Source organism: Zalophus californianus, chromosome 17, assembly GCF_009762305.2.
Source record: "Zalophus californianus isolate mZalCal1 chromosome 17, mZalCal1.pri.v2, whole genome shotgun sequence".
In the NCBI taxonomy this organism is placed as follows: Eukaryota; Metazoa; Chordata; class Mammalia; order Carnivora; family Otariidae; genus Zalophus; species Zalophus californianus.
Window position 1 is genome coordinate 30,366,412 of NC_045611.1, and position 288,358 is coordinate 30,654,769.

Genomic DNA, 288,358 nt, shown 5'->3' on the forward strand with positions numbered 1-288,358 from the left:
AGCAGGGGGAGTGGGAGAGGGAGAAGCAGGCTTCCTGCGGAGCAGGGAGCCCGATGCGGGGCTCGATCCCAGGACCCTGGGATCATGACCTGAGCTGAAGGCAGACGCTTAACAACTGAGCCACTCAGGCGCCCCTCCCCTTGCTTTTCTTTACAGTTTCATGACTTATATATGTATCTCCAAACAATATGGTGCTGTGTTTTGAGAAAACTAGGAGGCAAGCACAAGCATAGCGGTGTCAGGGAAGGGTAGTCCTGCCTCTCCTTCTTGGAGGCAGGCTCCCAGGAGCACGGAAGCTGAACAGGGCCTCAGGGACTTGGTCTCGGCTTTACCATTTGGAGGCTTTCTAAGGGCTCCTGCTGGGAAGTCAGTGGGCAAGGTCGTTGAGTGAGGCCCGAGAAACAGAGCATTCACTACAGCTGGAGGATCTGGTAGAGTAGGTATGAGTCAGAGCCGGATGTCCGGGAATAGTCAGAGGAAGTGGGCTGCTCCGTATGCTCAGTTGTAAGCTTGTCCAAGGCTCTTCCAGCTCCCAGGAATAGGGCCAGGCCAAACACTTTGGGGGTGAAATGGGTGTCCTCCACTGACTGAGGTCAGCAGGGCCTAGCCTGGGACTCATCATCCATAGGGAGAACAGGAACTCCTCAGCCCGTGGTGAAGAGGAGCCAAGTGCAGAGAAGAATCTGGATACCTCACCGGTGCATCCTGTCCCAGAATTAAAAAGGGAGTACCATGGTAGCAGGGATCTTTGTGATGACATGGCGGTTTCTTGAATCCCATTGTTCTAGTCTAGTCTGCCCCACCTACATGCGATCCCCATATCTGGAAGTATTACGCTCGTATTCTGAAATTGCTTGATGATTGTTCTGGTGTGGGTTTATTTTTATTCATCATGCTGGACATTCAGAAGTAACTCATGCCCTCCAATCTTGGGAAATCTTCTTGAATTATTAGGTTCACAGATATTCTTTCTTTTGGAAATCTATCGTCCCTATGGAATATTGGACCTTCTAAATTGCTCTTTGAATTTTTTTTTTTACCTTCCATCTCTTTGCTTACCTCCTGAAACATTTTCTCAACTTAATATTCCTATTTAACATTTCTGTTGAATTTTCATTTCTGCTATCATGTTTTTACTGACTTTTTGTTCTCTGAATTCTATATAAATATAGTCTATTGCTATAATATTATACATATGCTAATGTACATTTGTTTCCTCTTATTTTTTCTCTCATGGATACAATTCTCATCTCTTTGAAAACTTTTGGAAAGATTTCCTCTCTGCAGTTTCTGTTCCTTGCTCTTTGTTGTTTGTTTAGATTTCTATCTTCTGTGTTAAAAGTTTTCCTCTGATGTCTGGTAGATCTTGGCAATCCGATCACAATTAAAAATTGGGGGGATAAAAAGATGATGGGTGAAAATGGTCATGAGGTTTCTTTTTAGGGTGATATAAATGTTCTAAAATTGGATTGTGGTGCTGAGCTGCCTGGGTGCCTCGGTTGGTTAAGCAACTGACTCTTGATTTCAGCTCAGGTCATGATCTCAGGGCTGTGAGATCGAGCCCCACGCTGGGCTCCACGTTGGGCTCCATGCTGGGTACGGACCCTGCTTAAGATGCTCTCTCTCCCTCTGCCTCTCCCCAACTCCCCCAATAATAATAATAAAATATAAAAAAAAATAAAATTGGATTGTGGTGGTGATTGTACAACTCTGTAAATATACTAGAGTCTGTTGACTTGTACGTGTTTCATGGGTGGATTTGTAGTATATAAATTATATCACGATAAAGTTTTTTTTTTTTTTTTTTTTAAGCTAATAGGAAGCTCTCAGTACATAAATGAGGCTTGATGACTATAGGACACAGTTTTTTCAACCTTGGGACTACTGACATTTAGCACCCAATAAATAATTCCTTGTTGTGGGATGGGAAGTAGGGACTGTCCTGTGCATTGTAAGATGTTTAGCAGCATCACTGATATTAACCCATCATACGCCAGAGGGACACACACCCACCATCACATTGTGACACCAAAAATGTCTCCAGACATTGCCAAATGTCCCCTGGGGGAGGGGGGAATTGCCCCCCACTGAGAAACACCGCATGGGGTAATCAAAGTGTGCTATTTGTTGGGCAACCATCATGAAGTACAGCTTTTAAAGTATTTTCTCAGGAAAAAATTAGAGGCCCCAGTGACTTGTCTTTTAATCTCCTGCTGCAAAATATAAGTCTGGATGCCAGAATTCAGGGAGCCAACTAGGGCAAAATGACTCAGGATATTAAGCTTTAGTATCAGTCACTTTAACCTTTTGTTTCCATATGGTGGCCACGTCCTTGCCTGTGCCAGAGGCACCGCGGTGCAGAAACAGCTTTCCATGTAACAGACCTCCAGACCTCTGCAAAGACACGAGAGGGAGAGTCAGTGGTCATGAGTGTGGAAGGGGTTCTAAGACTTTCACTTTTTCCATTAATAGTCACTCTTTTATCCTCAGTTGTAGATGAATTCGGTATTGCAGAAATGTATTACAGAAATGGTAATCCAGAAATGTAACTTGGATTAGTTTTCAGCTTTCCTTTCTCTTTTTTCTTTTTTCTCTTTTTCCTTTCCTTTCCTTTCTTCCTTTCTCCTTTCCTTTCCTTTCTCCTTCCTTTCCCTTCCTTCCCTCTTTCTCTCTCTTTTTCTTTCTCTTTCTTTTCTCTTTTTTCTTTTTCTTTCCTGAAGATCTAATTGGCTTTGCTAAGCAATGCATGAATCTGGCAGCATCCCATTTAGCAAATAGAAAGGAACTCCCAGTTTTCAGCTTTTCCTACTGTCAATTTGTTTACTTTTTTTGGAGACTTTTGTCAATTTTCAGTGGTCTGTTTCAGTTTCCAAAGTTTTGCAACTGTCTTTTCTCCCCCCTATTCTCCGTGTACTATGGGTTTGTCACTTAAAGGAATTTCCTTGGGGCGCCTGGGTGACTCAGTCAGTTAAGCATCTGTGTTCTGCTCAGGTTATGATCTCAGGGTCCTGGGATCGAGCCCTGGCAGGCTCCCTGCACAGTGGGGAACCTGCTTCTCCCTCCCCCTCTGCCCTTCCCCCCCTTCCCTGTTCATCCTCAAGCTCTCTCTCTTTCTCTCTTGTGTTCTCTCTCACATAAATAAAATCTTTAAAAAAATAAAAAATAAGTAAAAGAATTCCCTTTACTGCAACTTAGTGGATTTTGTGAGAATGCAAAATTATATGCATATGTTGAATTCATTCCCTTAACCTAGAAAATGGAAATACGGAACAGGATTTGTTGATGGACTGGTTACGGAGGGGTAGGATGGGGGCGGTTGTCAAGGATGACACGTGTTAGGTCTGAGCAACTAAAAGTATAGTGAAGAGTAATCAAGAGTCTAGGTTTGGACATGTTAAATTTGAGATGCCTTTTGGACATGCAAATGGAGGCGTCACGTAGCAAATCTGATATTCTAGACTGGAGTTGAAGTGGAGGTCAGGTAAATTTCCTGGTCTCATCTTGGAAGTAAACACACAGGGCTGGAAAAGAGGTTCCAGAACTCTTGCTTTTCTTCTTGGTCCCTAGGGCCTGTTCTTGAGTAGCAGGAGCTGCTAGGCAGTCTGAACCTCAAGGATCAGCAAAAGGTGTAGGTGGAGGGAGCAGTGGTTTCTGTAATCTCAGGAGCTCCCTGGAGGCCAGTTGGTGTGAGATATGATGGGGGAAAATGATTGAGTTTATTGAGGTTAAAATTAAAAAGATTTTACACACTGAGTTTGTAAATTTCATCTTCTGTGTTTTAAAACAACCTTACTGAGACGCAATCCACATACCATACATTCGCCCTTTTAGAGTTTACAATTCAGTAGTTTTTAGTATATTCATATTTAAGCAACAACCCCAAATCTGTTTTTGGAACATTTGCATCATTTCATAAACAAAACAAAACAAACCCATACCCAGTAGCAGTCCAATGCTCCGAGCCCTGGGCAACCATGAATCTACTTTCCATCTCTACAGAAAATTGCCATTCAGGGCATTTCATATAAATAGAATCATATAATATGTGATCTTTTCTGACTGGCTTCTTTCACTTAGCATAATATTTTCAAGGCTTATCCATGTCAGAACATGTATTACACTTCAAGCCTTTTATTATTTTTTAAATTTTTAAAAAATATTTTATTTTATTTATTTGACAGAGAGAGAGAGAGCACAAGCAGGGGGAGAGGCAGGCAGAGGGAGAAGCAGGCTTCCCCCAGAGCAGGGAGCCCGATGTGGATCTCCATCCCAGAACCCTGGAATCATGATCCGAGCCAAAGGCAGAGGCTTAACTGACTGAGCCACCCAGGCGCCCCTACTTCATGCCTTTTAATTGGTGAATAATATTCTATTATATGGATATATCACATTTTATTTATCCATTTATCAGTTGATGGACATTCGGGTTCTTTATACTTTGGGGCTATTATGAATAACACTAATGTGATTATTTGTTTACAAGTTTTTGCGTGGGCATATGTTTTCATTTCTTTGGGTCTATAATTAGGAATAGAATCGCTGAGTCGTATGGCAATACCACCAGGAATTACAAAACTGTGTTCCAAAATTGCCGCACTATTGTACATGTATGAGGGTTCTCATTTCTCCACATCTTTGCTAACACTTGTTATTGTCTTTTTGATTCTGCCCATCCTAAGGGTTTTGAAGTTCTAGCTCTTTTTAATTTTGATTGGCGTTTATCTGATGGCTAACAATATTGAGCATCTTCTCATGTGCTTATTAGTCATTTGTGTATCTTCTTCAGAGAAATGTCTATTCAAATCTTTTGCCCATTTTACAACTGGGTTTTTGTCTCCGTTACTGGGTTATAAGAGTTCTTCATATTTTCTGATACAAGGTCTTTATCAGATACATGATTTGCAAATATTTCCCCCAGTTCTGGGGGTTGTCTTTTCACTTTCTTGAAGGTACCTGAAGAACTAAAGATTTTCATTTGGATAAAGTCTAATTTATTTATTTTCTCTTTAAGTTTTTGCCTAACCTAAGATCACAAATATTTGTCCCCATGTTTTCTTCTAAGAGTTTTATTTCTTACATTTAGTTCTGTATCTATTCTGAGTTAATTTTTGTGTGTGGTATGGGGAAAGGGGACAACTTTATTCTTTTGTATATAGAGATATAGTTGTTTGGACTATCCTTTCCCCCATTGAATTGTCTTAGCACCCTTTTGAAAAAATAGCTGACCTTAAGGGTTTATTTCTAAATTCTCATTTCTGTTCCCTTGATCCCTATGCCTATTCCAACTTCGATACCATACTGTCTTGAAGTTTTGAAATTAGGAAATATGAGTCCTCCAACTTTGTTCTTAAAAAAGAATCATTTTGGGGCTCCTGGGTGGCTCAACTGGTTAAACGTCTGCCTTTGGCTCAGGTCATGATCCCGGGGTCCCAGAATCAAGCCCCAAGTCAGGCTCCCTCCTCAGCAGGGTGTCTGCTTGTCCTTCTCCCTCTGCCCCTCCCCCTGCTTGTGCTCTATCTCTCTCTCAAATAAATAAATACAAATCTTAAAAAAATCGTTTTGCCTATTCTGAGTCCTTGTATTTCTTTTAAAAAAATTTTATTAATTTTTTTGTTTTTTTAAAGATTTTATTTATTTATTTGACAGAGAGATACACAGCAAGAGAGGAAACACAAGCAGGGGGAGTGGGTGAGGGAAAAGCAGGCTTCCCGCGGAGCAGGGAGCCCGATGCGGGCCTCGATCCCAGGACCCCGGGATCATGACCTGAGCCCAAGGCAGACGGTTAAGCGACTGTGCCACCCCGGCGCCCCTGAGTCCTTGCATTTCTAGACGAATTTTGGGATCCAGTTGTCAATTTCTGCAAAGAAGCCAGCTGGGGTTTTGATAGGTGCTGCACAGAATCTGCAGATTAGTTTGGGGATTCTTGTCATTTATTTTGGTCCTCTTTAATTTCTTTCAACGAGGTTTTGCAGTTTTCAGTGTACAGGTTTTGCGCTTCTTTTGTTAAATTTATTTCTATGTATTTTATTTTTGATGCTATCATAAATTTGTTTTCTTAATTTCATTGACCAATTATTTTTGCACGTGTACAGAAATCCAATTGATTTTTCTATATTGAACTTGTATCCTGCAGCCTTGCTGAAATTGTTTATTCGTTCTAATAGTTGTTTTTGTTTTTTAGTGAATTTCTTAGGATTTTCTATTTACAAGACCATGTCGTCTGCAAATAGACAGTTTTACTTCTTGCTTCCCAGTCTGGATGACTTTTTCTCCTTTTCTTGCCTTATTGCCCTGAATAGAACCTCCAGAACAATGTTCGAGGAAAGTGCCAGAAGTGGACACCCTGGTCTTGTCTTGACTTAGAAGATATTCAGTATTAGGGCGCCTGGCTGGTTCAGTAGGTTAAGCGACTGACTCTTGATTTTGGCTCAGGTCATGATCTCAGGGTTGTGAGATCAAGCCCTGCGTTAGGCTCTGCGAGTGGTATCTCCTTGAGATTCTCTCTCTCCCTCTCCTTTGCCCCTCCCCTTCATTCACTCTCTCTCTCTCTTAAAAAAAAATTCGGTTTTTATTAAATATGATGTTAGTTATGGGTATTTTATAGATGCCCTTTTTCAGATTGAGGAAGTTCTCTTCTATGTCTACTACACTTTTTGTTTGTTTTTAAATCATGAAAGGGTATTGAATCTCATGAAATGTTTTTTTTATCAATAACTTTTTTTAGGTTTTATTTAAATTCATGTTACTTAACATATAGTGTATTATTAGTTCCAGAGGTAGAATTTGGTGGTTCATCACTTGCATATCATACCCAGTGCCCTCTGTAATGACCATCTCCCATTTACCCCATCCCCCTACCCACTTCCCTGTGAAATGTTTTTTTTCTGCATCTATTGAGATAATTATGTGGTTTCCCCCCACCCTTTTTCTGTTAATAGTACATCAGTTGTTTGTTGAAGCAATTTTGCAATCCTGGGATAAATCCAACTTGGTCAGGGTGTATAATACTTTCCACATGTTGCTGGATTCAGTTTGCTAGCCATCTGTTGAAAACTTTTGCATTCTATAGTCGTAAGGGCTATCAATTGGCAGTTTCCTTGTGGTGTCTTTGGGTTTGGTATTAGGATAATACGGGCCTCATAAAACAAATTGGGGAATATTTCCTCTTTCATTTTTGGAAGAGTGTGTTTTTTCTTCTCCTCTCAGTAAAGGCACCTCATCCAGGGATTTTATCATGTTTTTCGTTGCTTTTAGTAATTTAATCTCATTACTTTATTATATTATTTTGTTATAATCTCTATTTTTTCTTGATTCAGTTTCACTAGTTTGTGCCTTGGAATTTGCCATTTCATCTGGTTTTATCTAATTTATTGCCATACAATTATTCATAAGGTTCCCTATGATCCTTTTTATTTCTGTAAGTATGTCCCCTTTCATTTTTGATTCTAGTAATTTGAAGCTTTTTTTTTTTTACTGATCAGTCTAGCTGAAAGTTTGTCAATTTTGTTGTTTTTTTAAAAGACCTACCTTTTGGTTTCATAATTTTTTTTTAAGATTTTATTTATTTATTTGACAGAGAGAGAGGCAGTGAGAGAGGAACACAAGCAGGGGGAGTGGAAGAGGGGGAAGCAGGCGTCCCACGGAGCAGGGAGCCTGATGCAGGGCTTGATCCCAGGACCCTGGGATCATGACCTGAGCCAAAGGCAGACGCTTAATGACTGAGCCACCCAGGCGCCCCAATTTTCTCTACTTTCTAAGTAGGTTTCTCTACTTTCTAAGTAGGGTCAAATCTTAATTTCCTGACTTCTTGCTTTGGGTTTAATTCGGTCTTTTTCTAGTTTCTTAAAGAAGAAAGTTACATTGATTTGAGGCTTTTTTTTTCTTAATGTAGATGTTTACACATGAATTTCCTTTAATGCACTGCCTTGTTTTGGCATGTTGTGTATTTGCTTTCATTCATCTCAAAATATTTTCTAACTTCCTTTGAGATTGAGATTTCTAGGACTCATTGGTTATTTATGAGTGGGTTAATTTCCACATATTTGTGAATATCCATGCTTTGTAACTGATTTCAAATTTCATTCCACTGTGGCTGGAAAATATACTTAGTATGGTTAAAATCTGAGACTTGTTTCATGGTCTATCCTGGAGAATGGTCTTGCGTGCCTTAGAATAATTTTTTTTTTTTGCTATTATTTGGTGGTGTGTTCAACAAATGCTTCTTCGGTCCAGTTGGTTTATAGTGTTGTTTGGGCTTCTGTTTTCTTGTTGACCATTTGCCTACTTGTTGTATCCATTACTGAAAGTTAGATATTGAAGTCTCCAAGCATTATCATTGAGTTGTATATTTTTCCTTTCAATTTTGTTAGTTTTTGCTGCGTGTATTTTGTGGCTCTGTTGTTAGATGCCTATGTAAGTGTTGTATTTTCCTGATAGAATGACCCTTATAACATTATAAAATGTTCTCATTAATTTCTAGCAACATTTGTTTCTTTTAAAGTTAATCTTTTATTAGTATAGCCACTCCAGTTTTCTTATGTTTACTGTTTACATGATATATCATAGATACATCATGCATATTTATGATAGATATGATCTAAGTTCATATATATCTAAATAATTCACATATACATACATGAATTATTTAATTATGATCAATGAAGGCATGTCAAATCAGTGGAGACATTATATACAAAATAATGCTGGGATACTGCATAATTATTAAAAAAATTCAAATTAGGATTCTTATCTTATACCATATGTATGTTACCAAAATAAATTCTAAGTCAACAAAGGCACTAAATATTAAAAAAAAGTAAACATGTATAGAATTTGGGGGTGAAAAGATTTTTCTGTGGAAAAACATCGAAAACTTAAATGTGAATAAATGGAATATCAAAATGACCACATAAAAATGTAAAACTTGCGCATTAAAAAAAACAAGATTCACAGGCAAATTGGGAAAAATATTTACCTCTTATATAACAGATATTGCACAGAGAACATGAACAGTTAATACACAGGATACAAATGGCCTTAGGAAGAGATATGAAAGACTTTATATTACTAATAGTCAAAGAAATGTAAACTAAAACAAGAATCTATTTTTTTGTCTATCAAATTGACAAAGATTAAAAAATATTCTAATGCCCAGGGGTGCAAAAGAGACACGAGGAAGGAAGTAGTTTTATGCTCTGCTATTGGGGTAGAAAACAGTACAATCCAACTGGTCTTAAAATTCAAATGTAACTATCTCATGCCTAGGTTATTTATTTTAATGAAAAAATCCCAAGTGTATGAAGAGACTTAACTACAAACATATCATTGTTTAGCCCAAAACTGAAAAATATCTAAGTGTTCAATAACTGGGCATTAAATAAATTATGTTGCGTCTATATAGTGGAATGAGAAAGTCCTTAAAAATGCTGTGGAAGATTCTTTAATGACATGGGAATATTATCATGATATAATAAGTGAGAGAAGTTACAAAATGGTATGTACAGTATAACTCCATTCTTATCAAAATAATATATAATATGTATATGCAAAGAAAAATGACCCAAATCTCTGAGCATTCAACATTATGGGAGTTCTGGTGTTCTTTATGCTTCCCCAACTCCTCCTCCTCAACCCCCCACCCCGCCTCTCAATTTTCTAGAATACGTATGTCTTATTTTTTTAGTAAGAAAAAGGAAGAATAATTTAAAAATTCATCAAGATGGTACGTTAGCCCATTTGGCAAAGATTACTTCAAAAGGCAATACACAGTATTGGTAAGATTTTGGGGTGAACATGCACAAAATGCTGCTGGGGTAGTATAAATTGCTACTCATGGCATTGTGGTAAACTTGGCAACACAAATCAAAATCCTTAAAAACAGAGGAAGTCGTTTCACTTCTAGGGATTAAGGAAGTCCTCGGGATGGATGCAAAAGATACATATTTAAACTCAAATGTCCATTTTTAAGTACGTGGTTAAATAAATTACATCTGTATGAGACAATACTATGTATTAAACATCACGACGCAGGGTACTTATTGACATAGGTCAGTATATTAAAGGCAGAACAGTAAATATTATGTCCCATATAATACTGCTTTAATATGAAAATGTGTAAGTTTCCTAGGGCTACCATAACAAATTATCACAAACGGTGTGGCTTAAAACAACAGAAATTTATTCTCCCACAGTTCAGGCCAGAAGTCCAAAATCCAGGTGTTGGCCAGGTTGCTTCCTTCTGGAGGCTCTGAAGGAGAATCTGTTCCAGGCGGCTCTCTTAGCTTCTGGTGGTTGCTGACTATCCTTCCTGTTCCTAGGGGGCATCTATGTCACTCCAATCTCCCCTTGTTGGCTCACGAACTTCTTCCCTTCGTCTGTGTGTCCTCTCCTCTTCTTATCAGGAACCAGTCATTGGATTTAGGGCCCACCCTCACCTAGTATAACTGCGTCTTAACTAATTACATCTGCCAGGACCCTATTTCCAAATAAGGTCACATTCTGAGGTTCTGGGTTGACATAAATTTGTGGATGACACGATTCAACCCACTTTATGTATATAACATACATATAAAAACACTGGGTATCTATATGAACAGGATTTTATCTCAGGGTGGGTTTATGATGATTTAAGTATTTTTATTCTTTGTGCTTTTCTGCATTTTAAAATAAACAGCTTATGTACTGGAGTTGTATTTACGTGGCAATTAAGTTCTAAATTTGTTGTAGAAGATGAACATTACTCATAGTGAAAAATCACTCTCCCTCCTATAGCTCACAAAATACAGAACCCATTGTTTTGTACATAGTGTATCTTCTTTCAGAAACATCTAACATAGCCAAATCTTCCTCTAGCACTGGTACAGATACTGTTCCTCTGGGTGAGCACTAGACAAAGTAGTTGGCTTGTGTTTACATGCTACATTGTACAAAAAAGAAAAAAAAAGGTTTTCTAAGCACAAAAGTGTAGGTAAATGGGTTCTGAGTTAAATGAGTGTATGCCGAGACTCTTCTGTTCTACTTTTCTATTTAGGGGAAAACTAAATTTCTTTCATGTTTACAAAAACACTAAAAACAACAGTGATGAATTAGGAAAGACTCTTAAGACCAAGGGGAAAAATAATTACAGATATCCAAAATGTACTCCTTTATGAGGTTAGGTACATCTCTGAGTCTTTCTGGACATTTTTAAGGTTCAGGGGAAGAAAACTTAAGGATATACTGATACTGTGGATATAATTACAGCCAACTTCTGTCTTTTAAAAATTCTTCCAAGGTATACTTTCCTTTTAGAGATTTAGGACTAGGGTTTCTTTCACAACTGGAATAAGATAAATTATAGATAAAAGTCAATTAAAAAAAGGAGTATTGTCATGTACAGACGCTGACATCATGGGTAGTCAAAGAATATGTTTAATAAAAAATAATTAAACTTCCATTTGCTCTATAGAACATCATAGAAAGTAATTTAATAAATTACAAATGACTTTTTAAGACGTTTGCTCAACTACAGAAAGCAAATTCAGACTACACAAAACACAACTGGTAAATATTGCAAATGTCCAAAAGAAAAATTGGACTAAGACTTGAATCATGAAACCTGAAACAAGGGCTATAAATACAAGGCAATAACAGCTATAATTCTTTTAGTAACTACCAACACATACTTGGATATCCTTTCAACTGCAACTTTAGTATTATGTAATTCTACTGATTTTTTTTTTCCTTATAACCCTTAACTTTACACAACCATATTTGCATTTTTTTAAGCTGACAGCTGGACGACTTTTCCCCAATCAATACTAAATAGAAGTGTCTTGAAACCCAAGAGAAAGTTTAATGTTACAGTATTAGCCTTAATGCTTTGAAAACTGCAATTGCCTTATTACATAGAAAGAGAATCACTAAGATGTTAACCAAATTCATCTGATCATAATTAGGAAAATACTTTATCTCATAAATTTGATAAAAATTAGATTTTTAGTGACAAGATCTAGGACTTCCCCCCCGCCTTTTTTTTTTTTTAATTGGGGAAAGAAAGGAATGAAGATTATGTGGGTAGAACTAGAGGGAGAGAGGGAGATATGGATGGTGTTGAAATACCCCAACGGCAAACTAAGTTAACTGTGTTTGAAAAACTTTGGCTATCTCATAGGTGTATTCTAGTTCAACAAAAGTGCAATACTGCCAAGGGAAGATACTAAATATGTAATATATCATTTTCATGATGAAGAATTACTACCCACTTCTCCTGGATGGGCATTATAGTGACTATTGCTAAGACATTGCATAAAGAACTATCAATTCAAAGTACTATTTTGGGAAAAATACAAAAATCAATACAATCTCGATGGAACATATATGATTTTGTAAATACATGTAACACTGTCTCTCTAATGAGGGATTAGTTATCTTACATACAGAAACATAATTTACTGGTAAAGGTCTGGGAAAATCCAATATAATTGGATTCATGACAAAACAACAGAGTTCTATCAAAACGCACAGAAAGTTATTTTTTTCTGTGGGAGAGAACTGGGGTACTTCCCCCCCTAAATTTAGCCCGTCACGAACTTTATCACTGATTTATTCAAGTACCAGAAAAATGCTAACATCTTTCTCTCCTTAGGATGTAAATGGTATTTTATATCCAATTCAGTTCTAATTGTTTTAAATGTACATGACAGTGATCCTGGACCTCTCCATCTTGTCAGAAGTAATAGCAGCTTTAGCAGGAGAAACTGTATCACAAATCAAATATCAGACAAATTTTACATGATAAAGGGTTCTAAGAAATTGATCAGAAGCCTTGGGCTTCGTTTTTGTGGTTTACAGGTTTAACTTGTAAATATTTTTTTGAGATCATTCAAAGTGCATATTCAAAATGGGCCAACTCAGTATATTTAATATAAACTGATAACCCAACACTGATTCTGGGCAACATTTAGTCTGCTTATACCTAGAAACTAAAAAAAAAAAAAAAAAAAAAAAAAAAAAAATGAATTTAGACTATTCTGCATATTACTTTATCACTATGATCTGTTAATGTTGGAATATTTCCATGACATAAAACACAAATAGAAATCTACACAAATAAAACAAACAAACGATTTCTTTTACATGAAGTATGCTGTGTGGAAAGTTCTTCTCAGTGGTATTTCATGAGTTTGCCTTTTCTGAACCCTGGAAACAGACATTACTCATCAGAGACATAATGATTTCTTATAGGAGGCCAAACTTTGAAAAAGTAAAACTAAGTATGTCTATAGGGTGCCAAAGTCCCATGACACAGGATTCTTTTATGACTTAATTTTACTGATATCAGAGTTAAGCTCAGCAAAAAGCAAGTCATATTTCTTGCCAGATTAACATGATATATAGGATGTGTTTAAAAAACCCCTGAAAACAAGTATAGAATTAGAAACGAATGTAAACTTCCTAAACTAACTCAGCTGAGGTAACAGGTAGCCAGTTAAATTGGCTGATTGGGAAACTTATTTCTTCTTTAAAACACACTTGTACCTGAATTGGAAACGTCAGCAGTGCATCACGACACTAGAGCATTTTCATGTAATTAAAGCAATGGATGGTGATGTAGATTCTACAGCTTTCATGACATTCATTAGCTGCCCAAATTATTGCTGAGTTTTGATCTGTAAATTATAGGTGTCAAGGAGGCTGTAAAACTATATTCAAATTAAATCAGTAATATGCATAAAGTATTCTGTGTTCACTGCAAATATATTAAATATACAACTCTTATTGAGCATAATTTTCATAAAATTAACCCCCAACAAAATTATAATGCCTTTTTGTTGTAATTTTACACCTTTATGTATTTGATAGTACATACGAGTTCAGAAACTTATGGATCTTAAGAAATATTACATGCAAAACGTCTCTGAAAGCAGTCTGCACTTCTAAACAAATAACTGAAATGTTCGGTCAGTAAGTTATTGATGCACTCAACACTGGGGTATTTACAATTCATAATTAAAGAAAAAAAATCCAAAATCAGTTCATAATTTAAGTGCAGTCTGGGAGTCAGTCTTCGTTACTAGAATCTGAATCCTCAGACGACGACGACGTACTGTCAGATCCAGACGAAGCATCGGCTTTCTCTGAACCCTCATCTGTGCTGTTCTCATTGAGAGGACTTGCTTCAGTTCCCCCTTTGTCTTCCTGATCTCTAACTCTGGAATCTTCCTCCTTTACTTCCTGGGACTTAGACGAGCCTAAGTCACTGTTTTTGTTTTTCTGTACGTCGAAAGTATTGGACTGGGACAAAGTTGGCATATGGAGATTAAGGCCTGGAGTGAGCAGCATCCCTGGATAGAGTATATTAGAGAGCAGTAGTGGGTTAAGAGCTAATGGGCTGGCAGCTGCCGCTGTACTTAATGCAGCAGTAGAGGACGTGGAAGGAGAACTCGACACGGAGTTTTCTCCCCCGTTCTCTGAATTTTGACTCTCTGTCCTTTCTTTTTTTCCTTCTAGCTCCTTCGAGTCATTTCCCTTTTTCTCTTCGGTTGCAGATTCGGTAGGCTTTGTCAGGAGTCCTCCCATGCCCAGCAGATTTGGTAGGCCAGTCATTCCTGACAGCAGCATGGGGAACATGGCGGCCACGTTTTTAGCTTCTCCTCCAGAAGAAAGGCCGGCAGGCATTCCCATCAGCCCTGCGGTTACTTGCAGGGACTGCAAGTTTTGTAGATTTTGTTGTAAGGCCTGAAGGGTCGTGAGATCCACACCTGGAAGTAACCCGTTGGCTAACAAAGGACTGCCTGACACGCTGGTGGCAGTTGCCGCCGCCGCCGTTGCCGTGGCCTTGGCAATTCCACTTTTAGGCCGTCGCCCCCGCCTGCTGACTTCCTCTCTCACAACAGGACCAGTGAGAATACGCTCATACATACTCTCTGGAAGAAATCCCTGAAAAAAAAAAATCAGCAACAATAGCTACATTAGAATAAAATCAATAGCTATCACATTAAAATCGGTAATTATTCATAAACTGAGTCTGTGTTGCTAGAACATAATCAAGTATGAAAGAGAGAGCCTCATTCCATATTGTAAGTAGTGGTGGGAAAGAGCTCGTCCACTGCTCATGTTTTCAGAGGGTAAGAAAGCAGGAAGGGGCCTCTAGCTTCCTTCCACACTGTGAGGCACACGTTTGTAGACGAGTTCCAGAAAACAGGAGGTCCAAAGCCACTTTCTCTTAAGGGTTACTTCCACACCCTTACATGTTTCACACCATCAATTACTCTACAAGACGAGAGGAGTGCCCCTCTTCCAAGCTAGAGGAACGATAAGGAAAGGACAGAGAAAGTCAGTGAGAGGTTCAGATTACAATGAGATGTTTCATGTGAACCTTCATCACTTCGGGAATAAGGGAGGGAGACAGAGCCATGCTGAAAAAGATATTCAAGTGATTCTCCCGTGACTTTCTGGGCTCAGAACTCCTAAAGGTGGTAGGAGTGTAGAACCTCTAGACCAGCACTGTCCAACAGAAATATAATGTAAGCCACATATGTAATTTTAAATTTTCTAGCAGCTGCATTAAAAAAGGTAAAATAGAAACAGGTGACATTAACTTTAGTAATACAGTCTAACATAATTTAACCAAAATATTACCATTTTAATATGTAATCTATGAAAATAAAGATATATTTCTTATTTTTTTCCAAACTTAGTCTTCAAAATCCCAAACCAGGGTGGGAGGATGGGCAAAATGGGTGAAGGGGAGACACAGGCTCCAGTTATGGAATGAATAAGGTCATGGGAATATTTTTATAATTAATTAATTAATGGGGGGGAGGGGCAGAGGGAGAGGGAGAATCTTAAGCAGGCTCCACACCCAGTGCAGAGCCTGAAGCGGGGCTTGATCTCATGACCTGGAATCATGACCTGACCCAAAATCAAGAGTTGGACGCTTAACTGACTGAGCCACTCAGGTGCCCCAAGTCACGGGAATAAAAAGCAGAGCGGAGGGAATATAGTCAGTGATGTTGTCATAGTGCTGTATGGTGACAGGTGGTGGCTGCCCTTGTGCTGAGCACAGCATAAAGTACAGACTTGTCCAATCACTGTGCTGTACACCTGAAACTAATGTAACACTGTGTGTCAGCTGAACTCAAGTGCTCAACAGCCACATGCGCCTAGTGGCTACCGTCTGTGACCACTCTAGACAGCAGTTTCAATACCCCCCTTTTTTTTTTAAAGTAGGCTCCACGCCCAACGTGGGGCTTGAACTCACGACCCTGAGGTTAAGAGTCGCATCATCTACTGACTGAGCCAGCCAGGTGCCCCTAGACGGCAGTTTCGAAGACTCTCACGGTACCATTTTAAAATTTTGTTTTGAATTGATCAACTTACTTGTTTTCTTTACAAAAGCATTAGGGTTCACTCCAGAAAACAAGACAACAAAAAAATAGAAGGAAAAAAAAAATCATCCATGATTTTACCATTCAGAGAGAACCACTGCTAACATTTTAGAATGTGTATTTCATTTTTCACTTATGCATATATACAGATTCTACAATTCTCCCCACTTCTGTTTCTAAAATAAATAGAATCATAATGAACATAGTTTTATAGCCTGCCCTTTTCATTTGGACACTTGTAGAAATAATAGCTATTCTTTATTCAGCATTTACCACATGGTTATGCTCTGCTTTTCCGAGAGCTTAATTACTACTCCATTCAACATACTGTGACCTTTTCCTCCCTTGTCATTAGATGTTCTTCTAAGATATAATTTTTGCACAGTTGCACAGTTTTCCAATATATGGATGGACCATTAATATATTCCCAATTTTTTACTACTATACTATGATGAATATCCTTATATATTTCTTTCCCCACATCTTTGGTTAATCTTTGTAGCCTTGCTCAAATAGTTATCTTAGAGGTTAAAATAAAAACAGATCAGTATATATTTATTCGGTATTCTAACTCAGCAAACATCTGAGAAATTTGTAACATGTACTGCAAAATAAAAACTGTGAACTAAACACTGGCAACTGTTCACACAATATTGTTAATCTTAAAATTTCATCTCTGATACAGTTAAATGGCAGCTAATTTCCTTTTTAATTTGAGTATAGTTGACACCCAATGTTATATTAGTTTCAGGTGTACAACTTAGTGATTTGACAGGTTTATACATTATGCTGCACTCACCACAAGCGTAGCTACCATCTGTTCCATTACATCGCTAGTCAGTATCACTGCCTATATTCCTTATGCTCTGCCTTTTATTCCCATGACTTATTCATTCTGTAACTGGAAGCCTGTACCTCCCTTTCCCCCTTCATCCATGTTGCCCCTCTCCTCACCTACCTCCCCTCTGGCAACCATCAGTTTATTCTCCGTATTTATAGATCTGAGTCTGCTTTTTGTTTGTTTTGGTTTTGGTTTTAGATTCCACTTATGAGTGGAATCATATAGTAGTTGTCTTTCTAAGTCTGACTAAATGGCATCTAATTTTTGAGATGATATGTATCTTAGTATTTATGAAATTACTCACAGACTGCTTAACAACATCTCCCCATTCAGGAGCTACTCCATATTCTGAATTTTCTTTCAGGAATCTACATAAATCTTTCAAAGGAGGAGCAAATGCACCTCCAACCTGTAAATGAAAAAGATTGTTAGATACTTAAAAACACTATTAAATATGAAGACATTTCTTGCTTTTATTCTGTGCTATACAGAGCTTAAGACACATGTGTTTCTTGAATTACCTTTGACGATCTCTACTATATTAAAAAGGACTACCACAAGCCAAAAGCACTGCTAATATACCATACAGACATGTGGTAATGTAAATTTCAAATGCTTTAAGTGACTAAAATAGTAAAATGAATAACTACCGTTTACTGTGTCCTTGCTATGCTGGATAGACAATATAGCCTAGTTAAGAGCGTTACTCTCTGGAGTCAGACTTACCAGCTATTTGAACTGGGGCAAATCAGTAAATCTCTTTGAGCCTCAATTTTCTGATCTATATAAAGGGGATTAGAATAACACTTCCCTCATAGGGTTTTATGAGGATAAAAATGAAACAATTCAAGTGCCTTAGCACAGCGTCTGGTGCATAACAAATAATAAGTTCTTCTTATTATTATATGCCAAGTATCATGCTAAAAGGACTTTAAGTATATACATTTATTTTAGTTCTCACTATATCCTTTGAGACAGTATTATTTCTGTTTTTCAAATGAAGGAATTAAACCTCAGAGAAGTTACAGAAGTTGCCTAAAGTCAGCTAGGAAGCATTAGGGCCAGCTTTCAAACTCAGGTCTCACAAACTCATGCTCTTGCCTATTACACAAATTAAAACCCTTAAGTATAAAAATATATACATCTTTTGAATGTGAACAGTGATATAACCAACTCATCACAATGTGAAAAAATTTAAAAACTACATATGATAATTAGTAGGAAATTAAAACAAAATATTTTGACACTTAAATGTTTTGGATCTACCAACTTAATGTTCCTTTGGAGTCTAAAGATAATTCCTCGTTCCATACCTCTCTAAATATATACAATCTCTTGATAGAATACAGACAGGGTTTTAATATGGTTATGCTACCTACAAGTTAGAATACCTGTAAGTATGCTTTTCTAGTATTTTCTATAGTCTTTACTTAGTCTCTGTGGTTTCTGTTGCCTTCTCCTTTTTGTTACCCCCTTTATTAAGGTCCAATTTAAACGGAGGCCCTCTGGGTGGTTTATGGGGATTCAGCAGGTAGATTCTTTTCAATCCTTAAGTCTATGCGCTAGAGACTCAGAACAATAAACAATACAAATTAAGGGAAATGAACAGGCCCCTTGTCAGGTTCTAACATTTAAAGATAAAGTTAGGAGTGTTTAATATCTAATAAGTAAAATTACAAAATTGTTCCATTTCCTTAAAACTGGCTAAGACTAATTTATTCCTATCTAGTAATGCTAACTTTTGTTGTAAGATGAAGTGCAAAGATTTTTAGCACCAGCTATATAAGTACAAAATTAAGTAAAATGCTACTAAAATGTTATCTTGTTCTTCCCCCTAATCTCCCTGTGACATCATTTTAAAGTACTAATAAAAGCTGAATAAATCTATAAAATTGGGGAAAAATCAGTATTAATTTTAATGAGCTGGTGCACATAACAATATTAAAACAAGTGTTAGGGTAATTTGATTTGTGAGAGAAATTTGCTGTTCTTACTCTGAGGCCATCTTTTTCTTTTTTATTTATTTTGTTGCATGCTTATCTGCATAAAAAACAGAATAAAAATATCAGAGCTATAAGCCTACAAAAGGGTGCCGTAAGTGTTCTATCATTTACTTTCGGAGACATCTACCAATCCATAAACAAAAACAATTTGGGGAAATAAATGTTGAGCCACATTTGGTTTAGAAATAGAATTTGGAAAAACCAGACTCTTACCATTCATCAGTCAAAAAAGCTGTAAGATAAACACAGCAGTGACCTTATTCTATAAGGTACCTTTGTTTAAGACATTTTATTTTCATCTGTCAGAAAATTATGTTAAGTTTAAAGGAACAAGATACTTTATGGCCATCTGATTGGAAATTATAGTGATAAAAATGTAAATCTATGACGGCCTGATGAGAATGGTGGCTCTCTCATCAGTTTCTCACCCTCTGCAGCATGGGCATTCTGGAGGGGCGTTGTGAAGGACTGTCCTATGTACTGCAGAATGTTTAGCAGCATCCTGGCCTCTACCTGCTAGATGCCAACAGCATCCTTTCCCTGCCTGCCACCTCCCCAACACCTACCTCCCCACCTCCCAAGTTGGGGCTACCAAAAATGTCTATAGACATTGCCAAATGTCCTTGCAGGACAAAACTGCCCCATGCTGAGAACTGTTGCTTTGGATGTAGGGCCCTTGTGCAGGGTCACACTGCTTACATGCTGATGTGTCAAGTGACTTATTTTATTCCATGGCTTAGCCAAAAATGTGGGAATTGAAATTAGATTGCATAAAATTATAGTCCATGTCTTTTCTCACAAATCTGCTAGTTTTAACCCATTTCCAGGTCTGTTAGAAAACATGGCATAATGAAGTAGTATTCTAAAGATCTCCTAAATATAAATGATTAACAATAAATATATACATACCTTCCTGGCATTTCTTCTGTTAATTAGCTGAACACGTTCTTCTCCAGTAAGACTATTAACATCGAGTTTATTAGGGTTTCTGCAGCGATGCCTTTTTTGTTTGGGCCTCCCTTCATGGAGCTGCACTCTCTAAAACATACCACATATAACCGAAGAGACAGCTTCAAAATCTTTACTTGTGCAAATAGTACAAAAGAGCTGATCCAAGTAATTTAATTCTGTAATACTGAAGATACATATATACAGGACTATTATATACTGAAGATACATATATTTTACCTTCAGTTTATATATGTTATATATATACATAAATAATATTAAAGAATTTACCCCTTCGTTGCACTTTAAAAATACTTTAAATATTTTTATATTTAATACCGTTGACCCTTGAACCACATGGGGATCAGGGGTGCTGCCGTGCATACTCGAAAATCCACATACAACTCTTGATTCCCCCAAAACTTAACTGGTAATAGCCTACTGTTGACCAGAAGCCTTTCTGATAATATAAACAGTTGATTAACACATATTTAGCATGTTATATTTATATCATATCCTGTATTCTTACAACAAAGTAGGCTCAAGGAAAGAAAATGTTATTAAGAAAATCGTAATGAAGAGAAAATACATTTTCAGTACTGTACTGTAAAAAATCCACATGTAAGTGGACCCACACAGTTCAAACTCAAGTGTTGTTCAAGGGTCATCGAATAAAAATATTAAATATGACTTTAAGAAATATTATGTAAATCTTTTCCTCAAATTATGTATCTAAACAAATACTCAAGGCCATCATATGAACAAAACACTATCATTCTGTGTGCATCCTGAAATGAGATCTTTCCTTAAGCTCTGACAGATCACATGTTCCTAGTGTCGTTTGAGGGAGTTACTGACAATGCTGGAGCAGCCTCCTCTAAATTGTACAATTCTTTACTTTTTCTCCTGATAAATTTCATCTGAAACATCAGATTTCTGTTCTGTGCTGACAAACCTATGTTTGTGCCAGTTGTGGCTTTCCTCTTCTCTTCATCTCACTAATAGTCGTTCTTATCTCTCCTCAAGTAATCATCACGATATTAAAAGGTATTATTCTTATATTTTACGAATGGGAACCAAGGCTTGGAGAGGTTACCTTCCTCAAGGTCACGCAACCAGCAAGTGGTAATATCTGGCAATGAAACTCTTTCCATCAAACTATACTGCTTACCTCTACGATTTAACAAAGCAGGCCTTGATGTTTGTAGCTATTTCGGGCCAATGCTCAAACTCTTCAGCATGGCAGACCCATCCTTTCACAGCCTGGACCTAAATTCACCTCTTCTATCCAGTTACTATAACTCCACTCATTCCCTCACACACCCTACAATATCGAACTGACCGCTGTTTTATGCACATGCCTTCAAGTCCCATCCTTTTTAACTCTTCATACTTGTTTTACAGAGCTTAGCCTAGCCTCCCTCGTGGTAACCTGGTCAAATGCCTATTTATTCTTTATCATCCACCGGTCATATATGTCGTCTCTATTTTCCTTCCATATTTCCCCAGATACTTGGCCTAGGCAGAGTGGTTCATTATTCTTTTATCTGTTTCCATGGCACCCTACACATACCCCTGTTATTATAGATCTATATCATGTTATAATTATTTAGCTAGAGAGATGCCCCAATAGAGTGTGAGAGCTAAGAAAGCAGTAACATGAAATATCCTTCAGAAACCAAAACTAATTATTATCTCGTATTATCACGACAAATGCTGTTTTAAAAAAAGTATCCTTCAGAAATCAAACTATTATCTTGTATTCTTTATCACAACAAATGCTGTTTTAAAATCTTAATATTATATAATGTTGCCTAAAAATTATGATAAAAAGTTAGTATTTGTGGTGAAAATGATGAATGGCTTGTAAGTTTAAAAAATTAATAAAGATTCTTTTGCAGTGATGAGAAAAAGACAGGAGAATCCCTTACAGACTACAGTGGAAGTGCCACAAGGGCAAGAACTTTATATTGTTCATGGTTTTATCCTCCATCCCTTAAAAGAGGACTAGCACACAGTAGTTACTCAACAGGAATCTACTGACTAAACAAATGTTATTTTCTAACATGTTAAGTTATAGGTTTAAACTAATGATTCTCATTATTGTTGGAATTGCGGTATTCGTTCTATGCTTACTCATCATATTTAGTGAAAACCCCTCCCCTCATAATTATAAAAGCTTTATTTGGTTTAAAAATCAAGAGTAATTAAAGTTTATTTGAGAATTAGTGGCATCCTTAGAGAAGACTAGGGATATGAAAGGCATCTGAAAGCCAAGCCCAAGGCAGTCTGTTTTAGACTACCAGGTTATTTCCTGGTGTCAGTAACAGCGATGTAAAATTCTAGATGAAGTACACATTACAGACACAAAGACCACTGTAGGGACTGGAGTGCGGAGATTTTGTGGTTCCTTTTTGCAAAAAAGCAACAAGGTATTTTTTTTCTGTTAATAAAATAACAACTTTACCCTTATATAGTTTTTAGTCTTCAAAAGACTTTCAGTTTTTAATAATTGGCTCAGTAAATATTTACAGGGAGCTAGATACCATTCTATAGATCAGGAATTACGTACTAAGTCCTGGGATACAAAGGTGAATAGGACATAGTCCTTCAGAAGCTCACAGAGTACTAGACAGCTTCGCTGGGTTCTCCGTCCGAGTGAAGGCAGATACAATAGGCCTGCCACCTTCACTGTATGGGGGATCTGATGCAAATTTGGTATATCAGCATCTGATAGTAAAGTATTGCAAAATGAAATAATAGATTTCTGTGAGTAAGAAAGCCATATGCCTATAAGGTAGTGAGCACAAGGTATCTCAGGAGATAAAAAATGCAAATGAACTTTAACACTTCTCACTCTGATTAGTGTAAACTCAATGTGCGTCTTCAGACCATGACACTGTACTGTAATAGCTTGAAGAAAAGCTTAGGAGTAGTAGTTTGGGCACTGGACTTAACACTGTGTGCCCTGGACTATTTACTTCAAATTTCAGTGTTTTAATTTATCTAGAAAATAGTTACAATGATGCCATTCTGATAAAGATGTCAGGAGTGTTATATGAGATAACATACGTTAAGTGCCAAGTATCATGCCCGGCACACAGCTAAGTCTCAATAAATGTTTAATATGATCGTTAGTATTTTAAAGTAAACTCCCTGAGGAAATTTTATACCTTTACAAACTGGGTCGAACATAGTACTCTGTATATTGGAGGTGATTTTTATTATTAAATGCAGAATAGAAAAATGGAAATGGCACTGTGTTGTATCGTGGGAAAAAGGGTCATTACTTTTTTCTGCTCATTTTCCTTACTCTTGGGCAGAACACATATTTACGTAAGTGGGTAAAAATGTATGCTTCATGATTATGGATTTGAAAAACCACATAAATAAAATATATTAAGATTTGTAAGGCATCACCTACAGGAATAAAAGCTCCTAAATCTTCCACATAACCTGGGTGCTCCTTAAGCCATTTTTCCAAATCCTTTCTCTTTGGCGCGTCATCGCCTGCAAGTCTTGTCCCATCTTTGAGGTTAATAACCGGAACTGGACTTTCTGTATCAGGAATTCCTTGAGGTTGAGTATAGGACAGTGCTGGATTTATCCCTGTAGAAATCTGTGAGGTGGTTAAACCTAAAGTAACCTGTAGAAAAACAACCAAGTGAAAATTATATTTCTATGCTTTATCATTCGATTTTTGGTCCAGTGAAGCAAATCTTTTTGAAGAGGAAAAAAGTTGTTTAAAATTCTGCTAAATTTTTCAAATTTAAAATTTTCATGAATCTTGGTCAGTGCTGGATTCCTCTGAGATATAATCCAGAAGTACAATCTAATTTCCTAATTAATATTTTTACTCTGTAAGACATTCGCAAAACAGCAATATACATATTTACTAGGACTGAATTTTGGACTCAAGGATCAGTAGATTTTACTTACATGGTTAGGTGGTTTATTTCTGTTAAAAAAGAGGATGTCAACACCTTCTACATTCTTCCTCCTTCCCCGCCTTTTTTTGACTACAGGCTGGTTGTCTAATCTAACTCCATTGGCACCAAGGGTTGACTGAATGGAAGTACCTAATCAAATAAAAACATGCAAAATGGTGATCAAAATCTAGATCTTAAGCAAATTAAAAGTAGTCATTTTTCTAAATATATGAAAGTGTTAGTTCTTAATTTTACATACTCTAAATCCAGCAATTTGGGGGCTAAAAACACCCCCATTCCTCATTTAAAAACGTGGAGAACTATAAGCAAGTTTTTGACTGGTCTCTTCAAGTTATTTACCCTGATATTCACACATCTTATCTTCCCCCTTTAGAGGAAGAAGCATGTCTTTCTCATATACAAGACAAATCCTTCCTTCTTCTTTGAATCCATTAATTCCTACCTTTTCTGAAAGCTTGTTTTTTCAACTATCTTTACTTTCTTGTGCCATAATATCTTATTCTAGAGTCTTCTCCTCAACTTAAAAACATGGCCTAACTCAAACAAAAAATAAGCCTCTTTCAGCCTTTTTATAACTTTCGAAACTTTTGAAAGGTTGGTGTTTGTTGTGTTCCTCCTTCTTTACGACCAACGTATTCCTCAATGTCCTATAGTCTGGTCCCGTGCCAACCTTCTTAAGGTATTTTAGGATCAGCACTAACTTTTTAGTTGCCAAGTCAAACTGACCTTTATCATTCCTCATTTCAGTAGACTCTCAATAAAAATGTAGGTAAGAGGTATGAATGAAACAGTTCCATGCACTCAGCCATTTTTTCCAATGAATAAATATTTATCAAATAGCTTATACGTAGCTATGAGGTATTATGATGGTTCAAAGATGAGTTAAATGCAGTTCCTGTCCTCAAAAAGTACATAATCCAGAACTCTCTTGTTAAAAGAAAATATTGGGGTGCCTGGGTGGCACAGACGGTTAAGCTCTGACTCTTGGTTTCGGGTCAGGTCGTGATCTCAGGGTGGTGAGACTGGGCCCCATGTCGGACTCTGTGCTCAGAGTGGAGTCTGCTTAAGACAATCTCTCCCTCTCCCTCTGCCCCTCCCCACTGCTGTCTCTCTCTCTCTAAAATAAATAAATCTTAAGAAAAAAGAAAATGTTAAGGATGAGATTTTTTTTTAAATAGTTCACAGTTTATAGTGAGAAATGTTTTCAATCATTCAAGGAGAATTTTTAGAGCAAGTCCAGTATATACCTGAATAAGGAGTTGCCCTTTGGCTGGTCATGTAACCTTACGGGGGCCACTTATATTCACCACATCTCAGTTTCAAAATGGTACCTTAATTCATATGGTAAGGAATAGCTAGTTACAATGATTAAAAACGATGTTTGCATATAAAAGCACAAAAGGAATGTGACATAACTTCTTAATTTTTATTTATTTTTGTCTTTAAAAAATTGTTTTATTATTAACATATAATGTATTATTTGTTTCAGGGGTACAGTTCTGTGATTCATCAGTCTTCCACAAAACACAGCACTCACCACAACACACACCCTCCATCACCCAGGCACCTCATCCCCCCACCCCCCTCCCCTCCAGCAACCCTCAGTTTGTTTCCTGAGATTAACAGTCTCTTATGGTTTGTCTCCCTCTCTGGTTTCGTCTTGTTTCATTTTTTCCTCCCTTTCCCTATGACCCTCTGCCTAGGAATGTGACATAACTTTATAAAAAAAGAAAAGCTTTCATTATCTACAAAGTGAATTTCATTATAACCAGATTAACAAAATATTATAAATATGATTTGAAAATACTTTCACTGTAGTACATTTTAGGTATAATAATAAACCAGCTTTCCCAAAGTATCATTTTTTAGAAGTACCATTCTATTTTATAAGAAGTTCTCATGGTTTCTTATTCTAATATGAATGAAATGGCTTACATCAGCCCCTTTCCCCAACCCCAATCCCTGTCCCAGCTGTTTTCACATTGTCTATAATCTGGATTCACCTTTTCTAAGCAGGCTCTGCTTTCATACAAATCTCTCTCCAGTAGGAATTTACACACTAGCGAGGTCAGTCTTATCACAAAGTCTACTATCAAGTCTCTGGTCCATGCTGTTCCCTGCCCCTTTCCCCCTTCCCATGGATGTCACTTTCCAGAAAGACCATTACCTGATCTTCCTCTTATAAATCCTGTTCAATTCTACCTCTTTCAGAGGACTTTGCCTAAGTTTCTAGACAGTAGTGACTTCCCTCTTCTCCCGTATTTTTTAACTATAATGTGCTGTGTAGCAAAACATATTATCTTGTTTTTTTAATGACTTGTCTAATATTTTAACATGTAGGCCTTGGTCTACCAAGCAACTGAAAGGCAGACAGTGTCTTACATTACTTTTTACTTTCCCTTTACTGCTATTCCAATGGTATATAAAAAAGTACTTAATATAATTATCTCTGGAAAAACAATTGTATACACACCAAAGTGTACATTTATAAACATACCCTATTTGGCCTTTCATAAACATAATTCTATTTGGCCAGTCAGATACTATCGTGATTGTCTGTCTTTCTTTTCCTTTTTTAAGATTTTATTTATTTATTTGACAGAGAGACAGTGAGAGAGGGAACACAAGCAAAGGGAGTGGGAGAGGGAGAAGCAGGCTTCCCACTGAGCAGGGAGCCCCGTGTGGGGCTCAATCCCAGGACCCTGGGATCATGACCTGAGCCGAAGGCAGACGCTTAATGACTTAGCCACCCAGGCGCCCCCATTACTGATTTATTTTAAGCTAGAATCCAAAATGGAAAATTTAACCTATCTATTCTATAAAGCTTGTATTGCATTTATCTTAGATGTAATTATAGCAATATTAAAAATAGCTTCTTTTGGGGTGCTTGGGTGGCTCAGTCGTTAAGCGGCTGCCTTCGGCTCAGGTCAGGATCCCAGGGTCCTGGGATCGAGCCCCGCATCGGGGTCCCTGCTTGGCTGGGAGGCCTGCTTCTCCCTCTCCCACTCCCCCTGCTTGTGTTCCCTCTTGCTTTCTCTCTCTCTGTGTCAAATAAATAGATAAGTCAAAACCTTAAAAGAAAAAAAAAAAAGAAACATTAAAAAAAAAGTTTCTTTTCGTCGAATGCCTACTAGGTGCCATACACTGAGCTAGGTTTAACAAATGTTTTCTTAAATCATCAAAAACAAAACAACAAAAACATAGAGGTATTATTAAGCCTATTTTATAAATGAGATCAGAAGCTTTAAGTTACTGGCCCAATGTCACAGCCAGTATATGACAAAATTCAACCCCAGGTTGTTTGGCGGTTCTATTATCATCCTCTGTTCACTATTCTAGGAGTTTCTGGAATGGGTTCTTTAGTTTTGTCCTACTGTAATTTATGCTGTTTTACTATTCCCTTCATTAATTAAATTACATCACAACTTGTATCTTTACTTGAAACTTTTGGATAAAATTCAGAGGGTACCCACATAAACATAAAAAGGGCTTAGGCTTTGGGATATTAATAACTATAATAATAGCATTTATTCAGTATCTAATTCTAAAACCTGTGAGGTTTTAGATTTTAACATCGGTTAAATTTTAACATCGGTTTAGCATCTAATTAAGTGCCATGCTCCATAGTAGCCGCTCTACATATATTATTTAACCCACCCAGCAATGCTACCTTTCTCCTCCCCCAACTGCTCGTTTCACAGACAAGAAAAGTAAGGCAAAAAATTGTTAACAGGTTTCCTAAGAGTCGTGTTGGAAGACAAATCTAGATTTCACGTTTGCAATAATTAAGATGGATGAACTATAATGCTTAGATAATAACTCTATCTGGTTAATGTTTAAGGCTTTTAAATATCTTATATTACTGCAGACTGTGTTACAATTACTGCTTGTACTATTAAAGATAATATTATTTACCCAAGAGTTACTTAAAGGTGAAGGCTGTACAACCTTCAGCTGCAATAGCAATGAAATGTTCAAATGATAGAAGTGTCAATCCCATTTTATAATGGAGTTATCAGAGTACAAGCAGTGGTATTTCTTATTTTTTTAAAATTTTATTTCCATTCGATTCATTAACATATAGTGTATTAGTTTCACAGGCAGAGTTCAGTGATTATCAGTTGCATATAATACCCAGTGCTCATTACATTACATGCCCTCCTTAATGCCCATCACCCATTTACCCCATCCTCCTACACTCTCCCCTTTTTTAAGATTTTATTTATTTATTTGAGAGAGAGAGAGAGAGAGAGAGAGAGAGAGAGAGCACTCAAGCATACGAGCAGGGGGAGAGGGAGAGGCAGGCTCCCCGCTGAGCAGGGAGCCTGATGTGGGACTTGATCCCAGAGATCATGACCTGAGCCAAAGGCAGATGCTTAACCGACTGAACCACCCAGATGTGCCCCCTCCCATTTTCTTATAAAAAAACCAGAGCTCCCTAAATACAATACTGTCAATGAAAAGCATGGTTTGGGGAAGTTATACTTCAGTGACAGAAGCATGGCTGATTCATATTTGAACTGCAAAGCTACACATGTCTGAAAGTCCAGTAACTGGAGAATTACAAAGAATGGTTAATGAATCTGTAAGAGACCAAAGTAATGCTGATGATACTAATTTATAATCTAATTGTAATTTATAATTAAAAAGTCACAGTAGCAGCAATTGGGCATAACTACCAATTTAACACTTATAATAAAGCATTATGTTCCCCAATCCTAGGAATTCCACACACCGTGCACATGCACAACAGGAGTTCTGAAATGTTTTTAAATACTACATGGCAACCAGATTTAGTAAATACTGAAACACATTCCTTAGCCTTATGTAAATGGAAGGTATGATGGAAATTCAAGTCATTAATCAACTTGCACTTTTTAAAGATTCAGCTGATCCTGAGTAAAATTCTCAACTTTTGATATTACGGTTTATAAAAGGGACACAGACAAATTAAGGCACATTAGACCAAGATCAACAAAACAAGCTTCTTATCGATTCCTCAATGCCTATAGAGCACACAACTCATGGCTCCAATTTGGTATTTAATAAATACTGTTGATTCAAAGTGTCAAAATGTTAGAAGAGATACAGTCCCAAAAGGAGGAGATATGATCGTTGCTTTCAAAATGTTAAGATTATCATGTAGACATGGGAATAGGCTGAATCTGTGATGGCTTTAAAGACACAATTTCAGTCATTAAGAAAAACCAACTGCAGGTAAAATTTGCTTCCAAATAAGAAGGAATTTTGTGATAATCAGAGCTGCCCAGTAATAAAAAGGGCTGTTTTAGGTCAGAACAATCTTTTCTTGCAAATATTCCATGAGAATGAAGGATTATCTTTCAGGGATTAGTTATAACAATTCCTGGATCCTGTAGATGACTGAACTATACTATCTCCAAAGTCTTTCTAGAACTTCTCATTTTAACTTCCTCTACTAATCACCACTAATTTGTGATTTAGGTGTCTGCCTTTACATTCACAATCTGCTTTCATGTTGATATGCTCTTTGAACTTGTATCTGCATAAAACTACTTGACAGAGTATTTCCACCCAGATATTTAGGACCCCAAAATAAAATTGCACCCTGCTTTAAAATGTCACGTTAAAAGCCCCACCAGGTACTGATTAAGACCTAAATATCGAAAATTATATTATATATATATACATATATATATATGAACAGGAATAAGTAAAAGAGAATTTGGGAATGACAGCAGGAGTATTTCATGCCAAGGCAGTTACTACCGTCATAGTCACCTGACACGGGCATGGATTTGGGGAAACTGGCGAGGCTGGTCTCTGATGCGCTCTGCAGATCCCGGAGCCGAGCCAGGTACTGCTGCTGCCCCAGGGCACCGTCTTCACCCTCGAACGGTCTTTTCTGAGCATGCCCTTGCTTCTGAAATGTCAACTTCAAACCACCTTCCTGTTAACAAACACCATTATCAAGAAAGGAAAAATTAAAAAACTCATTTCAGTTATTAAGAGAATTTTTTTACTTAGAAAAAGTGAAGTAAAAACCCTGAAACATTAATCAAGTTCTCTGCTTATTCTGAAATCAACTAATGAAAAAAAATCAACCCACTTCTATAATGAATATTAAGTTTTCTTTCTTAAGAGAAAAAAATCCAGGTACTATATACACTTTTCTGAGCAAGACAAAGCTTTTTGTGTAACTAGTACATTGTTAACACTATCAGCTTCGGACATACATCTCTAAGTACATTATTCAAATGACATTTCACAGGATGTTACCTATATTAGACATGGAGTAATCCATTTAGCTTCAAAAATCATACTGAAAAATGAAATGTTACTGATAACAGGGCATGCTAAATGTTTAAAAGAGGAAGTGCACGGACATACCATTTAAATATTATATAAAAGAACCAAAACAATTAGAATTTGTCAGACTGTTTAAGAAAAGCATTCTTGATCGGCAGAAGGACTATTTTCAGAAGTACAGGTAGAGAAACATATTAAATGATGATCCTTCTAGTAGAATATTCAAGTTTAATAACCTGGATATCAAAAAGAAAACAATCCAAATACCAGAAAACAAGTATGTGAAGGAAGTAAGAGTGAGGGCAGGCAGCCACTTGCAGAAAAAGCATGCTGCACACGTAATCGCAATCGGGTCCTAGGGCAATAAAAATAAACATACGTCTTTGATTTTCACTGTAAACTCCTTTTCTCGTACATGCTTCTTCACCTTTGACATCTGTGTTGACTGATCGTGTTCTTCTTTAACACCGGCACCTGGGGGAGTGGGTACACTGGGTTCACTATATTCTGTAGCTGCACCAGGGCTGTCCAGCAGTTTTGTGGTATAGAAAGAAGCCACTGTGTTGGCATCATAACTTCTTCTAGCTGAAGGCCACTTCCCTTTCAGCACTGTTTGACAAATACTGTCCAGCCGGTTGATCATCACGCGGTCCTGGAAGAGCATGCCACATCAAAGTGTGATGTTAACAATCAGGCCAGACCTTTGGAGATGAAATGGCTCAGGGCCTTGATGGATTTAACCCCGGTACAACATATGTGTATTTGGTATGTATGCATATTCGCACACCCATATCATAAATCTGTAAGAATTCATGTACAAATTTCCACTGGAGTTCAAAAATATTTATGATATAATCTTTAGTTATTGTTATAGCACACAAGTAATACAGGTTCTTTGTAAAAAAGGTAGTTCTAGTCTAGCCATATACAGAAAGAAGGATTGTATTAATCCAATCTGAACTTCTACCACTGAAAGCATATGTACCTAAGTGAACTTTTTTCTTTTTTTTCCAAAGATTTAATTTATTTATTTGACAGAGAGAGACACAGCGAGAGGGAACACAAGCAGGAGGAGTGGGAGATGGAGAAGCAGGCTTCCTGCCAAGCAGGGAGCCCGATGTGGGGCTCGATCCCAGGACCCTAGGACCATGACCTGAGCCGGAGGCAGATGCTCAATGACTGAGCCACCCACTGGCGCCCCAGTGAACTTTTTTTTTCTAAGTCACCAATGACTAAGTAAGTTTCTCCAAGGAGACTCAGCTCAAAGCATGTATTTCATAACTTGTACGCGAACCTAAGCGTTCATTATCTCTTATTCTAAATATTCTAAGGTTAGGTTGAGAAACATACATATTCCAGTACACCTATTTACTTATACCAGTTGATACTTTTGAGGCTAACACCAAAATGCCGCCCTATGTTTTATGGTGACCTATTTTTCCGTAGGAGAAGAGTATCTACCATTAAAGCAACAAGAAAAATACTCAAAAAATGATCTGTTCCAGCAGGACATTATTCATTTACCTTTGGCCAATATGAAGCTGCTAGCATGTATCCACCTTGTAAGATGTAAGAGGACTCTGGCGTCCCGTTGTTCATCTGGAAACTATCCTGGGTCTCATCCTGGGTAGTGCTCAGTGATGCGACACTTTCTTCATCATAGGCTTTCACGTGAGGGGTACCTTCTGCTAAGAACAATTATGACTGTTTCAAAAAAACTGCATAAAACAAGTTTATATATACTTTTCAAAACTTACATAATTACTCAGATATATTTAAAAAGGAAAAAGTTAGAAGTAAAAACAAATGGTAAAAAAAAAAAGGAAAAAATTCACCTAGAATAAAAGTATTCGTTGTTTAAAAAATTATCATGAAAGCAAAATAAGTGGCGTTAAGGAGTTTGAGGGGAAAGGGTTAACAAAACATCCCTTTCTGCATGAAAATGTGACCCTCAGTAAACTCTGTCGGTCTGCTTCCTGGAAACAGATAAACTCCTGACTGATCAATTGCATTTGGACTGGGAGGACCATAGATACCTGGAGGGTATACTGACATTCTCTGAGGAGGGGACTCCTATAATGGGGCATATCCTTGTGGTCACCCTGAAACTTATGTCCCTAGAGTTGTTACAAGAGACTTTGGCTCCTGTGGGCTAATGAGGTTCCCTAGGCAAGAACGGCTCCTGCGCCCACTCCATGTTAACCCATTTCCTTGCATGTGAACTGTGGGCTGCGGTGAGCACACTCAGGAGAGGGCCGCTGGACACTACTGTGCTGGCGAGCTGTAGTTCCTATCCTGTAGTGCTGAGCAGACAGCTGCCAAGCAGGGCCTATGATACTATTGTCGGTCTGACCGCTTAATCTAAAAATCCTGGTGGCGGTTATAGAATATAATCCTGATTTGTTTACTGATCAACTTGTTCAGAGAAAAACGTAACGCGCAATTGAAGGTGATCACAAAGAACTAAAATTATTGTGTAAAATGCCTAATTTCTGTCTGAAGAACCCATTTTGCAATGCCTTGAGTACTGAATACGGAGTGTGTACCAGGAATTCTAGTTTCTTTCTCACTAGTGCTTCTCTAAGCAAATCTGTGAATATGAGATATCAGTCAACAATTTTAAACATGCTGAAGTTATCTGAACCAAATGCTCTTCATTTTCACTTGGAATGTCTTAAAACAGCAAAAGCACTTTGTGCATATACCTCGCTTCTGGACTTCTTCTTCTTCACTGTCACTCTCTTCTGATGAAGATGAAGAGGATGATGACGAGGAAGAGGATGAGGATGAGGATGAAGACGAAGCTGAGGAACAAGAGGAGGATGAAGAAGAGCTAGAGCCCGATCGAGAGTGGGAACAAGAGGAGGAGGAAGACGAGGAAGAAGATGATCTGGAAGAACAGGATGATCTCTCCGAATCAGAGTCAGACTCAGAACTAGATTCGGATCCTCTTTTGTGGACTCGCTGTTTCTTAGAAGCTGGGTTCGGAGTTAGGGGTTCTGTTCTGGCTGCAACCATGCGTCTGTCTGTTTCACCTTTTCCACCAGATCTCTGGTCTCCAGGGGCCTGTGGTAAAACACCGTTCTTTGGACTTACAGGCTCAGACTTTATTAGTGTCCTGGTTTCCTCAGAAGACATAGATTCTTCTTCAGAAGACTGAGGCTCCTCTTTAAGATTTTCACTTTTAACTTTCATATCCTCTAGAATAATACCTTTAGCATCTAGGAGCCTAGGCAGAGAGGTAAGTGGAGAAGCAGAAAGTGCTACTTGATATTGCTGTAAAAGTGGGGTAGAAGTCCTCGAATGAGCCATCTTACTTTGACTGTAGTTCCTCTGAGCTGCCATAAAGGAGAGTTCAGGATCACGAAGAATGTGATAGTCTGTTCGGCTCACCCCATGTTTAGCGGCTCCGATGAGCAAGTCCCTATCATGAGGGCCACATTCCCACCAGACTGGTAAGTCTGGATTTGGATGGCAAAGCTTCAAGCGCTCAAACAATTGTGGGTGCCGGAGGGCCTGTTCCCGTACTTTCCTTAGAAGTTCAATACGGTACAAAGTCCTAGAAGCACGCTCTTCTGTGATTGGCTGGATAAAAATATTTGGATCCACCAATTCTATGTAAAATGAGAACAAAAACATTAACCTCAAAAACCTTTGTTACAGATTTAAAACAAGTAATGCACCTTCTAAAATGTACCTCTACTCAGTATCATTGCGTAGCTTCCAGAATTTTTAAATATTTTTATATGAGGAAAAATAGAAATTTTAAAAAGAAGCACCAAAATCCATACATATAATAGATAACACTGGATCTTCTGAAAGTAAGTAAAACATAACATTTTTTTAGAAGCATGTGAATACAAGAATTTTAAAAACTCCCTATGAGCTGTCTTGACTAATCTATGCCTTAATCAAAAAGAAAAACACTTACTTGAACTCATTTATAAATACAAATTAAAACTGTAAATCATACCTCATAAACAAAAAGAAGTCCACATATCCCTACTGCACCAAGGTAACTCGGTGCATTACAGTGAACTCACAGGAACACCAAAGGCTTCCTTAAAATTTGAGGGAAATGCAAGAACATTGTCAAATGTTATGTGAAGTAATGGTTTGAGCTGGTTCAGTTTCAACGTTAGACCTTGCGATCTTCCTTTCGATGGGGTTATATCTTTGGGCAGAGATACTGGCAGTTTAGAAGTATTCAAAAAAAGATAAGGGTTTGTTGAAATAATGCAGGGGTCACTTAAAGGAGCTCATACAATTTGAGCATCAAAACAATGAGAGTATTGGGTTATAACTTATAGGATAAAATAAATATCTGAGTCCATTCGGATATGAATAAATAATTGATCAGCAGAGGAAAGCGAAGCAACAATCCTTGCTTGCAGAATTCCACAGTAAAAACTGTTACACACAAGGACCTACTCATGGATAGTTAAGTCAATGGGTGAAAGTTTGAGAAGAAACAGGACTTGTGGGGTCTCAAAGTATCTCAAGATTTCTTTTAACTTCAGGGTAAAAGACAGCAATTTTACACTGGAGAAACAGCACAAACTATCGTAACCAAGCAATCAAGGGCAACACCATCAGTGTTGGACATTCTGACATTCTGAACCTATGGTACTTTCTGAGAAGGACACACCATTTCTGTGGTACTCTTAATAAAAATGCGCAACCTCAATGCAACCATATGAAAATGTAAGACAAATCCAAATTGAGGGATTTGTGGCAAAATAACTAATCAATATATTTCTAAGATATCAGGGTCATGAAAGACGAGAAAAACTGAGGGTCTCTTACAGACTATAGAAAGCTAAGAGGAAAGACCAACCAAATAGAATGCGGGATCCTGGAATAAAAAAGGACGTCAGTGGACAAACTGGTAAGGACTGACTAAGTATTCAGTTTAGTTAATGGCACTGTACTAATGTTAATTTCCTGGTCTGATAATGATACTATAATCAGTCATGTCAGATTTTATAGTAGGGGAAGCAAAGGGAGAGATACATGGAAACTTCTATTGGTTTTTGCAACTTTTCTTAAAGTCTAAAAGTAGTTCAAAATAAACAGTTATAAAAAAAAAAGAAGAAATGGAGCAGGAAACAAGAGTGGGAGTATCCATTCTACCTCCAAGGTTTGAAGAGTTGTACAGTGCCTGACAGGTGTACACATCACATTGGCAAGGAAGTGTGGCTATTTAAGAAAGAAAAGTAGTATTTTTGCTTTCAATTTATATTATGTTTTCAAACAATTACTAGACTGTTGGACATAATACTCATTACATTGTTTGGATCTAATTATTCATTAAACAGAACTTTTGGCCTCAGGTGCTGTGAAAAATTAGACAGTAGGGGCTCTGTGACCTGAGGAAGTTTGGAAAACTGATCTAAGTAAAACTTCACTCCCATTTCCAACAAGAAAACACTATCTTTTCAATGACTATTTAGTAATTAATCCTTTCCTTTTTGTTTTAAAACTGGAGTCCAAAGTGGTTAATTTATTCACCACATTTTACATTGTTGATGGGAATTAAGAAAATAAAAAAAGAAATGAGGGCCTCTTGGCAAACATAAGTAACAGAAGACGCAATACTTTGCTTTATCTGTCTTTTTAAACCATTGTTAGCCTTACAAAAGACGTTTAAATAGACTAAAATCTACTCTGAATCATCTGGTATTTGGGTAATCAAGTGATGGGCTACTCTATTCAGTGGACTGACAACAGATCTGTTAGGACCTAAAACTAAAACAAGCAAACAAACTCATGTGGAATTTACATCCTTTTATTAGCCACTTATATTTTTACTATGAAACAGAAGTAGGAAGGCATTGGGTTTAGTAGTCAGAAATCATATTCAATGAAGAATGGAGATGGTGGCTAATAACAGCATTATCGACAGGGGTTGCTGGCAGGATGAGCTATTTCTCTGGGCCTCGAAGACAATGAAATTCAGCCCAGAACAGGGCCTTGGCTGAGCATCAGCACGTCTGAGTAGTTGTTCTTTTTCTTTTCTTTCTTTCTTTTTTTTTTTTGAAGGCTTTGGGTGATTTTTTTTTTTTCCCTACTAAAACTCTTTAAAATGTCCTTTGAGCAGAGGCCTCATTCTTCAAAAGATTATTCATGTAAATAAGCCCTCTAACACAGTTCCTATCTGATGGACTAAATACACAGGTTAGTTCTGTTCACAAGCTACCACGTATCTTCTACCTTCCCTGATCATCAGTCTAATACTGAATAACCACTGGCCATTCCTCAAAACTCAGGGTGTAACTTTATTCTTTTTAGATCTCATTTTAATAGGAGGATTAACAAACAGAGAGATCTTTGAACATAGTTTATTTACAATTCTGAAAAATTACTGATGTGAATTAGACAGTACTGAAATAAACAAGTTAGAAATTTCTGAATTTTAGTGCTTTTTGCTTCTTCGACTCAAACCAGCAAAGACAGAAATTTTATACCTACCTTCTTTGGAAGGAAGACGACAAACCCTCCGACACATAGACATGAATGCATACAAATACTTCTCCAAGCTATCATCAGTTTTCTTATGCAGCCTAGCCATAGCTCTAAATTTTGTCCAATCAAATTGGCCTCTATCAGGGTCAAATACCACTCCAAATGTAGACACCACTCTATAAAAGTCAGCTTCTTCTCTTCTTGTCCATCTATTTAGAGTCAGATTAGAGAAAAAGTCACACTGGTCACTAAAATAAATATTTATTAATGCTGAATATAAGGACTATAATAAAATTTAAACCATTTCAAGTACCCAACACTTTAAAGGATTAAGTGCAGGATACTGCCTTGCAAATACATTTAAAAATGCTAGTTGAGGGGCGCCTGGGTGGCTCAGTCCAAGCGTACAACTCTTGGATTAGGCTCTGGTCCTGATCTCATGGCCCGTGGGATTGAGCCCCGTGTTGGGCTTTGGGCTCTGTGCTCAGCAGGAGTCTGCTTGGGTATTCTCTCCCTCTACCCCTTCCCCCACTCATGCACTCATACACACTCTCTCTGTCTCAAATAAATAAATGAGTCTTTAAAAAAATGTGAGCTGACTCATCTATCCAACCATGCTTCTTTTCCTTCAGACAATAATAGTTTATTGCACATCTGCTCTGTAAGAAAATACACAGGGGATACAGATTATGTAAGACACGATGACCCTACCTTTAGGGAAAAGACAAAAAATTTCAAACCTATTTCTGGTATAAGGTAGTATGTTACAGTTTTATGTGTTATAGAAACCAAGACTTTTAGGAGAGCACAGGAAACGGGAGGACCACTTCAGACCTGAGTGATCAAGAAAGCATCATAGAAGTAAGTGGTATTTAAGATGGAACAAGGTGGAGATCAGCCTAGGAATTCTAGAAAGAGGGCACAGTATAAGCAAAGTAGGAAGTAATCTACATTTTGGGGGTATGATGAGCACTCCACATTGACAAGGATATGGCTCATATTGGGGACAGAAGGACATAGGGTTGGGGTCAGATTATGAAACACTCCATATGTTTGGCTAAAAATAGTCTCTGTTCAGTTGAAAGCTCCTAAGGATATTTTAAGAGGGTAATATTATCCTCACACACTACAGATCTCCACAGTCTAATTTATGGACACTTTTTCCTGGTTAAGTTATGGAATTGTGTGAACGAGAAAGAATGTACAAGACCTTTGAAAAACATCAACAGGCCATTTTCATCATAGTGCTACCTTAAGAAGATTAATGTAATACTGATATAGAAATAGCCTGGGAAACCAATAAAATCATATGAACCTTGCATCTGGGGGAAGAAAGTAGGAATAGAATACAAAGGATGGATTAAAAGATTGCACAGGACACACAGAAATGTGACAGTGTCTACCCTCAAAGAATTGACAACTTAGAAAGACAAGACATAGAAAGGCAAAGATCAATGTTCTTAATGACATATTAGTGTGACAATGCATAGTTTATTTGGATAAGCGCTGAGTGCAGGCAACAATAAAGTGAGCTGGACCGGTTGAGAAAAAAATTATTAGAAGAGCTAGGACAGGCGTTGAGCTCTGAAGGAGGGGCTAGGTTTGGACTGAAGAGTGGGAAGAAGGGTGTCCCAGGTGATTGGAACAATATAAGCTAGGTATTGAGTCAAGCATACATCGGACATTATGGCTGAGGGAAGAGTACTGGACAGAATTAGAAATCCATGCTGAAACTGAAGAGACTCTTGAACCGAGACTTAAGAACAAACTTTATACCTGTAGTAAATAAGGAGCCATGGACTATCATGATAAAGCTAGACTTTTAGGAAGATTAATCCAGATCTGACCAAGGGAAAATGCATACGGGAGGTTAAAGATGGCCAAGAGTTCCCGTCTTCCCACGGAGAGGTGCAATCTATTTCCCTCTCCCTTTAATCATGGCTGGCCCTATGACTTTTTTTGACCCACAGAAGAATGTGGGAGAAGTGACACTTTGTAACCCCGAGGCTGGGCCTTAAGAAATCGCAGCTTCTTCTGCCTTTGCCACTGGGAATGCTTCCTCATTCCAGTTCCCAGAGCCAACTGCCAGCCATGTGGGTGAGGCCACTTTCTCCCTCCGGCCATCTCAGCACTCCTGCCAACACCATGGGGAGCAGAAAAACCACCTGGTCAACCCATAGAATCGTGAGAAATAAAAAACTGATGTTTAAGTCACCACATTTTGGGGTGGCGGTTATTATGCTATTATAGATAACTGAAACAGTATATTTGCTGAGGTAGTAGTATTTGAAGAAGATTATGTCTAGGACATCTAAACTTAAGATGTTTAAGTTTAAGTTTAAGTCAGACTAACTAAATTCTGGTTACAATGACTGTGCTGCAAATAATACAAAAGAACAATGATATATTTTCCAGAGAACATCCAAGGACCCCGGCTTAACATGGAGGCCAGGTTATTGCAGAATATTGCTATTCTTTTCAACATACTCTATCCTTTTTAAGAAGTTAAGGCTTTTGGAAGGAGAGAAGCATGCCTGTCTTCTTAACAAGTTCTCTTGCAAAAAGGTCTACCATTTTGTCCCCCTTTGATATCAGTAGTTCCAAGGGTTCATTCTCTGTATAAAGCATAAATGGACTTGCCTTCCATACATTCTTATATTTCATAAATTTTGTAATGTAAAAATAAGGTAGAAGGGACTTTATTTCATGTACTTTAAATGTATGCTTTATTAATAATTAACCAATTAATAATTATTCAATTTATTAATAATTCTTGAGTTTGTTTTGCAACTTCATTTCTTTAGTAACTCACTGTTTATAAGCATGACAAAATAATGATTAAATATGAAGCATGGCTAGGAACTATAAAATGCAATAATCTTTGACCATATTTGTTGTATATGTGTGTGCGAGTGTATATATATATATATACGCATGTGCGTGCATGCATAAAACACTTTGCTTTGACCAACTTCTCTTCCTATATATGTTTTTCACAAAGTGAGATAATCACACTCTAACAGCCTTCTGAATAACTACATTTATACAATTATTACACTAATATTAAAAATTTAGTGCCATTGTCTTACCTCTGCTGTCTTTCTATCTTGGCTGCCATTTTAGGATTGAGAGTGGCTTCTTCGTAAAGAGGCTGCATTACACTGGCAGGCACTGAGAAAGTAGGCTGTATCTGCTGGATTTGTCTGTTTTTATTAGTACGCTGATATGCAGTGATGAGACGCCTCAAACGTGTAGTTAAAGCTGACTGAGTTGGCCAATAAATTTTATCACCTTCCATCAGTTGACCATCTATATTTAAAGAAATTCATGTCAATAATAAAAAAAAAAGCCAACTGAAAACAGAAAACAACCCTGCCCCCCAAAACTAAACAGATACTGAAATGAAACTCATAAAAACAGCAAAATTTCCTTACTTTTTAAAATCTTTTTCTTTCAATCTGATTATGTGGAAAAAAAACCCACACAGGCCAAACCTCTCATTATAAAGAAGTTTTCTTTTTACTACAGCTCTAAAAACATTACAACAAACTTAAAGAACAGCTCAAAGTAAGTAGGTCACAGTGGAATAAAGAACCACAATAGTATCTACTGAGCATCCCTTACACAGAAAATACAACTCTTGCATTTCCAGGTCTAATACATTTTACCGGCTGGCTAATACTCAAATGCCTTAAGCTTAAATGAATTAAAAGTCAAACTGAAATCCCTGAGAAGTTGAATACTATGAACTCTTTTAATTAAAGCCTTCTTCTATATTAAATCTATCTCTATGTGAGAATCAAAACATTTTACAGGTCAGTAGTGAGGAACATATATTATAAAAAATTCCCTATGACAATGCTATCACTTTTAAGCTTTTATTCACCTAATAAAATGCAGGATCTAGCTCTCTATTTCCTGGGTTTAATCTTATAATTACATATAACATAATTAAGTGGTAATCATTCACACTAAGCAAATACTACTCCTTCCTTCCTAGTCAAACTGTGAAAGGATGAGGCCCTATTCCACTTGGATGCCAGCTGGGAGTGAGTGGTACTCTGGTGACAGCATGTTTCTATCTTGATAATCAGAAGGAAGAAGAAGACCCTGCAGAGAAAGGCTTTGCAAAAAAAGGGTGTGAGAAAGGATGGTTCCTAATACAGTTCCATATTAATATGGAACTAATAAGCTGTTGAATGGATTACTGAATCAGCACTTTAATGATAAAATCTCCTGCATAAGTTTAATAATCAAGCCATAAAATCATCAAAGCTTTGATTCCATAAAAGCTCAGTGAGTCACGGCATAAAGATTTGCAACTAAAAATACTGTTAAATTCCGTATCAACTAGTATGTCCCGTAATGATTACAATGGTCTTCAATAAAAATTTCATACACATCTAAAACGTCATAGAAGTGTAATAGTTTATTGATTTCATGGTATCATGAGAATGTGAATTTCCACTAAAACTAAGTAAAAACAGAGAAATGCAATTTACCTCCGTCTGCTATAACAAGATCTCCTGGTGAAGAAACATCATCCTTTTAAAAGAAAACGGAAATTTGTCATAGGTTGATTGGCTCAAGACACATTAAAGATGAAAAGGGAATCAAACTTTTTTTTTTTAAGATTTTATTTATTTGACAGAGAGAGAGACAGTGAGAGAGGGAACACAAGCAGGGGGAGTGGGAGAGGGAGAAGCAGGCTTCCCACTGAGCAGGGAGCCCAATGTGGGGCTCGATCCCAAGACCCTGGTATCATGACCTGAGCTGAAGGCAGACATTTAATGACTGAGCCACTCAGGTGCCCTGGGAATCAAACTTCTTAATAGTAACAGAGAACTTTTTGCAACAGAATTTTAAATTTTTAATGAGCAAAGCTAAAAATTTTAATATCTTGTTCTCAATTCCCACCCTTTTACACTTCTCTATTGCCTTGTACACTTTAGTCCAGTTATTTTCCACTAAAATTTTCCCCTTCCATAATCACGCTTAGGCCAAGTGCTTTTCCTCCACTCTTCCTCTAATTGCAAATATACCCTAGGTTTTATCGATAACAGGTTTGGTTTTTTTGTTGTTTGTGTTGTTGTTGTTCTGTATACCAACTCTCATAATTTATTGATTCTCATATTTGATTATTAGACAACCTGCAAATCTTTCCTCTTTCAACCCTGAACAGTTTGCTTGTACTGTATATCTAGTTTTTATCTGTCAACAGAGCATCTCCAATCAGGTATTCCAACATTACTGTAAATATATTCATAACTTCGGTGGTTTTATTCCAATGACTACTATTTTCTGTTGTTTTAGAAAAGCCTGAAGTTAGAATTATCATCATTTCTTTGTAAGTGGGTCTTTTACTCTGGTTGCTTTTAACATCTGCTCTTTGGAATATCTGCAATTTCGCCAGGATGTTTTGTTGGAGTGGATTTAATTGTGTTTACCCTGTCAAGATTCATTTTATTTCTTGAATCTCAAGATTCATGTCTTTCATTAAGTCTGAAAATGTCTCAGCTGATCTCTTAGAACAGGTCTTCTCCCTTAATCTCTCTGGTCACTCCCTCTGGAATACCTATTAAACATACGTCAGACACTATTATGCTATCCTCTTCATCTCTAAAGAGTTTTTCATATTGATTTACTGCCTCTCAGCCCTAAATTCATTGCCTCTCATACCTTTAATTGGCTCTAAGAAAATGGATCTGGGCTCTTTAAATATTTTTTGCCAGCCAGTATGAGGTTAAGCTTTCTCAGTTGTGGTAGCCAGAGAGACACTGTAGGAGGAGAAGGGTTTTACTTCTCTGGTTTGGGTGAACTCCTCCCAGGCTCAGCTCCTACAGCACAAGCAGCTTCCCTAGGGCCCACCTCTGCAGTTCAAGCAGCTTCTTTGCATGCCTACTGGCCAGCAGCTTTCCCTAGTAGCCTCGGCCTCAGGTGGTTTTGCAGTGGAGCACCTCCAGTGAGACACTTCCCCAAGAAAAGCTCCCTTGGCAACCCTGGAGGGTGGATTTCCAGCAAGTTGTGCCAGTGGGGCATCACAACAACTGTTCTGCCATCCAATGAGGTGTGGCCATGCTCTCTCAAAAAAAAATCAGCCTCTCAGCCCTGCCAGGGACGGGGCTCTTCCTTGGCTGCTCTATGTCAGCCCTGAGCATAGTAGCTAGTCCTCACGACTTCAGTCCCCCTATTATAGCCAATAATTCTTTACGTTAAACTTTCCCTATTCAACAGACTATGTGGTTTCTCTCTTCTGATTGGGCTAAACTGTGCCGTCATGCTACATTATGGATCCTTTCCTCAAATCTGTTTTCTAAATCATTTCTTCTCTCAAGATCTGTGTCTAATCTGCCTCTTCAGCACAATGTTAACCTATTTGTGGAGTTTTAATTTTCAGTGACTGTATTTTCCACTTCTAATGTTATACAAAATTGTTTTTACATACATCCCTCGTCTTTTAAAATCATAGATCTTTCTTTTGCTCTTGGATCTTTCTTTAATGTATTTAACCATTTAAAAAATTACTTATTTTCTATTTTATTTTTTTTTTTTAAGATTTTTATTTATTTATTTAACAGAGATAGAGAGAGAGCATAAGTAGGCAGAGCGGCAGACAGAGGGAGAGGGAGAAGCGGGCTCTCCGCCGAGCAGGGAGCCCAATGTGGGGCTTGATCTCAGGACCCTGGGATCATGACCTGAGCCGAAGGCAGCCGCTTAACTGACTGAGCCACCCAGGCGCCCCTTATTTTCTATTTTAATAGATCTCCATCAGAAGTTCTTAGAGGTCTAATCTTGTTATTTGTTGTATTTGCTAACATTCACTCATGGTGAATTATTCCTCATATATTTTATTTTATTTTTAATTTTTTATTGTTATGTTAATTAATCACCACACATTACATCATTAGTTTTTGATCCTCATATATTTTAAATTTTTGGATTTTGACCTCATTTCATGGAGGGCTTTTAACTTCAGGACTCAAGTACAGTCTACATTGAAGCTGTTTCTTCCACAGTTCTTTTTTTGTTTCTACTAGGTACCTCAGGGTTATTGCCAGCCGCGGGACCCTTTCTATGTTACATTTTTAGTTCGAGAGTTCCTGGACCATGCAGATGATGTAAAAGAATCAAACTGTAAGCTCAAGAGAAAGCATGCCTATGGCTATGAATTCTCAGGGGAAATAATTTTTTCCCTACCCAGTATCAGATAAATTCCCTTGCTGTTGCCCTGTGCTGTTTGTCAGGGAGTACTGCTCTCTGAGGGTTCTCATTCTATGCAGGATCTCCATTCTCACCCCACAACTGGCCTGAATACTCTCTAGTCCTCATAATGGCATCAATATCCAAGCCCTGTGGCCACCAAGACCAGCACACCTTACCTGGCAGTTACAGCACTGTCTAGTCCTCTCCCGTGCCCTCATCCCTTTTCACATCCTTTCCCCACCCCATGGAGTATTTTCACCCAACTCTGCTTCTTCCTTTCGACCTTCTATAAACAGAACACTTAGAACTAACTATGCTTTAGCAGTTCGGAATTCCTCTAGGTTCTACCCTCTATTTTCAACCCTTTATGTAGGTCTAGTTTCTATCTGTTGCTGTGTACTTTCAGTGTGTACTTTTCATTCTGCTTTGGGGTTTTGTCCCTGAGACCGTGTTTCCTAGTTCCTAGCAGTGCAGCATGTGGGCAAGCTCCATTTCATTCACATGTCCACCCCGGCCTCCAGCATGTCTAGAAGGGAGGTCAGGCATATTCTGAAGGACTCTTTGTGACGACTGTCGACCTAAGTGGATCACTAACTTCGCTCATCTGAAGAACAGAATTATGTGTAAGGAAAACATATGAAGGAAAAACACACAAAAGAAAATGCAAACAAAAGAAACCATGGAAAAACCAGGAATGAGGATTTTAAAACAGGATCCAAAGCATACCTCTATATCATCTTTAAAGATAGCTGGGGCAGGTTTGTATTCTGGATCTTCCACATCCCTGTTAAAATACCAACAGATGCTACCATTATTGTACTGGACTTAAAATTTCTCCTGAAAGGACAAATGGAGTCTTGTTGGAAGGACTTTTTAACATGTTTCAGACTGAAATCTCTATTCGTTAGCCTGATGATCCCAAGTCACAGCGTGAAGCCGGTTACTTGGCAAGTCAGAAGAAAGCTACTCTAATTGACTCTTACTACCAAGTTCGCTTTTAAATGTGGTAATATTAACCTTAATACAGTCCCCTACTTTTCTCTTTTGGTAAGAAAATAAAGATAGTAAAGATCTTGTAAGAGTTACAATGAACAAACATCCTATTTCTCTTAAGTTGTAATATTCTTTGTCTTCTTCCCTCTATGCCCTTAGAATTGTATGGCTTTAATGGCCATGACCATTAAGAATGGAAAAATGAAGGACTCACCACAAGGATGGGTATGGGGCAGGTGGAGTCTCTTCCTTGAGCACACCACTGGATAAACACTAACTTATTAGAGTTTCGTTAACTCTTAGATTGTAAACTCCAATTCTCTTACTACTACATTATTTAAAGATAAACATCACTGGCAGAACATGCTGCTGTTGATAGAGATATATGGAGAAATCAAGCCTCTGAAGTGCACATACCCATCCATATAATCATTTGCCCTCTGTTCTGCAGCGACTGCTTTCTCATCAGGTTTTCCCACTCTTTCCAAGAAGCATAATGCTGGGTCTGCTCGGATAGTGTTATATTTTTCATAACCTGGAGGGATCACCAATTATGAAAGTAAAAAGGATAAAAAGAAAAAAGATGTGTGAATATAAGCATTCCTCATATTTAGAGCAAATGATGTTCCTGGACTAAAGGGACCATATATTAAAATAATACAGGGTAAGGTAAGTTTTCTAGAAATTGTCACAAATATTACATGGTCCGGCATAGGTATATTTAAGTTTAGATTAAATTTATCAGTTAAAATGAAAAATAGGGGCAGGTCATGTATGCCACCCCTTTCATGAAAAAGTGTAAGGGACTGACAGACATAATTTGGTAGTTTGTGCTTTACATGATATCTATTAATAACATCAGTGTTACTGGAATGAAGCTATAGGTGGAAATCATTAAACTGAGAACTAGCTGAATTACAGTATACACAGAAGATGACTCTATCTACCTTCCTTCTCACTTACCATGTTTAAAAACTCCAATAAGAAGTGACTTATCAGCATCAAAATCCCACCATTCAGCAGGAACTTCTGAGTGGTCTGGTTCTGGGACCCAAACATCAATGTCACTTAAAAAAAAATCACGATATGGCACTATGAATTATTACAAACAAGTCAAAGAGGAGGCAAACTTTACCTAGCTTGTAAAAAGCATTATGGTTTTAAAGAAAAAGACATTATGATTTTATTACATTGATTTTTTTTTATTTTCCACAATTACCACCAGTTAAAATTACAAAATTGTACATGACCAACAAAGTTACTAAAAAATGAATTAATATCCTTAAGCTCAACAGAAGACATTTTTCAACAGGTTTACTTTACTCTTAAGGAATCATATTCTTTCCACTGATTTCCTTTAGATATATAAACACAGCATTTTATGGGAGAGTAGAATCTTATGTCAGCAAACAAACTGACAAAAATCAGCTGGTTCAAATATTTCATTTTGTATATGAGGAGACTGGGGCCCTAGAAGGGCAAATTAATTGCTTTAGGCTGCAAAACAAGGCATATCTTCTCTAGACTGCTACTGGTAAGAAAATGCCACTGACAAATTAAGCATTGCTTACAAGCAAAAGAAAATGGCAAGTTTTGATTCATAATTTGACTAAAACACTCAAAGTGCTATTTTTATGTTGTATATAAATATCATGCCTAAAAATGACAATATGATAAACTACTAAAACTATAATAAATCCATGATGCTTTGGTAATTTGGCTGTTTTCATAAGTATGAAACAACTACTAAAGAGCACTTAAAATTCTGCAAACATAACTTCCTTTGCTATCATTTGAAATTATTATTTTCCCAGAAACCTTTTATAAGTAACACATACAACACCACTAAAAATGAAAATATGCCATGTATAGGACTGAAATGTTTACTTTTTCACAAAGTGATTCAAGCCATTGTCTCCCTTAGCCTAGCATATAGCTAACATCTGACAATAATTAGCAAATGAATACTATTAATTTTCATACACACACACACACACACACACACACACACACATATTATTCTTATATTTTATTCAACAAAGAAGGTACAGGGGTGCCTGGGTGGCTCAGTCAGTTAAGCATTTGACTCTTAATTTTTGGCTCAGATCATGATCTCAGGGCCGTGGGATTAAATTCCATGTGGGGCTCCGCGCTCAATGGGGAGTCTACTTTTCTCCTCCCTCTGCCCCTTCCCCCATCAAATAAATAATACATCTTTTTTTTTTTTTTTTAAAGATTTTATCTATTTATTTGAGAGCGAAAGAGAGAACAAGCAGGGGGAGGGGCAGAGGGAGAGAGACAAGCCGACTCCCTGCTGAGCAGGGAGCCCAAGGAGGGGCTGGTTCCCAGGACCCTGAGATCATGACCCAGGCCAATGGCAGATGCTTAACCGAGCTACCTAGTCGCCCTACTAAATAGATCTTAAAAAAAAAAGGGTAGAGATTGTATAGGATAAATTACCTTGGGAAATCAAATTTTCTAGTTGAGAATTTCTCTATTTGATATTCGTGAATTATTAATTTTCAAAGAATGAGAGATAATAAAACATAACAAAAATTAAGTAGGATTTCATCTCCTTGTCTTAGCACCAAAACTTCATAAGTTAATAAACAAAGGCCTATTGTCTTGAAAAAATGGGAAGTTTCCAACTTACAATTAAGTTGTGTAGCGAAAGTTCATTTGTAAGTTCACTGTCTTTGGGAACTCAAAATAACTTTTCATACAGAAATAAACTGATAAATGGTCTATATGTTCCTGAGCTAGTCCACAAGAACGCAATACTTAGCTACTAATATAGTAGAAATAAAGGACAATGGCAATGAAAACGAAAGACTTACAAGTCTTGTAAGTAAATAAAACACGAAATATAGATAGGAAATTACTTTTTATTTTTCATGTTTTGCCAGTAGAAAAAAGTTTTTAACCCAAGGAATATGGAGAAAAGGATGGAGGCGTTTCTCTAGATTCTTAAAGAAAATTTTCTGCACTTAAACGAACATCTTACTACCTCTAATTTTTCTTAAAAAACAAAAGGGTTACAATCACAGTATTTTCTAGCTTACTGTAGGAAAATACAGAAAGAGTGACTTTCCTGTGATACAATGAAAGCTGAAAAAATGATGAGGAAAAATACAGTTAAAGAAGATATTTATTTGATTGATTTTCTGACCAAGACGAAAGCAAGCGTTAAGAACCAAAAGAGGAAGGCAAGAGCAAAGTAAGTATGTCAGGTAGTTCCCCTCACCAACCATCAGGTGGCACTCTAAGCTCAACACACTGGGATGACCATCAGAAGTGGAAAGACTTTCCTGCTTAAAAAGAGCATATACCTACCCAGACTTCCAGTGAAGTGCCAGATGCATGTTAAGTGTATGTTAACTGCTAGGGAAAGGGGTACAACAATGTGCATGTGCTCCTGTTGTTGATTTCTATTTTTAAAGATTTAGTTCATGTTCTGTCTTTTGCATAAAGCCATCTTTAACTTCCCCAGGCTAGACCATTCATGTAAAATGTATTTAAACAGCACTCACTACGTGCCACAGAAATGCTAAGGCAGACACTCGCTGCTCTTGTGAAGAGGTACCTGCAATACTGCACGGTGCGCGCTGTGACACTGGACCTTGGATATGTGCCTGACCCGGACTTAAGAGGCCAGGAAAGGCTGAGCTGATGCCAGTGGAGCATTGAGATGGGGGAGAATGGAGGCAAGTGGGAAAGGCAAGGTTCCAGCAAGACTGCAAAGGCCTGGATATACTATAGAAACAAAAACTCACACCGCAGAAAAGATGACAGCATCCAAGAAAAGGAGGTGAGAAGAAGAGAGCACCTATGAGAAGACATTTAAGAGACAGGCTGAAGACGAGCTGCAAGGCAGTGAGCAGAAACCTCAAAAGAACCTCTACAGGTGAATACAGGTTGTGCATCTGACTGTTGGTTCTGGCTTGGGTTGTGGGATTGAGCCCCATGTTGGGCTCCATGCTCAGGGGGGAGTTGCTTGAGAGTCTCTCCCTCTGCCCCTCCCCACCACTCTCAAATAAATAAATACATCCTTAAAAAAAAGGTACAGTAAGACAAACACTATGATATATCCATGGGTTAGCAGCAAGCATATTGGTGAGGACTTCTTGGAGTAGGTGGTGGAGTGAGGGGCAGAGGCTGAACTGTGGTGGGCAGCACATTGTAAATGGGAGAGGAGAAAAAGGAGACAGATACGGAAGTCTGGCTGTGAAATCAAGCACAGTAATCCTATGATAGTGTGAGGAGACACTGGGTCCAAAGTGTCGTGTGACTTTGTGTGTCTGTGTCTACGCTGAGGGAAATGTGAACATGTGAAAGTCCAAATGAGAAGCCAAAGAGGGGGAGATTAATGAAAGGGGAAAATGTACGGATAATTCACAGAATGTAGTTTCTGGGAAATCACAAGTGGATAGGATCCCGTCAGGCCAAGGGAAAAGAGGAGTCACTCAGTCAACAAATATTTATTGGGTGTTACTATGTCCCAGATTCTAGGGGCTGTGAAAAGAAAGATCAATAAAACAGCATATTTAACCTTCAAGCTTAAACTGTAATAGGAAGAGAAAGACATACAAATAAATATAACCTTAATAGGCATCATGAATAGATAAAATAAGGTCAGGCAGTAGTGAGTGACTGGTAGGCTGCTTTAGCTAGGGAGGCCAGGGAAGGCCTCTGGGAGGAGGTAAAACGTGAACTGAGGTCTGAATAACTTGAAGAGACAGTTCTGTGGAAGAGGAGGTGCAGAAGTCTACCAGGAGGTAGAGCACAGAAGGAGCTTGATATGCTGGAGAGACAGAAACACCAGTGTGGCTGCAGCATCGTGGGTGAGGGACAGAACGAAGGAAGAGGTCACAAGTTATGTAGGGCCATAGGGAGTATGGATTTTATTCTAAGAAAAATGAGAAAAATCTGGTACGTTTGAAGGAGAGGAGCGCCATGGCCAGAGTTCTGCTTCAGAAAGATCACTCTGGCTGCTGTGTGAGTGAAGGTCAGCCTGTAGAGAGGAGGCAGAGACCCAGTGAGGAGGCCACTGCAAAAGTCTAAACGTGGCATAATGGTGGCGTGCACTAGAGATTTAGCAGAGGACGTGGTGAAAAGTGCTCAGATTTGGGTGTACACTATACTTTGTGGAGCTCACAGGTCCTTCTGAGGGATTTAAGGAAGAGAGGAATCAAGAATGGCACCTGAGCAACTGGATGGTCCACCATTTAGCAGGATGGAGAAGGCCTGTGTGTGGGAAGGTAGGAGGAAAAAGGTTGGAGGCAGAAGATTTGGAGAGCCAGGGAAACTTTAAGATGTCAATTAGACTGTCCAGTGGGAATGTTAGGAGGCAGCTCTCTCGGATTAGAGCTCTGGGATGAACAGGTAAGTCTGAGAGTCTTCTGTTTCTTGATCAGATTTGATTCCGAAGGAGAGTATAGCCAAGAAAGAGAGCTCAGGGCAGAGCTCCTGGACAATCATAGGAAAATGAAGAGGAAAGACCAGGGAGGAAAACGGCAACAGGGCGGTAAACTTGCATAATGCCTACGGAAGACAGAATTTCAAAAAAGAAAAAAAGGTAAAAAAAAAAAAAAAAAAAAGAACATAGCATTTCAAGAAGGGAGATGTAGAATAAGGAGCTAAGAGACCAGGGCACTGGATGGATCATATACGGACATAAAAGTCAGTCCCTGGAACAAGAGGGAAGAGAAAAGACTGAGCACAGAAAGGTGAAGTTTTAGATTTGGTGGCAGGAAGCTTACTCCTACTGCTCTTATTATTATTATTATAGCTTTTATTAGGGACAGAGCCAAAGACTGAGACTAATGGAGGAAAGGCAACAAATTGGCAAGGGTGAATTCTCTACATTTGGTGGAATTTTCTTCTTGTGAACTTCACTGAATGAGGAGCCACTTAATTACAATTTTCTGGTCCTATAACTTTTGCCTCATCATGTTACTGAAAATATCAACAGGTTATTTAATTTACCTTGCATCAACTCCATCAAATACTTTCTGACACTCGTTTCCAATGACTTCTTGCTTTAGATAATATAGCATTCTTACACGAAGCAAAACCCTAAAAATGAGGGAAAAGGATTAAAAAGACACAAAGATATTAATCATTAAAGAAAATTCATCCATGAGTTAAAATTGGAAAAGAATTTGTATACAGAATTTTTATAATTAAATAATTACTTCTGATTAAATAAATCTCATTACTACCATATATAGTACAATAGGTTTCTCCAAAATCTTCACAATCATCATAATTTAATATCCAAGTAAGATATAATGAGATCATTTGGAGGCCAGTTTTATTTCTCTCTCTGTTGATGAAAACAGTGACACAAGAGGTACCATGATTTGCTGAAGGATACCCTGTAAGATTAAGATTAGGATTGGTCCTAGACCACACTGTCTCTGTACTCAAAATCAGCATGCTTTAAGATTTTTAATAAATTCAGAAATATAAACTTTTAATGAGTTGTGTTAAAAATACCCTACTACCTACTTATTACAGTGGTGTTTTATATGTTTTTTGTATCCTTCATCTTGAAGTAGCTGCTCAGGATTATATTTTCGAAGCCATTCTGCTTTCTGTATATCAAATGAGCTTGTTTGAGTCTTTACTTTCTTCCCTTTCCGACCCCTGGGTACAGGGGCTGATAGGCCTGTTAAAATGAGAAGGACACATGAAATCAGGGATAATTTGTATAAAGTTTTGCAATTTGAAACATTTTTTTCAAAACAAGAAATTTCTGGAGACTTTTGGAGGTCTGTGCAGGCTATATAGAGATCTTTAAAATATTAACGGTAACAACTCTGATACCCAATCGCAAGGTAAGTCAACGTGATAATTGTATACACATTATTAACAGTTCCCCCCTGCAAGTACCCAACAATTCTGTACCTGAAATTAATCACTCTTACTTTTTGTTCCAAAACACATTATTTTTTTCCAAATGTAAAACCCAAAAGCTCAGACCTGTCCCTCTACTTTACTTTTAGCTTCCCGAGTTATAAAATAGTAAGTTTTGGTCTCTTGATTTTCAAAACCGGATTAGGTTTAGTCATTGTGGGTTCTTATTTAAGAGAGCTAAATTCATTTTATTTCTGACACCTTTGTGAAATATTTTTTTTTCCTGTAAGATTTTAAATAATCTCTACACCCAATGTGGGGCTTGAATTTACAACCCCAAGATCAAGAGTTGCATGCTCCACTGACTGAGCCAGCTGGGCGCCCCTGAAATATTTATTTTTTTAAAGATTTATTTATTTGAAAGAGAGAAAACAAGTGCAAGTGGGGAGAGAGGCACAGGAAGAGAACCCTCAAGCAGACTTCCTGCTGAACATGGAGCCCAACATGGGGGGTGGATCTCATGACCCATGAGATCATGACCTGATGACACCAAGAGTTGGACGGTTAACCGACTCAGTCACCTAGGTGCCCCTGAAATATTTCAAAAATACAAAAAAGTATTCTTAGTCTCAATCTTAACATATTCCATATCTGGTCAGTTTTTCATTAAAGGGAATAGGTATGCAGAGTTGAAGTCCAATTCACTCCTTCCTTCCCAGAGATAATCACTACCCTGTATTTGTCTAGTCATTCCATGCCTGTTTGTACTGGTAGGATGGAGAAATATTTCGTATTTAAGTTTTCAGACATTGTAGAACACAGGCAATTCTGCAACTTATTATGTTGGTAATTTTTTGAGATTTATACTTGCTGACTCAAGAGGCTGTAACTTACCTATTTTCCTGCCATGTAAAAATCTACTGTATGACTATCACTTGCATGTATACCACTGCTTACCTATGAATCTTCAGTGATGCTGGAGTTGTTTCACTTAAAATTTTTAACAATTACTAAAAATAAAGTTTTGATTCCTTTCAATTCTTATCTATCTTTTCCCTGCTGTACTCTACCAGCTAGGATTTTCACCACAACGGTAAATAGAAGCTTGATGTGGACTTGCCCATTTCTTCTTAAAATTCTGGCAGTTTTTTATTTATATTTTGAGACTATTTTGTTTAATGTATAAAGCTTATACTTGTTATTTCTTCTTCTTTTTTTAGGGGGGAGGGGCAGCCGGGCGCCCCCTGTTATAGCTTCTTTTATGGATCAGTCATTTTTATTATTATTGTGTAGTCTCTTTTTGATCCTAATTAATGCCTTCCACCTTAAAGTGTACTTTGTTCTATGTTACTACTCATACTGTTCTATATTCCAGTCCTCTTCACTCTTAAGCAGGCCCACACCCAGCGCTGAGCCTGATGCAGGGCTTCGTCTCAGGACCCCAAGATCATCACCTGAGCCAAAACCAAGAGTGAGACGCTTAATGGACTGAGCCACCCAGGCGCCCCTAGAGAATAAACTTTAGTCCTTCTTCATTGTGGCTACACAGAGTTGAAGAGGGTGTCTGGCAATCTGAACTTTCTTTAAACAACTTCTAGTCAAAATCTCTGTCCTTACGCCTACTTTCAGAGGTTCCTGATGTGTCACAAACTGGAACTTTTGGGTAATCTATGAAGCACATTGATTGGTTGTTGCCTTTTCCTACTGCTGACCTGAGATATGGTTCTCTCTGGTTGAGTTAGTAGCCACTCATCTATTTTCTTCTAAAACTGTGTCGCTATTTCCTCTCCCACTCTCTCTCTTCTTTTGAGGGTTTATGCCTATTTATTTTTTAATCACGGAATTAAGCAGATTCAAAAATAGATGGAATAATATGATGGATCACTATGTCCCATCATCCAACTTTAATAATTACCAGCTTATGGTAATTTTGTTTCATCTGTACCCTGTTCATTCCCCAACCTTCCATATTATTTTGAAGTAAATCTAAGACATCACTCAGTTCGTTAATAAATATCTGAGTATCTCTTAGTGATAGTATATGGTCTCCTTTTAAAAAATACCATTATTGGCCCTCAGAAATGCACTAATACTTCTCTAATACTTGATATTCAAATGTACTATTATTTAATAAAGATAATAAAAAAAAATCCTGGGCTGTCTGTTTTCATCAGGATCCAAATCAGGCCCCCACACTGCAACTGGCTGAGGACTCTCCAATCTTGTAGGTTATAGCAGGGTTCTCAATCTCAGCACTATCAGTATTTTGAGCCGCATCGTTCTTCATTGTGGGGAGCTGTCTGCGCCCCCTTGGCCTCTACCTACTAGATGCTAGTAACAAGCTCAAAGCAGTGACAACCCTGAATGGTGGCAGGACTGGGCGCAAAATCATGTCTGGTTGAGAACCCCACTGGTTTATACATAGCCTCTCTATCCAACCCCTTTTGTTTGTTGAAGAAACTAGGACTTCTGCCTGTAGAATTGATCAAGCATAATGCCTTATTTTTTTCTTTCTCTTTAACGACATGTAAGTGCGGTTTCAAGGAAGAGGGATATGTTTGTGTCAATCTTTACCGGTAGTCCACTCTTCACATTACTAATTTCCTTGTCCCCTATTAAGACAGACTCCAGTGACCACCCTAATCCAAAATAGGTGCTTTCTGTTTTTCTCCATCTCAGCACTTACTTATTTCACAATACTTATCACATTCTGTAATTATTTATCTACTTTCTTATTATGTCTGTCTACCTGGCTGGAATGGAAAGTTCCCGAGCTCAGGGATCTTGTTTCTTCTCTTTTTAGTACCTTGCACAAGAAGGACATAGAAGCCACTATAGCAGGTATTTATTGATTAAACAGAACAAAACTGTAACACAGATTTCAGGATGTAGTAATCTTTTTTTATTTTTACAGAAAATTCAATTACTTTATGCTATGTAAGAATTACTTTATGCAGAAAAGAACATTTTATTAGAAAGGATGTAGAGAAAAAAGTACTTACATATATCTCTGACAGAATTGTAAATTGGTAGAGCCATATCTGGTGGCAAATTAAAGTACTGATGAAAACTTAAAATGTATATCAATGTTTCCTAACTTTAATATATATACTAATTGCAAAGGAACTTGTTAAAATGTAGATTCTGATTCAGTAAGTCTGATGCCTAAGATTCTGTATTTCTAAGAAGCTTCCAAGAGATGCTGATACTATTAATCCACAGACAACATTTTAGGTACTAAGGATGTATAAATGCTGTATCTCAACAATTCCATTTCTTGGTATGTATCTTAGTCAAAGATTTATTCACATGCAGAAGGAAAAATGCAGAGGATCTTCACTGAAACTTGTTTTTCAATTGTCTAAAAACTGGAAATGTCCTAAGCGCCCATCATTAAAGCAGATGCTAAATAAACAATATCTGCACTACAAACTACTAAAAAGGAGTTTTAAAAATGAGATAGATCTACATGATTACAAATGGGAAGACTGCTGGGATGACAACCTGCAAACTGATATATGTTTGATTAACAACCCAAGTGCAGGTAAAGCTGTGTGTAAAACCCAACCAAACAGAGAAGCTGGTAGTTTCTAAGTTGGAACTTAAACGGAGAGTGAAGTTTAAGCGTTCTTTAATGTTGTTGATACTGCTTCCGTATTTTATAGGGTACTATGGTAGGTGCTACCTATATAACTAAAAATAAATTTAAAAAGAGGCAATTATCTTCTTACCTAGATGATTCTGTAGTTCTCGTGTCTGCCCATCTTCAGTTGGAGTAATGAGATCCCATATGAAGCCTTTGATTTTCTCATCTCCTCGGTAGTGAACCAGGCAATATGCTAAGAGGGCTCGGCAAATTATTTCTACATCATGCTCGTTCAGCTGTCTCTTAAAACGGCCGTGAGACAGAATCTCTCTCCATCGGCCCCATCTGGTTAAAAAGGTATATTTACATTAATATCGAGTCAAGTTCTAGAGAAAAACAGAACTCATGGACAAAAGGCTTGAAAACTGCAAAAAAACACATGTTGTCATTAATAGGATTTACCTAATAAAGTCCCCCTGCACTCCCCGTAAGTAAAATGCAGGGTCATGGTAGAGTGATTTCGAGTGTATCCTATCCAATAATGGATAACAAGATTATCCATTTTATATTACTAAATATGCAAATCTCAGAACAAGGAATTTGACTTCAGTGATACATTTATAATTTACAAATTAAGGATATTCCATCATTCTGCTAATAAATATATGTTAAACAATAAATTTAGGGTACTTTACACAGTTTTTATTGATTCTAACAAGATAAAAAACAATACAGTAGAATTTGGTATATGTTTTTTGTAACTTTCTATAGCAGACTACTAACAAGAAACATTAAAAGTAGTATTTTACCCATAAACTAGAAGATTTTTCTCTACTCTAAAGCATTCAGTTCTTCCATAGCCATTGGAACGGTCACAGGGTCTCCGCAGTTTGGGTTTTTCATCTCCTTCACTTTCGGCTTCAGATAATTCAGCCAATTCATCTTTTGTGGCACTAAAAGGTCTTGTTTGCTTCCTAATTCTTGGAGTGTCAATAACCAAGCTGTTCTGTAAAATTTAACAGCTATTACTTGAAGGTCATTTTACTATTTTGCTTACAACAGTGTTTTTACATTTTCACCTTTCAAATGATACAGAGAATAGAATAATTATAAAAAGCCAGAAAACAGAAATTATTAACAATTTCTTTTTTTTTTTAACATTTTATTTATTTGACAGAGAAAGACACAGTGAGAGAGGAATACAAGCAGGGGGAGTGGGAGAGGGAGAAGCAGGCTTCCCGCCAAGCAGGGAGCCCAATGCGGGACTTGATCCCAGGACCCCGGGACCATGACCTGAGCCGAAGGCAGACGCCTAATGATTGAGCCACCCAGGTGCCCAGAAATTACTAACAATTTCATCAACCTACCAAATCAACTTAAAAATTTTTATATTCCTTTAAAATTCTCATTATCATACACATATAATATTGTGACTTTACAGTCATAGGATGAAAAGTATTTGGTATCTGGCTTTATTATTAATATGAGTTACTGTGTTATGCTTCTATAATAACGATAAAATATATTATTAAACTATTTATGCATCTTAATTTTCTTTACTTAATTTGTAGTTTAGATTGTTTTCAAGTTTAAAATAAATAATGCTCCAATAAATCTTTGTAATCTAAGTTTATCCCAAAGACAAATTCCAAAAAGGGGAAATATCCAGGACCGAAAATACTGGTCAAAGGATATAAGAATTTTTTTTTTTTATTTGATTGAGAGAGAGAGAGAGCATGCAAGTGCACAAACAGGGGTAGGGGAAGAGGCAAAGGGAGAAGCAGACTCCCTAGTGAGCAGGGAGCCTGATGTGGGACTCGATCCCAGGACCCTGGGATCATGACCTGAGCCGAAGGCAGACGCTCAACCGACTGGGCCACCCAGGCACCCCAAGGATATAAATATTTTATAGATCCAGAAACATGTTTTAGTCCTTTCCAAAAGAGTTATATTAATATACAAAAAGCAAGGTAATAAGTGTATAAACCTTACCATGTTCATTCAGTTTAATTCATTCAAAACAACTTTTAAGTTGATACGCTTTTTACCTTTAATGAAAAGTTTCTAAGTTAGAAAGATATACTTTGAGAATATGTAGAAAGTCTGCTTCTCCTTCAATCTCATCCACTAATTTTAGAACTCATCAATGGATCTTGTCTGCTACAGTTACCACTGTGGTAGGTCAATGGTAGGATTTTTCTATCTCTTATTCCTTATTGTTAATCGGCCTTCTTCAGTAAGAAAAAGTTGTCCTTTTGCCCTGCCCCAGCTTCTTTAAAACAAAAAAATACCCTAACTGTATTTTTTGAGAAAAGTTTCAAACATCTTTTGCCCATAATCTTTCGAGATTTTGATGTTTCCTTTCCCCATTTTTAAAAGATTTATTTATTTGAGAGAAAGAGAGCAAACAGGAAGAGGGGCAAAGGGAGAGAGAGAATCTCAAGCAGACTCCCTGCTGAGTGCGGAGCCCAGTGCTGGACTTGATCCCAGGACCCTGAGATCATGACCTGAGCTGAAATCAAGAGTTGGACGCTCAACCGAATGAGCCACCTAGGTGCCCTTGATTTTGATGTGTTTCTGATCACCTTATATTAGCTTTCATATAATTAAGATATTAACTTTCATGTACACTTTTGTTATAAATAAGTCTCACCAGTCTGATTGCCTTTCTATTGTCCATTATATACTTCTTAGTCTTATATATTTGAGTCTGCCAATCATTTCCTTTGTGATTTCTTTTTAATTTAGAATGTTTTCCCACAAAGTATTTGATAAAATAGAAATCTAGTTTTTCTATTTTTTTTCATGCTTTCAAAAAATTTTATTTTGTTGTTTTCTAAGATTTTATTTATTTATTTATTTGACAGAGCGAGAGTGAGAGAGCACAAGCAGGGGGAGCAGCAGAGGGAGAGGAGCAAGCAGGCTCTCTGCTGAGCAGGGAACCTGATGTGGGACTCGATCCCAGGACTCTGGGATCATGACCTGAGCCGAAGGCAGATGCTTAACTGACTGAGCCACCCAGGTACCCTACTTGCAAAAATTTTTAAAAAAATTTATCACTAACTGGAGTTTACCTGGTATAGAGTATATCATTATAATGTCCCCCCAGTGCTAACTCAAAGTCCTAATCACGATTATTAAATAATTCCTTTTTCTCTAATACTATTTATTTATTAAAACTTCTTAATTTGATCTTTTTCTGTTCTTATTTTATTCTTTGTTCTTTATATCTTTTTCTCAGTATCATGCTGTTTTAATTATGGTTCCTTTATAATATTTTAATATGGTTTAACATGTAGTAAACAACACTAGTTTGTCTTCTCTGTACTTCAATTTCAGAAAAACTTTACATTTTTTGGTGAAATATAAATAAGAAAATGTAATTATACAAGTATTAAATAAATACGTGCTTACATAAGTTTATTTATAAATTGCTTAACTCTTCAGGGTAATCAAGGCCCTATGATATGACCCATACCTATGGCCTCTGACCTTGCCTGTCACCTCCTCACTAACTGCCTACATTCTGCCACAACGTCACTTCTATTTCTGGAACACGGAGCTTATTTCCACCAATGGCTCACTGCCAGCCCCTGTACCTTGAAAGATTTTCTTCATGTCTTTACATTGTTGGCTCTTTCAGGTCATTCAATCTCAGCACAACTGTCCCCTCAGTGACCTCCCCTGACCACCTGATTTCATGCTGTCTCCACACCTCCCAGCATTCTCTACCATTGACTATTCTATCTTCTTCACTCTCTGAAATCATCTTATGTACGTGTTTACTTCTGTCTCACCACGAGAATTCGTAAACTCTATCAAAGCAGTGGTAGATTTGTCTTGTGCACATTAGCCCTATTGTGAGAAAGGTGCTTGACTCACAGTATGCATAAATGCATAGGAGTGTCTGTGGATCCCCAAATATATCCTTTTGAAATATCATAAACAAATATACTATAAGCATTGTTCTATATCCCCCTATCCTTTTTAATTTTTTAAAAAAGATTTTATTTATTTATTTGATAGAGACACAGCGAGAGAGGGAACACAAGCAGGGGGGAGTGGGAGAGGGAGAAGCAGGCTTTCCGCTGAGCAGGGAGCAGCCCAATGCGGGGCTCGATCCCAGGACCCTGGCATTATGACCCGAGCCGAAGGCAGGTGTTTAACTACTGAGCCACCCAGGCACCCCACCCCCCTCTCCTTTTAAATTTAACTGTTTTGGAGGTCTTTATAGGTCAGTAGTACATAGGGATACACATGATTATATTTACTTTTGCATTAAACAGGAATGGATGTATTAATCCTCTACCATAAGTGATTTAGCTTCAAGTATTTTTCTAAAACAAAAAAATGTGGCAATGAGCATCACTGTACTATATTATCACTGTACATGTATGACTATTGCTGTAAGACAGGTTCCTAAAAGTGCATTTAATTTTCTTGACAATTCATTTTTCCAGGGGAACTTTAGATATTGTCTGGTTATATGAAAAAATTGTTAACATTTTGATTTGGGTTGCATTTCTATGTTTAAAAATTCTTAAAATGTTTAAAATATGTAGTTTTCAATTTCCAACTAAGAAATCTTCCAATTAAATTTGATAATTCACTGTACTGAAATCATACACATCTGTCAGTAGGTATACCCCTAAATGTTCTATATCTTTTTTTTCTACTGTGAATAGATGTTTTCTTCCATTATATTAACAGTACTTCTGTTAGTACTGATATTTAAGAAGGCTCATGGCATATTTATCTTTCATCCAGTTAATTCATTAAACTCATTTATTAATTTTAATAATGGCTTCAAGATTCCATTGCTTTCTTAGACATATAAATATGCCATAAACGATGTTTTATAAATATCTTTTCAAATTTACTTATTTGTTTCATATAGAATTACTTATATTTCTGAAATATATTAAATAGTAATGATTATGTATGGCAGTGGTGTTATTTCTCACTGTAAAGTTTCACAGTTTAAAAGGCTGTTAAAATAGATCCCATGCATCAATGCTTAATATAAAATTCTTTTTATCATTTAGCCATTATCTTGATAATGGATAAGTTCCACAAACATTGATTCCTATACAATAATTAGACAGGTGTCTTATGAAGTAAACAGTTATGTTATTATCAGTTCTACAAACTACACTTCAGCTTTTCGGTCCTTTCTTAACTCTTAGGGAAGTTATAAAAGAAACAGTTTAAAAATGCCACTTTCTTGGGGCACCTGGGTGGCTCAGTCATTAAACGTCTGCCTTTAGCTTGGGTCATGATCCCAGGGTCCTGGGATTGAGCCCGGCATAGGGCTCCCTGCTCCGCGGGAAGCCTGCTTCTCCCTCTCCCATTCCCCATGCTTGTGTTCCCTCTCTTGCTGTGTCTCTGTCAAATAAATAAATAAAATCTTTAAAAAAATAAAAATAAAAATGCCACTTTCTTGACTGCTTTTTTCCCTCCTTTTATATCTGACTGGATCATCATTAATGGGAGCAGACTCTAAGAAAACAAAGTTAAAGAGCAAAATCAAAGTAACTGATGATTTAAAGACATTTTAAAAACTGAAAAACATTATAATTTTAAGAATATAAATATCAAAACTTAAACTTTCCCTGTATTACCACCTATCATGGCAGATATCAGAGATATTAAATTGAAGCAGTGTCTGGCTCAATAGGTGCTCATTCTAATACCCCACATCAATTTATTTATGCAGATAAATTTATTTCAGTAAGTACACAGTTGAATACCTTAAAATATTACAATAATATTACCAAAGGTATCCCAACACGTAATTTTTTTTTAAAGGGAAAGAAATACTTACTCTGCCACTGATGGCATCTATATCTATTTCTGCCTTTTTAGCCCATTTTTGCCAGAAGTTGGGATCATCTAAGGAAATATCTGTCCGATTCCCAGATGCCACAAAACTTGCCTGAAATACATAATGGCAGTTTCTTAAAATGTTATGAAGCTTAGAAGAAAATCTAGCACAGTATATTTACAACATTATCTTTTTACATTTACTGGGGATAGAATCTGAATTCAGCATACACACATACATTCAAAGGATGTTCCAAATGGGATCGCCTGAGACGGAGCACAGCATCTGCTCAAGGCAAAAGGCTCACTGCCAACACAGGCTGGGGTTTTAGGAAAAGATTAAGTAAGTTACCACTCTTGTTTAGCTCAAGCTTTTGGTAAGTAAGGATTAAATCTTTTTAGTCAAGAAACGACACAGGACAGAGATATGCTTTCCAGAAACACTACATGAATATTAAGAAATTAGGTTAGAACAAGAATTTCAAACCTGCTTGCCCTATACAGTTCATTTTCTGGTATACTACTTTATTTCTATCACATTTTTAGATAGATATGCCTCCTAAGAAAAATGTAATACAGGATATGAGAAAAAAGTCACTCTCTGTCTTACATTAAAAATACTTTTCCTTACAACAAAAATACTGCATAGTCATTGTAAAAATTTAAGGATTATAGAGGAACAAAAGAAAATATAACTGATTTACTTTCTTAAATACTGTAGAAATTATACAGTCTTTTAGTTGGAACAAACTTTAGATATCATAGCTCAACACTGGAACTTACAGACTAATAACCATTATTTGCAACTTAAGTTCCTGAAAATATATATGCCACTTGAAAGAAAGTCATCAAAGTGCTTTATAAAAATGAAATGAGCAGTGAAGATACATGGTGCTTTAAAAAAGAAAAGAGCCTGAAAAATGCATGGTAACACTTAAAGAATTAAAGGGAAGAATATAGTCACATAATTTTCAAAAGAGAATATAATTGGTAAATGGCTTTAAGATAATGCCTAATTATCTGGGATATAATCAAATGATTAAAATCTTCATTAAAAACCCATCTTGATGGAATTTTAAAATGCAGAAAATTACACATTAAAGAGATAATAAAACGGCTATAAGCAAACAAACCATTTATGACATTCAAGAAGTCTGAAAGTTTGAACACTGGGATATTGATGATAGGAAGGAATTACCAATCGAGATTATGACCTGAGCTGAAATCAAGAGTGGGATGCTCAACTGACTGCACCACTCAGGTGCCCTGATAATTTTATTTTTATTATTTTAATTTAAAATATTTTACTTATTTATTTGTCAGAGAGAGAGAGAGAGAGAGAGACAGAGAGAGCAGCAGGCAGAAGGAGAAGCAGGCTCCCTGCTCAGCAAGGAGCCCGATGCAGGCAGGACTCCATCCCAGGACCCTGGGATCATGACCTGAGCTGAAGGAAGACGCTTAACCGACTGAGCCACGCAGGCGTCCCTATTTTTAAATGTACTAATAAGTATTGTGGTTGTGTTAAAGAAATTTTCATATATACTATATATATGTCTATATATATAATATCTGGGATTTCTTTTAAAATAATATGAAAGATGGAGAGGGTAATGATGAAGCAAGCTTGGGATGAGTTGATAATTGTTGAAGCTGGGTGACAAGTGCACAGGTTTCATTATACCACCATCTATATTTGTAGTTTGAATCTTTATATTTTGTCTAACAAGTGAGTAGAAACAAAATTAAAATCCTAAATGTCTCTTGCTGAACTTTAAGATTCTGTTCATGACACTGCTTACCAAGTAATAAGTATATTCATTCCATCAAACATTCTTTTGAGGCTGGGTTATTAAGATGCTTGTGTATAGCAAGTGTTGAAATATTATAAATGTTAAAAATGTGCACTTTGCTGGCATTTTCATGAAACAGAAGTGATGGAAATAAATGTTTTAATGAAATGAACTTAAATTTCCTTTTTTTTTGCTTGCTCTAAACTATAGCTTTAATATTGTGAAACTACTAAAAATAGGATTTTTTTTAAATAGTAATTTTTAATTTGTTGAACTGATGATGAGTGTGGTAGGGTGAGTAACAGTTCCCAAAAATATTTAGTTCCTAATTCCTGGATCCTTGTGAATGCTTATGGCAAAAGGGACTTGGCAGATGTGGTAAAGTTAATAATTTTTGAAATGGGGAGATTAGCCTATATTATACAGGTGAGCCCTAAATAATCACAACTGCTCTTATAAGAGGAAAGGAGGTAAAAGGCTATGTGACAACAGAGCAGAGATTGGAATAACATGGTCACAAGCCACGAAATGCAGGCACTTGAAAATGCTGGAAGAGAAAACAGATTCTCCCCTGAAGCCTCCAGAAGAAACCAGCCGTCCTGACACCTTGAGTTTTAGCCCCGTAAGACTCATTTTGGACTTCTGACACCCAGAACTATAAAATAATTTGTGTTGTGGTGATGTGCTACAGTGGCAACAGGAAATAATTCAATGAGACACCTCTTAATGATAAACCACTGATTATAAAAACTTATATTCAACTTAGGCTAACTAGCTTAATAAAATGAAAAGTAGTAGCCATCGTCATCGGCATAAAAGCACCTGATGACAATCAAAGTGTCATGACTTGAGTATAAGGAACAGACATTTAACTTTACTCAAGTAATTCCTAAACCATCACGGGACTTCTATTTGTTAATTCAGAAATGAATTTCTCATAAATGAAGATATATGACATCCAGACTTTCAAATCTTCATTAATATAAACACTTCAATTTCCAGAAACACTGAAAAGCTCACTGAAGTTCACAGGGTTTTATTTTATATTATAGTTTCATTGATACATGCTTCTTGAGATTTAACAGATCTGGCAAATGAGCATCTGGTTTACATGAGCATTTAATATGAAAAGCCATTAAAGGGAAACAATTAGATTTTTGAAGTCTAGCTTATGGTTGCTAACCTTAAAAAAATTCTATGCTGCAGTAGATAATTGCTTTTATTCTGCTACCAGATAACTGCTGATAATTAAAATAATTTACCTGGAAGAAACTATACTTCACAATTCAATAGCTCTTGTTATATTCATTATAAGAAAAGTGATAAATTTATTTTTCAAATAAGATAAAAAATATTTCTAAATAATTCTAGATGCTATTGTTAAATGACATATAACCTATTTTCAAGATGACTTCCAAAATTCTCAAGGACCGTAATGAATTAATGCCTACAGAAATAAAATGCCTGTCGTAGAAGATGTCATCAAGTACAGGTATATCAATTACTTCCAAATGTTAAATCTTAATATCCTAATTCCTCTAAAAATATTTTTCTTTAAATGTTTTCCCTCAATCATTAAATCCTTTTATTATTTACAAGGGAAGACTTTTTAAATACAGAAATCCATCTTCCTACATCAGAACATAGCAGAAGATAGCGGGTGTCACGGAAGGGCCCTTACAAATAAGAAATCCACTTAAGCCTGATACACAGACTGCTTTGTTTTTGTGAATTAAGCAATTCAAAGTCTTGTTCTCTACCAGAAAATAAAGAAGTCAGATGAGAAAATTTTCTATTTCTAGGATCCACCTGATTGCCCTTATGAAAATATCTCAAAACAAGGTTTAGGTGATAGAACCACTTATAAATGAAGCTACCAATAATGAGTTTTATTTGATGGATATGTACTAAGTCTAAATAAATAGTCTTATTATGTACTCTGCTCCATATATATGGCTTTTTCTAAAAAACTATTTGATAATGCAAAGAAACAGACTGGAATTACTTCATTTATCCAAACCACTTACAACAATTAAGCATAGAGGAAGTCTTTGGAAATTCCAGGGACAGTATAAAATACTATCAACTTTGCATGTTCGGTGCTATTGTACAGTGGTGCCATATTCTAATATGCCAAATGTCCACTATGGAGTGGCATTCGCTCGCAACTGTGGAAATGAACAGATTCCAAGACAACTACAGGCCAACTCTCTGGACCTCTTCATCGACTGAAGTACCTTTTCAGTCAGCCCTCTTTTCAAATGCAAGTTACTCCACGGTCTGAGGGTTTTTCAAATAGAAATTTAAATGCTTAAGTATTTCATATTCTTACAGCACAGCTGGTTATGATTAGAGTATACTTGAATAAAATAATACTCATATAGCACTTTATTGTAGAGTAGAAAAGGCCAAGCAAGATTATGATGCTCTCCTCTTTAAAGACAAGAAAGACTCTTAAGGGTTAATTGTTCAAGGTCACTCAGCTTATGAGTCAGAATTCAAACTCTGGTATTCTGGCTTTCCATAATGATTCTCACTGACACTGTAAATGAGGAAGCTTTAGAATCACCTGTGGTCATTAAACACTTTACACATGTCTACATTAATTAAAAGAGAAAAAATCTTTAAGGAGAGTATCTCTAGGCACAGCATAACCAACAAAAGTGATTTCTGTACTATCTGTACACAGTGTGTTGACAACTTGGGGAGAGCCAAGGAATCCCAAGAAAACAAGATTTCTCATGAAAGAAGTTAGAGTCCAATCGTGACCAGTTGTAGTTCTCAGCCTCATACTTCTGCAGTATCCCCTTTGTTTCCACAATACGACTTTCTTCTGATTTATTCTCTGTGAACTCTCAAATCTGTATCTGTATCCTAGGCAACTCTCCTGGGCACCCCCTACTTGGATTCCCTATAAGTGCCACAAATACAACAGCCCCCAGTATTTTGTTTTCACCACATAAACTTCTTTCTCTTGCATTCTCTATCTTACTTAATGATTCCATGACCCTCCGAGGTATTTGAGCCAGAAATCTTCAAGTCCTTTTTGACTCCCCCTTCCATACATTTCTAACTGGTCATCAACTCCTGTTGACTCAAGTGGTGCTCCACTATCCCAGTTCACCCATCACCATATCTGATATAAGCCCCTTACCTGGTATCCCTGCCTCCAGTTTTTCTCCTTTCAAACTCATTCTCCACACTGTTGCTGGAGTTAAACTCCTAAACTGCATTCATTATGTCCATTTTCTGCTTGAAGGGATTTAAAAGCTTTTTAACTGCCTCAGGATCAAGTTCAAATTCCTCAAAATGGAATTTTTTCGAGCCCTTCACAATTTGGGTCTGACCTCCCTAATCCTTTCATTTTCATCTCCATTTAATTCATCCTGTGCATCTATACATGCCTGTGCCATATTCCTTGAAATCTTCCTTGTAGTTTAGGAACACATGACTCATTTCTGTGACTCTCCTTGTAACACAATGAAATACATGCTTTCTTCAAGATTCAGCTCAGACGTGATTTTCTCTGCAAAGGCTTTCCTGAATCTCTGGTTCTTCTATTTTATGCAAAATTACTCATTTTCTTCTTTACTTTTTTTCAGCAACTAGAATCCTTTCATTCTAGTATTCCCAGCATATAGCAAAGTACCTGACACATGATTTCATTAGTTTGCTGAATAAATGCAAGAGAAAAATTTTCATTGGAAGACGGATACTACTTTAGGTGCATTGTCTATACTACCTGCTCTAACACAGAGTTCTCCATAAAGATAAAGAAAGACTTCTGGAGTGAAAGTGGAGAGGGGGATACAGAAAGGAAGTGAAGGGGAAAAGAGAAAACCTGTATGAACCAGTGCAGGTGACACAGAATATTGCAATAAGAAACTCTTCAAATGAATACAAGATATAGGTTTACCCCATATCTCTTTGTAAAAGAAGAGGGGGGAGGTGAATATAAAGGCAGTTAGTGAACTTTTGAAATGTTTTCCCAAAATAAGGCAGAGTTATTAATACTTCCTTTCCCAAGATACAGATTTCATTTTACCCTCCCCAAATTAGATTTAAGTATTTATTAGAAATCCTTTTTCTTCTTTACGTACTTTAAATTATAGTTAGTTAATGTAAGATAATTTAACCTCCTATATTATTACTCACATCTTACTCAGGCTTCAGCATATATGTTCTTTAATTTCTAAATCTGATTTTAAATGTTCTACTCTGATTAATGCATAGAACTATTTCCAGTTATTACACTTACTCCATTTCACTAGGATCAGAAGAGTACATGTGAAATTTGGTATCAGAGGTCAGAAAAAAAAAAAATGAAGGAAAAGAATATATTACCTTCTGCTTTTTTAAGCTAATTCGCTTTATTTAAACATTAAGTAGATATTCTGCAAATAATTAACAGACTAAGAGACAGAAATTTTTTTAGTCATAAACCTTACTAGTATATTTATAAAATATCATTCACTGTTACCTTGGCAAACGTTGACCCACGTCCTTCTGACTCAATTGTAATAGTTTTTGTCCGACGCAGTAAAATTTGATCTATATCCTCCTCACAGAATTTAGAGCCTTCATCTTCTTCCTCCATAATGGCACCATAAGCACCTCTTCGAAGCAGATCTTCTATTTCTTTTTTGGAAAGCTGTTGAATCTAAAGAGAAAATAATTTTGGTAAGAGTATTATTTTGAAGTTCCTAAAATGAGAAAGCATCCCTACAAATTTACAAAGTACACGGAGTCAGGTTTAAACTGCATTTGGGGTTTATGATATATATACAAGAGAGAATTCTCTGAAAGAACACATTGAAGTTGTTGACTTCTTTCTTATTATCTGTAAAGTAAAATTTGCCATGTGCCTCTAATAGCTTCAGTTATGACAAAGCCTATGGGGCAGGTAACCTCTCAAGGTTCTTTTTAGTACTAGGATTCTATAGCTGTTGCAAGCATAAGATATAAGACAACAATCTTGAGTGGAAAAAATGCCAAAAAATATCACATAAAACAAAACAAAGCCAATGCCAGTAGTCTGACACACACAACAATTTGAAAAGCTGTTTACAGAAATAATGCAGGAAAATTCACAAATTCTGTTCTGCTATGCCATGATACAAACATCCTAAAAGCAGAGCAAGTAAGTTTGGCCTTGAAAATGTTTCAGAATTCACAAGCACTGGAGCAATATAGGCAGAACAGAATTCACAAGCATTAACTAAATGTAGGTCTATCCTGAAATGCCACCTTACGTGAAAGTATCTATTTAGTGGTCAGTATGGATCAAAATTAAATGATATACTACCTGAAGTTAAAATTAAATGCAAGTAAGAACACAAACACTTCAAAGTGAAAAGAAAATATACATACACCACCAACATTACTTTCTCTTCCGCTCATGCTCTGTAACACAGCCTTATCGAGACCCAGCTTCAGACTGGCTCGGTCAAACATCTCTCTCTCATATGAGTTACGAGTTACTAGTCGGTAGACTTTAACTGCTTTATTTTGACCAATTCTGTGGCAACGAGCTTGGGCCTATAAAAAATAAAGTTATAGATTCAATTTATCTTACAAAGTAGCACAAAAGGGATCACACAAAAAGCATTTAACAACAGACTATCTCAATGGAATATAAAAGTATGAAAGAATTTTTAGAAACTCTTGCTACTGAATTAGCTCTAACCTTTTTCTAGAAATTAAGGTAGTGCATACTAAAATGAGAAATGATTTCACAATCAGCAGTTAGAATTTAAGCTTATATTTCAGAGAATATGAATCCATGAAAAATTAATGTTTTTTTAAAGAGGGTATCATCAAGATAACTTTAGACAGGAATGTAAACTCTATGAACAGATTATTTTTAGCTGCTGGCAACTCAACCTTTAAACTTAAAACATAACCCTGAATTTCTCAAGTCTTTTCTACATTATCAACAAACTTTTCAATACATTTTAGTTAAGCTGGGTAATTTGGAGGGGGATAAAAACTTAAGGTGAGTATCTCTGGAGACATAATTTTACTTACACAAGGGAAGAACTAGTTAGTTAATATGCATACATATTGGAAGTAGAGACCTCAGAAATTACATAAGAACTTTGTTATTTTTTTTTATTTCAAAGAGGGAGAGAGGGAGAGAGAGAAAGACAGGGAAAGGAGGGAGGGGCAGAAGGAGAGGGACAGAGAAAATCTTAAGCAGGTTCCACGCCCATCGTGGAGCCTGAGGCTCGATCCCACAACCCTGAGATCACGACCTGAGCTGAAATCAAGAATGGGACACTTAACCAACTGAGCCACCAAGCGCCCCAAGAACTTTATATTTTACCTTGGGGTTCTGCAAAACTTAAAATTTATGTTTTAAGTTTAGACTCTAAAGGTTCCAAGGAAATCAGTGGTCTTTCTCCCAAATTGCTAATCACCTTCCCATTATCTTCAGAAGACTAATTATAAATTGTGGCTTTAAAATTTATAGGTGGTGTTGATGCTATACTCCTTGCTGACATTTTTACTCTATCAGATAACCTTTGTGCTCTTTACAACACAGAACTGTGCGTGAACAACCTTGCTCCGGGTCTAGGGAAAGTATAAGAGGCCAAATTTTTCATTAGTCTATGAAGACTAGATCTACATTAGCAGTAAGTAGGAAAAACCAAGTGAGAAGGAGAAGTTGGGGAATCTGATACAGTTTCTCCAGTTCCTCAGGTTCTATCATGATTTTATTTTAGATTAACTTTTAGAACATCAAATGTGCTGCAGGCAGTGTAAGTATAAATATGCATCCAAAAGGCAAATATAATTTCGGTTTATCCTAGAGATTGGTAAACTACACCCTGTGGACCAAATCTGGCCTGCCAACTATGAATGGCTTTTACACTTTTAAGGGACCATAAACACAACAAAGCACGTGTGGCAGAGACCTTATGCAATCCACAAAAGCGTAAAATATTTACTAAATGGCCTTTTACAGAAAGAGTTTGTCCCTGGTTTAATCTATTAATTTTGGATCTTTGACATTTTGAACTAGATTACATATAGTTACACAAATGAGAGGTTAAAACCTTATTTTTATTAAGTCAGGTATATCTCAGTAACAATTTACCATATTTGGTATTATAACTAAAGTACTAATACTAATTGCAATACAATAAAGACTACCATGAACAATAAAAGAAGAATTTCTCTTTATCTTTATGTTTTCATATCTTTCCTAGATGCTTATCTTCTGCAAACTTTGATGCTATTTCATCACTCTACTAATATTAATATTCCTGTTTCTATGAGGTCCAAGTACTGTCTTAACTTAGATGTATATCTTAAATTTTTACAGTATTTCATAAAAAGGCATAGTCTATTAGGTGATAATTCCATGCAGATATTATATGATGATTGAGAAGATGAAATTAGGATAAGTGCTTATTTTTCAGAAAGTAAGATTGTGAAATTTTTATTATGAAGAAGTTATTCTTTTTTAAAAAAGATTTATTTGAGAGAGAGAGAAAGGGGGGGTGGAGAGTGAGTGCACGCTGGAGCATGTGGGGCACGGGAAGGGCAGAGGAAGAAAGAAACTCAAGTGGATTCCACACAGTGTGAAGCCCAAGGTGGGGCTCAATCTCACCACCCTGAGATCAGGACCTGAGCCAAAACCAAGAGTCAGACACTTAACCAACTGAGCCACCCAGGCGCCCCACAAAGAAGTCATTCTTAAAGCTTAGGCCTCTCTCAAATTTACATAATATACTTCAAACAAATATGGTACTCAAGTAGATAAACCTACTTAGAAGATACATGATCTAAATAAGTATATTTTATTGTCATTAAATTAAAATTAAGATAATTTAATCTATTTTATTTGGCAGAGATATTTCTTAGGGAAACATACTTGTTGGTTTGTTTAGATAAAAATGAAAGAGGTGGAGTATCAAAAACAGTTCTAGGAATGACAAAAGAAATTTAATTCTCTCAGCCAAGCAATCTATTTACCTGCAGGTCATTCTGAGGATTCCAATCAGAATCAAAAATTATACATGTATCAGCAGCAGTTAGGTTGATGCCCAACCCACCAGCTCGGGTACACAGAAGGAAAACAAATCGATCTGAATCAGGTTTACTAAATCGATCTATGGCAGCTTGCCGAAGATTCCCTCTGACTCTTCCATCGATTCGCTCATATAAATATCTATCAAATGAAATGTCATAAATTTAGTTAGATGAATACAATGAAAATAAAGACACACTCTATCAAATGTAAAGTCAGTCTCCTTGCAACTTTATGTTTACTATAAAATTAAGAAGCAATATCATCCCAACTAGTTTCTGTGGTTTTATAATTCTCGGTGTTGGTGGTAAGGAGGAAATACAAAGTAATACAAAGAGAGAAAATCTTTGCATTCCTGGTGTATAGGTAAAATGCCATCACAATATCATTTTCAGAAGTTGGAATAAAAAAAACATGCAAAAACTACCTTGCTGATCTCATTATATAATGACTTATTTTTTTTTACAAAAAGCAAAGACTTTCATAAAACTTCAAGAAGCCTACCAATATTTCCCTGTCTCAATCATGTTAATCTCTCAAGATATACTTTTTTTTAAAGATTTTATTCATTTATTTGAAAGAGTGAGACAGAGCGAGAGCAAGCGAGAGAAAGCACGAGGGGAGGGGCAGAGGGAGATGGAGAAGCAGACTCCCCACTGAGCAGGAAGCATGACATGGGGCTCAATCCCAGGACCCCTGGATCATGACCTGAGCTGAAGGCAGACACTTAACTAACTAAACCACCCAGGCACCCCTCTCAAGATATACTTGATTGTAAACTGTATAATCTCTCAAGGGCAAACATTCTAGTTTGGGAAACTAGACTTACTATTTTTTTTAAAGATTTTATTTATTTATTTGACAGAGAGAGAGACAGCAAGAGAGGGAATGCAAGCAGGGGGAGTGGGAGAGGGAGAAGCAGGCTTCCCGCTGAGCTGGGAGCCCGATGTGGGGCTTGATCCCAGGACCCTGAGATCATGACCTGAGCCTAAGGCAGATACTTAACAACTGAGCCACCCAGACGCCCCCGGAATACTAATTTTTTTTTCAACTTTTTAAATAAGTGCTTACTGAAGGATCTGAAAATAGTAATAAGGCTTTTTACCTCATTTAACAAATTTTCAAGATATTAATATTTGAAACATTAAGAATTTACTTAAAAAAAATCCCAGTTTTCTAGATCATTCCAAAACATGCTGCAGAATGCCAATTCTTTATAGAGTCATTACTGTTAAGCAGTTAACTTTTAACTTCTTTTATCTTTCCTCATTTACGTAAAATTCAGAAACTGATAGACATTAATAAAATTAAAATACATAAAAATTCAGGAATTAGAAAAGGAATACACAGGATATTTGCCACTCCTCTTCTAGTTCAAGATACTTCTTTACACATATAATTTATTAGAGTCTCAGAAGGAGCTCACTGTTGTCTCCAGTACCTATGAAATGGGGTGTGACTTCTAATAATGTGACATTAAAGAGATTTGGGGTTTTCCATGAAATTCATCTTTATCTTACAAAGTTCTTTGTATCAGGAGGTCAAGAAAAGGTAAGAATACCTATTTTTAGGAATACTGCAATCTTATCTTCCTTCTTATGTGATATGCAGTTGAGAATAATATACATTTTGGAATTAAGACTAAAAGAGTAGAACACTGACACTAAAAACAGAACTAGAAATAAATAAAAAAATGAACTGCACAATTTCTGATAATCTAAATTAGTACAGACCTTTACTTATATATAAGGGTCAAAATCTGCTGAACCAAAATCTACAGCTACATCTTTAGATTCCCTTTTAGAGTAATATGTTGGTATCTGGACCACTAATGTTCTGAGAAAGTAACCTATGATATCCTATTTATCTAGATACCAATTAATACTGAAGACTATCTTATTGTCATGCACCAAAACAAAACCCCACATTAAACAAATGAGAAAAGACTGAAAGCATGAACAAGTGTCAAATGGTATATGGTAAGAGTCAAAGTGCAGCAAGTTCAGGTTCTAATTACAATAATGAAAGATCTGAAAAGGTACTGAACCACTTTTTTTATTTTTGAAGATGGTTATAAGTTCATTTAAAGTGTCATTACTGCACGATTTACAAATCAAGTAAAACGGACACTAATAAACCCATTCCTAGGTCAACAAATACTTGTCAATTTACAAAGTTTTCTTAATCAGTCTCCTTAGCTCCACCTACTATTTGCAACATATGTGGGTTAGAACACCTGACACATAATCCTAAACTATCTTTACTCAGATGTAAATGGGTCTTACCTAGATAAAGATGTGCATAAAGATGGGTTACAGTACAGGGATGCAAAATCCTTAATAGCATATTTTTAGTGTAATTCACAGTATAATTCAGTAGATGAATCATATGCCTTACCTTTTATGAATGAGATAGTCCTCCAGGATATCAAGGCAGCGTACCATCTGAGAGAAGATGAGCACTTTATGACCTCCAGCTTTCATTTTGGGAAGCAATTTATCAATAAGGACCAATTTACCAGCAGACTGGATCATTGCTTGAAGATGAAAATCAGAAGCAGCTGGATTATATGTATCTCTAAATTCTCCAAGTATTTTCTCCTCAGCACCTGTCAAAGAAACATAAGATAGCATCAGTGCACAGACGCAGGCAACCTCCAGTTGCTTTCTTTTTAAAAAAATCGAAATTAGTGCTCCTCTGTGCTTCTGTAACACATTAAAATTTTCTGATGACAGGTACACTGTTTTTATTAGAATTATTTATGTTTGTGGCTAAACACCCATCAACACCAGACTATAATTCCACTGAGGATGTGGACAATGTCTTAAAGCATCTTTTTGTCTCTCCAGACCTCTGGCATAATGCCTCACACAAATTTACGTTTGATAAATATTTAATGAATGCTCTTAGGGAAAGAATTAATGAAAATGTGGTTCTAACCTACATGAGTAAACATATATTTTTAAACAAACATCTATTATTTAAACACCAACACAACAGTGATCATCACTGAAGGGTGATCATAATTAATCTTGATGTGTCTATGGGTATCCTGCTGGTCATCAAAACAAGGAAACAAGGACAATTAAAAGGGAAGTCAAGTTAGAGGTCTTTGTGATTAATACTTCCTCCAGAGAATCTAATCAGCATTAAAGGCTCTCTACCTTCCCTCCACCCATCTGGTCATTAAAGAATAACAGGACTGCAAGAGAGTGAGTTATAGGGCTAAGAAACCACATGTCCTGGATAAAGATGGGAGTATATTCTCAGGAATGAGTGAAATGATACACAGAGAGAACACTAGCAAAGAACCTAACAAGACCCTAAAAAGTAACATTACTACAGCCCAAAAGCTGAGACACACTAACCAGAGACCTGGACTGGAAAGAGACCAGGGAGGAAAAAAAAAGAAATCCAGAGGCCCAAAGGTAGACTTTGTTGCCTTTGCCCAGGAGGAGGATTCAACTGGAGAAGGAATTCCAGTCCACATTAGACTGAATGCAAGTCCTGCTCCTGTAACTTGGCATGTGACTGATCATGAGGCACCCTGATTCTGAAACACTCGTACCCCCTCAGAGTACCAGATTGGGGAGTTGGAGCGTCATTGCCTTTCCTTGTAACAGCCACTGCAGTCGTAGTGGGTTTTTTTATTTTTTTAAATTCATGAGCATTTGTTCAAAGTATTTGTTTGCAATCCTTTCTAGCTACCTTTGATAAGATATGGATGATTACAGCACTTCCTGAGCTCCATCATGGTATTGACCAAGTTAGGGACATTAGTCTGCCCTGCTCCTTTGGATAAAAATGAGAAGTTTTTCTCCAAAATAGCCCGGTAGTATTTCTTCTGAATGTTAGTAAGTTCCACTTCAATGATGGTTTCTTCCTTCGGTGCCAGCTTCTTTTCCACATCTTCTTTCAATCGTCTCAACATCATCGGCTTCAGAATTGCCTGAAGTTTTTGCACCTGCATAAGAAAATGATGAAAAGATACATAACATGTATGCACATGCAGTTACAAACTCACATACACAATCACAGTGATAAGAGGTTTGATGCACTTCTTTACAAAGACCAATGAGGATACCTGTTCCTCTGTTTTCAGATCCCCAAATTCTTGCATAAATGTTGATTCAGAAGGAAACCTTAAAGGTTCCAGAAAGTGAAGAAGACTGAATAGTTCTTCTACTGTATTTTGGAGAGGTGTGCCAGTCAGAAGCACCTTGTGTTCCTACATAAAGCAAGAATAATTCATGTCAAACACCACAGACTAAAGTTATATGAAAGCTGATGTAGGTTATTAAATGTTCAGTGTTTCAAAAGCAAGTATTTTTCTAACCATAATTTTCAAGAGTCAACTCAAAGTACATCTCTACTCATGAATCTTCATTAATTTACTTTCTCAATCACCTTTTAAAAACTCTGTATCATTCTTGTAATACTTCACTTTGCATGCTATTTTTACCTATTCAAGAATGCTTTGAAAGAAAAGTTCCAAATAATTAAGCATATTTTGGATTTTCTCAAAGAAACAGGCTTTTCAAGAACAAAGAAGGTATTTGTTTCTTTTATACATAACAATTCTTGATATGGTAATTTGTATACAAAATGGTTCTCATTCTTTATAATTTGGCTAATCATCACTTGACTTTTCACACAAGAACGATTCTCAAATCATTAAGGCTATAATGTAACAATATGAAGAGCTGACCGGAATATGCTTCTACATTAGACATGCATTACAAATTAAACATAATGGTAATAGGAAATAATAAGATATTTTTAATGATAGTACAAATTGTCACTTAAAATTTAATAATATCTCCAAATTCCCAAGCTAAATATTTCTATATGTATGTGTGTATCTGCATATCTATGTGTATACCCGTAAATGTTTAGTCTAGAAAGATACACACCAATCTGTAAATACTGGAGCGGGGAGTGGAACTAGGGGTGGGCATCGATAGAAAGGGAGTAAAAAGGGGCGCTTCAATGTTCTATGGAATGTAGTTCTGCATACTGGAGTTATTCAAGTGCTCATGTACTAATTCTGTGATTGTAATTAAATGAAAATGTTAAAAAATGCAAAAGACTGATTTGAAATAAGCAAACACACTAGTAAGAAGATCACTTTTAAAAATCCCATTTATTAATTTTAACCAACATATGCTGAGTATGTGGAATATTTTTCCTTAGTAATTAAAAGAAAACAAAACACAACAAAACTCAATTACCATAGATTAAAATCGGATACACACTCTAAAAAGGAATGAGTTTAGCATTAGCTCTCTGACTCTACTTGACCTTTCACTATGTAGCTAAGAAACGGCATTAAGTCATAATAATAAGTTACTTACCAGATTCATGAGTTTCAGACCTTCTAGAAGTTTACAATTTTTATTTTTTAACCTATGTGCTTCATCAATAATCACACATCGCCATTCAATTGCATTAAGCTCTCCACAGCCACCAAGAATCATTTCAAAAGTGGTGATGATGGCTTGGAATCTGTAAGCTCCTCGAATGATACGCCCCTAGAAATTTATTAACAAATACAATAATTTGCTAGAATGTCATCACAATTTTTAATTCCTGTCAAATAGCATAAAAATACATCTAATGACATCTGCTATAAAACATTTTCCACTGGAATTTTTATATATGCATACACTCCCTTTAGATGAGGAATTTTAGCATTAAAACTATTAAATTGCAGTGTTTTCAAGAATAATGTAAAAAACTGTGCCAACACAATAATTTATAATTATATTCAAATAAGTATTCTCTGATAAAATGTTTTATACTTTTTAAGAGTTATAGTAACAATTTTAGATCAAGAAAGAAATGACCATTACAAAATGTGGACAATGAAATTTCAGTTTTAATGTTTATTACTTTTTTCCATGAGTTTACACATACAATGGCAAATAGTTACTATCAAAATTAGCCACCTGAGTAGTTTATTCAGCAAATATTTATTGAGTGTCTATGTGCCAGACCCTGTTCTAGATGCTGGAGATACAGCAATACACAAAACAGACAAAAATAATTTTCCAAGTGGAACTTAGAGTCCAATGTTTCAAATGCAGAACATAGCCATTAAGAAAAGAAAGCAAATTAAAAAAAAAGTTAGAAAGTGATAAGGGCTGTGGAATAAAATAAATCAGGGTTAAAGAATAAGTATGGGGTCGGAGGTGACCACTGCAATTTTATGGATTGGCTGGGAGGCCATTACTGAGAAGTGACATTGGAGCAAAGTCCTGAAGATGAGGGAGAAAGCCAGGTGATACCTAGAGATCTAGAGCAGAAAGCATTCTTGGAAGAAGTAGCAAGTGTGAAGGCCCTAAAGTGGGAGTATCTATGGCAGTCTCCACATAGTAAGAATGCCAGAGAAGTTGAAACCCATTGAGTCGTGGAGGGGACGAAGCTGTACTGGGACTTGAAAGTATGCTAAGGATTGGCTCCTTCTCTGAGCAAGAAGCTATTGGAGGGTTGTGAGACAGGAAGTGCCATGATTTGACATGTATTTTAAGAGTCCCTTTGGCTGCTGTAGTGAAAATAGTCTGAAAGAGGCCAAGGACAGATCATAGAGACCAATTAAGGGACTGTCGTAGTAATCCAAGGAAGAGATCATGATTGGAAGTCATGAGAAGTATTCAGTTCTGAATGTATTTTGAAGGTAGAGCCAATAGGATTTGCTGATGGATAGGTGTAGAGTGAGATAAAAAAATGATTCAAGTTTAACTGTAAAATTTTTTAGCTTGAACAATTAGAAGGCAGTGTTGCTACTTACTACAATGAGAAAATTCAGGATTCTGGACATGTTATGTTTGAGTCGGTTAGTAGATACCCAAGTGGAACAGCTGAATAGGCATTTGGAGAGGACTTTGGAATTCAGGAAAGAAGGTAGAGTTGGTGATAAGATTTCGGAATTTCGAGCAGTATAGATGGTACTCAAGTTTTGTGACTGAATCAAATCTCTGATGGAATGAGTATGGATATAAAAGAGTCTGAAGACAGCCCTGGTGTCACCCCCAAGTTTAGACAGGGAAGATAAGAAGGAACCAGTAAAGGGAGCTTCAGAAGGAATAGGTGGTAATATAGGACAGTACAAAGTCCTGGAATCCAAGCCAAGAGAATATTTAAACGGGACTGAAAACTGTAGACTATCAGGGACTACGAGAGGTTAAGAAAGATCACATATTCTGATTCAGAGTTTAATTCCTACCAACTTAATTAGATTAATTCATTTTGATTATATACAATGGCCATTAAGTTGAATAACAGATCTAGTAGAATACTATTAAAAAAGGCATAAAGTATAAGTCTAGGGCATTTATACAGTTCTAACAACTGGGGACAGGATGCATTCAGTTAAAGTGATATCACAGTGTTTAGTGTTTAAGAACAAGGGCTTTTGAATCTAAGTGACCTGGGTTTATTAAACCCAGTTTTGCTGGGATTTGTTTATACCAAACTCATATGAGACATTTATTAAAACTGTAACCCTTTTAAACATCTCTTAAACTCCCAATATTTAAATATACCTTCTGTAAAAAAAATGAGATTGAACTAAGTCAATCATAATCATTTTTATGATACCATACAGCTCTTAAATTTTACAAATGTATGATTGAGAAGAATAAAACACTATGGGAGGAAATCAAACTATAATCTGAGATGTCAGAGGCTTGAAAGGTACAAAGGTGATAGTTATAATAAAACTGAAGAATAACTAAAGGGTTATATTAGATGCTTAATTTCATAGGAATGTAATTGTTTCAACCATAAAAGTAAGAGGGACTAAATCAAGTAATTCAACCATTTTCAGCTTTGAATAGGTAGAAAATCAGTTACAATTGGGAAGGAAAGCAGCAGAAGGCTAGGCACATTAGCTTACTTCAACCTGTAGCATATCACATGACATTATCACATCATATAACGATCCTTATAAAACAAAAGAATTAGTGAAAGAAAAATAAAATATTAAGGTGCTACTGAGGCAGAATGTCAGGCAAATGAACCTATTCCAATTAAAGAGTATAACTTTGTGTGAACTGTTTTAATAATCTTGTTCATTTTTTCTTAATAAAATTCTTAATCTAAAGTCCTATTACCACTCAAAACTGCAATTGGCACTTAATGCTTTCTAGACTTTTAACTTTCTGCTAGAAAATTCTTTACTATAATGTTATCTCTTCATTTTATGACGTGTGTATTTAGCCAAAAAATAAGAAATCTCCTACTCAGTTTCCTACTAAAGAGGCCAAAGTAAAATGGAAAATGTGCCTTCTGGATACCGGGCAGAAGAAAACCACCAAATCACCAGAGCACTGGAATAATCAAGCCAAAGGGGAAAATAAGAGAGAGGTATGCTTGTATCTGCATACAAAACAAACCAAATGTATCTAAAATCACAATCCTTTGAACATGAAAGAGAACCTATGGTTTCATCTCAAGAGGCATTTAAACCCATGGTGTTCATTGAAGATTTGAATTTTAAAAATGGAGGGGAAAAACTGGAGGATGATCAAAGAGATGGGTATTATTCTAAAACTAAATTTAATGTGTATTTAAAAGCAATTAGTAAAACAATTATTCTAGTTGAAAAATTAGGGATACAATCAAATTAGTACATTTGTATAAATCAGCATACTATATAGTGAACCAGAAATGTTGATCCTAATTCCTTGTCATTGTCCTCTTCAGCTACTAAAGTTTATTGTAAAATAAATATGATGAATAAAGAGATTGAACTAAGATGTACGTAGGCAAATAAAATCCATCCCAAATTTGAAAATAATGAAAGCATAATAATTGGCTTTTTCAAACCTGACCTTTCAAACAACAAACAAAATCACCAGTAACACACCTGTGAGTCCCTGAAGTACATCTCATATTGCTGTATCATCTGTCTGCTAATCAGGCTCCCATGATAAACCACAACATTAATATCAGTCCATGTACGAAATTCTCTCTCCCAGTTTGCAATAGTAGAAAGTGGAGCAATAATCAGGAAAGGTCCTCTTATACCAGTCAGAAGGATTTCGTAGAGGAATGTAATTGATTGAATGGTTTTGCCAAGACCCATTTCATCTGCTAAAATGCAGTTTCGTCTGAAATAAACAAATATATTATCCATGTATACATTGGGTTTTTCTGTACACTACAATGTTCTTAAAGATAAATATACAAAAATAATCAAAGATCAAGTTAAAATACTTGCATTTATAAAAACATAAAAGTTGCTGAAGTGTAGACTAGGCATATCATTTTGTATACATATGAAACTCTAATTTTATTATAATCTTGCAGAGGGAAAACTATAGATTTCTGTAGCTCCAAAATAAAGATAACACCTGTCAGAGGTATGATTTTGTTAAAGAATGAAACGGCAGGAGTGAGGCAAACTAAATATATTATTTATTCAGGAAGCATTTATTAAATACCTTCTATATCTCAGGGAGAGTATGAGAAAATGGGATACAAAAGAAATAGAACATGTTCTCAGCCTTCCAGGGGCTTTTATCTATTAGAGAAGCAGACATGCAAATAAATAAATAAATAAATAAACCATGCAATGTGCTATCATGGAAGCACAAACAAAGCACTGGTTTTCAATTCTGGCTGGGCATTAGAAGAGCCTAAAAGCCTGAAGGAAAGAGAGACACCCAGGGCTCTCCCCTACACATTACGTCAAAGTGTATGGAGGAGGATAAAAGCAGCTAGAATTTGTTTTTAAAAAAGTTCCACAGATGATTATAATATATGGCCAGTTGAGAACCTTCAGGGTTAAGTTTATTACAGAAACTCAGAGGAGTAAGTGTCCAACTCTGGCAAAAAGAGATGGTAGAAAAGGAGCTCTCTTTCGGAGAAGAGGTCAGTAATGGGTAGGATTTTGCCAGGGAGCACAGCAAAGGAGCAGAAGTGTAAAGAACACGATCACCTGGGAGACTACAAATGTGGTTTTGAGATGGGGGTATCACTAAGGTAAGAAGAGGTCATAAATAAAGAACACTGGACATCATTCTGTTATGCAATGGGAGCCACTTAAAATTTTTAAAGAACCCTGATGCGATTGTATTTGTACTCTGAGGCTCACTCTGGCTCCACTGTGGATATTAGAAGGTGAGGTGACTACAAGCTGGCGCACTAACTGGGAAAGTACTGCAATAATGCAGGAAACAATGGCGGGCACTTGGACTAAGGGAGGGGGGACTAAGAGGAGGGAATGGATTCCAAAGTTAATTATGACTTAGAATGATTTGGACTTAGTGACCAACCAGATATACGGGGGGTTTGATGACAGCCAGATTTCAGTAATCGTGTTATTCTTTTTTTTTTTTTTTCCAAGTGGGCTCCATAACCCGAAGATCAAGAGTTGCATGCTCTGACTGAGCCAGCCAGGCGCCCCTTTATTGTGTTATTGTTAACCGAAATACAAAATATGTTGGAAGAACTAGTTTGGTACAGAGGAAACAGGAAACGATAAGATTAATTTTGAATTTTGTGCTGAAAAAAGAATCAGTGAGATAGATTTTAAGGTAGCAAGAGGCAAACAGAGATACGGGCTTGGAGTTCAAGGCCTTAGAGATAAAGATACGCGACCATGAGAATGTTATTGATAAATGAAGGCACAGGGGGTGTGGAGTACGGCTTAGGAAGAACAAACCTGTACCACAAGGAGAGCAAAAGAGCACCATTAGGAGGAAAAGCAACACTGAAAGGGCAGGCAGAGGAAGGGAAACCAGCAGACCAGCAAGTCACAGGGTCTGGAGAGAGTCCCACTGTGGAAGCTGCTGCGGCTGAGAATGGGGTGAAGTTTACAGAAGGAGCAACCAAAACCCAAAGCAGCAGGGACACGCAAACTAGGGCTGAAAAATACCCCATGGATTGGGAAATAACACGTTTCAAAGATAAGACTCAAATCTAAGCAACAGGGTTAAAGCGAGTGGGAGATGAGGAAATGGGAAGAGCTCCTGTAGGCTTTCTTCCACGAAATTACAGAGGGCTCGAGGTCACTAGAAGGAAAAACAGAACCAAGAAGAGAAGGTTTACCCTTTTCTTTCTTGTATTTTTATGAAAGGTTAGACCCAGATTTGTTCACAGAGGGAAGGGACGGACAGCACTAGTCTTGAGATGGCTTGAAGGTCTAAAAGTGCAGGATGACAGTCGATGCAAGTGAGGCTCTGAGAAAACTGGACGAGCTGCATGTCAAGAACGGAGGTGGTACATGAGTCTTGGTTGTGGGGAGGCACCTTTTAACTTCTGGTACATGAGGATGGCTAAGAAAAGCTAAGAATGGAGATACGTTTGTCGGCCTGGCTGTGAGGGCAGGCAAGAACCTGAACAAGCTCACCTACGGGCCCTCTCTATGGAGCAGTCACATGGGGGTGAAGAGGGTAGGGTTGTGACAGACAGCCTGAGGAAAGTTCTGGAAGTTTAAAACAAGCAATGTAGGCAATGGGGAAGGACAAGCAAAACAATACTTTGTTAACTATTTTACCTGGAAGGGTCTCTTGGAAAAAATGATGGTTAACATTTAGAAAATATAAACCAGAGGAAAGACTGCTGTGGGGCGTTAACAAGTCCCCGTAACTCCACATGACTGTCTCAGGACTCACAATTACTGAGTGCAACAACTCAGAAGAATCACGTGAGAAGTAAAAACATGGACGAGTGATTCTGAATAAAAAGTGTCATCAAATTTTTCTGTTATTACTAATCATAATGCCTTTGCTTGCTCTTTTGTATATGCCACTGTACTTTCTCAACTGTGGGTCCATTTTTCACTTCTTTTGCAATTATCTTTTCACTGCAAAAAAGTGAGCTAATGTTCCACCCAGCATTTTGAACTTGGAAAATAAATAACAGAAAGCATAAATTCATTAGTAGATTCTTATATTTTGATTTCTACTCATCAACTGCTGACAATCTGCTTTGCTGAAGACTTAAATAATAGACCTACTTAATTCTTACTGATATAATTGCTCACACTTTACTAACTAGATTCAATTACTAGCAGACAGCAGTATAAGCTGATAAGTTGCAAAATGTTCTGTAACATAACAGATGTTTTATGATGGTAAGAAAGGTATTTCAAATTTTACTATTAATCATCTTATCAACTTTCTTCTATTCTGAGTGGCATACATTTAAATGAAGCAGTTGAAGTCAAAATCCTAAATTATAATTTACACATCTTCCTGAGGTAACCTCACTTTCAATAATAAAGACTCCATGACAGTAATAATATAGCAACATCAGTACCTATTTTACTTAATATATTTTAACACATATAAAAAAACAACACACTAAACTTTTTTCTATTAAGATATATTACATACCTATTGTACCAATTGAATAAGAGCCAGTTGAGTCCTTCCAGTTGATATTCCCTGAGTTGATTGCCATTTTTATAGTCCCTGGATTGATCAATTTTTTTCCAAATATTAGCGGGAGGACGATCCTTTGTGGAAAAACAAAGACTGGTGTGTTTCAGGTTTTTTAATCCTCCATACATCTCATACATGGTAAAAGCATTGCTTTTAAAAATTATAGAGGCATAACATTATATGGTGTTATGATGATATTTTTCAAACATCTAAAGACCAAATTAGTTCTGCACAAACTCTTCCAGAAAACTGAAGAAGGCAGCATACGTTCTAACTCATTCCATGTAGCCCAGGCACTAAAATCAAAGATACTACAAAAAAAAACCAAACAAACCAAAAACCCACTATACAACAATATCCCTAATGAATATAGATGCAAAGATTCATAACAAAATTTTAGCAAATGGAATCCAATATATGAAAAGGATAATCTATCATGACCAAGGAGATCTTTCCTAGGAATGGAAGGTGGTTTAAATTTGAAAATTAATCAATGTTAATCAATAGACTAGAAAAACCAAAAATATGATAATCTCAATAGATGCAGAAAAGGGATTTAAAAACTCCAACACCTATTCCTAATAAAAATTCTCATTAAATTTTTAATAGAAGGGAACCTCCTCAGCCTGATAAGGTACATCTATGAAAAGAGCCAAAGCTAACAGGATGTGAAGCAACTAGGACTCTTACACAATGCTGTTGGGAATGTAATATGGTATGACCAATTGGAAAAAGTTTGGCAGTTTCTTTTTCTTTTTCTAAAGATTTTATTTATTTATTTGACAGAGAGAGACACAGTGAAAGAGGGAACACAAGCAGGGGGAGTGGGAGAGGGAGAGCAGGGAGCCTGATGCGGGGCTCAATCCCAGGACCCCAGACTATGACCCGAGCCAAAGGCAGACGCTTAATGACTGAGGCACCCAGGCACCCCAAGTTTGGCAGTTTCTTAAAAAATTAAACATACACCTAACATATGACCCAGCCATTTTACTCATAGGTATTTACTGAAGAGAAATGAAAGCACATGTCTAGACGAAGACTTGTCTACTAATGTTCATAAACTTTCTTTTTTTTATTTTAAGATTTATTTATTTGAGAGAGAGAAAGAGAGGAAGAGCACACAGAGGGAGATATCCCACAATTTGTTTATCCATTCACCTATTGATGAATACTTATACTGGCTATTAGAAATAAAATTATTATGGGGACGCCTGGGTGGCTCAGTCAGTTAAACGTCTGCCTTCGGCTCAGGTCATGATCCCAGGGTCCTGGGATGGAGCCCCACATCTGGCTCCCTGCTCAGTGGGGAGCCTGCTTCTCCTTCTCACTGCTGCTCTCCCTGCTTGTGTGCTCTCTCTGTCAAATAAATAAAATCTTTAAAGAAAAAAAACCAAAAAAAGAAAATATGATCTATTCCATGAACAATTTTACTTCATTTCTTCTCTTCTGTTGTATCTCCACATTTTTCATGGCAGCCCTTTCTCACTCTGATGCTAATGGAAAAGTGATCTGCTCCTGCTTTTTCATGTATAAATTCCGTCTTTAGTGAAGTAAGAAATTTCTGTGGCCAAATTACATTTTAAAGAGGACAGGAGAAAATACTTAATAAAATAACAGGTCTCCTCATGGTGAATTTCTTTTGGTTGGCTCCCCAAAACTGGATTCACATGACAATAATCCTATGTCTTAGGATTGAAAGTAAACAATTTGAGGAAATGAAAGTAAAAATTTATATAATTATCAGCAATATCACAACTTGCCATAGCCTTCTAGAATTCTATAGTTTCTGTACTAGAAAAGTCAATAATCTACTTTTTATTATTTGACCAGGGAGGAGACATGCATGTAGTCAATTAAAAAAAAAAAATCAACATACTGAATTTATGTAGGCTTTTAACAATATTTCATATAAAAGGTTCCTCTAAAATAAAGCTACTATTGAAGGAGATGAACTATTTAGTTATGGAGAATTAACTGGTTTATAGAAAAGAAGGACAAGGTGGGTATAATAAGGATTTTTCCTTATTATACATATTGAGAATAACTCCACCTCGAGCTGAAACTGATATTCTTGGTATTTTTATAAATGACCTGAGAGAAACAGTTGTGGGAAACTCTTAAATTCAGAGATGAGGCAGAAGCATTTGCAAATTGTCAAGGGAAACTTGAAGGAAATACTCATCAAAATTATAAATGCACAAAAAGAATGAGATCTTGCCATTTGCAACGATGTGGATGGAACTGGAGGGTGTTATGCTGAGTGAAATAAGTCAGTCAGAGAAAGACATGTATCATATGACCTCACTGATATGAGGAATTCTTAATCTCAGGAAACAAACTGAGGGTTGCTGGAGTGGGGGTGGGGTGGGAGGGATGGGGTGACTGGGTGATAGACATTGGGGAGGGTATGTGCTATGGTGAGGGCTGTGAATTGTGCAAGACTGTTGAATCACAGATCTGTACCTCTGAAACAAATGCAATATATGTTAAGAAGAAGATAGCAGGAGGGGAAGAATGAAGGGGAGTAAGTCAGAGGGGGAGACGAACCATGAGAGACGATGGACTCTGAAAAACAAACTGAGGGTTCTAGAGGGGAGGGGGGTGGGGGGATGTGTTAGCCTGGTGATGGGTATTAAAGAGGGTATGTTCTGCATGGAGCACTGGGTGTTATTCACAAACAATGAATCTTGACACTACATCACAAACTAATGATGTAATGTATGGTGATTAACGTAACAATAAAAATTAAAAAAAAATAAATGCACATATGCTCCAAGTGATTACACTTCTGACTTGTCTCACAGATACTTGTACATGGACTCAATGTTCAATGTAGCACTGTTTATGACAAAAAAAAAACAAAACAAAACTGGAATAGCCACTAATGGAGGAATAGTTAAATTAACATACATAATATACTATGTAGCAATTTTTAAAATACAGTATTCATTGTACACCAAAAGAAAATTAAAAATGCAAAGATTACATTAAATCTGTTGGATAAAAGAAGTGCTAAAATTTTATGAAGTTGTCTAAGACATGGTTCTTACCAAATGTCTTGTGTCAGGCCTTGAAGCTTGTAACTGTTCAAACTCTTCTATTTTTGCAAGATCTACGTCTTCTTTCAGTTCCCATGTACTATCTTCATATGGTAATGAGCACCACTTTACTAAGTAGTAAATAACAGGCTGTAAAAAAAAATTTTTTTTCCATTTTACTATTTTGAAAAAGAGAACTTAGAAACAGTTTAAATATGCTTAACCTACATCAATAAAAACTAACGAAACATTTTCCAGTGTTTTTAGGTCATTAATTTTTAAAAAGGAGTTTAGTTTTAACATTTGGAAAGTTTTAGGTTTTTCCTAATTAAAAAAAAAATTGTTCCCCTAAATATTTACCTCACCAGTATCTTTATCTTCACAAAAAGAGACTTCTAACACTCTGTCTACTTCAACGTAGTCTGGGTTAAATGGTTCCTCTTCCATCTAAAATTAAAAAGTAACTTAAGTGATAATTGACAAAGAAGTAGAAAGATAAAAGTGAAATAAACACAAATTTACTAGCTATTTTCTAGAATAGAAGCTTGATTTCAATTAAATTTTCAATAAGTGGGACATTTCCATTTTAATTTCCAAAAGATATCTAAGACACATGTCTATATTATGAATCACCACGTTATGTGTAATAAAACCAACCGAATAACACTAAGAAATAAGATATCTCAGACAAGTGACTCACTCTAGAAGATACACTCTTTAAAATTTTCCTAGAAGAGCCTCTGTATCTTTCTTGTGCCACTTTCCTCAGGCCTACGTGTTGAAGACCAATCACCCCACCTGCAGGCTCATCTCTCAGCTGCATCAAGCATTCTTTTTTTAAAAATTGTATTTATTTATTTATTTGAGAGAGAGAGAGAGAGCACAAGCAGGGTGAGGGGCAGAGGGAAAGGGAAAAGCTGACTCGCTGCTGAGCAGGGAGCCCAATGTGGGGCTCGATCCCAGAGTTCTAGGGTCACGACCTAGCCGAAGGCAGACGCTTAACAGACGGAGCCACTTAGGAGCCCCTCTATCAGACATTCTTTATCTACTGATGATTCTTGTGCTCAGGACCCAGTTACTTCAATGGATGCAAACTCTATCTGAGTTACCTCAAACTACACTCATTTACTCTTCAACCTGTGCTTCCTTCCTGTAGCTTCCTACTGGGTTAACGGTAACATAGCACCCCTTCCACACTTTATTCCCAGTTACCCAAGTCAGAAATGGAGAAGTTAGCTCAGATTCCTTCTCTTTTTTCTTTATCTTCCACATCTACTAAGTCATCAATTCTTACAGATTCTGCCTTCAACTACAACTCAAATTGGTTCCCCTTTCCTCTTTCTCACTGCTTCATCAGTTCTTACTTGGACCTTAAACAACCTCCTCACTAGTCTTCGACTACCTTCCTGCCTCCCTTTAGTCGGTTTTCACACTGACCCGAGTGATGTTCCAAACATAAATCTTACCTATTGCTCCCTTGCTTCCAATCCTTCACTGACCCTCCCTTATTTGGGGATCAGGCCCACATTGGTTTTTGTGGAATAAATAGGATCCTACCTTGTCCTCCAGCCTCATCTCCTATTGCTTGGCACAGCTGTACCCCAGATTTCATGCTTCCAAAGTACAAAACACAGGCTTTTCAAACTCCATGTTATGGCACACCTCCATGTTTTTTACTCCTTCTTCTCTCTTCTGAACAGACTGCTGTTCCTTCTCTCGTCTGCCTGGCTGCTTCCTATTCATTCCTGAATGCCTCACTTTCAATAGCCCTTCTCTGCTATCTCTGCTGCCTTTCCTCCTCTGCTTAACCTCTAAATACTGTAGTGCTTCACGGTTCTGTCTTTAGTTCTCTTCACTGTCTCAAATCCTTCCCGAACGAGAGTATCATCTCAGGATCTCTTGATAACAAAGACACTGCCCAACATCAGAATGGTAATGAGGTACTTTAAGACAATCTGCATAGCTCCAATTTATGTTGTACCTGAGTCAAGTGAGAAAAATTAGTCTTTATGAAAAATTAAAAGATTATTAATTAAGTACTTCTAAAATCTTCAGCTCATTAGAAACTTCTATATTAGAGTGAGGATGTGAAAAATTTTTGGCCTCCCAGCATCCATAAACTGAGTAGGTCATCAGAATCATCAAATTTTTGAAGGAGATTTTATAATTACAAAGGAAGTAACAGTAACTTCATGGTGAAAAAAATCTGCCAGATACTACCATAATCTAGTCATTAAAGCTAACTCCACCAGTAATGGGGCAACTAGGTATCATGCTCCTCCTCCTTCAGTGAGAAGGGTACAGCATCATTTCTGTGGTGGTATTTTATTTTTAAATTTTAATTCTAGGGTAGTTAACATTCAGTGTTATATTAGTTTTGGATGTACAATACAGTGATGTTCTTTTAAAAAATGCATGACTTAAAAAAAAATGCATGACTTGAATACTGAGGTAACATGAGACAACCCCATATTTAGGGACATTCTACAAAATAAACCACTTATACTCTTAAAAAAAATGTCCAAGTAATGAAAAACAAAGACTAACAGAGACATGACAACTAAATTCAACATATGATGCTGGATTGGATTCTGGACCACAATAAACACAAAAACACCTTTTTTGCTATAAAAATAGTGGAACAATTAGTGAAATATGAGTAAGGTCAGTCTGTAGATGAGCTAATACTACATACATGTTAATTATACTATTATTATATAACATAATTAAAAAATTAAATACTGAAGTATTTGCAATTTACATTCAAATGGTTTAGAAAAGAAATGTATGTGCATGGAAGAAAGGCAGGGAAGGAGAGAGGACAGAGGCAGAGGGAGAATGAATGTGAGTGACAAAGCCAAAATGGTAAAATATGAACATTTAGGGAATCTTACTAAAATGTATGTAGGAAAATAAAACATATAGCATAGGGAATATAGTCAGTGGTATTGTAATAGTGCTGTACGGTGACAGATGGAAGTTACAGTTGTGCTGAGCACAATATAATATACAGACTAGTGGAATCACTATGTTGTACACCTGAAACTAATGTAACACTGTGTGTCAAATATACTTCAATAATATATACATATATAGGAATTCATTGTACTATTTTTGCAACTTAGATTTTTCAAAATAAAAACTCTAAAAAAAATCTTCAAATTAGAAAGTTAAAAAAATTTAGATGAATCTAAAACTGCTCTAAAACAAGCCTATTAAAAGGAAAAAGAAAAAAATTTAGAGTAGAAAAGGACATCAACTAATTGGTGAGGCCTTTAAAATGAATTATGCCTAAGATGGTTTGTTCATACATACACAAACCTGGCACAGAAAATATGCAGTGTATTTCACGTACTGAAAAAATCTTAAGTTTCCATTTATTGGCTACATTACCATTTCCATTACTTGAATAACTTTGCTGATATAATTCTCTGAGATATTAACCCACTCATATTCACCTCTAAGTTGAATTAGCATGTATTTCATGCTAATTTAAAAATACAAGAGTTATCTACCACTCTGAATTATCAGTGTTCCTGTTTCAGCTAGTTTCCAAGCTAAATTTGGTGAGAGAAAACTACTATATGTAGAAGCATTTGTGTTCAAATATCAAACTTGGAAGCCTAAGAATTAAAATGAATAATATTTAAAATTTGATAAATACTGCATGCGTTCAGAGTTCAACACATAATAGTTTATTTCTTTTTCTTACATCTGCAAAAAAATGTGCTCTTTGTGCTTGTCTCAATTTGAATCGTTTGATTTTCTGCTGGATCCTTTTATCTTTCAAAAGCTGCTGTTCTGTGGCCCACTCACAGTGAAGATAGGAGCTAAAATTTTTATAAAAGCAATATATTAGAAAGACATAGTAAAACATGTTTTGGTTTTTTAAGATTTATTTTTATTCACAGCATCCAATACAGAATATTCAACTTTACAAATAGGTAGCTCATCATTTCATTTAATGTCAACAGACTCCACACAATTTCTAAAGCCACTGTGGTCACTATATCCTAAGAAGACTGTAGTATAAAGATATGCCATTTGCCACATAGAAACAGAATGATAAACCAAGTCATAAAGGTAATGAGACGTGATTTATCATTTATTTCCTCACTGTAACAGTTTTGTCATGATCAGAAAAAGCTAACTTGTTTTGAAACCAATGTAATTTTATTTAAAACTTTTTCACCTAAGTATAGGAAAAACTTGAATAATCTGAAAAGTTCAACAATATAAATATAATAAGTAATGTCTATAATTTGTAAAAGAATATTTTATAAAGATTCCTGCATTTTGATGTTAACAATTAACATTTCCTGAAAAAAATTCACTTAAATTTTTACCACAAAAAGTTTTAAACTAATAAAACATTTTAAAATTCAGGTAAAATAAAAAAAATAATTTAACTTAATATTTTTAAATATATTAATTTATATACAAATCAGCATTTTCTAACTTAGATACTTACTAATTCTTGTATTTTACAAAAAATTCTTCTGTATCAATCATCACTCCAGGCGATACCTAAGAAAATAAAATCAATACTTATGACTCTAATAATCAGGCCATGGACTATAAAGGGTAAAATGTAATGTGCAATTACTTACTTCCTTTTTTACAGTTCTAGAAGATAGTATTTTGTCTACAATTGCAGCATCTTCTTCACTTGGATTCTCCTATGGGATGGAGGAAAGAAGATACAATGTCACATTCTAAAAATTCCTTTAGTTGCCACTTTGTATTTTTATGAACACTAAAATTCAGTTTATTTAGCACATATGTCAGGCACTGTGTTAAATGTTAGGAATATAAAAATGGAAAAAGAAATCATTGCTGTTATTGTCCTCCTCATCATCATCATGGTAAACATACTGTGCTTCTTAATGGGCTCAGCATTATTGTCAGCACTTCACACACATTAACTAATTTAATCTTTGCAACTACACTACGCCATTGTCATCTCTCCACTGTACAGATTAGGAAGCTCAGGCACAGAGAACTAAGTACTTGCCCAAGGTGTCAGATCACTCAGTTGGCAGATGAGTGGTTGGTTCATAATCCAGATAAGGAAGATTAAAAGATGAAAACGCATAATCAAAGACAGAGAGTGTACCTATGTTCAGAAGGTCAGAGGATTCAGTGCTTGTTAAGAAGTGGCCGGAGATAAGGACAAAAAAAATTCATACAAAGGGCTTTATATGATGTGCTAAGAAGGCATCATTATTTTTTGTGAGACTTAGGAAGCTCTAAGAGGAGCTTTAAGTAGAAAGTACTATGATCAGGCCTGTAATTTAGAAATATTCTGCAGAAAGGACAGAATCTGGAGGAGTTTCAGAAATATCTATTTAGGGGTGAAAAACGTGGTGATAAACGGGATGAGGAAGCAAAGGAAGAAAACAGAGAGGATGAATTCCTAGGTTTCTGATCTGAATAATTAACGGTTCTATTAACTACAATAGGGAATCCAGGAGGAAAAGTTGGAGTAGGTTTTAGGAGGAAAGATAATAAAAGTATTTGAAAGAAAGTATGCTGGTTTCAAATGATTTGCAGTCATAATTCCGAATCTGTCTTACCACAAATAATTGTAAAGGTTGTTCACCAGGTAAAGGAGCTGAATTCTTTTTTATTTTCATAGAACCTTTAACCTCTTCTTCAGATTGTTTCCCTTCTGCATCTTCTGCATATTTTTTTCTTTTAATTTGACGATTTGATCTTCTTTTCTGCAATGAACCATAAGGATCATATTTATATGACAGATTTTAAAGGAAAGATTTTTAAAATAATTACTTTTAGTGTGGCAATTTTGTACATTACATTCCTGAAACTGTATTTGACACTCATCTTTTCTCATTTTTCCTTTTAATTAAAGGAAGATTGTAACTTGCTCTTTGTCACAGGCTTAGAATCTTGTTTTACTTCCTAAGGTTTCAAATAAAGATTAGTAATACCTTTATTACTTTTCTTTAGAAATTGTTAGGAATAAAAAGATTTATTTTATTTAACTATTTCACAGCTTGGGCAAAACCTATTTTATTAGTAATACATTTATTGTTTTATTACTTCTCTTTAGAAACTATCGTTCAGAAGAGTAAAAACATGTTTTATTTAGCTATTTCACACTTTGGGCAACACATATTTTAAACTGTTAATACTTTCAGTTTCTGCCCCAAACCTAAAAAGTGCATCAGATGAATACTGGTTAAATAATCAGGGACATAAAATTAGAAGAATAAATCAAACAATATTTACCACAAAATCCAGGAACTTGTGTTTAAAACAGAATAAGACAAAAGAATATAAAATGCTTTAAAAGAGATACACAAACTAATCAAGTAAATCTACCAAATAATTAAATGTGTATGAAAGAAGAACCAGTGTTTTACTAACCTTACTAGCTTCCCTTAAAAATAAAGAACACCACTATTAAAACCAGAAGTAAGCCTTTTGAAAAGTATTACATGTAGTACCATAATTTTAAAATAAACTAAGTGATTTTAAATCAGGTATCAAATACACATGGCTTTACTTACCTCCCTAAAGATCTAATATTTGATGTTCCCCACTACAAAATCAAAATCTCACATTGGCTTGACAACTTCAGAGGACTTAGGTTTGCTTTTTTCCACCTCTTTAAAATCTCATGGGTGGAGGAGTCTTAGCCAACTTTTCTATTGCTCAATATTTGGTAAATCTACCCCTTCTTCCTTTCTCTATGCCATTTTCTCTTATATATTTAGTAACTCCCATGACATTCCCCCATAATGTGACCTGCAAAATAACCCATGTATTCTCCTTTTGGTTTCTGCGAGTACCCTCAATTTGGCAGGCCTTTCCTATTTCCATAACAAAGATGGCTCCATCAGTGCAGCAGGCTGGGGGGAAACTTCTCAGCAGTGGCCTTTAGTGTGCCTTTGCCTCTTTCTCTTGAGTTGTGGAATATTGAGAGAAAGAAAGGCACTAATATGGTAAGTTAGCTCACCCAAATAGAGTAGATAACTTCATGGCTCAATTAGGATGGGTCCCACCATCTCTTGGCCATGAAGACATTTGCATTTTCAAAACTCAAAGTAACACTTTTGTTAATATGGGAGACAGGGAAGGTAGCATATAAAAGTTATAATAAAAGGATTTCTAGAAACCCAAATTTTCCCACACCCTATTTTGAAAAAAATATGTAATATTTATTATTACTTGAGAGAAAAAGTCTGTGGATCTCTAGTCTAATACAAGGCTAAAGGAATATTTAGAGTTCTACAACAGGCATCATATGGCTCTAAATATTCAGGAATAGTTTAAATTAATAAACCAACAGTGACATTTATTATTCTAACAATAACATGTATTACCAATGTTATGTCTCACTGGGCACAAATCTTCTAAATAATGAAGTTTAAGTATAATTCAGTATACTTTTAAAAGATTCTGTTTGATGTTTTCAGCATTTAAGTTTCCTTTCTGGTCATTTTAGGCATCTGTTAGCTCTTTGAAATGCCTCACTTAGGTCTTTAGTAAATTGTAAATGAGTGGCCTGAAAGAATCCTTTGAACTCTCAAAAGTGCAAATTTAGTTGATTCTTCACAAGATAAAATGAGAGCAATAAATTTGTAAACTGCACCCTCATGAAGACTTTATCAGTCTAAAAGATTAATTAAAAAGTCCGAGGTATATGATTATAGCTGGAATATTATAAGATTATTATAGATATTATAAGATTATAGCTGGAATCATTACAGTGGAATAAATTATATTCTACTAGAGTACCCAGTTACACATCAGGCAGAGCCAAATGAGGTGCCACTCTCATCAAATTATCTTTCTCTGTCATGTAATATCGCTACTACTTTAAAAATATAAGAACTAATTTGGTGTACACATTTTTGGCTAATGTGCTTTTTTTCTGGCTTTCTTTCTCTTAATGTTTTCAAAGCACAATTTAAAATAGTGACAAATTCTTTCTTCGAATTTTTTTTCCAGCTTTTTTTCTTCTGTCTTAGAGGCTTCAACGGATTAGTCCAAAACACTTCACATAAGCGGTCAGAAATACACCCATAAATCACTAATATTTTGTTATGATAACATGTTATTTCCTATAATAATCCAAATATAATGTGCTGTGTTTTTTTTCTTTAATGAAGTCTGCAAATACAGACTACTGAAGTACTGTGTATTAAGATTAAAGGTAAAAAATTAAATATCACATTCAGATTTTTAAATTTCCACCTGACTCCAAGCCTGAAACTTAAATTATTTTTTCAGCCTTCAAATCCTGACAGTCCCTGGTGGTTGAAAGCTACACAGACCTCTCCATCATTCATATGGTACATTTAAATATATCAGTAAAACAGATTTATAATCGTTTACTAGAAAATATTTCTTTTCTTCTTCACCTATATTTTAGTGTTAAAGCAACATGCCTATCAAAGCAACCTAACACTACAAGGAAAGGTATGGAAGAAATGTGCATGTTAACCTATTCTACCATTTCATTGTTTGGTAATTACATAATGGAAAAATGGCCAGCCTTATGCTAGTAAAAATTAAACTGAATTTTCTCATGGTGATTAAGGTAACTGTAAGTCTGCCTGAGTGAAGGATAACATGTGAAGAAAAAGCCAGGCCATATAGTATTAGGAGCTCAGTCACTGCCCTTACCTCAACTCTTGCAGCAGCCCAGGAGCCTTGAGCCACTACTCTCCCATTGGATAAGAAGCTGCATAAGGAAGAAGAAAGGCCATTCAGGGGCTTTCTGGCCCCATAATGCAACAACTGCCACCACCCATACGGCCTAGAGTTGTACTTTAATTATTAAAGAGCAGAGGGTGGCCTGAATTATTATGACCTTCCCTATATATATATATGTATACATATATATATATTTTTTTAACTTCACAAGGTTATTGTGAATATCCACCTATTTAAAAAAAGGCGAAATGCACAGTATGCTTGTCTACATTAGGGGATTTTAAATATAATTGGTTATCTTTTCTTTGACAGAAGCAGACCAAAGGAATTATCTCTAGGAATAATTCAACCCATTTGCTCTATCACTGTATGTGATTCTAAAACTTAGGATCTCCATCATTAAGTTCAATTCAAAGCACTATATAAGTACAGGATAATATCACTAGCTATTTCTCCATGCTAAAAGCCATCAGGGACTTTGGCCTGTTACTTAACCTCTCTGGGATTTGGTTTCACTATCTGAAAAATGAGGGGTTTAGAGAGGATACGTAACCAGGTCCAACATTCTATGGTAATACTATTAGAAGCATATTGTCATAATGCTGTCTTCAAGTTCTACCATATAATAAAATGTAGTTTTACTACTAAACTAGAGTATAAATAACCATAAAGCAGGTTTAGGCTACCTAAATAATTCTATCAGTGCTTCATTTCTCAGAAAAAAATGTAATACTCACTTGAGAGTCCTCCTCTTTGCATGTATGTTGTGGCATCTGCTCTGTATCAGATAGCTCATCTGAAGACTCATTCTTTCTTTTTTGTTTCTTACCCAATGTAATAATGAGTTTGCTGTTTCAAGAGGAAAAGAGTAAACAGTATGAACTCTGCCTTTTTCCATTTGTGGTCATATTAAGATTGCCGTGATAAACATTTTTCCATTTCATATCACATGAATGTGCAACCAAAGAGGATAATTATCATGAACTCCACAATGACATTTTCAAGACAAGAACTGCATTCTAATGGAACAAACACAAATCAGTATTACAGTTAACATACTTTTAAGCACAGAAAGGCAGTCAAGTTCTATCACTTGTTTCTCGGGCTCAAAATTATTTTTCATGGGAAAAAATGTCAGGTGATATAACTGTATCTAGGAATTAAAATAATTCATTTATTGTCTTGTAGATTTGGAATGAGGGTTTTTCACCCTTCCACCTCTTACTAAATTCAAATTCCACTTAATGTCTTTCTACCCCACCTATTCCCTAGAAGCCTCTACTACTTTTTACCCTAATTTCTCCCTTACTGAAAACACTTCAACAATGGATTGTCCTTCAATTATTTCATTTATGCGAAGGCTTATCTTAGCTGTAGTATATGTTCCTAAAGAGTTAAAAACTCTTTTTTTATATTTCCACAGTTTGCCTGTCTCTCATATATATATATATGTGTGTGTATATATATACATATTAATATTTATACACACACATCAAATACAAATGTTTAAAATGAAAATGTGTTTTCAGTTTTTTTCCTGATCAGAGGTAGAAAGTACAGAGCTCCCACATTTCCTTATTCTAGTTCAACAAGTGAGAGTACATGATTTTGAAGCACCATACTAATCATAAACCATGCTAATCGCTAATCAGGGAAATTCTATTTTAGATATCGATATTCCAAACAGAGAAAATTTCCCCAAATATTTTTAAGTATGATGTATCAGAAAGACAGAAGAACTTTCTTCAACAATTATTTATTAATGTGGGAAAACTTGGAGGTTAAGAGCACACACTTTGAAATCATAGCATCAAAGATTTTAAACCTGATTCTACCATTTGCTTATCTGTAAGACACCTGGCAAATTATTTGATCTCTTTTAGCCTTAGTTTCCCTGCCAGGAAAATAGGGATCCTATAATAGCTACCTCTTCTGTTGTTGAGAATTAAGTGGAATAATGCAAATGAATTCTTAGCAAAGTCCTGACACAGTAATTTCTGAACTAACCTCTAATTATTATATGCCAGGTACTCCTAGGTTCTAGGATTTGGCACAGTCCCTAACGTTAAAGTATCATTGTTAAAATATGAACATGGTTCAAACTCAGAAGTGGAAGTTAGTACCGGATGTAATGTGAACACAAAAGAAGTGCTTCTGTCTACTGTAAAGGAGTACCTTTACAGAAAAGGTAAAGTTTGAGACAGGAAATAAATGATAAAAGGGAGGTCAACTGGTAGTGAAAGAAGACAGAGGGTGCATTCCAGGTAGGGGGATATTACAGAAGAATGAGAGAAATGCACAGTGACAAGAGCATGTCAGAGATCCACAAAGCACAGCAGGAGGAAGAAGCAGAGGGATGGTCATCTAGATAGGGTGAAGATCACCGAAGATCCTATATGACATGTAAGGAGTTAACATTTTAGCTTAAGGCCAGCTTTTAAGCTCGGCAGGGCAGGAATTGAAACAATCTGTCTTGTTCACCACTGACAACAAATGCCTCGGAGATATTCTGAATACATGAAAAAAAATAATAAAGCATTTGGAAGATATGAGAATTTTACACAAATAAGTTCTACAGATTTAAAATACAGCATGGTGATCATAGTTAACAATACCACACTGTATATTTGAAAGTTGCTAAAAGAGAGTGAATCTTCAAAGTTCTCATCACGAGAAAAAAAAATTTGCAATTAGTGAGGTGATGGGTATTAACTAGACTTTTTTGGCAACAGTTTTGCAATAGGTACATATGTCAAATTATTATATTGTACACCTTAAATGAATACAATGTTATATGTCAATTGTATCTCAATAAAATTGGTGGGGGAAGAATTTCAAACAAGAGGGCGATGCAACTAGAAGAGAAACTCAAGGCAGGGAAACCAGCAATCAGGCAAATGACAACTCAAGTGAGGCATGAAGAGAGCAACACAGGGCCACGCTGTGTGGATGAAGAGGTGAAGAAAAGCACAACTTTATTATGGAGGCAGAATCAATTGACATGGCCACGACATGGCCATGACTGGATGATTAGATATGACGCAAGAAACTTCTAGAAAGAGTTACTCCCAGATTATTCTTTTTTTTAAAGATTTTATTTATTTATTTGACAGAAAGAGACATAGCCAGAGAGGGAACACAAGCAGGGGGAGTGGGAGAGGGAGAAGCAGGCTTCCCGCAGAGCAGGGAGCCCGATGCTGGGCTCAATCCTAGGACCCTGGGACCATGACCTGAGCCGAAGGCAGACGCTTAACAACTGAGCCACCCAGGTGCCCCAGATTATTCGTGTATGGCATGATTACCACCTTCCACAGGAGAAGGATAACTTTTACTGGGTGTCTCACCTGCACTCTTCGGACAAGCAAATAAAAGTACAAACACAGCTCCCGTTGGAACCAGGAAATCAGAGAGAGTACAAAAAGATAATCTGAAACAACACTAAGGAACCAACCATGTTTATGCTTCATTCCCTCTCACCACTTTCACTGGTCATTTCTTCCCTCTTCCGGTCCCTTTTCCTTACTCCGGTTTCCCTGCTAACAGAAAACTCTCCCTTGAGGTCATATCTACTATTAGATACCACAGGATCTTGTTTTTCCTCCTCCTCATCTGTCTATACAGACTATTTCACTTTCAGTCCTCACCCCACTGTTATCTGAACTCTTGGAACTCCTTTACATTTTCAAAGCTTACATTTACCCAGTGTTTATGGAAGCAGTCTCTGCTGACTTTAACATGCATTCTCTCATTTGATGTTCATACAATTCCGAGAAGTGAATACTAGCATTTTATAAGAGGAGGAAACGGAGGCTTAGGGAAGTTAAATGCCTTGCTCAAAATCACACTGATAGTAAGACTAGAAATACAAATTAAGTATGCCTCACTCCAGAGCTTAAACTGAAGCTCTCAAAATGTTCCCAAATGCAACCCCTCACTTTCCCTAAACCTAACAGTCTCTTAATGTGAAAAGATTATATAAGTTCAGAAAAGTACACACATCAAAAGAGAACAGCTTCATGAATTTTCTCAAATGAACATAAATGTGTAACCAGCTTCTAGATCAAGAAACAAGACATTATTAGTTTTCTAGAAGTCTCCTCTTCCAGCAAAAACCTCCTCCTAAGGGTAAGCATGATGCTCCTTGTGATTACACAATACAGCCTAACACACTTGTCCAGCTGGTCTTCAGTGGCAAGATCAGGGATAACTCTAAGTAAAATTAGGTAGTAGAAATATATATTGGATGCCCTCTGCCATTTGCTCATTTTTATAGATAAATATTGCTTGAATCTCTAGAAAAGAAATACTAGTAAGTGCTGCCCTATCAATCTCAGATGCCTACCCTTTTTAGTGGAGGAGGGTAAGTCCTAGTAAAAACATTGCCTGTAATACCTTAGGATAAACCTTCATTATATTAATTATTTGAAAATGTTCTTCAAAACAAAAAAGAACCTTTTAAATTGTGTTTTCAATATATTCCGTATTTTCTTCCAAGGTTGTTCCATAGGCCTGGAAGAGCATCTTATTTCGTAAACTCATTAACCATTCTTAACCTATGCAAAAATCTTTTTTAATTAACCATTCTTAACCTATGCAAAAATCTCTTTTAAATCCTAACTTTGTAAGAGATATTTCAGATATGGTAGTTTCCTGTTAAACCTTACAAAGTCCAAAATATTTACACATGCCCTTTCTGTTAAAAAACGGTACATTTCCATGGTAGGAAAAAGGTGATTCTAAAACATTAAGTCATGCTTGACTGACACATTTCTGAGTAAAATACAGACATATTTTAAGATTTAAAAACTAGGGTTACTTACACAGAACACTGATTCTTGGAAACAATGAAGTCATACTGGTTTATTGTAAAGTTCTAAAATGGCACATAGGTGATACTATGAAGGGGAACAAAGATTACGTTGGTATTGAGTAATTCTTAAATGTGTGAGAGGTAGGCTTCATTAGAAGGCTGTCTGTTAAAAATAAGGATTCCGAATCAGAAAATATCAGACAAACCCAAACTGAGAGACATTCTACAAAATCACTGGCCAGTATGCTTCAATACTGAAAACATTACAAAAGACAGAGACTGAGGAATTATCCCAAATTGGAAGAGTGTAAGGAGAGATGTCAACACAATGAAATGTAGGATCTTGGCCAAAAAAATGGAACAACTAACAAAATTTGTATGAGGTTTCTAAGTTAATGGAATTGTACAAGTGTTTTTTTCTGGGTTTGATAATCGTGCTTTGGTTATATAAGATGTTAACATTTGAGGAAGCTAGGTGAAGAGTCTAAAGGAACTCTGACCTATTTTTGCAAGTCTGAGATTAATTCAAAAGTAAAAAGTAAAAAAAAAAAAATACAGATTTGTAGGTTCCAACCCCAGGCTTCAGATCTAGTTAAGTGGGACTCCAATCAGACTTTTAAAAAATTCCCTAAAAGATTCTGATGTTCCACCAGGTTTGGGAACCACTGGTTCAGAGTTATTATCATAGAAAACTCTAAAAACAAATATTCAGGATAATAAAATGATTTTATATTTATAGAGCACTTAAAACACACCAAAGTGCTTTCGCTTACAATATCTCAGTTGATCCTGAGAAAAACTCTGAGATAGATATGGTGCTAGTCCCAATATACTAATAGGGAAGCTTTAGCTCCAAAAGGTGAAATTAAAGCCTGAGTCACAAGTTTAGTAAAAGACAATAAAGGTCTCTTTATTTCTAGTCTACTATTTCCAACATCTTACTGATTTTAAAATAAAATGATCAATCAGGACTTAATGTCAATAAATATATAGTTTAATGGATACAGAGAAATATGAAACTATTATTATCTTTTAGTAAATTATTAAGGTTAACGTTTATCTGATTTTCTAACAACCACAAATCTCTACTACCTGTATAATGACAAATGTTTGCCATAAATATTATGTGAGAGAAATCGGATGATCCGAAAGTAGAGAAAATAAAATGAAATCAGTTAAGTAAAATACCCAATTTCCAAAGAGCATTCCATTCTTCCATCACAGATCACAAAGAGTCTACTATATGAATTCTAAAATAAAATATCATTATAAATGAAACTAAAAGTTCATTATAGATACATTCTTCAAATAAACTGACAGTTTGCTATTCTTAGAAATATCACCAAAGTAGAGTGCAAAATACAGAATACATGAATAATAAAGACTTTTTGCAAGTTTTGTTTTTAAATCATTAAAGGGATCTGTTATCAATGTTAGCAAATTGCAGCAACAAGTAAAAGAACTAAATATCAAAACATAGCTTGTTTCAGACAGCAAAGGGCAATTTCAAATTAAGTATAAATTTGAAATATTATTTCATTTGCACTGGAAAACCTCAGTGTTTATACTTGACATCTATATTTGATTTTCAGATGTAATTTATGCACTCATCTGAATCCTACCCACATGTTTATTAGTAGAGGCTGGGTAACAAGCTGCATTCTACACAATGTCAATCTGTAATTGCCCCCTGTTGATTCTCTCACTGCAATAATTGGACAAACAATGACTCTTCCCCAATTAGTCCATTTGTTGTAATTAATGCATCCAATTCATCATAAGTGAAGGAAACAAGCAAAAATACTATTTCACATTATAATGTTTTTCTTTGCAAGCCAAGTGAAAGACACTGCCGCTATTTTTAAAGTCATAAAATAGAAACTTTTTTTTAAAAAAAGAAAAACTTTTAACCTGGTGAAATTTCTCCATTTTAAGGGTCTACTCAAGACTCTAGCTTAAACTCCTCTGGAAAAAGCAAGTTTTATTTTTTTTTTAAAAGATTTTATTTATTTATTTGACAGAGAGAGACACAGTGAGAGAGGGAACACAAGCAGGGGGAGTGGGAGAGGGAGAAGCAGGCCCCCAGCCAAATCGATCCCAGAACCCTGGGATCATGACCCGAGCCAAAGGCAGACGCTTTATAACGACTGAGCCACCCAGGAGCCCCGGAAAAGCAAGTTTTAAAAAAGGGTTCTTTATTTTAGTTAATCCTTCAGTTTGTGAAGGTAACATTGTCTTGTATGCTCTTGGTAACTTGGACTAAATTACCTCCTCTTTAAGGACGGATGGGATTTTTTTAAAAAGTTGAATTCACTGAGTTGTTTCAATACAAGTATTAACTAAGTATTAATAATCAGTCAATATATTGACTTATTCTTAAAAAATACTTCTTTTTTAAAAGAGAAAAGGGTGTTTATGTTGAAAAATACTGATAGAGTAGGAGCATTAAATCAAAAACTTTACTTCAGTGGCTCTAAGATACATATTTTCCCCATATATTAACATCTATGAAATCGAGATTCATTTAATAATCAAACACATGCCATAGTTTTAACTGGCAATATTTTTTTTTCTTTCTTACACATAAAATAATGGTGTGCCTTATAATCAATGTCATCTTAGATTCAGTGAAATACATACAACACATTGCTAATGACAGACCTTACTAATACATTTTATGTAAAGGTATACTTCTTAAAAATGGAACTGCAAATCTTCATTGAATTCATAACAAATAATGCATGCTGTATCAATTCTTTCTGCAGATGAATGTGTTTCAGATTTTCACTGAGTTTAAGTTTAGATCTAAGGAGTGAAATCTATAAAACATTTTACCTGCCTGGCATTTAAAAATTATAGAACCTCTATAGACTACTAATGGCATATGATTAATAATTTAAAAAATATAATAAATTTATATCATACATTTTTTCCAAGTTTTTTTTTGGTCATATGCCAAGAAACAATTTATTTATATTTTATCCAGATATTAAATTCTTACTATTTTGAATACATGCAAACAGGGTCCCATTTGTCACTTTATTAATAACATGGACTATGAAGTGATAATTCTCAATTTCTGATGATTCATTATATTTTCCCTCAGGTTTTGTTAATTCATTTTTTTCCTTATATATTTTATTATTTAGATGTAAATGTATCTCTACAGACATGCATATGGACAAACTTACATGTTAGTTTTATTTAAAAAACACACATACATATATATGTATATATATGATGCAAGGTTAATAAATGTTATTTTCCTTCTTACTTTTTGGGGTCTCAAACTATAGCAAAAAAGGGCACAATATAATTTCAAAATTTAATTATGTTTTATTGTTTTTCTTTATAATATGAATCGTTAATTTCTTTTTTTTTTTAAAGATTTTATTCATTTATTCATCAGAGAGAGAGAGAGAGAGAGAGCGCACACATACAAGCAGGGGGAAAGGCAGGCAGAGGGAGAAGTAGGCTCCCAGATGAGCAAGGAGCCTGATGCAGAACTCGATCCCAGGCCCCTGGAATCATGACCTGTGGGGAAGGCAGACGCCTAACTGACTGAGCCACCCAGGCATGCCAACATCCTTAATTTCTACTTGAATTTGATAAATATTTCCTAATTTAGAGTTTTCTGCTTTCACTCAAGAGAAAAGCTATTTCTGGCCACTTGATATCTAGCATACAGAAAGAATAATTATGAATAACACAAAAAAGAAAATAAGTTTAATCATGAAGGACTGATTAAATTTGTAGGGCCATAAAACATTTTTAAGTATCAAAATCATTCTCCCTATGCCAGTCCAATGATCTGTAACACACAGAAGTAAATTCTAATTGACGACATGGACACATAATTTAAATGTTAAAGTTATAAAGCATAAATTTAAAAAATGCTCCAATTAAATCATGTGATATTCTACTATATAATCTCAAATCACACATAGAACCGTAAGAAAATTCTACTTGAAGTCTTAGAATGAATTTATTTTAGAATCTAACTCTCTACTATTACTAAACCATTAGCTATGTCCCTGAGGTTTCAGTGAAGGATTAGCTTGCCATTTCTGTTTTTGATTTAACAAATCAAATCCAACCATTTGGTAACATTTAATATTTAATCTACTCATTCATTCAGTCTACAAAATTCATTCCATTCCATTCATGGAGCATCTATTATGCACCTATTATTACTAAAGAAATATCTGCTATTCTAGTTGAAAGGCAGCTTGTTAGAACCTGATTGCCAAGATCATGACCAACATTAAAACAGCAAAAGGCTGTTTCCCTACCTCACTATTTTATACCTGCCATTACCATTTTAACTCACCACCTTCCACTTAACCGTGGTCAACCCTTTCAAGCTCTGGGCAAATTTCAAACAAAATTTACCTCTCCTAAATGCTACCCTAGCTACCTGATAAACAGAAGCATGCTCATATGAAAAAAGCCATTAATAAGTTAACCTATTACCCCTCTTAACAATTAGCAACTGTTTTTGTTTCTCTGTTTGATTTTTTTTTTTTTTTTTAAAGTAGATGTGCTACCAAAGTGAGCACTGTTAGCCTAACTTTTTAACTGGTCTTATTTAGGAACAGAGCCTGAACGGAAAGAGAACCTAGGCAGATGAGTGAAAGTTTAGGCTTGAGGAAAGGGGCGTGGCTCCTGGTTGCAGCCCTCTCCCTAAATAGCTACATGCTATTTATGTTTTCAGAAAATAACGACGGACATTTATTAAATTCCGGGTACTGCTCCATACGCTTTAAATGCTATTAAATCATTTCACCCCCAAAATAACACCATGAGGCAAGTACTATCATTATCCCCTTTCTACACAGGAAGAAATTAAAGCTTGGAGAGGTTAAGTATTTGTCCAGGGTCACACGGCTTGTAGGTGACAAAACTGGGATTTGAACAAATACTCTTGGCTCCAAAGCCAAAGAACTTAAGCAAACCAGCACACTGTGTGCCAACATAACTCACAGAGGTGGAAAGATGAAATGAGACTGTACACAAGTGCTCTGAAAGGGGCCCTTTTTTCCTTGTATTTTTTAAAAAATTAATCTACAAGAGTAGCAGAAATGATAAAAAGGTTTCAAGCACACTGCCAAGCAGAAGCAGTACTAGTTTTCTTCTTTCTAGACTGTATCAAATCACATGTGTGGGTGAAATGAACACCAACTCTGACTATACATCAACCATAACTTACTGTTTACAAATTTAGCTACTCTCAAAATTTCTATTTCTCACTGCTAGTGGTTAAGCTCCAGCATATGTTTCCTTCAACTTTCTCTGGTATCTGTCCTTTGATGGTGGCAATAACCCAACTCTTCTCAAACTAACAGAAAAATAAAACTTTCACAAGAAAACATTTAATATATCATAAAATGCTGTTAATTAAAACTATGCAACTAAACTTAACTATTTAAATGACTTCAGGGGTGCCTGGGTGGCTCAGTCGGTTAAGCGTCTGCCTTCAGCTCAGGTCATGATCCCAGGGTCCTGGGATCCAGCCCCACATCGGGCTCCCTGCTCGGCGGGAAGCCTGCTTCTCCCTCTCCCACTCCCCCTGCTTGTGTTCCCTCTCTCGCTGTCTCTCTCTGTCAAATAAATAAAATCTTTAAAAAATAAAAAAATTAAAAAAATAAATGACACAGAAATTAAAAACTTGTCAAATTCAAAATTTAAATATAGCAGCTTACTGGTAAGTACAGTAATATTTCAACTGATTAGTATAGGAACTCCCAAGTTGTATGTGAATTTCATTTCCAACTACGTTCTTTCCAACATGACAATCTTTGTCTTTGTCTGATAAACATGACCAAGAAGTCATTGTTTTACTCCAACCACTTAATAACAATATAGAAGGCAAGCTTCCATTTTACTTTACTTGGCTGCAACTTAAAAATTCCTCTATCAAAAGGATGATCTTATAGTCTCAACAAAGTTTTCTCTAGCAACTGCTCAGTGTCTTGCCATGTATTTATCTTTCCAATACAATTTTCACCTGTTTTCTCAAGAACGCTCTCTCTAAAAACTACTAAATTGATCAACACTGTGCAATATTAAGATCATTTGTTATTAATAGTCTACCTATTTCTAACAAAAATATAAATATCACAGAATAAGTCAGACACTCTACTGCAATATATTACTACTCCCTACCATATTCACGTTTCAAAAATCCACGTTTCTCTCTATTATGATTATTTCTAATTTCCCCTTATGTACGTTGTTCTTCTTGAAACAGATTCATTTCTGGTATCTTTTGCCTCTACCTATTCCCTCCCAAATTTAAACTTATTGTAAAACTTTTGAAGTTTCTCTACCAGTTTCTCTTGGTTTGTGCATTATTTTTTTAATGCCCTTCCAAAGAGTACAACACTTTGCCTATGTCTCTGTATAAGTTAAAACTGGAAAACTTTAATTATACTAACTCTTAATACATTAAAGGATTAAATATGGGATTTCCTAATTAAAACTAGACATAACATTGGAAAAATAAGATACTTTCATGCCAAAACCTTTAAATAAAGGAGCAGAAATTTAACTTTCAAATTTCATTTTTGCTGTCTTGCAAATAAAATGTAAAAATTACAAACATTAGTCACTGCTCTATTATGGCAAGAGAGCCCATGTTATTTAATGGTTTGGATTGAAAGGCATCAGGATGTGACAATATAATTCAGTTTGGTGACTGCATTTAAAATGCTGAGAAAATTTGTTTTACAAATTTGTATTAGTTCTAAATATCTAATGTATCAATTACTTCTTAAGCAAATGAAGATTTTCATAATAAAGAAATTCTTTACTGTGTACTTTGTGTGGAAAAGAAAGAAAAAAGCCTTCAAAAATGGCAAATATTCCTGTAAAAAAATTCTAAACTGTTGGCCTTCGGTTATTTTTACACTTGCATGCAAAAATTTAAATATAATACAAATATTAACATTTATTTTATTTTGTTTTTTGAAAATGTATCAGATGAGTAATCATATAAAAACACCAAGGATTAACATACCCTTCTAGAGCAATTCCTTGGCCTTATAATTCTCTTGGAGCATTAATCCTCACCTGGCCTCCTTATTACATAAAGTAAATCAGAAAGACAGTGAGGGGGAGTAGACCAGTAAGAGCTGAGAGCTGCTCATCGTTGATTTAAATGGTCTTAAGTTTTCTTGTCATTCCATTTAGTCCAAAGTTGTGGGTTTATGAGAAAGGACTCTATCTCACATTTCCAAATTATAAGGTACCCAATGAAGTACAACTAAGAGGTAAAGAAATCTTGTAGAAGATTTCAATGCACTTTCTGTAAAGAAAGTGAATTTGGAACTGGCACAGCAATGGTTTGGTTTTGTTTTCCTTTTTCTGTTTTATGTATGACATATTTTCCTAATTTAAATTCCTTTTACTAATATTAATGTACAAAAAGCTATGTTCACAGAATTGTAAAATGTAGTAAATCTTGGAATATTCCCCAATTCATTCAAAAAAGGAAATAAGGTACACATAGTATCTAACAACTTAAAACTTCAAAGTGGGAGTAAATACATAAAATCAAAAGTAAAAGATGAGACAGATTGCACTCCGACAAAAAAATTCAAAGGAATTAAATTTAATTCTTAACCAACTTACCCAATTTTTGTCTTCTCTTTTAACTTAGAACAAGTTTTTGTTTTTTTGCTCTCTTTGTCCTTTGGCTTGGATTTCATCCGTCTACCTTTCTTTTCCTCTTTTCCTTCAACTGAAGCAGTAGGAAAGTTTTCAGGACTCATTACTCGTGGAATATTGCGTTCCCCACGTTCCTTTGCTTTTGCTATGGCCTCTGATATTATCCGATTAGCCTTTTCTTGCTTGCTTTCTGATTCCACTTTTTTTCTCTGCTTCTTCTCAGACATGATCCTCACCTGGGTATTCTGCAACTTAGTATATGTCCCAGAACCATCACTCTTCTTGGAAGATGGAGGCTAGAGAAATCAGAATACTTTTTACACAACGTATCAAAGTACACCTAAACAATTAACATAAATATACGAACATTTAAGATTATGCTTAAAGTAAAATATGTGAACCAGTATGTGAGTGCTACAAAAACAAATTTAAAATTAAAACAGTTTGTTGATCTAGAAATTAGTGTAGGTATAAAATAAAAAGCTCAACTACTGCTTTTAAAAATGAAGGTTAAAGAAGGATAATGTAGATTTACTGATATTTTCACAGCATTCTTGATTAGTTGATTCAAATTCTGTCCTGTAAATACTCTGTGCATTTGAAATAAGTCTTTTCTTTCCTCCTTACTCCAGAACTCTGAAAATTAATAAATTTAAAATAGCAATTTTAATTTAGAATGACTACTCCTTAGTTTATTATAATTTTTAGAAATATAAAGCTTCTCTTTACAAGAAATTAGAACTAGAACCTGAAATCATTTAAATCATTTTTTAATGTGCAATCTATGCAGCAACATAGCTAGTTAGTAAATAGACATTCCCATACTTAAAATTAGAGAAAGTTTTAGTTTTTCCGTGAAAGAGTTAAATGTGAATTTCTTTCTTTCTATAGCATAATTATTTTGCTCAAGCAATTCTGAAAAAAAACCCCAAGTTTTACAGTTTTACGTTAAAATTATTAATATTTTAGCAAGATCACAGGAAGCAGATCAACAGCATTTAAAAAAAAAAAAATCTTCTCCAAACACGCATTCATCCACATATACTCAGATCACAGTTTTGTTATGTTCTTACCCGTAAACATGCCTCTGACTATAGCAAAGGAAAAAACCACCAGGAATTTCCACACACATTTTCATGCTGATTCCAGTGTGCTTCACTGGATATCTTTTCTATACCTGCCTCATCAAAGGTTTCATAGCAGTGCTGCAGCACTGGGAAAGGAAGGAGGGTTTAGAACGCTCACTAAAATGCCACCTTAAGGCCTACAGGCTATAACAAATAACCAAGACTCGAGGAAACAGCAACAAGCTCAAGATGGCGATGCAGTACGACTCCCGCAGCAGCAGCCAGTAATAAGGAAGGTTATTCAATCCCATTAGCCTTTTAGCCCAAAGAACCCCTCCTCCTCCCACTCATTCAGGCTTTCACTTACCCTTCCTCTTGGCCTCTTCACTGAAGACATTTTTGGCGTCAGACAAAGGCTTGCCCTCTGCTTTTTCACCACCCCAGGCAGTGCTCAAGAAAAAAGCATTGAAAGAAGATTCCTAAATGGCCTATTTAGCAAGCTGCAACCAAGAGATGCACAACCCTCCACAAACACACATTGTGATTTATCAACACATTTCTGCCTTGGCAAGTTTATATCCACTGTTCATCCTATTTAGATATGAAAAAGGCTGTAAACCCCTCCTAAAAAGCTGAGTTTCCTCAATAGCTGTAAGCAGATAGCCAGATTCCAACAAAGCACAGAAAGAAATGAATGCACAAAGCATCAAAATGCATCAGCATGAATATTAGAGATGTCGTTAAAAATACTGACTCCTTCTGCGGAAGTAGGCCAGCAGATGGTGCTACCAGTTATTATTCCATTAGACTCTGCAATTTAACCCCCGATGGACTGTTCTTCCCTCCATGTAACACATTAACTGTAGCTCTGCCACTTCCTGCAGTCAAGTTTTTTAAAAATACACATAAAACCTGATTTTAAGAGCTCACCCGCAAACTAAAACTGTGGTGAAATGGCTTTATGTAGCTATCGATATTAACAAACAAAATCCGATGCAATTTTTACTGGGGAAAAATACTTTTCTGCAGGATACCATAAAATACTGGAAGTAGGAAAATAGCCGACGAGGAGCAAAGGGTTAAAAGAGCAGGTCATGCAAATGAACACAGAACAAGTGACTTCTCTTTAAGAAATTAGGTAAGTTCTCTTCTGATTCTTCTAACAAAAAGCTAACAATGTTATTTTTAAGACGGAGGAATGAAGCTATTTTCATTTAAATTCTGAAGAGAAGTTTAAGATTTCGGTAAGAACACAGGAAAGCTGCCTGTATGCCCGCACAGAATAAATAACAACACTTATATTTTTTCCTTATTTAAACCTGGAGAAAAACATTAATTTATTTTTCTAACACAAAAAACTCACAAAACCTTCCTGACCTTTACCCTTCATGTTCTATTTTAACTGAACTATGAAGTTTTTCGGATAAAATTTTAGTTTCAGTTGCTTGCTAAAAATAAATAACAAGTCTTCCTGAATTTCATCATCAACTTTTCTTTCTATAAAAAACTGAGACTATTTTAATAAGCAATGCCCTACCATACCTAAAACAAAATTTTCACAGCTTCAAAATTCAAATTTACTTCTTTCATTAATACCATTTTTTCAGTTGGTCCTGGCAAGTTATCTGATATTTCTATCAAAGAACGTTTTTTGTTTCTTTCCTTTTAAGCACCGAAGGTCTGAAAATGGAGCGTTATATGACCAATGTCCAGGAAAGCCCAATGTGGACAGCAGGGGAAGAAATTAAAGTTTAGAGAACCACTAATGGCAAGGAAAGGATCTGACTGCCCTGAGAGGTCCTCTGCATAAAAATCACAATAACCAATGGTAAGGGCTAACACTTAGTGCTTAATAAGTGCCAGGTACTACTCTAAGTATTTTTCACATAATAACTCATTTAATCTGGAACGATAATAGGGTAATGGCGATAATGGAGAAAAGAGAAGTAGCAAATGGTAGATACACTCTGATAGCAGTATTACATAATGCTAGAACAACCTGAGCACAAGCAAAAAAAAAGTCATAATGATAACAGTAATAGTAAGAGCTAACACGTATTTGATCCTTACTGTGTTCCAGGCACTATTCCTCATATTATTTATATATATTAACTTAATCTTCAAAACAACCCTGTGATGTAGGTACTTAGAGCAGAGGATACTGAGGCATGAAGAGGTAACTCACCCCAGATCACAGAGCTGATGACTGATGAAAACAGGGATTAAAAGGCAAAGGGCCTTGTTGTGAAAACCATGCTCCTAATCATATGTGGTTCAAATATCATTACGTACACAGATTGATCTGAATACAAAAGAAGCCAAATGACTTTCTCAAAACTGCAGAGACACTAGTAATAAAGCTGGGATGAAAAGAATTTTTTCCTGTGTCCTTGCCAAGATGTAAAAATCAACTAGATATGGGCAGGTGACGAGCAGGAAGAGTCAATGCTTGGTTTCTAGACCAAGCACTGGTACTGGAGAAGGTAAAAGAAGTAGGATATCTAGTGGAGAAAGGATGTGTCTGTGTGTGTGGTAAGTTTAAAAGCTCTAGTAACTGAAAATTTGAGACTAGATCCTCAGAGAGGTCAGGGCTGGAATGGAAGATGTCAATTCTCTTGCTGTTTTCTTTCAATATCCTTAACTCACTGACATTATCCTAGAACCTAGGATGATTTCCAAAATATCTCACTTCTCCCATTAGAGCTTTTCAACAGATTCTATTACTTGACTCAAAATTCCAATTATTTAACAATAAATCTTAACAGTAGACAACAATAATGAAATCCATGGTCAAATATTTCTCCTGCTATTAGAAGACAGTATTTTAAAATTATATTCCCACAGAACATCACTATCAAGGTGTTGTAACTAAACATTTTTAATATAAGTCATTTCCCAATTTACACATATACCACAAACTTACAAAAGGGTAGTTGATATGCTTTTTTCAATGCTACTGTCTTTCTCTTTTACCTTATATAAGCACTCATCAAATTGTCAAGTCTACTTAATTGTATTTTGTTCTATTTTCCTCCCCATCCCACAGCTCCTGCTGTATTAACTTCCCACTTATGGCTACACCGTAGTTATACAGAAAAATATCTTCCTTATCTGTAGGAAATATATATTAAAGTCTTTGGTGGTGATGAAACATCAGGTCTGCAATCTACTCTCCAATTCTTTACAAAGTGAAAGAATTTCTTTGTACTTCACTTGTGATTTTTCTCTAAGTTTGTCATAGTTTCAAAAAATTTTTTTAAACACAAGTTGTTTAAAAATCAAATATAAAGGCAAAGGTCCTGCTCCCCAAAAATGGTAACTATATGGTAAATGACAAAAACAATACAAAAGGAAGGCATATATATTAATATCATATCTAAATTTTTATAAGACAAAGAAGTCATAGCAAAACATAAAGATGATCTCATAGTGATATATTAATTATGTTGATAGTAACTGAAAGGAATATATGGAAGACCTGGTATATCACATTTACATTATGGTATGAGTGTTTTTCAAACCACAGGTCATGACCTAATAGCAACTCATGATATAAATTTAGTGGGTCCAGACCACTAAAAAAAAAAAAAATGAAATAGAACACAATGAAAAAGTATGGTCTCTAGCCTTTATGAATGCTATGTGTTACAAAATTAAAAGGTTTTCATACCTTCATGAGAGAAAGAAGCAAAGAGATTTGTTCAAGAAATTAGAGTTGTTAAAATCTGAGGGTAAAGTCAGATCTTCCTTGGTGGAATGATTTTCCCACATAGTCACCCAACCCACACTGGGAATCTGTCATTTCAAATATTTCAGTTGTATACAAATAATTTAGACTATTGAATTACCAGTGTGTGGACAGGAATGGAAATGATAAATTTCCAAAAAGAAGGAGAGAATAATCACATGGCTGCTATACATGTACAATAGGATACAGTCTCCTCTATTGGGGGAATGTTCTATTTCACAGATTTTTAACTGCTTAATTAATTAATTATTAGAGAGAGAGAGAGCGAGCAAGCACAAGCAGGGGGAGGGGCAGAGGTAGAAGGAGAAGCAGACTCGACTTGGGGCTTGATCCCAGGACCCTGGGGTTGTGACCTGAGCTGAAGGCAGATGCTTAACTGACTGAGCCATCCAGGTGCCCCTATTTCATATATTTTTAAAGTAATATGAAAGAATAAAAGGTCTCAAATAAGAAAACAGATACAATTTCTCAGTAAGAATAAAACACAGAACAGGAGCGCCTGGGTGGCTCAGTCGTTAAGCATCTGCCTTTGGCTCAGGTCATGATCCCTGGGATGGAGGCCAGCATCGGGCTCCCTGCTCCACAGGAGGCCTGCTTCTCCCTCTCCCACTCCCCCTGCTTGTTTTTCCTCTCTCGCTGTGTCTCTTTCTGTCAAGTAAATAAAATCTTTAAACAAACAAACACACAGAACAAGGAATTTTCAACAACATAGGTAAAACTCCATGAGAGCTAAAAATCTTCCAACCTTTCTCAGAAGAGAGGACTGTTAGGCTTCAGGCCCAGGGCTGGAGGTGGACAGAGGCTCCAATGGAAGACAATATAAAACAGAACAGAAATCGCAAGCCATGAGCAAAAACCAGTGTTACTGCCTAGAGAGACAATGCAGAAATAACAGAAGAGAACCAACAGGGAAACCCCAAAACACCAAGTTCAAGGAACCAGCAGATGAAGAGGAGTTAATGCAGGAAAACAAAGAGAAACTACAAGAATGGTAAGGTGAGTGTCAGCAAACAAGTGGCGTCATGGAAGCCAAGAGGAGAGAGTTAAAAATTCTGCAGTCAAAAGGAAAGTAAATATAGTAATTTGATATTATAAATATAACTTACAAGGCATTTTAGTTCTCTTAAATTGTTTATAGTAAGCCGGGTGTGCTAGTTTTTAACCTCTTTATTTTAAGGGAAGTTAAATATTATTTACTTAAATATTCATATAAAACCAACCTTCTAAAAACAGTAAGTTTATAGTTAATCTTAGCAATATGTGTCAAATATTAATGTGGTGACTTCTGGCTTTTATGTATTGCATAGAACATTTTTTCCACAAGCTACCAATAAAGACCTGCTTTTAAAGAGAAAAGAAGCGGAAAAATTGACCCAAGAGCAAATTATAATCTGTCAGTCTTTTTCTGAGTTTTACCCCTAGATCTATTTTCAGAGTTTTTGATGGAAGCAAAACAATTATTTACTTTGCTTTCTGCACATCTGTGAAGTGCCATGTTCACAAACTAAAAGGCCTACTCTCATCTTGTGACTTGTACTAGTACCCAGGTCCCCATTTTTAGCTAAGCATGACATTCCTTTCTTTTTTTAGTGTCATAAATCTTGAATTTTACATTGATAAGGTAATACTATTAAAAGTATTGCCTTTATTTTAATCATCCACATAGCAATTCAGGCAAATAGTACATATTCACAAAAGCTGTTTTCTTCGGGGCGCCTGGGTGGCTCAGTCGTTAAGTGTCTGCCTTTGGCTCAGGTCGTGATCCCAGGATCCTGGGACTAAGCCCCACATCGGGCTCCCTGCTCCATGGGAAGCCTGCTTCTCCCTCTCTCACTCCCCCTGCTTGTGTTCCCTCTCTCGCTGTGTATCTCTCTGTCAAATAAGTAAAAGTCTTAAAAAAGCTATATTTTTCTAAATACAAATTTGTTTTATGACTTATAGGAAACAGAGAGAGAGGGGACCATGTTAGAGGATATCATGGGGTGTAACCAGCAAAATCCAGAATGTAGGGAACTCTACAAACAACTCAGTCTCTTCAACAAAGGAACAAAACAAAGATATTTAAGACTAAATGAAAAAAAGAAAAAAAAAGAGACACTTAAAATACATATCAACCAAATATAATGAGTAGCCCTTGTTTTGATAGAGACCTGAAAAAAATCAATTGTAAAAATACATTTATTAAACTACTAGGGAATTTTAACTTTGACCAGATATTTGATTATGAAGGAATTATAATTATTTTTCAGGTATAAAACTGATTTTGTAGTGGTGTTTTAAAGACAAAAATATTTGTCTTTTAGATATATAAGTTGAAATATTTATAGATGAAGTGGCATGATTGAGATGCACTTCAAAATAATCCATGGAGGGGGCCCCTGGGTGGCTCAGTCGGTTAAGTGTCCAACTCTTGATTTCGGCTCAGGTCATGATCTCAGGGATGGAGCTCCACATGGGGCTTCATGCTCAGCAGGGAGTCTGCTTGAGATTCTCTCTCTCCCTTTCCCTCTGCCCCTCTCCCTACTTACTCTCTCTCAAATAAATAAATAAAACCTTAAAAAAAAAATCCGTGGAGTAGGTGGGAATAATAATTAGAGGCTCATATAGACGAAACAGTGCCTATAACTGATGGCTATTGTAGCTGGGTGATACATAATCTACTTGGGTGTACACTTGAAATGTCACAAAGAAACTTAAAAAGTTATATTCTGGGAATAACAAGTAGCTTGGCATAACAAGAAAAGGTGCATGTAGAAGAATGATAAGCAACAAGGACTGAAAGGTAATGGGTTGGATTATCAAAAGTGTTATAAGTTATGCTAAAATATCTGGACTTTATGCTGAAGGAACGAGGGAATCAATAAATGATTACATAAAGAGAAGGCTATCCAATTTTTAGATTTAGGGTTGCTAAGTGGTTTCAATAAAAATACCCGAATACTTGATGAAAATTTATATTTAATTTTTGAAAACTTTTATTTATAAAAAGGCCATACAGGATATGAAAACAAGTAATATTTAACCTTTTATGTTAGTGTGTGTTGCTTTTTCAATGTTGTATTGTTTAAAAGTTCATCTTTTGCTTCCAGATAAATTGAAAATATGTTTTAAAAACATCAAACCACAAAACCTCACAAAGTTTACTACTTACTTGACAACATTAAATATACTGCATTCATCAGTCTATAAATTAGCCATGACACTACAAGCTATGCTCAGCATAATGTCATGATTTAGGGAATAGGCTCTGGAGTCAGCCAGCCCCAGGTTCTAGTCCCAGTTTTATCATTTATTTGGACCTCAGATTCCTCAACTGTAAAATGGAGATATAACAGTATCTACCAAGTGATACTAGGGCTGTAGTGAGGCCCAGCAGAAAATGTGCTTACTGTGTTGTCTGGCCAACAAACACTCAGAAATGTTAGGTATTACTATTGTTGCTGTGATGTGACACTGTGCCCATCTCAGTGATCATCCGTATCAGGGGGTATATTATGTCAGCATACCTGATTACTTACTAGGAATGTTGACTTTGATTGCTTGGTTAAAGTGGTGTCTACCATGATTCTCTACTATAAATCTCTTCTTTTATACTTAGTAAGTATCTTATGAGACTAAACAAATATCTTGTTTCTCATATACATTTGCCCAGTAATTTTAGCGTGCACTGATGGTTCTTGCCTGTAACAATTATTGTGGTATTTGCCTAATGCAAAAATTCTATTCCTATCATTCCTCCCACATTTTCAATCGGAATTCTACTGTAAATAAAGCTATCTCTTCTCCCTATTTGTTTATTCATTCATTCAACTATTTATATATAGCATATACTATATATAGTATGGACTCATGGATATCTATTTTATTCTATGGGTTATAATCTGGTACTATGATTATTTACTTGTTGTTCAAATTGTCCCAGCTTTGGCCATTTAGAATACATATGGCCATTGCCAGATAACAATTCAAAATATCACACCAATAAAAAATTTAAAATATTATAGATAAATATCACTTTGGTAACTCCCATAGCACCTTTTCTAAAATGCTTCTTAGGGGAAAAAATAAGAAAAAAAAAAGGTTTTTCTTTTTAATTTATTTAAGGAATTTCTATAACCAATGTGGGGCGTGAACTTAGGACCCTGAGATCAAGTGCCCCATGCTCTTCTGATTGAACCAGATGACATCCAAAAAGAAATTTTTTTAAAGACTTCTTGAATATATTAATTCACGATATTCCTATGTGGTTAAGAATAAAATCAAATATTACTTCTAACTGCAGGTGAAGGAGGTCAGGCACAGATGGGACAAGTACATGTCTATCACACTAGAACAACAGTAGAGTTAGCTCTTAAAAAAAAATCATTTTGGTAAGCATTGCCTACCATTCCCACATAGTGACAATTGATCCAAAGTTCATAAACCATTAAATGTATGGTACTCTGTTAGGAATCAGTAACCTTTCCAATTTCCAAAGCAGTTTATCAAGTCACCACCCTCAGTTTTTTCCCCAGCCTGAGAGACTAGAGTGTGGTGTGGCAGTCGGACAAAACCCAAAGGTGAAGCACACTCTTACAGCCTTGACGGGTCCTGATAAAGCGGAAGGATGACAGTGTAAGCAAATTAACCACGCAGTTACATAATTGGCTTGATAACACTAACCACCACAATCTCAATTCTTTTGGCAACGTTTCTGAATGTATTAATAAAAATAAATACCAAGGAAAACACCTCTTTCAAGTCTTTTAAAGGGGAAATTGAGTCATTTATGTTGAAAGACACTTAGTTTTTGTATACACTGCATTATGAAAAACCAATGTTAATTTTCAGAATTCTGAGATAATTCCTAAAAAACTATTAGAATACTCAAATGATTATTAACAAACATAAATGACGTGAAGGGGAGGCTAATACAAATACATTTGCAATAAGGACAAAATAAGGCATTTAAACCTGATCTACAGTTGTAGGCAAAAGAAATATAATTTTATTAGATGCTGAAGAATAGCTATATACAAAAAGTCAAAAGCATTTTAAAAATCATGGAGTATACATAATTTTGCCATATTAAAATTTCACCTTGCAGAATGCAAAGTAAGTAATGAGAGAAACTATGTGTCTGGATATAATTCTAACCACAAGAAAAAAAACTATTCGAGGAAGCAGAAGTGATGAGAACTGCATGAGAAGGCTAAACAGGCCCTTCTGGGGTCTGTGACAGTCTAGGCATAGCAGTTGTGTGTCACTGACTTTATAAAGGTAGAACTTTTAAAGTTAAAGAAGAAAAAGAATCATTATATGACCTGAGACTATAAGACGATGGACAGATCAGTAAGGTAGGAAATGTAGTACCTCAAGTCAGGACTCAAAAACAAAATTCCAATACTATAAGCAGAAATGATTCTAAGGGGGGGGGAAGTATCCCTAAAAATGCTGGTGGCAGCCATTCAGATTTCAAGAAGCAGAGCGCAGACACAGAACTAGTAAGAACAGGAGAGGCACTAACCTGTAAGAATAGTGTTGTGAAGTCCACAGTGACTTGAGGTTTGATAAATGACTAAGGGCAATTAAAAATGTTCCACTGGCTGTTTTGAACAAGAATAGCTAGGATCCTGCAGGCACCGTGTGTGAGGGTGGGATGGATGGGAAAGGAAGGGTAGGGAAGGAGGGGAAAGATGACAGAGAACATAGATAGGAATGGGTGTCATCCTGATGTTGAGTCTGAACCTACATTTTTTTTTAAGAATAGGAGGAAGCAAACCTAATCCCATCAAGTGAGCCCTTCCAAAATTTATCCAACTGATTCTACTTCCTAGCTTGTACTAAACCCCTCCAACTGAATATTTTCAGTTTAAATCTGTGAACTGGTGCCATTTGGTCAGTCTCCTGGGTTCCTACTGGCCTTTCATTTCAGCCTAATCTCTTCAGCCACCCTACCATTAGTTCTTAATTAGCCTTCCTCTTAGCACGTACCCAAAAATGCTGATTAAAAAAAATCTTATGAGGCTGAATCTACAAATAGGCATGCTTGCACACATACACAAAACAACTACTTAAGTAAAAAATAAATGGTACATGCCTTAACAGCAGCTCATGTGAAAAATACCAGGGAATTTTAGCTCACCGTAAACGAAATGAGTGTATGGTGTAATGAGCTTGCCAAAAAAGCAAATTCAATCTTAGACTGCACAAACAGAAATGTGGTGTAATGAACAAGATAATTACAATATACTCCAGTTTCACCAAGAGAAATGTATTCTGTTTTGGGTTTAAGAGGAACATGAGCTAGATCACTCTTACAAGACATATTATTTGAGCACATACTACCTCCCAGACATTGTTATATGTGCTGGGAATAAAAGAATAAACAAGATGATGAAGTTGCTGCTCTAAGATTTTAGAGAGGGAGTGAAGAAAATAGGAAAAACATCAGGTAAAGGTAAAGGCTATGCAGAGAATGAAAACAGGATGATGTGATTAGAAGTGGTAGGGTGATCATTTTAGAGTAGATTCAGGGAAGGTTTAACTGAGGAGGCCATTTATACTGAGATCTGAATGAAAAGAAAGACTAGCCAAGCAGAGATTGGAGGAAAGATGAATCAGAAATCATCTTAAGCAGGTATGAGAAATTAGCTACAAAGCAAAATGAACAACATACTGGTTTTATGTCTTCATAAGTTTCCCTATTGAATAACATTACTAGCCATACTATACTTCCCAGGCTGTTCCAGATCTAGAGACTATCCCATAGAAATGGGTACTCTTGCACCTCAATTCCTCCTCAGATATCAGGTCCTACATTTTTAAGCTGATTCCTTCTAGTAATAGGTCATTATTATTCTCAATGGTCTCATTGTTTAAGACAGTGTTTTTGAACTGTGAGCTGAAATCTCATTTTGAGTCATTACTTCAGTGAATAGTTATTAATATTCTTTATTAAGTGAAGTAGACCAGTGTTTTGTAAAACGTTGGTTATATCTTAATAGACACATATCCCTACAAATATACATTCCACAACATTTTATAAACAGACACTTCTATACCCGGTCCTAGTCAAAAAAGTTTGAGAGACATTGTTATAAGAGGTTAACGAACACTTCAATTTCATTTCATGGGAGAGTTCAACCCAGACTATTATTTTGGTCTACTGTATTTTGGAGGTATTGGCTAACAGAATCAAAGAAACAAAAACACTAGGAAGTAAGCTCTATAGAGCAGGGACTATTATGTCCATATATACCTGGAGACCAATAAACTACATATCACACAGAATAAAAAACATTTGATGAACGAATGGAGTAAAGGCTGAATAAAGTTTGAAAAAACTTGTTTTTCTAACAGTAAGTATAGTAAAGAATTTGGCCTTGCCCAGGGAGAGGTTTGGCTTCTGCCCTTAGCTCCTGGGAGGTAATGTATATCATACCTGATAGGAATATCTTAAAGGTCAGGACTGGCCATCTTACATCATATAGTGGGGCTGGTCACACCAGAAAGACCAATCACATGACTTAGGGTGAGGGGCTTTGAATCATCTGTTATTGATCAACCTGGAGGCTGAGATCAACCATATGGGCAATCAGTCATGTCTATTTGATGGACCTCCAATAAAAACTCTGAAGTTCAGGTGAGTTTTTCTGGTGGACAATACTCTATGCCTAATATCACACATCAATGTTGGGACCCGACTCCATGGGGAAAGCTTTGTGTAGAAGCACAGAGCTTCCAAGACTGCTCTATGTGTCTTTTTCCTGTGGCTAATTTAACCTGTAACCTACTCTGGAATAAGCCATAACCCCAGGTATAATAGCTTTCAGTGAGTTTTGTGAGTACTGCTAATGTATTATTAAAACTAAAGGTGGCTTTGGGAACCCCTAGAATTTGCAGTTGGTATCAGAAGTGTGGATAATTTTGCAATTGTATTAATTCTGCAGTGTGACTAACTCTTAATACTATTCACTGAAAGACGTTTGATGAAAAAGTAAAGAGATCTTGATTTGAAAAGCATCTTCAAATGTTAGCTCCAATTAGAAAGATTTTCAAAATTTTGTAAGACTCATAAAAGAAGGAAAACTAAGATTGGTAATGATTCCATTCTACCAGAGGCTCATCTATAGGAAATCTGAACTGAGAAAACTGCTTTCCTAAATATTCCTATGCAGTAGTCTAGAAAAAAAAAAAAAATCTGAAAGCAAAACATCCATGTAACAAGAAACTGGGTAAAGGATCCACTGGATCTCTCTGTATTATTTTTTACTACAGCATGCAAATGTGCAATTATCTTAAAATAAAAATTTTAATTTATAAAAAAACAAGAGAGCTTAAGATTTTCCTGAGCTCGGAGATACTCTCCTGCTTGCCTTGAAGCAACAAGCTGCCATGAGTTCTATAGCTGCAAGGAAATGACTCCTGCCACAACCCTGTGAGCCTAGAAGAGGACCATGAGTCTTCTGAGATCACAGCCCCAATGGACATGTTGGGTACAGTCTTGTGAGACCCTGAGCAGAGGACCCAGATAAGCTGTGCCCAGCCACCTGACCCAGGAAACTATGAGATAATAAATGGGAACCGTTTTAAGCCACTAAATGTGTGGCTAATTTGTTACTAGACAGCATAACTAATACATTCATATACCCTATGATTGAACAATTTCACTCCTGGATACATAGTCAACATAAATACATACAAAGTTTAATAACCAACAAAACGAATCTATGAGTTCTAAGTCAGAATGATGATTACCCTTAGGGTGAGTAGGGCAAGTAGTGACTAGCAAGAGGCCTGGGGAGGCTTCTAGGATTGTCATAATGTTCAATTTCCTGATCTGGATATTGGCTATGTAGAGGCAGTTTATGCTCTGAAAATCTATCAAACTGTTCACTTATAATCTGTGTACTTTTCTATATGTACGTCCTATCTCAATAAAATTTACATTAAAGATTATAACTCAAAATTAAGACTATTACTTAATCTTATTATCATTTATCTGAGCAAACAATTCATTACATGCAGATAATTAAGGGAAAAAAACTATTCTAATACAGTGATATCTCGACACAAAAAACAAGTTATTTTTCTTTGTCATATTAGCATATTTCAGATGGTTTTCATTCAGAAAGAAAACAGCGAAGAGAAATTTAATATTACATATTTCTTCTAGTAGTAGGAGAAATCCACAAAATGCTGAAAGAGGTCTGGGAGTTACTTTGACCATGGTATTATTGATGAGAAGGGTAGAAGTGGAGCAAAGGAAGCTCTTTAAAACACACAGTCAAAACATGAAGGACAGAAAATGGAAAGTGAACGCTGAAGCCTGTACTCACTTTAGGTTATGCTTCTGATTAACATGATCATCATCTCTCTCTCTCTAGGTATATGTCCAATTTTAAAACAGCTATTTTATTTTATATTCCAACGATACTGAACTACTTTCAGTTTTTTAAAAAAACATCTTATAGTTGTCTAGCGTGCCCTTTCTCCAAAAGGTAGCCTAGCTAACATCTATTCAAAACTCAGTTGGGATATCACTTCCTTTTTACAATATGTAATTTTGCTGCTATATTTGTCAAAGTATATTGTAGTCACTTATAAATCAAGATCATATTCAATTTGTATTTCTAAAACCTGGCCAGTGTTTGATACAGTTCCATCATTTATATGAGGATAATCATAGTATCTAACCTAGCAGAACCACTGTGAATTTAAATGAGACAATTCAAATAAAGGATCTTAGAACAGTATTTGACGTGTAAAAAGCATTCAGTAAATGTTAGTGTTAATTATTATGATCAAGGTTAATATAAAGAAGTCTCAAAACTCCATAGTATGAAAATAAGTATTTCTTTAAATGGGCAAAAGTTTTAAGAACTTTACCAAAGATGACAAACAGATGGCAAGTAAACACAAGAAAAGATGCTCACATTATTAGACATTAGGGAAATGCAAATTCAAATCATAATGAGATACCACCCACTACACACCTATTTCCATAGGTAAGAAATTAAAAAAAAAAACAAAACTAACAATACTAAGTGGTGAAGAGAATATGAAGTAACTGAGACTCTTACACACTGCTGGTGGGAATGCAAAATGGTACTATCATTTTGGAAAACTGTTTTGTTTTTTTTTTAAAGATTTCATTTATTTATTTGACAGAGAGAGACACAGCGAGAGAGGGAACACAAGCAGGGGGAGTGGGAGAGGGAGAAGCAGGCTTCCCACGGAGCAGGGAGTCCGATGAGGATCCTTCATGACCTGAGCCCAAGGCAGACGCTTAACGACCGAGCCACTGAGGCACCCCTATTTGATTGCTTTTTATAAAGGTAAATGTAAGATCGTTTAACATATGATCCCAGCAATCCCACTCTGATATATTTGCCCAAGAGAAATGGAAATATTTAGTAACACAGAAACCTGTACACAAATGTTTTAGAGTTTTTATTCATAAGGCCCAAATCTGGAAACAACCCAAATGTCCTTCAACCAGTGAATGCATTTGTTTGCAATCTTTGGCATATCCATATGATGAAGTTACTCAGTCACCTGAAAGAACACACTACTGATACATGCAACAAAGAATACAATATGCTAAGTGGAGGAAGCCAGACTAAAGAGGCAACATGTCACATGATTCCATTTGTACAACACTCAAAAAATAAGGAAAATTAATTATTGGTTGCCAGGGTCTGGGCTTGTGGGAAAGACTGACTATAAAGAAGCATGAGAGAGTATTTGGGGGGATTATAAAATTCTCGATCTTGATTGTGGTGTAGTTACATGATGTGCTCATTTGTCAAAACTTAGAGAACTGTACACTAATAAAGATGAATGTTACTGGATGTAAATTGTATCTCAAAAAACCTGCATAAAAATGATTTATGTTCTTTAGATCTCAATTCCCATATTAAGAAGCTAATATGACTAGTATTTACCCAAAAGAAATGAAAACATGTACACAAAAAAAGACTGAAGTTCAATGTTCACAGAAGCTTTATTCATTATAGCCAAAACCTAGAAATAATCCACATGTTTATCAATAGGTAAATGGCCAAACTGTAGTATAGCCCTCAAGTGGAATGCTAGTCAGCCATAAAAGGGACCAAACTACTGACTCATACAACAGTGTAACTGAATCACAAATGTATTCTACTGAGTAAAAGAAGTCAGACTCAAAGGCTACACAATTTCATTTATGTGACAATCTCAAAACAGCAAAAATATAAGGGAAAAATCAGGGGTTGTCAGCCCCTGGTGACTGGAGGAGAGGTTACTACAAAAAAGGATAAAGGAATCTGGGAGGGCTATGGAATTATTCTGTATCTTGATTAGTGGGGGTGGTTACTCACCTATATATATTTGCCGGAACTATGCACTAAAAAGAATGACTTTTCTATACTTAAATTACATCTCAAAAAAACCCAACTGACACATGAAAGAACATGGATAAATCTCAAAAATATTATGCAGAGTGAAAAAAGGAAGACACAAAAGGGTATACATCAATATCATTCCATTTATATATAATCTAAAACAGGCAAAACGAATCTATAGTGACAGAAAGTATATCAGTGATTGCCTGGGGCCAGGGATGAGAGGATGCCTGCATGCAAAGGGCAAAAAAGAAACTTTTGGGGGTTATGAAAATTTTCTATATGTTGATTGTGGTAATGACTACATAGGTCAAAACACATCAAATTACAACTCAAATTACAATTCAAAATGAATATGTTTTATTGTATGTAAATTGTACCTTAATAAAATTAATTTTAAAATGTACTTACCAAGTGAACATAAATGGAACAGGATGAATTTTACCCCCATTTATCTATCTAATAATTCTTTTTCCTTAGTTTTAATTACTTCACTACAAACTAAAATTAGATTATATTATCCTAACTTCTATAATTTATGCTAGTCTATTAGCTAGTGGTAGATAACCAATTTAGAAAGTAGTTGGTACATACAGGCAATATGTCCAACAACAGACTCTCTGGGCAACAGAAAGAATTATAAGATTGAATGCTATCCACAAAAAAGTTGATACTCTTATTGTACAAATTATATATAGATCATACATCATATATGAGAAAAGGAAGCAAAACATGATCAGATGTTTGGGGGAACAGCTAAATCAATATGAATCAGAGGAAAAGGACACTTGGGTCTGTGTTATCTAGCAGTAAGTTAATGTTTTTTTTTTAAGATTTTATTTATTTACTTGACAGAGACAGCAAGAGAGGGAACACAAGCAGGGGCAGAGGGAGAGGGAGAAGCAGACTCCCTGCTGAGCAGGGAGCCTGACATGAGACTCAATCCCTGGGATCATGACCTGAGCCGAAGGCAGACCCTTAATGACTGAGCCACCCAGGCGCCCCAATAAGTTAATTTTTATAATGAAGAGATAATGAGAAGATGGTCAAGGGAGGGAGCTAAGCATGAGCAAAGGCATAAACAAGTGAAAAAGATTTGTGTAGAGCATTGTTTCACAAGCTGTATTCCAAGAAATGTGAAATGTGAAACCATTCATATTCATATAAGATTCTGAGATGCTGCCCTGTATTTTCCCCTTTTTGGAGTTATTATGATAAAGTTTAATTTATTAAAAGCTTACTCTGAGAAGCCCAAAGAAAACTAGTAGTAATTAAACTTGAATAAATTGAGTGGGCAAAATTACAAAAAACTTTTGATTCTTGGTGTAGACAACAACAGCAACCCTGTTAGATCTTTTAAATGGTATTTTTTAAAAGAGATTTTATTTATTCATTTGCCAGAGAGAGACAGAGAGAGAGAGTGAGTGTACAAGCAGGGGGAGCAGCCAGCAGAGGGAGGAGCAGGCTCCCCACTGTAGCAAGGAGCCACAATCTTTAGCAGCAATAAAGGGATCAGTACTTTGTCCTTCCATATTGGAAGGAAGTCTGAAGAATGAATTGGGGGACCAATGTGTACCAGAAGTTTGTTGGTTCTGTTCTAATTATGTGTGAGTGTATGCATGGGGGGCAGGGAGAGGAAGTATAAACCACAGTTCAAAACGGCACTTTGAGAATAGGCAAGAGTATTTTAAATAAGAGGGTGAGAGAATGAAAAATTTAATATTAAAGTATATCCTTGTAATACAAATACAAAAATAACTAGGGGCACCTGGGTAGCTCAGTTAGTTAAGTGTCCAACTCTTGGTTTCAGGTCAGGTCATGATCTCAGGGTCCTGGGATTGAGCCCCACGTCAGGCTCTGCACTTAGTGCAGAGTCGGCTTGGGATTCTCTCTCTCCTTCTCCCTCTGCCCCTCCCCCCACTTGCACTCTCTCTCCTTCTCTAAATAAATAAAATCTTTAAAAAATAACTAAATATAGGTCACAATATATCCTCAACATTAATTTTTAACCTACTGTGTTGGTCCTAAATATTTAAAGAAAAATGAATTTATTTTTATACCTCTCCTATTCATCATCCCATAAGATATGGAATAAACTGCAGGAGCTACAACTGTATTATATTCTGACAAAGGCTATAAAAGACATTTTGCTAATTCAGTTCAGTTTAATGCAATCTTTCAGGATGACCTATTAGAACCAAAAACAAACAAAAACACCCAAACACTGGTATAAATAATGAATTCAAACTACAGACCAATATCTCTTATCAACATAGAGACAAACATCCTCAACAAAATATATATATAAATATATACATCATGAGCAAATGGGATTCATCCAGGAATGCAAGGTATCTGAAAATCAAGTAACACAACACAATCTATCAATGGCATAGAGAATAAAAACCACATGATTTTCTTAAGTAATGTAGAAAAAGCACTTGATGTTAAAGATCAACATCTCATGATAAAAACACTCAACAAACTAGTAATAGAAGGAAACATCCACACCTGGTAATAGACATCTACAAAAAATTCACAGCCTGTATCATACCTAATGGTAAAAGACTGAATACTTTCCCTAAGATCAGGAACAAAACAAAGATGTCTGTTCTTGCTACTTGTAATCAACATTGCACTGAATATTCTAGCTGGGCAATTGGGAAAGAAAAAAAAATAAAAACCATACAGATTGGAAAGCAAACAGCAGCACTATATGCAGAAGGCTATCTTTTTTTTTTTTTTTAAAGATATTATTTATTTGAGAGAGAGAGAGCATGAGCGGGGGGAGGAGTAGAGGGAGAAGCAGATGCCCCGCTGAGCAGGGAGCCCAATGCAGGACTCGATCCCAGGACCCTGGGATCATGACCTGAGCTGAAGGCAGATGCTTAACAGCCTGAGCCACTCAGGTGCCCAAGACATTATCTTTTATATTTTAAAAAAGTAAGTAAATATTTGCTAATCATATCTGATAAAAGACTTATATCTACATTAATATAAAGAATTCCTATAACTCAATAATAAAATGACAAATAACCCTATTTAAAAATGTGCGAAAGATCTAAATAGGCATTTCTACAAAAGAAGAAATATGAATAACCAATAAGCCCATGAAAAGATAGTCCTCATTAGCCATCAGGGAAATGCAAATCAAAGCCACACTGAAATACCACTTCACAACCACTAGGGTGGCTACGCCAAAAAGACAGGTAAGTGTTGGCAAGTACGGAGAAATTGGAATACTTGGGTTGTTTCCACTTTTTGGCTGTTATTAATAATGCTACTATGAACATTCATACAAGTTTCCATTTCCCTTGGGTATATGTCTAGGAATAGAATTGCTGGATCATATCATAATTCTGTGTTTAACCTTCTGAGTAACGTTCAGACTATTTCCCAATGCAGCTACACCATTTTATATTCCCACCAGCAGTGTACGAATACTACAACACAGATGAACTTTGAAAACATTATGCTAAATAAAATAAGCCTGTCAGAAAAGACCATATGCTGTATGATCCCATTTATTTCAAATGTCCAGAATAGGCAAATCCATAGACATAAAGTAGGATTTGTGGTTGCCTAGGGCTTGGAGTGGTGAGAGAACTGGAGAATGAATGTTAACAGGTATGGGGTTTCTTCTGGGGGTACGGAAAATGTTCTAAAATCAATCATGGTAATAGACTCACAATTCTGGGAATATACTAAAAATTACTGATTTCTATACTTAAACAGATTGTACAATAGATGAACTACATCTCAATAGGGCTTTTTTTTTTTAAATAATGAATTCTATGGAAGTAAAATAACTTTATTCTCGTTGCTTTGTTGAGGATTGCGAAGTTACAATGAATTTACATTGTTACTCCCATAAAATATTAAGGTCATTTAAATAATCATGTTTCTTTTTTTCTAATTTAATCACCTAAATACCAAGCAAGTCCACTGGTAATTAAAAGAAACTGTTTCACCTACAGGGCCTTTCTACATAACCTTTATCTCAAATTAAAAGTTGCAACTTACTTAGGTATATGGTAAAATGAAGTAAGACTGCACAAAACACCAAGATTAATTTCTTCTGCATAAATACAGCATTTTGTATTTCCTCAGTTTCCCAAAACAGTAATCACAAGCTTTCAATACTAACTTTGTACACTATATATCATATTCCTGGAAGTTTAGAATATATATTTACATTTAAAACACTCATTTCTACTTTTCTCATCTTTTCAACATTTAAGAATACTCCCTTTTTTCTTTTTCCTTTCATACCCGGATATCTTATGAGTGGTCTACAGATGATATCCTGACTTTCTTACCACTTACAAATTCCTTTTGATTTGGTTCCTGTTCCTCCATTCTTTTTCTACAAAAGTCCTTTCTTCAAGGTCATCAATTACTTCTCATAGCCACTCAATAATCTTTTATCTGTTTTTATCCTCTTCAGTATCTTAATTTTTTGACATTGTTGCTCATCACTTTTTCTATGGCTTCAGAAATACTACAAGATCTTATACCTAATTATCCTTTCTCTAATTCTGTTTCTTCTTTTTTCCTCCTGCCCCACAAATGCAGATTCCCCAAGATTCTGGCCAAACCTCTTTGTCTTCTCACTCTATACTTTCTACTTTAGTTATCTTAGTTGTCGCATACCTTCAAACTATTACTTTGTAGTAGATACTTACAAAGTAAGGAACTTCTGAGATCTAGTGTTACGTTTTTCAGTGCAATGTAGACTTCTTCACCTAAAGTAGTCCTACTGCCTCTGCTCTGTTCCACTTCAATACCAGGTTAATCTGGTATAGGTTTTTCCCTACCCAAAGTCTTCACTTAGCCTGGTATTCAAGTCCTTACACATTGCACCCATCTAACTTCCCAAATCATCTCTCATTGCTATAAGTATCACTCATTCATTAAAATAAAGATATTTCCCATCTTTTGAAAATAACAATCTAACCAGAAATCACTACACACACGCCCATGCATATCCTTTTAGTTCTATACATGTTCTAGTGATTGATAAATATAAGATTAAATATAATAATTTGTAGAGTTCAGAAAATTAGCACACAAAAAATATTAACTAAGTATCATACTAAACACTGCATGGACTAGCTTATTTTAATACTGAAAACAATCTTATGTGGTTGGTACCAACATAATCCACATTTTATAGATGAGGATAAGGAAGTCTGGAAAAGATGAACAAACTTGCCCGGGTTATATGGCAGGTAAGTAGCAGAAACAAGTTTTTTTGTTTGTTTCTTTGTTTTAATATTTTATTTATTTGACAGAGAGAGACAGCACAAGCAAGGGGAGCAGCAGAGGGAGAGGGAGAAGCAGGATCTCCGCTGAGTAGAGAGACCGATGTGGGGCTCAATCTCAGGATCCTGGGATCATGACTGAGCTGAAGGCAGCTGCTTAACCAACTGAGCCACTCAGGTGCCACAGAAACAAGTTTTAAACTCAAAGCTGACTAACTCCAAAGTCACTATTTTGTTTTATTGTTAACATACAATATTTCTAACATAGAGAAAATAAACTAATACCCATGAAATTAAATAGATATTAATATTTGCCTTAGGGATGCCTGTATGGCTCAGTCAGTTAAACATCTGCCTTCGGCTCAGGTCATGATCCCAGGGTCCCGGGATGGAGTCCCATATCGGGCTCCTTGCTCAGCGGAGAGCCTGCTTCTCCCTCTGCCTGCTGCTCCGCCTGCTTGTACTTGCACTCTCTCTCTCTCTCTCTGACAAATAAACGAACAATAAGATAAAAAAAAATTTGGCTTAGTTTACATCTCTTTTAAATAAAGTTATATAACTATTCTTCATCCACCCATTTCCTTCTTTCCCCGGATGTTTATGGATACATACCTCTGCAATGAAGTTACAGAAACACATATTGAAAAGATACATGGTAAATGGAGATCAGTAGTTAGCTCCGGAAAGAGAGGAATGGGACTGGGGATTTCAACAGTTATCCATTGTATTTTATTCTTAAAAAACCAACAGGTTTCAAACAAATATTATATTTGTTAAATCTAGGTGCTGGGTTTGTAGGTATCTGTATAATATTTCTTTACTTTTATATTTTTGCACAGCTAAGTTTTCTAAAAAGTACGAGAATATAGGTTAATGCTGATTCAAGGCTTAGTCTAGAAATAGGTATTTTTAAATGGCACATCATTTTGATCCCAAGAGCTTAAAAAAAAAAAGGATTATGTAGTAGGTGGATGGTTGTTGAATATAACTGTGGAAAGGACTTGTGTTCATAAAACAAAGAGAAAGTTAGCTGATAAACACATTCTCACATATACACTATATTAATTTAAAATATTTAATCTCATTGGGGACTTACAATTTCACGTAATAAATTTTAATGGAAAATAGGTCTTTTAATATATTTAATGCTTTATTAAGAGTGTTAAGGACATGAATGTATGAAATCTTTTATTTTTATTTTTTTTAAAGATTTTATTTATTTATTTGAGAGAGAGAGAATGAGAGATAGAGAGCACGAGAGGGAAGAGGGTCAGAGGGAGAAGCAGACTCCCTGCCGAGCAGGGAGCCTGATGTGGGACTCGATCCCGGGACTCCAGGATCATGACCTGAGCCGAAAGCAGTCGCTTAAACAACTGAGCCACCCAGGCGCCCGAATGTATGAAATCTTTTAAATAATTATAAAAAATAAAGTCATTTTTTTCCCCTCAAATTAGGCCAGATTTCTTCTTTGTGGCTCAAATTCTTATATACATTTAAATAAGTATTGAAAGGGGCACCTGGATAGCTCAGTCCTTAAGCGTCTGCCTTCGGCTCAGGTTATGATCCTAGGGTCCTGGGATCGAGCCCTGCATTGGGCTCCCTGCTCGGCGGGAAGCCTGCTTCTCCCTCTCCCACTCCCCCTGCTTGTGTTCCCTCTCTCACTGGGTCTCTCTGTCAAATAAATAAATAAAAATCTTTAAAAAAAAAAGTATTAAAACTGATTAATGAAGGGCTTGTCTAAAAATCAGAAATGTAAAAAACATTTGGCTCACCTAGAATGTAAGGATGTTTAACTAAAATATATTATGAAAATGGTAACACAAATTGCATTAAACCCAAACGTACAGTGCTTATCAATACTCTTCCAAAACATGTTTCCATGAAAATGTCTCCAAAATATTATCCTCTGAAGTTACAATAAATCAGACTAAACAACTAGAAATAAAATCAACAATTAAAAACAAAGTAAATCCACCAAATTTTTCACAATAGCAAATACCCTGATATAAAGTAACAAATTATAATGAGAGTGTACATGGTTAATTAATCATGCATAGTAAAAAATTTGTTTTACTATTTTTAATTAGAGATAACATTTCTCAACAACTTTTCCAAGGATTATTACTATCAACTAAAGGAATTAAATAGTGCTTTATTTTATTTTTTCTTTAAATTTTTTATTGTTATGTTAATCACCATACATCATTAGTTTTTGATGTAGTGTTCCATGATTCACTGTTTGTGCATAACACCCAGTGCTCCACGCAGAACGTGCCCTCTTTAATACCCATCACCAGGCTAGCCCATCCTCCCACCCCCCTCCCCTCTAGAACCCTCAGTTTGTTTTTCAGAGTCCATCGTCTCTAATGGTTTGTCTCCCCCTCTGACTTACTCCCCTTCATTCTTCCCCTCCTGCTATCCTTTTTTTTCTTAACATATATTGCATTTAAATAGTGCTTTAGATGTTAACTCATCCAATATCATGCTGAGACATTAAGCTTGTTTTACATATAGGAAAACATTTTATTTTATTATCTTTTTAAAAGATCTTTACTTATTTGAGAGAGGGAGAGAGAGAGTGCATGGGTGCACAAGCACACTCATAAAGGGATGGGAGGAACAGAGGGAGAGGGACAAGTAGACTCTGCACTGAGAGCAGAGCCCAACATGGGACTTGATCTCATGACCCTGAGATTATGACCTGAACCAAAATCAAGAGTCTGATGCTTAAACGACTGAGCCACCCAGTCACCACAGGAAAAATTTTTAAAGGAACATTTCATCTTGCCTCCTCCATTAAGCCAATTTAATACTCAGAAGTGTATCTGAGCTAATGTAAAAAAAAATTAGTTTACACAGTAACTGAGCAAAAGATATATATTCTTTTAGTTGTAATCTTTTCTAATGTTTATATTGCTCTGCTTTTCCTACAACTGTCATATAATCATCCCAACTTTTACTTAAGTATATTATATGAGTTATTACCTGACAGTAATTACTGTTCCTAAAAAAACTTACATGACAAGCACAATTTATTTCTCTCTACCTTCAGCCAAAAATTGAAATTCTAAAATAAGAAACTCAAGAAATTGGGGCTTTCATACTCATTAAAGATACCCATTTCAATAACCATATCATTATTAATAAATATTAGGATGATACTGTTATGCACTTCAGAAATCCACAGTGCTGAAAACCAAATGTATCCCTTGTGTAGATTTCGACAAGTCTAGATGCTTTCTCCCCACCAAAAGTACTGTCATCTTTATTTCCCCTTGATATATCACTAAAACAGTTCTCAGATACAGATCTCTCTCATTCTTCTCTCCCCTCAAGGTAAAATAAATCTAAGAGATCCTTGGCAACTCACTTGTCTTCCTCAAATTATGCAAATCCCTTTAATTTATCCCAATTTAGCCAACATTTTCCCTGAAAGAAAAAGTAAATTTAGAAAGTACATTAAAACAAAGGTAAGGAGCAGATTTCAAGAACGTCAGAGAGGAACACAGTCATTTACAGACTACTGCTCCTCAAAGGACATCCTGGCAATGAGAAAATACATAAAAATCTGAATCCCAGGCTTGCTCAGTAATTTTTTTTAAATGACAAAACAGTAAGACTGGGCATATTTTTAATTCTCATGTCATGATCAAGACTAGAGGGTTAAAACATTTCATTGGGCTATTTTACATGAAAATCATAAAAATATTAAGTAGCTTGTCCTAACAAGTGGGGAAACTTGAATATGAATTAGATTTCAGAGGATATGTAAAATTATTAATTAACATGGGTGTGATACTGGTTGTGTAAAAAAATTTCCTCATTCTTAGGAGATGGATGATGAAGTATTTAGAAGTCTCATGACTACAATTTACTTTCAAATCATACACCCAAAACCAACAAAATCTATGTACTTATCTATAAACGAATATAAAACAAACATGGTAAAATATTAACAATTACTGAAGTGAAAGGCATTTATTTCCTATTCTTTATTTACTTTTCTGGATACTGAATATTTTTTTTTCTTTTTTGGTACTGTATATTTTTCATTAAAAAAAACAGAGAAAATAGCTTTACCGATTTACTGCCTAGATACTAAGAACTCATTGACAGGAATACACATTTTCACAAGAGAATTTCACTTTAAAGTCTGGAATCCCAAGAACATAGACAGCTTTGTTTTAGGAAAATTTTAAAACTGTACGGTCACCCATAAACTTTTAAAAGTATTTCATAAATCAACAATATTTTAATTGATACAAAGCCCAATGGATAGATAATAATTTCCACAGAGAGAAAATAATTCTCTTGGTCATAGACAAGCTATCCACATCCCTCACTAATTTACCAGCTCTCACCAACTAATTTAATAAATCTATACCACTGTTCACGAAGAAAAACACTTTCCTTTAGATCAGGCAAGAGGGGTCCCCTTCCTTGGGCTGCATGATTTAGAGGGTCTGGTTCCTTCGCCACACCCCTCCTCAGGGCCAAAAAGATATATTATCCCTCCTCTCCTCCAAAACATGCTCCACGAATGCAGGAATTGTCTACCTAAAACAGTCTCACACCTACTTGCAGAGCCCATCACCCATTCTCTCAAGGAATTCCTCGTAGGGCAAGGAATATATATTGCCAGTATGTGTATGCTTAGGACAAAGATGTAGAGAGGGAGGAGGAGCTTGTAGATGGAGGCTGAGAAATCCACATTTGTTCATGAGGCCCCTTCACATGCAGGATGAAACCAGGGCTGGAAAGGGAAGTGGAACGGTCCACTTCTGCTATATTCTGACTGTGGAACTCCAGAGAGTCCAAGAATTCTAAATTCAAACCAGTGCTTCTGTTTGTCAAGGAAGAAGGACACAACTTTTTAAACAGTTTATTGGCTTTATTTACAACTTTTAAATATTCTGACATACAATAATGAGAGCTTCCATTTGTACTCTTTCTCTGGGACCCACAAATATTAGGGACAAGGCTGCATACAAAATAAATGGTAATAGGGACACCTGGGTGGCTCAGCTGGTTAAGCATCTGCCTTTGGCTCAGGTCATGGTCCCAGGGTCCTGGGATTGAGTCCTGCATCGGGCTCCTTGCTCAGCGGGGAGCCTGCTTCTCCCTCTGCCTGCTCTGCCTGCCGCGCCCCATGCTTGTGCTCTCTTTCTCTGACAAATAAATAAAATCTTTAAAAAAAAATAAATAGAAAATAAATGGTTATATAAAAAAAACAATAAAAAGGAAATAGGATCAGGTAATCCTTTTTAGGCTATGCCATTACAAAGCTATGTAAACTTTACATCTGGGCCCCAATTTCTACAAATGCAAACTTTTAAAAATTGATTCATATTAAAAGTACTTTTAGTTCTAAAGCTAAAAAAAAAAAATCCTTAAAGCAAGGAATCATTAAACAACAAGCTGACTTAATAATTTATAAAAGCATTTTCAAATTCATTGTCAGGTTTATTAATCAAATTCAAAAATATGTATCCACATATTACAGATGAGAAAACTGCAGGGAAGGTACCTTGCCTATGACTCCTAGGATAGTATGACAGGGTCAGGACTTGAACCTAGCCTCCAGACTCTAAATGCATTATCTCTTCACTTTATCAAAGAAACTTACACCTGAAAACCCATCTTCAAAAGATTTGTTGTCCTACACCAGAACTGAGAAACAAGTGACTGATGCCAAGAATAAAGATCAAAAACTATCTTATTCTTATCCTTCATAAATAGCTCATTTATCTGATGACAAAAATTCATGGCTTCAACTTTCTAGTATGCCTCAGTTCATAGTAAGAATAAAACCACATGAATAATATTAAGAAAGTGCTAAAAGCTTATGATCTAAAGCAACAGAATCAACAACAGCATTTTTACAAAATAAAATGTAGCTATACTTCGGAAATCAGATTATCTAGGGGGAAAGTAGTACCAATTTGTGTAGTATTAACAATATCTAATGACTTAACTTGAAATTGTGTAAAAATATTTTGTAATCAATATTAATATAAATTGTTAAAACAAGTAAAAATAGCAGATTATGTACTACAAAATCGTAACTGCTTTTTTCCTCAATACCTACTTTTCTTGAATTTGTGTTCAAGTCTTAGGTCTGTGATTTATAACCTATGGTAACCTGAGTCCAGTTTCCTCATTTATAAATTAAGATGCCACTAGTAACATCAAAAGATCTTCGTGAAGATAAAACGTGATGACATATAAAAAGTACCCACTACAATGCCTAGTATAGGACAGGGGCTTACTAAGTAATTACTGAACAAATAAAATTTTTTTTTCAAAAATTGTTGAATTTATTTAAATCAGTTAAATATGATTATGAAATCTGAAACTTAAAGTTTAGGATAGTCAACTCTAAATCATTATAGTCTAGATCACCAGATAATTCCTAGCATGAGAAGCAGAGAGGAAAGACTGAAGGATCAGATCCTCAAACAGGTGCTTCATAACATGAGGTTATAAAGTTATAAAACAGGCCGTTGTTGATTCATTCTTTAAAGGAATATTTTCTAATTCACCTCATGGCTTGTGGAAGGCAGAATAATGACCCCCCAAAGATATCGACCTCCTAATCCCCAAATCTGGGAATATGTTAAGTTATATTGCAAAAGGGAATTCAGATTGTAGATGAAATTAAGGTTGACCTTAAAATAGAGGGAGATTATCCTAGATTGTCCAAGGACCCACTGTAATCACAAGGGTCCTTATAAGTGGAAGACAGAGGCAGAAGACAGTCATACAATGAGAGAATGACTTCACCAGCCGTCGTTGGAAGGGGGCCATAAGTCACAGAATGTGGACAGCCTCCATACACTGGGAAAGGCAAGAAAATGGATTCTTCCGTACAGTTTCTAGGAAAGAATGCGGCCCTGCCAACATCTTGATTTTAGCCCAATGAGATCCATTTTGGACCTCTGACTTCCAGGACTATAAGGTAATAAACTTACGTTGTTCGAAGACACCAAATTTGTGATAATTTGTTACGGTAACAATAAGACACTGCTACATGACTATAGGTCACTTCCAGCTTCAGTATTTCCAAACCCTAAGGCAACAGAGGATAGTGTTCAAAATATTTTGAAGTTTGAGCAGAGTCCTACTGCCTCTATGTGAAACCTTGTGCTGCCATTTACTAGCTGTATGACCCTGACCAAACTATTTAACCATCCCATGCTTCAAGCCCCTATCTGTAAAAAGAGTAAATGGTAAGATCTACCTCACAGAGTTGTTTCAATTAAATGAGAAAATATATGTAAAGCCATGAATGACAATATAACTGCTCAGTACTTACTGACTAGTTGTATGTTTATTATTATTCATAATTATACAAATCTTCAAAGGAAAGTCTGTATATTTACCTTAATTTTCTAGGAATCTGTCTAATCATGGGTATACACAATTTATCTATAAAGATGTTTATTATACTATCCAAGAATAATAAACTGGTTGAATTATGGTACTTCTGCATTACAAATTATTATGAAGTCATTAAAATGGCAGTATAAGTCTTCCAATTAAGGCCAAGATGGAGTAATAAGAATTGGATTTACCTTCATATTTGACACAACCAAAAAACCAGGCAAAGTATATAACACAACAGTTTTTAGATACTGGACATCAGGTAACCCAAGACAGTGATCCCTGAGAGAAGGAAAACAAATGAGCTAAGACTGCTTCCTGTCCCAGCTTACTTCAAGGAGAGGGTTTCCAAGCTGTGGGATAGGGAAAGCAGGAAGCCATGTGCAATCTTACAGACTCCTTGAGTTGAGGAGACAGAGCTGGAAGTCCAGGAAAGCCAAGGCAGCCTGTTTGCAGGGGAAAGTTCTGGAGATGAGAGAACTTCACAGGGAAACACCCCCAGAGATCTTCAGAAAGTCCCCTCTCAAGGCTTTAGGTAAGTACTGAACAGTGCTACTAGTTTATGGAGAACATACTCAAAGTCCAGAACAAACTACTTGAAAGCAGCTGACATCTCACTAGGACTAAGAATAGCTCATCTTCCCATCAGCCCGAGTGGAAAATCTTGTATTTCACAAGGTGTTGGACAGAGAACTCACAAGGCTATTGTGTCAGTAGTGGGGGAAAATTAACCCTAGACTAAAGATTGCTCTAGTCCAGCCTAACAAAGACTAAAAACAGATCTTATACAGATAAACCAATTTCCAAGTAACTGTATCCCAGAACAAAACTCAAGAATATTTATAGGAATGTAAAAGTTTCCATCACTTAACAAGGTCAAATTCAAAATGTCTGGCATCCATTCAAAAATTATCAGGCACACAAAGCAGTAGAAAACACAAACCACACTGAGGAGAAAAATCAATCATCAAAAGCAGACTCAGAAATGACACTGATGATAGGTGTAGTAGACAAGGATAGCAGCACAACTATTATAATTATCCTCCAAATGTTCAGTAAGTTAGAGGAAAGATTGAGCATGTTAAGTAGAGACGTGTAAGACATAAAATGAATGAAAAAAATATTTAAGAAACATACTGGATGGGGATTACACAACAGAAGAAAAGAGTGGTGAATACATTCAAATAAAAACTATCCAAAAACAGAACAAAAAAATCCAAAATGAAAGGCAGAGTTTTGGCTCAATGAGACATAGATTTTTTTTTAATTATAAGTCGCACTTTTGTGGATGCGTACAAAGGAAAATGTAAGTGAAATAAATTGGTGAAGATATCCCTAAAACTGCTTCCAAATTCAGAGTCCTAATTCTTCATCACTTTTCCACTCAGAGTCATCAATATCCAAGCTCTGCCACATAAAATTATCCTCTGTGCCATGAGAAGTCCTAGTGAGGAAGCATTTCCTAAAATAACCTGTAATATCACGAAAAGCCTCTGCTGAGAGTCTCCTGAACATGGTTCTGTAATTATGCAGAGCTAATTTTCTTTGATTCTGGCTCTAGAAATACTGCCAGCACTTGGAACAGTAATTGGTTTCTAGCAGTTAAAGGAGTGCTCTCTCTCCTGTCTCCAGGATTTCCTTCCATGCTGTTGACATCCTGACACTCAGAATGCATGTACAGGTGACTCCAACCACTTCACAACTGCTGCTTCCCCAAGAGAGATTATAAAATGTCATTGATTGAAAGATGCATCCCAGTTTCAGAGGTCTTAAAATATGAAAGATATGAATCCTGCAGTAGATAAAATACTTAGTCCTAAAAAACCAAAAGTATATGCCCTCACAAAGATGGTACACGAATGTTCATAGCACCTCTATTCACAATAATCCCAAACTAGCAATAACATCTTCCAACAAGCAAATGGATAAACAAATTGCACTATATCCATATAATGGAATACTATTTAGCAATAAAAAGGAATGAACTACTATACCTGCAACAACTGGATGAATCTCAAAACAACTACTCTGAGTAAAAGAAACCAGATAAGAAAGAGTACACACTATATTATTCCATGTGTATAAAATTCTAGAAAATGCAGGGCACCTGGGTGGCTCAGCTGGTTAAGCAACTGCCTTCGGCTCAGGTCATGATCCTGGAGTCCCGGGATCGAGTCCCACATTGGGCTCCCTGCTCAGCGGGGAGTCTGCTTCTCCCTCTGACCCTCCCCCCTCTCATGCTCTCTCTCTCTCTCTCATTCTCTCTCTCAAATAATAACTAAAATCTTTTAAAAAAATTAAAAAAAAAAGAAAATGCAGTGACAGAAATCAGATCAGTGGTTACCCTTGGTGGGGGGGGTGGGAAATGGAAGAAAGGAGCAACAGGAAACCTTCTTTTAGGGTGATGAGTATGTTCATTATCTTTTTTATTTTTATTTTTTTAAAAAGATTTTATTTATTTGACAGAGACAGAGATAGCAAGAGCAGGAACACAAGCAGGGGGCAGTGGGAGAGGGAGAAGCAGGCTTCCCGCCGAGCAGGGAGCCCGATGTGGGACTCGATCCCAGGACCCTGGGATCATGACCTGAGCCGAAGGCAGATGCTTAACAACTGAGCCACCCAGGCACCCTACTTTTTTTTTTAAAGATTTTATTTATTCATTTGAGAGAGAGAGAGAGTGCGCGTGTGAGAGCATGAGCAGGAGGGAGGGGCAGAAGGAGAAGCAGACTCTCCGCCAAGCAGGGAGCCCGATGTGGGGCTCAATCCCAGGACCTGGAGATCATAACCTGAGCCAAAGGCAGATACTGAACTGACTGAGTGACCCACGTACCCCAAGTATGTTCATTATCTTGACTGTGATGATGGTATGACATCATCACGTATATACACGTCAAAATTTAACAAACCGTACACTTTAAATATGTTCAGTTCATTATATGTCAATTTTATCTAAATAAAGTTGAAAATTTGATACAGAAAACAAATAGGTAGATACAGAGTATAAGACTAAAAACATATAGTGTGTGTGAGTGTGTCAACTTTACTTCAATAATTAAAAAAAAGACTGAAAGCATAGATTCCCCCAAATATAAAAAGGGATTATTTCTAGTTGGTGTGATGAAGGGTGACTTTTCTTGCTTGCGCTTTCTAAATTTTTTGTAAATACTTTCAATGAACATGTTTTACTTTTGTAGTTATCAAATGTCTGTATCTCTTCACATACTAGGCAGTCAGTAGATGCCAGAAATAAATCACTTTCATTAACAGATTTGAACTATTACAAATTCCCAAAGAAGAAACACACGAAAATACCTTACAAAGCTACATGAACTAATATTTTAGTATCTGCCACCATTTTAGATTATTTATGTATCAGTCTAGGCATACACTGCTGACAGTACATTATTTGGGAGGTTCATGCCTATTTGTTACAAGGGTCTTACCTCCCTTGTGAGTTCCAAAAAAAAAAAAGGAAAATGCCTACCATACTGTCTTATATATGTCAGGTATTAAAAATATATTTGTTGAATTCATCAATAAATGAACATCTTATATAGACAAAACTGTCTTAAAATTACAACTGCCTCAGTGCTTGGCACGTAGCATGTTCTCAAAAATTTGTATCCATCTTTTTAAAAAACTTAAATCCCTCTGTTCAATACGAATTTAACCTAAATCAAATGCCAAGCAAAGACCATTTCTTATTTCACACACAGCATAGCATCATGCAAAAATCATAGAGGTTGACAAAGTACTTATGAAACTGAATTAAAAATTTCTGAAATTTGTTCATATGATCACAAGATTCCAACATAAAACACAGCTAAGAAATTACACAGTAATACTCTGAGATGTCATGGCATTACATAGGATAAACAAAACAAATGAGTTCCTTAAAGAAATGGCTGATACCAGGTCTGAGGGAAATTAAGAACATCTTCTTGCACCAGAAAGCAGAGAAGTAATTAGAGACTGATGAGGACATGTTAAAAAGGCATGGAGTTGTTCTGAAAGGGTTCCCACTGGCCAAATACTCAAAAAGAATAAGCATGGCTATGGCTTGTAACATATTTAATGTTTTTTAAATCCATGGGTCCAACCTTGATAGAAAAATTCCACTTATTAATTACAAAAGGGAAAAGGTACTTTTACTAAGTGATAAAACTTAGCATCACCAATAATGAGACAAACTAACATCATGCTTCCTAATGTAATTGAATAGAAGTACACAAAATCATCTATGCAGCATTGTTACCAAAAAAGAAAAATGTTCAAATTGTATTATGAAGAAACAATTAGACAAATACAGGCAGCTGGCCTGGACTTTTACAAAATGTCAATGTCAGGAAAGAACAACAAAAAGACCCAGGAAGTCTTTATTAGGTTAAAAATTTAAGGGGACAGAACAACTAAATGCATTGCCTGGCTCTTGACTGGATCCTGGATTTTAAAACAAACATCTCTAAAGAATATTATGGGATAATTTAAGAAATCTGAATTTGAATTGTACGTATTTGTATACAATTGTACTGGATTATACAGCATAAAGGATTGTATTCTTGTAGGAGAATATATCTGTTCTGAGGAGAGCCATGTTAAAGTATTTGGGGGTAAAGTGTCATGATATCCCATTATTGGTGATGCTAAGTTTTATCACTTAGTAAAAGTACCTTTTTTTCAAAAATAAAAATAAAACAAAAGCAAATGTGGCAAAAATTAACAATTAGTGAGTCTATGTGAATGGGAATATGGATGTTCACTGTACTATTCTTTCACCTTTTCTGTACGTTTAAATTACTTTTCCAAAATAAAAAGAAAAAATAAATGATACTTACAAAATAAACAGTTTGAAGAAATTCACAGCATTGACATTTCTAATATTGCTGAAGCTGATTTGGACCCATTTTTTTTTCTTGTAAAATAACAAAAGTACAGGCCTAGACTTAGAGGTCTCTTTCTATTTGTACTTTTAGTACTTAGCACAGCAACTGATACACAAATAGGTGCTCAAGGAACATGTGTTGTTTCTGCTAAGCAATTAGTAGTGGTCTGATTTTAGACAGGTTGTTTTCCCTCCTGACACTTCAAATACTTGATCTGCAAATTCTGGGAAATATTACTAACTTGCATACACCCCACATTATTACTAAAAGACTCAAATAATGCTAACAAAACTACTTTTCAAAATCCTATGCAAACTACTACGATTTCTATCTCTAATCATATTAATTTTTAAAAAATTACTTCTAAGTCTCACTTTCATTTGAGGTATTTAGGGAAAAAAAGCCCTAGGATATTTATCCAGCAATATCATCTTGTAAGTATAATATATCTCTCAGTAACTAGTTACATTTTTTTGAAAAAACAAAACAAAACAACAACAAAAAAAACCCCACAAAGAACTGCTCAAAGTTGAATACATAGCACGGTTTTTTAAGACTCTAGCAATCGTTTGTAATAAATTTAAGTAGATTAGAAGCTCAAAAGAAAAGGTCTGCTTTCTTGGCTCTGCCATTTACAAAAGCAATTGGACCTTAAACAGTTGTATATTATATGCACATATATTATAAATACATTAAGAATCAAATAATGACAAACTGCTAGAAAGTCATGGAATAAGGAGCTAACCCAGAAACTACAGTACCTCCTTTAAACAGGATAGGTCAAGGAAATTAATTTTTTGTTTGAAAATCACTCATTCCAAGTCACTTAGCGGGAGGGCTAAGGGAAAGTGCTGGAAACCACTGTCCAACAAAACTAAATTGGAAATGAAAAGAACAGCTCTGAAATTATAATATAGATCAATGGGAAAGTATGATGTAATTTTCCCAATGTGAGCTCTTCAAAGGCAAAGGACCATATTCATTTTTGCAACCTCATGGCCAGCACAATCTCATACACCTGGGAGACATATAGTAAATTCTGAACAAATAAAAGCATTAAAAATGCAACATTTCCAAAACACAGATGTTATATAAAATTCAGTATATATAACTTATACCTACATTTGACAAATAACAATAAGGGTGCATTTTTTAGGACTAAAGATATAGTTAAAAACTTACGACGTATTAAAAGCTACACACACCAGAGGGGAAAAAAAACAAAAAACCCAAAACTTAACGGATTTCTCAACTTGGAGACAATCTGTTATAACTGTATTTTATAATACAACACAGTAAATGTAAATGTCTGACCATAGTGTGGTATCACTCTCATTTCTGATCACTCTTAAAACACTGCAGAGTTTAAACTACGAAAGCAATCTGCTAACTAGTTAGCAAGCAAATTATGACTTCTCTAATACTGTTTTTGCTTTTTTTTTGTTTTTAGAGTAAAATCTTGTCCAGCTCTAAAATCCTATGATTTCATGAAATGGTCAATGTAAACTTGTGCTGCTTTCAGGTACACAAACCTGAAAAGAAAACCTGTAGGAAAAAACCTTGCTTTAAAGACTGCTCTCCTTTTGTAATTCACAAGGTATTACTTGCATAATAAATTAACTGAAACTGCAGTCTAAGTTTCCCAACTATGCACTTACTCTTTTCATATATTACTCACAACACATTGTATTAAAATATTTCCTTAATTTAAAATAATCTCAGCCCAAATACCCAAATGAAGAAATCTGATCACCTATACTAAAGTACTCCAAAACAACTGTGTTTTCATGTTATCATAATAGGTATAAAGTTTGATGGCTCAGGAGCCCTAATGCATTGTTTGCAATTTCAGACTTTAATAGTAAGTAAATGACTGAGTAGTCCTAAGGTAGTTGGGAGTGCACCTCATCAATAAAATTAAATACAACAAAATTTCGTTAGACCTGCTTTGAAGTTTGGCTCAGATCTCTTGCTCTTCACAAATTGCACTAATCCACAAATTTCTCACCAACTGCTGCCTTTTCTCTGCCCCTGGAATTAATTCACTTCCCGTTCACCTCTCACCCTTAAGAATGCATGTTAGAGGTCAATAGCCTTAAAGCTACTGTTAAGAACTGGAGTTTCTGTTACTCTGATTCTTGGCAGGGAGTGCAGAGCTCAACTCTTACACAATTTATAGTACATGGTTTAATAATTAGGATTGTATTTTAGAACTAGCTAATATTATACAAATTTCCCCATTCAAACAGAATATTTTATTTTTTTAAAGATTTTATTTATTTGAGAGAGAGAGAATGAGAGATAGAATGCACGAGAGGGAAGAGGGTCAGAGGAAGAAGCAGACTCCCTGCTGAGCAGGAAGCCCGATGTGGGACTCGATCCCAGGACTCCAGGATCATGACCTGAGCCAAAGGCAGTCACTTAACCAACTGAGCCACCCAGGCGCCCCAAACAGAATATTTTAATACTGAGGACATGACAGAAATGTCAAAACCAAAAACCAGTCCACTTTTAACTGAGGGGAAAAAAAGCAACTAAATGGGAAATTCCTGTACAGAATTTCTCTTTTGTGTTTTTGGCTTAGACAACTAAGAATTGCAAAACTTCTTATAAGCAATACCATGCCAAATGCATAAAGATTTAAGTAAACTCAGATAAATAGAGGAATGGTATTTTATATGATTTTTAATTAGTTCAAGGAGACAATCTAAAAATTCCTTAGTTTTTTTCTCTTCTTTTTGTCTAGAGCGTAAGTGGAGTGACAAGTTTTTTAATTGTTCATATATGTGTTGCTTTTTTGACTTCAGAAAAGTTACCACTGGGAGAAAAAAAAAAATCTAGCAAAGAGCTTGTGATCCTCTGAGTTCAATGAGTATGAGCAACATACAGTGAATCCCTTGCTTTAGTTTTATATAGATTTTCCTCTCTCTCTTTTTAAAGATTTCATTTACTTATTTGAGAGAGAGAGAGCATGTGCACGCAAATGGCGGGAGGGGCAGACGGAGAGGGAATCTCAAGCAGACTCAGCGCTGAGTGCAAGAGGGGTTTGATCCCACGACCCTGATACCATGACCTGAGCCAAAATCAAGAGTCTGATGCTTGCTTAACCAACTGAGCCACCTAGGCACCCCTTCTCTCTTTTTTAAAAAACAACTTTACTTATACACAAAATTAGCTATGTTTCTGCTTAAGATAATTTTCACATATCTAATGTGTTCCGATAGATTTTTAAGTAAGTGGGGATTCTTACCATTACACATTTGAACATACCAAGACCTCCGTATTACTCTATTTCTCTTAATCTTTTCCTAATCAAGCATTCTACCACCATCACCATCGCCCTCTGGGGGTCAGAGGGGGAGCCATATAATTAAAGAATTTCATGCTTAATAGAATACATTTCAATTATCTGGAAAATTTACTCATCTATGATAAATCCCTGCCATTGCTGGATAGCAGAGAAATGTCATTTTTCTTTACCTTTCTTCGTTATTTGTAATCACCACTCAGGAGCTAAAGAGGTAATAGGAATGATATGTCCAGCTATGAAACCCAAAATTACAACCACAGAGTCTTTTTTTTTTTAAAGATTTTATTTATTTATTTGAGAGAGAGAGAGAGAATGAGAGATAGAGAGCACGAGAGGGAAGAGGGTCAGAGGGAGAAACAGACTCCCTGCTGAGCAGGGAGCCCGACGTGGGACTCAATCCCGGGACTCCAGGATCATGACCTGAGCCGAAGGCAGTCGCTTAACCAACTGAGCCACCCAGGCACCCTACAATCACAGAGTCTTAAGAGTTAAAAAGAACCTACCAATTTAGTCCATTTTACACTCACTATAGGACTTCTTTCTGTGACCCATCTGAACCATTCTATTTACCTGCTTTCATTGAAAGAGATTTCTTTCAAACTTCTTCCTTAATATCAAATGATAATCTGCTTTTCTGTGGCTTTCACTTAGTAGACCTATTTCTGACCTCTTCAAACACTTGAAGATAATGATCAGGTTTACCTTTAGGACATTTGTTGTTATCATCTTATACACAATTTTATAAAAAATGTCTCAACACTTTCGGAAGCAACAGCTATTTTGGTTTACTTCTCTTTGCTTCGGGGTTGTTTTTCCCTCTGGTAATGGACAAACTATTTGCCGATATAGCCAGAAATGCATGAGATGCATGTTCTTTTCCACTTAAAGATTCTAAAGATTTATTTATTTGACAGAGAGAGAGAGACAGCGAGAGAGGGAACACAAGCAGGGGGAGTGGGAGAGGGAGAAGCAGGCTTCCTGCGGAGCAGGGAGCCCGATGCGGGGCTCGATCTCAGGACCCCAGGATCATAACCTGAGCAGAAGGCAGACGCTTACCAAGTGAGCCACCCAGGCGCCCCTCCACTTAAAGATTCTAAAGCAAGTTTTTGCCTCATCAGTAGGATAGATTTTTAAAAGGAGGAGGGAGTGAGTAGGGAGAAATCATTTAGTATATTATTGCTATATATTACAATGTACTAACATACTTTGAAGGAAAGTGAAAGTGGTTAGGACCACATATAATGGAATCAAACTTGGTTTGACTCTAGTCTTGGCCACTGGCTATCTCCACCCGGCTGTGTGACTTGGGGTGTAGTACTTAACTTCTCTGCACCTCGGTTTCCTCCCATGGAAATTCAAGGAAATAACTATAACCAAATAAAAGGACTGTTGTGAGGGATCAACGTGTTACTATGTTAAAAATTCAGAATAGTGCTTGGCACAAAGTAAGTGCTCTATGTGTTAGTCATTATAATTTTTGCTATTGCTGTGCACCTACTTTAAATTGGATTATTATGGTAATACATGCAAGAAAAACATAAAGATATTTTAATTAAACTTGATTCAGATTTTTCCAGATCTCAGTAACAACTTTATTTTTTACATGGTACTTTAGCAACGTTACAATGGCAAACTATTCAGCCATTCGAAATCACTTTCAGAAAAATAGGTAATGACATGAAAAATGTCTGCAACATTATTAATTGGAAGGTTAAAAAAAGCCATTTGCCAAAAAGCATTAACTATAATGATTCCAACTTTATTTCTTAAAAATGCAAAAATATGTCGGTGGAGGACAGGGATGAGAGAGACAACAGATCTCACTAGAAACTCATACAGAAAATGTCAACAGTGGTATCTTTGGTAGTGATATTACAACTTATTTTTCATTTGATTGTTTTCTATATGGTCCAATTTTTTAATAACCATGTATTAAATTTTTTATCAGAAAATAATCTATTGTTTTAAAATGTGTCTTACATAGGTTGTTCAAGCCTTTCTCTACTTTCTTTAAAAGCCTATAAGTAATATAAGTTCCCTATCTTCAGGAAGAAAATGAAATAATTCAAGATACTAAAGAAAGTAATGAATTCATCAGAGTACAAAGCCAACAAAGAGCTGTGTTATTATGTATATGCTAAAATTCTATTTTCTGTTTTGACTGCTATGTTAGCTATCCCACATATTTTTCTCTGCTATTGAAATTTTACATTAAGTTGAACTGATAAACATTGAGAGATCACATAATGCTCTATGTCGTTTCTACTTCACGACTAAGGCAAAAATGCAAGATTGTGTGTTACAAAATAGCAGAAAGTGTTCGTCACAAGAGAGTGATGAAAAGCTTATAGTGTTTTTTTCTCAAGATTCCTTTGCTCTAAAAATTACACATGAAAATAAGGCTAGTACTTTCTGTACTATATTTAGTGAGCCCTTAGATTTAGGAACACTTGCTATAGCTTCTTACCTTTTTTCTTTTCTCTTCTTTAGTGGTAAAATTCTAGAGTCCGTTATAGAAGAAATATTACCAGCAATATTCACTGTTTTTAATGACTGACACAGACTTAAGAGTACTTACATCAAGACATTTGAAATTATATCCACAACCACCCCACCTCAGTTGGGAAATAAAAAAAAGCAAGGCTTATAAGTATTCTTTACTTCTAAGTAAAGAATAAAGAATGTTATCCAACATTCTCACTGAAGCTTTCCAGAACTCTGAATAGAGTGCTATTGTGAATTTTCACACGTTAGGTTAAAGAATATCTTGTTTTGGCTATAATAAAATGTATCTCCTTTTTTTTTATTTTGATACACCAAAAATTATGCCACTTTATTATTTTTAATCTCTTAACGTCTATACATATTTAGCAATGCTAATTTAGTCTGAAATGAAATTACTGCAACTAAGACAGACAGTTAAAAAAAAAAAACCTAAAAGGAAAAAAATTTTTTTCTATAGAATCTGGGGAAAGACCATAATAATGTAAGAAAAATTCCTTATTATATAACATTTTTATACTATAATATTACTATGTAATAACCATAACCATCCACAATATGCCAGAAATTACATAGGCAAAAAACTTGTAAAGCTCTGCCAGAATGTGTGATATATTACACATACTAAACCATTCGAATTTCACTTATTTAGGATATGTGACCTATAATTCAGTACATATAGAACCTATATACAATCCATAAAACTCACTCATAATAATCCTCGACCTTCTCTACCAAATCCATCCTTCCTTTTCACCTCCACAATCAACAACTCCCAAATACCATTTTTAACACTAAGAAGTAATAGGAAACTTGAGAATGGCTTTTCAATAAGTCAAAAAAGTATCCTAAACCAACTGCTCTTTATCTGTTTTTGAACATCTAACATAAAGAACATGAAGTTAGCAAAACAAAACAAACTCTGAAACAAAAAGGTAAGTACGTTTAAATAAAGCCTTACGAATTTATCAGTAGAGTAAGATGATTTATGAAAGGTTGCTTAGGATGTGTCTGAAAAAAATTTCTCTCAGATAATACCATCTACATTCTCGCATTGGGAACTACTTTAGTTATTTATAATTACCCTTTATTCATGCCAAATCTATAACTTCTTTTAAAGCCAGTAGAACATGTTCAGGAAAACATGAATTAAAACACTAAAATGATGACAAGGCCCTAGAAAAATAAAAGTATAAAGTAAATAAATTTCAGGCTTCACACCTTCATGTATATGCTACACAAAATGACTAGTCTCAAGCAGCCAGAAATCTACATATTAAGTGGATAGATGATCCTAGGTTCAAGCAGTGGAGGTTTTTCCCAGGTCCTTCTGAAGAAGATGCTTTCTCCTCTTCCAGTAGAGGGAGCAAAACCGTAATGTTCTACTCAGGCCACAGAAGAGGAGGGAGGTTTAAGAGTGCCTTTTAAATACCTTAAAATCCATCTAGACATTTCAAAAAATGAACTGAAAATACCATTTGAAGCAGAAATAAAATCAAGCCAAAGGAAAAGATAAAGATTTTATCTTCTTCAAACATTTCAAGGCTTTGAGATGAATAAATGGTCCCTAAATGTTTAATTTCAAGTACTGTGATATATTATACTGTCTACCAGATCTCACAGGTAACCCTGCTAAAACCAAGCATTTTAGGAATCCTTAATTTAAAAAGATTTCAGACAAATGATAAAATATTACATTAAGTACATTTTTTATTATAGAAATAACATAGTAACATGACAATAACTATAGAAAACAAAGGAAAGTATAATTGCACTCCCCTAAAACAATCTATCTCCTTTCAGTATTTTTTTTCCGCATGCATATTTTCATACTGCTATGAAAAAAGTATAATTATAAAAACATTAATTAGGTGCTTACTGCATGCTAGGCACAGTTCCCAGCACTTTCACATATTATAACCCTTTTAATCCTTATCAAAGTCCTATTAAGTAGATCCTGTTAGTATTCCACATTTAAAAGATGAGGCAAATGAGACAGAATGAAATTCTCGAACTGGCTAAAAGTCACACAGCTAACAAGTAACAGTAGCCAAGGTTCTAACCCAGGTAGTTCGGTACCTGAGCCTGTACTCTTAAATATTTTACTGTGATCTTAGTCTTGAATTATGCTTCCCCCCCATCACTAACATACTGTCAGTGTTAGTCTTCAAACTTTTTAATGCCTGTAATAGTTCATCTAATATGCTATGATAATAAACTATGATCCTTCCATATGTGCTGTATAGACAGTGTAAGATAAAGATCTTTGGGTACATTACTTTTGCTATGCTTGGGTTACTGTAATAAAGTATTTTTATATTCAAATTTACCATCAAACTGTTTTCCAAAATATTTGTGTCAAATAACAAACCTATATAATTTCCAATGTCAGTATAAATTGGCCAGCATTAAGCATTAACAAAAATTTTTTTCTAATACATAAAAATAAAACCATGCTGCAAATTGAATTATTAAAGTTGCATATTATTCTGAATGTTCTTTTTAATAATTCAACTTACCCTTTTGTGAATTCCAGCTCCTATGCTTTATTTAGTTATCAAGTGAAGTCCTAAAAGTTTGCTTATCAATTTGTATGGGTTTTTTATAGGAATATTAACACTATGTTCATTATATTTGTGATAAAATGTTCCCGGTCTATTGTTTACCTTTTAATTATGGTTAAATTTTTATTTTTGATAATAAATCATTCTGTTAAAGGCAATTATAATTGAAAGTTACAAAAAAGGCCTTAAAACCTTATAATTTTCTAAATACAGAAGTTAATGTATTGCTTTGAGCACATCAATAAATCACTTTCAAATATAAGACTGTTAAAGCAATAGAAACTATGTCAAAGTATGCCTAAGTTTGAGAAATCCTGGATATGTCTCACATAAAATTAACTCAAAAAAAAAAAGAAGCCCATTCTATCCCAAATCACCAAAATAAAAGAGCCACATACCTGTCGCTGTAAATATAGGCGATTTCTGTCATGTAAATGCTGATGATTGGAAAGTGAAGAGTGCCAGCTTCGAGCCTGACTATGCATCTGTGTTGGAGCCATATCCGAAGGCCGAGTTACAAGATGTGAAGTAAACTGCCGTTCAAGGTCATGATCTAAAACATGACTTGAATGATCTTGTCCAAATGCTGCCTCATCAAATTGGGGAAGGAGACCCTCCTGGAGGAGGTCTTCTGGGTCAAGTCCTGTGAATGGCTCAGTTTGAGACTCCACTTGTTGAAGTAAATTCTCTTCTAAAGATGAAAAGCCATTAGTTTCTACGTGATCATTGAAATGGCCCATTTGAGTTCCTGAGTCAACAGGATCTGGGAAGTTCATGTGTACAGGAGATAATTTTGAATTGCTATAATTACCCTGAGGATGTGATGAATGCAACATTTGGAAATTATTTGAATTCAACGATGTATTGGGATTTAGCATATGCTGAGTGGATTCCTGCTTGATTCCCCTATGAGGTGAAAAGGAGTTACTTCCGGTAAAATCAGATAAAGTCTGATTTGTATGATTAGGTGCAAGCACTGCAGAGGCCTGCAGAAGACTGTTTGGTGAGATGTGATTACTGGAAAAGGAATAATGTGATGAAAACTGCTGTGAATTACTGACAGAACAAGAAGTCATATTTGGAGAAGGTCCATTGAAATTCCCTTCTTGATGATTGCTACACTTGAGGAAGTGAACTGAAGGATTTGACGTTTGGGAAAATTGCTGCATTGAAAGAGACTGTTGCGACGCAGATGCATTAGGGATTTGTGATGGGTGGTTAACACTGACTCTGTGTGGACCAGAAACATTAACATCCATAAAATTTTTAGACTGGCTGAGGGAATTCTGCCCTGGGTTAAGATTATTTCTGTTTTGTTGTGAGCGTAGTGAAGTGCACTGTGTTTGTTGTTCACTGGCCTGAAATAAGGCAAAGTCATGGTGTACCACAAAGCTTTTATTTTGATGCATAGAGTGAGAATGTCCTTGTTGGTGAAAAGGAGATCCATTTTGATTGGAAATGCTGGTAGCTGTCTGATGGCCCCACATTGGACTGCCATCTGCTACATCTGGAAACAAACCATTGGGCTGGTTTTGGGGGTGGATCGGAGAACAATTAAACTGAGAGTGTGGAGATAACACGTGTTCAGCTGGGCTACCAAAAGGCTGATTGACTTGGTGAAATTTCATTGAATCAAACTGATTTAACTGCTCATAATCAGTTATCTTCTGATGTGTTGGAGTACCTTGAACATGGTTCAGTGAATCTATGTGCAAAGGTTCAAATTCTGCACCCAAGTTCAATTCATCAACTAGTGAAACAGGTCCTGGCTGTACAAATGCATCATCTGACAAACCTTCTAAGGTCTCACCAAAAAGATTGGCATCATCAAAAAAGTCCATCATTGGATCTGTCATCTTGAAAAATCCAGTGACAATCTGGGCTATTCACTCCAAATGAAGTATATTCAGCTTCTGTGTAGTGGATATTATTGGATCATTGCCAAAGGTCATCAACTAATCCGAAACAGGTCAATGTTCATTATTGCTCTAGATAATGACATGTCATGAAGTGTCAGAATCCTAGGAAAATAAGAAAAACAAAGTTTAATGATGAGTATTCATTAAAGTTCTACAAAGTTTATATATGATTTAAAAAACATACAATCTCAGTGTACAGTATTTTTTGGTAGAATGATTAAAAAATTGCAAAAAGCTCATTAATATTCCCTACAAGGAAAAAATGCTGGTGCATGGGATGTGACTGTATGCATTTCAAAGTAATAATGCATATTACTTCATTTTCAAGTTCATATACATGTATACACACATATATACATACATACACATATACACACATACATACACACATGTATTTTTTTTAAGTAGGCTCCATACTTAGCGCAGAGCCCAACATAGGGCTTGAACTCACAACAGTGAGATCAAGACGTGAGCCGAGATTAAGAGTTGGATGCTCAACCAACTGAGCCACCCAGGCACCACTCGAAGCTCATATATTTTGAGGACAGAATGTAAACTTGAGAATGGTATGTCAGACTCTCACCATGAAATGACCATCATTCCCCAGCAGCTCTGGCATGTTTAAAGTATATATGTATTACACTTTGCAGTAATGTCTTGCTAAGATAGCTGACATCAGATCTTCTCAGAGTAGTAAGTGTGTTGTGATATTTTGCTCTAGACCTCTCGAGCAGATAAATCTTATTGTTTCATACAGTATATGTGGAAATACACCAAGAAGAACAATTGTATGGGGTGCCTGGTGCCTCAGTTGGTTGGGCATCCGACTCTTGGTTTCAGCTCAGGTCATGATCTCGCGGTTGTGAGATGGAGCCCAATGTTGGGCTCTGCACTTAGTGTGGAGTCTGCTTCAGATGCTCTCTCCCTCTCTCCCGCTCACTCTCTCTCTTAGATAAATAAAATAAATAAGTAAATAAATAAAATCTTTTAAAGAAAACAACAATAACAATTGTATGAGATCACGTTAAACTGGGCCAAATGAGACGAGTTAGCCATCTGGTCAGTTGACAGACAATGCAGACAGGTGATATATTTGGGATGTTCCCACATATTGTTACCATGGTTCTGTTGCTCATCTACATGGAAGATCAGCCTTCCTAACAGCCAACTGATTTAGATATTCAAGTAGCAAAAGCAAGAACCGTCCTGTTAACGGTCATATTTGTTACTCTGTCCCTAAGTCTCCCCCCTGCCTTCACTAAATCATTTGGAATATAAATATTGCTTATTTACTGAACTGTATAAATAAATGCGTGGTGACAATCTTGACAATCAAGCTGAGGCAGAAATAAACAGTAGCTTGAGCTAAGCAATGAATTAGTCTTATGATAGTCTGAAGAGAAAAAATGATTACATTTACATGAATATATGTATATACACACACACATACATGATATTTATGTGTGGAAAGGATCTAATAGGTTACTTGTTAATATGAAATGGCTAGCTAATTTTGTTCCAGGCCTGTATCATTCCAAACACTTTTAACAAAGGTAATTTATGGTTCTGCCCTACTGTCTTGCCTAGAGAACCACAAATGGAGTTTCCTGCTGCTCTACATATTAATTAAACATTAGCAAAGGCCGAAGAAACTTTTCCAGAACTTCTATTTTGGGAGGTCCATATTAGGAAATAGAAATTTCCTAAACAAAATGCTCACTATTTTAATGTAGAAATACTTTAGAAAAATTCTGAGAAAAACTACTGAAGTCTATGTTAATTTTAACTGGAAACTGACTTATCAATCACAATGGTATGTATCTAAGTCCTTTAACAAATATATGATTTTAGAAGAATTAAAATACAGAAAAAGTTATTTTTCCAGATTTTATACTTGTGAGACAGAGCAGATGAAAGGCCATGTGGTCTGAACAAGGCCATTAGCAAAATAGAGGGTAGATTAAATCACTTCTCTGGAACGTATCTTAGTTTCTGCTTCAGACTCCAGACTAGGGAACATTTATGTACACCTAGTTTATTAATCAGGAAAGCAAAGTCTTATGCTTTTATATGGTTGTATGATTATTTATCAAGAGGAACACACAAAAAAAGAAATACAGTGAAAGTTACCAAATCCAGTATGTCATCAAATATGAGGTACATCATTAGTTGATATAATGTAAAAAAAAATGCTGCCAGTTAAACTATGGCACTATACCATTTCAAAAGTTTTTAGACTTAGTTTTATTTCAAAGGATTTGATAACTTCTTCTGCCTTGAGATACTCTGCTTGGTCCATAAAATACTTGATTGTTGCTCTGTAAGTAAATGTGAATTGCTGTCATTTCTTCAACAACAAATATTTGCTTCACTAATACTAAATTTATGCTCTGCTACTCTGTTTCTGTGCCTCTCTGCATAATCAATAACATTTTGGTTAAATACTGAAAAATAGTGTATTTTTTTAAAAGAGATTTTAGGGGCACCTGGGTGGCTCAAGTTGGTTCAGTGCCCAACTCTTGATTTTGGCTCAGGTTGATCTCACAGTTGTGAGTTTGAGCCCTATGTTGGGCTCTGTGCTGGGCGTGAAGCCTACTTAAAAAAAAAAAAAAGACATTTCAAATAACGAACATGTGTAGTACTAATGTACATAGCCCAACTGGCGATGGCAATATAAATAACTATGACCAAGTGTGTGTATGCACAGATAAGTACTCCATGACCCCCATCTGGCAGATAGATAGGTACTGAGACACACCCCAATTTGAGATTTTTTTTTTTAAGATTTATTTATTTATTTGAGAGGGAGAGAGAGCGTGTGGAGGGAGAGGCAGAAAGAGAGGGAGAGAATCTGAAACAAACTCCACACTGAGTGTGGAGCCCAACGCGGGGCTCAATCTCACCACCCTGAGATCACAATCTGAGCTGAATCCAAGAGTCAGATGCTTAACTGACTGAGCCACCCAGGGACCCCCTCCCCCAATTTCAGAGATATTAAAGTGGAAAAAATATGCATCTTAGAATGATTAAAGTAATTTCTTGAATGATTAGAATGTATCACTTCAAGAGTTCAGAACCCACAACTCTAAAAATCTACTGCCCAAATGAATGTTGAAAGTAAATTACTTGAAGGATATGACATTAATTCATATATTTCTACTTATTGCAATTAACAGTGAACTTAAACATAAATATAAAACATTGTGGATTTGTACAGATTTACTACGTGCTTATATATTTATTCTTAAAAAACAGTTAAAGAATTTTTAGGAGTCTGCTCTGGAAATAAATATATGTTGTATCAGAGCAGTAATAGTCCATACAGGAAAGAACTGGTATAGTTGTTGAATTTTTGTACATGATGGTAGATTGTGCTAAAGCAGAATGTTTTCTACATTTATGTAGCCTGAGGCTTACCTAAAATATGGGAGAAGTAAAAATTTTAATTAAGAAAAGAATTTTGCTATTTTCTCATCCAATAAACATTTATTGATAAAGAACTTCCAGGTACTTGGTTGATGAGTAATAACTGATCTCTGAAGGGGAATTTGGACATGTAAACAGAACATTATCAATACATGTTACTTGTGCTTTGCTAAAAGTAAGTACATAAGAGGAACATCTAATGATTAAGAAAATGAATATAGATACCAACACTATACTAAGAAGATATACATTCTGTATGTGACAAGATATTTCTAAGTAGTTGACATTAGTTATAAAAAGAGAGACTGGGCGCCTGGTTGGCTCAGTTGGTTAAGTGTCTACCTTCAGCTCAGGTCATGATCACAGGGTCCTGGGATTGAGTCCCACATCGGGCTCCCTGCTCAGCGGGACGTCTGCTTCTCCCTCTCCCACTCCCTCTGTGTTCTCCCTCTTTCTCAAATAAATAAATAAAATCTTTAAATAAAAATAAAAATAGAGACTAACGGTAAACTATGAAAAAATGTCCATAAAATCTCATAAAGCCATGTTTTCTGATTTGGACAGTTTATTCTACAATTAACACAATGCTCATGTAGATCTATTGCTGTAATTCATTCTGTAAAGGTACCATTTTCTAACTTTATGAAAATATCACATCAATCTAATTTTAACTTGCTATTTCATTAAGCAAATACTTATGGACTGTCCATTACATCCAAAGCAACTTTGCATCCAAAGCAACTACAAAAGTTTCTGCCCTCAGGAAGGTCAGAATCTAAATCAAGGAGACGGGGGGAATGCACAAGAAAAGCACATTATATATTGAATAAAATATGGTAATTGTGGCCTAAGAGAGGTACAAGCTCACCTGTAGGATAATTTATAAAGAGAAGAGAACATACTTGGCAAGTTATTCAGGAAAAGCTTCTTGGAACAGTTTGCACTGGAGGGAGTCTTCTAAAAGGATTGGCAGGGAAGACCAAAGACTTCAGGAATAAAGAAATGGCAGCGGATGGCGGAAGACTAGGAGACCTGGATTTTGTCTGGTCTTAGGAATTCAGCTGGATAGGGATCAAACCACTCTGAACACCTATGAACTCAACAGGAGATCGAAGAAAAGAATAGCAACATCTCTCTGAACAAAAAGCGACCACTTACTGGAAGGTAGGACGTGTGGAGAAGTGAATCTGAGGCGATATTCGGGAGGATAGACGGCGGGGGAGGGGGCCTCCGTCGGCCGCTTCTGGCAAGTGATAGAGCCGCGGGGCACAAAATTGGAACTTTTAGAAGTCGGTTCCGCCGAGGGACCTCACTCCAGTGGCTAAGTGGGGGGTGGAAACCTCGCGGGACAGTGTGGTCTCAGAACCCTGAGGGTCACAAGAAGACCGGGGGTGCCTGAGTGTGGCAGAGCTCCCGGGTATCGGAGCAGGGAAGCCAGCTGCAGAGACAGAGCCGAGACAGGGGCGCTCAGCTCCGGGCTGCCATAAACCGTGATCCACGGCACAGTGGGGCCACTGCTCCTCCAGCAGGGACCCAACAACCGGCAGATCCAGGGCGACTCTCCTTCCTCCCCCGGGAGGAGCGGCGCGGGAGCGCACCGCAGGACTCTACTGGGTTTGGAGACTCCACATGGGGTCAGGTGCCAGAGACAGAAACAGTTGGTCACGGCCCGGTGAGCACAGAGTGCGGCTGGAGACCGGGGAGATGGGAGTGATTGACTGCTTTTCTCTAGGGGTGCACTGAGGAGTGGGGCCCCGAGTTCTCAGCTCCTCCGGGGCGGAGATTAGGAGGCCGCCATTTTCACTCTCGCCATCCAAAGCTGTACCGAAAGCTTGCAGGGAACAAAAGCTCCCGGGAGCAAACCCGAGCAGATGACTTAGCCCAGACCAGGCAAGGGCGGGGCAATAACGCCTCCAGCAAAGACAGTTGGGAACCACGGCAACAGGCCCCTCCCCCAGAAGATCAGCAAGAACAGCCAGCCAAGACCAAGTTTACCGATCAATGAGAACTCCAGAACTCCAGAGCTAGGGAAATACTGCACATAGAATCCATGGCTTTTTTTACCATGATTCTTTAGTCTTTCTTTTTTTTTTTAAATTTTATTTATTTGAGAGAGAGAACACATGAGAGGGAGGAGGGTCAGAGGGAGAAGCAGACTCCCCGCCGAGCAGGGAGCCCAATGCGGGACTCGATCCAGAGACTCCAGGATCATGACCCGAGCCAAAGGCAGTCACTTAACCAACTGAGCCACCCAGGCGCCCCTTTAGTCTTTCAAAGTTAATTTTTTAACTGTTTTTTATTTTTCTTTTTCCCTTTCTCATCCAACATCTTATCAATCCCTTTTAAAAAAAAAAATATTTTTCATTTTTAGAGTCATATTCTATCCCTTCATAGTAGTTACCCTTATTTTGGGCATATATATATATATATATAAGTTGTTTTCTCTTTAAATTTGAGATACAGTTTCTTCCAACAGATCAAAATATACCCTAAATCTCTAGTGTATGGCTTTGTTCTAGTCTCCTGCCTGATCATCTCTCCCTTTTTTTTTTAAACAACTTCTTATCAATTCCTTTTATAAAATTTCTTATAATTTTCATCTTTACATTCATATTCCATCCCTTCATCGTATCAACCCTTATTTTTGTACATATATAAGTTTTTCTTTCTTAAAATTTTGGGAGGCACTTTCTTCTAACAGACCAAAATACAGCCAAAATCTAGTGTGTGGCACTGATCTATGCACCAGCCTGATCATATTTGATCATATTCTGGTTTTTTGTTTTAATCTGTTTTTGTTTTTATCTTTTTCTTTTTTCTTTCTTTCCCTTTCTTTTCCCCTGGCTTCAGGTCTTTTCTGATTTGTTTAGAGTATATTTTCTGGGGACATTGTTACCCTATTAGCATTTTGTTCTCTCATTCATCTATTCTCCTCTGGACAAAATGACAAGACAGAAAATATCACCTCAACAAAAAGAATAAGAGGTAGTACTGACTGCCAGGGACCTACTCAATACGGACATTAGTACAACGTTGGACCTAGAGTTCAGAATCATGATTTTAAAGATACTAGCTGGGCTTGAAAAAAGCATGGAAGTTATTAGAGAAACCCTTTCTGGAGAAATAAAAGAACTAAAGTCTAACCAAGTCGAAATCAAAAAGGCTATTAATGAGGTGCAATCAAAAATGGGGTGCTAACTGCTAGGATAAATGAGGCAGTAGAGAGAATCGGTGATATGGAAGACCAAATGATGGAAAATAAAGAAGCTGAGAAAAAGAGAGATAAACAACTACTGGATCATGAGGGCAGAATTCGAGAGGTAAGCGATACCATAAGACAAAACAACATTAGAATAATTGGGATCCCAGAAGAAGAAGAAAGAGAGAGAGGGGCAGAAGGTATACTGGAGAAAATTATAGCGGAGAACTTCCCTAATATGGGGAAGGAAACAGGCATCAAAATCCAGGAGGCACAGAGAACCCCTCTCAAAATCAATAAAAATAGGTCAACACCCCGACATCTAATAGTAAAACTTACGACTCTCAGAGACAAAGAGAAAATCCTGAAAGCAGCTCGGGAGAAGAGATATGTAACCTACAAGGGTAGAAACATTAGATTGGCAACAGACCTATCCATAGAGACTGGCAGGCAGGAAAGGACAGGCATGATATATTCAGAGCACTAAACAAGAAAAATATGCAGCCAAGAATACTATATCCAGCTAGGCTGTCATTGAAAATAGAAGGAGAGATAAAAATCCTCCAGGACAAACAAAAACTAAAGGAATTTGCAAACACGAAACCAGCCCTATAAGAAATATTGAAAGGGGTCCTCTAAACAAAGAGAGAGTCTAAAAGCAACATAGACCAGAAAAGAACACAGACAATATACAGTAACAGTCACCTTACAGGCAATACAATGGCCCTAAATTCATATCTCTCAATAGTTACCCTGAATGTAAATGGGCTAAATGCCCCAATCAAAAGACACAGGCTACCAGACTGGATTAAAAAACAAGACCCATCAATATCCTGTCGGCAAGAGACTCATTTTAGACCCAAAGACATCCCCAGATTGAAAGTGAGAGGTTGGAAAACCATTTAGCATGCTAATGGACACCAAAAGAAAGCTGGGGTGGCAATTCTTATAACAGACAGATTAGATTTTAAACCAAAGACTGTAATAAGAGAGAGGAAGGACACTATATCTTACTTAAAGGGTCTATCCAACAAGAAGATCTAACAATTGTACCTATCTATGCCCCTAACACGGGAGCAGCCAAATATATAAGGCAATTAATAACAAAAGCAAAGAAACACATTGACAAGAATACAACAATAGTGGGGGACTTTAACACCCCCCTGACTGAAATGGACAGATCATCTAAGCAAAAGATCAACAAGGAAATAAAGACTTTAAATGACACACTGGATCAAATGGACTTCACAGACATATTCAGAACATTCCAGCCCAAAGCAATGGAATACACATTCTTCTCTAGTGCCCATGGAACATTCTCCAGAAGAGATCACATCCTAGGTCACAAATCAGGTCTCAACAGGTACCAAAAGACTGGGATTATTCCCTACATATTTTCAGACCACAGTGCTTTGAAACTAGAACTCAATCACAGGAGGAATTTCGGAAAGAACTCAAATACATGGAGGCTAAAGAGCATCCTACTAAAGAATGAATGGGTCAACTAGGAAATTAAAGAAGCATTAAAAAAATTCATGGAAACCAATGGAAATGAACACACAACTGTTCAAAATCTTTGGGATACAGCAAAGGCAGTCCTGAGAGGAAAGTATATAGTAATACAAGCCTTTCTCAAGAAACAAGAAAGGTCTCACATACACAACCTAACCCTACACCTAAAGGAGCTAGAGAAAAAACAGCAAATAAAGCCTAAACCCAGCAAGAGAAGAGAAATAATAAAGATCAGAGCAGAAATCAATGAATTGGAAACCAAAAGAACAGTAGAACAGATCAACGAAACTAGGAGCTGGTTCTTTGAAAGAATGAACAAGATTGACAAACCCCTGGCCAGACTTATCAAAAAGAAAAGAGAAATGACCCAAATCAACGAAATTATGAATGAAAGAGGAGAGATCACAACCAACACCAAAGAAATACAAACAATTATAAGAACATATTATGAGCAACTCTTTGTCAGCAAATTAGATAACCTGGAAGAAATGGATGCATTCCTAGAGATGTATCAACTACCAAAACTGAACCAGGAAGAAAAAGAAAACCTGAACAGACCTATAACCATGAAGGAAATTGAAGCAATCATCAAAAATCTCCCAACAAACAAAAGCCCAGGGCCAGATGGCTTCCCGGGGAATTCTATCAGACATTTAAAGAACAATTAATACCTATTCTCCTGAAACTGTTCCAAAAAATAGAAATGGAAGGAAAACTTCCAAACTCATTTTATGAGGCCACCATTCCCTTGATCCCCAAACCAGACAAAGACCCCATCAAAAAGGAGAATTACAGACCAATATCCTCGATGAACATGGATGCAAAAATTCTCACCAAAATACTAGCCAATAGGATCCAAAAAGGATTATTCACCACGACCAGTGGGATTTATCCCTGGGCTGCAAGGTCGGTTCAACATCCGCAAATCAATCAATGTGATACAATACATTAACAAAAGAAAGAACAAGAATCATATGATCCTCTCAATAGATGCAGAAAAAGCATTTGACAAAGTACAGCATCCTTTCTTGATCAAAACTCTTCAGAGTATATGGATAGAGGATACCTACCTCAATATCATAAAAGCCATCTATGAAAAACCTACAGCAAATATCATTCTCAATGGGGAAAAACTGAGGGCTTTCCCCCTAAGGTCAGGAACGCGGCAGGGATGTCCACTATCACCACTGCTATTCAACATAGTATTGGAAGTCCTAGCCACAGCAATCAGACAACAAAAAGAAATCAAAGGCATCCAAATCAGCAAAGAAGTCAAACTTTCACTGTTTGCAGATGATATGATACTATATGTGGAAAACCCAAAAGACTCCACCCCAAAACTGCTAGAACTCATACAGGAATTCAGTAAAGTGGCAGGATATAAAATCAATGCACAGAAATCAGTGGCATTCCTATACACCAACAACAAGACAGAAGAAAGAGAAATTAAGGAGTCGATCCCATTTACAATTGCACCCAAAATCATAAGATACCTAGGAATAAATCTAACCAAAGAGGCAAAGGATCTGTACTCAGAAAACTATAAAATACTCATGAAAGAAACTGAGGAAGACACAAAGAAATGGAAAAACGTTCCATGCTCACGGATTGGAAGAACAAACATTGTGAAGATGTTAATGCTACCTAGAGCAATCTACACATTCAATGCAATCCCCATCAAAATACCATCCACTTTTTTCAAAGAAATGGACAAATAACCCTAAAATTTATATGGAACCAGAAAAGACCTCGAATAGCCAGAGGAATGTTGAAAAAGAAAAACAAAGCTGGCGGCATCACAATTCCGGACTTCTAGCTCTATTACAAAGCTGTCATCATTAAGACAGCATGGTACTGGCACAAAAACAGACACATAGATCAATGGAACAGAATAGAGAGCCCAGGAATGGGCCCTCAACTCTATGGTCAACTAATCTTGGACAAAGCAGGAAAGAACATCCAATGGAAAAAAGACAGTCTCTTCATCAACAGATGGTGTTGGGAAAATTGGACAGCCACATGCAGAAGAATGAAACTGGACCATTTCCTTACACCACACACAAAACTAGACTCCAAATCGTTGAAAGACCTAAACGTGAGACAGGAGTCCATCAAAATCCTAAAGGAGAACACAGGCGGCAATCTCTTCGACCTCAGCTGCAGCAACTTCTTCCTGGAAACATCGCCAAAGGCAAGGTAAGCAAGGGCAAAAATGAACTATTGGGACTTCATCAAGATAAAAAGCTTTTGCACAGCAAAAGAAACAGTCCACAAAACCAAAAGACAACCGACAGAATGGGAGAAAATATTTGCAAATGACATATCAGATAAAGGGCTAGTATCCAAAATCTATAAAGAACTTATCAAACTCAACACCCAAAGAACAAATAATCCGATCAAGAAATGGGCAGAAGACATGAACAGACATTTCTCCAAAGAAGACATCCAAATGGCCAACAGACACATGAAAAAGTGCTCCACATCGCTCGGCATCAGGGAAATCCAAATCAAAACCTCGATGAGATACCACCTCACACCCACCAGAATGGCTAAAATTAACAAGTCAGGAAATGACAGATGTTGGGGGGGATGCGGAGAAAGGGGAACCCTCCTACACTGTTGGTGGGAATTGAAGCTGGTGCAAGCACTATGGAAAACAGTATGGAGGTTCCTCAAAAAGTTGAAAATAGAGCTACCATACGATCCAGCAATTGCACTACTGGGTATTTACCCCAAAGATACAAATGTAGGGATCCGAAGGGGTATGTGCACCCCAATGTTTATAGCAGCAATGTCCACAATAGCCAAACTGTGGAAAGAGCCAAGATGTCCATCGACAGATGAATGGATAAAGAAGAGGTGATATATATACACTATGGAATATCATGCAGCCATCAAAAGGAATGAGATCTTGCCATTTGCAACGACGTGGATGGAACTGGAGGGTGTTATGCTGAGTGAAATAAGTCAATCGGAGAAAGACACGTATTATATGACCTCACTGATATGAGGAATTATTAATCTCAGGAAAGAAACTGAGGGCTGCTGGAGTGGGGGGGTGGGAGGGATGGGATGGCTGGGTGATAGACATTGGGGAGGGTATATGCTACGGTGAGCGCTGTGAATTGTGCAAGACTGTTGAATCACAGATCTGTACCTCTGAAACATATAATGCAATATATAGTTAAGAAAAAAAAAAAAGAAGATAGCACGAGGGGAAGAAGGAAGGGGGTAAGTCGGAGGGGGAGACGAAGCATGAGAGACGATGGACTCTGAAAAACAAACTGAGGGTTCTGGGGGGGGCGGGAGGATGGGTTAGCCTGGTGATGGGTATTAAAAACGGCAAGTTCAGCATGGAGCAGTGGGTGTTATGCACAAACAATGAATCATGGAATACTACATCAAAAACTAATGATGTAATGTATGGTGTTTAACATAACAATAAAAAATTTAAAAAAAAGAAATGGCAGCAAGGCAGGAAGTACATACTTATGGAAGGGGATGACTACTGCATTGGGCATGGAAATGGAGAAAAGTAGAAAGTAAAGGCAGAAATGTAAGCGGGAGCATTGCTATAGGGACCTTATCAATCCAATACAGTAAAATAAAATATTTTATATCTTTATATCTTATATTTTATATATTTATATCTTTTAAGGTTGAGACAAATATTTAGAATCAAAATAAAATTACTTCTCGATCTTTATTTCTACATTTATCGATGCCAATGACATGAGGATTGTACATCAAAAGAACAGAATCCCTGCCTTCCTAAAGTTCATAATCCAGAGAGGAAGAAAACACGTAAACAAGTAGAGACATATGACTTAGCAGATATGCATACACAGCATAATGTTATATTAGATCACGATTAATTATTTCTGGAAAAGATGGGTAAAGACATAGAGATAGGGCGACATTTGAACTGGGCCTTCAGAGTAAAAATAAAATCACTGAGTATGTTCCCAAACAGGATTTATTTCAGTGGTAAACTGACTTCCTGAATGTCTAATAGTTGCTTTTTCTCCTAGACATCTCTATATTCTCCAAATAAATCCCTCAGTATATTTCTCCTAAATGAATTAGGCTTCCCAGTAAGCTCTACACATTAAGAGTTTCATCCCATTTGGTACGAGCAGCATTGGGCCCTACCAAATTATTCAGTTTTCTATTAGTCATCCCTTCAGCATTTCTGTACAGTATTAAATTTGTGCCACATTATTTTTTACTTTATGAGCTACCCATAGCAATTTCAAATTTATATTTGGAGAAAATTCAGCTTCAGATTCACCTCCTATAGAAGGCCTCTTCTGACTCAACTGTCTGTCTTGTAACCTGTGCATACTACAAATAACACTCCATTATAATAATGTATTATATTTTTCTTTTCTCTCCACTAGGCTGTATACCCTTGGAGAAAAATAACACTGTTGTCATCTTTGTATCCTAGCATAGTAGGCACGTAATAAATTTTTGCTAAATCAGTCAATGACTGCATAGGAATTAGAACGGGATACTTACATAAAAACAAGACAAAACAAAACATAGACCTGAGTTCTGGCTCTTCTACCTCCTAGCTGTAGGACTTTGAGAAGATCACTTACTACTTGTTTTCATCTGGAAAAAAAAACAAAAAACAAAAATAGCAACACAAACTATTAACTACAGTCCTGTCTGCCTCAAAGGGGAATTATAAAGTACTAAATAAAGGAAGCGGTAATCCCTATTAGGATAGGAAACAAGTCTTTTACAATCCCCGCACTCTCTTGCATTATTCCTACAACTGGTGAGAGCACAGTGAAAACACTACAAGAAATGCCCAGAGGTGAGGGAGGACATAGCATTTCAGGAACTACTCAACAGTGTAGTGTGGCCAGAGCATACTACTAGCCAGATAGAGATGTCGAGGCAGGCAGAGGTCAAATATCCAAGGCTTTAAATTAGCCATGTTAAGAATTCTGGACTTTATCCTAGAGGAAATAGGAAGCTATTTCACTGTTTAAAATTTCTTCTCTGGTGTAACACTTGACTAACATTTTTACTGTGGTAAAATTATAATCACTGGCAGCTATTAACATTTGAAGGTATTTTAAGATAGCAAATAGCAACTCTCTCAATGACAGTGACCAAAACACTTAAGTTGTATCCAGAAACATTTTTTAAAGACTAAAATGATAATGATAGGACATATCTGTCATTTTAAAGAATATCTTTACTTGGCAAAATAAAAAGCTGGCAAATTCACCATTTCTTTGTTAAAAAAAGAAAAAGAAAAAAGGTCTATGAACTTCTAGAGCAACTCCTATTAAGGTATTCAAACTATACTTGAATACCTGTTAAGAAGTTTTTTAAAAGTTTAATTTTCCTCCTGCCTTCCTAGGCATCTACTTTGAGATTGTTTAAAATAAACCTAATTATGACAACCTTCAAATTCTTAAAGACTTAGGTCTCCCCTCTAGCTTCTCTTTTCAAAGCTACAAGCAAAATATTTCCAGCTTATTGAAATGTGAAAAATCCTATCTAAAAAATAAAAAGAGATACTACAAAATTCCCTCAGATGAATAAAATTGAAAACACAACATAGCAAAACTTATGAGATAATGCAAAAACAATGCTCTAAGAGAAACATACTTGTAAACAACTACATTAAACAAATCTAATTGATAACCTAACTGTACACTTTAAGGAAATGAGCAAACTAAGTCCAAAGGAAGGAGAAAGAAATAATGAAGATTAGAGCGGAGATAAGTGAAATAAAGAAGAGAAAGACAATAAAGGAAAATCAATGAAATTTAACATTAGTTTTCTGAAAAGATCAACAAAGTTCACAAATCTTTAACTAGACTGGCTAAGAGAGAAGTTCCAAATTAATAAAAACAGAATCCAAAGAGGATATTAATATAGACTTTTACTTTATAATATAGACTTTACAAGTCTATATAAGGACTATATAAGCCCTTTTTATATAAGAATAGTTAAGTTCTTTTTATAGAAGAATAGTATTATAAGAATAATAGGAATAACTGCACACCAACAAATTGGATAAGCCTAGATGAAATGGACAAATTGTATGTTACATAAGCTACCCAAATTGATTAGAAAAGCAGAAAATCTAAATAGACCTAAAACAAATAAGATTGAATCTGTAATCAAAAACCTCCCAACAAAGAAAAACCCAGGACCAGATGGTTTTAATGGTGAATTCTACCGAATATTTAAAGAATTGACACCAATTCCTCTCAAATTCTTCCACAAAAGTGAAAAGTCAGAAGTACTCTCTAACTCATTTTGTGAAGTTAACATTACCCTGATAATGAAGCCAAAGACATTACAAGGGAAAAAACCCAAAACCAAAAAACAGAACAAGACACTAAAGACTAATGTCTCTTTTGAATACAGAGGCAGAAATTGTCAACAAAATACTAGCAGATCAAATCCAGCAGCATATTATACATATACATATACGTACATATACAGTATATTATATGAACAAGTAGGAATTATCCTAGGCATGTAAAGGTAATTAAGATACAAAACCAATGTAACACACTGCATTAATAAAATAAAGGTAAAAACACATCATCACCATATTAATTGATACAAAAAAGCATTTGACAAAATCTAACACCCTTCCAACACCCTTTCATGATTAAAATACCGAATAAAATAGGAATAGAAAGGAATTTCCTCAACATGATAAAGGCCATGTATGAACAACTTAGAGCTAATATCAAACTCAATGATAAGAGAATTAAAAAAGAGAATTTGCCCCAACATCAGGAACAAGATAAGGAAGCCCACTTTCACCACTTCTATCCAATACAGAACCAAAAGATCCAGCCAGAGAAAATGGGCAAGAAAGGAAAATAAAAGCCATCTAAAATAGAATGGAAGAAGTACAATCATCTTGTTCACTGATAACATGATCTTATATGTAGAAAACTGTAAATAACACATACACATACACACATGCATGCAAACAAACTGCTAGAGCTAATAAACAAATTCAGCAAAATTCTAGGATACAAATCTATGCAGAAAGATCAGTTGTATTTCTGTAAGACAGCAATCAACGTTCCGGAAAGGAAATTAAAAACAGTTCCATTTATGATAGCATTAAAAAAATAAAAATTTAGGAATAAATTTAATGAAGGACATGTAAGCTGTGTACACTGAAGACTGTATATCGTTTTGAAGACAAAACAGTGCTGAAAGGAATTAAGGTAGATCTAAATCAATGTAAAGACATCCTATGTACATGGATTGAAAGACTTAATATTGTTAAGACAACAATACTGCCCAAACCAATCCACACATTCAATGCATTTCCTATCAAAATCCCAATGATTTTTTTGCATATATAGAAAAACTCATCCTAAAATTCATATGGAATTCCAAGGGACCCAGAATAACCAAAACAATCTCAAAAAAGAACGAAGTTGGGCCCACACTTCCCACTTTCAAAACTTACTACAAAACTACAGTAATCAAAACAATGTGTTACTGGCATAAGGATAGACATATAGACCAATGGAATAGAAAGTCCAGAAATAAACCCTCACATGGTCAACTGATTTTTGACAAGGGTGCCAAGAACATTCAATGGGGAAAAACAGTCTCTTCTACAACTGATGTTGGGAAAACTAGATAGCCACCTGCAAAAGAATAAAATCTTACTTTATACCATAAAAAAAAAAACAACGGAAATAAATCAAAGATCTAAATTTAAGAGCTGAAACTGTAACACTATTAGAGGAAAACATAGGGGCAAATCTTCATGATTTTGGACTGGCAATGGTTTCTTAAATGTAACACCAAAAAAACGGGTTAACGAAAGAAAAAAAAAGACAGATAAATTGGGCTTTGTAAAAATTAAAAACTTGTGCACCAAAGAATACTATCAAGAGAGTAAAAAGCAACCTGCAGAATGGGGCAAAATATATGCAAATCATATATCTGGTAAAAGTTTAATATCTAGAATTTATAAAGAACTCCTACAAACTCACTACTATAAAGTTAAACAACCCAACTTAAATAAAAATGGACAAAGGACTTCAATATATATTTATCCAAAGAAGATACAGGAATGGCCAATAAACAGAGATACTCAACATCAGTCATTAGGACAATGCAAACCAAAATCACAATGAGATATCATTTCACAACGACTTAAGAATATTATTTTTCAAATGAAAAATAACAAGCATTTGAAAGGATATGGAAAAACTGGCAATCTCATACATCGCTGGTAGTAATGTAAAATGGTACAGCCACTATGCAGAAGTGCGGTGGTTCCACAAAAAGTTAAACATAGAATTACCATATAACCCAGCAATTCTACTCCTATATACTCTATACCCAAAAGAATTAAAAACAGGGACTCAAAAATTTATATACATTTATATGCAAATAGTAGCATTATCCACAATAGCCAAAAGTTCAAAAACAATCCAAGTGTCCATCAACAGATGAACAAAATCTGTAGATACCTAAAATGGAATGTGATCTGACCGTGAAAAGGGGATAAAGTTCTGATATATGCTACAGTGTGGATGAACCGTGAACCTTGAAAACATTACGCCAAGTATAATAAGTAGACACAAAAGGGAAAATATTGTATGATTCCACTTATATGAAATACCTAGATTAGGCAAATTTATAGAGATAAAAAGATTACACACTACCAGAGGCTGGGGAGAGGGAAAAAACAGAAGATAGTAGTGATGGTTGCACAATATTGTGAGTGGAATTAATGTCACTAAATTGTACATATAACACATTTAAAAAAAAAAATTTAATATTTTTAATTAAAAAAAAAAGCCAGATATGTTCTTTCTCAAGGCCTTTGTACTTGTTATGTACACTCTTCCCTCACTTCATTCAGTTCTTTTCTCAAAAGTAACTTTCTCAATGAGGCCATTCCTGACCACCCTCTCTAAAATGTCATCATTTCCTGTCCTTATCTGAAATTAAATTTTTAAAATCTTTTAACTAAAAAAAGACCATGATTTTTCCTCCTCTTGAAGACATCAATCATAACGTTCCATATCTAAAATTCCTTTAAAAAATTATAGGAAGGACAATCATTATATTAAGTTGTAGGAATATTCTCATTTTTAAATGTTTTAGGCTAATATGATCTTAACATATAACATGAGTACTAGCAAAAATTAGAACCCAACAGAAATATAAACCAACTTGAAATAGTTATCCAGACAGACATCCTTCTAAATTATTTCCAACAGCTAACTAACAATTAAATCTTAGGTCATTCTATTAAGGTACAATACACAAAATCATTATAGAAGCCCACATGATAAAAGACTTTAATGTCACATATCCCAATCTCTAAACTATTCTATCAAATCCCATCCTAAACTCTGCTGTATGTATCATCAGTATGTTTTGGATTAATCTCACTGCAATATATACAACTTTAACTGTTTAATAATAAAATAGATTTACTAGTCAATTAGAAAAACATCTGGCAAGTGTAAATTAGTAACTGTGTAGCTGAGGGACCCCAGGTTTCTACCATCTCTCTAAACTGTGTAACCTTGAGCAGTTCTTGGAATCTCTCAGTCTGCTTTCAACAGATAATCATCTAGTTGGCAGGGTTATTGCAGAGTTCAGAAGAATATATTCAAAGTCTCAAAACATAGTAAGTGCTCAATAAATATGTATTTTCCTCTCACTGACCCACAGAACTAGGAATATAGATCAAGATTCTATGTTAACTTGCTCAAAAATTACTGAGACCAAGCCTGTTATAGCTAATTGTACTTTGTTTCCAACTCATTTAAAAAATGTTTATATGAATCAGTGGTATCATCATATGCCTAAATTTGTCTTTGCCTTCTCAACATATATTTTTGCTCATTTTATTCCCTTCCTAAAGATATCAATGCCCCTCTACCCTTTTTGCTCTGTTCTCCCATAGGTAATCCATGCTCAACCATGTTGAAATGCTGCCTAAATTCAAACACTCTCACATCTCCATTAATATGTACAAGAGGTTCTCTAAGCCTACAACACTGCCCCCCACCTCCCACTTCCTCCATTTGATAAAGTAATGTCTTTGAGATTAAACTCAAGTACTACTATCTCTAGGTAGCCTGCATGTACATGTACATGTACACACACACAGTCCTCAAACTGTTAGGCACTCAGTTTTCGTGTCTCACACCTTACACACCATATTATCATTCTTGGTCTAGTAGTACACCTATAATGTCTACTTTAGTAGATTGAACTTACCAAATCTGTCTTCTCTACTAAAGATGAGTGCAGAGATTGGTCTTATTCATCTCTGTATCCCTAGTATCTACTAGAACAATTCCTGGCACATAGTAAATACTCAAATGCTTTCAAGAATTCAATAATGTCGGGGCACCTGGATGGCTCAGTCAGTTAAGTAATTATCTGCCTTTGGCTCAGGTCATGACCCCAGGGTCCTGGGATCAAGCCCCACATTGGGCTCCCTGCTCAGTGGGGAGTCTGCTTCTCCCTCTTCCGCTGCCCCTCCCCGTCCATCTGTGCTCTCTGTCTCTCTATCAAATAAATAAATATTTAAAAAAATATAATAATGTAACACAAAACAAATAAAAACTCCTTGATCCTTAATAGTTACTCCAAAGGCTGAGATTCAAAAGCATTCTAAGCAATAATATATCACTTTTATGCTGTAAGAGGCTCCCACTGAACTGTCCACTTAAAAATAGTTAAAATAGGGGCACCTGGGTGGCTCAGTTGGTTAAGCGTCTGCCTTCAGCTCAGGTCAGGATCCCAGGGTCCTGGGATCGAGCCCGGCATCATGGCATCATTGGGCTCCTTGCTCAGTGGGGAGCCTGTTTCTCCTTCTGCCCCCTCCTCCCCTGCTTGTGCTCTCTCGCGCGCTCACTCTCTAATAAATAAATAAAATCTTTAAAAAAAATAATTAAAATAGTATATCTTATGTATATTTTACCACACAAAAAATGCCTCAGTGATCCAATTTAAAGTTTAATTCCCAGTTATCCTCCCCAAAATCCTACTTTCATTGAGAAGTGATTTTACAAAGGGCCTGTATTACAACACAGTAGTTAAAACTACGGACTCTGAAAATAAGACTAGTAAAAGATTGGAATCCTCGCTTTATCACTTCCTAGCTATGTAATCTTAGGCAAATCATTTAATCACTTGAAGCTCAGTTTCTTCACCTTTAAAACGGGGACTGTAATAGTATTGATCTCATAGAACTACTATAAAATAACACACACAGAGCACTGTGTAAACAGTTTTCAATCTGTGCTCCTTGGAGCACTGGGTAATGTTTAGCCACTGAAAGGAAGAGAGGGCTTTAGGCCTTACCTTCCCCCATTTCCTCACCAATAAAAGATTTCTCCCTGAATATTCCACTTTTATATATCTTACAGATTGAGCTTTCAAGTAGTATTTTCAAAAAACAAAGGATTCAGGGGTGCCTGGCTGACTCAGTTGGTAGAGCATGCAAGTCTTGATCTCAGGGTTGTAAGTCTGGGCCCCACACTGGGTGTGGAGATTACTTAAAAATAAAATCTTAAAAAAAAAAAAGGACTCCTTGCTTTAAAAGACCTGAAAACCAGTAATGTAAATAGCATTCACTTAATGTTTATATTAACATCCCCCTCTGCAGATAGCGATTTACTAAATTCAATTACTTACTTTGTTGGCATTCACACTTAATTTAGTCTCACTTTGCATCTCACAGAAAGGGAAATCTTTAAAACATAATCTCATCTCTACTCTTGGTAAAAGATGATTGAGGATAACTAATTTTGGGCTGATACTGAAAATAGACTGTAAGTTTCCTAGCTGCTAATGAGTCAGGTCAAGTTGTCTATTTGAAGTAGTCCTGAACATCAATCATACCCCTAACCAAATTAAGTATAAATATATATTATAAAACCAAACAAATTTCAATTAATGTTAAAAACAGGAAATTGATTTAAATGCACAATTTTCCAAAGTTTGAAATACACTAAAAATTGAGACCCAGGTTGATTATTACCACCTAACTCGCAGGGTTGTTGAATGGTTTAGAAATATACACAGTTTAGAAATACATTGAAAGTTCCTAAAATAAAGAAAGCACTTAATGCAGCTTTTCCTCTCATATCTGTCATCTCACTTCTGATTTCCCAAGTCATTCAAACTCTCCCATGACTATTAAGCTTCTCCAGACCTCCTCTGATTCTTCTAATAATCTCTAATGCTTCAATATGCTGACCACTTTTAGTTCACTCAGCCCACCATACTCTATTAACAACACCAATGTAATGTGACCTCCAGACCTCAGTCCAATTCAGTTCACATTTCTGCATATTTATAATACTTGTTATATGCCTGGCAGAGTATTAATACAAGGTTAATTCCAATCTGTACCTTCAATGTGGTCCTTGCTTTTGCTGAGAAAGTGTTTAAATTCATTTCCCTTTGCTTCTAGGTTATCTCCTCAAGCCTTCTCCTAACTTCCCCAATCTCACCCAAGGAGAATTCTGCCTCTTCCATATTCTTCTGAGGCTTTCCAGTTGAAACTCACCAGTCACCTTTTTAGAAGCATGTTATCTATCTTTGCTTCTGTTCTTTCCCTTCTAGCTGTTCTCAAAAGAGGAAGCATGACTTTTTTCCAAAGATACTTTCACCTCTTAATACCATTCCATCTAGCTTTTAAGCAACTTGCACCCAAATACATTCCAACTCTGTCTAGAATCTTTAATCATCCCCTTGCAATTACCTGCTTCCCTTCTAACTTTAGGCAGTAGGTCTCTCCTACCTTAACAAACATGTACACACAAAATCATCTATGTCTATCCTTCCATTCAGTGACAAATATTGAGAATAAGTGATCCACTGCCTCCATTTTCCAAATACCCACTTGCCTGTTAACCTCTTGTACTTTACTTTCTGCCCCCATAAAATTACTGCAACTATATTTTCAAGGGTGACTAATAAACTCCTAGGCAAATCCCAATGTTCTCTCAATCCCCGTCTGACCACTAAGAAAACACTTGCCAACACTAACAAAAGTGACAGAAGCTAAACTCAAAAATGCCATCTTCTATATGAAGCCTCCAATCATCCATGCATCTCCATCTATCATATACTATTTTGGCACTGAATGCTTAAAAAACAAGGCCCATGACTTATTCATCTGCGGTACCAGTTAACAGCCTGATTGGCCTATAACAAAAGCTGTTTAAATGTTTCCTGAATTCAGTTCAAGTAACCCCTCTGCCTTCTGGAAATTCTCTCAGCTTCTATGACACTACACTTAGATTTTCTTTCTTACGGCTTTCCTTGCCTTTCTGATTCATTTAAAGTAGTTTAATAGACATAAGATTTTACGCAGTGACTTCATTTCTATCAAATCCATTTACTTAGCATTTCGAATTCAGTCAAATGTTGACACATCTTCCTCAACGTATCTTCTAAGATGCGATTTCACATTCAAATCCTTGAGAAACTCAATTCCATTTTTCTTGGAATACTATAAATTATTAAAAACATTTTTTCTTACTACTAGAATAAAATAAAGATATAAAACTCAATTTCCCACTACTTTAATGAGACCATATAGCATTTCATTGCCTTCCTTGAAGTCTCTGACCAAAAGCATACCAAGAAAGCAATAGCTTGGGTCCCTATATACAAGTGATGCATATCCCTATTAGCAGCCCTGTGAGCTTTGGCCATTTCTGACATAACTTGCCCTCCTCCTTCTCCAGGGCCTTATTTCAAACTATCATGTACATTTCACCTAACAGTAACCAAATTCACTTTGGCTAAAAGTTTTTTCCTATCTTTTTCAAGATTTCTTTAATAACGTTATAATTTTTTTTGTTCTTTCCAAACCATATCCCCTACAGTGCTGTACTAGTCACTGTATTTCAAAACCAAACATTTTTAAGGATAGAGAAAAGATGGTATCTTATTTGATTATAACTTTGAAAACAAAAAACTATGCTTTGTTTGAATATGCTGTAATCCAACAGGCACAACAGAGGTACTAATTTATGTCTCATTTATTTATTTTTTTTTATTTTTATTATTTTTTTTTTAATTTATGTCTCATTTAGGTAGAAATAGCTATCCATAACCAAACATTCATCTTTGGAGATTTTTTAAAAAGAACACAAGATTTTCAAATACTGTATAGTGGTATTTGAATCAAACCACATAACAATATAAGCAACTGGCATTCTCATACACTGCTAAAAGAAGTATAAATTGGAACAAATCTGGAAAAAGATACAGCATTATTGGTAAAGTTGAATATACGCATACCCATAACCAATTTTTCTACTTCTAGAAATATATATGCCACAGAAATGTGTGCACACCAAAAGTCATGTACAGAAATGCTCATATCAGTATTATTCGGAACACTTCCAAACTGAAAACATGTTCATCCTACATTAGAATCAACAGCAATGAGAATGACTGAACTACTTTTACATGGAAAAACACAGATTGGGCGCCTTGGTGGCTCAGTGGGTTAGCTTCGGCTCAGGTCATGATCCCAGGGTTCTGGGATCGAGTCCTGCATCAGGATCCTTGCTCCATAGGGAGTCTGCTTCTCCCTCTGCCCCCTTTCCCACTCGTTCTCTCAATCTTTCTCTCTCTCTCAAATAAATAAATAAAATCTTTAAAAATAAAAACAGATTAGTCTCAGAGATAATATTAAGCAAAAGAACACATACTATATGATTTCACTTATATAAAGTTGAAACAGAACCAAAACTACTCTATGGTTTTAGAAGTCAGCATGGTGGTTACCTCTGGGAGACTGAAAGGGGGTGATGATTGGAAGGGTGTGAGAGGAGCTTGGGGGTTGCCAATAACATTCTATTCCTTGACCTAGGTAGTGGTTACAGAGATGTTTACTTTGTAATAAATTATAGAGCTATAAATTTATGACATATACTTTTCTGAATGTCACTTATAACTTATCAAAAAAATTAAAAACCTAATTGAACCAAGATGAATCATAAATAAATATTTATAAGTCACCATTTAGAGTACATGTCATTCAAAACAATATTGGTAAGCAAATATAGGATGGTTTCTGAAAAGACTTAAAAGTAAACTCCGTTTACTACTCATCTGAACAGGTGTTCACCAAATCAGAACTAAGTGTATTCTTGTATTTGGATATGCAGTGAATTCACTAAATTATGCAACCTCTGAAATAAAATATTCCCTAATACTAGAAAGCTCAGGCAACTCAGTTTCTCTGTAGCTCAGTTTCTTCATCTATAAAACAGACTAAATAAGTGTACCAAATATAGAATCTTGAATTCCTAAATTTGTTTTATGGAAAGCTGTCCAGTTCCTTGATTGAAGAAAAAATTTTAATGAATAAATATTTAATTGCTGTTTTAAAGATAAATACTGCAAAAGATAACATAACTGAAAAAATACACTAAATTCCAGCTAATTCCATGAAAGAGTAACTTTGACTTTACTTAGTAATGTGTAATAAAGCACAAAATTTTAAGATAAAACAAAGTTTATGCAAAATATACGAAACCTAACCATTATCCTAATGATTTTTTCCTTCTTCTTATAAAAGAATAGATACATTAACAGTTATCTTTCAGAAGCACAACCATTTATTTCCAATAGAATAAAATTTAATATACTTTATACTGCAGCTTAGTTAGGTAAACTAAACTGAAATGACCACTGAACAAGAAAAATAATCTTTTTTTTCTCTTCAGATTTCAAACTGGGTCCCTTTGTAGCAATAACAATATTTAAAATTCCCAGTTAAAAAAAGTTTTAAAAGTACAGTAAAAAAAAAAAATCTTACTATTTGCTAAGTTAATAATGACAAAGTATAACAGAAACATCAGTATCTATAGTTATTTGATAAATAATAGCTCCTAATGCCCTGCACTTACAATTTTTACTCATAAACACCAGAAGTCTCATTACAAATGATAAATATAATATCAGGCTGCCTACAAGCTAATAACTTTAAAGAGTGCCACTTTCTTTTTCTTTCTTTTTTTTTTTTAAAGATTTTATTTATTTGAGAGAGACAGAGAGAAAGCACAAGCAGGGGAGGGGCAGAGGGAGAAGCAGGCTTCCCGGGGAGCAGGGAGCGCGATGCGGGGCTCGATCCCAGGATCCTGAGATCATGACCTGAGCCAAAGGCAGACGTTTAACCAACTGAGCCACCCAGGCACCCAAGAGTGCCACTTTCTTTATTTTTATTTACTTATTTATTTTTTAAAGATTTTATTTGACAGAGAGAGAGAGACAGCGAGAGAGGGAACACAAGCGGGGGAGTGGGAGAGGGAGAAGCAGGCTTCCCACGGAGCAGGGAGCCCGAGGCGGGGGCTCAATCCCAGGACCCTGAGATCATGACCTGAGCTGAAGGCAGTCGCTTAACCAACCCAGGCGCCCCTAGAGTGCCACTTTCTTAAGAACATCAAGATTATAAGACTTTTGAATTCTGCACCATCACCCAAATAATATCAAAACCCATCTAATACTACATTCAGATTTTTTCTCAAACCTTATCTAATATAATCTGTATTAAGAAAATTTTCACAAACTTTCAAAAATTGAACTGTATTTTTAAAAGATCGTTTCAGTTACTAATTCTCCTAACACAAATATGAAGCTTGCTATTCTCAAAACACACATTATAAGTATGTTGTAATATGATGTCATATATATAGTTAAACCTATTCCAATGGAGGCATCTATCATTCAGATAAAGGTAGCGACCCCACCCCACCGCCTTCTACCTTCTGAAGCTCTTGCCTAGGAATGGTGTTCAAAACTTAATTTCTTGCCAAACCTTTTCTTCTCATGTTCATCTCAGTAAATCTCACCATCATCTTTCTAGGTCCTCAAGTCAGGGGAACCTGGAGGTCACTTCGACATCTTTCCTTTAACATCCAATACGTCATGAAGTTGTCAATGGCCCTGCCACTTCCATCTCCTGTCTCTGTCAAATCAGATGCTACTGCTACCCTAGGGCCAGCCACCATCATCTTACCTCAACAACTGTAGTAGTAGTTTTTGCTTTCATCCTTGCCTTTCTCTAATCCATTCTTAACCAAAATGTCATTCTTAACAATCTAAAGCATAGCACTCCTCTACTTCAAAATCTTCAATGATTGATTGCAACATCTTCAGTAAAACCCAGGTCTTCAAAATGCCCTGCAATGCCCTGTATGATCTGCTCTCTGCCTAGCTCTCATCTTGCATGGTTTTCCCTTATTATTATACTCCTGCCACCCTGAACTTCTTTTTCTTCCAACATATTAAGCTCTTTCTTGCCTTCATACATATTCTTCTCTCTTCCAAGAAACTCTTTCCCTATCTAGCTTATTCTTTATCTTGACTTAAATATCACCACCTGAGGGAGACCTTTCTGACCACACAATCTACAATCCTCCCCATTTTTTTCCCAGCAGTCTGTGAAAAAGGAAGACCTTTACTGAATTCATTACAAGTTGTAATTTTACATTTGTTATTTACTTGCCCATTACGTTTCCACTATTAGACTATAAATTCTACAAAGGTAGGAATCACTTAATAAATTTGTTATATAATAAACTGATTAATAAAGGAATCACTTAATAAATTAATCTGTTTAATGAATGGATGTGAGTGACCTGGAGTTCAGAGAATGAATTATAGCTCAAAGTGGCTTCCCCTTCTCTGAGTTTCCCCTTATCACTTGATCAGCTTTCCAACTGTTTCTAAAAGGGAGGAGCAAAAAGTGCTCCCACAAAATTAAAAGCAGTACAGTGGAGATAAGGTCAGGAAGTTGCACATGATATGTCAAATAAGTGAGACAAATAATAATGCTATGGTCTCATGGGAAGGAGAAATCCCTAAGGGCTACAATGACAAGAGATGATCTTACTCGTAAGGTGGAATTTGACCTGAGTATTCACAGACTGGTAAAATTCGGGGGTAGAATGGATGGGAGCGAAGCCCAAACAAGTAAAAAGAAACATGGTGTCAGAAGATAGTTACAAAATTGGAATGGGGCAACTTATATTCACAGAGTAAGTGTAAAAAAGCTAAATCTTCTATCATGTAAGAAATCTGTATGGGTAAGACAGGTTAATCATCTTAAGACCACGACAGCTACAGAACATTTAAAAGGTTGTAACAAAATCATTGTCTCCTCAGTGTCCATAAATCTCTTCTGATTCCAATTTTTGGCTTTCAAAGTTTTTCAAACACTTATGACATTAGTTTCATAATTCATTTTCACTCTAACCAAATGCCTTAAGTTTCCATATTCTTATCAATGTTCTGTATTCACTATACTGACATATGATGGAATTTCCCCAGTAGATCTATTATTTCATTTTTCTTTTATACTTTAACCTCTCTAGGATTTCATTTTTGTCCTCTATTTAGTTGACTTTTTCTCCCACTACATTTATATGAGTAACACATATAACCCTTCAGAATATCTAAAATGTCACATGTACCAAAATTTTTAATTATTGAAACTTCAATAGATTTTACCTCTAAGTCTGTAATGCTTCTTTATTTCCTACCTCCTAAATTTATACATTAAGCCCTTCCTTCAGTTTTATCTGGTTTCCATAGGTAAACTGCCAAGGTCTAGTTTAATGTCTTAAAGAAGGCATTCAGTTACATTAGAAAAGGGATTTGGAGTTAAAAGTCTCTAAAGATACTTCCAAGTTCAAAATTCTAGGATTTTATTAAATTTGTCATGAGCTTTTTTTTTTAAACAGTGCTTCCTTTATTCATACCTGCCCACTTGAGCTTATTCTTTTAAAAATGTTCTTTTAAGGTAAGACCAACTATACCTCTATTTGTTCCAAAACCGCTGCCTTTTCTTATACTTAAACCCAAGCATAATTTTTATATTTCAAAGGACAGATCTAATGGACTCCTCAGAATTGGAGAACTGTAAAATTCAAGAAAACATGGGTTCACAGAGGTTAAGAAATCTGACTATAGCTATACAGCTAGTAAAGTGACAAAGTCCTGATTCTCTCCAATCAGAACTCCTTCCAAGTCAAGAAGGCTTTACTAGTTATACCAACATAATTTTTTTTCCCTAATGCTATTTCTTATGTCCTTAGGACACAACTTCCCCTAGTTAATCAATCACAAGGTTTTTATTTTTTAACTCTACAACACCCACTCTCCTGAAACTGTTCAGAATGACAAACATAACTCTATCAAATCTGGGAGGCGACTACTTTTTCCCCCCAGAGCATTTCATGTTTATATTACATGACCTGTAGTTCAGAGGAAACTCACCAAGCTAATATGTTGTAGTACACTATAGCTACTTAATGTGAAGTGTCTAAGCAATGGAAGCAGAGACAAAGTCTTGGAAGATACAGAATACATGTTTAATTTGCTTAGAACAAGTATTTATCCAATATCTATCATACGGAAGGCTCTGTGCTATTAGCAAAAAGTCCCACTTAATTTCAAGTTCTGTAAATCTAACAGAAATGAAGAAACACTATGTTCACCCTTTTGCACTGAAACCCCCTCCCCCCAAAACTAAAACGCGCGCGCGCGCGCGCGCGCACGCACACACACACACACACACACACACACTCTCTCCCTCCCTCCAAAATGTGGAATCCCCACCCCCGACCGGGTAAGTACCTTCTGTACATTTAAGTGTTTGCAGACCTAGCCGTTGTTTTTTTTTTTAAAGTACCTGTACAATCGTGCACAGTTTAGGTAGAGTAACATTACACAAGGTAAGCCCTTTTTTCTGTTCAAGATCCTAGTTGGTTAAGTAGAACTGGAGTTTGAAATCAGAGAAAAGGAAAGGTGAAAAGTAGCATGCAAAACTGAGAAACTAAACTGTGATAGTGATTTTATTAATGAAAATAAACTTTATTTAATACGGGGCAATCCTTAGGTAGTTACGAGTATTTTTCATATAATGGAGAAAAGTCACAGCAGTGTCAAATCCCAGACTCCCAGGAAAGTAACTGTGTTAACATTGTTAATATCACAATTTAAGAATTTTTTTGGTCTACTTTGTTCCGAAAAGTTTTATTTTTCTTAAAAAAAAAAAAAAAAAGGCAAAACAGAACCAAAAAAGGAACAAACAGAAACCACCCTGAGCTGGCGACTGCGACGACAGGCCAGTAAGACACCCAGGCTTTCCGGGTCGTGCTTGGCTTTGGGATGGATGTCCGCGAAGACAGCCCTGGAACCACCCATCACGTCCCACACCCAGAGCCGAAGAAAGCGGCAGCAGCCGCGGGGTCCGGGCCCCACTGCAGACGTGGAGAGGCCCTCGGGGCTGCCCCTCGGGGTGACGGATCACAGGAAAAGCAGTGCGGTCGTAACCCGGCAGGCAAGGCCCGGGAAAGCGCCGGGGGCGTCCCGGGCTCGGGGACACCCAGCGCTCGCGCGGGACGCCCTGTCATGAGTCACGGAGGCGAGAAAGCAGGCGGGCGGGGGAAGAGGCTGCAGGATGGAGGGAAGCCCGACCCTCGAGAGGGAAGCGGGCAGACCAGGAGGCCCCGACCTCGCGCGGGGCGGGGAAGCGGAGCCCTGCCCACCCTGCCCTCACCTCCGCCCGACGCAACAGGCGCGGCGGCCAGGTCCCGACCCCAGGGTCTGCGGGCCGGAGGGGGGGGGGGGGGGGCGGGGGCAGCAGCCCGCAGCCATGACAGGCGCGGGGCGGGCCGCGAGCGGGCTGGGCCGCACGTGCGGGCAGAGCCCCCTCCCCGGCCTCGCCGCGCGCCCCGCCGTCCCCGGGCGCGGGCCCCTTACCTCCGGCGGCGGCGGCGCGGCCCGGCCTGCCCCGACCCCCCCCCCCCCGGCCGAGCGGCGGCGGCGGCGGCACGTACTCACCGCCGCTCGCTGGCTCTCAGGCTTCGCCATGACTGAGGCGCCCCCGCCGCCCCCCGCCTCGACCGAGACTGACACGCGCGGCTGTCCGGGCGGGGGCGGCCTCAGGCGACCACCCGGCTGACAGAACCCGCCCCCGCCTCTCCCCACCAGTTGAGCAGCGGCTGCTGCCCCGCGGTGCCCCCAGGCTTCCTCCCCACGCCTGGGGCGGCGGGTGGCAACGGCGGGCGGCGGCGGCGGCGGCGACGGCACTTACCGGCGGCGCGGCCAGGCCCCCCTGTCAGCGCGGGGCCGGGAGGGAGAGGAGGGAGGAGTGAAGGGGCACCGCCTCCCCCGCGCCGCCACGCACCCGCCTGATTGGCCCAGTTCACTCCCCCAGCGCGACCCCACCAGCCCCTGCGAGCGGCACTCCGGCAGCACCGGCGCGCCATTTGCATATTTGTGCCCGCGCCGCTGATTGGCCGAGGCTCGGAGGGGAGGCTGTGACCGCGGCCGCTCCCGCCGCCGCTCCTGCGGCGTCGGGCGACCCGGGAGGGAGGATCCCTCTCCCTGCTCCGCTTCCCTCGCGGCCCGGCCCGACCCGGGGCGGAGGGCGGCAGGAGGCGGGGTCGTCGCCCCGCTCCAACATGGCCCCGCCGTGCCGCCGACCCAATCGTCGGTGCGGTTACTCCTGGAGCCCCGGGCGGTCTCGGCGCGGGGAAGTGTTGGGGCTGGGCGCCCTCTGGCCGGAGCGCGGGGCAGTGCAGTGGCCCGGGCTCCCCTCGCCGCCCCGCCGCGGCCGCCACGTCAGGCCGCGCCCTCGCGACGGCCTCTCCCCTCCCCGCGGCCCCGCCGCCACGTCAGGCCTGGCAGGCACGCCCCGGCTGCGAGCTGACCAGTGGCGGGGTCGGCGCCGAGGTCACTCACGCTCTGGGCGTCTCTCCGCCAGCCCGGGGCTAACCGGGAACCGAGAGGGTGTCCTGAACCTCCGTTTTCAAACGGCGTGGATTCGGACCCGCGTCCTCCTTACGCTCTGACACCGCCGTGACACGCGCTGCTGCTGTAAAATCGGGAGCAAGGACAGTGGCGCCGCGATGATGCAGCGATTCAGCCCAGGTGCGAAGCACCTGCCATGGAGAAGGCGCCAGGCTAAGGAGAGACCCAGCCCCAAGTCCTGATGTAGAGAGCGAGCAAGTGCGCACCTCAAGTGGTGGAGAGCTGGGGCCGACAGCTAGTCTTCCCGACGTTCAGGCCCACGTTCTGATTTGCACAGCTATTAAGGGAAAGAAAGAACAAACGGGGGGGGGGGGAGGGGGGCATTGGTCTAGGAGCAGGTGGCCTACTAGAAAAGCACTGTCCAACGAAGGTGTGGGGACACCTGGGTTCCCTCTCGCTCTGTCACTGTGTGACCTACGTTAAATCGTAACATGTCCCAGGGCCTCGGTTTTCCCTTCTGTAAAATGAAGAGGCTGGACAAATTTTCTAAAAGCCTTCCAGCTCTAAAATTCTGTGGGTCTCTTTCAGGCTCTGGGCTGGCTTTAATGCCTAATTAAAGCTTTAAAATCCATATGAGAATGAGAGGTAGACAAAATAATGGGGTGTCAGGACTTCAGTCTAACTTATGTTTGCTCGAAACTGTTTAACACCGTTTCAAATCCACTGTGGGTGATACTTAGCATTCATTCACCTTACAGTGGACAGAAAACTCTTGAATTTCAGACTCCACAGTGAAGCATACAGCAATGTCACTGGGCTTGTTTATGCCTGACCAGAACGTAATGGCTGTGATACACAGAGTTACCAGGTAATTTCATTCTTTATATTCCCAGTGCAGGTGCTCCAGCGTGGATCAACCCAAGTCTATTTAGCTCAGATATTGAAGGGGCTGGGAGGGAACCCTGCTGAGAGAGAAGTTACAATTACAGCTTTGATTCCCCTCAAGGATACTTAATAACAACCACATACTAGGATAAGAATGCACAGAAACAGTTTACCCCTGAGCTCCCTACACTACTTCTTATTTGAATACTGCTTTCGTTTGCAAATTCAACCTGTTGAACCGAATTTAAGGCCAGTAACATCTCATTTAGAGATGTTAGAGAATAAGACATTCCATATCTTGTCTAAAACTTTAGCTACTTTTTACAGAAATTTTCTCCCCAAGAAAACTCATATTTTCTTGAATCTTTTTTTTCTGGGAACAAGCATTTTAAAAAAATTTTTTTATTATGTTAATCACCATATATTACATCATTAGTTTTTAATGTAGTGCTCCATGATTCATTGTTTGTGCATAATACCCAGTGCTCCACACAGAACGTGCCCTCTTTAATACCCATCACCAACTTACCCATCTCCCCACCCCCCTCCCCTCTAGAACCCTCAGTTTGTTTTTCAGACTCCATCATCTCTCATGGTTCATCTCCCCCTCCGATTTCCCCCCCTTCATTCTTCCCCTCCTGCTATCTTTTTTTTTTCTTAACATATATTCCATTATTTGTTTCAGAGGTACAGATCTGTGATTCAACAGTCTTGCACAATTCACAGCGCTCACCATAGCACATACCCTCCCCAATGTCTATCACCCAGCCACCCCCTCCCTCCCACACCCTCACCACTCCAGCAACGCTCAGTTTGTTTCCTGAGATTAAGAATTCCTCATATCAGGGCGCCTGGGTGGCTCAGTTGGTTAAGCGACTGCCTTTGGCTCAGGTCATGATCCTGGAGTCCCAGGATCGAGTCCCACATCGGGCTCCCTGCTCAGCGGGGAGTCTGCTTCTCCCTCTGACCCTCTTCCCTCTCATGCTCTCTATCTCTCATTCTCTATCTCTCAAATAAATAAATAAAATCTTAAAAAAAAAAGAATTCCTCATATCAGTGAGGTCATATGATACATGTCATTCTCTGATTGACTTATTTCACTCAGCATAACACACTCCATCCACGTCATTGCAAATGGCAAGATCTCATTCCTTTTGATGGCTGCAGAATATTCCATTGTGTATATATACCACATCTTCTTTATCCATTCATCTGTTGATGGACATCTTGGCTCTTTCCACAGTTTGGCTACTGTGGACATTGCTGCTATAAATATTGGGGTGCACGTAACCCTTCGGATCCCTACATTTGTACCTTTGGGATAAATACCCAGTAGTGCAATTGCTGGATCGTATGGTAGCTCTATTTTCAACTTTTTGAGGAACCTCCATACTGTTTCCAGAGTAGTTGCACCAGCTTGCATTCCCACCAACAGTGTAGAAGGGTACCTTTCTCCACATCCCCGCCAACATCTGTCGTTTCCTGACTTGTTAATTTTAGCCATTCTGACTGGTGTGAGGTGGTATCTCATTTCTCCACATCCCCGCCAACATCTGTCATTTCCTGACTTGTTAATTTTAGCCATTCTGACTGGTGTGAGGTGGTATCTCATTGAGGTTTTGATTTGGATTTCCCTGATGCCGAGCGATGTTGACCCCTTTTCATGTGTCTGTTGGCCATTTGGATGTCTTCTTTGGAAAAATGTCTGTTCATGTCTTCTGCCCATTTCTTGATTGGTTTATTTGTTCTTTGGGTGTTGAGTTTGATAAGTTCTTTATAGATTTTGGATACTAGCCCTTTATCTGATATGTCATTTGCAAATATTTTCTCCCATTCTGTCGGTTGTCTTTTGGTTTTGTGGACTGTTTCTTTTGCTGTGCAAAAGCTTTTTATCTTGATGAAATCCCAATAGTTCATTTTTGCCCTGGCTTCCCTTGCCTTTGGCGATGTTTCTAGGAAGACGTTGCTGCGGCTGAGGTCGAAAAGGTTGCCGCCTTTGTTCTCCTTTAGGATTTTGATGGACTCCTGTCTCACATTTAGGTCTTTCAACTATTTGGAGTCTGCTTTTGTGTGTGGTGTAAGGAAATGGTCCAGTTTCATTCTTCTGCATGTGGCTGTCCAATTTTCCCAACACCATTTGTTGAAGAGACTGTCCTTCTTCCATTGGACATTCTTTCCTGCTTTGTCAAAGATTAGATGACCATAGAGTTGAGGGTCCATTCCTGGGCTCTCTATTCTGTTCCATTGATCTATGTGTCTGTTTTTGTGCCAGTACCATACTGTCTTGATGATGACAGCTTTGTAATAGAGCTGGAAGTCCGGAATTGTGATGCCACCAGCTTTGCTTTTCTTTTTCAACCTTCCTCTGGCTATTCGGGGTCTCTTCTGGTTCCATACAAATTTTAGGATTATTTGTTCCATTTCTTTGAAAAAGGTGGATGGTATTTTGATGGGGATTGCAATGAATGTGTAGATTGCTCTAGGTAGCATTAACATCTTCACAATGTTTGTTCTTCCAATCCATGAACATGGAACGTTTTTCCATTTCTTTGTGTCTTCCTCAATTTCTTTCATGAGTATTTTATAGTTTTCTGAGTACATATCCTTTCCCTCCTTGGTTAGATTTATTCCTAGGTATCTTATAGTTTTGGGTGCAAATTGTAAATGGGATCGACTCCTTAATTTCTCTCTTCTGTCTTGTTGTTGGTGTATAGGAATGCCACTGATTTCTGTGCATTGATTTTATATCCTGCCACTTTACTGAATTCCTGTATGAGTTCTAGCAGTTTTGGGGTGGAGTCTTTTGGATTTTCCACATAAAGTATCATATCATCTGCAAAGAGTGAGAGTTTGACTTCCTCCTTGCCGATTTGGGTGCCTTTGATTTCTTTTTGTTGTCTGATTGCTGTGGCTAGGACTTCTAATACTATGTTGAATAGTAGTGGTGATAGTGGACATCCCTGCCGCATTCCTGACCTTAGGGGAAAAGCTCTCAGCCTTTCCCCATTGAGAATGATATTTGCTGTAGGTTTTTCATAGATGGCTTTTATGATATTGAGGTAGGTACCCTCTATCCATATACTCTGAAGAGTTTTGATCAAGAAAGGATGCTGTACTTTGTCAAATGCTTTCTCTGCATGTATTGAGAGGATCATATGATTCTTGTTCTTTCTTTTGTTAATATATTGTATCACGTTGATTGATTTGCGGATGTTGAACCAACCTTGCAGCCCAGGGATAAATCCCACTTGGTCATGGTGAATAATCCTTTTAATGCACTGTTGGATCCTATTGGCTAGTATTTTGGTGAGAATTTTTGCATCCATGTTCATCAAGGATATCGGTCTGTAATTCTCATTTTTGATGGGGTCTTTGTCTGGTTTGGGGATTAAGGGAATGGTGGCCTCATAAAATGAGTTTGGAAGTTTTCCTTCCATTTCTATTTTTTGGAACAGTTTCAGGAGAATAGGTATTAATTCTTCTTTAAATGTTTGGTAGAATTCCCCTGGGAAGCCATCTGGCCCTGGGCTTTTGTTTGTTGGGAGATTTTGGATGACTGCTTCAATTTCCTTCGTGGTTATAGGTCTGTTCAGGTTTTCTATTTCTTCCTGGTTCAGTTTTGGTAGTTGATACATCTCTAGGAATGCATCCATTTCTTCCAGGTTATCTAATTTGCTGGCATAGAGTTGCTCATAATATGTTCTTATAATTGTTTGTATTTCTTTGGTGTTGTTTGTGATCTCTCCTCTTTCATTCATGATTTTGTTGATTTGGGTCATTTCTCTTTTCTTTTTGATAAGTCTGGCCAGGGGTTTGTCAATCTTGTTCATTCTTTCAAAGAACCAGCTCCTAGTTTCGTTGATCTGTTCTACTGTTCTTTTGGTTTCTAGTTCATTGATTTCTGCTCTGATCTTTATTATTTCTCTTCTCCTGCTGGGTTTAGGCTTTATTTGCTGTTTTTTCTCTAGCTCCTTTAGGTGTAGGGTTAGGTTGTGTATTTGAGACCTTTCTTGTTTCTTGAGAAAGGCTTGTATTGCTATATACTTTCCTCTTAGGACTGCCCTTTCTGCATCCCAAGGATTTTGAACAGTTGTGTTTTCATTTTCATTGGTTTCCATGAATTTTTTAAATTCTTCTTTAATTTCCTGGTTGACCCATTCATTCTTTAGTAGGATGCTCTTTAGCCTCCATGTATTTGAGTTCTTTCTGACTTCCCTCTTGTGAATGAGTTCTAGTTTCAAAGCATTGTGGTCTGACAATATGCAGGGAATAATCCCAATCTTTTGGTACCTGTTGAGACCTGATTTGTGACCTAGGATGTGATCTATTCTGGAGAATGTTCCATGGGCACTAGAGAAGAGTGTGTATTCTGTTGCTTTGGGATGGAATGTTCTGAATATGTCTGTGAAGTCCATTTGGTCCAGTGTGTCATTTAAAGTCTTTATTTCCTTGTTGATCTTTTGCTTAGATGATCTGTCCATTTCAGTCAGGGGCGTGTAAAAGTCCCCCAGTATTATTGTATTGTTGTCAACGTGTTTCTTTGCTTTTGTTATTAATTGTCTTATATAATTGGCTGCTCCCATGTTAGGGGCATAGATATTTACAATTGTTAGATCTTCTTGTTGGATAGACCCTTTAAGTAGGATATAGTGTCCTTCCTCAACCGTTATTACAGTCTTTGGTTTAAAATCTAATTTGTCTGATATAAGAATTGCCACCCCAGCTTTCTTTTGGTGTCCATTAGCATGGTAAATGGTTTTCCACCCCTTCACTTTCAATGTGGGGGTGTCTTTGGGTCTAAAATGAGTCTCTTGCAGACATGATATCGATGGGTCTTGTTTTTTAATCCAATCTGATCGCCTGTGTCTTTTGATTGGGGCATTTAGCCCATTTACATTCAGGGTAACTATTGAAAGATATGAATTTAGTGCCATTGTATTGCCTGTAAAGTGACTGTTACTGTATATTGTCTGTATTCCCCTCTGGTCCATGCTGCTTTTAGGCTCTCTCTTTGATTAGAGGACCCCTTTCAATATTTCTTGTAGGGCTGGTTTCGTGTTTGCAAATTCCTTTAGTTTTTGTTTGTCCTGGAGGATTTTTATCTCTCCTTCTATTTTCAATGACAGCCTAGCTGGATATAGTATTCTTGGCTGCATATTTTTCTCATTTAGTGCTCTGAAGATATCATGCCAGTCCTTTCTGGTTTGCCAGGTCTCTGTGGATAAGTCTGTTGCCAATCTAATGTTTCTAGCATTATAGGTTACATATCTCTTCTCCCGAGCTGCTTTCAGGATTTTCTCTTTGTCTCTGAGACTCACAACTTTTACTATTAGATGTCGGGGTGTTGACCTATTTTTATTGATTTTGAGAGGGGTTCTCTGTGCCTCCTGGATTTTGATGCCTGTTTCCTTCCCCACATTAGGGAAGTTCTCTGCTATAATTTTCTCCAGTATACCTTCTGCCCCCCTCTCTCTTTCTTCTTCTTCTGGTATCCCAATTATTCTAATGTTGTTTCATCTTATCGTATCGCTAATCTCTCGAATTCTGCCCTCGTGATCCAGTAGTAGTTTATCTCTCTTTTTTCAGCTTCTTTATTTTCCATCATTGGTCTTCTATATCACTGATTCTCTCTTCTGCCTCATTTATCCTAGCAGTTAGTGCCCCCATTTTTGATTGCACCTCATCAATAGCCTTTTTGATTTCGACTTGGTTAGATTTTAGTTTTTATTTCTCCAGAAAGGGTTTCTCTAATAACGTCCATGCTTTTTTCAAGCCCAGCTAGTATCTTTAAAGTCATGATTCTGAAGTCTAAGTCCGACATCACACTAATGTCCGTATTGAGTAGGTCCCTGGCAGTCAGTACTACCTCTTATTCTTTTTGTTGAGGTGATTTTTTTCGCCTTGTCATTTTGTCCAGAGGAGAATAGATGAATGAGAGAACAAAATGCTAACAGGTTAACAACGTCCCCAGAAAATATACTCTAATCAAATCAGAAAAGACCTGAAACCAGGGGAAAAGAAAGGGAAAGAGAGAAAGAAGAAAGAGAAAAAAAAAAAAAAGATAAAAAGAAACAAAAACAGAACACAACAACAACAAAAAAAACCAGAATATGATCAAATATGATCAGGCTGGTACATAGATCAGTGCCACACACTAGATTTTGGGTGTATTTTAGTCTGTTAGAAGAAAGTGCCTCCTTAAATTTTAAAGAAAGAAAGATTTATATATGTACAAAATAAGGGTTGATACGATGAAGGGATGGAATATGACTGTAAAGATGAAAATTATAAAAAATTTAAAAAAAGGAATTGATAAGAAGATGTTTGAAAAAAGAAAGAAGAGGATTTAAAAAAAGGAAAGAATGAAAGAAAAAAAGGGGGGGAGAGAATGTGATCAGGCGGGAGACTAGAACAAAAGCATACACTAGAGATTTAGGGTATATTTTGATCTGTTAGAAGAAACTGTATCTCAAAATTTTAAAGAGAGAACAACTTATATATATATATCTGCCAAAAATAAAGGTTACTACTATGAAGGGATAGAATATGACTCTAAAAATGAAAAATAAAAATTTTTTTTTAAAAGGGAATTGATAAGATGTTGGTTGGAAAAGGGAAAAAGAAAAATTCAAAAAAAAAAACAGTTAAAAAATTAACTTTGAAAGACTAATGAATCATGGTAAATAAGCCATGAATTCTATGTGCAGTATTCTCCTAGCACTGGAGTTCTGCCGTTCTCATTGATCGGTAAACTTGGTCTTGGCTGGCTGTTCATGCTGATCTTCTGGGGGTGGGGCCGGTTGCCGTGGTTCCCAAATGTCTTTGTCGGAGGCAGAATTGCCCCACCCTTGTCGGTCCGGGCTTAAGCAATCTGTTTGGGTTTGCTCTTGGGCGCTTTTGTTCCCTGCAAGCTCCCGGTACAGCTTTGGAGGACCAGAGTGAAAATGGCGGCCTCTCAATCTCTGCGCCGGAGGAGCCGAGAACTCGGGGCCCCGCTCCTCAGTGCACCCCCAGAGAAAAACAGTCACTCCCGTCTCCCAGGTTTCCGGCCGCACTCCGTGCTCACCCGGCCTGTGACCAAGCGTTTCTATGTCTGGCACCCGACCCCGTGTGTAGTCTCCAAACCCAGCAGATCCCTGCGGTGCGCTCCCGCGCCGCTCCTCCCAGGGGAGGAAGGGGAGTGTCCCCGGTTCTACCGCTTGTTGGGTCCCTGCTGGAGGAGCAGTGGCCCGACTGGGCCGCGGATCACAGTTTATGGCCACCCCAAGCGAGAGCCCGCGCCTTGGCTCCGTCTCTGCAGCCGGCTTCCCCGCTCCGATACCTGGGGGGGGGGGGGGGGGGGTCTGCCACACTCAGGCACCCCTGGCCTTTCTGTGACTCCGTGCCTCCTGAGACCACACTGTCCCGCGAGGGTACCACCCCCCCCGCCTTAGCCACTGGAGCGACGTCCCTCAGCGGAACCAACTTCTAAAAGTTCCGATTTTGTGCTCCGCGGCTCTAGCACTTGCCAGAAGCAGCCGACGGAGGCCCCCTCCCCCGCCGTCTATCCTCCCGAATATCGCCTCGGATTCACTTCTCCGCACGTCCTACCTTCCAGAAAGTGGTCGCTTTTCTGTTCAGAGAGTTGTTGCTATTCTTTTCTTCCATCTCCTGTTGAGTTCGTAGGTGTTCAGAATGGTTTGATCCCTATCCAGCTGAATTCCTGAGACCAGATGAAATCCAGGTCTCCTACTCCTCCGCCATCTTGCTCTGCCCGTTTTCTTGAATCTTTGAACATTACTTACACTTGGTGATTAAAGAGCATCATTATCATCAGCATTATTGTATTCTATTATGATCAATGAATGCCCTCAGAAGTATGTAGACCTATTTGTCCTTATGAAAAATGGCCTCTAGAAAGCTGTTATTATTTTAAACTTACATCCTTCTTTTTCTATGTCTTGTTCCTCACTATTGGACTGACATTTCTCTATTTTTTTTTACCTAACAACCTTCTTTCCTTTTTTCTTTTTCTTTTTCTTTGTTTCTTCCTTCCTTCCTTCTTTCTTTCTTTCTTTCTTTCTTTCTTTCTTTCTTTCTTTCTTTCCTTCCTTCCTTCCTTTCTCTTTCTTTCTTCCTTTTTCTTCTTTCTTTCTTTCCTTTTTCTTTCTTTCTTTTTCTTTTCTTCTTTCCTTCCTTCCTTCCTTTCTTCTTTCTTTCCTTTTCTTTTCTTTCTTTCCCTCCCTCCCTCCCTTTTCTTTCCTTCCTTCCTTTCTTGATGCTTCTATTCTACCATGAATAGACACTAATAAACTTTTTAGTTTAGACTCTCGGGTTTTGAGTAATGATTTTCTGTGGGATTCTCTTGTGGGTTAAGTGGATGAGTTTTTGTGACCTCTATTTTGACTGTTCAACTTATTTCTTAAATCTCAGTGGTATTCTTGGTAACTGAGGTTTCTGAATATATGGACTCTGTAAAAGTTATTGCAAAGGATGGCTCTAACTCCCAGGATTAACAGGCTGGATCAGTCAATACTACGTTCTGCAATTTATTTTAATTAATTATTTTTTAAGGTTTTATTTAAGTAATCTCTACACCCCATGTGGGGCTCGAACTCATGACCCTGAGATCAAGACTTGCATGCTCTTCTGACTGAGCCAGCCAGGCGCCCCTACCCTCTGCAATTTAAATGAACAAAAATCAATTATCAACAACATCAAAATATAGCAACCCTGGCCTACCATTTCTGCCAGGCAATGGAATGTCCAGAGGGAGTGGTGGCAATGCTCTCCAGCTCCTTGTATCCCACTCTAGCGTTAAACTGGCTTCAGTCCTATCTAGTGCCTTTCAAACCAAAAAGGTCCTCTATTTGCAGACACAATGATTCAAGTCACCAGAAAGCCTGTGCTAGGACAAAGAACGGTTCTTTACACTGAAGGAAACATTCCACGAGTCCAATAGGTACCATTTACTGAAATTTAGTTAGTCCTAGGCAGTGTTAAGGGCTTACATTTATTATTTCATTTTACCTTCACAACCATTCTATAAGGAAGGGATGATTTTTCCCACTGTACTGATGAATAGGGTCCAAAATCTTGCCCTGGTTACACAATCATTGAGTGGCAGAGGTAGGATTCAAACTTAGAGCTGGCTGGTCCTAAAGCCTGGAACTCTTATGCATTACACTATATCCCTCCCTTCAGCCGTAGTTTCCAATTCCATGTTTAGCAAGCAACCTCTTGGTTATGAATTTGGCATCTTAGAATGGGGAACTGCCCCTACCGGCATTTTGGTTCAGGACACCAAAAAAGAAATATCCCAAAATGCATGTACATCAAATGATATTTTCTGACAAGTTTGAGAAATATGAACCAGTGATCTGGCACCTGTACACTTTTGGGGGAAACTGATATACTCAAGATCCTAAAACTCACCTTAGACCTGTTAGAATGGCTATTATCAAACAGACAAGAAATAAGTGTTGAGAGTAACAGAGAAAAGGAAACCCTTGTGTACTGTCAATGGAAATGTAAATTGGTGCAGCCGCTATAGAAAACAGTATGGAGGTTCCTCAAAAATTAAAAATAGAACTGCCAAATGAGCCAGCAATTCCTCTTCTGGGTTTTTATCTAAAGAAAACAAAACCCTTAAATTAAAAAGCTATCTGCCCCCCTCCCACCCCCATTCACTGCAGCATTATTTACAATAGCCAAGACATGGAAACAACCCAAGTGTCTACTTTTTTTTTTTTAAGTTTATTTACTTATTTAAGTAATCTCTACACCCAGTGTGGGGCTTGGACTCACGACCCCGAGATCAAGAGTCAAACACTCACTCTTCTGACTGAGCCAGCCAGGTGCCCCTACCTAAGTGTCTATTAATGGAGAAATAGATAAAGGCAATGTGGTATGGATACACAATGGGATATTATTCAACCATAAAAAGGAATGAAATCTTGCCACTGCAACAACATGCATGGACCTTGAGGGTATCATGCTAAGTGAAGTAAGTCAGACAGAGAAAGACAAATACCACATGATCTCACTTATATGTGAAATCTAAAAAACCAAAAGCCCCACCAAGCTCATAGATACAGAGAACAGACTAGTGGGTGCCAGAAGAGGGGGCAGTGGGTGGGAAAAATGGGTGAGGGGGGTCAAAATATACAAACTTCCGGGGTGCCTGGGTAGTGCAGTGGGTTGAGTGGCCAACTCTTGGTTTCGGCTCAGGTCGTGATCTCAGGGTTGTGAGATCAAGCCCTGCGTTGGGCTCTGCGCTCAGCACAGAGTCTGCTTGGGGTTCTCTCTCCCTCTCCCTCTCCCCCTCCCACTTGTACTCTCTCTCTCTCTCTCTCTCAAATAAATCTTTTTTTTTAAAAAAAGATCCAGTTATAGAATAAGCCACAGGGATGTAATGTATAGCATGGTGACTATAGTTAATAATACTATATTGCATATTTGAAAATTGCTAAGAGAATAAATCTTAAAAGTTCTCATGCCAAGAGGAAAAGAGTTTGTAATTATGTATGGTGATGGATATTAATTAGACTTTCTGTGGTGATCATTTCCCAATGTATACAAATATTGAATCATTATGTTATGTACCTGAAACCAATATATGTCAATTATACCTCAATAATTTTTTCAAAGGCCTAGAACTGCAAAACTAAGCATTAGACCCTATTTAAGTGAGACCTGCTGAAATGATGCCCACAGAATAGTCAAAACATCCTTGAAAAAAAAAAAGACTGAAATGATTATAACACTGTATGTTAACTACACTGGATTAAAAAAAAAAATTCTTTGGAGCACCTGGCTGGCTCAGTCCATACAGCATGTGACTCTTGATCTCAGGGTTGTGAGTTCAAGCCATACATTGGGGAGAGAGGTTACTTAAAAACCGAAAACAACAAAAACAATAAAAAATTTTTTTTAAATCCTTCAAAAAAAAAAAAAAAAGGACTAATGCTTCCTGATTTCAAAACTTACTACAATGCTACAGCAATCCAGACACTGTGGAACTGACATAAGGATAGACATATAGATCAATGGAATAGAACTGAGAGTCCAGAGATAAACTTTTACATTTATGGTCAATTTATTTTCAACAAGAGTGCTAAGACATATATATCGAGAAAGACTACTGGATATACAAATGCTAGAGAATGAAGCTGGATCCCTACCTTATAACATACAGAAAAAATAAATCAAAAGGGATCATGGACCTAAATGTTAAGAGGTAAAACTATAAAACTCTAAGAAGAAACCATAGGAGTAAATCTTCAGGACCTTGGGTTAGGCAATGGCTTTGTATACAGTACATGGTACCACAGCATAAGAAACAAAAGGAAATATAAATTGGGCTTCATTAAAATTAAAGCAACCAAAGAAAAAATTGATATATTGAACATCAACATAGAAAAACTTCTGTGATTCAAAGGACACCGTTAAGAAATGACACCCACGGAATGAGAAAATATTTGCAAATCATACATCTGATAAGGGTCCAGTATCCAGAATGTATGAAGACTTCTTACAACTCAACAATAAAAAGACAAATAACCCAATGTAAAAACAGGCAAAGTATTTTTAAACACTTTGAATATACATTTCTCCAGTGAAGATACACAAATAGCCAATATGCACAAGATGCACAACATCATTATTTATTAGAAAAATGCAACTCAAAACCACAATGAGATACTACTTCACATCCATTAGGACTGCTCTAATAAGAAAGGCAGACAATAACAAGTGTTGATCAGAATGTGGAAAAGTTGGAACCCTCATACATTGCTAGTAGAAATGTGAAATGGTGCAGCCATTTTGGAAAATAGTTCTTCGAAAAGTTACACAGTTTAATTAGACGACCCAGCAACCCCCCAAAATGAAAACACGTTCACACAAAAACTTGCACACAAATGATCATGGCGGTGTTATTCATCATAGCCCCCAAATGGAAACAAACCAAATGTTCATTAACTGATGGATGGATATTCAAAAATTGTTTATCCACACACTGGAATATTATTCAGCCATAGAAAATGTTAGGTCCTGATACATTCTACAACATAGCTAGACCCCAAAAACATGCAGGGTGATCAAAGCCAAATACAAAAGACTACATGTTGTAGGATTCTATTTATGTAAAATGTCCAGAATAAGCAAGTCTACAGAGACAGAAAGTAGATTAGTGGTTGCTGAGGGCTGGGTTGGGGGGAAGAAGATGAAGAATGGAGGGTGATTGCTAATAGTACTTTTGGGGGGGTGATGAAAATATTTTAAAATTAGTTTGCGGTGATGGCTCCACATCAACACTAAAGTGTGAATTCTATGGTAAGAGAATACTATCTCAATAAAGCTGTTCAAAAAAGTGATGCCTAGCCAGCAACTTCCAACTTTGTTATAGTATTATATACATTAAACCCATATATATGGGCTGTGTGTGTATATATTCATTTACACACGCATATGAACACATGTAGAGACAAAAAGAACAGATATATTTTATTATTTTAAAAAAGATTTTATTTATTTATTTGACAGAGACAGAGAGCACAAGCAGGGCGAGCAGGAGTGGGAGAAGCAGGCTCCCCGCTGAGCAGAGAGCCCGATGCGGGGCTCGATCCCAGGACCCTGGGATCATGACCTGAGCCGAAGGCAGACGCTTAACCGACTGAGCCACCCAGGCGCCCCAGGAATAGATATATTTTAATTACTTAGTTAAGCAGCAAATAATTTTTTTAAGTCTGAAGACTGCTGATAGTGGCACTGTTATTTCTCATATTGTGCTTGCCAGTTTTGTGACTTTGGTATAATTTACATGCCTTTAAATACTTACACCATATATGTGTACAAGGCTGGGTGCAGTGTCAGTTATGGAAGGGATGACTATCCCCATATAAATAATAAATTCTTAATAATAAACGTGTCATATAATAAATATGAAAAAATGTGTGTATAAAATATCCTCTCGCTCATCTTTATTGACATTCACTTACAGGTTGAGGCACTAAAGAAAATGTTTTCTCACAGACCAATGGTAAGTACTTCTAAATGTTATGGTATGCTTTTTTAACCTTTCACACATTTTATGTTGATTTAAATTTAAATTTTCATTTAAACGTTTTATGCCCCTTTATAGAATATAACATAATTTCCATCTTTCTGCAATAACAATAGTAGCTTGAAGAGCTCAGACACTTTTCCAGTCCAGGAAAAGAATTTGAAAGGAACTTTAGTTGGTTCAGCAGGGAGCAAAACTAACTTCATATTATCCTCTGGGAGTTGTGAAATCTTCTTAGCTCAGTGAAGAACAGAGGTTCTTTTTAGGACAGGAGTAAAGGACATCACTAGAAAGCTCTTTAACCTTCTTTTTCAGGCTCTTGTTCAAGCAAATAGAAAAGAAGGCTAGGTAAGCTTTCAGCTGTAGCTTAAAGCACCTCAAAGATCATTTGAAAGCGTGTTTAGCACTGTTTTCAGATCTGGAGGCTGCTGCTAATAACAATATCCAAAGGATATACTTTTCAGGCTCCCACTCTTAGGCCTATTTAATCAGGGACGGATCTTAGAGCCTCTAAGTTTGATCTAGTTTATCTCCTGCATTTAGCCAGGAATATACTTCAAAGCACGATCGTGCCTGATGGTTCAAATCTTCCATGGTTCTGCTTTTACAAACAGTTGCTTGTCCTAATCTTAAAAGGTCTTCAGGAAAAAAGAGGTTTTGCTGTTTTCCATGATTTCCATCCTTGCTCATCCTTGAGCATCTCCTTCCCTCTTTGTGAGTCTGCTTCTCTTTGGGTAAGGCAAGCGCTCCTGGAGAAGTTACTTCTAAATCAAGTTTGGAGGGATCAAAGGCGTGCAATGCAGCTGCTACTTGAAAAATGAGTTCATTCAACAAATATTCAAAGAGTATCCGTGAAGTGTCAGGTCCAAGTGCTGGGTGCTGGGAAGACAATGAACAAGACAGACGCAGTCCTCTGGCCTCATGGCCAATCATTTTGTGATGTAAATACCCACTAATTAATTATTTTTACTAACTTTGGTAATACTTAACCTTCATTTACAGGTACTGTAATTGTTGTGCTTAAGAAACCACGTGGATCTCTACCACATAACTGAAGAACTGATGGAAACCGGAGACATGAAGATGTCTAATCAACTGGCTTGTTTTATAGGCATTAGGGGCATCTTATTTCAAGAAGAAACCCATCCTGATGCAATTTAAATCCATCTTGTCTTGTTTAAGCTTCAAAAAAGAGAAAACTGTACCAGGTTTCCTCTGAATATTTCTTGACTTGTTTTTCTCCATCTGTATTCAGTCACCATCTTTCCATGATCCCACTGGCTGTGTTTCATGCTACTTACGGCATGGGAAGAGCTTATAAAACTCATATTGTTAGAAATAAAAGAAATCCTTTAACAATTGCCATAGTCTTTTTTTTTTTTTAATAATTGGGTAAGCTTTGGGGCACTTGGGTGGCTCAGATGGTTAAGCATCTGCCTTCGGCTCAGGTCATGATCTCTGGGTCCTGGGATCAAGCCCCACGTCGGGCTCCCTGCTTAGCTGGGAGCCTGCTTTTCCCTCTCCCTCTGTTTGCTGCTCCCCCTGCTTGTGTGTTCTCTCTCTCTCTCAAATGAATAAATAAACTCTTTTAAAAAAAATAATTGGGTAAGTTTTTCCTTGCCTCATAAGAATTTAAGAAGGGCTATCTTTCCCATTAAGATAGCCTTTTAAAGCACTCCTATTTTATCAAAGCATCATTATGATCTCTTCTGCAAAAGCATTTGGAAATTATTGAAATTCTTGGACGTTTTGGTTGAGGATATATATTAATCATAGTTGTTTTCTTTGCATTGAACCCCATGGTTTGTTTTACAGAGGATAAGTAACAACATGTCAACCAGGAAAATTAATTCCAGGTTATATGATTGAAAAGATAATTTAAATTAAATAGCAGAGAGACCTCAGAAAGTTTTGCTAAAAATAAGTGTTGGGGTTCCTGGCTGGCTCATTCGGTGAAACATGTGACTCTTGATCTTGGGGTCGTGAGTTTGAGCCCCATGATGGGTGTAGAGATTACTAAAATAAATAAATAAATAAATAAATAAATAAGCTTTAAAAATAAATCGGTGTAGCTCTTTTCTCTGGTTGCCATTAGGTGTTAAGTAGTTAGTGAGCTTGCACAATTTAGGTAGAAGTCTTGTGTGAAAATGAGGAAGGGAGCTGGGTCTGTGTTTCTTAAAACAAGAAAGTCATAGAAATATCTAGGTCTCCTACAGGCACATAGTTGATTTCTCCAGCCTTACATATATCTGACAAACATTCTGCCTTCCAGAAAGTTTGGTTGGGTAGAGACCCCAAAAATACTGTCACAGAACCGAATGCATTCTGAAATGAGGCAAGTTCTGCACACTGACAGGCTGCCTTCAGTTGATGGTTAGCAACAAGATAAAGACTAAAGAATTAGGCCAAATCCTCTGGATATCAAATGTATAATTGAATTTTTCCCTTTTCATAGCTTATCTCAGTGTCATGTAGGACTGCCGAATTTTTTCTCATAGTCAGCAATTTTTGGCTAATACCGCGGAGCCCTCTTTGTCCAGTGCAGGGTACCCTGGCTCCCGAAGGATACTTCTCTTTGTGTTTCCTTGGCAGAGTGTGTCCTATTTGGCAAGAACATACTGGGTGATCTGTGTGAACCCTACGAAATGTCAGGCTGGCTCACTATCTGCCACTCGTCTTTCTAGATAAACGAAAGTGCCTGCAGTCTTTTCTGTTCCTCAGACACACCACCCTCCTCGTCTCAGGACCTTTTTACCTTCTATTTCCTCTGCCTGATCACTGGCTCCCCTTAGGTCTTGCAAAAATGGCTTCTCAGAGAGGCCTTCCTTGACCCCCTAGTCACAGTCGGCTTCCTTCTTAATACTCACCGCAGTCCTGTTGGTGTGTTTATTGTCTCCGCCCACTAGAAAGCAAGCATCTGTTGGTAGAGACGGGCTGTCTTGTTCCTGGAAGTATTCTCAGCACCTAAAACACAGGTGCTCAGTAAATGTGTATTTTATCCTGAATGAACTGTTCACCCAACATACCTGTAATGTGCTGGCAGAATAAATTGTTGTCACTGGGGATTATCCCATCTGGGTTTGAACAAGACACTGGAAGCCTCTATCAGAGATTCTCAAACCTTACTGCATATTAGAATCACCTGGGAGGAGCACCTGGGTGGCTCAGTCAGTGAAGCATCTGCTTTCAGCTCAGGTCATGATCTCAGGGCCCTGGGATTGAGTCCTCAGGGATTCTGCTTCTCCCTCTCCCTCTGCTCCTCCTCCCTGCTTGTGGCTCTCTCTCTCTCTCAGATAAATAAATACAATCTTAAAAAAAAAAAAAAAAGAATCACCTGGGAAACTTAAAAATTACCTTTGCTTAGATCTTGCCCTGACCGACGGGTGATGAGTCTCAGGTATTAGTATGTTTGAAAAGCTCTTTGTATAATTGCTTGTGTAGCCAAGGTAGCAAAGTACTGCTCTAAGTGACATGGAACTGAATGATTACCTGACTACCAAGTTCTTATCCTCTAGGTGAGTCCTTCTTGTGTCACTTCTGTCTAGGGCAACCCAAAGTGTTCTTCAGACTACTCTTGTGGCTTCTAAATACCTGCCTCATTATCACAGAGGGGCAGAATTAGGCACACCCATTTGAAAAATGAACCTGTAAGGAAAGAGAAGAGGCATCCAAGTAACCAAGGTGCATCTGTTAGCATCTGCTCTGAGAACCTCAAAGCAAAGGGAGCAAGTTCCAGCACACTTCTTTCTTCCTTCATAAAAGAAAGCCATACACAGGGGGCACCTGGGTGGCTCAGTCGTTAAGCATCTGCCTTCGGCTCAGGTCATGATCCCAGAGTCCTAGGATCGAGCCCCGCATCGGGCTCCCTGCTCAGCGGGAAGCCTGCTTCCCCCTCTCCCCCTGCTTGTGTTCCCTTTCTCGCTGTGTCTCTGTCAAATAAACAAATAAAATCTTAAGAAAGAAAGAAAGCCATACACAAACCCCTTCACTTAGCTGTAGAAGTCAGAGGCAATCAATCAATCAATCGAGTATTTGGGCTGCAAAGCAAACAAAAAACAATGCTCCCAGAAGAGGGAAGTATCCAAATTCCATTCTTTTCTCTGGAGGAGACAGGTAGTAGTGGGCTCAGAAACACTTGCCCATATTTTTCCTAATGGCGAACTCTAAACTTTAAGACCTTACTTATAATTGGGACCTCTACTTTTTTTTTTTTAACGGAAAAACAATGGTTGTTGATGTTTTTCTAAAACCATGCAATTAATAGGCTTTTTTCCTTTATTTTTCAAAATCACCATCAGAGATGTTACCATAAACTAGGTCGATGCTGAAAGTCAATTGGTTTCCCCTCCAGTTAGAAAAGCCAAATGACTATAATAAAACGGAGAGAACAGACGAATAGAAGTGGAAATATCTGAGTTACAGTCCAGGCTCTTCCACTGGCCAAGTGAATGAATGATCAGTGATTTTTCCTGCCTACGAAATGAGAATCGAGAATACTAACACCTCTGCTGTCTGTTTCCATTGTTGTTTTTTCATAAGCATTCCCTGAAAATGTTACAGTATGCAAACGAAAAGTACTGGTCTTCTGTCTTGTAGGTAAGCTTTTAAGAAAAAAAAATTCCAGTGGTTACAGTAATTAGAAACACTGATCTAGGTTATACTATGAGCCCAACAAAGTGCCTAACAAAAACAGAACAAAACAAAAAACCTGTCCACAATCAATGCTTGCCTTGTGCTACACTCTTGGCATATATCTGCTACTTGGGAAACTGAATCCATTAGACCAGAACGGTAGGTAGATCAACAAACACGGAAAGCAATCTCCTTTGTGGCAGGGGAAACTCGGCTCAGCCAAGTGCAGAAATAACACTGAAAAATCCACTTACTCATCCCCACCAGTCTATTTCCATCCCCAGATCTAAAGTTCTTTCATTTCCCAAGGATGATGTCCAGACTGTGGAAGGGACTATTTAAATTCAGACACCCTCCTATCAGTAAAGATCAGGGCAACAAACTTGAATAGCTCTGAGTTCAACAAGCTTCCACTCAAGGTTTTCAGTAGATGAGAGGCTCTGGGAAGTTGAAAATTGACAGCAGTTTTGCTGTTGATCCTAGGACAGCTTAAAACACCCAGAAGTCCTGCCTCCTACCTTCTCAAGGCTAGAAACAACCTTAGAGAGATTATCTGGTTGAGAATTTGCTGGGACAGGTATGGGTTAAAAACTTGTGTGATCCAGGTAAGTCTTTAACCCCACCTCGTCTTAGTTTCCTTATTTGTCAGTAAAACAGACATAAAAACAGCTCCTTTGCAGCATTAATAATCTGAAGCTTAGTGGTGATATCCATAAAGTCAGCACCTATTAGGTTATCAATAAATTATAGCTAGTTTTTAAAAGTCAGTTGAGTGATTTTCAAACTTGTGAAACGTTGATATATTTATCAAATCATGTGAACCAGGCAGTTTTTCAGTAGCAAATGGGACTATATTGTATATGATCAAGATAATATCACAAAAAGAACACATCTGTTCACCAAAACAAAGAAAGAAAATCCCCCCAAACGAGCTATTGAGCTGGATAATGTGTCAGAATCTCCCCTCTAATATTTGTTGGCTACTTGTTGATTTGATTTATGCCTGAGGTTGGAGCCAACAGCAGCAACTATAACCAAACAAGCAGGGGTAGGCAAATGGAGGAAAGACCTATCGTTCAGATGAGCTGCAGGCCTCAGAGTTCGCAAACCTCTACTAATAACGCTTTATACTAGAGCTGATAAGCTAATTCAGTGATTTTGAAACTTTTTTGAAAGCAGGAAAACTCTTTCTTCAAGAAGTTTAATTTTTTTTTAAATTTTTGGCAGAATCTCAAGATGTAAAACACAGAAAAAGCAGAAGCCCCAAAGAGAAAACAGAACAAAGGCTGAGCTGTCTTTCTGCAAGCCCTGAGATCCTTCCACACTTCCCCACCCCTCACAGGCATCTCTGAAGTCTTCGTAGGCTTGGAGAGACACATTTTGAAAACGCTTAAATCCAGCCCCTCATTCTGCAGATAAAGAAATCAAGCCCTGAGAGGCTGAGACCTACCCAAGGTTGCAGTGAGTCTGTGAGAGAACCAACAGTAGGACCGAGGCCTGTGGCTTCTCAGCTCAGCATTTTCTCCCTCCACCAGGACCACTCAGATGTGATTAGTTTTTCCAAAATAACCCATTGGTTAAACAGATGAGGGAGAACCTTGAGATAAAGGGGTCAACTTGGCAGAGGTCAACTCCCTAAAAAATTTACCTTCTCAAACTGTCAGGTTGAGGAGTTGTCCCTCCTTTGCCCACCTTTCCTGTCATGTTCCACTATGTACCAAAATCATCTGTTTATAGTAGAGATCAATAAATTGGCCTGCACAGTGTATCCCACTACCTCGAATTAGTTGCCAACCTTTAAAAATCAGAAGGTCTTGCCTAAAAATTTGGATTTCCACCTTCTATTGAGACTGAGAAATTCTAGTAACACTGAGCTCCCAAACTCAGTTGGTCACAGCCCCAGGAGCTGAGTACAGGCATGCGCTCTCCCATTTGTCATACTCCCCACTGGTCCCCACCGGCTTGCGGCCACTGCTGTCTGTTCCCTACAGGTATTGGAGTTTGTGACCCACGGTCTAAAGCTTATGTCTAAAGAAGCATTTTTGAGAACTGAACTTATAGGAACAATGGCAAACCTAGGATACAGCTATGGGGGACAATCTAATTTCAAAAAATGAGGTGAATGTCATCATAAATGATGCTGCTTTCCTGAACCGATTAGAGAGGAAACTTGCACAGTTTCCTGACTCATTTATTTTCTGAGGGCTGTTAAATTAACCATAGACTAATAGAGTTACCAGTCCCAGAACCACTTTCCCGTGTGTCCCTAGTTACATCACTATCTACAGCACAACTCCAAATGCCCCAAGCCCCTCAGGGGCTGCGTTATTAAACCCCACATCCGTCTGTTCCTGCATCCCAGGGCACCTCACTCAGCACTATGGTGAGAAGGACCTGGCTGAGGGTCCCAGGACCATTCCCGGGACTGGGGGCCGTGTGGCCCTGGTAGGAGACAGGAGAGGGGCTCAGTCCTGCTCTCCAGCAGTGGCAATCCAGGCTCGCCCAGGAAGTTCCTACTTCCTCCCCGCACTTCCCCAAATCTGTTACCTCCACACACACCTCCTCTGGACCAATCTACCTTGCTCTCCTCCCTCCTTAGTATTTACAAAGGTATCAGATAAACAAATTCACCCAAAGCTTTCCAAAGTTGATAACTGTATATTTTTACTTTAGCCTTTTAACCTAAAAGTGCGTGTGACCAATAACAGAATTCTAGGGATCGTGATTAGTAGGTGAAAAGAACATTTGGAGATTCAAAAGGCCTTCCCCTCAAATTAGTGCCATAGGGTTTATTTACTTGACCCCAAGCGCCACCTTTGTATCATTCCCCTCCTCCAGGACTTTGTTCAAACAGTACTTTCTCGGTGAGGCTTTCCGTAACCATCTTAAATTAAAATTGTGACCCTCCTCCCTCCACCCACACTCCCTGCTTCATTCTTCTCCGTATCACTTAGCATAAGATGATACACTGACTATCTATGTTTTACGTACTTTTTCCTCTTCCTTCACTAGAACAGAATCTCCATGGGGTAAGGATTTCTGTCTGTCCCTTACATCTTCAGTGCCATGGCAGTGCCTGGTCCATAGTAGATGCTCACTAAAGGTTTGTTAAATAAATGAACTTGTCAGGCCCAAGCCCCAGGGTGACAATTACTTCAACAGTCAACAGATACAAAGTAGGGGCGCCTGGGTGGCTCAGTTGGTTAAGCGTCTGCCTTCGGTTCAGGTCATGACCCCAGGGTCCTGGGATCGAGCCCCACATCGGGCTCCCTGCTCAGTGGGGAGCCTGCTTCTCCCTCTGCCGCTCCCCCCTGCTTATGCCCATGCATGCTTGCTCTCTCTGATAAATAAAATCTTTAATAAACACACACACACACACAAAGTGACACTTCTTGATGACAAGAGTGGCTTAATATTTAAAAGCTGGAAGGGATCTCAAAAGTTTTGATGCTGTCTTTCCTTTATGTACACATATTTTGGAATGAACATATACACTTCCTTTCTTAAATATTTTCAGAGATGAGGGGCGCCTGGGTGGCTCAGTCGTTAAGCGTCTGCCTTCAGCTCAGGTCATGATCCCAGGGTCCTGGGATCGAGCCCCACATCAGGCTCCCTGCTCCGTGGGAAGCCTGCTTCTCCCTCTCCCGCTCCCCCTGCTTGTGTTCCCTCTCTCGCTGTGTCTCTCTCTGTCAAATAAATAAAATCTTTAAAAAATATATTTTCAGAGATGAAATATATTCTTAAAAAATCTAGAATAGATGTAGGGTAGCCCATCTGGGAAGCAGGACACTGAATGAGATGATTTTTTTTTCAAAATGCTACAGTATAACCACACCATAGGTAAGGTGTGGGGTGTGGGGTATGGTGGTGGTGTGTGCGCGTGTGTGCATGTGTGCATGTGCGCATGCGTGCGTGTGTGCGTGTGCGTGTGTGCGTGTGTAGTGTAGCAGTTATAGCTTTAACTAGATTATGAATCTTTGTTCTTTTCTTCTGAGCTAACCGTGATGGAGTTTAGTTCTTTATCCGAAATGTGCCCTAGTAAATACACGTAATAAGACCTAATTTGAAAACGAAGCAGAGGATGCTCCTGGCTACTTAACTCTGCAGCACTGCCTTCCAACTGTGCTTTGGGAAAGAGCTGTTTATTATGGGCTTTTTTGTTGGTATTTATATCTTTTTACTCTGCTTCTTTAAATTCCTCAACCAGGGGGCTCCTGGGTGGCTCAGTCAGTTAGGCGACTGCCTTCAGCTCAGGTCATGATCCCGGAGTCCTGGGATTGCATCCCGCATCGGGCTCCCTGCTCGGCGGGGAGTCTGCTTCTCCCTCTGACCCTCCCCCCTCTCATGTGCTCTCTCTCTCTCTCTCTCTCAAATAAATAAATAAATAAATAAATAAATAAATAAATAAATAAATAAATAAATTCCTCAACCAGCATGCTTGGGAAACTTTGATTTATTTCCCAAATACAAACATTATGAAACCTGAACTTTTGGTTCAAGGGTTCTAACCTGGCACCAAGGTCAGCAGGCAGATTGACTGATGGATCCCAGACCAGCTTAGATTCAGGCTGGCAAAGTGTCTGCGCTCTGGGTACTGAACTAACAGGCCCATGTGCTGAGCAGAAGGGGGCTCAGAGCAGTGAGAAACAGACCACTTCAGCAGTCAAAGCTTAGATTTTGGAAAAATTCTCTTGGCAGAACCCTGGAAGGAGGGGCAGCCCCTTGAAGACTCACACCTAACAAGGAAGGTATTTCCTCTGTGTGGGCAAGAGTGGATGTACAATGAAGTGGAGGGAAGCTTTAGTGAGAAGGGAGGAACAGGGAGTAAGTTAAGAGACAACAGATCTGTGGGTGCCTGGGTGGCTCAGTCTGTTGAGCCTGCCTTCAGCTCTGGTCATGATCCCAGAGTCCTGGGATCGAGCCCGTGTCAGGCTCCCTGCTCAGTGGGGAGCCTGCTTCTCCCTCTCCCTCTGCCACTCCCTCTGCTTGTGCTCTCTTGCTCTAATAAATAAATAAAATCTTTAAAAAAAAAGTCAACAGATTTGTGTTTCTTTCCTGACTCTACCTCAACACTTCACATATGACCTTTTTTTTAAGATTTTATTTATTTATTAGAGAGACAAAGAAGGGGGGAGGGAGAGAGAGAGAGAGAGAGAGAGAGAGAGCACAGAGGAGAGTGAGAGGGAAAAGCAGGCTCCCCATTGAGCAGGGAGCCCGACATGGAACTTGACCCCAGGACCCTGAGATCATGGCCCGAGCCGAAGGCAGACACTTAACTGACTGAGCCATTCAGGTGCCCCATCATATGACCTTAATTTTTGAAGTCTGAGTAGCTTCCTTTATAAAACGGAATCGTGATCACTGCCTCACCTACTTTCCTGGGTAGTGGTGAGGACCAAAACACAAAAGTGGATACAAAGTATTTTTAAAACCACAAGGCACTAGAGAGGGGTGTTAGGTTACTAAATATGAGACAAAATATCTTTTGCTGATCATGATGAAGTTGTCAGAGGGGGCAAACGTGATCTTGAGGACCAGACATATCAGAATGTTCTAGTCCTAACCCTTCATCTGCTGTGTGACATAGGGCAAGCCCCGGGGCCTCTCTGAGCCTTAGCTTTTACCTTGCAAGATAGGGTGAATGCTGCCTACTTAATGGGGAGGCTCTGAGAATTAAGTGGAGCAACCTGTCTGAAATACTGAGCACATAGAAACCTCACAAGCGTGAGCTCCCTTCCCACGTACCCTGGGTAATGAATCATGGTCTCAATCAAAGGACTCTCCATTCGCTGATTTACTTCATTCATCCAACTCTCTGTCATCTGCTCAATTTTTCTGGAAGTCTAAAACTGTTCTAAAAAGTAAAGTCTATTGATTTTGTTATTTATTGAGTATAGAGGGCATAGTGATTGGGGAAGGGAGACTCTGGGGCCAGGCTGCTTGATTCTGAATCACAGCTCTGCCACTTTCTAGCTGGATGACCTGGGGAAAGGCTTGTCACAGCTCTGTACTTCAGTTTTCCCACCTAGAAGCCCGACGTAAATTTAATGTAATTTAATTTAATATTAATTTTACATTTACATTGTATTTACATACAATTTAAGATTAATATTACATATTACATTAATTTTTATTAAATTAATGTAAATTTAATATAAAACCATAATTATTAGACATATATTCCACTGTACGATGGAATACAGTGGTGGACAAGGCAGTGCTTCAGTGAGGTACTCTGCAATCACCTACCATTATCTCCAATGGTAGGTCCGAAGAGGTTAAGTTAACTCCAAGGCCACTACCACTGGTTAGTGAAGAAGACTTGGGGAAGACTAGTCAGGACTAGTGAGAATTCCAGACTGCAAGCCATTTCTCCACCACCCCATGCTGTGCAACCAGATTCAAGCCTGGAAACGGAAGAGTCCTGGATGTACCAGAGGAGATTCTGGAAGCTAGAACTGGTCCCATAATTCTGCACATTCCTGACCTCCACCCTCTTTCTACATCCCATTCCTTGCGGTGCTGTTCTTGCCCGGCTACATATGGATCTTCTTGCACAACTGCAGATTTGGAGTTCACAGTGGCGATGACCTGAAGACGCCACATCCCCTACACCACTTGCATTTCTTTTGTGCTTATGAATCCTAAGCACGAACAAGGATTGGGTCTCTCAGAGACCTACTGTAAAGGGGCAGATCCGGGTTTGGGGGGGGGTGGTGGTGGGCTGAAGAGTATACAATATTGGGGGCTCTCTTTAGGAAAGGAATACATGAATTCAAAATGAGGGACCAGGCCTCGGAAGGGACACATGTGAGTGAAGCGTCCCGAAGTTCAAGCATAATTAGCTTCCTGGTAAATCCAACTCTGCTCCTACAGTCACTGAACTTCCTTCCTCCCTTCCACCAGTCCTTCCCTCCTTCATCCCCTCATCCCTTCCATCCAGCTCACTAGCCCCTACTCTGACATCTAGCCCCCACTGTGCACCCGGCAGTAACTTCATAAGTTGACATTCTGATTTAAAAACAGGACTTTGCTCCACTCTGTGGGTTTTTATCCAAGTCATGATACGTGCATAGCTTTTCTTGATCTAAAAGAAAAAAACGATGTACAACTGATCTGTGGGTGATGGGCAAACACACTACATGGGGCTGTTAGACTTGGTAGACCCTACTGGAGCCAGGGGCTATGGTTTTCTATTTACATTTGTAAACAGAAGCAGCCTCTTCTATGTTTGGGACGTCCAACAAATAAAATCATCCTCTCAGATGGGGAGTGGGGAGGGGCTTAACAATCTAGAGACAAGAATATCACATAGCTATGCATAATTCTATGTAATTGATATAATATTTTTACACACATCACCTGATCTTATGCTCACACTATCTGATCTAATGCAGTTTTATTTATACATCCATGAAGACAGATTGGGGAATGAGGCCTAGAGTGGCTTGCTGAGGTCACAGAGCTACTTACTGGGAAAGTCAGACTTTAAAGAATGACTCCAAGTTCAGCGCCCTTTCTAATTCGACAGGAACTGCGATCTTCAGTTAATACGGCTTTGTACAGGCTTGATGCCCAAGGATGAGGCTTAATGTTTGATTCTGAACACTTCCCTTTTAATGCCTTTCCTACAGCTCCCCCCGCCCCGGTACCCCCCACATCCAGAGGACACAAAGACTGCCCAGGCAACCACGGCACAAAGAACCCATAGACAAAGTCAGTCGAGGCCATTTTGTGGATAATTTGGGGACAAGAACGTGTTCCCTGTTGGCGGGGGGGACGTTTTCTCCGTGGGGATGATCTGGATGAGTCATCAAGGTTAATGTACCATTTGCATGGTTTCTCCCCTCTCGCCTTCCCCGTGGGCAGCAAAGTCACCCAGCCCTGGAGGGGGACTACATCTGTCCCTCCCTGCTGGTCCCCAGCAGCCTGTGCCGTCAGGGCCTGGCCCAGAGCCACAGGAGCCCAGAGCAGGAGGGGAGGAAGCGTGTTTCCCGGTAGCTGTCAGCATTCCCAGCTAACTCTCGCCATCCCATCCGCCCCCGCCCTGCACACACAGCCTCCAGCCTCCCGACTTTCCATTTTCAGGCCTGTCGGGTGTTGTTCTGGTTTTTGCAGTGGGACACCCCCCGCCCCCTGACCAGGGTGCCTCGTCTGCAGCCTGGGGCTGCCCCCAGCGACACTCGGGCACCAGGCCCGCTGGCCTGGCAAGGCCCTCTCTCGGGACAATTAGAATCGGCTGTAATGGAGAGTTCGCAATATAGGTCAAGGTGCTCTCAGAAGGGCCCGGGGGAGGATCACCTGACTGGGAGATGGGTGACTCAGCGGGAAGGGGAGGGATAGGAGCCGGAATCTCCTGGCCCGCAGGGCCTGCAGGAGGAGGTCAAGTTGTCTCTGGCTGGCTGCCTGTCAGGTCTGGCTGCCTGTCAGGGGGAGAGGAAGAAGCTGCTGGAGACAGAAGGAGGGGTAAATGACCTCCGGTGACCTATCTAAGGTGGCATCGAAATCCCTGCCAGAGTGGCCTGACCCTCCGTGTAGCTGACGTCATTCCCAGGTCAATCCGCCTCTGTGGCTTGTAAAGACCTAATTAGCTGCCTCTCCTGCCAAAGAGGGAAATCAAATGAGCAGAATGCTCATCACTCCAGACTCCATCGGCCCAGCAGCCCTCCCACCCCCACCCCCCAGAAGAAACCAAAGCCACCGGCGTCTCCTACAAAGGCAGCCATCCTTCGGAGAGGAGATTTGGGGTTTCCCCCCAATTAATTTTGAATATGAGACTCACTAGCCCATTTTTACATCCCCACACGGCTGGGGCCTCCTCCGTGTCCGTTTAGTTGCTGGAACAGCAGCTGCTCTGTCTGAGCCTCACTTCCTCCGGCTCCAGCTGCAGGTTCTTCCAGGCCAAGCGGGGAGTTTCCTCCTTCTTGGGGCTTTCAGCCTGGCTGGCCGGCCACCCTCGCCTCCCACCCCCCAGCTGCTCACCGCCCTCTGTGGGTAGTGCTTCTGGGACTCCCTGGTTCCATGAGTCAGAGCCAGGCTGGAGACAGACAGCAGGCTTCCTTGACTAAATCAGCCTCCTGCCCTGCATGCCACAGAGGGAAGCTATAATTACCCGTTTGGCCCGGCTCTGGGAACTGAGCCACAGACACTGGACCAGGAGGGATGGTTCCCGACTCCTGCATTTATCTGGTGCACCACAGTCTGGAAAGAGGAATAAGAGCCAGGGGGTCGGGCCTGTTACACATCTGTCAGATGCTCTGCGTGCACGTAATGAGGTGCGCTAGACCTGGGCGCCAATGGACACGGCTAGAAAAACTGCTATATTCAAGCTGCCAGGAATTTTTTGTTTTGTTTTGTTTTGTTTTGTTTTGAAGAGCCTCCTGCCTCACTGCCAAACAGTCTCATTTGAGGCGGGCTGCTCACGGTGGATGTTGGTTTTTTAAGAGGTAAAGGAAAAGGCAATGCAACATTGTTTTGGATCTTCAGGACTGTTTTATCCTTCAGGTGTATGGGCACGAAATCTCAGGCCTCCCAGGCCGACAGAAATGTTTGAAACCTGAAACCTGAAAAAACAATTGGCTCCAAAATGAAAAATAAAACCACAAAATAGCACTGGTTCACTCACACATTCATTCATTCATTCACTCACTCATTCATTCATTCCCGGAAGCATACATTTATTCCATTCATTCAACAAATATTTGTTGAGGTGCTTCTTTGTGCCAGGCACAACCTTAGGCACTAGGGATACATAAGTACTAAACTCAGGAAAGATACAGACAGAACTGAGTGGACAAATATTCCTGCCCTGTGCATCAATAGTATGACACCATAATAAGTAAATTATTAAATTAATTAAAATTAATTAAAAAAATGTCTGTGTCTGTGTGTCTGTGTGTCTGTCTGTGTGTGTGTCTGTGTCTGTGTATCTGTGCGTCTGTGTGTCTGTGTCTGTGTGTCTGTCTGTGTCTGTGTGTAAATGATATGGTATGTTAGAGATAATAAGTGTGATTGATGAGAGAAAGAAATAGAACAACGATTTTAGGGGAATTGTTGGTAAAGGAGGAATTCATAACATCTCATGACCTTTGAGAACAATTTATACATTAGATCTCTCATGCAGCGAGAGTTCTCTGCCTGCGAAATGATTGCCGAGATATTTTAGCCAGTCATAAATTAAATGAGTTACATTTGACTGGAGTAAAATTATAAAAATCCTTAAGCTTTGTTTATAAGCAAATTGTGGGTACATTTTAAATATATTTGATAGGAGATAAAAAGCGCTACAGCATCTGACCCTGCTCCTGGTTATGGGCAGGTAAAGGCATCATTCAAGTATTTATAGGACACCTCTAATAGAATAGGTAAGGGCTCGGGTGTCAAATGCCAAGGTTCGGATCCTGGCTCCATCATTTACTACTTGTGTGATTCTGGGAAAGATACTTAATATCAGTCCCTCATCTTTCATAGGGGAGTAATATAGAATCTACCTTCTAGGGTTTCTGGAACAATGAAATGAGATTAAAAAAAGTAAAGAAAGGTATTTGTTAGCATAGCACCTGACACTTAGTAAGCACTCAGTAAATGTTATCTATTATTTTTGTTGTTGTTTTGATGGTGACAACAACGATAATGATGAGGTACCAGGCCCTGTGTTGGCTACTGGGGCCCCAGAGTTGAACAAGACAATGACATGATCCCAATTGGGAGAGGCTTTGCAAGCAAACTGTGCTTCATTAAATCCTCAAGGCTCCGTTGTGGGGTGATCCCCACCTCACTGCTGATCATTCGAAACCATACTTGGATAGCCAATAAAAACGAACAGACCACAATGAGATACCATTTATTTTTCAGTTGGAAACAATTACAATGTCTGATAATGCCAAGTGTTGGAGAGGATATGGATCAACAGGATCTTTATATATTTGTTGGTGGTGGGATTGTAAATTGTTACATTCACATGGTTTTCCAGGAGGCATGTGCAAGAATGTTCAAAGTAGTGGAAAGCTGGTAACAACTCACAGGTCCAGTGACAGGAGAATAAATACATATGGAACATTATAGAGATGCTTATAATAGTGAAGACAAATGGACCATAGCTCAATGACACAGTATGGAAGAATTTTGGCAACATAATATTATGAGAAAAAAATACTGTAGTCTTCCGGAAGACTGTATACAGCAGAATATTCTCTTAAGTAGGTAAAAACATGAAATCTAAACAATATGACCTTTAGAAAAATGTAATAAAGAAGGTGATTTAGAAAAGCAAAGGAATGGTAAACTCAAGATTCAGGATGGAAGGAGGGGCACCTGGGTGGCTCAGGTGGTTAAGCATCCGACTCTTGGTTTTGGCTCAGGGTCCTGGGATGGAGCCCCACATTAGGCTCCATGCTCAGCAGAGGGTCTGCTTGGGATTCTCTCTCTCCCTCTTCCTCTGCCCCTCCCCCTGCTCTGTCTGTCCCGCTCTCAAATCAATCAATAGATCTTTAAAAAAAAAGATTCAGGATGGGGTGAGGGAGGCAAAGTGATGGAAAGGTTAGGAACACACAGGAAGAACAGGGTGGTGGGTTCACAGGTGTTTACCATATTATAATCAAATAAGTAAACATAGATAAATAATAAATAACCCTGTGCAAGGTATAACTGAAGATGAAACAATGTCATTTATCAAAGATCATGAATAATCCTGTACGCTTAGATTCAATAAGAAAGAAAACAGAAATCTACTCTTGGGGGCGCCTGGGTGGCTCAGTCGTTAAGCATCTGCCTTCGGCTCAGGTCATGATCCCGGGGTCCTGGGATCGAGTCCCGCATCGGGCTCCCCGCTCTGCGGGAAGCCTGCTTCTCCCTCTCCCACTCCCCCTGCTTGTGTTCCTGCTCTCACTGTGTCTCTCTGTCAAATAAATAAATAAAATCTTAAAAGAAAAAAGAAATCTACTCTTGGGATAGGTACAGAGATACCTAGGAGGGTGTAGGCAGGTCAAGAGAGAGCGCAGGTAAAGGACTCTAAAGAAGTGTTTCCATGAGGATTAGCCAGAGGTGGCCTTGGAGGTGGGGACCCCTTCATCAGTCACGTGTTGCTGCGCAGGTTCAGTACTATCACCTGAGGTCAGAGGGTAGGCATGAGCTGTCATTGGGATGGGGTCAGGGAAATGCCCTGGCTGAGCCCTATTCGGGTCCTGGGTCTCCCCACGCAATGGCTGGCCCTCAGTGCCCTCTCCCTGGGATCTTTGCCAGGCCTATCCTTGCCACTCTCCCCAAGACCGACTTCTGGTTCCTATGCATGGCGTTCTCAGACAGCCTGACGGGGGGCAGGGGAGATGCTGGATGTGTGTAGAGAACCCTGTTATAACTAGGAGTCCCAGGCGCCACCCCAAGAAGATGCAGTTTGGTCCCTGAGCCCACAGTCCTAGCCATCCTTTCTCCTGCTGGGTGAGGACCCCATGCGGAGGTGCTCTCAGACCTCTGAGCTGCCAGCTGACATGGCCAGGCCCCACAGGCTACAGGCTGCAGCAGGGGCTTTTCCTTTCCTTTCTTTTTTTTTTTTTTTTAAAGATTTTATTTATTTATTCATCCATTTAGAGAGAGAGCGAGGGGAGGGGCAGAGGAAGAGAGAATTTCAAGCAGACTCCCCACAGAGCCCGACTCGGGGCTCCATCCCACAATCCTGAGAGCATGACCTGAGCCAAAACCAAGAGTCAGACGCTTAAGTGACTGAGCCACCCAAGTGCCCCAGCAAGTGCTTTTTCATTGAAAAAAATCTCCTCCAGGCCTCCGAGACTGGCACCAGGCAGAGGAATATTTGGTTGGGCCCAGTTGATTGATTCACTTCATGGACAGAACTAACCGGGGCTCTCAAAGGCACACAAGTCCCACCTCTTTCCTGTGCTCCTGCTGGTGGGGTCAGGCTTTCTGAGCTCTGGCGACTGCTCACATACCCCCCTCCTCCTTCACCCCAGGATAATGATCAGTGTCCATTGCGAGAGAGCACAGAAACTGGAGTCAGAAAGACCCCAGATCAGGTCGTAGCTGGCCAGTTTCTAGCTGTCCCATTAGCTTAATACTCTGAACCTTGGTTTTCTATTTGTACAACAGGGACACTCATATTGCCTTTGCGGGACTTAAAGACATTAGTGAGGGCCACATGACATAATAGGAGACAAAGTGCTTATCAAACACAAAGGTACAATACGTTTGTGCTAGAATATGAGCCCACCGAGGGCAGGAAGCATGTCTGACTCATTTACTGCTATCCTCCCAGGATCAAGAACAGTGCCGGCACATAGTAGGTGCTCCATAAAAACACTTCTTGAATGAATGGAGTATTACAGATCAGAATAAAAATCATGATGATCATGACAATTACTAACATTAACTGCACCTCTGACCATGTGCCGGGCAAAAGGTTAGTGGCTTTATGTAGATAATTCCATTTAAACTTCACAACCCAGTGAAGGAGGCACTGGTGTGATTCCCATTCTGCAGGTGGGTTAATGTGATTCGGGGAAGTTAGCGATCTTCCCAAGGCCACAGTGGGATAGGTCATTATCCAAGTGAAATGAATTAGTGGGTTCAGAGAGGCTCACCAACCCAAAAAGTAGAGCTCAGGAGGCCTTAGTGCCTGAAAGGCCACCATGAGGATCACTGGATTTTGACACCTTTTTCACGCTCAGGACTCCAAACAGTCAAGTGCAGACGCCTCTGGAAAGCAGTTAAACCTGAATTTCTGATCAGGGAATCATCTGGGCTGCTTCTTTAGTGCAGACAGTAGGGCTCTTCTGCAGGGATGGGATTCGGTGGGGTGCATGGTGGTTGCATAGACAGACAAGGGACTTGCCAGGAAGGGGGCTGAGAAGGTGTCCATGCACGTTGACTGCTTTGGAGAGAACTGGCTTGGGACCTCAGGAGGGCAAAAGGGTGCCTGCCCCCTCCCCCCACCCAGATCGCCTTCATGGGGTGCTTGTGATGGAGCAGCCAAAACCCTGGAAGGTGAAGAGCTTTATGACCAGAAGGTTGTCTTGGAGAGGGGTAGCGGTACTGGGGAATTGTTAGAGGGGCTTGCTTTTATGTTTGAATGTTTTATGATAAAAATATACTCCCATGTTATGTGGGTCATTAAGAGATATATTTAAATAAATGAAAGACTCAAGCAGCAGGAGTGGGGGAAGGCAGAGCAAAGGTCCTGGGTTGGACTCTCCAAAGCAACACAGCTTCCAAGACTGCCAGGCTGCATGCAGCTCTCCAGGACTTGGCTGATTTACTGGAGATGAAAGGCAGCCCCTAGCCTTCCCAGGGCATGACGGGCCAATGAGCCTGATCCACAGCTGGGGGCTGGCAGGGGGGGCGGGGGGTTGGGTAGCTTTTGCCTTGCAGTTGGCAGCATCTCCTGCCTGTCTCTTGCCTCCGAGCCTTCCCCATGAGAGACTCATTATGCAGTTTGGTCACATGCCCTATGCATTTTAATGAATGAGTCAGGGGACAGACTCAATTTTGAAAGAGGAATCGCAGCTCTCGGCTGGGTGAAGGGCTCTCAAGGGATGCTCTCACAGCCTGGATATTACAAGAAAAGGAAAGAAGGAAGCTATTTCCTTCCGAGAAAAAAGAAAGAAGGTCTGAAGAGGAAGGTCAGAAGGAGGGAGGGGAGGTGGGGAAGGAAGGGAGGATAAAGGGGCAGAAAGAACAGCCTAGAGTTCAGAAAACAGAACTCTGTTTTCTGGAACAGAGGCTGACTGCCAGACACTCCCTTGCCCTGTTCCTTGCACTTATTTACTGCAGACATTTAGTGCTTTTTAAGTGCCAGGCACCACACCAGGCATGGGAGTTACCGGACAAATGAGACAGTTTGCATAAGAGCAAATCGATGTGGTCCCATCAGGCGTAACTGCGGTAGGGGGTCTAACGTGGGAGGTGGGGCGGGCCCAAGGAGATGGTGTTTTCTCCCGCTCCCCGAGTGCCCCCCACACGAAGCTAGAGATACCCCGCTGGTGGTCAAAGGCTACCACCTTCCTGCGTGCCAGACACGGGGCGAGGGCTCCACGGTTAGCATCTCGCCAAATCCTGGCCATAATCCCATGAGACAGATCCTGTTACTATCAACATTCTTCATGGATGAGGAAACTGAAGCAGAGAGCAGCCTGCCCAAGGTCACCCAGGGATTTGAACTCAGGTCTGTCTGACTCCACAGCTCTTGGCAGCTCCGGTCTATGCTGTCAGCCAGCCACGGCATGGGGAATGCTGGGGAAGGCCTTTCCCTTCCCAGGCTTCCTTCCAAGAACACTCTGAACCCCCAGGAGGAAGAGGTTGGTGTGAATCCAGATGCAGTCAGCGCCAACCAGCCTGGGAGCGGATCTGAAACCTCACTGCGCGGGGCTGTGTGTGTGTGTGTGTGTGTGTGTGTGTGTGTGTGTGTGTGTGTGAGAGAGAGAGAGAGAGAGAGAGACTGAGCCCAAGGGTAGGGGGGGTAGGGGGGGAGGGGGGAGGAAGGAAGCTCAGCCTCCACGCGGTCAGCTGGGGCGGCGTGCCTGTTTCCAGTCTCCACACCACAAAACACAGGGCAGCAGATGCTTAGCAGATGGGTGTGTGGGAGTGAGACTTACCCTCGGATGGCGGGTGGGCAGCCCGTGTCACTGAATTACTCAACAAAGCCACCTTGGCTTTGAACTTGGAGCCAGGATCTGCTGGAACAGGGCATGGGGAAGCGGCAGCAGCACTCACCACGGTGAAGAGGATGTCTCTGCCATCTCCCTGCCCCCCCAAGGGGAAGAACACAGCCTGGGAAGGGGCCAAGAACCGAAAAGCCACTGCATGCCGACATTCGCATGAATTTTTACAGCTGGAGAGAGATGCACAAGCACAGCAGGACCACAGGGGCCCTGGGCTTCGTGCTGGAGAAAAAAGCAACAAGGCCACCCGCCATGAACCTGGACTGCACACAGAAACAGCCAGCGTTCACTGAGTGATTACTACATGCCACGGCCATCCTACGCAGTTACCCCTTCGAACCCCCACTGCCTCCTTATGAGGGACATACTGTTATTAGACCCATTTTACCTAACAAGAGAAGAATGCCCAGAGAGATGAATAACTTGCCAAGGTCACATATCTTCCCCGCTTCTGGTTTCCACAAGGAGGGATTCTCCCTAAAACTCACTTTCTGTCTTTACTCTCATGGCCCACGGCAATGGAATGGTCTGATTAGAACACTTGGGAAGGCTATCTACGATGATCTGCTCTGCTCCATCCTTCTTCCAGGCTCCCTCAGGAAGTCAAGCTTGTTCTCACATTGGGCTCCACCCTCCACGCTAGCTTTAGTGACAATGAAGGTGGCACTGTGGCTCTCTGCCGCTCTTTTGTCTTCTTATTCAACGTGTTCAGAACCTGGATGCGGACCAGGGGTGCTGTCTTTTGGAAGGCTCTTTGGAGATCTCAACGACACTCAGGAGAGATCCGGCCAAACCACTCCCATCTGACCAGGGGACCAGGGGATTCTGTTCTCCCTCTACGTCTTGGCAAAGGACACTCTTGCCTCTAGGACCAATTTCCCTTAGGAGGAGTCAGCCCTGCAACTAGCACTCCTCTCCAACCCCACACTTTTTTTTTTTTTTTTTTGGACTGGTATTTTGTGTGTGTGTATGTGTGTGTGTTTTCTGGGACAAGGAAAACTAAGTCTTGCACACAGTTTCCTGGGGTAAAGGGAAATCAGTCATGAGAGGGTTTCCCTGGGGGTGGTGGTGTCTCACTCCTTTCCCTTACCACCTGTGAGGGCATCATCAACAGGTACTTGACCACCCAGACGGCTACCGGTTTATCTGGCTAACTCAGGAACAAACCCAGGCAGCTGATATCAATAAACCCCACGTCAGGCCCTATAAATCCCAGTTTCCAGTTCCAGTGGATCTGCCAGGCAATTCCAAGCCCTTTATGTCTCTGTGGGACTCCAGGGCAGGTCCACAGTACCTTGCTTTGTGACTGTGGGCAAAGTCTTTTTAAACATTTTTTTTTATTCTTATTGATTTATTTTTAAAGATTTTATTTGTTTAGGGACGCCTGGGTGGCTCAGTCAGTTAAGCATCTGCCTTCAGCTCAGGTCATGATCCCAGGATCCTGGGATCCAGTCCTGCTCAGTGGGGAGCCTGCTTCTCCCTTTGCCTGCCACTCCCCCTGCTTGTGCGCACGTGTTCTCTCTGGCAAATAAATAAAATCTTAAAACAAACAAAATTTTATTTATTTATTTGAAAGAGAGCAGAGCGAGAGAAAGGACATGCAGGGGGGGGGCGGGGGGGCAGAGGGAGAGGGAGAAGCAGGCTCCCCACTGAGCAGGGAGCCTGATACGGGCGCCATCTCTGGACCCCGGGATCATGACCTGAGCTGAAGGCAGACGCTTAACCGACTAAGCCACCCAGGGACCCCATGGGCAAAGTCTTTACCTGCTCTGTACTTTGATTTCCTTATCTGTAATATGGGAAGATAGTACTTGCACTCCTGTCTGTCTCGGGGGACTGCTATGAGATCAAATATATAGAATTTATTTGAAAAGGAATAAAGTCGCCATGAGCTAGAAGGGAATTATCATTTTATGAGCTTCCCTAATGTACTCAGAGACTTGCTAAGCGTTAAGAGTGAGCATCTTCAGTCTGGTCACCAGTACTGATCCACCCCCGTTTCAGGAACCAGGCCCAACCCCCTTGGCAAGTTCCCTTCAAGGGACCATGCCTCCTCCCACCCTCTGAGCCCCAGGAGATCCAGTTAACACTGCCTGAGCAGGTGAGCGCCTCTCACTCTCCGGGACCACAGTGCTTGCTTTCAGGGATGGTCATGTGACCCAACCAGGGTTCATGTGACCCAACCAGGGTCCACGAGACTTTTGCAAGGGCTTTTGGAAAAGAGCTTCTCTGTGGAGCTCCTCAAAGGATACAGGGGCTAAAACTGATGCTGCCACCTTGTTACCACATTAACCCAAAACTAAAGTTGAAACAAATCTAGAGCCAAGAGGTAGAGTGAAACCAAGTCCTGATTTTAACAGTCGAACCCTAAATACCAGCCATGTCCACCTGTGATATTGTGATTTATAATAAGAAGTATATATTGGGTATTTGACCACCATAGCGTCTGGTTAACAGCTCCTAAGAACCTTTAGAATTTCTTGAGATGGGGGGGGTGGGGGGAAGTGTCTTTTGTTATATTAATGAGTGACTTTTGGAAAGCACCTAAGAAAGGGGGCTAGTTGCCAAGAGAACTAATCATGTGATTAGAGGGTTAGACCTTTCAGTCCCCACCCCCTGACCTCCAGGGAAGTTGCCAGGGGGCTGGAGGCTGAAGGTTGACCCAATCACCAATGGACAACGATTTAATCGATTGTGCTATGTAATGAAGCCTTCATAAAACCCTAAAAGGACTGGGCTTGGAAAGCTTCCAGACTGGTGAACACGTGGAAATCTGGTGTGCTGCGAGACAGCAATGAGAGATCTGTGCCCTTTCCCCCATATCTTGTTCTATGGGTCACTTCTATCTGGCTGTTCCCGAGTTATGTCCTTTTATAATAAACCTGTAATCTAGTAAGTAAACTGTTTCTCTGCTTTTTGAGAGCTGCTCTAACAAATCAATCAAACCCTAGGAGGGGGTCGTGGGAACCTCCAATTTAGAGCTGATGGGTCAGAAGCACGAGTGACCATGAAGACTCATGCCTGGCCTCTGGAGTGGGTTGGGGGCGGCAGTCTTGTAAGACTGAGCCCTTAACCTATGGGATCAGACACTACCTCCGTGTAGACAGTGTCAGAATTGAGTTGAACCATAGGACGCCTAGCTGGTGTCTCAGAGAATACCTTGGTGGTGTGGGGAAACCAGTACCCCCCCAAACACAAACTACCCACATGTTGGAAATGGGATGCTGATCCCCAGTACCACCCCTGGACTTTTCAATCTAAGGGTGAGCCCCAAATCTCCTTTTTTCCCCCAAAGGCATCTTGGGTTGGATTTTCTGTCCCTTGTGATCAAAAGAATCCTAGTAGATACAGCATTATCTCATTTCATCTTGAATTTGGTCTCCGGAGCCTGCATTCTATCCCCTCCACCAGGATTTGAGAAGAAGTGAGTCTCCTAGCTGCATCACATACTTCAGTCAGCAGTAGGGCTTCCGCTGGGAGAGGAGAGCCCCCATTCTCCTGCAGCCCGTGGCTGAGGGGAGGACATAATTCACGGGTGTTCTCTGCCCCAGGCGCCCCTTCCCTGGAAGAAAGGTACCCATAAGAGGAGGCATTCAGTCAGTTCCTATAGGGCTTAAGCTTGATGTCAAGGGCTAGGAGGGCTTGAAATGGACCAGTCTCTTCCCCTCCTTCCAGGGAACTGATGCTTCAGTGTCCCCGTTCCAGAGTTCTACTCTTTCTTCTGAAGAAAATCCTGGAGTCTGGTAAAATGGAACTACATCCCAGGCCTCCTGGGGGCTTACAAACTGAGCTGCCATCAGTCATGACCTTTGTAGGAAGAATGGCATTGAGAAGAATTTAGTGCCTGGTGGGGATGGTAGACGTGGCCCTCTGGAAAGGGGGAAAAGGTGTAGAAAGGGACAGATCAGGAGTGGATTGAAACCAAAGTTTCAACTGGTTGAGGGAGCAAGTCAGCCATGACATGTTTGATAATGAGATAAAATAATAAGATATCTCCCACAGACCTCCCGTATTTGCTTCAGCTTAACACAGGGCTGGGGAAAGTGGATGATAGAGATGAACTAAGATCGGCCGTGAGCTGATCCATCTGGAAGCTCGGTTATGGGTGTATGAGGCTTTATTCTGTCTACTTGCCCAGATGTTTAAAATTTTCCAGAGTGATTTTTAAAAGTATAATGAATAACTGAAAAAACATGTTTTGGGTTTTATTCTTCCCAGAGCCCTTTATACGTTATCTTGTTATGCACCTCAGCAATGATGGTCCCCGCCCCCCCATTTTAGAGATGGTAAAACTGAGGCTGGAGAGGCTAAGTCATTTAGGCAGGTGGAATTCCCAGCCGGACCCTGGCCAGTCTGGGGCACGGGTCAACGGAGGCAGGTTGGGCAGCCCCTGCTTGATGGGGGCGGACAGGCACGGATCAGTGCAAGGTGAACCGGTGCCGTCCACTTCCAAATCTAGAGGTAGTAGCCCAGGCTGTGTCTGACTGGTGTGGCACAGACCCTGCAGGGCCTCGGGGAGCCGTGGAGTGCACGGAGGAAAGCTCCTTGCCACCGAATTCACGCACTCCTTGGCCATTAAGAAAACACTGAGTCTAGCACAGTGGGCTCTGGACCCTTTCATGGGCATCCTGAGGACCACTGCCTGAACATCTGGGGCTGATAAAGGGAGACCCACGTGGGCTTCCCTGCCCCCTTTCCCATAACTATTTCCGCGCGTCCCCTTGAAGCTCTGTGCGTGTGGCTGTTCTTTTCTTCTCTTTCTTCCCAACATATGGATTCCCAGCTCCTATTTCAAACTCAAATGCTTCTCTCCTATAAACTCCCCAAAGCTCTCAATTTCCTTTTTCCATTGCTCATTCTTTCCTAAAGTGTATGAAAAAGCCTCTCTTAGCTCTGTTCCAATTTCCTTGTTTATAAAAGAAGGGCAAGGAGAACAGTGATTTCAGTGATCAAGGTTAAGCATGGCCTGATTCCTTCCTTAGGAGAACACACCTCCACAGCCTGAGAGATCAAAGCTCACTTACCAGGTACAAGAACTAATCACAGGAAAGCTCCAATTCCCTGCCCCCCCCAAAAGTCAGCCTGCAGGAGGCCTGATACAGGGTCATCTGCTCCCATTAGCTGGCTGAAATGTCCTTTCTGAAAGTCACTAATAGAATAGAAAAAAGGAAAAGTCACGAGCGGGCACGATTCCCAGAAGGTTGCTGCTGAAGTGGGAGTGTGTTGTCGGGGAAGGGAGGAACGGGTCCTGGCCTGCTCCTTAGCCCGTGGCCTTGCATTTCCCCACAATAATGGCACCTTACCCCTTGTAGGCAGAAAAAGCCCAACCCTCAGCACTGAAACTGTACACATCAGCATCAATCGGGGCTAGGGAGGATCGCCGGGTCTGTGCATCAGCAAGGGCCTAGGGGACGGAAGGTCCTCACCCAGGCAGAGGTCACAGACCCTCCAGTGCCTTCAGCTGCCCAGCAGGTAACACAGATGGCCCATGGAGTGAGGTGATAAAAGGCAGCTGAGCCTGCTCGGCTGGGAGGAGCAACGGCTCGTGGACTGAGCCAGCAAATCTCTCTGGAAGGGGTTGCAGCTCCTCACCTCTGCCTGGTTATAGTTGTTCAAGAACACGGGCTCTGCGTTGCTGGATCTTCCATTTTTCCAAGGAAGCAGAGACTGGGACTTGACATGAAGTCTCCCAACCTGAGAATGGGTTTTAAATGACAAATATCGCAAAGGCTGATGGTATCGGCCAAACAAAACCTGTCGAGTGGTCTGAGGTCACCTGAACACGCCGCTTGCCACCCCGACCTAGGAAGCGGGTGCTCTACACCTGCTGCGTGGCAGGCAGTGCTGGGAGGAGGCCAGAGGAGGTCAGATGAAGCCACAGGGCCGAGGGCCTTGGCTGGCCCGCTGAGGAGGTAGGGCTGCTTGCCGTTCCTGGGGCTCAAGAGACATGGTCAGACTTCCATCATTTTATCACGCTGCAACTGCAGCCGGCTGGGTCCTTACCAGCAACACTCCCACCCGCTTCAGAAATTCTCCTCCTCTCCATGGCCGGTTCATAATGTTCTCTTTGGGTAAGGCAACCCATGGCTACCACCTCCAACCAAATTTGAGTCAACTTTTGAAACAACAAAATTCACCTGCCCGTTGAAGAATCAAATGACACCTTCCTTTCACTCATACATGACAAAATCATGACCGGTGACTCTGGGTACTTAAGGAGCTCTTCCCGCCCCCCCCCCCCCCCCAAGAAACATACTGTGCTCAAAGGATAGCTTCTGTTCCTCATCTCCATGGGAGAGAAAACGAGGCACAGAGTTGAAAGCTACTTGCCTAAAGATAACATTTACTTGACAGAGTTCCAAAGAGCTGGGGGAACCATGTGCTAAGCTTTTTTTTTTTTTTTTTTTAACTTTAGGTGTCTTCTTGAATTGTACATAAGAGAGATAAGTAGAATTGCCTTCCATTGGATGCAATCTATGATGCCGAGAGAGAGAGAAAGAGAGAGAGAGAGAGAGAGATGAGAAAAGATTATAGGCTAAGATATGGTAACTGAATCTCTTTCCCTGGCTACCTTTACTCCACCCCTTAGATTCCTTTATTCATGCAATTCCCTATGCACGGGGAGTGAGGAAGATGGGTGGGGGCGGCAAAGAGACATTTCAGAGCAAGGGTAAGTGCTCTGCAAGTGACTGCCTGCAACAGGGTGTGTGCGTGCATCTCTGGGTGTGTATGGATTCACATGCTGAGTCTGTATGCAAGCCATTTTTGGCAGCAGGAGTGTCTCTAGGCTTCAGGGAATACCTTCCTAGGAAAACCTGCATGACTCTCGTCTCTGTCTCCTCTCTCCCCCAACACACTGTGGCTATTCGGTTCATCAGTATACATCTACAGAGCATTGTCTCGGGGTCTGGCACAGAGATTACAACAATGAACAAGAAAGACCCAGTCCTCGTCCTCAGGGGGCCCACCGTTTAAGAGGGAGGCAGACAGGTGAAAGGGAGACTGGGCTTTAGTGGGCGAGCACCTGGACTGTGGACATGAACCTGGAGAGGGCAGGTGGGAGGAGGCTCAGCTGGAAAGACAGAGGGGCGGAGTCAGGGAATGCATTCTGGAAGAAATGAGGTCTAAGCTGAGATCTGAAGGTCGAGTTGGTACTGGACCAGGGAAAGGGAAGGCGGGTGTTGCAGGCAGAGGGACCAGCACAGGCAAAGATCTGGGGGCAGATTCTCCCCTCCCTGCCAGTGTTTAATGAAAATCTGCTGTTTGAGCTCAGGCCATTCCTAGGGACGGTTTCACGGGAGTTCTGGGACCAAGTACGGGACTGATGTGGCAGTGGCCTAAAAGTCATTGTTGTCAGATTTAAACTGCTTTGTTAAAAGCACCCAAAATGCCTTCCTGTCCTTAAGGTACTCAGATGATAGGATGGAGAAGTAAGTGTTCAGGGGACACTCTGGAGTACAACCCTTCCCCTTGATAAAGGACATAAACACTAAAGGTGAAGCACAGAACCTGAGACCAAACTGACTTCGAAATTCCAATTTATAGAGGAAAAAGAATGTTCATACTTTTGCTCTCGCTCACTCTCTTACACACACACACACACATTCTCTCTCTCACATGGTGGGCTAGGCAGAAAAAGTATCAGATTTTTCATATTATTTTTTAGAGAGAAGGAAACTGAGGCTCACAATGGAGAAGTATCCAAGGTTATTGGCTTATTCATTCACTCACTGACTCCACAAACATCAACAGAGCACCTCTTGTCGGCAGGCTTGTCCCAGGCGCTGTGGAAATAGTGGTGAATAGCAGATACTCCCTAATCATAGAAGCCAGGGTTCAAACCCATTGCTCCGATTCCAACCCCAGTGCCCTTTCCAATACACTGAACTGCAGGTTGGATATGTGGTCTCCAGGGCAGTGCTCCAGCGGGTGGGTGTTTACAGACCCCATAGCCTTTGTCAGCTTCCCCACACCCCGCCCCCGCCCTAACCCCTCCCTGCACCTCACCTGCAAACACACCATCAAAGAAGACACAGCATAGTTGCTATGCAAATATATCTTCCAGGCTAGGTGCAGCCCAGATTTTCTCTGGAAGTCCCTCCCATATAGAAGCCATATCCACCAATGGTTGTCCTGGCTCTGGTTGTCTTTGAGTCACTGAAAATCTTCCCATTCTGCCTCCACCCTCTGCACTAGCCTAAAGAGAGTGCTTTTAAACCCTCACCTTTCCCAAGCGTTCTCTCTAAACACGGTCTCACGGAAGTAGGGATGGGATAAAGGTTCTTTCAAAGGAAGGGGGGGGTGGGCATTGGGAGGGGGGCATAAAGCCCAGTAAGAGGAGACACCACACCCACCGCCTCCTGGACCCTTCTGCTGTAAGCTGCATCTGGCCAAGGTCAGAAAGGACTGGCAACAGCCAAACAGACAGACATCTCTCAAAGATGCTTGGGAGAGGCTGGTGTATCTCCCCAGAGCCCGGGCAATGAAATTTCCTGGGGCAAAGCAAGTCACAAAGGATGAGAAGGGATGACTGAATGTCTGGGGCAGGGTGGGAGGCCTTGCCAGGAGGTGGGGGTGGAGCAGTGGGAAGGGAGGAGGGGCAGAGAGTTGGCTGGTTTTACACAGACAAATCGCTTCATTTTTCCAGACTGGAAAAAGCTGTTTGGGCTGTGCACATTTGCAGAGAGTCACGGTATTTACTACGCTTCCTGGCTGCACAGATTTCTTTTTGTCATTCAGTCAAACGCAGCTTGTATTTTTCATAGCCAGAGCTGAACAGCCCATGGGGGCTCTTCCCCCATGCTGTGTTCGAAAACACATCACCAGGGACTCATAAAGCCCAGCTCACATGGGCAGCAGGAGTGGGAGGGGGGCAGCATGTTTTAGAGATAAAGACCCATATTTAGACAAGTAGTGTCTTCCCCTTGGAGGTGTTTAATGACACTCCTTATTTTCCAGGCACACATTGTTTTCTGAGCAGCCCCTAAAAGCAAACTGCTATTCTAGAAACTGATTCCCGCACTTTGCATGTGACTCCCAGTTATCCATATCGACGGTGGTGGAGGGTAGGGTGTGGGAAAAGTGGTTAATAAAAAAAAAAAAAAATCCCCTTCTTGCTGAAATGTGCCAATCCAGAGTTCAGTTCTAGAAGTGTTTCGGGCCAGATGTCAGATTAGAAAGTTGTCTGTTGAACCACTGTACGCTAAAACATTAATTCAATCCAACGAACGTTAACTGAACACTTACAATGGGCAAGGTATAGCGCTAGGCGTGGGAGTATCCAAGCTGACCATAACTTAAACACGCACTTGACATTTTTAATAGGAAACAGAGTGTGAGTCCAATGGCATGCACAACCAATGGTGGAATTTTAGGCATCAGAAATGGACCTGGTCAATAAGGGAAGTCTTCCTGGGGGTAGGAGAGGGGAGAGACCCCTTCACATCATACTCTTATGCTCCTGGATGTGTCATGCCAGCCAAACCACCACAATAGGAGTGCAGGCATCAAATCTTGCTTGAACAACCTGGAGACATGCTGCCTGAGAGTCGGAGAGTACGACTCTCATCTTTAGAGATGACATGACATATTCAGCCACTCTCTGACCCCCTTCAGCCAAGGGGAGGGCAAATAAACCGGCATCGCTGGTGATGTGGGTTAGCCTGATGCAATGGAATACAGCCTCTAACCTCCTCTTTTTGGGTTGCCAAGGCACAAAGTCATCTTGCATTAATTTACAGAAAGGACCCACACAGATTTCTCCTTGGACTTGCTTTTGAGTCAGGAGCCCTGGGGAGTCAGAGGGGTGGAGGCTGATGGAGGGAAGTGAGGGAGGGTCTTTAGGGGACCAGGGAGTTGGGGGGAGCTAGGAATTCTGTACAGTCCAAGTTGACTATGCCAGATGTAGCTCAAATTTTTTTTCTTTTAAAAGAGTATTATGGGTTTCCTTTCCAAAGTGGAAATGCAGGGATGGAAAAATGAGTTTCAGTTGCTATGGAAATAGGAGTTGGCTGGAGCCTGCATGAGCAGCAGCTGGAGTAGAACAAGTGGCCAGGAACCTGGCCCTGTGACAGAGGGGCTTCCGGCTGGGGAAAAGACAACAACAGGCTTTAGCAGGGAGGAGGGGAGAGGAGAGAGAGGAGACAGGGGCTATCTCCAGATCCTGCAGCCTGTGAGTTCTGCGGACATGTGGAGTGACAGAGAATGCTGTGTGTGTGTGTGTGTGTGTGGTGTGTGTGTTGCATGTGCATCCCCATAGGCCAAAAACAACCAAGAAGCAAAATAAATCACTGCCTGAGAAAGAACAGAGTTTCACCGGGAGATTCTGAGGTCAAGAAAGCCCTAAGACAGTTGAATGACAGAAGAGAAGAGGCCTGCTATTTCAAAGACTTCCATGGGGGAGGAAATGCCTGAGCAGGGATCGGCCCTCAAACTCTGTGCTCCCTCACCTTTTGTCCTCACACAACTCCTCAAATTGAAACTGATGTGGGCCAGAAACATAGCCAAGAAAATCCCCACGGGGTTGGTTAAGACTGTGGGGGTGGGCACGCTGGTTGTCTATTTCATCTGCATTTCTGGGGGACTGTTTCTGTTCCAGGTAGAAAGTCTGCATGACCGAGGGGCTTGGAGGTCTTCTAGCCTGAACCTTTGAAGGGGTCTGAATGTATTCAGCCTCACGTGCTGGGCAGATACTTTGATTAGGTGTATGGTGACCTTCAGGCATTTGCTGGATCCCTCAGCAGGGCCCACCTGGAGGAATATTATTGTATTCCCACTCCTACCCCAGTAAGAGGAACTGCCCAGCCCCTTTCCTCCCATCATCGTGGGGGTGAGTGGACAGGGGCATGTCACATTGATGAAGGGACTCAAAATTAGGCCTTTGACACTATATAATTCTATCACGGTCTACATACGTTGCCCCTGAGAAACACTGAGAGGACCATACAGTTTAAGTTGACCACCATTCTGGTATCTTGTTTTGTATTTTTTTGTTTTTCAATATATCAAGACCCTCAAAAAGTGGAAACAAGCATCAAAGAAGAATACTTGGGAATAAATATAACCAGGGAGGTGAAAGACTTGTACACAGAAAACTGCAAAATGTTGCTGGAAGAAATGAAAGAAGATACAAATAAATAGAATGACATCCCATGTTCATAGATAGGGAAGCTTAACATTAAGAGGTCAATACTACTCAAAGCGATCTATGGATTCAATGCAATTTCTATCAAAATGCAATGATGCTTTTTTCAGAAGTAGAAAAATCCACAGTGAAATTCATATGGAATCTCAAGAAACCCCAAATAGCCAAAAACAATCTTGAAAAAGAAGAACAAAGGACTCAAACTTTTTGATTTCAAAGCTTACAACAAAGGTAAAGTAATCAAAACAGTGTGCTACTGGTACACAAGCAGACATTTAGACCAACAGAATAAAGAGCCTAGAAATCAACCCTCATGTGTATGGTCGAATGATTTTCAACAGGGGGCCAAAAACATTCAATGAGGAAAGGACAATCTTTTCAACAAATGGTGTTGGGAGAACTGGATCTCCACATACAAAAGAATGAAACTGGATACTTACTTTATCCCATATATAAAAGTTACCTAAAATGGATCAAAGACCTAAACATAAAATCTGAAACTATAAACTCCTATGAGAAAACACAGAGTAAAAGCCTCCTGACATTGGATTTGACAACGATTTCTTAGAGATGACACCAAAAGCACAGACAACAAAAGGAAAAATAGACAAACTGAACTTCATTAAAATTAAAAACTTTTGTGTGTCAAAGGACACTATCAGCATAGTGAAAAGACAGGATGGGAGAAAATACTTGCAAATCATATATCTGATAAGGGATGAATATCCAGAATATACAAAGAACTTTTAGAACTCAACAGCAAAAAAACAAAAACAAAAACACAAAACTCAACCTGATTAAAAAATGAGCAAAGGACTTAACAGACATTTCTCCAAAGAAGATATACAAATGGGGGTGCCTGGGTGGCTCAGTCGGTTAAGCATCTGCCTTTGGCTCAGTTCATGATCCCAGGGTCCTGGGATCAAGTCCCATGGCAGGCTCTCTGCTCAGTGGGGAGCGTGCTTCTCCCTCTCCCTGCTGCTCTGCCTACTCATGTGTGTGCTCTCTCTCTGTGGCAAATAAACAAATAAAATCTTTAAAAAAGAAGATATTCAAATGGCCAATAAGCACACGAAAAGATGCTCAACATCACTAGTCATCAGGAAAACGAAAATGAAAACCAAAATGAGATCCTATTAGAATGGCTATTATCAAAAAACAAAACAAAACAAAACAAAACAGAAAATAACAAACGTTGACAAGGATGTGGAGAAATAGAAACCTTTGTGCATTGCTGGTGGGAATGTAAAATGGTACAGATACTGTGGAAATGCTATGGCAATTTCCCCCAAATAAAATAAGAGAATTATCTTATGGTCCAGCAATTTCACCCTGGATATATACCCAAAAGAACTGAAAGCAGGGATATTTGTACACTCACGCTCATAGCAGTATTATTCACAATGGGGAGCAACCCAAGTGTCCATGGACAGATGACTGGATAAACCAGATGCCATATATACATACAACAGAATACTATTCCATCTTAAAAAAAAGAAGGACATTCTGACACCTGCTACAACACGGATGAACCTTAGAGATATCATACCAAGCGAAGCAAGCCTGTCACAAAAGAACAAATATTGTACTATATCATGGGTACAGGGTACCTAGAGTAGTCAAAATCACAGAGACAGAAAGTAGAAAGATGGGTGTCAGAGGCTTGAGGAAGGAGGGAATGGGGAGGAAATTAAACTTAAGCCAACAATTAAACTCACTGTTTCATGAGTTTAGGAAGATGAAAAATTCTAGAGATGGATGGTGGCGATGGTTCGTTATACAACCATGTAAATGTACTTAAATAAAGTCACTGACCTGTATATTTTAAAATGGTTAAAATGGCCAATGTTATGTCATGTACATTTTCCCATAATTAATATATACATATTAGCCCCCCTTCCCGGACATGACCTGATGAGTGTGTATATATACGTGACCCAGGGTTAGCTTCTCAACCTCTGAGAAGTTCTGCCCTCACAGGCTGTCTGTCCAGTTAAGCCCAGTCAGCTTCCAGGATATGCCCTTCCCCCTACTCCCTTTGTCTTGTCAAAACTTAGAGAGGTGCAAACAGGACCACAGGCTGGCGTGGGGAGCCCCTCGTGCGCAGGTGGGATAGAAGGGTGAATGGAGGTGAGCACTGTTCAGGGAAGACGGTCCCCTTGCTCCGATGCAGGGTCTAAAGTGGTAAGGGCTGTGAGGCAAGAGTCGGCAGAGCAGGCCCTCTGGGAGGTGACAGGAAAAGAGGGGACTTCTTGCCTGGCTGTCGGGCGGTGTCACGGAGGGAAGTGGTGTTTCAGGTGGTTTGGGAGGAATGAGGATGTGTGTCTGTGTGAACTGGCAGAGGGCGCGTAGATGGGGTGTCCGGCTGGAGTGTGGTGTGACTCCGAGACAGAAGGTGGGAGACAATGCTGCTTCACCAGGAAGAAGAGGTGACCGGGGAGAAGGTGACGAGGTACCAGAATATGGGCCACACAAGCCTGACGTCTTGGAAGGTAAGTATTGGTAAGGCGTATTTGGCCTTGGTGTGTAACCTCCTGGAGCAGGTCCAGAAGGAATGTGAATGCCAAACTAACAATAACAACAATGTGCATGTACAGAGGACTTACTGTGTACGTCTTACTCAATCACCCCATGTGGTAGGTAACAGCATTAGCTCCAGCCTCAGCTAAGAAAGTGGAGGTCCCGGTGCTTCAGCGCCTTGCCAAGGTCACTCCCAGGGCCAGTAAGTGGTGGGGTGGGGGCCATGAACTCAGACCTACGTGGGTCTCAAATTCTCATACGTACAAGAAATGCCACAGGAGTTGGTTTAAAAACACAATCAGTCGGTTAAGCGTCTGCCTTCGGCTCAGGTCATGATCCCAGGATCCCGGGATCGAGCTCCGCGTCGGGCTCCCTGCTTATTGGGAAGCCTGCTTCTCCCTCTCCCTCTGCCCCTACTCGAGCTCTCTCTTTCTCTCTCACATAAATAAATAAATAAATAAATAAATAAATAAATAAATAAAATCTTAAAAAAAACTCCAACAAACCCACAAATTCCATTCCCAGGGGCCAGAGATGGAATAATCTGAGCAACAAGACTAAGCAGTACTGGATTATAACCCAGGGTATAAAATAAAACCCATGAGTCCACACTATTATTAAAAAAAAAAAAAAAAAGAATGAGAAATGAATAAATGGGAGAAAAGAGCGAAATCACCTGTGCAGAAGAATTCCAAATAAAGGATGTAGATACACTGCCCCGAAGAAGGGAGAACAGGACTCCCCAGTCCCTCAGGCGTGTGCTGCAGGTAATGACTGCCTTCCAAGAGAAGGGCATGGAATGGGATGGGACGCGGGAAACAGAGTAACGTGACGGTGGAGACCCCTGACAAACGCTACCTTAGTCAGGTGACCGAGCTCAAGGTCAACAGCGGTAGGTCGTGCTGACATCAGGGGTACCTGCTAAGATGTGACAAAAATGGCACTTTACCTCTGTCGCCTTCCTCTCCAAAACCCATAGCCCCAGTCCCATCCTGAGAAAAGTATCAGGCAGATTCCACCAGAGGGGTATTCCATAACATACCTGACCAGTACTCCTCAAAACTGGGAAGGTCATCCCAAACAAGGAACCAGCAGGAACCTAAGATGATGTGACAACGAAATGTGATACTGGATACCGGATACTGGCGGAGGTCTTGGAATCGAGAAAGGACAGGAGGTAAACACTAAGAAAATCTGAATAAACTACGGATTTTGGTTACTAAGAATGTGTGGATATTGGTTTGTTGATTGTAACAAATGTACCATAGGACATTTGTTCATTTTAATAATAGCAGAAACTGGGTGTGGGGTATATGGGAGCTCTCTGGACTATCATCTCGATTTTTCTGTAAATCTAAGCTGGTCTAAAAAAGTCTATTAAAAAACTGGGGCATCTGGGTGGCTCAGTCGGTTAAGCACCTGCCTTTGGCTCAGGTCATGATCCCAGGATCCTGGGATGGAGCCTGCTTCTCCCTCTCCTCCCCTCCTGTGCTCTCTCTCGCCATCTCTGTCTCTCTCTCAAATAAATAAAAAAAAAATCCCCCCCCCCCAAAAAAAACAATCCCCAGCCTGACCCTCAGAAGCTGTGGCCCTGTGTTGTGCCTTTGCACAAGTGTATTAGAGTTGTGAATGAAGCAGGCCCCCCTCCCTGCCTGTTGACCGACTTAAGAGAAGCCGCAGGTATAGTGACATCTTCAGGGCTGGGGAAATAGTTCACACCAAGGATGCTGTATGCCCCTCCTCCATCAGACTCCCTGAGGCTAGGGATGGCGCCTCTCTCATCAGACTGGAAGCCTTCCTAGTATAAGAACTGGATCTCCCCTCTCAGACTGGGCAGTCCAGCAGCCCCTGAGGGCAGGGCCCACTTTGCCTCTGGAGGATCTCAAGAAGGCTTCCCGCAGTGGCCCCCAGATGCCACGGATTCTCTGTATGCGTTTTGTCTCCCTTTTAGGGAAGTCAAGTTTCTTCAGACGGGTGGGACGAGAGACCCTGGACAAAATGCAGATTTCTTTTTTGGTTTTTAAAAGATTTTATTTATCTATTTGTCAAAGAGAGAGAGAGAGAGTGCAAGTGAGAGAGCACAAGCAGAGGGAGCGGCAGGCAGAGGGAGAGGGAGAAGCAGGTTCCTCGCTGAGCAGGGAGCCTGATGTCGGACTCTATCCCAGGACCATGGGACCACGACCCGAGCCAGAGGCAGACGTTTAACAGACTGAGCCACCCAGGCGTCCCAAAACATACATTTCTCAAAGCTGGCAAAAAGTCAGCTTGCTCTAAAATAATACGTCTCCCAACACTCAGTAAAGCATAATCAATGCTTGTAACAGCAAACTCAATGATCTCTTGGGTTTGGTGCCCTAGCTGCCTCTCCAGGACCTGTCTGGTCCCAGGCACCAACGAATGATAACAGTACTAATCGTGTAACACTATGATCCTGCCAATTCTAGAACAGAGCTCAGCAACCCAGAAAACTGCTTCTCAGTTGCAAGAAGTTATTACTGGAAGGTATACAGCAAGTCACCCCCAAATGTAGGGAGAATAGAATACCATCAGCAGAATCCACACACAGTATCGGTAATTACTGATCTGCAGAAGTTCTTAAGACAGGACAGGATGCGCCTCTGGACAAAGCAGGAAGAGCAAGGCCTGGAAATCAAATCAAGACTTGACAATGAGAAGAAAAAAAAAAAAGGCCAATTGTATTAACATAAGCCAAAGGAATATTAGGTAGACAGAGATGGTTAAGTGTGAGGAGCTCAGCAAAAATGATACAAAAGAGAAGTCTTTGAGAGTCTGTCTTATCTCCCATTGTTCAGAGCAGTGGGATTTCTGGAAACTCTTGAGCGTTACAGGCACCTCAGAGGGCTGGCCAGGGCTTCCCGGAATACCCACTTGATAAGGATCTTTTTTTTTTTTTTTTTAATATTTTACTTATTTATTTGAGAGAGAGGGGGAGAGAGATCACGAGCAGGGAGTAAGGGTAGAGGGAGAAGCAGGCTCCCAGCTGAGCGGGGAGCCTGATGCAGGACTCGATCCCAGGACCCTGGGATCTGACCTGAGCCGAAGGCAGACGCTTACCCGACTGAGCCACCCAGGCGCCTTCCTGATAAGGCAAAGATTTGGTCACTGATTTTAGTCACGTCTACCACGAGCACAGGGGTGAGGACTAAGGTCCCCGCAGAGCTGCTGCCATGGACCTTCGTATCCTCCAGAGGATATAAGTATCTCAGGCTATCCTGGCTATTAAAATCATTCATCTTGCTTACCTCTTCTTGGTCCTGTGAATACCAACCTCTTCACTAGAATTTGGCTTCCCATGCAGGCTTCCCTACCGATGAAAGAATGTGCTGACAGGCTGACATAAACTTTTCAGGCTGCCTCACAGTGCTTGTCCCATTGTGATTCAATATACTTGTGGTCTGGCTTCCCTACCGGGCTCCTGTGAATTTGGTTAGTCTGTCCCTTTCCGCCTGATGAGCTCCATGTGCACCAAGGAAGCCCCATCTCGGGCCTGCAAAGAATGAGCATGACCAGCGTCCAGCCGCCTCTTCTCCACCCCCCCCCCCCCACCCCCGGGTGATGCTGGCCCCGGGGGGCTTTCTCTGAGTGACATTCTCCCTCTGGACATCATTATCTAGCTGCTGATTGCCTCGTCAATCACCCCAACCACAGCCATCCACCCTGAGCCCAGAATGAGCTGTAGGGGCCCTAAAAAAAAAAAGGTACAGCAACAAAAACATCCTAAGTCCCGTGGGATACACAAGAAAAAGGAAGAAAGGGGCCGTTTGCTTGGGGGAAGATGCCGAGAACACACGATAGAGTAGAAGCAGAAGGAACTGGCAATGTTTAATCTAGAACAGGGAAGATCCGGGAGGGCCAGCCAGCTTCCCTGTCATCAAATATCTGAAGGACTGTAGGGATGAGAAGGGGACAGATGTGTTCCCTGAGGCTCCAGAAGAAAGTATGACAACCAAGCGGCAGCAGATTCAGGCAGACAGACTTCAGCTGGATGAGAAAGAGGAACCTCTTATGGCAGGCTTCCTCCACCATCAGTAAGCCAAATAATATCTTCACTTTTTTTTTTCTTTTGTCAAGTTTGTGAGAAGCAGTGTCATCCTGCCATTAAGAACACAAACTGTGGGCGGCCTGGGTGGCTCAGTCGGTGAAGCATCTGCTTTATGACTCAGGTCGTGATCCCAGGGTCCTGGGACCCCGTCCTGCATCCTTGGGGCTCCCTGCTCAGTGGGAGGCCTGCTTCTCCCTCTCCCTCTGCCCCTCCCCCCAGCTCATCCTCAAGGGCTCTCTCTCTCTCTCTCAAATAAATAAATTAAATCTTAAAAAAAAAAAAGAACATAAACCATGGAGCAGGACAATCTGGGTTTACTTTCCAGTTCTGTCACTTACCGGCTATATAACTTTGGGCAAGTTACTTAACTTCCCTATGCCTGTTTTCTCAGCTAATAATAGTACCTACGTCAAGTAGGACTTAACCCATGCAACTGTGGTGAGGAGTAATTAAATTATGCCTGCCAGGGGCTTTGAACAACGTCAAGCACGTACTAAGTGCTCAGTAAGTGGCAACTATCATTTTTATCATATTTTTCTTTAAGTAGACACATTATGTAAATGTATTTTATTTTATTATTTTTTAAAGATTTTATTTATTTATTTGAGAGAGAAAGAGAGCATGAGTGGGGGGAGGGGCAGAGGGAAAGGGAGAAGCAGGCTCCTGGCTGAGCAGGGAGCCCCATACTGGGCTCTGGGCTCCATCCCAGGACCCCGGGATCATGACCTGAGCCGAAGGCAGATGCTTAACCAACTGAGCCACCCAGGCGCCCCGTTAACATATTTCAAAGAAAACACTTTATATTACCACTGTGAATGTGGAGCCAGAAACACTTGCCATGTATAGGTGGAAACTGTAAAAATAAACACAACAATGTTCTTAAATTTTAGCTGACCATTCTTGCCTGTTCAATGCCCTGAATTTGAGGACTGCTGTCTTTTCCATAAAAACAGGGAGACAAGCCAGCCTGGTACTTTACTAAGACCTCTTTTGTTGACTGTAGTCAGAAGAGAGGCTGGCAAGTTCCAGGAAGTACAAGGCCGGGGTGCCTGGAGCTCCTAGACTGGGGAGAGAGTGCAGCGGGGCAGGATCAAAGAGGCAGTTTACAAAGGGAACACGTACCCTAGTCTGAGACTTCATGTCCTTTCGCTCCGTGACTCCATTCCACACCAAATCATCTCACAAGGCCCCCAGGGGTATACAGCGCACACTTAAAAAACTCAAATCAGAGGGTGCTTGGGTGGCTCAGTTGGTTGGGCGACTGCCTTCTGCCTTCGGCTCGGGTCATGATCCTGGGGTCCCGGGATGGAGTCCCGCACTGGGCTCCTTGCTCAGCGGGGAGTCTGCTTCTCCCTCGGACCCTCCTCCGTCTCATGCTCTCTCTCTGTCATTCTCTCTCAAATAAATAAATAAAATCTTAAAAAAAACAAAAACAAAAACAAATCAGAAACACTTTGTAGGGCACCCATGCTCATCAGCGACCCCCGGAGGCCGCCTGCGGACCATTTCCAGTTGCACCCACCGCCTCTTCCCGCCCAAAGGCATTTTCTGGCTGGGGTGATGTGGACCTCAGAGAGAGTGCACAAGTGGGGAGGCCTTGAGGAGGGAGGGAAATACCCCAGCTTCCTTGCCTCTTCACGGGACACACAATCTCTCCAAGGGTTCCCCAGCAAGACTGAGCCATTGCCCCAGGGTTAACTCACTTACCCACACACACGTCCTTCATTGGGTCTACCTTACTCTCACCTCGGCTCTCTGGGATCACTTCCCCAGTAAAGTCTGACACCCAAATCCTTGTCTCATGATCTGGGTTTGGGGAAACCCCAACTATGGTAGAGTTCAATGGAATGAGTTCCATTTTTACTGGGGGAACTCAAATAGCTGAGAACAGTCGATGGGGATTCATGGGTCAGGTAAAGATTTAGCTAGATGGACATTTAGTATTCCTACGACCCTTAGGTCTCAGGATTCCAGATAAAGAGATGGCAAACTATAGCCCATGGGCCACAGCCCAACGACGCACTGCCTGTTTTTGTGCAACTATGAGCTAAGAATGGTTTTTATCTTTTTAAATTTTTTTTAAAAAAGATTTTATTGATTTGAGAAAGAGAGAAAGTGTACAAGCAGGGGGAGTGGCAGAGAGAGAGGGAGAAGCAGACTCCCCACTGAGCAAGGAGCCCCATGCGATGCGGGGCTCGATCCCAGGACCCCAGGATCTTGACCTGAGCTGTAAAGCAGATGCCTAAACAGGCGCCCCACATTTTTAAATGGCTTTAAAAAAATCAAAAGAATAACATTTTGTGATCCATTAAAATCATATGAAATCCAAATTTCAGTGTCCATAAATAAAGTTTTATTGGAACACACTCGCTTCCATACCTTCTAAGGCTGCTTTTCCTCTACAACCACAGAAGCAAGAAGGTGCCAACTGAAACCATACGGTCCACAAAGCTCAAAATATTTCCTATCTGGCCCTTTGCAGAAAAAGGTTTGCTGACCCCTGCTTAAGATCATTGTCCTGCAGCGACAAGAGGCAGATTGAGACCTGGCTGCCCTGTGGATGGGGAGACCCAATGCCAGACCTAGTATTTTCGGGGTACTTTAGATCAGACTTTCACATTTCCTTTTTCTACATCTTTGCGCCCACCCGCACTACTCCTTCTGCCCCTGCAGGCAAACGGGACTCTGTCACTGAGGCATTAATGGTTTTATAGCAGGAATATTTTTATTTTTAAAGGGCATGAGGACTTTTCTCCTCCACACTCTGCGCACTGTCCCAAGTAGTTTCATCCATGCTTGATGGCTTCTGCAGCCACTTAGTTACTGATTCCTCCACAGGCCAAACCAAATCTCCAGCCCAGGACTAGGTCCTCAGATCTCTGATCAATACTCAAATGTCTGTTCAGCATTAGATTAAGAGGGAGGTACTAGAGGTTGGTTTTGCTGCTTACCAGCTGTGTAACTTTGGATAAGGTATTTAACTACATAGGGCATCGATTTCATCATCTGTGAGAGGGGGAAACCATCCTGACCAGCCTGCCAGGATTACTGTGCTAATCGGATGAAATGAGACCTGCCCACAAAGCACACAGTGCCACCTGGCTCCAGCCTCTGTCTCCAGCATATTATTATTATTATTATTATTATTATTATTATTGCACTTCTGCTCTCTTTGCCCACCACACTCCCTGCACACTGGCTCTCCTTGAGTTTCCTGACCTTGCCAAGCCCTTGGTGACCTCCGGGCATTTGCACATGCTACTTTTTCTGCCTGAAACACTTTTTCCTCATCCCACCCACTCTGTGCCTGGCCGCTTCTAACCTTTCTGACACCCAGTCTGAGGCAGGCCCCTTCCTTATGCCTCTCCACCTTGATTCTTTCATTGCATGTGCGGTAAAGTCTAACTGCAGTCGAGTCTCACTACTCACAGCAGCTGTGTTCTATAAAGTTGCCATGAATATGGAATTAGCAAATACTGAACCATTGCTCCTAGGGGAAAAACCTAAAGTTTCTGGGAGCCTCTGGTCATATTTTCATCAACAGATCAACACCTAACCCTGTATTATGTGTGTTTCTGTTTAAAGACACCCAATTTAATATACATTGTTGATTCATTCATATTGAACTCACAGCCAAAACCATTACAACGCATGCCTGAACACAGCTTATCAAATACATATTTTCTCTGTAAGGCACATCACAACCTTCTTATGCTTAGGAGCACTAGACAGCACTTGAACATGATGCTTGGGGGTGATTTTAAACAGAAATCACCAACAAAAAAAAGCACACAAAAATGCAGAAAACATGGCATGAAACAGACCACAAAAAGGACACTTGTTTACTGTATGAGAGCTAACACCAGAAGGCAGAGTGTTGCCTTGTGTTGACCTCAGCTGGAAATGTGCATGTTGGGCAGCTCCAATTTTCGGCCACTCTGCCCACGTCCACGCATGACCATGCAAGTGCTGTGGATATCGATTTTAGGGTTACACATACATTCTAGCGAGTCGGAGAATTTGCGACCACAGAATCTGCAAAAAGTGAGGATCCACTGTTCTTGTTCTCATTTCTCTCATTCACTGGAGTGTGAATTCACTGAGAGCCAGTTTACCTCTGTCTTACTCACCGTTTTACTTCTAGCATCTGGGAAACTGCCTGGCACATAGTAGGCTCTTAATAACGACTATATCATGAATGAACGAATGAGTCAGTTCAGTGAAAGAGCTGTGTTGGCAGCAATGACAGCCTTTGTTAATGGAAAATGCACCACAAGCTGCCTTGTGCTAAGTGTTTTCTCTACATTCTCTCAGTGAGGGAAACAGCAGATTACTTCTGCACATGGGCCCTACAGACTGCCCAGAATCTGCTTCTTGTTAATTATATAACCCTGAGCATGTTCCTTGACCTTTCTGAGGCCCAGCTTCTTCTACCCATGTGGGGTAATTATAGGATTATCTTGTGGGCCATGATTGAGGAGTCAAAATTGACAATGCACAGAAGGCATTTAGCACAGCATCTGGCACAGGTATACCCTCGGGAAACATGACCTTTAATTGTTAATAAGTCCCACAACAACTCTGAGAGGTTTATACCCTCAAACCCATTTTGCAGATGGGGAAACTGAGGCCACACGTGGTTCCATGAATTCTTGAACTAGCTCCGGGGACTCCACGCCCATGCTGGTAACCACTTTGCTTGTTATGTAAATACATGGGATCATTTTTATTACTTACAGGGGCGCTTACTCTGCCTCTTCAGCTACATTTACCAAAATGATGAGGGCAGCTCCAGAGTCTTCTCTCACATTCCACATCAGTGTCTTTCTGTTCCCTGCCCACTTCCGAGTTTAACCCTTTCAGAACCAGCCCTATTGGAGGGGAGGTGTTGGCTTGTTCTCTTGGGTTTGACAGCTCAAAGGCAGAGATATTTCCTGCTTCAAAAGCAGGAAGGAGGAGGAGGAAAGGCGGGGGTGGGGGGGGTGAGAGAAGAAGAATCAGCATTCGCGGCTGTAACAAACGTCCTGGGGGTTTCTCCAACCTTACACCAAGGGTCCTCAAACTTAGCTGCTAATTGCAATCTCCTGGGAGGCTTTTAAATATCCAAATGCCCAGGCCCCAACCCAGACATATTTGAGTCTGGGGGTCGGGTGGGGTGGGGTATCTCCCCAAGAGATCCCAACGTGCAGCCAAGTTTGAGAATGGTGCTCTGGATCTTATCGGCACTCGGCTGCAAAGGGGTAGTCGCTCTGGGTGCCAGTAACTCTTTTCTCCTTTTCGGACTTGTTCGGGGAAATCGGGCACGCTTTCCGGAGGCACAGGCTAGTGGAGGACGGCGGCGTGCCAGCGACCTGCTGGTTCTGCTCCGCCCCTAGGCCCAGCTTGGAGACTGCCGGGCTCCGGGTCCCCTTAGGCAACAACACGTGTGGCCGCTCCGACTTCTCCGGTTCTGCGCGCGGACCGCGCGCGGGGCTCGGCGGCCGCCGCGCTGCCCACCCCGCCCGCGGAGGCTCGAGGGAAACGCCCGAGGCTCAGGAATCCTACCTTGGCTGCCGCCGCTGCCCTCCAGTCCCCGGAATCCTGGGGCTCAGGTTCGCTCCGCCGCCGGGCTCCGCCGTGGCTTTTCGCCGGCGCCGGAGAGGCGCCCACTAGAGCGCAGGCGCCACCTAGCGGGCGCGCGGAGGCGGCGCGGAGGCCGCGGCGGGGAGGTGGGAGCGAGCCCGGCCCGGGCGGAAATGCAGCCGGCCTTCCCACGTGGGCGGCTGGCCAGCGCGCCTGCGAACCCCGGGCGCCGATCCCCGCCGCCCCGCACCGCCTTCCCTCCGCAGAGGGCGCTGGGACCCGAACTTGCTGAACTTCCTCTTGGGGGCACCGAGGGCCAGCGAGGCCCTGGCTCCTGGCCTGGGAGCCATCCTGGGATTTTCCTGGCTGCGCTCAGAGATCTCTCTTTTCAGCCCACAGCTTTCAGTGCGTCCCAGTTTGGCACAGCCTCTTTCTGAAATAATCTGGGAGCATCCGAAGATGCAAGGGACTGGGTTTCTCTCAAGCCCAGGGAGGCCTTTCCGCTCCCACCAGCCCTTTCTTCTTCTTGCCACCCCTCACCCCTTTGCCCTCCTTCCTACCTTGTTCCCTCCCCTCTCTTTGGCTGAAGTTTATTAGATCCCCCCAGTCTGTGTCAGACCCTGTGTAGAGTTGGGAGACACAGTCAGGTCCCTTAGGAGTTGGCAAACCGGGTCATCTTTCTCGGCCGGCTGCCGATGGCTTTTTTTTTTGGTTGGGGCTTTCCTGGTACTTCAGGACATCTAACCTCCCCTGACCCCCTGACACTAAATGCCAGTAGCCACCCCTTAATCCCTGGGGGGTTGGGGGAGCTGGAAAGGGAGGGGGCAAAGTAGAACTGCCCTAGGCTGAGAACCTGTTAGCTGATAATTAAGCAATGTCCAGAAGAGTCCCACTATCAGGCTTTTTTTTTGGTTGTTTTTAAAAAATTTTTTTTTAAATTTTATTTATTCGAGAGACAGACAGATAGTGAGAGAGAGCACAAGTGGGGAGGAGAGGGAGAAGCAGGGAGTCCGATGGGGGACTCGATCCCAGGATCCCGGGATCATGACCCAAGCTGAAGGCAGATGTTTAACCGACTGAGCCACCCAGGTACCCCAGGCTTTTGAGGGTAGTGGGGACCTTAAGCTGCCTCCCTTTCCTGAGGCTTCCGGTATTTATTATTTTTTTATGAAGACATGCCAAAACAGGGTTACAAAGATGGTGGACAAGTTAGGGTGTTTATATTTCATTCATTTCTTCCCTCAGCAAACGCTAACTGAGCACCTACTACGCGCCAGACACCTTTCTACAAAGGAGGGTTACAATAACGGGCAGAACACCCCAAAATCTCTGTCTTCATTGAATTCACATTTAATGTCACAAATTAACACTTTCAGCACACACAAAAATGCAGGGCGATGGAATGGAGCTCCTCACAGGATAAGTACAGGACTTAGCATACAAAAAGTCAATGTATGGAGCGCCCAAGGCAGAGTAGCCTGGTGATGGATACAAGTGTTGCAAGGCTGTGTGGGAAATGCTTTCCTATCCTGGCCCTTTCTGTGACTTGTGTGAGGGCCTACTGCATCTTTGGCTTCTCTGTGCTGATAGAATGTGGTCCAAGTGACCTTCAGGGGCAGAGGAAGAGGAGGACATATCACCTGGAAGGGCAAGGGGCGGGATGTGTGTGTGTGTGTGTGTGTGTGTGTGTGTGTGTGTGACTGATAGAGCCCGGCCCCAGCTTACACATGACAGGCTGGTGCTCTGGTGAAGGTGAATGAGTCGGAGAAGTGCTGACAGGGACATTTCCCATTCTTTCACTTCAAAGTGTCTCTGAGGCGTTTCCAGATCGTTCTTGCCCCAGTCCTTGCAAGAGCTCCCTCCCCCTCACCCCACTGTGCCCCAGAGCATGCCTGGGCAAAGTCCTAGATCACTACCTCTGGGATTCTGATGTCAGGTATCACCTGATGAGGTTAAAGGTTTTTCTAAGGACTTTCCCTCTGAGTTCTCCGGCTGTTTTTCTCCTTCCACGAATCAGTGTTTCAGGAACTGCAGTTATCAACGGGTCCGTTTTCTCGGTGGGTTCTCCATCGGGGGTCTCCGTGAGGGACGGCACAGTGTTTGACAGGTGGAAGTAGCGTCCACAATAATCAGAAGTATTATTATTGGTGATGGCTTAGGTGCTAAGAATTTCAGATTGACTATTGATTTGAAACCTCACAATATTCCTGTGAAGTAGGCACTATTAAGTTTCCCATTTTATAGATGAAGAAACTGAGACCCGTGATGTAATTTGCCCTCGGCAGATGAGAGCCCATGGTGTGTCTGGGATTGCGGTTTGGATTGTCCAACGGCAGAATAGTTACCTTCGCGTACTTCGCTACTGTCTGTTAAGCACCTACTATGTGCTGGACGCTGTTTTAGATACTGGACAGAATAGACAAAGGATTCTCATTTTTATGCCTCTCGTCCTCTTGTTCTATCCATGCTTTCCTTCAAAGGCAGAATTTTGTTTTATTTTGTGTTTTAAATAATTTCATAGTTATGTTATGAGATGCAACCTATTTTTAGTAGGAAAGGGCATATGTATCTTTCCCAGTGATGTTCCATTAAAGAGGGTGAGAATCCAAAAGGGAAGGACCCACACAAGGGGGTAGTGGGGGCATGGGCCGGGTGGTGTCAAGACCCTGGCAAAGGAGGGGTAGAGAAGGAAGGAGCCAGGAATGCTAAAGAGACCAAAGACACTTGGTCTTGGCAGGCTGGCCCCGTGGACCGAATGGCAGTTTGACTTTGGGAGGTCACAATGTGTCTATGATCGGCAGGAGTAAGTCTGGTCACTTTCTGGTGCCTGCAAACCCTGCCAGATGTTATGAGGTACAATGGCAAAAATATATGTACTATCTCTTTGGTTTCCCGAAGTCCAGGACACTAAGAGTCAGAGATGGTAAGCAACTAGCTGAAGGTCACACAGCATGTACACTGTAGAGTTAGTATTCAATCCCAGGTTCCTTTCATGTTGAAATCGGTGCTTCTAACCATGACCATTAGCTGCCTTTTCATAAGTGAATGTGAATTGAACCGAACTTCTTGGGAGGGATTTGCATTTCTTCATTTTGGCCATGATGTCCTTTCCCTCCTTCTGCCGGCTAAGATTCTGCTCATCCTTCTAGGTCTGGCTCAAGGAAGCCCTCCCCTATTCTCTCTTTCCAGTGTAACCTTTTCCCTGTTTAAAAGTACTTACCTCGACGCTTCCGGGGCGCGTTGGAGGCGGGGAGCCGGAAGCACCGGGCTCCCTACGGGCTGAGGGCTCAGTCTAGCGACAGGAGGCACAAGTCTGAGGTGCACGGCCCTGAGGAAGTGGATGGCAGAGGACTTTGGTGTAGACGGGTGAGGCTTGCCCGTGAAACGCCAACACAGCTTCCCAGAACAGGTGCCGGAGAGGTCTGCAACCCAAGCCGGAACTGCCTGCAGCCCCCTGGGAGTGTCATTAAAGTAGCCTGTGATGTTGCTGCCTCGACGTCCATGGAGCGTAGCCAGGAGGCCTGCAGGGCTTTGGACCAACACCAGTCCCTGCCGTGAGCACATGTCCTAGGTAAAGCCTGCAGAGTCACAGTTAGTGAAGTTCCTGATGTGACGCTCCTATAGCCCTTGTGGTAAGCATGTCCCCCTGCTGCCCAGGGCCCACCCCTGTGCGCCTCTTACATAAAGCCCCTGCAAAGCTTAAAAAAAAAAAAAAAAAAAAAAAAAAGTACTTACCTCATAGTTTAATTCCCTGCAAAGATATTGCCTCCCCTAACAGATTCAGTGCCCCTAGAGAGCAGCATCCTCATTGGTTGGGCGAGATCGTCTGTTTGCCTTTCCACATCCACTCTCTGTTGTTCTCCACCTTGCTCTTAGTTCTGGGAGGCTGACCTAGAAGGGCAGGACCAAAGGCTTCTATGCCCACTGGCTTCAAATTGCGTTTGGCCAGTGAGAGCCCTGGGAGAAACCAAAGGGAGGGAGGTGAATGGGTTGGGGGCCTTATATCTCCAGCTCCCTTTCTGCAGGGTGCCTTGGGCTGGTCACTCTCCTGACCTATAATCATACCAATAAGGTGATGCTCTGTATTCAGCCCTCTCTGCCTCCGTGTCTAGGCCTCCTTAAGTGCCATTCACTAAGGTTCTAGAAACTGCACAACGCCCAAAATGGAACTTTGTAGCATGTAGCTGGGTAGACAGCTGTTGAGCTAAATTAGGGGCAGGTGTATTTGTTTGTTTGCTTGAGTGAGTGAGTGAGTGAGTGAGTGAAAGAGAGAGTGAAAGAGTGAGTGAGAAGCAGCAGAAAACGGATTTAAATGATCTTAAAAACTAGGGCCAGATGGCAAATAAGCCCCTAGGTTCCTGGCAAACAGTTTTTATTTATTTTTTTGTTTGAATGATCTTTAAAACAATTTTTAAAAATTCTTCCTCACTTAGTATACAGTAAATTTGACTTCTTAAAATGTTGGTGTATGAATCTATGAAGTTTAACACATGTTCAGATTTGGGTAACTCCCGCCACAATTAGTATACAGAACAGCTCCAGGGTGCCCGGGTGGGGCTCAGTCAGTTGGGCTTCCAACTCTTGCTCTCCGTTCAGGTCTTGATCTCAGGGTCATGAGTTCGAGCCCCACACTGGGCTCCATCCATGTAGGGCATGGAGCCTACTTTAAAAAATAAAAATAAAAAAAAAAAGAAAAAGAAGAGAAGACAGAATAGTTCTACCACCCTCAAAACTCCCCCAAACTATAACCTTGAAGTGATACTACTGCTGTTTTCCATCCCTACATTTTTGTCATTTTGGGAATATCATATAAAGGGATTCAAACAGTAGGGTAACCTTTTGAGACTGGCTTCTTTCATCCCACATAATGTCTTTGAAATTCATTTAAACTGTTACATGCAACAATAGTTTATTCCTGTTTATGACTGAGTACTATTCCATTATATGAATGTACCAATTTATTTATCCATTCACATTTGGGTTGTTTCCAGTGTTTGATTATTAATAGAACTGCTCTCAATGTCCACGTACAGGTTTTTGTGTAAACACAGGTCTTCATTTCCCTTGGGTACTGTTAGGGACTCAATGTGTCCCCCACCCCTCAATTCATATGTTGAAGCCCCAATCCCTAATGTGACTGTTTTGGAGATAGTGCTTTTATGGAAGTAATAAAGGTTAAATGAGGTCATAAGGGTGGGGCCCAAATCTTAATGAACTGGCGTCCTTATAAGAAGAGAAAGGGACAGCAGGGCATTCTCTTCGTAAACACAGAGGAGAGGCCACACACATGAGGATGTAGCAAGAGGGGGGTCCTCTGAAAGCCAGGAAGGGATCGCTCACCAGAAGCCAAATCTGCCAGCACATTGCTCTTGGACTTAGAGTCTCCAGAATTGTGAGGAAATGTCTATTGCTTAAGCCACCCCATTTGTGGTCTTTTGTTATGGCAGCCTGAGCAGATTAATACAACTAAATATTCTACGGTAAGTGTACATTTAGTTTTGTAAGAAATGGTCGAACTGAATTCCTCAGTGGCTGGACCATTTTGCATTCTGAGAGTTCCAGTCTCTCTGCAATCTTGTCGAAATAGGGTACTGTCGGGAGTTTTCATTTTGTTGATATTGATATTTTTTTATGTGCTATGTTTTGTAGGTAGTAATAGCCGAGGAAGCAGTTTGAAGCTGAAAATATCTTGGAAGTATCCTTCTGAGGTCCCGTCTGTCTTTGGGATCGTCTGTACCCCATTTCTCTTATCTTTCTTCTGGCCTCATTCTATCCCAAGGGCAATATCCCCTAGGCAGAGCCAGCTAGTGATCTGGTACATTACAGTCCTCATGAGAGGTGAACCCATGTCTGAGAATGTTCAGGAAGAGGGTAGGTATCTGCAGGGCTGGCCTCAGGAGTCCTGTGCATCATTTAAAGTTCTGCTGTCACCATCTTGACATTTTTTTTTAAAGATTTTATTTTTATTTATTTGTCAGAGGGAGAGAGAGAGAGCACAAGCGGGGGGCAAGGGGAGGCAGCAGGCAGAGGGAGAAGCAGGCTCCCTGCTGATCAAGGAGCCCAATGCGGGGCTCAATCCCAACACCGTGGGATCATGACCTGAGCTGAAGGTAGACGCTTAACCGACTGAGCCACCCAGGCGTCCCACCATCTTGAAATTCTTAATAATTTTTTGAACAAGGGATCCACGTTTTAATTTTGCACTGGGCCTCCACAAATTATGTAACCTGTCCTGGGTGTAGGAGGTCACAGGCTGGGCAAGTCTTCTCAGCAGGTGAGTTAGCAAAAGGCCCTCGTCTGCTCCTACGGACCACACCTATAACCTAACCCAAGCACAACCTCAGGGTACACCTGGCTCCTGGGCGCTCTTGTGGCCTGTCTCTTGTGCTGAGCTGGGTTAAGCATGATTAATTTGGAGGCTTCACAAGAGGATTGTTGCCCTAGGATCCCAGTATCCAAATGAGGATTTGCCTTAATTAGGGCCTCTTAATTGGAAGGCAAATGGGAGCTCCCGCTTCCACCCTGACACCCCCAAAGTACTTTTGTACTTTGGCTTTTATATGGAGAGATAAATCAACAACATCGTAATGTCTTCTAATTGTCTCTCTGCCAGCCCAGTTGGCAAGAAGCTCATTCAAAGGAAGGTAATTTATGGGGAGTTTTACTACATTTAAGCAGATCACTGAATGCCCAGGTCCAGGAGGATGAATGGTATTAACCAGAGACACTGGGGGAGGGGGGGGAGGAAGCTTTGGAGGTAGCACCCAGAGCTGGCTGCTAAGCAGGCGCATGACCTCAGGCGACTGACCTAATCACTCTGGACTCAATGATTTCAACTCTAAAGTGGAATTAATAATACTTCCCCATAGGACAATTTGATCGTAAGGAGTCAACAAGAAGACTCTGTAACTTGTCTGAGGCTGGCATGCATCTGCCCTCCATAAGGGCACGGGGATGGATGTCCCTTTTGACTGCTCTGCACATGCCTGGGAAAGAATAAATTTTGTACTTCTCTGAAAGGCCACTTCCCAGACCTGCTTGATCCTCTTTCCAGCTTCCTAGGAGCTGGGTCAGGATTATCAGCCTCCTTTTATTTTATTTTATTTTAGATTTATTTATTTATTTGAGAGGGAACGAGTGAGTGTGTGAGTGGGGAGGGGGGCAGAAGGAGAGGAAGAGAGAGAATCTCAAGCAGACTCCCCACTGAGCATGGAGCCTGACACGGGGCTCGATCTCGCAACCCTGAGATCATGACCTGAGCTGAAATCAAGAGTCAGACGCTTAACTGACTGGGCCACCCAGGCGCCCCTCATCAGGCTCCTTTTAGATTTAGGAAAAGGAAAGCCCGGTGATCAGAAAATAAACCAGGAGTGTTATAGAGCACTGGGGTGGCTAACTTCAGTTCAGAACCATGTGGGCTTCACTCCAGAAGCATTTACATCTGAAATCATTCCCTCACAGCTTCAAAAACCTTTACCTGTGTGGCCCAGATTAAAAGAGCAATGACAGGGGTGCCTGGGTGGCTCAGTTGGTTAAGTATCTGTCTTCGGCTCAGGTCATGATCCCAAGTCCCAGGATCGAGTCCCAGGATCAGGCTCCCTGCTCAGTGGGGTCTCCTTCCCCCTCGGCCCCTCCCCCCTCTCATGCTCGCTCTCTCTCAAATAAATAAATAAAATCTTAAAAAAAAAAAAAAAAGCAATGACATGTTTACCAGATGGATGACCTGTAGGATGGTGTATGAAGACCTGATGGGGTCTTTCAAATAGATATGATTAGTACAGTGATGGAGGGACTGGAATCCAGACGATGTGGGTTCGAATCCTCACTCAGGCTGTTGGTAACTGCCTTAAATATATTACTTGTTATCTCTGTATCTCAGTGGCTCCATCCCTTAAGTGAGGTTTAAATAATATAACCTGCCTCGTAGGGTTGTTGTGGGGACTAAACAAGATAATAAACGTAAACTTTGCTTGGCACAGGGTAGCACGCTATACTTGCTGGTTCTTTTCATAGCATGTTTGGGTAACCCCTGGAGTCCACGGTCTTAGGCCTCCCTATTCTTCAACTCTGGGTGGAGCTGACATTCTAAGGTAGGGGATAGTCTCCAAGTGGGGGGTCGGTGAGTCCCAGAACTGAATGTGACCCTGGGACAGGGAAGGAGGCCACAGCTCCGTTGCATAGTGACAGGGCTTTCTTTGTGTGTGCAGAGAAAGGGTGCTGTTTACAGGTAACTAGGTGGAGGGTTATAATCTGTAAAGAAGTTAAAGGATAAAAGAAGGGGCTTCTTCCGGGGAGATGAATGGGACCTGGTGCTCTGAACCAGCTGGGTTGTCCAGAGGGACAGCCTTCTGGGCCCTGCCCACCTCGTAGATGGGGGTCTGGGGTTTATTATGCAGATTAGACTTGGCCTTTCCCCGTGACCATAGGAACCCAACCAGGTCTCTTGCAACAGTGCTCTGAGGAAGGGTTATTTAAGTCTGGCACGGCAGGATCGGCTGCGGCACAGACCCTCCTTGGAATAGCCCAGAGCCCTGGGCCCTCTGCTCCCAAGTGAGATGGGGTGCCACACAAGCAAGAGCACCAAAGTGGTGGGGGAGTCCCAGAAACCCGGAGAACAGCCTGAGGGAGAAGAGCCAAATCTGGAGGCTGGTGCTGAGGCGGCAGATGGCAAAGACACCTCATCGAAGGATGGGGGCCCTGCGCCCAAGAGCTGAGGTGCTTTCCTCTAGAGTCGGTCCAGACCCTCACTTCATTCCGGGAACTGCCTTTGGCCAATGAAACCTGAGACAAGCCCAGTCCTGAGAACCTCCAAACAGAAGGAGGAGAGAGAAATCTCTGCCTTCAGCACGTACCCTCCTCAGGCTTTGCTCTTTGGAGCTGTGAGGAATCCTATTTCCCTGGCTCTCCATGAAGAGGACAAAAGAGGGCTTCACACTTCATCGTGGGACTTGCCCACAGCTTCTGGAGATGGGTGAGCCCCGTGGCAGACTGTTCTGGCTCCGGGGAATAGCCATGTGCTCATTCTGGGGACCCCCAGCTGCCTCACCTTCTGACCTCTCCTAACGTCCACTGGGCTGTGCGGGCATCGGTTTGCTCTCTTTCTCTCTCTCCTTTTCTTCAAGAGCTGGCTGAAGAGCCAACATCCCTAGCAGGAACGTTTCCATTTGGCTCGCTCCGCACTGTTGGTATGAATAATTTAATATTTAACTGGGAGAATTGTTAATGAATTATGGGAACAATCAGAATCAGGCTGTGATGGGAGCAAATGGAAGGCAACAGGCCTGGTCATCCCGGAAGGGGAGCCTTGGGTGCTGCGGGGAAGGAAAGAGGGTGCATGTTCCTGGTTTTCGAATCCCCAGAAAACTGCCCCTCTGCTGAGATCCCTGTGTCTCCTCATATCAAAAGTCTGTCAATTTGGACCCTGTAGCATCTAAGCTATCTGAATCCAGCCCTCAAAAATATTTCGCTGTTTACTAACATGCCTGTCAGCCTTTCTTCCTCACCCACCCTACCCCCCCACACCAACCCCGCGTGTGTTTTGTTTTTAATTCGGAAGCATTTTAATTTGAAATCAAATGGACATGTTTGCAAATACGTGATGACAGACACATCTGAAAGACAGGCCTGGGGATGTGAGAAGAGAGGGCCAGCCAGAAGGGGTGGGTGTAACTCCGTGGAACAGAAGTGAGAAGAGAAGCTCTAGAGTCTTTGTGCCAGGCACCGCCGCTGACGAGTTTACAGGGGTGCTTTAGGGTAACCAGCGTGACCGCTCCCATTTTATAGATGAGGCCATTGAGGTACCTGGAGGTTAAGTCACTTGCTTGAGCTTGGCTATTCAGGACGGGGCAGAACCCAGAGCTGAAGCCAGGCCACGTGGCTCCCGGATTCATGCTGTTCATCACTGCTGAGTCCTGTTTAAAGTGGAGGGGCTTCCCTGTGAATGCATGCAAATCCAAGTCTGTGCGTAGGGGGGACCATTTCTCTTTCCTCATTTGGATGTACCTGCCTATGAAGAAGGAGGCAACTGGTCCACTAGGCCTATGTGTGCCTCGAGGGACCTCTCTTTTCACTCTGGTGGTGGGGGAGGGGTGGCTGCAGAGGAGGAGGGGGGATGGAAGCGTGAGCAGGGGAACAAGGGGGAGAGAGAGAGAGCACAAGCATGAGCGCAAGCTATTGGAAATGACCCTTCTTTTTGGCCATAGAAACCTCAGAAACTGAACAGGAGTCTTTTGAGATGACGAGGCAACCAGGCTGAAGAGAAGGAAAAGAAGGAAGGACAAGAAGTAAAGCAATTCAGCCTGAAAATGGACTTCAGCCTGAAAAAATGTTCCTTTTGCTTCAGCAGAGCCTGACATCTTCCAAAGACAGTGCAGGAAAGACCGGGGCCTCATCAGCTGGCCCGGGGCCCTGCGCCGTCCCTGGGGGTGGTAAACTTTGAGTGGGCCAGGAAACAGGCCTGGGCTTGCAGCTGGGGATCAGGAAGTTTGGGGCCTCTTTCTGCAGCTTACTGGGGATAGGCCAAATTCGGGGAACTGCTTTCAATTTTTTTTTTAAAGACAATTCTGTTTTTTTTTTTCCCTCCTCCCTCCTAATGGAAATTCACCCTGCAAAACAGGGCTTTGTGTGGGAAGAAGCTGCTCAGAGTGCACCCTCAGGACTCCTGGAAAAAGTTCTCAGCTGCTGGTGAGGCTTTGAGGCTGGGTGGTGCTCATCTCCCTGGTTACTGAGAGGTGGGCCTCAAACTCCACTTCTTACCAAATCAAACCAAGGAGGGAGGCTCCAGGTCCTTAGACATTCAGACGGTGGTTTGTTCTGCGTCCTCCTGGGATGGTGCAAAATGCTCATTTCATTAAATTCCAGATCTCTGAGGGTTTTTAAAAATCGGAAGCTTTATCCACCTTCAGTTGTGACAGGCTTGCTGCGTTTTGCCAGGAAATTCATCTGTAACAGGAAAAAGTACCCGGTTTCTTTTTAAAGACATTCCAATGATTCCATGGGGATCCAGTACCACTCATCTGACTCCCTCTGAGGCTCAAGGGCCTGGTGAAAGTGGTCAGAATTATGTCCACTCAAACGTATCTTGAACCTTTTAAAAGACAGGTCTGCACAGACTCTGTCCATCACTTGAACGCCAGTGCTCTGGCCCACTTCCCAAACTACCGGAAGAGGAGGGATTTGTTTACTAGTCAATTTACCTACCTACGTATCCTTCCACCTGTCCTTTCTTCCTTCCAGCCATCCAGCCATCTATCCATTCCTCTCCCTTATCTATCTATCTATCCATCCATCCATCCATCCATCCATCCATCCATCCATCCATTCAGCTCTCCCTTGGATTTTTCATCTGTATGTGGCAATAAACTTCCCATTTCAAACCAAATTCCCTTATTAAACAAATACTTAATTGAGCTTCTACTCTTCTCTATCACTCATTCATTCCTTTCTTTCTTCATTCATTCACTCAGCGGTTACTGGGTGGCTACTCTATGCCAAACTCCTCAGGGTTCATAAAAGGTTGAAGTTTGTCTTTCTGGGAGCATAGCCTGGAACAGCGTGGTCCAGAGAAATCCTTCCAGCCCAGGTGAGGCCTGAGTGGAGGCTTCAAGAGTAAGTAGGAATTATCTAAAGAAAGAGGATGGGTGTTTCAGGAGAAGGGGAACGTATGACCCAAGATTGGTAGCTGCGTGGGGTGTAATGGGCAGTGTTGTGGGAGCCTGAAGAGCATGTCACTTAGTAAACAGGAAGGTGACACTTGACAAGTAAAAAAGGATCAGGTCATGGAAGGCCTTGTATTTTATACCAAGAGGCTGAGAGTTCATCCTGATGATCACGAGGAGTCCACTGAAGGACTTCAGGCAGAACAAAGCTAGGACATCGATTGCTTATGACTGCTTGGTATCCTGCCTTCTGGTAACAAAGCCCATCTCTTCCCCTGCCAGGACACTTTTCTTTGCACTCTCAGGTTACATGATCCCATTCTCAGGCTCCAGGCTGAGCATTACTTATACCTGGTCAAAGTGATTAGTTCAAAGGAGGTCATCTGGCCCAAACCAGTCCAGACTTTTTGTTGAAGCAATAAGCAAAGAACTATCCACTTTCTTTTGGGGTTAATAAAATTGTAGGATTTTTTTTTTTTTTTTTTTTTTTTGACAGAGTGACAGCGAGAGAGGGAACACAAGCAGGGGGAGTGGGAGAGGGAGAAGCAGGCTTCCTGCCGAGCAGGGAGCCCGGTGTGGGACTTGATCCCAGGACCCTGGGACCATGACCCGAGTCGAAGGCAGACGCTTAATGACTGAGCCACCCAGGCGCCCAAAATTGTAGGATTTAAGTCTGGAATCTCTTAGTGGCATTCCTCATTGGGGAAGTCCTTGAGAATGAAACCATAGAAGAGATTGGGGCCGAGAGAAGTGGAGACCTATTCCTGATGAACTTGTTTGGGCAACTGGACCCAGCCATGCTAGAATCTAATACTATCCCGGGATGATTAACACAAACCAATATATTCTCATTTGTTTGTTTTTTTCTTGCTGAGAGTGGTTTGAATTTGGTTCCTGTCATTTTCAGAGTTCTGAGTACATCAGATCAACTCAGATTTATATTTTCAATGGAGTAACTTGGTAGCTGTTTGAAAGATGAAGGTGAGAGGGATAAAGCTAAACAAGAATACCAATTAGAAGACAAATGCCCAAATTAAGAAAGATATATTAGGTAGCTGTTACTATTTATTGCAATGCAACCAGCCACAAAATCTCAAAGCATAGACTTTCTCTTCTTCTTCTTCTTTTTTTTAAAGATTTTATTTATTTATTTGAGAGAGAGAGAGAAAGCGAGCATGGAGGAGGGGCAGAGGGAGAGGGAGAAGCAGGCTCCCTGCTGAGCAGGCGGTTCCATCCCAGGACCCTGGGATCATGACCTGAGTGGCAGACACTTAACCAACTGAGCGGCCCAGGCACTCCAACTTTCTCTTCTTGATCATATGTCTGTGGGTCACTGTGGCTCAGGGGATCAGGCTATCTGAAGAGTGTTCACATGATAAGTAGCAGGAGCACAAGAGACCGAGTCTGAGGAAGTATCCTTTTGCATGGAGGATGGGGGAGTGATTGTCAACAATAATCTACTCTGACACAAAAGGGATAGGGCGAAGAAGACAGATTCAAGAAATATTTAGGGGGTAAAATGAACCAGTTTTGGTGATTGATTTTTCATCGGGGTTGAGGGAGAGAGAGGAATCAAGGTTTCTGCTGGGGTGATGAGTGATGATGGTGCCACAATATGAAAAAGGGACTCCAGGAAGAGCGATAGGTCTAGAGGGAGGGTGAGGAGTTGAGTGTCAGAAGGGTTGAGCTTGAGATGCTCACATGACAAAAATAGTAACTTGGTGACTGATTTAACTAGACTTATCGTGGTGATCATTTCATGATATATACGCATATCAAATCATTATGTTGTACACCTGAAACTAAAAGAATGTTATATGTCGATATACCTTAATTAAAAACATAGCAAACATTTATATCACTCTTACTCTGTCTGGGCATTGTTCCAAATGCTTTATATGTAGGTCTCATCCAATCCTCACAACCACCCTATCCTCACTGTACAGATTAAAGCACAGACAATTAAATAATTTACCCCAGGTCTTTTAGCTCTCAAGGACAAAGCTAAAAACTGGCAAGTTGGCTAGAGCTTGAGACTTAGAGAATTTATTTGGGAGTTGTGGGAACCCTCTTGGACCCCCAGAGTTGGTATAAACATTGTTTTAAAGTAGAAATGTTTGAGGGCTGCCTGGGTGGCTCAGTTTGTGAAGTTTCCAACTCTTGGTTTTGGCTCAGGTCATGAGCTCTTGGGTTGTGAGGTCAAGCCCGAGGTAGGGCTTGCCACTCAGCGGGGAGTCTCCTTGAGATTCTCTCCTCTGCCCCTCCCCCACCGTAAATAAATAAATAAATAAATCTTTAAAAAAACTTAAGAAGTGAAAATGTTTGAACACAGAAATGCAGACAAATCTTTTTTATTTTTTATGGAATCTCTACACCCAATGTGGGGCTTGAACCCACGACCCTGAGATCAAGAGTCACATGCTTCACTGACTAAGCTCCACTGACAAAGTTCTTATCTGAACTTCACTTATCACCTAAAGCAGAACCTGCTGAAAATACAGCTGCTATTAACTCCCCTCCTACGGGGTTTCCTGAAAATTCATTTGCCAAGAAGGTAGATTGCCCATTTCCATTGGTGTCAAAGAGCTCAATAGAAACTTCCATACTCTCCCACTGAAGCTCTAAAAAACTCATTTTCTTTAATTGGTATACATACATCTTTCTTTGGGCAACTCCATGAGTTTTTCATTACTCAAACTCTCCGGCGTGCACATGTGAAAATAAATCTTGTCTTTTCTTCTCTTAGTTTGTATTTTTTCATTAAAATTTGCAGGCCTCCAACCCCTGGACCCAAGTTGGGAAAGGTAAAATTTTCCTCCCAAAAGAGTCATCAGAACACTTTCAGTTAAAGCCTGGGAGAATATTAGCTCCCTGCACCCTCTCCCCCCACACATATACCCTGAGGGGAAGAGCTGCTCACAGCAGAAGAGCACATGTCAAGGGATGAGCTCTGGAAAAACAATATTTAAAGGGTGGTGAGCTGGAAAAGCCACAAAGAAACCAGAGAGGGACGAAAGGTCAGACCAGTGGAAGGTAACTCAATGGCTGTCATGTGTAGAGCCCTTCCCAAGTGCCAGGCATTGTGCTCAAAGACTTTACAAAAATTATTTAATTTGCTCCTCATAATAGCTCCATAAGGCAGGTAAAATTCACATAGTATGGCAAGACAACACATTTATGAAGGTTGGGTGAATTGCCCAAATTCACACAGCTAATTAGTGTCAGGGCAATGATTGAACTCTAGAGGTGATGGTTTTAACTGTGGCAGTGGATTGAACAGTATTGTCCCAAAATTCTTGTCTACCTGGAACCTCAGAATGTAATCTTATCTGGAAATAGGAGTTGAAGGTATAATCAAGTTAAGATGAGGTCATACTGAATTAGAGTGGGCCCTACATCTAAAGACTGGTGTCTTTAAAAAAGAAAGGAAAGAAAGATTTGGATACAGAGACATGGGGGAAGAAGACCATATGAAGGTAGAGGTAGAGGTTGGAGCCAACAAACCACAAGCAAAGGAACACCTGGGGGGACCAGAAACTGGAATAAGCATGAAGGATTCTTTCCTAGAGCCTTCGGGGGGAATATCGCCCTGCTATCACCTTAATTTGGACTTGTAGCCTCCAGAATGAATTTCTGCTATTTCAAGCTACCAGTTTATGGTACTTTGTTATGGCAGCCTAGCAAACTATTACAACCACTGTGCTATCACTGGTTTTCTTAGAGTAGAAGACTCTAAAGAGAGTGATGTCTGTGACTTCCAGGAGGAGGGATGGATTGTCGGGGTTGAGGAAGGGTAGAACCTGCCCCTTTAGGGGTGTGTTTCTGAATCACACTTAAGGCTTCTTTAAGGTATGCACTCTCACTCTCTTGATTTGGAGGGGCCTCATTCCTATTCCTCTTGTTAATGAAAAAATTACTTGTGATGTTTGTTAAAGGTGGTAAGGCAGACGTACTCAGGGGGACTACTACAATGGGGTTTTGTAGTAGGAGAGAAAGACCAGGTTCAACTCTGACTACGCCAAGGACAGGTGGAAATTTATTGCCAAATAGCAAGGTAAGGGTTAGTGGATGGAAATAAGAGGAAACATCAAGGCTGGGGGTGATTCTTGCTTGACTGAATCAATAAAATTCTTGCTGAAGGCAGACAAGGGTGATAAGAGTAGGGGTCATTTGTTAAGATATCATGAGTGGGGGAATTTTGCTAAACTGACCCAGCAAGATTCTTGCTAAAACTGGACTAAGTGGCCATGACAGAACCCATGGGCAGGGCTTTATCGCTTAGAGAAGTCTGATTAGATAGGTCAAGGAGAGAAAGTTTTTGTCACTCTCCACCCCATGGCTGTCACTAGCCACTGATTGTGATGGGAATGTGTCATATTCATGCATTCAACTCACCTCGAGAGCATTATCTGTGATGGAGAGTCTTAAGTCAGGCTTTTTCTGGTGTGTGGGGGTTGTGGTTGGACTGGTCCGGTGGGTGGGTTGGGGCTGGAAGGTAATTAGGACAGGCTCTCCCCATAAAAGGGTAATTCCACTGGGTCTTTTCTGGAATCTATGGCCAGTTACTTCCTCCCAGAGAGGTTGCCTGTGTTGTCCCATCCTTGTCACCTTTTGAAAGAGTAAAGAGGAAATATGACTGTGCTGAGGGATTCGTTAACATCTTGCATCAAGCAGCAGCAAATAAATTGAGCATCAAAACTGAGACTTCAAAAAAAAAAAAAGATTAGTTAAAAATCTCAAACAACTTCCTGACACTTCTTTTCTTCCTCTAAATCTTTTTGGAAAGTCTCTCTGTCCCTTCCTCTTCCTAACCCCCAACAGCAACCCCCCAAAAAATATTAGAAAACACCCTCATTATGCTGATGAAAATGCTGAGATTCTCTATTATTACATGAACTTAATTTTGTCTCATGAAAAGCAATATAAACTTCTAGTTTCCAGTTCCACACATAAGGAACTTGGAAGTTGCCACTCCGTCTTAATAACAAGTAAAAAACTAAATAGACTGAAAAGTCAACAACTCTTTGGATTCACGAGGGGAGGACACAGGGCAAGCTGCTGCGAAGATTGGCAAGACAGATAAGTTTTCACAGGCAGTCACAGCTTACCTGGAAGAGAGACTTGTGGGTAGAAGCTGCCTCAGAAACCAGTGCAAGGGAAGGAAAACCTGAACTTGTAATTGATGAATTGCTGGAGACTCAATGTGGACAGTCCTGAGAGTTAAAAACCCTAGAGGAAGCCAGTTATGGGTGGTCCTCCTACGTGCATGAGTTTTACCTCCAAGAACTCAACTAGGTTCTCACAGTAACTTCAGAGAAAAATCCCTCCATGCTCCCTGTAGGGGGCAGGGGAAAGGAATCATTGTGAAATATGCTGGAATACTCTGTTAACAAGGTCTATCCTCATAGGAAACTGGTTAACCAGAGCTTAACCTGCTGGGGTATTATCAGAGCCTAAGTGTCCTGGGAAGGGAAATACCCAATGCCAGTCAGTTCTAGTCCTCCACTTGGGAGAAGGGGCACCTGGGTGGCTCAGTCGGTTAGGCATGTGCCTTTGGCTCAGGTCATGATCGCAGAGTCCTGAGATCGAGCACCACATTGAGGCCCACATAGGGCTCCCTTCTCAGTGGGGGGAGGGGGGAGTCTGCTTCTCCCTCTGCCCCTCACCCCACTCGTGCTCTCTCTCTCTCTCTCGCTCTCTTGCTTTCAAATAAATAAATAAAATCTTAAAAAAAAATCATACTCCAGCCCACTATAGCCATCCTGTCTCACTCAAGGGGGAAGGAAAAAAATTGAGAAGCACTTGTGAAGTTCACAGTTTGATGGCACAGGATCACGAAAAGACAGACCTAGCACTTGCTTCAGGCACACATACTAAGACCAAGATGTAATCATAGGACTATAAAATGTTTCCCCTTTCCCTACACCTTACCACCACATTACTAAAAACCTATTTACCACAATTCCTTTTACCCAGTACTTCATGTCTAGTTATCAAGAAAAACTATAAAACATACTAAAAGAAAAAAAAGCCACACAATTTGGAGAGACAGAGCAAACATCAGCACTAGACATGGCAGGGATGTTGGAATTATCAGGCTGGGAATTTAAAACAACTATGATCAAAATGTTAAGAGCTCTGGTGGGTAAAATAGACAGCATGCAAGAACAGATGGACAATGTAAGCAGAGGGATGGAAATCCTAAGAAAGAACCAAACAGAAATGCTGGAGATAAGAAACATCGAGACATAAAAGAAAAATGCCTTTGATGGGCTTATTACTACATGGAATATGGTTGGAAGAAATCATCTCTGAGCTTGAGGATATAGGAGTAGATCTTGAAAACTAAAATGCAAAGAGGAAAAAGACTGGAAAAAAAAAACCAAACAAACAACCCAGAGCAAATATCCAAAGACTGTGGGACAACTACAAAAGGTGTAACATACACATAATAGGAATACCAGGAGAAAAAACAGAGAAAGGAACAGAAGAAATATTTGAAAAAATAATGACTGAGAATTTCCCCAAATAAACGTCAGACACCAAAACACAGATCCAGGAATCTCAGAGAACAGCAAGTAGCATAAATGTCAAAACAAACTACACCTGGGCATACCATTTTCAAACTACAGAAAAATCAAAGATAAAGAAAATAACCTGAAGGAAGACAGAGGGAAAAAATCATACCTATAGAGGAATGAAGATAAGAATTACATTGTGTTCTCCCCACAAACCATGCAAACAGGAAGGGAGTGGAGTGAATATTTAATGTATTAAGAGAAAAAGGAGATCAACCAAAGATTCTGTACCCTGTGAAATTATCCTTCAAAAGTGAAGGAAAAATAAAGGCTTTTTCAGACAAACTAAAATTGAGGTAATTTGTTGCCAGTAGAACTAGGCTGCAAGAAATATTAATATAAGTTCTTTTAGAGAGAAAGAAAGTGATATAGATCAGATACTTGGATCTACAGAAAGAAAGGAAGAGCATTGAAAGATTAAGTAATGGTAAAATAAAAACTTTTATTTTTCTTATTCTTAGTTGATCTAACATATAACAGTTTGTTCAAAATAATAGTAATATTGTATTCAATTATGTGTGCTTATATATGTATCGTGTGTGTATATATATATATATATATGCTTATATATGTGCTTATTTTATATAAGTGAAATAAATGATAGCAATGGTACAAAGGATGGAAGACAGGAATTAGGATTATTTTGTTGTTATAAGATACTCACACTACTTATGAAGTGGTATAGTGTGCGTTTTTTTGTGTGTTTTTTTTTGTGGCTTTTTCTTTTTTTCTTCTTTTTTTATTATGTTATGTTCATCACCGTACATTACACCATTAGTTTTTGATGTAGTGTTCCATGATTCATTGTTTGCATAGTGTGTGTGTTTTAAAAACTAGTCAAGTGCAGTAGTGAGAAGAGGGAAAGAGTAGAACAATGACTTCAATCTGTAACCGACTGCGAACAATCAACTGAGATAACTCACTACCTTCAGACCAGCCTGGTCTTATTTGAAAGTAGACTTCAGTTAGTTGTAAATGTATATTGCAAACTCTAGGCAACAAAGAAAAAATAATAAAAAGAAGTAAAATTCATGTACTAAGAAAGGAGAGAGAATGGAATCAAATAAAATGCTCAGTTGAAACCACAGAAGGCAAAAAAGAGTGGAAGACAAAAATAAGTACAAAAGACAAGAGGAAACAGAAGCAAATATAGTAGATATTTATCCAACTGCATTAGTATCACCTTGAATGTCAATAGTCTAAATACACCAATTAAAAGACAGAGATTAGCACAGTGGTTCATAAAACAAGACCTAACTGTTGTCCATAAGAAACCCATTTTATTTTATTTTTTAAAATAATTTTTATTGTTATGTTAATCACCATACATTACATCATTAGTTCTTGATGTAGTGTTCCATGATTCATTGTTTGTGCATAACACCCAGTGCTCCACGCAGAACGTGCCCTCTTTAATACCCATCACCAGGCTAACCCATCCCCCCACCCCCCTCCCCTCTAGAACCCTCTGTTTTTCAGAGTCTATCGTCTCTAAGGGTCCGTCTCCCCCTCCGACTTACTCCCCTTCATTCTTCCCCTCTTGCTATCTTCTTCTTCTTCTTTTTTTCTTAACATATATTGCATTATTTGTTTCAGAAGTACAGATCCGTGATTTAACAGTCTTGCACAATTCACAGCACTCGCCATAGCACATACGCTCCCCAATGTCTATCACCCAGCCACCCCATCCCTCCCACACCCCCACCACTCCAGCAACCCTCAGTTTGTTTCCTGAGATTAAGAATTCCTCATATCAGTGAGGTCATGTGATACATGTCTTTCTCTGATTGACTTATTTCACTCAGCATAACACCCTCCAGTTCCATCCACATCATTGCAAATGGCAAGATCTCATTCCTTTTGATGGCTGCATAATATTCCACTGTGTACATATACCACTTCTTCTTTATCCATTCATCGGTCGATGGACATCTTGGCTCTTTCCACAGTTTGGCTATTGTGGACATTGCTGCTATAAACATCGGGGTACACGTACCCTTTCGGATCCCTACATTTGTATCTTTGGGGTAAATACCCAGTAGTGCAATTGCTGGATCGTACGGTAGCTCTATTTTCAACTGTTTGAGGAACCTCCATACTGTTTTCCAGAGGGGTTGCACCAGCTTGCATTCCCACCAACAGTCTAGGAGGGTTCCCCTTTCTCCGCATCCCCGCCAACATCTGTCATTTCTTGACTTGTTAATTTTAGCCATTCTGACGGGTGTGGGGTGGTATCTCATTGAGGTTTTGATTTGGATTTCCCTGATGCTGAGCGATGTGGAGCACTTTTTCATGTGTCTGTTGGCCATTTGGATGTCTTCTTTGGAAAAATGTCTGTTCATGTCTTCTGCCCATTTCTTTTTTTTTTTAAATTTTTTATTGTTATGTTAATCACCATATATTACATAATTTGTTTTGGTGTAGTGTTCCATGATTCATTGTTTGTTCATAACACCCAGTGCTCCATGCAGAATGTGCCCTCTTTAATACCCATCACCAGGCTAACCCATCCACCTACCCTCCTCCCCTCTAGAAACCTCAGTTTGTTTTTCAGAGTCCATCATCTCTCCTGGTTCGTCTCCCCCTCTGACTTACTCCCCTTCATTCTTCCTCTCCTGCTATCTTCTTCTTTTTCTTTTTTCTTAAAATATGTTGCGTTATTTGTTTCAGATCTGTGATTCAACAGTCTTACACAATTCACAGCGCTCACCGTAACACATATCTTCCCCAATGTCTATCACCCAGCCACCCCCTCCCTCCCACCCCCGACCACTCCAGCAACCCTCAGTTTGTTCCTGAGATTAAGAATTCCTCATATCAGTGAGGTCATATGATACATGTCTTTCTCTGATTGACTTATTTCACTCAGCATAACACCCTCCAGTTCCATCCATGTCGTTGCAAATGGCAAGATCTCATTCCTTTTGATGGCTGCATAATATGCCATTGTGTATATATACCACCTCTTCTTTATCCATTCATCTGTCGATGGACATCTTGGCTCTTTCCACAGTTTGGCTATCATGGACATTGCTGCTATAAACATTGGGGTGCACGTACCCCTTCGGGTCCCTACATTTGTATCTTTGGGGTAAATACCCAGTAGTGCAATTGCTGGATCGAATGGTAGCTCTAATTTCAACTGTTTGAGGAACCTCCATACTGTTTTCCAGAGGGGTTGCACCAGCTTGCATTCCCACCAACAGTGTAGGAGGGTTCCCCTTTCTCCACATCCCCGCCAACATCTGTCGTTCCCTGACTTGTTAATTTTTGCTATTCTGACGGGTGTGAGGTGGTTTCTCATTGAGGTTTTGATTTGGATTTCCCTGATGCCGAGCGATGTTGAGCACTTTTTCATGTGCCTGTTGGCCATTTGGATGTCTTCTTTGGAAAAATGTCTGTTCATGTCTTCTGCCCATTTCTTGATTGGATTATTTGTTCTTTGGGTGTTGAGTTTGATAAGTTCTTTATAGATTTTGGATACTAGCCCTTTATCTGATATGTCATTTGCAAATATTTTCTCCCATTCTGTCGGTTGTCTTTTGGTTTTGTGGACCGTTTCTTTTGCTGTGCAAAAGCTTTTGATCTTGATGAAATCCCAATAGTTCATTTTTGCCCTGGCTTCCTGTGCCTTTGGTGATGTTTCTAGGAAGAATTGCTGCGGCTGAGGTCGAAGAGGTTGCTGCCTGTGTTCTCCTTTAGGATTCTGATGGACTCCTGTCTCACGTTTAGGTCTGTCAACCATTTGGAGTCTATTTTTGTGTGTGGTGTAAGGAAATGGTCCAGTTTCATTCTTCTGCATGTGGCTGTCCAATTTTCCCAACACCATTTGTTGAAGAGACTGTCTTTTTTCCACTGGACATTCTTTCCTGCTTTGTCAAAGATAAGTTGACCATAGAGTTGAGGGTCCATTTCTGGGCTCTCGATTCTGTTCCATTGATCTATGTGTCTGTTTTTGTGCCAGTACCATACTGTCTCGATGATGACAGCTTTGTAATAGAGCTGGAAGTCTGGAATTGTGATGCCGCCAGCTTTGCTTTTCTTTTTCAATATTCCTCTGGCTATTCGGGGTCTCTTCTGGTTCCATACAAATTTTAGGATTATTTGTTCCATTTCTTTGAAAAAAGTGGATGGTATTTTGATGGGGATTGCATTGAATGTGTAGATTGCTCTAGGTAGCATTGACATCTTCACAATGTTGGTTCTTCCAATCCATGAGCATGGAACGTTTTTCCATTTCTTTGTGTCTTCTTCAATTTCTTTCCTGAGTATTTTATAGTTTTCTGAGTACAGATCCTTTGCCTCTTTGGTTAAATTTATTCCTAGGTATCTTATGGTTTTGGGTGCAATTGTGAATGGGATCGACTCCTTGATTTGTCTCTCTTCTGTCTTGTTGTTGGTGTATAGGAATGCCACTGATTTCTGTGCATTGATTTTATAGCCTGCTACTTGACTGAATTCCTGTATGAGTTCTAGCAGTTTTGGGGTGGAGTCTTTTGGGTTTTCCACATAAAGTATCATATCATCTGCAAAGAGTGAGAGTTTGACTTCCTCTTTGCCAATTTGGATGCCTTTGATTTCTTTTTGTTGTCTGATTGCTGTGGCTAGGACTTCTAATACTATGTTGAATAGCAGTGGTGAGAGGGGACATCCCTGCCGCGTTCCTGACCTTAGGGGAAAAGCTCTCAGCTTTTCCCCATTGAGAATGATATTCGCTGTAGGTTTTTCGTAGATGGCTTTTATGATATTGAGGTATGTACCCTCGATCGCTATACTCTGAAGAGTTTTGATCAAGAAAGGATGCTGTACTTTGTCAAATGCTTTTTCTGCATCTATTGAGAGGATCATATGATTCTTGTTCTTTCTTTTGTTAATGTATTGTATCACGTTGATTGATTTGCGGATGTTGAACCAGACTTGCAGCCCAGGGATAAATCCCACTTGGTCGTGGTGAATAATCCTTTTAATGTACTGTTGGATCCTATTGGCTAGTATTTTGGTGAGAATTTTTGCATCCATGTTCATCAAGGATATTGGTCTGTAATTCTCCTTTTTGATGGGATCTTTGTCTGGTTTTGGGATCAAGGTAATGGTGGCCTCATAAAATGAATTTGGAAGTTTTCCTTCCATTTCTATTTTTTGGAACAGTTTCAGGAGAATAGGTATTAATTCTTCTTTAAATGTCTGATAGAATTCCCCTGGGAAGCCATCTGGCCCTGGGTTTTGTTTGTTGGGAGATTTTTGATGACTGCTTCAATTTCCTTCGTGGTTATAGGTCTGTTCAGGTTTTCTATTTCTTCCTGGTTCAGTTTTGGTAGTTGATCCATCTCTAGGAATGCATCCATTTCTTCCAGGTTATCTAATTTGCTGACAAAGAGTTGCTCATACATATCAGATAAAGGGCTAGCATCCAAAATCTATAAAGAACTTATCAAACTCAACACCCAAAGAACAAATAATCCAATCAAGAAATGGGCAGAAGACATGAACAGACATTTCTCCAAAGAAGACATCCAAATGGCCAACAGGCACATGAAAAAGTGCTCAACATCGCTCGGCATCAGGGAAATCCAAATCAAAACCTCAATGAGATAGCACCTCACACCCGTCAGAATGGCTAAAATTAACAAGTCAGGGAACGACAGATGTTGGCGGGGATGTGGAGAAAGGGGAACCCTCCTACACTGTTGGTGGGAATGCAAGCTGGTGCAACCCCTCTGGAAAACAGTATGGAGGTTCCTCAAACAGTTGAAATTAGAGCTACCGTTCAATCCAGCAGTTGCACTACTGGGTATTTACCACAAAGATACAAATGTAGGGACCCGAAGGGGTACGTGTACCCCAATGTTTATAGCAGCAATGTCCACCATAGCCAAACTGTGGAAAGAGCCAAGATGCCCATCGACAGATGAATGGATAAAGAAGAGGTGGTATATATACACAATGGAATATTATGCAGCCATCAAAAGGAATGAGATCTTGCCATTTGCAACGACGTGGATGGAACTGGAGGGTGTTATGCTGAGTGAAATAAGTCAATCAGAGAAAGACATGTATCACATGACCTCACTGATATGAGGAATTCTTAATCTCAGGAAAGAAACTGAGTGTTACTGGAGTGGTTGGGGGTGGGAGGGATGGGGTGGCTGGGTGATAGACATTGGGGAGGGTATGTGCTACGGTGAGCACTGTGAATTGTGCAAGACTGTTGAATCACAGTTCTGTACTTCTGAAACAAATAACGCAACATATTTTAAGAAAAAAGAAAAAGAAGAAGATAACAGGAGAGGAAGAAAAGGGGAGTATGTCAGAGGGGGAGATAAACCATGAGAGATGATGGACTCTGAAAAACAAACTGAGGGTTCTAGAGGGGAGGGGGTAGGGGGATGGGTTAGCCTGGTGATGGGTATTGAGGAGGGCACGTTCTGCATGGAGCACTGGGTGTTATGAACAAACAATGAATCATGGAACACTGCACCAAAAACTAATGATGTAATATATGGTGATTAACATAACAATAAAAAATTAAAAAAAAAATTAACAAGTCAGGGAACGACAGATGTTGGCAGGGATGTGGAGAAAGGGGAACCCTCCTACACTGTTGGTGGGAATGCAAGCTGGTGCAACCCCTTTGGAAAACATTATGGAGGTTCCTCAAACAGTTGAAATTAGAGCTACCATTCGATCCAGCAATTGCACTACTGGGTATTTACCAAAAAGATACAAATGTAGGGATCCGAAGGGGTACGTGTACCCCAATGTTTATAGCAGCAATGTCCACAACAGCCAAACTGTGGAAAGAGCCAAGATGCCCATCGACAGATGAATGGATAAAGAAGAGGTGGTATATATACACAATGGCATATTATGCAGCCATCAAAAGGAATGAGATCTTGCCATTTGCAACGACGTGGATGGAACTGGAGGGTGTTATGCTGAGTGAAATAAGTCAATCAGAGAAAGACATGTATCACATGACCTCACTGATATGAGGAATTCTTAATCTCAGGAAACAAACTGAGTGTTACTGGAGTGGTTGGGGGTGGGAGGGATGGGGTGGCTGGGTGATAGACATTGGGGAGGGTATGTGCTACGGTGAGCGCTGTGAATTGTGTAAGACTGTTGAATCACAGATCTGTACTTCTGAAACAAATAACGCAACATATTTTAAGAAAAAAGAAAAAGAAGAAGATAACAGGAGAGGAAGAAAAGGGGAGTATGTCAGAGCGGGAGATAAACCATGAGAGATGATGGACTCTGAAAAACAAACTGAGGGTTCTAGAGGGGAGGGGGTAGGGGGATGGGTTAGCCTGGTGATGGGTATTGAGGAGGGCACGTTCTGCATGGAGCACTGGGTGTTATGAACAAACAATGAATCATGGAACACTGCACCAAAAACTAATGATGTAATATATGGTGATTAACATAACAATAAAAAAATTAAAAAAAAGAAATTGAAACCACATTGAAATACAACTGCATACCCATTGGAATCGCTGAATTAAAAAAGACTGACAATAAGAAAAAAAGAGTTGCTCATAATACGTTCTTATAATTGTTTGTATTTCTTTGGTGCTGGTTGTGATCGCTCCTCTTTCATTCATGATTTTGTTGATTTGGGTCATTTCTCTTTTCTTTTTGATAAGTCTGGCCAGGGGTTTATCAATCTTGTTCATTCTTTCAAAGAACCAGCTCCTAGTTTCGTTGATCTGTTCTACTGTTCTTTTGGTTTCTATTTCATTGATTTCTGCTCTGATCTTTATTATTTCTCTTTTCCTGCTGGGTTTAGGCTTTATTTGCTGTTTTTTCTCTAGCTCCTTTAGGTGTAGGGTTAGGTTGTGTATTTGAGACCTTTCTTGTTTTTTGAGAAAGGCTTGTATTGCTATATACTTTCCTCTCCGGACTGCCTTTGCTGTATCCCAAAGATTTTGAACAGTTGTGTTTTCATTTTCATTGGTTTCCATGAATTTTTTAAATTCTTCTTTAATTTTCTGGTTGACCCATTCATTGTTTGGTAGGATGCTCTTTAGCCTCCATATATTTGAGTTCTTTCCAACTTTCCTCTTGTGATCGAGTTCTAGTTTCAAAGCATTGTGGTCTGCAAATATGCAGGGAATGATCCCAGTCTTTTGGTACTGGTAGAGACCTGATTTGTGACCTAGGATGTGATCTGTTCTGGAGACTGTTCCATGGGCACTAGAGAAGAATGTGTATTCCGTGGGTTTGGGATGGAATGTTCTGAATATATCTGTGAAGTCCATTTGGTCCAGTGTTTCATTTAAAGTCTTTATTTCTTTGTTGATCTTTTGCTTAGATGATCTGTCCATTTCAGTCAGGGGGGTGTTAAAGTCCCCCACTATTATTGTATTGTTGTCAATATGTTTCTTTGCTTTTGTTGTTAATTGCCTTATATAATTGGCTGCTCCCATGTTAGGGGCATAGATATTTACAATTGTTAGATCTTCTTGTTGTATAGACCCTTTAAATAGGATATAGTGTCCTTCCTCATCTCTTATTACAGTCTTTGGTTTAAAATCTAATTTGTCTGATATAAGGATTGCCACCCCAGCTTTCTTTTGGTGTCCACTAGCATGGTAAATAGTTTTCCACCCCTTCACTTTCAATCTGGGGATGTCTTTGGGTCTAAAATGAGTCTCTTGTAGACAGGATATTGATGGGTCTTGTTTTTTAATCCAATCTGATAGCCTGTGTCTTTTGATTGGGGCATTTAGCCCATTTACATTCAGGGTAACTATTGAAAGATATGAATTTAGTGCCATTGTATTGCCTGTAAGGTGACTGTTTCTGTCTATTGTCTGTGTTCCTTTTTGGTTTATGCTGCTTTTAGGCTCTCTCTTTCCTTAGAGGACCCCTTTCAATATTTCTTGGAGGGCTGGTTTCATGTTTGCCAATTCCTTTAGTTTTTCTTTGTCCTGGAAGATTTTTATCTCTCCTTCTATTTTCAATGACAGCCTAGCTGCATGTAGTATTCTTGGCTGCATATTTTTCTCATTTAGTGCTCTGAAGATAGCATGCCAGTCCTTTCTGGCCTGCCAGTCTAATATTTCTACCATTATAGGTTACATATCTCTTTTCCTGAGCTGCTTTCAAGATTTTCTCTTTGTCTGTGAGACTTGTAAGTTTTACTATTAGAAGTCAGGGTGTTGACCTGTTTTTATTGATTTTGAGAGCGGTTCTCTGTGCCTCCTGGATTTTGATGCCTGTTTCCTTCCCCACATTAGGGAAGTTCTCTGCTATAATTTGCTCCAATATACCTTCTGCCCCTTTCTTTCTTTCTTCTTCTTCTGGGATCCCAATTATTCTAATGTCGTTTCACCTTATTGTATCCCTTGTCTCTCAAATTCTGCCCTCGTGATCCAGTAGTTGTTTATCTCTCTTTTTCTCAGCTTCTTTATTTTCCATCATTTGGTCTTCTATATCACTGATTCTCTCTTCTGTCTCATTTATCCTAGCCGTTGGTGCCCTCATTTTTGATTGCACTTCATTAATAGCCTCTTTGATTTCGGTTTGGTTAGATTTTAGTTCTTTTATTTCTCCAAGAAGGGTTTCTCTAATAACGTCCATGCTTTTTTCAAGCCCAGCTAGTATCTTTAACATCATGATTCTGAACTCTAGGTTTGACATCTTACTAATGTCTGTATTGAGTAGGTCCCTGGCAGATGGTACTACCTCTTGTTCTTTTTGCTGAGGTGATTTTTTTCATCTTGTCATTTTGTCCAGAGGAGAATAGTTGAATGAGAGGACAAAATGCTAACAGGTTAACAACGTCCCCAGCAAATATACTCTAAACAAATCAGAAAAGACCTGAAACCAAGGGAAAAGAAAGGGAAAGAAAGAAAAAAGAAAGAGAAAAAAAAGAGAAAAAGATAAAGTTAAAAACAAAAACAGAACCAAACAAAACAAAACAAAAACAGAGTATGATCAAATATGATCAGGCTAGTGCATAGATCAGTGCCACACCCTAGATTTTGGGTGGATTTTGGTCTGTTAGAAAAAGTGTCTCCTAAAATTTTAAAGAAAGAAATACTTATATATGTACAAAATAAGGGTTGATACAATGAAGGGATGGATGATGACTGTAAAGATGAAAATTATAAAAGATTTTATAAAAGGAAATGATAAGAAGGTTGAAGAAAGAAAGAAGATTTTTTTTAAAAAAAAGGGAGAGAATGTGATCAGGCAGAAGACTAGAACAAAGCCATACACTAGTGATTTAGGGTATATTTTGATCTGTTAGAAGAAACTGTATCTCAAAATTTTAAAGAAAGAACAACTTATATATATATATATGCCAAAAATAAGGGTATCCACTATGAAGGGATAGAATATGACTCTAAAAATGAAAAATAAAATGTTTTTTTTTTCAAAAAGGGATTGATAAGATGTTGGTTGAAAAAGGGAAAAAGAAAAATTCAAAAAAAAAACCAGTTAAAAAAATTAACTTTGAAAAACTATTGAATCATGGTAAAAAAGCCATGAATTCTATGTGCAGTCTTCCCCTAGCGCTGGAGTTCTGCCGTTCTCATTGATCGGTAAACTTGGTCCTGGCTTGCTGGCTGTTCCTGCTGCTCTTCTGGGGGAGGGGCCTGTTGCCGTGGTTTCTGAATGTCTTTGCTGGAGGCAGAATTGCCCCGCCCTTGTCGGTTCGGGCTACGCAAGCTGCTCGGGTTTGCCCTCGGGAGCTTTTGTTCCCTGCAAGCTTTCCATACAGCTTTGGAGGACGAGAATGAAAATGGCGGCCTCCCAGTCTCCGCCCGGAGGAGCTGAGAACTTGGGGCCCCGCTGCTCAGTGCGCCCCCAGAGAAAAGCAGTCACTCCTGTCTCCCAGGTTTCCTGCCACACTCCGTGCTCACCCGGCCTGTGACCGAGCATTTCTATGTCTGGCACCCGACCCCGTGTGGAGTCTCCAAACCCAGCAGATCCCTACGGTGCGCTCCCGCGCCGCTTCTCCCGGGGGAGGAAGGGGAGTCTCCCCGGCTCTGCCGCTTGTTGGGTCCCTGCTGGAGGAGCAGTGGCCCGACTGGGCCGCGGATCACAGTTTATGGCCACTCCAAGCTGTGAGCCTGCGCCTCGGCGCCGTCTCTGCAGCCGGCTTCCCTGCTCCGATACCTGGGAGCTCTGCCGCACTCAGGCACCCCTGGTCTTTCTGTGACCCCAAGGGTCCTGAGACCACACTGTCCCGCGAGGGTTCCACCCCCCGCTTAGCCACTGCAGCGACGTCCCTCAGCGGAGCCGACATCTAAAAGGTCCGATTTTGTGCTCCGCGGCTCTATCACTTGCCAGAAGCGGCCGACGGAGGCCCCCTCCCCCGCCGTCTATCCTCCCGAATATCGCCTCGGATTCACTTCTCCGCACGTCCTTCCTTCCAGTAAGTGGTCGCTTTTCTGTTCAGAGTGTTGTTGCTATTCTTTTGTTTGATCTCCTGTTGAGTTCGTAGGTGTTCAGAATGGTTTGATCCCTATTCAGCTGAATTCCCGAGAGCAGTCGAAATCCAGGTCTCCTACTCCTCCGCCATCTTGCTCCGCCCCCCTGGATGTCTTCTTTGCAGAAATGTCTGTTCATGTCTTCTGCCCATTTCTTGATTGGATTATTTTTTCTTTGGGTGTTGAGTTTGGTAATTTCTTTATAGATTTTGATACTAATCGTTTATCTGATATGTCATTTGCAAATATCTTCTCCCATTCTGTTGGTTGTCTTTTGGTTTTGTTGACTGTTTGTTGTGCAAAAGTTTTTATCTTGATGAAATCAATTATGAGAATCTTGAAGTTTTCCCACTAATGTTAGGTATAAGGCGGCTATTCCCTTTTACTACTCTTTTTCAACATTGTAGTAGAAATCCTTGCTAATGACATATGATAAAAAATAGAATAAGAGAAGGAAATAAAGCTATACAGACTGGAAAGAGAAAAATAAAACTGTCTTTGTTCACAGAGATGATTATGCAGAAAAATCAGAAAGAATCCACCAGGGGTACCTGGGTGGCTCAGTCATTCAAGGCTCTGACTCTTGATTTCAGCTGAGGTCATGATCTCAGGGTGGTTAGGTCAAACCTAGAGTTGGGCTCTGCACTGGGCATGGAGCCTACTTAAGATTCTCTCTCTCTCCCTCTCCCTCTGCCCCTCCATCCACTCTCTTTCTCAAAAAAAAAAAAAAAAGAAAAATCAACCAAAAAAACTCCTGAAACTAATAAATGATTATAGTAAGGCTGCAGGATACAAGAGGAATATACAAATGTCCATCATTTTCCTATATACCAGAAATAAGCAAGTGGAGTCTGCAATTGAAAATGTAATACAATTTACATTAGGTATGCTAAACACCAAAATGAAATACTTAGATATAAATGTGACACAATACATACAATGTCTATATGAAGAAAACTATGAAGCTTTGATGAGTGAAATCAAAGAACTAAATACACAGATATCTCATGTTCATGAATAGGTAGACTCAGTATCAGTTCTTCCCAACTTGATCTATAGATTCAATGCAATCCCAATCAAAACCCCAGCAAGTTATTTTGTGGATATCAACAAATGTTAAAATTTATATGGGAAGGCAAAAGAACCAGAGGGATCAACACAAAATTGAAGGAGAAAGACAAAATTGGAGGACCAACACTACCAAACTTCAAGACTTATTATGAATCTACAGTGATCAGGACAGTGTGGTATTGGCAAAAGAACAGACAAATACATCAGTAGGTGAGAACAGAGAGCCCAGAAACAGACTCACATAAATATAGTCAACTGATCTTCGGCAAAGTTGCAAATAATACAGTGGAGCCAAGAGAGACTTTTCAACAAATAATGATGGAACAGCCCTCCACATGCAACACAGATCTTACACCAGCTACAAAAATTAACTCAAAATGGATCATAGGTCTAAGGGTAAAATACAAAATTATAAATCTCCTAAAACATAAGAGAAAACTTAGATGGCCTTGGTATGGTGATGCCCCAGGAAAGCCTGTTTGTTCAGATTCTTCTAGGTATTTCTTTATCTAGGAGATAAGGATGCTTCTTTCCTCAAAATATTTGGAGGGCATCTCTCACATGATGGTTTTATGATCCGCTTCAGGAAAGAAGGGAGAGGAAAGCTCAGAGAGATCTGCTTCTGCTGTTTTCTCAAACTCCTTCAGCTTACACTATTCAATATGCCAAGGTGCTGTATTTTATGGTAGTATGCCCTGAACCCTCTCACAAGACAGTTTTTTGAGGTGACTGGCTGGCTCAATCACTTGAGCATGTGACTCTTGATCTCGAGGTTGTGGGTTTGGGTGTAGAGATTACTTAAAAAAATAAAATCTTAAAAAAAAAACCCAGGTTTTTATTCCCTTGCGTATGGGAGAGTTCACAGTAAAATATGGCTCAAGGAAGCTGTAGGTGGATATTAGTCCAGGGCATCTAAAAAAACCAAAAACTGCTTTCAAAGGGGACCACGATATACCACCCCCAAAATATGGCAGCTGGGCATAAGAATTATTTCATTTAAGCTCCTGGAATCCCTTATCTGCCTTACTAAAAGATAAGATGAGGCATATTAAAATGCTTAAGTTTATTTGAGCAAAAATCAATTCAAATGGGGTAGCACCAAACCGGAAGTGGTTAGGAGCACTCCTCTGACAGGAGCCAGAGGAAAGACAGAAAAGGTGGCAAGGGGTCCAGGTGCCCTGGACTAATATCCACCTACAGTACATAGAGAACTCCAAAAGTAATCCTTCTAAATCCCACAGCTTCAGAGGCCCAGTTTTAGCTGAGTGACATTCAAAAAACGACAGTGTGCCTCAGTTGGTTAAGCACTGGCTCCTGATCTCAGGGTCCTGAGTTCAAGCCCCGGGCTGGGCTCCACGCTGGGCATAGAGCCTACTAAACACATACACGCACAAACCAAACAAACTCAAAATGACTACCTTTGAACTAAAATGAGTTATAAAGGAACTTCAATCGTTCCTATCTCTTTTGAAGAACATTTAGAAAGATCCATTTCAAAACTCACACCAACACTTACCCAAATCCATCCTGTTACTCAAACTAGGATCTGAATTCATCCTTGATGCATCCCCTCCTTCAGCATCCTCCCACTGCAAATTCACTGCCAAGCCCAGTTACTCTCTAGATATCTCTTGACTCCATCTTCTTTACTTCTGCCCAAATCACCTAGACCAAGTTACCATTCTTTCTCACCTGAATTGTATTAATAGCCTTTAAACTAGTCTCTGATGAAGTTGTACCCAGCTGCAGCCCATCCCACAGCCAGGAGGATCTTCTCAAAACACATATCTGTTCACCCACACACTATCTGATGCCAACAACACAATATGAACAAGACACATAAGCTCTCTTTGATGGTTCTAATAAAGATCAAAATTCTTATTGAAGGCCGTATAAAGACTGTCCCTCAGTTACCCCTCCAGCCTGTTCTCCCGTTGTGCTTACAGCCCTACCTTTTACATCCCAGCTACACAGAACCGCGTTTGTTTCTTTACCTGCCTCCCACTTCCTCCTGAGGTCTTGCATTTGCTTCTCCTCTGGCCTTCTGGACATTGTATCTCCAGCCCTTCCTTCATATTTCGTTTATCTGACATCCCTGCTGAGTCGACTCTCCATGAACCTGTCTTGTGCAGCCCTGTTACCGCGGTCATTTCCCATTCATTTGTGAGATCTATTGGAGACCTAGGTCTCCATGAGGGCCACAATGCGCTCATATCCACTTTGATGTCCTACATGTGTTTTCTATCATCTAAAAGGGGGCCTCTCCTATGGTAGCACTCAATAAATACTTGATGAATGGATGCGTGGATAGACTTTTAAAATATTTTGCACGGAGGGCTATTATGCATATGGAAAAGTGAACGTATCATATGTGTCCATCGGACTTTCACAAAGTGATAGGCATGTAAGAAGTTTCTTTCCGGGTTTTGGGTTCCTAAACCAAGAGAGAATTGTAGGAAGTGAGCACTAGAGGGCAGTACAGGCAAAGGAACGGAGAGCCGAGCCGCTAGGCAGTGGTCCAGAACAGCGGATGCCCGGCAGTTTCTCAGAGATGCAAAGGATTCTGGGAAGCTCTATGCCATCCACACATCCCTCTGGAGGCCAGGACCGAAGCAGCTTCCTGTGAGGTGCTCGGAGAGCATGCCTTACTATGCCGTTCCCTAACTGTGCTGGTCAGTACTTTCAGATATAAGGAGGACAGCATATATGGGTCATCTTATAAATACTCAGAAATGTGTGAAGGAAACAGAAATCTGTCTGAGCAGTCACACCAACAGGGTCTTAGAGAACTGGAATGGTTTCAGGATGCAACGACAGCAATAATGACCTCACCATCTTGTCGCCCCTTAAAAGTGGACACCTGCTAGTCCTTTATCTTGTGATGCTGTTGGACTTGGGTTTTGTTTTTGTTTGTTTTTTTTTGTTTTTGTTTTTTCTGGTCTCTGCTCCTTTTATTAAGGGCTCTCCCTCAATTTTTGACTTCCACCAACTGCCTCTTCCCTTCTGCTGCCTTTTCCCAGCCCTTCGCCCTTAAATGCCTTACGCCAAAGTCTGTTCTGAGCTGCTGATCGGTAGTGATCAGGTAGTGAGCAAGGACACATCACCATCCATCTGTTGTAAGTGGCCTTGTGTTCAGCCTGCTACCATCAGCAGTGTGGACTGGGCAGCAAAGCCATACAATACTAAATACAACTTTATGGAAGGGACACCCTGTGGTCTTTTTCCTCAGAAGGATGAGAAGAACTGGATTATCTTCCAAAATACTTGAAAATGCTTAAAAGCATGACCAACCTATTACTAACACAGCTAAGCAGTTTCAGGCTACATTGTCTTTAATCGTCATTCTTTTTTTTTTTTAAATTTTTTATTGTTATGTTAATCACCATATATTACATAATTTGTTTTGGTGTAGTGTTCCATGATTCATTGTTTGTTCATAACACCCAGTGCTCCATGCAGAACGTGCCCTCCTCAATACCCATCACCAGGCTAACCCATCCCCCCTCCCTCCTCCCCTCCAGAAACCTCAGTTTGTTTCTCAGAGTCCATCATCTCTCCTGGTTCGTCTCCCCCTCTGACTTCCCTTCATTCTTCCTCTCCTGCTATCTTCTTCCTTTTCTTTTTTCTTAAAATATGTTGCGTTATTTGTTTCATTTAATCGTCATTCTTATTGGTTACTGAGTATCTACCATCCTCTGTTCATTCTAGAGGACTTTGAGGCTAAAACCTTTGTTTGAGTCTAGATTAGGCCACTTGCAAACTGCATGTCCTTGGGCAAGTCACTTAACCTCTCTGAGCCTCAGTTTCCATATCTGTACAATGAGGGTGATCATTACTTTCTGTGGTTAACCCTTTAGGATTAAGGTGAGAGTTCTTTGCAAGATGTAGACTACTAGATCAGTGGCTCTCAACATTAGTTGTATGCTGTACCTCAGAACTACTGGGGTACTTAATTTTTTTTTTATTATGTTCGGTTAGCCAGCATATAGTACATCATTAGTTTTTGATGTGGTGTTCTCTGATTCATTAGTTGCATATAACACCCAGTGCTCATCACAACATATACCCTCTTTAATACCCATCACACGGTTACCCCATTCCCCCATCCCCCTCCCTTCTGAAACCCTCAGTTTGTTTTCCGGAGTCCAGGGTCTCTCATGGTTTGTCTCCCTCTCTGATTTCTTCCCCTTCAGTTTTCCCTTTTTTCCCCTATGGTCCTCCATGCTGTTTCTTATGTTCCATATATGAGTGAAACCATATGATAATTGACTTTCTCTGCTTCACTTATTTCACTTAGCATAATCATCTCCAGTTCCATCCATGTTGATGTAAATGGTGGGTACTTACCGTTTCTGATGGCTGAGTAATATTCCATTGTATATATGAACCACATCTTCTTTATCCATTCATCTGTTGAAGGGCATCTTGGCTCCTTCCACCGTTTGGCTATTGTGGACGTTTTTATTTATTTATTTTAGAGAGAGACAGAGAGTGTGAGCCGGAGGAGGGGCCGAGGGAGAGGGAGAGAGAATCCCAAGCAGACTCCACGCTGAGCATGGAGCCTGTTGTGGGTCTTGATCCCAGGACCCTGAAATCATGACCTGAGGGAAACCAAGAGTCAAACACCTAACACCAAACAGAGCCACCCAGGCACCTCTTACTGGGGTACTTTAAAAGCATGCAGACATCAAGTCCCTCCCTCCAGGTCTGGTTTGGGACTTGGGTGGCAGGTTTAGTTGCATAGGAGATTGCATTGCAGATGTTGAGTGTAGAACACCTGCACTTTACCAAAGATAGACAGTATCTTTATTATCCAGCATGACCAAAGATTTGAGGCCATGACTCCTGCCCACTCAGGTACTCCTTGTTTGGTCACCATTCTTGACAGAAACTAAGCTGTAGGAAAGTACCCAATTGTGTCAGGGCCCCTGCTCTGGAGCATACAAAGCTGAGGCCAATGACTCCGGTCAGGATGAAAGTCCTGGGTACGATGGAAGGGGTATATACAGTTGAGACCAGACATTTCCAACCCAGGTGAGTTGAGGTCCAAGTTTAGGGCATACCTGTGGAGGAAACAATAACTCTAAGGAAAGTCAAGCTAGAATGAAGGTGAGTTCTGGTCCTTCTTCTCTTGGAAAGGAGGAGTTTCAACATCCCCAAAGCCCTAGCCACATGTCCTTTCTAAATGGGCCGGCTCAGGAAAGTCTGATTTTTGCCCATGAAAACACGGATTAAACAAGAATCAATTCCAATTTCAATGCATTTCAACCTTTTCATATTATAGTTGTAGAGCTAATTGCTCTGTATTGTCATATATGCTATAGGGCAGAAAGGCATCATTAAAGTACTAAAAATTCTTTCCATGAAATGGATTTGTGCCACAGAGAGAAGGCCACTGATGAGTTCTTTTTAAATGGGTTGTTTTGGAGGTGGATTTTTTTTTTTTGTAGGTGTCTTTGGAAAAAAAAAAAACTCTCAAATTTGCAAGAGGACATACTCTCATGGAGCCTATGGAAGTTCTTAACAAAAAGTGATCACAGTGGTCAGTGTTTAGAGATTTCATTGTTCCATCCCTTCATTCATTCTTCCTTCATTAATTCCTTTTTTTTATTTGACGGATATTCTGTGTTCACCATATACGAGATTTTGTGGAGGCCCTGGGGATCCGGTGGTGAGCAAAAGGAGATATAATTTCATTCTTCATGAGGCTTATAGCCTTGTCAGGACACTAGCCAAACAGTCAAACAAATAAATGTGATATTCCAACTGTGACAAATGTGTTGGAACCAATAGTGGGGGAGTTGGACTGCAGAACATCAGAGAAGCTCATTCTGAGAAAAACATTGTGGGTGTTGAAATCTCAGTATCTCAAGGGTGAGTAGGCGTTAACCAAGCTGCGGGGCCAGCATGTGCAAAGGCCCTGTGGTGGAAGGACTTTTGCCTATTGGTGAAGAAGGTCAGTGTTCTTAGAGCCCAGAAACAGATAAGCATGGGTATGGAAGGACACTGGAGAAAGAGAGGCCACACTCTGCTGGACATTTTAGGCCACAGTTACACTGTTGTTCTTTATCTTGAGAACAAAAAGGATCCTCTAATAGGGCTTTAATTAGCACAGGGTGTGATGGAGGGGGGATGTGAGTACTCTGGCCACAGTGAAATAAGACGGGTTAGGAAGTTATTACTGTCCACAGGCGGGAGGTGGGAACTCCAAGGGATGCTGGACCAGACAGAGACCGATTTCCTTCCCAGAGCAGGCTGGGCATGTTAGCAGTTCCTCCCGTGGCTGGGGACGCACACTGAACAATGTCATCTTATCTTAGCTTTCTTCCCAGCCTCTTAGGGATGGCACAGAAAGTCTCCACCAGCTCCTCCGTTCCCAAAGAGAAAGGAGAAGAGTATGTGCTTTTAACAATTCCATTTGTTTTTGTGGTTTAGCAATTTATCTGAAGTTCCCGAAGACATCATGGTGGATGTGTGCCAAAGCATTTCAATAACAGTCCAGAAGTCATTAGATGGGCCAGAATAGGGCAGAGTTGTTCTCTTTTTCTTTTTCTAAGTATATGTGCTGTTTACTTATTAAGAATCATGTACTCAGAGATATTAGATGAAAAATGAGGAAAATGATGTGATTGGCTGTACTTTATATTAGTCTCTTTACTTACATCATTAAAAAAAACTTTCCTGAGCTATAATTCACATCCTGTAAAGTTCACTCTTTTGAAGTGTTGCATTCAGTGCTTTTTAGTGTATTCATAGAGTTGTGCATCAATCCATTTTTAAAAAGTATCATTTTTCCTTTAACGTTTTCATTTTATTTATTTATTTTACAAACTTTCCATCATAAAAATCTTCAAACATACAGAAATTGAAAGACTAGTAAATGAAGCTCTTGGTACACAGCACCCTGCGTCAGCAATTATGAGCACAGGCTGATATTGTTCATCTATATTCTCTCTCTCCCCACTGGCTGACTCGGAAGCTGATATCAGATATCATGTCATTTTGACTGCAAATACTACTGAAATATGACTCTTTTGTTTAAGAAAATAAGCAGGATATTACTATCAACCAGAACATATTAACAATAGTGCCTTCATATCATCAGATATCCATACCATCAAATACCTATTGGGTCCTCTTTCTTTTTTTACTTCCTTTTCTTTCGTTCATTTTTTTAGGTGGGGGAGGGGGGAGAGAGAGAGAGGGACAGAGAATCTCAAGCAGGCTCCACACCCAGAGTGGAGCCTGACGTTGGGGCTTCATCTCACGCCCCTGAGATCATGACCTGAGCTGAAGTCAAGAGTCAGATGCTTAACCGACTGAGCCACCCAGGCACCCACCCCCCCTTGTTTTTCCTCTCTTTAAATAAGTGGTTTGAGTCAGAATCTAAGAAAAGCCCACATTGCATTTGGTTGATACATCTTTAGTCTCTCTCTCTCTCTTTCTTCTTCTTTTTTTTTGGTCTCATTCTATCATTCCCAAATCACAGTGAAAGAAACCTGGGTCATTTCCCAATTTTGTTTTCTCTCATGCGCCTTAGAGATACCTCACCAAAAACTGGTATCTGACATAACAGAATAACATTTGCAGAATGTAATATTGTAGTGACAGTACTGAGGTTGATTGTTACAGACATATTAAACTCTTTGAATATTAAATAGTTACATCCTATTTATATAGAACATTGGTCCAATAATGAACATAGAGAACAGCAGCTGGAAATTTATCTCATTCAATGTTCAGAGATAAAAGGGTTAACCGTTCACTCCATTATTTTCTGTAAATAAGTCCTTTTTTCATACTGAAATCTGATGGCAATTAAATCTTGATATTCTTCCAAGCTACCGTATGAAGAGGATGCTGAAGGCCATCATCACACAGCATCACCACACTGCAATGTAAGGACTCTTCCGTTCGCCAATTCTGGCGCACTTCCAAAATATACCCAACGATCCAGTTTTATTTCTGTCCAGGAGGCTGGGTGCCAAGGATTGGATATAAGCACAGGTACATATAAGCAGCAAGATTACAGTCAACAGACTCTGAAATTTAAAATGGCAGACATAGTGAGGCTGGCGAAGCCCTAGCCACATCCTCTTTAGTCTCTTTTTAATTTACAGGTTCCTCTCCTTCCTTTTTCTTTTTTTAAAGATTTTATTTTATTTTATTTATTTATTTGAGAGAGAGAGACAGTTGGAGGGGAGGAGCAGAGGGAGAGGGAGAAGCAGACTCCTTGCTGAGCAGGGAGCCTGACGCAGGGTTCCATCTCACGACCCTGAGATCATGACCTGAGCTGAAATCAAGAGTCCTCACTCAACCAACTAAGCCACCCAGACACCCCTCCTCCCCCCTCCTCCCCCTCCTCCCCCTCCTCCCCCTCCTCCCCCTCCTCCCCCTCCTCCCCCTCCTCCCCCTCCTCCCCCTCCTCCCCTCTCCTCCCCGCTACTCCCCTCTTTTTGTATCCTTGGAATTCATTTGTGGAAGAAATCTGATTTATTGGTCCTATTAGAACTTCCTTAAAGTGTTTATCTTTAATAGTAGCCTGAAGTAGGTAGAAGAGTGGAGTTTGGAGCATGGACGTTGTAGAGTCATGTGCTTCTGGGTTCAAATCCTGACACTGTCCCTCAGTTGCTGTGCAGCCTTGGGGAAACAGCTCATCACCCTTGATGGACACAGGAGTGGCACAATGTTGAGGACTGAGTCAGATAATGCACAGAAAGTGCATGGCATACAGAAGGTGCTCAATAAAACTTCCTCCTCTTCTTTTTATGTTTTCTTATAACTTATAATTTCTTTTTATTTATATATAATATATTATTCTGTACTGCATAATATTATTTTATATAACTATGTAACATATATACATATCTAACATATGTATATATAACATGATTAATATATCATAACACATATTTTATAATTGCAATTATATTTTATTTTTATGATTGTGTTTTATTTTTTTCATATTTTAAAAAAATTTCCATTGGGAACAGAAGTCATCAGTCCTCATGGGCGCCTGGGTGGCTCAGTTGGTTGAGCGACTGCCTTCGGCTCAGGTCATGATCCTGGAGTCCCGGGATCGAGTCCCGCATCGGGCTCCCTGCTCGGCAGGGAATCTGCTTCTCCCTCTGACCCTCTTCCCTCTCATGCTCTCTTGCTACCATTCTCTCTCTCAAATGAATAAATAAAATCTTTAAAAAAAAAAAAAAAAGAAGTCATCAGTCCTCAGCCCTGATTGAGTCTTGACTGTCAAGGATCTGAGAAACTGATGGACAATTCTTTGAAAGATAAAGGATGTCTGGAGACCAGGGAAGTATCTGGGAGCATACATATATTATATATACTCCTCCCCCCCTCCCTCTCTCAAATATATATATATATAGTACCTGGGAGTATAACTAGAAACAGGGTCCTCTGCAGAGCTGAGAGGATTTCTTCAGCACCACCCACCCCTGCGCCACTTTCCCTCACCTTTTGCTATGTTCCCGACCTGTGTCATGCCCATTATCATTAGGTAGTCCAGTTACCTGGTACATGGGAAGGCAGGTGATGACCTAATCCATGCTGCAGTATTATCCCTCCAAGTCTTGTCCCTTCAAGGAACATTTTTTTAAAGTTTTATTTATTTAAGTAATCTCTACCCCCAACATGGGGCTCGAACTCATGACCCTGAGATTAAGAGTCACACGCTCTTCAGACTTTTTTAACAAGAACATTTTTAAAAAGAACTTAGAAGAGAGTAATATTGAACCTAAACACAAATATCTGGGACTAAATGGGAATATTCAGGTACTGTGAGACTTGGAAAGAGGGAAATATTTTAGTGTAAGGGCACTTACATACTATCACAAAGGTGATCTGTGCATGGGAGCTGAGAAGATAATCTTCTTTCCATAAATTCATCCATCCATCCATCCATCCATCCATTAATTCATTCATCAGCCAACATTTGTCTCCTATGTGGATAAACAGACAAAACCCCTGGTATCTGTTCTAAATGAGATCTAATAACCCCATGGTCTCTCGACTTCATGCCACACCTGTTAGCAAAGAATCTCCAGTCTGAATATGAATTCAGGTGCCTCTGGTTGACAGAGAAATGAGATGACCGTGCTTTCTCAACAAAGTCCAGCCCCGGACTCTGCAATTTTCCATCACATGTTCAGAATATAACTTACTTTCATGCCTGCTTAATTATTATGGCTCAGAAGACCATAATAGTAAATTAAAGTGAAATATAATCGCTCTGCCATTTTTCACATCTGCCAGAATTCTGCTGATAACAACAGGATTCCATGAGCACCTCCAAGTCAGAATTTGCTATTGGTGACAGGGGGAAGAAATTAAAAACAAAAACAAAAACAAAAAAAACCCCTCTCCTTTCCACATTTGCCCCGAAGCCAGGCTGACATAACAGAAATGGAAAACAGTTGGCACAGGCATAAAATTCTATGACAAAAGGAAACTTGTGAAATAGAAAAATGAATTTCTTGGGGGAAAAACATAACTTCCACTGACAGCACTGTATTTAGGAAAAAAATTCTGTAGTCCGAGGATATTAAGGTCATTAAAAATAGCAGGGTTATTTTGGGGGGAGGGGATGGAGGTCCTTAATAACCTACCTCTCCCCCCAGCATTTCCTTCAAATCTATATTAAAGTTAATCATCAATTGAAAGCCAGGAATGATATTGGAAAATCATTCTTTTACAAACGGAAACTATTATAATTTAAAAGGGTGCAAATGAAACCATACATTTTCAGAAGGAGATCAATGAAAAGCACTTTATTAGAAAATATAAATCACTTTTTAATTTCAGATGCAACAAGAAAAGAACTCATTTTTTCAGTTTCATTGAAATTGATTGGTACACCTGCAGAGAAAAGCAGCTTTATCATCTCGTTATCAGCCAATTAATATGCAGGTCTAAATGTGAATACTATTCCAGTTAACTAGAAATGGATGATTTTATTGAAGTCTTAATAGACGAGCAAAAGCTGCCTTCCACCCTGCTAAATGAGGTCAGTTGAGGAAAAAAAAATCAGAAGTGTGTAACTTGGGACGGGTGGAATGTAAAACAATTTCTCTAACGCTCTGGACCACAGAGAAATGGAAGCAAAGTGACTTGTCTGAAAGCAGACAGACTTGTTATGTGAAAGAAAAATCAGAATATTGAGCTTTCTTTTAACTGAAAAAGAGGACCATTTGGGTTTGATTCTGAAGTCTGACATTCTCACTATTCAAACCCTGACAGTCCTTAGTTCTTAGCCTCATCTCCATTTTAATCTCAGGGCAAGGACTGCAAAATAGATGGAATCTATATACCACGCTCCCATTTTTTCCTTTCTGTGCTCATTTTCTGCCTTCAGACATTCTCTCCAACACACCTACCATCCTCAACTTCTCTTTCCCTTTCCCCTACCAAAACAGCGAAGTGCCCTTGGGATAAACTAATTCACACTAAAATAGAACTGACTGATAAAGTGTTATTATACCAATGATATCTCAAAAGAGAATGATCTAAAGCGGGGGTTAGCAAACTTTTTCTGAAAAGGGCCAGATAGTACAATGTTTTCCATTTTGCAGACCACAGAGTCTCTGTTGCAGGCATTCAACTCTGCCATTATAATGTGAAACCAGACATACACCATAAAGAAATGGTGTCGCTGTGTTCCAATAAAACTTTATTTACAAAGCAGGATGTGGGCTTTGGCTTGTGGGCTGTAGTTTGCCAATCCCTTATCTAAAGCAATGGGGCTATAAAAGTGGAATATCTGGTGTTAAGGAGGAGAATTGCAGGGGTGCCTGGGTGGTTCAGTCGGTTAAGCGTCTGCCTTCGGCTCAGGTCATGATACCAGGGTCCTGGGATCAAGCCCTGAATCAGGCTCCCTGCTCAGCGGGAAGCCTGCTTCTCCCTCTCCTGCTCCCCCTGCTTGTGTTCCCTCTCTCGCTGTGTCTCTCTCTGTCAAATAAATAAATAAAATCTTTTTTTTTTTTTTTTTTTTTTTTAAAGGAGGAGAATTGCAGGGGGAGATTAGTTTTAAGCGATCAGGAGAGTTCCAATGGTCAGAAGACCTCTCTGGCATTCTTCAACCACCTTTGATTTTCTCGAAATTCACTTGTTCGTTCATTCATTCATCTATCCTTTCAGTTCTCCAGCCTTTGGGGAACAAAAAAAATGCTCATCCCTCTGTTTGGATCTTCAAGCAGGAACGACTCTGCTCATTGCATGGAGTCAGCGGCAACAATTGCTGTCCATGGTGATGCTTACTCTGAGTCCTGGCTAACACTCCTGTAGCTGGCTTCAGGTTGGGCACCTGCTGACAAAGGCACTTCCTACTGGATTAGGAAAGACTGGTCCCAAGTGCAGGAAATAGTTTTTGTTGCTGGACTATGACAGACGTGTTTAAGATCATGAGATCCATTTTCCACACTTGAATCGATATGAAATTTGTCCTCCAATAATTACTTGGCAGGATACCCCCAAGATATCTCTAGTATTCTGAAAGTAAAAAAAAAAAAAAAAAAAATTGCAGAACATATGGAATGTTATTTATTTTGGGATGTTTTTTGAAGATTTTTTGAATTTATAAATGTAGATATTACATTATAGAATGTTCAGAAAATAAAGAAATGAAAATAACATTGTATATAATCCTAATTCCCTAACAAAATGTGGCAAGTGCCTGGCACAGTCCCTGGCACATATTAGGTGCTCAGAAAGTATCTTTTGAATGAATGAATAAATGCATATTTCTTTTGAAACTCCAACGAGTGGAAAATCTGTATCCTTCAAGGATAGATTTCATTCTTGGAAGTAGCCAAGAGCCTTTTAAGTCAAATGTTTTGATGTGGTAGATTACCAATATGCACAACACTGTTCCTAAATATAATGAGGTTTGACTATAAAATACTGGGAACAACGGGGCTGAAAATTAGAAGGTTTGGATTCTAGCCTCGGCTCTGACATTAATGTGCTTTGTAATCTTGGGAATTCATCCATGCATCCATCATGGCAAACAGGAGAGACATGATCCCCTTCTGGAGTTTAGAGTCTGGTAAGAGAGCAGACATTGGTCTTTCAATGGGGGTGATGTGGTGCAGGATTAGGGACTTGAAGAAGTGAAGGATCTCAACTTCTTCATCTGTAGAGCAAGAGATGGGCTGGATGGTTTTCAAGATCCTGTCCAGTTCTGCCATGGTGGGACTAAGGCTTTATTGTTGCTTTTGATTAGAAAGCAAGTTTTGAAACAGATCAGTTTCACCTTGCATAGAGACTAGAGACCTGTTGTAGATTTGACTTGCAGCTTTTTAGGGGGAGTTAGCATGTTAGTTACCATGCCCCCTGTCTTTGGATGTCTCTCCCTTGGTGCTTGAGGGGGAAACTTCAGGATGGTTTCTGAAGGGTGATGATTATATGGGGTTAGCCTTGCTGTCTGTTGCCTACAAAAAGTTCCTTACATCATTAAGGGACTGCTGAACAAATCTAATGGCATGGATGCTATAAGTAGCGTTTAGATGTTAGCCATAGTCAGACGGCATTTTCATCATATTAGGGCTACATGCCACGATCCTGGCCAGTGGTCTTAAAGTGCTTAAAGGCTAGCACCACAGTTTGGATCTTGTTAAAATGGGGCATGCAGATTTGTAGATGTTTAGGCATCATCTCTACATGGAAGGGTGCCCCTCTGGTCCCTTTTCTGTGCCTCATGAATCCAATTTTTGACACATTGCTTGAATGAGAGAAGTATTTTGGCTTTGAGTGGTTGTAACCTTGGTTTTGCAAGAGACTTGTCAGTTACTATAGCTGTGTATACTTATCTTCCTGGGACTCAATTTTCCAATGTTTCTGAAAGGGTTCAATGAAATCATCACAGAATCACCTTATACCACTGAAGTTCTCCAATTCTCGAAGTGACCCCAAATAGTTGGATCCCCTTTTCCCATTTCACATGTAACTTAGCATAGAGATCAGAAGTACAAAATGTCTCTGTTTCAGTATGGGATTAATTTTTATTATTTTTTATTATTTTTAAAATTTGTTGGGGCGCCTGGGTGGCTTAGGAGGTTAAGCATCTGCCTTCAGCTCAGATTGTGATCTCAGGGTCCTGGGATCAAGTCCCACGTCGGGGTCCCTGCTCAGCGGGCAGTCTGCTTCTCCCTCTGCCCCTCCCCCACTCGTGTTCTCTCTCTCTCTCTCTCTCTCTCTCTCTCTCTCAAATAAATAAATAAATTCTTTAAACAAGGAAAAAATACTTGTTTAAGTAAGCTCTAGGCCCAATTTGGGGCTTGAACTCATGACCCCAAGATCAAGAGTCATATGCTCTACTGAATGAGCCAGTCAGGCACCCCTGGGTTTAACTTTTTTTTTTAAGATTTTATTTATTTATTTGAGAGAGAGAGAGTGTGTGTAGAGAGAGAGGATGAGCAGGTGGAGGGACAGAGGCAGAGGGAGAAGCAGGCTCCCTGCTGAGCAGGGAACCCAATGTGGGGCTTGATCCCAGGACCCTGAGATCATGACCTGAGCTGAAGGCAGACACTTAACTGACTGAGGTGCCCCAGCCCTTGGGCTTAATTTTTAAGTTAATTTTTTAAAAAAGTTATTCATAAAAATAATCCTAAACAATGCTGGAAATTTTAAAAACAAAGAAAGCAATGCTAAAAATATCATGTATGTATACACATATTCAGATCATTGTGTCATTACCCCACCCAGAGAGAACCACTGCACATATAAATTTATGTTTATTGATAATAATATCTACTTTGTGTATAGATAGGAACAAATAACATAGAACTTTAAAAAATAAAGTTATGCCCTGCATACCTTATAACTTTTCTGTGAATTTTTCCAATATTTATTCTTCCACTGATTTTTGTAAAATATGATTTTTTTTTTAAAGAGAGGGAGAGAGAGAGAGACAGAGACATACAGACGGGGGGGGGAGAGGGAGAGGGAGAGAATTCTAAGCAGGCTCTAGCATGGAGCCTGATGTGGGGCTCGATCTCACCACCCTGAGGTCATGACCTGAGCCAAAATCAAGAGTCGGACGCCCAACCTACCAAGCCACCCAGGCACCCGGTAAAATGTGACTTTTGTAAAAGACTGAAAAGTGTTCCATTGGGTGTCTATGGACAATGCCAGTACTTCCAGATCTGACTTTCCCCTTTTATAGGACAAAACAGCTAGTGTCCGCAAGGTCCCGTGAAGCTGCACACCATCCCATCTCCTTTTCTCTCTCCTACCCCTTCTCTTTTTCCTCTTCCCTTCCTTCTCTTTCTTCCACTCTTTCTGCTCCTTCAACTTTGTCTTCTTTCCTTTCTTTATATCTTGATTTTCTTTGTCTTCTTTTGTTGTTATAATTGGGCTGGTCATTTGCAGAGATGTTAGGCCAGTAGAGAGAGAGAGAGGAGAGAGAGAGAGAGAGTATGTTTTGGTGGCTACACTTCTGGCCTTGAGTCTGGGGAGATACTAATGGAACATCTTAGAGGCAATCTCTGAAAGCCAATCAGTCCTTAGGAAGTCATGACCTCATTGAAGACATTCAAAGTAGTTGATACAAGAAAGGATTTTTTTCTTCTTTAGAGATGTACAGGATTGGACTGAGTCATTTTGAGTAATGACTTCCCCGTTACTGGTTGCATTCAAGCAGAATCAGCTTGACCATTTATTAGAGGCACTGTAGTGTTCCCAGACAAAAAAATCAGGTCTAAGCTAAAAATTCTCATCCTGCACCAGATTTGCCCTGAAGCTTCCCCCAGACATTTCAGTCTGGCTCTCTCTCCAGGTTAGATTTAATGATTTTTCTTTTTAAATATTTTATTTATTTATTTGTCAGAGAGAGAGAGAGAGACAGAGCACAAACAGGGGGAATGGCAGGCAGAGGGAGAAGCAGGCTCCCCACTGAGCAAGGAGCCCAATGCGGGACTCAATCCCAGGACCCTGGGATCATGATGCAAGCTGAAGGCAGACACGCAACGGACTGAACCACCCAGGCGCCCCAGATTTAATGATTTCTCACTCCTTCCAAGCAGGAGATTCTCTGAGTCTATGACTCTATAACATAGGCTTTTATTGAAGTGCTAGTATTTAACTTCCTGAAATTGATGCTGGTAAAAAACTCAGATGGGAAAGAAAGTTTAATTGCAAATAACAAGGTTTCAGCTTACCTGGGAATTTCAGTTGTTTAGGGCTTCCCTACTCCTCATTTCTAGGGATACGCGACGGAATGTCTTAATGACAAAAACATTAAATGACACATGCGAGGCATGTAAGGAAAGTAATACGCACACATTCTAGATGGACAGATGTTAGTCTCTACCTGCATACTTGAACAAGCTACTAGGCCCTGTATGGAATGTCACGCCAAAGACCCTTTAAATGCCTTGACTGAGCAATTTGGCCATACCCCATTTTCTAATTTCAAAATGTTTCAGGTTCCTTTTGCTCTGTGAAATGCAGGAAAGCTGCTTCTGACCACAGAGACTAATGGGCTGTCCCTTTTATCTCGAAAACGGGCTCCCGATTGGTTCCAGGGAAAGTGATTTCCCCAAACCTGGCTGCCAGCTCTAATTGGCTTCTATGTGACCCATCCATTTCCACATGCTTGTTAGAGCTAGGTGCCAGGGTCTCCTCAGTCCCTCCCAGGCAGCTGAACAGGGGCAGTAAACACCAGCAGGCATGCTGATAGAACCCCTGGAGTTGAGGGGCCCGTGTCCTGCACTCCATGACCCGGTAGATGGAGTGGGTCTAATATGGAGACTGCCTTTGAAACCAGATAGACACTGAAAAACACTGGAGGAAAGAAGGCCCTATTTTTCCTGTCTTCTTACCTTCTTTCCCCCTCCATTCCTCCCTCCAGAGACAGCAATAAGAAAGTGTACAAACTAGAACCAGGGGTGCCTGGGTGGCGCAGTTGATTGTCTGACTCTTGGTTTTGGCTCTGGTCCTGATCTCAGGGTTATGAGATTGAGCCTTGTGTAGGGCTCTAAACTCAGCAGGGGGTCTGCTTGGGACTCACTCTCTCCCTCTGCTGCCCCCCCACCCCCGCCACCCCACGCTCTCTGGAATAAATAAATAAATCTTAAAAAAAAAACCGAAAACACTAGAGCCAAATTGCTTGCATTTGAACCTGGCTTTGCACCTACTAGCTGTGTAACCTTGGGCAAGCTCCTCAGAATCTCAATGCCTCACCTCCTACCCTGTAAAATGGGGACAATTATAGTACCTTTTTTCTAGTGTTGTTGTGAGGACTGAACTGATTAGTATAAATAGAGCCCTCAGGACCATGCCTGGCAAGTCATGACGGCTGTGTATGTATTTGCTAATATTTGATTCAAGGAACCTAATGCCTACTGTGAACTGAGCACGGGGGAAACATGATAGGCTTTTCCCTTTCCTCACCAACCTCCCTTCCCATAGTTCTTCCTCTCCTTTCCTCCTTTATGTATTGGTTTCCTGTTGTCCCTATAACAAATGATCACAAACACACTGGCTTAAAACAACACAAATTTATTACGTTACAGTTCTGTAGGTCAGAAGTCTCAGTGGACTAGGGGCACCTGGGTGGTGCCGTAGATTAAGCATCGGACTCCTGATTTCAACTCAGGTCCTGATCTCAGAGTCCTGAGATGGAGCCCCTCATTGGGCTCCCAGCTCAGCCGGGTGTCTGCTTAAGATTCTCTCTCTCCCTCTCCTTCTTCCCCTCCTCCCGCTTGTGGGTGCTCTCTCTCTCTCTCTCTCTCTCAAATACATAAATAAATAAATAAATGTTTTCTTAAAAAAGTCTCAGTTTACTAAAAAATCAAGGTGTTGATAGGTTTGTGTTCTTCCCTGAGGCTGTAGGAGAGAATTTGTTTCCTTGTCTTTTCTAGCTTCTGGAGGCTACCCCCATTCCTTGGCTCGAGGCACCCTTCCCCTCACCCTGCCTTCTGCTTCCCTTGTCACATCTTCTCTGACTCTCCTGTCTCCCTCTTTCCCATATAAGGACCCCTGTGATTGCCTCAGGCCACATGCATGATGCAGAATCATCAGTCCATCTCAAGATCCTTGACCTCATTATATTTGCGAAGTCCTTTTTGTCATATAAGATAGTGGATTCACAAGTTCGAGGATGAGGGCATGGACATGAGAGGGTCTGTTATGCCAACCATGCTTTCTTTCCTCCCTTCCTTCCTTTTTTAAAATGCTTGTCCTGGGACCGCCTAGGTGGCTCAGTCGGTTGAGTGTCTGACTCTTAATTTCAGCTCAGGCCATGATCTCAGGGTGGGATCAAGTCTGTCTTGAGCTCTGTGCTCAGCGGGGAGTCTGCTTGGGATTCTCCCTCTCCCTCTGCCCCTCCCTCCCACTCATGGGCACGCGCGCGCTCTCTCTCTCAAATAAATAAATAAATCTTTAAAAAAATTAAAATGCTTGTCCTGTTCATAAACGT

The 288,358-nt window shown here is 39.4% G+C and overlaps 1 protein-coding gene and 1 long non-coding RNA gene across 4 annotated transcripts; one reads left to right on the forward strand and one right to left on the reverse strand.

Moving 5' to 3' along the window:
- Positions 1-11,386: 11,386 nt before the first annotated feature.
- Positions 11,387-181,196, reverse strand: CHD9 (chromodomain helicase DNA binding protein 9). Of its 3 annotated transcripts, XM_027617213.2 has the most exons (39): positions 181,005-181,196; positions 150,232-151,854; positions 107,711-108,042; positions 96,006-96,117; positions 92,160-92,306; positions 91,194-91,262; positions 91,055-91,110; positions 90,296-90,413; positions 86,944-87,030; positions 86,596-86,733; positions 83,498-83,619; positions 80,023-80,266; positions 76,508-76,684; positions 75,238-75,381; positions 74,862-75,117; positions 73,551-73,761; positions 71,099-71,294; positions 68,489-68,656; positions 67,599-67,778; positions 61,330-61,440; positions 56,315-56,511; positions 55,651-55,850; positions 51,572-51,731; positions 51,047-51,136; positions 46,025-46,128; positions 45,479-45,596; positions 44,795-44,852; positions 41,368-41,410; positions 39,955-40,174; positions 36,872-37,074; positions 33,106-34,014; positions 31,925-32,088; positions 30,780-31,052; positions 29,873-30,041; positions 24,102-24,241; positions 23,587-23,808; positions 20,124-20,252; positions 17,516-17,620; positions 11,387-14,919 (listed from the first exon to the last, which is right to left on the reverse strand). In XM_027617213.2, the coding sequence occupies exons 2-39, from the start codon at positions 151,687-151,689 to the stop codon at positions 14,041-14,043; spliced, it is 8,709 nt and encodes a 2,902-aa protein (XP_027473014.1). In that variant the 5' UTR covers positions 151,690-151,854; positions 181,005-181,196; the 3' UTR covers positions 11,387-14,040. The 3 variants fall into 3 exon arrangements, with proteins under 3 accessions (XP_027473014.1, XP_027473030.1, XP_027473029.1); XM_027617229.2 differs by lacking the exons at positions 150,232-151,854; positions 181,005-181,196 and adding an exon at positions 109,181-109,486 and having other exon boundaries at positions 30,828-31,052; XM_027617228.2 differs by lacking the exons at positions 150,232-151,854; positions 181,005-181,196 and adding an exon at positions 109,181-109,486.
- Positions 181,197-181,662: 466 nt separating this feature from the next.
- Positions 181,663-196,962, forward strand: LOC113935349. The gene is made up of 4 exons (XR_003524025.2): positions 181,663-181,843; positions 182,422-182,531; positions 195,531-195,569; positions 196,596-196,962. It is a non-coding gene; the product is annotated as an uncharacterized LOC113935349 (long non-coding RNA).
- Positions 196,963-288,358: the final 91,396 nt, after the last annotated feature.

Excerpts from the sequence above, each read along its gene's own strand:
- CHD9 (XM_027617213.2), bottom strand. The coding sequence starts at position 151,689 with ATGACAGATCCAATGATGGACTTTTTTGATGATGCCAATCTTTTTGGT. Across the intron at positions 23,809-24,101 it reads GAAATAAACCACCTAACCAT|GTTACTTTAGGTTTAACCAC; the intron begins GTAAGTAAAATC and ends GTTTTTCTACAG. Across the intron at positions 20,253-23,586 it reads ATTTAGGAGCTTTTATTCCT|AGAGTGCAGCTCCATGAAGG; the intron begins GTAGGTGATGCC and ends GGTATGTTTTAG.